Here is a 288,358-nt window from a genome sequence, read left to right as displayed (position 1 = left end):
TTATCCAAGCTTGGGGCTCTTTGGGGCTGGTTTCGCATCTTCAGGTTTTGTCCTAGGATCTAACCCGACCTCTTGTTTTGAGGGTCCTGATTCATAGCAATATTTCACCCCAACACCTCGAGCAGTATCTGCAGTCACAGAGCACCACGAGAAAGGAAAGCTTTTATGAGGATGCTCCTTGATGCCACCAACATCCCACCAGAGAGGCCAGCTCACCCCAAGCCACCTCTCCGAGCTGGAAGAGAGCGCTGCGCCATATAAGATACACATACATATATTTATAGATTTAAATATTTATATATATATATATATTTATATTTGCATGCTTAGTGTTAAGAACTTGGCTTACTATACCTTCCTGGTGCTGAGGGAGTTCTCTTGGTGTCTGCACATCATAACCTGGCTGGCAGGAGCTGCTTGCAGCAGTGCTTTCGGCAGCCAGTTGGTCGCAGCTCCGGCACCTCCTGGGCACACGGGGCAGAGCTGGAGCTGGGGAAGCGGCCGTCCCGCTGCCACGTGGAGCACCCTTCTGCCATGCAGGGACGTCCAGGGCTTGCTCGCTCTGAGCTGTCCTCATCCTAGTGCCATCCGTCGTGGCCAGGGTGCCCATCGCCCGTGGCATCGGGCGAGGCTGCACGTAAATGTTTGCTCCCCGTTGGGTTGGGAGCGTTGCACTGGCTTTTTCATTCCGGAATAAAGCATCTTCCCATACCTGAAGGACACGGTCGAAGGAGTTTGGGGATGGAGAAGACTCCAGATCTTGCTGCTCGAAGCAAAAGGGCGGTCGAGGCTTTTGTGAGCTGCTCTTGGAGTGGTTCATCTCTTCCTCCAAGACGTTGCCTTTCTGCTCTTCAATCTTCCCCCTCGCACCCACGTTAGCATGCCTGGCTCTTGGCTGCACCAAAGGTTTGCTCCGGACTAGTCTAGAGGGTTGAGGAGCCCCTCGGGGCTGAGGAGGGAAAGGGTCATTCTTGCCTTTTGATATTATCATCTTTCTCCTATCCAAGGGCTGAGGACTGGCAGCATCCCCACTTTTGGAGCCCAGCGTTTGCGTGGCTTCCACAGGTGGTGGCACCAGCCTCTCATGCGACTGCAGCAGCTGCCTGGAGAAGTTGGCATCGCTCTGAAACTTGGCGCGGAGGGCCCTGAAGTCAGTGCCACGTTCCTAGGGGGTAGAAGAGCACAAAAATGCCCATGGCCAGCTGGCAACGGGCAAGGGCCAGGAGCCTTTCAGAGGGGACGTGCACCGAGGGCAGGTACAGATAGGAAAGCAGGAGAGGTGGATTAGACGTCATCCAAACAGCAAAAGTGGGAGACGGGAGGGGTTGTCACCTCACAGGACATGGGGACAACCCAGGAACAACAGCCACGGGGCACCCAGGGCACCCACCACAACATATTGATGAAGGCTCCTCACTTCCATCCTCTTACTGGGACCCCAACTCCTCCGTGACACCCTAGTTTAAAAGCACATTAACATCGTTTCGCCTTTTTTTCCCCCCAAGGCGTCTCACCGTTCTACATTGAAAAAAACCCCTAATACCTGCAAAACCAGGGCTTAAATTCAGCCCCAAACTGAACTGAGGAGAAAATATGAAGAAAAAATCTACGAGCTACTTAAGTCCTCGAACTGCTCTATAAGTTTTTACACACCGTGATTACATTAGGTGCACTGCTCCGGCAGCTGAGTTCAGTGCGGAGCGCGGTAACGCTGAGCGAGAACCTGTCTAATGAGGAAATTGGAAAAAATTATCTAGGACAGAACTTCGTTATTCCGAAAAAAGCCCCAGCCCTAAGTGTTAAGGCAGGACAGATGAATAGCATACTGAGGTTTTATTGCGTTTAATTGCACAATTTATTAAACACTGACAATTTCTCTTGAATAACCCCTTTCACTAACTTTATTACTTTCACAGGGTAGTGCATGATGTAAAGAAACAGCCCCTGGAGGAGAGGTTTGAATTGCTCTAATTATATTTCATATTAGTGGTCAGCTGTGGGATGCGGGGTAGGTTGCCCAGATAGTCTAATCTAGAAGAGAGCCTATGGGGAATAGGAGTTTCAGAAGCATAGAGAGGATGAATCTGATTTGGAAAATAAAATAAAATAAAATAAAATAAAATAAAATAAAATAAAATAAAATAAAATAAAATAAAATAAAATAAAATAAAATTCCCACATACGCCAGAGCACTGCAGCCATGCCAGCCAGTAAATGGAGCGGAGCAAGGTGCCCTGATACCGTTGCAGCGCAGCAGGCGGGGAGCTCAGTATCATTTCCTTCTCCTTGCTGTTTTTTGTTTGCAATCCCTCCTCAAGGAAACCTTGGGACAACAAGGCAGGTTTCGGGCAAGCCTTTCCTTGCCTCCCGCAGGGCAGAGACGGCCGTGACAGCATTTTGGCATGGCCTTGCTTGCAGTTAAACGGCAATGGGTGCCAGCCTCCCTTCCTTCCCTGTTTGCTTTGCTATTCTGATCGCTGGAAAATGGTATTTCTTTAAAGCATTTTGCACGATTAACTGGGAGGTAACCTGGGGCCCACAGCTAAAATATGGCTTTCCAAATCGTTCCCTGCAAATAACATTTGCATTTGGCAAAAGGAGGGGGAAGGAAGCTCCGGCCAAGAGGACTTGAGCTCTCCTGAGCTTTCTGCAAACACACCAAAAACCACCAACCCGCTCCCAAAACCGGCCTGTTCGGTGTGTTTGATCCCGGGTTTTGCAAGGCCGTGGCTCTGGGTAAATGTTTAAGCCCGTGACGCCTGATGACCGCCCAGATAGCTGGCCACTTTTCCCTGGAAAACTGCATGTCCACGGTCAGTGCAGCGAGAGGGGCAAGTGCAGCTCATTGCACAGCCCGGAGAGAAACAGGGCCCATTTTTGCTCCCATTCCGTGATGGAAGAGCCACAAGACCCCCCCATTGAGCAGCATCCCACCATAACCACGGAGAGACCGCGGAGAGACCCCCCGGACCCGCCACGCCGAGGCAGAGGATGGAGCAGCGAAGGCTCCGCGGGGGAAAGGGGAGAGGCGCCCGCGGGGACGGGACGTTACCGCGGCCATGGCTGCCGCCTCCGTGCGATCCGGCGTCCGGCAGCGGCGGCGGCAGGCGGAGCGGAGCTGCCTCCGCACCTGGGCCAAAGGCCAGGCCAGCCCCCGGGGAGGGCAGAGCTGCCAGCCCTCCCGCGCACGCACCGGTCCTGGCGTGCAGGAACGCATGCATCTGCACATACTTATACACATATATACATGCGTACATATAAAACATATTTATATCTGCATAAATACATGTTTTATATAGCATGCACCAGTCCTGTGACGCATGCATATACACATATATGCATGCACATACACATGCATACATGTAAAGCATATTTATATATGCATAAATACATGTATATGATTTATATAGCATGTACCAGTCCTATGCACGCAGGAACACATATACACGCATATATACACACATATATGCATGCACATACACATGCATACATATAAAGCATATTTATATATGCATAAATACATGTATATGTTTTATATAGCATGCACCGGTCATACGCACGCAAGAACACATGCACGTGCATATACATGCATGTATATACACATATACCTGTGAACATATAATGCATTTTTATATATATATAAATACATGTATGTGTATATATATATATATATATGTATATATAATACATTTGATTTTATATATTCAGTTTTTAATATAAAAACAAGACGTGCCCAAGGGCTGGATTCTTCCATATTGTCTCTAAAAACCTAAAAACATAAAGATAGACATGCGAAGTGCTGACCCAGCACTGGAGCTCCCAGGAGCAGCCCCAACGCTATAAAACCCAATGTCATATATTATATATTTGTCCTATAGCATGTAGTATAGGCATGTATTTTTTTTCTCCCGGATTTCACCACCGTCTCATGACAGACCAGAGGGCACGGGAGGAGCTTTGCTTGCTCCCATCTTTCAGTCTCTCGGAAAGGGGCTCAGCACAACTTGGGAAGTTTTAGGGCAATTCATCTTTTGATTTTTTTTCTGTATTTAGGTACTGCCTGTGACCTCATTGCTGACAACAGCAATTAGTTAGTGACCCACTGGTGTCGGGATGGAACATATTGTGGCTGAAGGGAAGGTCCATGTACCTGGCAAGACACCTCCAAAGCAAAGAAAAGGGCAGAAGATGCATCCCTAGGAAGGCAGCGAGTACCGTTCCTGCCCGGCACGCGGCTGTATCCCGGCTTTCCAGCAGAGGGAGGGATAGGATCACTTCTTCACTTGCAGAGTCCCTCATCTGCTCAGAAGCCCTGGAATTAACAAGAAATTTAAGAAAATGCAGTATTATTGATGCCTCTATAATGCTTGCACTGGGCATGACCAAGCATGCTCAGGAGGGGGCTGAGCCAGCTCTGCATGCGGCTCTTTCCTGAGTTTTAATATTGGCCTCCCCAAAGCACCATAGCAGTGAAGAAGAAGAACTTAAAACCCTTGGGATGTTGCAGGATTTTTTTATCTGCCCAGTTTTCAGCATTGTCTCTGCTCTATGGCCCTGACCCCACACACACATTAGGTTGTGCTTCTTTATAATCATTATACCCAACACGAATGCTCACGTTTTTAAGGCCAAACGTGTTTCCTTTGGTCCAATGAGTATTACGGCTCCAATTTGGTAGTTGTTGTTAAAGGCAAGGGAAGGACCCGAGTGCTGGGGAAGTGACTTTGCTTGTTGCCACCAACCACTGAAACCCCTTGGGCTAGAACTGAGCACAGCCATGACCGCAGGGGACCAGGATTGGTCACGCTGAGCTAATTTGCCCCTAGTCTTGGGCCAGACTCTGGCTGGCGCCGCTGGGTTTGGGTTTAATACCAGCTTTTAAAGAAAAGCTTGCTTGAGCTCTTGCTGCGTAGGCAAAAGAAGAAAGATTTTTTGACCTCGTTTAAAATATGCTGGGAGATTATATTGAAACTTCCTCCAAGGTCACAAAAAAAGGCAGTTTTTGTTTTATTTCACTGCAAAATTTACCCAAGCGGTCCCTTTCTTCTAGTTTTGCTAAAACAAGCCTTGGCATCATTCTGAACTTCAGTTATTTTAGAATAACACAGTAAGAGATCCTTAGATTTTGATAATTTACAACAGTGGCTATTGAAACGAGCACTGTGATTCATTTGGGGAATAAAAGTGACGCTTCCATCCCAGTCTTCTCCGGACAGGGGACAATTCTCTTTCTGTGTAATAGCAGCACTAGCTCAGGAGCAGATTCGCCAGCAATAATTACCCTTTCCCTGGGATTTCTTGAGGTCCAGACCTCCAGCGGCTGCTGGAAACCTGCTGGTAACCCAGGAGCCCCCTTGGCCCACTTAGGCAGAAGAAGAAAAGCTGGGAGCTGCAGACACTTGCAATGCAGAGAAGTGTCCATAGGTAACATGTATTTATTTATTTATCTTGCTAGCATGTAGATGCATTACAGGGGTTTTTGTGCACGTGTGCTCTTGCCTTGGAACCTATGAAGGAGACTTTGCAGTGACATGCAAGCCCATGGAAACAGGCATGGGGCATCTTGGGCTAAGCACGACTGGCTGCCTTCGAAAGGCCGTTTTCCCTCGCAACAGCTAACAATGCAATATTCTTGCATTTTGACTATTACCTTCATAATCAGTAGCCTGTGGTGCTGTCCCTCTGGTTGGCTTGATTCTCCCGTCTTTATGCACATGGATGCTGCTACATCTGTGTACATCTGGCTAAAAGCACTAGAGCCACCACAGCCTGATGGGCTCACACAGCACATGGGAGAGGGCACAAGCTCAGGTTTGGGGGGCATCTTATGCCAGATTGTGTTAGAAAACCAAGATTTAGATTCTCATGTTGCAATGACTATATAGGACCAACTGAAAGCTATTTGGAGCCATGCAACATCTCACATCAGCTTTGGATATGGGAAGCTACGTTATAGAGATGGCAATGGGGGAAAGAAAATGAATCAACATTTGACTATCTGAATGGCATGTGGCCTTTTCTGTTCCTCATAGCAGAATTCTTCGTTAACCACCAGTGCTGGAAAGGTCTCCCTGGTCAAGCACCAAGCAAACACCAGAACCACACAGACGCTGCAGTGGGAAATCACCGGAGCTTCCTGCTCATTCCAGCTGGATGGAGAGCTGCAGGCTGGACAAGAAACACCAGTCGCACAGTAGGACTCCCTTGGCTTCCATGGAGAAACAGTTGCACAGGTTGATATATATTCCCTTGCCAGAAATCTGGAAATTTGTCCCCAAAGGTTAAAGGCCTTCAGGAGATGTCCTCATTTCCTGTGATTTGACCCGAGCCTTTGTCAATGATTTACTACAGCATTTGAGAGGCTGGTGGGCTCGACACGTCTTCCAGTAGCATTGACACCAAAGGGTCCCAAAGCCTAAAGCTTTCAGTTGCAGCTATTTGAGGGCAAACATTTCCATACGGAACAGCAATGTGGTGGAGCCCAGGCCACCTTCCTCCTTTGGTTCTCTGCATCTGCTCTTTAATGTCCCACCAGGCTACGGCTACCGCACACAGCACGTTCCCGGCGTTGCCTTCCCAGCGGTAAGTCTCCTTCCACCTAACTCTACACGGAGAAACCGCGGTCTCCTCAGTCAGCCCATCGATTTTGCCTTGACTTGAGGCATGTGCACACAGTGCTCTCTGCAAACAGCTACCAGGAAAGACAAAAACATTGGCAGCTTTCCAAACCCTAGTCTGGGCATTGCGATTCCTTCTTATAGGAACCGTTTGCACTTCATTTTTTGTTTTAAGAATGAATATTAAGCCTGCTTAAATTTCCTTATGAGAATTATTGTGCCATTTTCAGGAACTTAGAATTAATTTCTTATGAAAAATATTTACTTTAAAATCTTTTTTTTCATTACAACTATTTAGTATTTAACAATTTAAAGCTAGCAGTGTTGCTCACAGAACATAAGTGCATGCACATAACCCAATTTCTAAGCCCAGCCAGATCCGTATATCTGTTTTTTTTTCCCTGAACAATCTTATTAAGCTGTCTAAGTGTCATTTTGTCTTTGAAGGGAAGGAATAAACAAGTTACTCTTTCTAAAGCTATGGTGTCATGATAGGAAAACGGTTGGATTTCTTCTGCCGCTGTTAATTTCAGGCTTGTTCTAAAGGCAAATATGATTTAGAAGGATCAAAAAAAGGTATCAGTGATAATTGGAACACGGAGACATGGAGAAGGCGTAAGGAAAAAAAAATGCAGTAGTGATACACTTAATTATGAAGGCTTACTCCGATAATCCCTTTTGAAAATGAACAAAGAAGAGATATTTGATGTTTGATGAACTTATCAAACACGGCAGAATAATGAAGAGGTAAATGTGAAATCCAATCGAAGGTGAGCCAATTAAGCACTTTGTGGAGTGCTGAAGGATACAGGCAGCAAATCCGCCTGTCAGGCAGAAAAACGTATCAATACCCGCGTGTCCACCGGCCCCGCGCCCGTCTGACGGCGTCCCCAGGGTGTTTCCCCCAGTTATCAATATTTCTCTTTGGGCTGCAGTCTCCTAAGTCAAACAGACGGCTCATGATCACCAAAACCATCATCATCATCATCATCATCATGTTGTGGCTTTCAATAACCCTGCAAAATATTTGGGAACCTGGGGCAAACGCAGAGTGGTGCTGGCATGGCACACGTTGCCCCTCAGCACAAAGAATGACGTTGTGCAAATACGGATCAGAAAACTTGGAACCGAAATGTGGAAAACACAACAAGTGGCCTGGGAGGCGGGAGGGGCATTTTCCTGCTGCTGTGTACGGATATTCCATGCGGCTATGGAAATCCTGATCCATGGGACATTGCAGCATGGTACTGCTGCCATTCTTGCTTTTAGAGCCTTCCTTTTTTCTTTTTTTTTTTTTTCCTTCTTTGCAGTATTTATCTATTTCCCTTAGGCAATAGTCAGGCAAATCCCCTAGTCACGGTGTCTGCAGGCTTTGCCATTGCAGCTCACTGCTAGGGCCATTCTCGGCTTCTCCACCCCATCCAGGAGAATCAGGCCTCGGTTGTGGACCAGTCTGGAGAAACACCTAAAAGGAGCCCAGGCCCATGCAGAAAAAAACAAAGAAGTCAAAAAAGGTCTCAGAAAAAGTCCCAGAGGGGGCTAGGGTGGGTCAAGCTACCACTGCTGAGGGCCTGACCCAAATCTCACCAGCCTCTAATTTCCTGCAAAATAGGTTCTTGTTGGAAATACACATACAGATCGTTTCTTGCTGTTTGCCTCTGGGTCTTCTTAAAATACAACTTCAAAGACCTTAGCCTGCTATCTCTTACTCTCCTCAGAAGAACCAGCAGAGATGTTAATTCTCCGGCTCCCGTTGACTGTCAGCTAAGCCAGTGGTCCGAGTGGACTGATTGCTTTTTTTGCCAAGAGAAAAAAGTAAGGCACGACCGTAATGTATTCATTTATCTTCAGATGTGTCTGTGATGAGGATGTACACACATTAATTATAAATATTATACATATTCATCATTCTGAAGCATCCACTAAACTCATCCAAATATGATGGAGATGCTCTTGCTCTAGAGAGGCTCTTACTTAGCCTGGTGTAAACTAGGAATAAATTCATGTAACTAAGCAGAACTGCAAAATGCAGAATGGAGGCAAACGGGGGAAGAATCAGGCCAGAATATTTGGCCAAGACTTCTCCCTTTTCTATCTCAGATTTAATTAAGTATCCCTTGATTCTTAATGCAAATGAAGAATGAATTCTTCAAATGAAAAGAAATTAAAAGCAGCCTTCATTCATCAGCTCCTGTTCTCAATTTTTGTTACCGTTTCACATATGTCTTCATAACTCAAGAGGTTATTTTCAAGTACCCAATGTAATTTTACTTTTTACCGAGTTTACAACACTATATTTTTTGTTCCTGTGCTATCGCCAGCAAATTTATTTGGTTCCTCTCTCTCGCTTGCTTTTTCTTTTTTCCTCCTGTTCAAGGAACAGCAGTTCTCATTAATAATCCATCAGAAACGTTATGCTGCTTTCAGGATCAGTGCTGTAATTAGTTGCTGTGGCCATCGGATCCCATTACATTCCGGGGCAAAAACATATGACACTGGTAAAATTTCATAGGCCTGCCAACATACAAAAAAAAAAAAAAAAAAAAAGGGACAAATTCACAAAAACAGTAATTTGCCCCCTGAATTTAGGATTGTATCTGTGAGGTGGTGCAAGCGACATCCTGTGGGGTGCGGGCTCTGCATCGGTGGGGTGTTCTCTGTCCCCGCTCCAGCACCGGTACCGGACCCTGCTGCAGCCTGCACAGTTTGGGGGACGGCCGTGCACGGGCCACCTCTGGGACGAGGAGCACTGCGGCGCCGGCGCGGGCTGCGCCGGGAGCCACCACTGCGGAGGGGACTTCCAGTGCCAGGAGAGCGGTGAGTGCAACGGCCTCCTGCCACCAGGCCCCGGGCAGGGTGGCACCCCTTGCCCTGAGGAGATAAGGCTTGTGGCACTGTTGGGTCAGCCATTTGCTAATGGCAGCTCGATATTAATTACAGAAAGAAAAGAAATTGGATGAGATATACCTGCTGCTTAGGTTTGGGGCTTTGTGCCAAAGCCACCCCAAAGGTGAACAGCGAGACAGTTCACCACAGGGAAGCTCCCCAGACTTGTCACCCTCAAAGCTACCAGAGCTGGAGACGATGACCACGAAGGTCTCACCTGGGCAAAACCTGTTCTTGTATCAATGAAGAGAAGATGTGCTATGCTGAGGACGTGAGCAGCGTGCTCAGATGCATCGTTTCTGAACACGTCACCTCTGCTCTTCAGGTCGCTGCCTGAAACGTCACCTCGTATGCAACGGAGAGGCAGACTGCAGGGACGGGTCTGATGAGGAGAACTGTGAGGAGGAGGAGGAGGATAGCGAAAGCTACTGCGGAAATCTGTTCCCTGTCCCAGGGGCTGAAAAAGCTTCCCTAGGGTGAGTAATTATCAATATCCACCAGTCTCACAATCAGGGATTTCATATTACTCTTTCCTAGTAATATCAGCGTTGCGGGGAGGATGTACTAGGTTCCACAAACCCATATGGTGCAAAACCCAAAGGCTGCTCCAGGCGTCCTCCAGGTGTTGGACACCAACAGGCACCACCATGAGTAAGAGCAGTGGAGGCAGCAAGGATCGTCCCAGCGTCTACTTCATGCTGTGTCTCAGATTTACTGGTTGATCTTGTCCTCCATCAGCCATCCTCTACCTCAGTCTGCGCTCTTTACTCTCAGTAAAAATATATCCCAGCTTTCTGGGACTGGCTATTGTCCAGTTAATGAAAGCAATATATTAAGTGAAATCGTACGCTTTGGAGAGGAAGCATCCTGGAGGCTCATACCTTTAAGGAGAAATTTCTGCTCCAGGATTTAGGATGTCAAAGCATAGATTCAAGGCAGACGTTATGAGCTCTGTGTGAATATATGCAGAAGTATTTATTCCTAAGCAGGCAAAAGTTTTGCTCTAGCCAGCACTAATTGCCAGTTAGGTTATACATGGAAAACAGCAACTTCGATAATTTAAAGGCAAATTGTCTATTGTGACATTTCTGTTTTAAAACTTGTGTTTTAACCAAAATACTGCTTCATTCAATGTGTAGCCCACATTAAGGAATGTGGGCTACAATATGAAAATGCAGTTGACTCTCCTATAACTTTCCTATTGGCTTGACCCAAAGCTGACTGGATTTAATGAGATAGATGGATCTCTGGTCCAGGACCTGGCAGGATCTATCAAAAGTTTATCGTGTCATAAATTTGCTTTTACCATGCACTGCATTTAAGGCTTTGCTCTGATTTGGTTTGTGCTGCAATCACACAACAGTATTTAAGCTTTAAAGAGGATTCCTTGTTATGGGGAGTTATGCTGCTGTCTTGTTTGAATAATTCTTGTATTCTAGGCCACCAAATTATAGGGAATATGAAGGCAGAACCAGGATTTCAGAAAGTAACAGCTTTGATGGCTGGAGAGCAGCCTGCAAGTCCAGGGAGGGCTCTAACTCCACTGAGAAATGGGAACATTATTAAGGCAGGAGCTGACATTGAGATATTACAGTGAGTGGCAGGAAATACTTTATGACAGAGGGATGCAGTGGACTGCCAAAGACTCCCGCAGGACCTGCAGGAACCCCCGTGTGCTGGGGCTCTATTCAAGCATGGACGTGGACTGAGGAATTTAACTGATTTTTTTTTCCATATTCAGCATCTGAGTGCAAACCAATATCATGGAAAAAATGTGACTGTGTGTGCCCCCTTTGCTTTGGCCAGGACATAGCATCCAGAGAACAGACTTCAACTTTATCTTCCAATCCCAATTCAAGCCCAAGAGCTGAGGATAGACCATGTGCACAGTCAGAACAGAATTAGTGAAGGTGACTGGTGGGGAAGGGAACTAGGAGTTATAGGTAACTTTCTGAATGCCGTTTCTTTTAAAGATACAATATCCTAACACAGGAAGACAGGCTGCGTGTATATGACCCTAATTTTTTTGGAGGCCAATGTGAGCCTGTTTACAATGGAGAGTGGCGGGAGCTGAAGTACGACGCTGCGTGTGAGCGTCTGTACTACGGAGACGACGAGAAGTATTTCCGCAAGCCTTACAACTTCCACGTGTACCAGTTCCTAGTAAGTACTCCAGATATTCAAATTGGGCAATATTTTCCCTGTGAAACCCCAAGGTTTCTCTAAAGATATTACGCACATCTTATCAGGAGAGCATTCACTCCAATCGCCTTTCAACTTATTTTTCTCCAGCTATCCCCAAGACAGCAGCTAATTGATAATATAAATGCAGTTTTATGGCACACCAGGGAACTAACGTGCTATATCACCCAAGCATCCCCACTGCTTACTCTGGCCTAGTCAGAGGCAAAAGAAATAGGTTTTTCTCTAAATTCTGCTATTACTGAGATGAAGAACTCGGACAAGGCACTTGTCTCTCTAGGGGTTAAGATGGTCATTTGTAAAATGGGAGCAATTCAACAAGTTCAATTTTTGAAAGCACCTCAAATCTGTGACAGGACTAAAAAGGGGCACAAAATTATATTCTGAATGAGACCAAGTTCCCGAAAGCCCTCATGGTGCATGACTGCACCAGGGGTTCCACCTCATGGTGGATGCTGGAGATGGACATTTAAGCCCTGCTTGGTCCAAGCAGAACATTTAATCTGGGTGCCCCACATGTAAGCAGATGCCCTGGCCGCCTTTGACAAACACATCTGCCATGCATCTCACAAGGCCACGTTTCTAAAACACAGGCAAAGCAACATTTATTTTCTCAAGTCGCCATTTTAAGTGCCTTTTGAATATTTCCTAAAACAAATTAATCCTGAAGCAAGCTGGAGTGAAAAAAAAAATTCAAACAGTTAAGATTTGGCAGAGCTGTAAGGGACCAGAAAGAGGGTTTTGTAATGAGAAGTGTCAAGCCAGCTCAATAGTAACTGTTACCAGCACTGCCTGTAACGACATTGCTTGGAGATGCTAAGCAAGAAGAAATAGAGTGAAATAGGAAAGAAGATATCCAAAAAAACTAACGTCCACCCCTTTCACTTTAGGCTCATGCTGATTCTGGATTCTCTTCAGAGTTTTACGATGATTCAAAGGACCTGCTTGATGCCATCAAAAACGATAGATTCAAAACAGCGGGCTTTACTTTTGGAATTGGACCTCAGTTTCTCAAGTTTGAGTTTGGTTTAACTCTATCATACAAGAAAGGGACCCTGAAGAATTTCACACAGTATGATGCAAAGGTAAATAGATATATATACCTATATATCTTCCAGTCATGCACAATCTTGCTGTAACTTGCACTGGTTTATTCTCTTACTTGCACCCCACCCCCATTTTTTTACACATACTAATTATACCTTAATTTGTTCATGAAATTGCAAATGTAGGATCATTAGTAATCCTGTTTGTTGTTCTCATTACATTTTAGCAAAGAGGGAGTGGGAATAAAATTGAATTATGAAGTACCAGCACACATGTCATCTCACCCCATCCTGTTTCACGGCCACATTAAGCACATAAATAAAAAAATGCTTAAAGTCTTGATGAGGGAGGAGGAAGTATCAAGATGTTGATCAAACCAGTTGTCCCCAGGGAATGATCTCCAGGAGCAAATATATCATGTTCAAATTAATACAAACTGCCATATGACAGGGCAATATGCTACTTGTAATAAGAGGTTAAAATAACATGCTGACAAAAGAGTAGCAGATAATAGGGTTTATATCTCACAGTAAGTTTGCATCCTGGGCTAGCTGTGATGACCTCTTTCTACCCTAATAATATGAATGTCAGTATTTCCCCCATATAGAGTGCCCTGTCTCCAATTCTCTTTTGATCACTGGCAGGAAACAATAAAGAAGAATTACCTTGATGGTGTTCCGAGCAGAAATACCCTTAAAAGCTGTTTGAAATTGTCACCATCATCGTATTTACTGTGTCCTTGTCTAGACTCGCACACTATTTGCAGCTACAGGATGAACAGTTATTGGCAGAATCATTTGAGGGGCTGTTCTTGGTGTGCTGGAGTCTTGTCCGAGGCGATGACCTAGGTAGAAGTGGTGGATTTGATGATATATCCAGGAAATTCTCACCCAATTCTCATCATATTCACACACCACCAGCCCCATAGCATCTAAAATCCTGTCTCTGTCCTTGAGGCACCCTATAGAACTGCATGAAAGAGAAGCACTCCCCAAAAAAAGGACAACTGCTGATTTCATTTAAACTTGGGCTTTTTTTCAAGTCTTTAACATACACCAGCAGTTACACAGTCTTTCCTTTGCACACATAAGTTTTTTTTTTTTTTTTAATGCTGAGGCATTGCAGATATGATGCTATAGCTGTGAGAGGGGACAACATTGCTTGCTGAGGCATTAACTCACCTGCTGTATTCAGTGGAGATGCTCCTGACAAGCACACAGCAGGGCAATCAAAACGAATGTTCAGCCCAGAAAGTGTATCCCTAGCAACCTCTCCCTCCAGCATCCGATAATCCAAGGATTAGCCCGGTGCCAGGTCAAGCAACTGTACCGGATAGGGGACCCTTTTCTGCTCATTATGGGTTTCAGTGGCAACTCTTGTTTCACTGACCTGCAGGAGGTTGGCTTCATCAGAGGTGTCACCAAGGTACAGACTGCCCGCTTCAAGATGAGAAGGGAGAACATCGTTTTGGATGAAGACATCTTGCTTTCCTTGGAGAAGCTTCCAGACCAATATGACTACGGGATGTATGCCAAGTTCATCAACGACTACGGCACCCACTTCATGACATCTGGGACAATGGGAGGTGTCTTCGAGTACATCCTCGTCGTTAACAAAGAAGAAATGAGAAGAAGAGGTTAGAATAACAAAGAAATTCTCTGCTCAGTTTTCTGCTCTAAACCTTGCATTTCCATTTTGGAGACCATTCTGGGTACGGGCCACATAATTCACTCAGCTTCAGGCTGCTCCCCATGCCCATCTCCATCCAGCCATCCGGTGGGAGGGAGGTGCCCATCAGCCCCTCGCAGCTGAGCTGACTGGTACATGCCATAATGTGTTAGACTTTCAGGAGAACCTGGGGAAGTTTTCCTTAGAAATCTGATTTTATTTTCTTACCTTTTCTCAGTGTCGCTTCCTAGACTTGTCGTATTTCTTAGAGTCTTTGGCCTGGCCATTCTTATGATTGCTTGGGGACAAAATGCCTGCAAACTCATCCGGGGTAAAGAATGATAGCTCATTCTGGATTTAACTTCCTAGCAGAGGGTTTCCATTCTGTATAACTAGAAATAATGCATTGCACTTGGCAATACCTTTGGCACTTTACTCTGGTTACTGTCATGTCTGAAGATTAACAGTGTTCTGCTAGCTCCCCTTCTCAACAAATTAGAAGGTATAAGGCTAGAGAACTATACTGCTAAATCTTGCTCATATAAAATATCCACCACAGGTGTCTAGACTGCAAGAATATCTGTTACTGGAGAGCCAAAGAATAAGGTTTCTTCTGATCATAACATAAGACATGAAACAAAGATAATATGGTATGCTGGTACACTAAACAGATTGTCAACTTTTGCAAAGATGTCTACAATACAATAGATCCCACCTCCCCTAAAAAAGCATAGTTTCCCATTACTCTGTTTTTGCTCTGCAAAAGGTTCAGCTTTGATAATTCCAGGTTGGGTAAAGACCCTTGTGACAGTGGATAGATGGTGCAAACTGCTTTGGATCCATCCATTTAAATGGAATGGACCCAAGTTCTGCTGGACAGAATTGTTTCTGAAATAGTTTGGTCCCCTCTGGAATAGCTAACTATGCACTCCATAGTTAGTGTTATCCATGCCAGTTATTCCACAAGAAATAATTACCGCTTGAGAGAATTTTCACCGAATTCCTAAACTGCTAATGTTTGGAAACATGATGCCTCTTCAAATCATTTATTCAGTTTGAAGACTGAGTGATACAGAAGTGAATGAGAACTTGGCAAGCGATTCTTTAGAGAACAGACTGCCAAGTAGAGAGGAAGAATGAATCAAGAGCATGCAGAGGGAGGCTATTATTTTACTTTATCTTGTGCTTACTATATACCAGAGGAGGAGATTTACATGACGCCCTATTTTAGGAAAGAAGGATGTTGAAGTTCAGCAAAAGACAAAAACGTGCCCCAGTAGAGATGCCATTTTCATTCTAATGTAGCATGCTTGTATAATTTTCATCTAAATAGGACTCGGTTAGAAAGTCCATATTTATCAAGTTGGCAGTGCTCTATGTCACGCTGCACACATCCAGAAGGAACCTGACGTGTTGGTTGGTGTGCTTCTGGTCTAAAAACACAGAGCAAGAATTTATTCCTCAATGCTGAGCCCTGGACATGCTTAAAGACTGTGTCTGCAAAAGGATTTAGGCACCATCTCTATGGGACGGTCAGGATAGAAGAGCCCAAGTCTTAAGCATCCAGGTAGGAACAGGCATGAGGCGACTTCAAGCATCCAGGAAACTTGAGTTTTGAAAATGGAGGCAACTACTGAATTTAGATGCCAGGAACAGACCACAACTCACGGGTGCAGTTTCAGACTGCAGTTTAGCAGCCAGACTGTTCCTAACTTTCAGGCTGTAAGGGCTCATTTGGATGTGGTCATAAGCGAAATAAATGTAGATGTCAAAACAAGGTCCCTGTTGCTCTGCCATCAATATTTTTCATTACTTGTTTTAAAAATAGATTGTTATGGTTCTCTTATTTAGCAGAAAACGGTATAATGTGTTCAAACATTACAAGAACATTTATGGGAGAAACGTTATGCACAGAGTAAATTAGGAAGAGTCTTCACATATTCTGATTAATTCAAAATGCAGCAGTAAATCTTATCATTTGGACACATTTAACTATCCCAAATTACATCATAAAAAACTGTCAGACTCCCTGCTCGAGTGCCAATATTTCCTATGACCACTCTTTTGCAATGATAGCCACTTTTCATTTATCAAGACCAGGCCTTGCTGCAACCAATAGCAAATTGTATTGACAGGCCCTTGCTGAACATAATTACTCCACAGGAACCATAGTGAATCAATTAATCAGGGTGTTCCTCAAGTTTAATTTTATGGCACTCCGACACCAAGAAAAGCAATCACTCATGTTGCTTTGGGTGAATGAACTTTACCCACTGTGTTTACAACTGTTGAACAGTTTAGTACGAGTAATTGAGTGCTACACATTAAATTTTTCTCAGGGGCCCAGTTTTGCAACGGGATGTAATTCCCCCTGAAGTCTCGAGCACGCTTCAGTTCTCACCACTTTGAATTCAGGATACGTAGCACCTTTCCCAGGCCGCTGCACAGGACCAGCCAAGGTGACCAGCAGCTCCTAGACTCAGTCCCCGCTCCAGTGTGTCTCCCACGAGGTATTCCTCCAGGGCATGCAGAAGAGAGGAAAAAAACCCAAGCCACAGGCATTTTACTGCCATTTTAACACAAACAAGACTGAGCTCCCCTCGTGCAGCTGGAGGGAGGCAGCCCAGTCCAGCGCTCCGGCCAGGGACTCAGGTTTGATCATTAGCCCATCAAGCCATGAAGCACAAAACCCCCCTGACCTCCGGCCTCGCTTTCAATACTCCAGTATTGATTGCCAGGCTGCTTTGTAACACACTTTAAGATCTACTGACAAAAAAAAAAAAAAAAAAAAAAAAAAGAGCTGTATAAAAGTTAGCCATTCATTACCCTCTTTCTGTGTTTATTGAAATCAATGGATTTTTTAACTATTACAGAAGACGGCCCTATATTTGCGGTATGTTGAAGTGGGTGCATAAAGCGAGGCTGGATGACATACGAGCACTGCTTTCTTTGGTGAAACCACCTTGTTAGTTGGTTTCTGCGTGCTTCACGAGTCTCCCGTTACATATTTTCATGATGGATGTGGCGGTGGTGCTGGCAGCAATGCAGCACTGTGCAGGGAGGGTTCTGCAGCTTGCGGCAGGTTGGCCTTTTGCAAGGTGCTACTGGAGATGCTACTTAAGCCCCTGATAGAAGGGTCAGCTACGCGTTTATGAAAATTAGCATGGACCTATCGATTTCAATTGCTGCTCCCAAATTCATTCTAGTTATGAGTTAATTTGTGTGTGGGGGGGGCGGAATAGATAAGCCTAGGCCGAATCAGGAAACAAGTGTTTGTGTTAGGACCTTCGTTAATTGCTAATACTGTTTGTGGAAACAATTTTACAGCAAGGACCTTTCCCTACTGAGCTGTAATGTGACAGGCCCAACAAAATGTTGGCATTGCCACTGTAAGAGTAACAGCCGGCCTCTGCCCTAGGTCCCAGAAACAGGCTATGCAATTAACTGAATATAAAATATCTAAGAAGGAAAACGGGTACCTTTCTGATCAATACGAGCCATTGAGTCTCGGGGTTTTTGCTTGTTCCGCAGCCATCAGCTCTGAAGACGTCGCCTCCTGCTTCGGCGCGTCGCTGGGCATTGCGGCCGGCAAGTCCGAACTCGAGGTGAAAGCCTCCTTGTCAACCTCCGAATGCGAAAACAAGGGATTTCGTAAAACTGGTAGGATACATCGATGCCCTCAACCCTCACTGGTGATCCATGGCTCCCTAGTGGCCCCAGACCCTCCTCTCTGAGCCCATGCAGAGGCTGCTGCCCACCCCAAACTTCCATCTCTAGCAAGTGGCATTTGCTGCAGGCAGGGATGAGACATATATGAACCAGGAACAAAACACAACATCCGCAAATTCCATCCCCCTCCAAATTCCTTGGGGCTCTGGTCCCTCCCACAGATTTCCTATGTGCCATCGATGCTGAGCCAGATGTTCAGCAGGGATCCAGCTTATGAGACAGAGCGCAGTCTGTAGCTGGAGAGGGCTACAGAGAGACTATTAGGAACCCAAACTAGAAATTAAAGGCTAAGATGACCCAAATTCGCAAAGTACTTTAAAAATAACAGACATAGCATGCATCTGGAGCCACACAAGTCCTTTAAGACTCGTGGTCTTGGAGCAGTCGCAGCACTCAGCTCCTCGCGGAGCTGAGTAACAGGGCAACTTTTCAGATGGTTGGAGCAACAGTGCCGTTGTGGAAGACGTTATTCCCCGGATTAGAGGTGGAGATACCAGCTACGGCGGAGGCCTCTTGAACACCTGGGACTCCAACACGTACCGGCACTGGGGAAGGTCATTAAAATACAATCCTGCAGTTATTGATTTTGAGGTAAGTCTTTCTGCTGCCGAAGAAACTCTGCCATGAGAAGCAATGAAAGCGTAGCCGAGCAGATCATTTCGTATTTTCATTGTGATCCCATCACAGAACAAGATTAAATGCAACGGGCCACTGATCTGGCAACCCCTTATTCATTTCACAATGGGGAGAGCATCTCAGGGCGACAGCAGCAGCGGGGAGGAGCGAGAGGCTTAATGCTGGATTAGCGACAAGTCGCGTTTCTGATGTGTCCCCAAACGGCTTCCCAAGGAGTGGCTCTCGGTGGTGGCATCCGTCATTGTTACTCTCCCTGCCAGCCCTTGGGGACTCACACGTGGCCATCCCTCCCTTTGGAGCTGTGGTGGGTCTGTGCAGCCTCCCCTGTGCATTTCCTTCCATGACTCTCTCCAGAGGCTCCTGGTCCACCTTGTCTGTGGATCCTGTCTCTCTCCAACAGCCTGAGCTCCTTCAAGAGGTGCAGTGGCCCTAAAAAGCAGAAAGGCCCCGCTCCTGCCTCTCCACTCCCTGGATGCCACTGAAGTGGAGAGATCATTGAGGCTCCCACAGGGTTCCAGAGATGGAGATGAGACGGATGAGAGCAGAGAAGGGAAAAGAGAAACGTAACCCTAAGAACAAATCCCCCGGTGCTCTCAGCCACTGCCTTTACAGAGCAGCTTGCTCTGCAAGGGCTGCCAGAGAGCACACGGTCGCAGGGAATATCCCACACTGTGGCTAGGGCATGAAACCTGCCCTGAGATGTTTTAATGGGGCCACATTTAATGGGACCGCTCTGGGACCACAGCTGCACGGTGCACACATGCTGCCACTTCCATTCTCTCCTTCTAATTTAAAAGCACTTCTGCTGCTCACTGTGACAGCAAGAGGAGCAGAAAGCTGGGAGGAGAGAAGGGAAGGTAGAATCAGGAATTATGTGCAATAGTATCGGGGCAAGCAGGAATTTGCAAGCTTTTTGGTGCGGCAGCACGGTGATGGAGGGGCCTGTTAAATTAGAAGCTCTTCCACTTGCAGCTGGACGCACACCGCAGGTTATTCACCTTTCTGCACAAGTTCCCATCAATTCTTGGGAAAATGTTTTGCGATTTTCCAGTAAACTGCTCACTGGTGTCTCTGCTGGCTGCTTTAGGAGCTCAGAAATTGCTGTGGCTTTGGGCCGCTGATAAGCGCCTGTGTCCACTTTGTCTCTTATCTTCAGCTTCCTCCCCGCTGATAAACAGGCTTGTGCAAATTTGCCAAAAGCTGTTCCCAAAGCCCAGAGCAATGGGGAGATCCAAGCCCTCCTCCGGGCAGCACTGCCAATGATGCCTAGTGAAATCCTGTCAGTGCACAGCACGACTTCTGCCACTGGTGAGACTGGAAGGGCTGGGATTTCAAGGGAACCAGTTTATAAATATGAGATAAACAGCCTCTCCAATGGCTTCAGCAGACTGAACACGGCCATCCGCTCCTGAGGCCTCCCCTAAGCCAGTCCTTTTGTAGAAGAGGCTAAATGCAGAAGGCAGGTTATAGTTACAGTCATCCACATTCATCTGAATGCTGAGAGCAGGACCTCGCTATGCAGCTACTTGGAGCTCGTCGCATTTTTAACTCCCTAGATGGCACAACGCGATTTTGCGGCGTTATGGGGGATCCTTCTAGCAGCCAACTGAGCCGGCATCTTTGTCCCTTGCAGCTGCGGCCCATCCACGAGATCCTGCGCCGCAGCGACGTGGCCAACGCGGGCGCCAAGCGGCAGCACCTGCGGCGGGCGCTGGACGACTACATGTCCGAGTTCAGCGCGTGCCGCTGCGGGCCCTGCCGCAACGCCGGGGAGCCCGTGCTGGCCGGGGACACGTGCGTCTGCCAGTGCCCGCCCGGCTACGGCGGCCCGGCCTGCGCGCAGAGCAAGCGCCCAGGTAGGCCCCGTGGGCGGCCCTGTGACAACCTTGAGTTGAGGGGTCGGTTAATTGCTATAAACACATGGAAATAAGGGGGTGTTTGCTAGCTGGAGGATTAGGGATGCTGTGGGAAGAGAGGAGCTGGGAAGCAGCTCCAGCCACAGCTCGGCCATCCGTGGCCTCGTCCGTGCTCCAGGAAGACCGGATCAATGTGTGAGGCCGAGAGCCCAAACAGTGCTGTGACGGGGGCAAGGGTGGCCCTGGTGGCCTGTGCGCACAGGGGCACTCACGGTGTCCTGGGCAGGAGGGCTCCCAAGTGCTCTGGTGCCATCCACGGAATGGGGGAGAGTGCAAATCCCGACGGACTGAGAGGGAAGGGAGACCCGAAGCTTCAGGCTGACCGATCAAAATGATCTCTCAGAAAGTGGTGCTGAGGTAATGGTCTGCCAAAAGTGCTGTTTTGATAAAAACAAACAAAAGCAGCATTCCAAATCACAGCACTGCAGCTGGCAGAAAATCCATCTTTGGACAGGCTCTTATAAACAGAGCTCCAGGCATTTAAGAATGTGGCTGTAATTAGGTCCCACCATTGGAAAACCAAAGCCTTGACAAGATGACGAATAAGAGCAGAGTTGGGCTGATATTTTATGAAGTCCTCCTCAAAAGGGCTGGCTCAGTGACTCAGAGGGGGGTTTCATTAAACCCCCCCATCCTTTGATCTGTCTCCTAAGCTGAGGATGAGCAGCGTGGAAGGCTGAGGACCTGCCCTGAAGGCCTCCCACCAAATGGATGTGCCCAGGACCAGAGACTGTGGGAGCTGCTTGGTGCCATGGCCAGCCTGGTTATGGCCCAAGCGTGGGTATTTCACCTAGCAGCTCCAGGTCATGGTAACTTCCAGCTCAGGGAAAATGTTTAGTTCCAAGACTCATTTTTTTTTGAAGAATGATGCTTTGGTGTACCAGAAACCCACCTTTCCAGCCAGCACAAAGAGCACAGAGATCCATTTTTGCTGTCCGGATTAATACAGTGTGTGAGCCAGGAATGAAGGCCAGCTGAGTAAATAAAAGAGGACAGTAAATGACAGACACCAAGTATTCCCATCAATTGGGAGCACAGACATAGTCTATAGTATTGGATGCACCTGACAACTCCTCCTGCCCTGTAATGAAAAGGGCTTGACGTGACCCTTCTCTGAAGGGACACGGCCTTTGCAGGACTCCACACAGGGCTGTGCCCATGCTGATGGGTTTGGAGTGGGGAAACTGGTACACAGAGACCATCACCAGCCCTTTTTGGGGGGAAAAGCCAATTTTGAAGGATCAGAAAAGAAAGAGCTACTGGTGTCTGAGGAACGTGATGCTGCTTCATCAACCCTGTCTTCAAGGTGCCTGCAAACCTTGATCTCAGGAGTGGTCTGGGGGCCAGGCAGGGAGCGGGTTGGCCATGGGGACCTGCATCGGAGCAGAACTGCAGAACTAAACAATTCTTTTTCCTTTCTTTTTAATGGCCTTACAGGCAGGGAGACGAACGGGCACTGGAGCTGCTGGTCGCCCTGGAGCCCTTGCGAGGCCGGAGCGCGGAGGCGCAGCCGGCAATGCAACAACCCGGCGCCGGGGGCCGGCGGGGCGCCGTGCGCGGGGACGGCCGCGCGCACCGAGCCGTGCTGACGCCGCGGCACGCGGGCCTGCAAACACTGCAGGGAAATCCGACAAATAATGGTGAACCATTGCATTTACATACAAAGATGTAGTGAAAACTGCCCAACTCCTCTGTTTTGATTCAATACCTTCCCGCTCTGTTCTCAGCTCCCCCCCAGTTTCAAAGCATCCCCAGCAGCGCAGGGACCCCCGTGTGACACAGGAGCAGCGCAGCGGTGACCTGGCTGCGTAAGCGCGAGGTTATAAGTAGTCATGAAACACATTTACTAAAACTGTTTACATAAGTAAGCTTCGCTCGCAGAAATTTTTATATTTGCCTTTGGAAAACAGATTAAAAGCTCGCGATCCTTGCATTTTTATGCAGTTGGTATTGACATATGCACCATGAAACTTTTATAAGTTGGCACTGTCAGATTTGAAAGTGTAGCATATTGGGCAGGGCTGCATGTGCAGCAAAGCCATATGCTGAGCTGTGCGGGAGGAAGCTAAAGCCCAAAGACACTGGAGAGTCCTGGGGAAAATGTGAATCCAAACTGATGAGAATCATAAATAAATACGCAAATAATAAACAGACAGACCCAAACAAAACCATTCTGCAGAGGATGCTCCTGCGCAAGTGAAGGCTATTCCTCCTTGGGATGCGTGATGAATTGACTATTAGAACAGAGGCATTTTATCTCCGAGGCATCCCGAGCTGGAGAAGATGCTAACGGGCTGCTTGATTTAAGGCTCTTTTTTGAATGTGAGACGTAAATCTCGGCACAAAAATACACACAGTATTGAACAGCATCCAGGGAGTGCAGCAAGAGCCCCAGCTCAGGGCTCTTAATGAACTGCTGCAAAAACCTGGGGTGGACAGAAAGCAAATGGCACTTCATTTTACTGCGCTTTCCATTACAAGGAGAGAAGAAAAAAAAAAGCCCTGAGAAGGAATCTGGCATTATGAAAAGCAACAACAGCGACAAAACCTCAGAGCACAAAGGAGCACTTTCTATACATGTGAATGGGAAGAAGGAGTGGAAAGGAATCGCGGTTTAGTGAAAGAAATTGCTGGCTCTAGCTCTGATTCTTGGAAATGCTTGTTTTTCCAACAGCATGTCAGTGGTGATTTAGAGCCTGACACTTAGCTGATGTAAATCAGCCTGGCTCCTTCGGTGCAGCTGATTTATGCTACCTGAAGATCTGGCCCCATATTTCCTTTTGTGCATGCACTTGCCAAAAGACTGCTTTTTTCATCACTTCCCCCCTTCCTTGAAAAAGAAACTACAGGCTCTTTTCTTATAAGAAAACAACCAACCATGTTGTCTTGAACACTGAGATGTGTTTTTTTTCCTATGGCAGCTTTCCAAGGCATGGGCAAGTGGGTGATAAAATTGTGGCCTTTTGGCCCACCTTGCGTTTTCCAGGCAAATGTTATATTTACCCAGACACAAACCTGGTCTCACGGCCTCGATTCTGATGTCCTCCTTGTTAGGGAGAAAGTGCCATGAAGCACCACGGAATCTGGACAGCTTAGACACCCAAAAAGAAAGTGAAATGTAGGAACAAAGAACAGTTTTCCCAGCAAATAGCATCGTCAATACAGTTTGGCACTGGGCCAGCAAGTTGTGTTAAAAACATGAGACGGTGCTGTTCCACCAAGGATTAATTTGGCTCACGGGCTATTTTTACTTCTACATATATTGCTTAGGATTCAAGAAAATGCCTGCCAGTAAATGAGTAAAAAGTCATCTTAGTTAGAAAACAACGTATGCCTCGCTTGTGACCAGAGGGAAGAAATTAATGAAAATACAGATTTGGTGCCTTCAAGGCTGGGGAGTGATGGGGCCTGCAAAAAGGCAACCTGCACCCCCATCTCGTGAGTTGTTTCTAGAAGAACAGATCACAGGCTGGGGAATCGCAGAAAGAAAATAAATCCAAGTGATTAAAGAAACCGAACATGAAATGTCACCACAAAGCACCTATAAATGAGGGCAAAAAGCTGGGATTTGCCTGGCATTTTTCATTTCCCACTTGGAACGTGCAGTTTTGGAGCATGGACATCAATGCTGGGATACATGCAGGGCAGAGCTCGTCACGCACCTCGCACCCACGGGCAATGAAATGCAAACGCAGAGGTTTGGATCAAATGCCAAAGCCAAATCCCTCCCTAGCCCCCCGCTTCCCGCTCCAGCCCTGCGCTTCATCCCGGCCTCCGCTCTGTCCCTCGGGGCAAACTCGGAAGCAGGGAAGCGGAAGCTGAGGGATAGGAAGAAGCTGCCTGTAAGGGCTGTAAAAAGAAGAAAAGAAGCAGATTATGAGCAATTACACATTTACAATGGTAGTCAATGGAGCTAATACATCTCACGCTGAAGTGGCCAGCGTGAGAGTTGTGCTAGACATGATAAGTGGCAAAAAGTACGTTTCTTTCTTAAACTAAAAGCTCAGAGGCTACAATAAAACAGTGCAGTTCCACCCTGGTTTTAATGAATGGATTTTCCCCCCTTGCACGCTGACACACATTTGATATAGTTATTTATCCTATACATTTCTCGCGGCATATTTCCCAGGAGACCTTGTTTATCTCTCTCATAAGTTCATGATGGATGTATGGTGCTTTGGATAAATGGTATCACAATCAGATATTTTTATGGATATAGGCAAACTGGGTTATTAACAAAGGAAGGGCAGAGAGGAACCAGGACGCAAAAGAAAAGAGCACATGATTGATGACAATACACCTGAGGTTGCAAGGTGCAGCCTCCAGATAACCAGTGAACAGGAGAGCAGATAAGGGCAGTGCTTGAGACAGAGCCGTTTCCTACCGCGGGGTCAATGTCACGCCGACTACCCGGACACCTCCAGGCTGGGATTTTAGAGCAAGCAAGAATTCCTCAGCAGAAGCAGATCTGAAATCATTGCCTTTCGTTCCATATATATGCAGTGCACTGCAGGAGAAACAACACATTCAGTCCTACCAACAAATCAATAAATAAAGGGAAACAAAGAAAAGCTAGATTCTTACGAGTTTGGGGAGGGACTGTTTTCTGTTGGGATATGGCATCATGTCCAACACAGTGGGATTGTACATGTTGCACTACAAGTAAGCCAAGAAAAAAATGTTCATAATGGTAATAATGTTGTCTTCAGCCGTGCTGATTTACCCAAGCAGGGGGATATTAAAACGGGAAGAAAATCTGAAGACATAATTTGACCAGAAACTAGAAGTTCTATTGGACGCTCCCTGGCCTGTCTATTGATGAAAGAACAAGGAGAAGGAAATCCGGGCCGTGTTTGGACCTCTCCTTGGACTCGCCTGGCACTTTTCAAGGAAATCTCTGTCTCTGAGCCTGTTACTTTCTCTGTAAACCAGATTTCTGTTCTAGAGGTACTCACAGGCCTGGATGGCAGCAGAGTAGAATAAGAGAACATCCTGTGTATCCTATAAATTCTATAATTTATAAACATTGCAGTCACCAGCCGGGTTTCACAAATCCCAAATCGCAGCTTAGACCATGTCCCAGCCTTAAGAACAAATGTAAAATGTCTACACAGCATGGAAAAACAGGGAGAAAATGAAACCAAACGGGACACCAATCTGATTTTCCTGTCCTGAAATGTGACAATTACAACTTACCAAAATTACTATTTTGGCAGCTCTCAAAGCCTTATTTACAGGATCCAGAACACACCACAGCAGCAGTGTCTTCAAGCAGAAAGATGGAGAAAATACAGTTTCTTCACTGGATTTACTGACATTATTTCACAAGTAAACTGCATATCCGTGGGCAATTGCAGAATTAGAGCAGTGCTGGAGCACAGGTGACAAAGCTGATGCAGAACTACTACACATTTTAAGAAGCCCATTTCTCTGGGTTAGTAAGGGTACTAAGACGACACGTTTGGTCTAGGCTAGGGATAAAGCACAGGATCTAAGAAGCCCATCAAAACAACATTCTTAAGCATGGAAATGGCCTCCTGTTCTCCTGTTTTTGTATGTGGGTTATTAATCTAAACCTCCATGGAAGTTAGAGACACCAGGAAAAGGCGGTAGCAAAATTTAACATGCACCAAAATGAAACACTAAAAGCCTCAGCATTGTATATTTTATTACTCTCCAGGTCATAATAAATCATTTGTTAGTTAAAACAAAGCACAAAATCACAAGGACAAAATAAAGTTATGTCCTTTGTGAATGGCTTGTTGGGTCTATGAGCTCGATATTCACCCATCACTGAAATCATGCTTCATTCAAACTCTCCTGCTGATCTTCATCCTGCCACTTCAAAAAGTCCTGACTTTTTTGGTCAGGGGACGGTTCCAATTCGGGTCACCTCATGTCCCTGTGCTTGCAGGGCACGGACGCACTGGGGGGTGCCTCACACTGCTCCCTACAGCTTACTGAGCAGCAGAGGTGATCCAGTTTACAAAAGACAATTTGCTCATCAGAAGAAAGTTTCTTAGACCACATCAAAGCTTCTGAATAAGGGCAGGGAACTGCAATACAGGACATGCTTTCCAGACACCCACGAGCTGTTTAAAACCTGTGATCAGTGTTCTCTGTTACAGAGCCTTCACAGTCCGTTTAAAAACCACTAAGGAACACTACATTTAGCATAAGTAGTGACCTCTTTGACCATGACTCTGAACGAATCTGTTGGCAAACCTCCATCACACAAAAGTGATAATACTTACGTAGTGCAAAACGGAAATGTTTCGGGCTGGCAGCTCAATTATGTAGCCCATTATGAGTACAGAGCACTCTGCTTTTACATATGCAATGTGCTCTTCCTTTCTTAAAGCTGTCACAGAAACCTTGTCAATAAGTGTGGAGGCGGCATGAGAACGAAAACTAAATGCATGTTCCATTGTTCAAATGTCAGAGAGCCTGAGTTGTTCTTGCAAGAATTACATTAAGACAATGTCAGATTGAAAGAAGAGAAACTGGTGATACCAACCCATCATAATCTACGGCACTGCTAAAAACCCTTGGAAGAGTGCTTGACCTTGCAAATGCCAGAAAACAGAAAGCACTCATGAAAACCTTTGTACTTTGTACCATCTTTTTCCTGGTGCAAAGTTATCATTAGTTATTTCACAGCATGCTCACAACAAATGTCTTTGCAAACATCACTAACCAACGAAGCACTGGGAGAGAAGCCCCTGGACAAGGCCACCCAGGCTGGCCTTTTGCACAGTCTTCTAAGTTTCTCTTCTGTTCAAGATGGGTTTTAATACATGACTTCAGAGCCAAAAGAAGGGCAGGCCATTCATTTGGCTTGGGCTTGTTTCACAGTGGACCCTTTCTATCTCCCTAACCTGACTACAATCCTGACAGCAAGATTATCTGCTGAAATACAGGTTATCCTGGAATCAGCAATTGAAACAGGGCCAGCTTTGGGCAGAGGCAGTAGCAAAGGGTGGAAAACTTGCGGGGTACATAATTATCTTTGTTCCAAAATGTTCTGTGCATTCTGGTTGTGCCAAAGAGCTCCATAAAAGCTTGTTGCTCATCCTGCTCCCACGGAAGGTGCTGGACTCCTGGGGTGACAGCTGCTGGTCAGGGTCCATGAGGTACAGACCTTCCTGTCCCTCCTACCCTTCAGCATTCCTAAGCTGCTTCCCAATCTTCCCCCTCCCCTTCCCTCCTCTTTCCAAGAACTAACCACATCAAGGCACCTGAGTGCATCAGGTCACATTTGCTCTGCTTCAGAAACCCGCAGAAGGAAGCTCATCTCCGCACTAAGAATACAACTGATGTATAGGCCAATACCTTCGTTTCTCCAGAATATTCTTCACAACTCAGTTTTTGCTCCTTCAAGACAATCTCAAACATGACAGACAATTTAGGTCAAAAAAAAAAAAAGTAGGAAAGTGGGGTAGTGAGGTAGAGCTCCTTTAAATGTCACATTAGATACTACTGTGCTTATCGAGATTTAGACTTTAATAAGCTGTATTTTGCTCCATATGACACAGCTGTCTTCGCAGAAGCTGTGTATTAGCCCACATTCTGGTGCATGTTAGATCTAATCATACAGCTACCAAGCAATGCGGGAGATGAAGCTTGTCTCAATTAACCATTGCAATAAAGTCAAAATGTTAAAAATGGTAAGCACATTCAATCCCACTGGAAATCAGGTCCAGCAGACAGGATCCATAAGGCACACCCAGGTCCCAGGGCCTTTTCTGACTTCAATGCACCTAAGATGAGACCCACAACCAGAGCCAAGCTTAATAAGCCAGTGAACTAACACCTTTCCACTCAATTAGTAAACTGCTCATCTCTTTTGTGTGCATTCCTTGGAACTCCTTCTAGCAAGTAACTGTCTCAACATCTGGCCCCGAGCACGACGAGCCACCGTTGAGGGGTGCAGGGTTGTTGCACTGTCGCCTTCTGGATCGCTGCCCTCCCGAGCAGGCAGACCAGCCAGTCCAGCAGCCCCAGTTCCCACTAACAGCAGCATCTGGGGGAAAAAAAATCAGAAAGGATTGTCAGAATAAAGCATTTCTTTCCACAGGAAAGAGCTGTCAGCTTCCATGAATCATATACAAACACAAACAGATATGCCCCTGTCCATACCACTAACAATATACTTGAGTCGTTAGCAGCAAACCATCATTTTAAAGATACATTTTACGGCTGAACATTTCTGGTGTGTGTTCGAACTATGCTTTATACAGGGACAAGGGGAAAATATCAATTAGCTTTAAATTTGCTTATCGGCCATTTCTCTCCCTGACCTATTCCAAGCTTGTATAAGAAAGAGAGCAACTTGTGTCAACCACACTTTGAGGTGCTAGGGGAAATGTTAGCATGTTCTTGTTCAATGAACAACAGCTTGAATATTCAGCTTTCTATCCCTTGCTTTTCCTATTACACTGTTTTCTTCTGGACCCTGAGCATGTGAGTGACAGAAATTCAAAGTCCTGAGAATCACAGAGGCAAATGCAGAGGCTCTGCGCAGGAGGAGGAAGGGGAAGTGAAGAAGGAAGTTCTGGCTTGACAAGTGGATGGATGCGAGTCTCTGGGAGGGCTGCGATAACATGCGCAGGAAGCAGAGTGGAACAAGGTGTAAGCAACTCCGTAGTTTAAGACTCCACGGACTTGCTTAGAAACACCCATGAAATTGACCCTCTGCTCTGTGAAATCTTGTCTTAAAATGTTATTTCAGACAGCTCTGGATAGGACACAGTCATGCAGAATGAAGCCCAGACAGAAGAGGTAAACAAAGAGCTATGATAAACGCACTGCATCTAACTGGGGGATGGTGCCAGAGCTCGGGACGCCTGAGAACCGGTCGCATTTAGCATCTAAATTAATGGCCTGGAAGAAGTAAACAGCAAAATGATTAAATTCACAGGTCATACTAAACCAGAAGGAGTAAAGAACATCAGTCAGAAGAAAGAAACAATGCAAAGGGGCCAGAAAACATTAGCAAATGCTGCAGAACAACATAATAAGTTTTTAAGATTAAAATGCGCAGTGGCATACCTGAGGAAAACCATTTTGCAAATACTGGCTGTATCAAAGAGACAAACTTAAGAGGCTGAGCTGTTGGAGGAGACCTGGGGCTTGCCCTGGACTGTAAATTAGGTATGTAGTTTGATATACCTTCAAGGAAGGTCTATGTGGCTCTCAAAGTCACCTCTTTCCAAGTGCAAGGAAGCTTTAGACTTCGATGTTAAACGCTGTTTCCACTGCATTAAGGGCCGTGTCATAACCAACTAGTCTATCTTATGACTATGCCGTCAGCTCAGAGTCGATCCTTAGAGCAGCTCCTCTCACTGTCTACCCACAGCCTTTCCCTCATCACCAGTCTCTGCTGGGGTTTCCTGGCCAAAGCACATGTGCCAGTTTGCAGGAGCCTAACCTCATGCACGGGGCTGGGCAGAGCCAACCCTGGGCATGTTGCTCCCCATGCATCAGTGACATCCCCAGGCAGCTCCCCCAGCATCATTCCTGGATGCAGCTGGTACTAGCTGCACCCAAGTAAGAGCTGGCTGCACAGATGAAGACCATATGGTGCCTTCTTGTCCTTTCTTGGCAATGCAGACAGGAGATACGGGCACACAGCACTGGCCATGTCCCTGTCCCCCTTACCAGGGCTATGCTTTCCTCTGTCTTCAGATCCTTCTTACCTTCCCTCTTGGTGATCTCGCAGGCAGTGCCACTATAGCCAAGGGGACACAGGCATTCGCACTCCGTTCCTAAAAGCAAGCAGAGATGTGGGATTACAGACTTCACTTCAAGCCACATTTTCCTACAGACATCCATTTCTTTTCAGTGTTTCATCTTCTGTGAGGAAGGTGCAGACTCTCCTACATCTTCCCAGGACTGGTCTGTGCTCCCCACGGCGTGACCCCAGATCAGAGCTTCCACTTACTAACAATAACGGTCATGTAAAACCTCTTGTTGAGAAGACCCTAAATGAAAGGCTAACATGACTCAAATCCTGAAGAAGTTACTTAAAACAAGCGTAATCATGAGAGGAATCCTTAAAGTACTACAATCAACTAGCTGATACCTGAAGCAATCATTTCTGCATTAAATTCATTTAGATGATAATGACTCTCATCAGGACTTTTGTAGATGCAGACAGGAATTAGGCACTTGAAAAAATGGACCTTTTGTTACAAGCTCTCATTGCATCATGCATCTCTGTTTAGGCAGTGTGGTTTTGAATCAATTTAATAATTTTTCTCCTTCATTTTTAAATCACAGTCTGCTTCTAAAGGAGGGCAGCTTCTATTAGAACTGGGGGAGGTGACAGTGATAACAGTTCCTGGCAGTTAGATGGTGCTTTTCATCTTCAAAACACTTTTACAAACACTAATTAATGTTGAGACAGTAGGTACTGCTCTAAGAAGATGGAAGCAATCTTAAAAGCAAAGGAGGAGACATCAAGATGTCAACTTTTTAATGCATAATTAAGATGGGAACAAATTTTTACACAAAATCTGATAGAGATGATCACCCCTACAGTCTTTGACTTTAGTGTCTTTGGTGAAGAGCGGGATTCTGCAAACACAGTGATTTAAATTTTTGTCATTACCCAAAACAAGAATAATAAGAGAAACCAAAGAGCAGGTTACTAGCCATGCTTCCCTCCAAGGTGTGGAAAGATCTTCTACCTTTCAGGACGGGGATCCCATTGCTGCGACACGGAGCGCAGCGGCAGGAACTGCTCTCCAGCGCAAACTCCTCCAGAGCACGCTGCAGATTCGCTTTTATTGCCATCGCATTGGCAAAGTCAGTCGGAGTGACCAGCTGGTACAGAGGCTGTGCCTAAAGGGAGGAAAGAAGCCGCTTTCATTTCCAAATTCAACACCGTGCGAGTGCTGCACAGGTTTCCCATCAATGGCTGTGCAAAGCTAGTGAGCAACAAGGCACCAGTACCAGGAATACAGGGCCCCTGCCTCTGTTTTCCAATACCTGACACATTTCAAATGCATAATGAAATACAACAGCTATAGAGGTAGTTGGGAAACAGGGCAAAGCTTCATGGAAGATTCATTAAATGTTTTCCCATCCACTTCCTCGACTTGGACATTTTAGAGCAGATTCGATCAAACACACTTTTAGTGAGTGCTCCCTTACTCCAGCTTAAAAAGGATCTCCAAAATCCACCCACAAAACAGTTCCTTCGGTCCTCAGGCAGCTGCACAGAAGGGCCACACGTTTATGGTATTCATGGACATTTTTATTTCCACTTTCAACTTAACCCCTTCTGTACTTCAAGGCCGATTGTCTGTTTTATGAAGCAAAGAAAGGATTTCCACTGCCTCCCAAAGAGAGTGTCTGTGAACTTCACCTATAAACACCACAGACAGGTTCAGTGGTGTTTGCACTGGTTGGAAATAACAGGATGCACCATGTAGTGGACATACAGTAGAAAACAGGGGGATTTTGACTGCCTATTTTTTTTTCAAGAACAAGATAAGTGTGGCCTATAAATTGGCACGTATCCACTAATGCTGGCGAAATGGCAGACGTTATTACAGGATCCATCCCAAGTTCCCATCCTTGCTATATAGCTACTCACATAACAGATCTGCTATACAGGAATACCGTAAGCATGAAAAATAACAGTATTGCTATGACAGGCTCAAGATACTAGAAATAGAATAGCATTTTAAGAAAAAAGCCTTCTCTTCCTGTTCCTGTACATTCACTCTTCATCAATTACCTGTGATCCATACTTTGGCTTTTTGAATTCAGATCATACAAATAAGGAAATATCTTAAGATTGACCTGCCAAGTCCCTTCAGCAGATGATTTATGAACTGATTTGCTTTAGTTTTCCCTAACTAAGCATTCTTGGTCTGACATTCAGTCACACTCGGCTGGTGTTTTTGATCTTCAAACCCCACAGGGATATCAGTATGGAAATGAAAGATTATAGATAGTAAATCCAAAATGCATCGGTCTGTGGTTTTCCCTGGACAGCGTGGTCATGGATGTCAGGCTAGACACCAAAGGGCAAGACAAGGAAGAACATTGCAATTTATTGTGTGAAGATTTTCTTTAAGTGGAATCTCGTATGGAAGATTTCCCTTCTGTTTTCTCTTGCTGATAGACCTCACTGCATATTTGAGGAATATCTATCCACAATTGACCAGGGCCTTTGGAAAATCACGTCAAAACAAGTCACAGATGGGCACTGGCAGAACTGCCAAATAGCTGTTTTTTTGCTTTTCTTGAAATTTCTTGGTATTTAGCTCTTCTTTTTAATGAAAATAAAGAAATTTCAAGGAGAAGCAAACATCTTATACAGTGACATTTTTGTATAAATTTTTATTTTATTATAAAAACAATTGCATAATAATAAAACCAATTTCTACCACTATCAGTCTAGTTCCAGGTTTTGAAAGCACATTCCCTTGGACCTTATTCACTCAAACTTAGAGTGAACTTACTCTGACATTGAATGTGATGAAGTAGAATTGCAGCATACTTCCATTCACATTTTACTTTTGCTCAGCTTTATATTTGTAAATCTGCTCAGGATCAAAAAACTTTGACTCTTCGAAGTCAATGTCTTATTTTTTAAGGTTTAGTTAAGCTGCACAAACATCCAGGCGCTTAGGGTGAACTTCTTGACATTCTAAATCAAACACAATTGTTGCTAAATAGTCCCTGGTAATCAGGGAAGACAGGAGAAATTTGAAGAAAAGGAGGCCTTCATATTAAACTCTACTACTTATGCTAACAGCTATCTCTCTGATAAGTAATACGTTGATAAAGAAGAAAAGAGGATAGTCTGTTGCTTCATAGGCAGCAGGGGATCATACTGCACAGCCTGATTAGAAAGAGCAAAAATTCTGTTTGCTTTACTTGCTTTCAACTACACTATGCTCTTTATTACAACGAAACTGAGATCCTCCAAATATCTGTTCTTAGAGGCACCATGTTACACAATACAGTTCTAATAATTGCCTTAGAAATTGCCCCTTTTTTTAAAAAAAAATCCCATTTATGTGAACACGCACTTCTCCAGGGCACTTGGCTAAGTGAGGCTGAGTGACCTGATGGACACAGTACCTTGAGCTTTATGATTTCGGGGTTGTACTGCACAGCATCTCCCCATTCTTGCATGAGCGCAGCAGTCGGCAGGTCCTTGTGAGCCAACGTGGTGATGTGCTCACTTGCTCCTCCACGCACAAGAGCGATGAAGTCCTCCACGTACTGCTTTCTGTAGGTGCTGTCTGCAAACACACATTCAGAAAATTGGCCAGTTTTTCACAGATTTCTCTTTGTGGATTGCAGATAAGATCCAAACAGCAGAATGTTCCTATGAGTGATGCATCCCATTGGGAGGAGAAAGGCCACACGTGTGTCACAGACTTGTGGCCAAACCAGTTGCCACTTCAAGTGAATTTTTCCCTGCTCCATGAACAAGCAGGGTTCACTCCTATGGGAGTCTGCCTGGAAGAAGCGCTGTGCTATTCAGACTGTAGCTTTTCTATCTTTCATTTATAATAATGTCAAAAGAAAAATTAAGCGGATTAACTCAAGGCCTGTAAGATCACCATAAGGTAATTATATCACGAGCTAATGGATCAGGATCTTTTTGTGTGGGTACAGTCAAAAAGCACTTAAAAAATCCAGGCTGTGACACCTGGAGGGAGGACTATCTCTGCTCGCACTGCAGGCAGGAGTCAAAGTCCTGCTTACTTTAGTGGGGTGAGATCAAATTTCACTAACACGTGAAGCTCATTTTATGAGGACAGACTTATTTTATTTGAGAAATGGAAGATAAAATGTCATAATATAAAGTATGGATTGCTCTTACAAGCCACAGAAGCCCTGGCGCCTGCTTTCCATGCTCCCTTGCAGCAATAACCCCATCCTTCTCTCACGTACCCTGACTCTCTCCACTGATTTCTTGCCAGCTACAATGCTGAAGGTCCTTCCACAGCGTGCAGTTCCTCACCACCATTAATACTGCCAGTTTTCCTCCACTTATCTTCAACTGCACCCTCCTGCAGTGCAGAAAGTAGCACACTGGTGTGTGCATTGGCCACTCAACCCAGTAACTGTTCATTTGTCCCTGTTTTTCTCTAGGAAGAAGGAGGGGGCACTGAGGAGATCTTCTCTGCCCAACAAAGAAAACATTGCAAGAAAACAAGAGCTTTGAGATGTCTACTTCTCTGTTAAGCTTGGCTGAGGATGGCCAACAGATTCAGAGCAGAACGTGGGGAGGCCCTTCAGGTGGGCAACATTACAAAATCCTCTTTTCATTATGAAAACGGTTGGAAATTATCCAAAAAAGCATCTCATACTTACCTCCAATTTCCCTTAAAAGGGATTTACAGGTGCCATCAGTCACTCCCAAACCAACAAAGACTTGTTTGATGGTTGCACCAATGTTAAAGCCATGCTGAGTGCATCTCTGGACATCGCTCAGAGAATAACCTTAAACGCACACCAAAACATTGCAGTGTTATAAATAAAACCACCCTATTTGCTGAATCTTGTACTATTTTTTACCTCACTATCCACAGAAAATATGAGTTGCTAAGTACTTTTTCTTAAGGAAAAAGGAGATGATAAGAAGAAACACGTAATGGGATGTTTACCATATCCACACAAAATGAAATGAAAGCAGAAAGAGCAGTACCAGAGCCAAGCATGGGACACAGCTTGTGATATTAGACCTGTAAAAGAAGACTTGATCTGCAGTGGTGCCGGAGCACAGGCAGTACAGTCGTAACAAGGGCTTCAGAAGCAGAAAGCTGAATTCTATCTAGAGCTATCAAATGGCTGCAAGAACATAGAGACCAGCTCAGAACTGGGGAGAGCTGGAAATATTGGTAATACTGAAGGATCCTGATCTAGGTCAGCATCTGCTTTCAGTCAGCATTCAATACAAACAAAAATGTACCTTACTTCACGTGCAGAGCTGAATATTACTTGTGATGAGCCCTAGTAACACCTGAGAAATTGGACACAGTGCCAATGTTTTGAATGTATCTGAAAGACAAATTTAAATTCTGTCCCTCTGGGCTGTATCTGCCTATAGCATAACCTAGCAACTTCGTAGACAGGAGAAGAGCAAACAGACTGAGTGCAGCACAGCAGAGTCCACTAAATGCTTTTGCAAACAGAGAGCAAAGGCAGTTACTCAGCCTCCCATGCCAATGAATAAATAAAAGAGTGCAGCTATTGATTAATGTCATACTGTTCTAACCTACACAACGACCATCATTTCTTAAGAAAAGGAAGCCAGAGTCAAAGAGCAAGAGCAATGTCAGACAAAAGAGTCACCCAGCAAATTATTTACTGTTTCCTACATTCTGGAAAAGCTCTGAGGCTAAAGGTGTTTCAAAACTGTCATCTGAAAGGTATCATAAAAAGAACCTGCTTGAAGGTTTTCAAAGTCAACAAAAGCGCTAAGCTACATGGCTCTCATTCATCTACACATCTTGTCAGCTTCTGAAAAGTATCGTAGAAAATGCTCATTCCAGGACCCTTTTTCTAGCTCACAGTACCCAAAGCTTGACAGCCAGACGAAGCCCACGATGCTGTGCATGCTTTGAAAATCAGGCTCTTTTTTTTGCAGCCATAAAACACCCTTCCTCCCATATTTCCTGCAGGCTTTCTTTGAAACACCGTTGACTTCTTCCACTTTCTCTCTTCTGTCCTCAAATCTGAACCATGATTGGGTGCCCGCGGAAGGTTATTCACACAGAAAGGTTGCATCCAGCCCCAAGCTTTTTCACAAGATGCACATACCTGCCTTTTGGAGCTCGTTACTGTTGAGCACTAAGGTGTATTCGTAGGTGCCACCGACAGTGGCCTCAGTGATGTAGTGGGTCCCGTAGTCCCTGTAGAGCTCTCTGTACTCGCCGTAGCTGTACTCGGAGGGCAGCTGCTGGAGCCGCTGCATGAATTCGTAATGCAGCATCAGGGCCCGGGGCTTCAGTTTATAAATGGCAACATCCAGCTCACAACGGGCATGAATAAATTTACTGGACTACATGAAATGCAGAGACAAAAGAGAATCCAAAGGAAATGAGGGATGTAATTCTCTTGACAAAGTGTAATTCATTGCTATTAAACACTTACGCTGGTCAGGATTTATTAGTTTAACAACTGGATTTTTTTTTAACCTAGTAAAACCCGCCCAAACTTTTATTAGTTTCTGAGATGAGGATAGATCCCTCTTTCTAGCATAAAAGCCAGGAACAGAAGACGTCTTTTGACCTGTCTAAAGGAATTTAGTGTCCAGTTACTTGGATCAGCAGGATAAGCACATTAATGGCGCTTTAATGTAGAATTCTGCAGTTTAGATAATAAAATTAAGATTTAGCATTGGTTTCTTCTTGGATATCTATTGCAAATCTATTGCTTCTCATATACTTCAGATATCATCACGGGTAGTGTCTCTAGTAGACTCCCTGGAATAGTTCCCAACTGCTGGAAGCAAATGCAAACTTAATAGCAACAAGGAACACTCCCATTCCTGTATACTGAGAGGAGAGACATAGATCAGTGCTACTATTTAGCCATTGACAAGAGCTTGGTTTGTTTACAGCAGTAACAGATGGAAAGAAGAAATCAAATGATGATGTCCACAAGCCCAAAACTAATCTCATAAAACAGCCCTAGGAGTTATAGATTAAAATGTCTCTAGCCAGCTTAAATTGTGCATCAGATAACAGCTATGACCAAATCTCTGATTGTGCCATCCGTATTTTGTGTTGTGCCTGTCCTCCTTTGATAAATGATGTATTCAGCAGATACATCACAACAATCAAAGTAAAATGGCATGTGTTAGTCTATAATTAAACCCGCGGACGGCCTGCTAGCAATTTCATTCTACATTTTTGTCAAGGCTGCCCTACACTTGAATGGTTTAGCCTCTTTGTTTGCATTATCATTTACTAAAGTGACAGCTCCTGCCTTGCTGAGCCCACCTAAAAGAGGAATGGCTCTTCATGTGTGAGATGGGACTCTGCAGTGATCGCAAAGGCAACGGCCATCCATGCTGCAGACTGCTTTTTAGGCTGTGTTTACAGGCACAGAAATCCTAGAACCTCAAAACATCCAATTTGCTCTTCTTTCACCCAGAGCTCCAAATGCCTCAGTGCAGCCCACCCTTTAGGGCAGAGGGAATGCCAGACTCCCAGGTTCATTAGCTCAATTAAATTTTACCACTGTGGTTTCCCTTCGTGTAGCATTTGCCTAGTGCATTGAACATCCTGTTTTGTGTTCATTGATGAAAGAACAGTGTCCAGCTGAGTGACCCACTTCTGAAGCCCAGAGGCTGGTATGAACCTTTCAATGGCTGGCTCGTCACCGTGCACAACGTCCTGTTGCTGGTGTGCAGCATGGAGACCTGACTAGAAGGGCAATTTGTACATCTCCTACTAGCACTTTTACTGCATGGAGAGGAGGCCATTTAGAAGTATTTCTTAGTTTCATTTTCTTAAATGACTTCCCTAGCCAGCTCACACGTTCTTTTACTCTTCCCAGACATCTAGTACTTGTCACTGAGGGAGATGAAATCCCTCGGTGTGATGTGGCACATTCTCCTATCCCAACCATGGACGCCCAACAGGACACTGGGCAGACTGCACTCCATCTCGCCTGATTTCAGAGCAGCCTGCTCCCCATCTGATCTGTCAAGGAAAAGCTCCTGGGTGCTGTAAACACGAGCTAAGGAGCTGTGGCCGAGCACCTCACCAATACAGACTGCAAAATCCAATCAGGAGGAAAGATTTCATTTATCCTAGTCATGGCTGCTGACCTGATGATGGGGATCAAATCGATATACACACAAACAACAGAGAACGTGGTGGTAGAGAATTAAGTGGAACGGTGCTTACAGTTGAAGAAAATCTTTTCATCCTTTGAAAGAACTTCTTGAACCTCCTGTCGTTAGAACTGTAACCGAGTTCAAAAAAATACAGATTTATACCAAAGCTGAAGCTAGACTGTGAAGCTTTTGCCTTCAGGACATTACTTTCATAATTTGAGTAGGAGTCATATTCAGTCAGTGTGAATTCATATTTGCCTTTGGTCTAAACAGAAAGCAAAAACAACACAATTTGTTTCCTGCATAGTGATGGTATACCTGAAGCATGGGGAGGGAGTACAAACACAAATATACTTGTGAATTAAAGCTTGCACTTTGAAGATGAGAAGCCTTTTATAATTGCAAAGCATCATTATTGTTAACAGTAGGACTTCAAGAACGCCTCATTTACAGCAGCAGGAAAGCTACTATCTCCTCTGTACTGCAGGGACCTGAGGCTTACTCAGTAAGTCAATCTTATGAAAAGAAACAGAAATCTTAAACATAGGTGCCACTGTGTTTTAAATAAGTTTAAAATTTGAAGAGGAAAAGCTTTCCTGATGGGCAACACTCAAAAATACCATGCTAAGTCAATGAGGCCAAATATACCATGTGCTCGAAGTACATCTTTGATGCCCAGTACAGGCAATTAAGCTCTACAGAAATTATCGAGGTGCCTAGGCTCTCACACAATGCATACAGTGTGCTTTAAATACTAAGCTGATGCATGGTAATAGCTTCTTCATAGTGGGTTTCTCCAGGGATTTTACAATTCTGTTGAAAACTAATGTCACAATTCTCATCGGATTATTTCATCTGGTATAGATGGAACAGGGATGATCATGCTCAGCTTTTGCAATCAGAAGGCCAAGGGAACGTGGCCATCTATTTCCATTCATACAGTTCTTCATTTAAGGGAACTTGTCCCAGTTTGTATAGCACATGTGGCACGATGACATTCTAGACATAGGACTAAATTCGATCTTATTTCATCTGATCTCGCAAATTTTATAATGTTTATAAAATGTTTTAGTAATGAAACTTTACTGGTAGTATGCACTAAATTATTGCAATATAGATATGTTTGTTTACAGAAGAAGAATCTGGCACTTACCTCTGGGGTATATCTTTCTACATTGTACGGCTTTCTAAACCTCGTGTCCTCAATATAATGGGGAGAACATCCCCCAGCATAGTACCTGTGATCAAGAACTGATCCTTCCAACTCATTGGTGAAAATATTCAACCTGCATTGGAATCACAGCAGCGAAATATTAACTTAAGCACTGATTTGGGGGTGCAGCACAAATAATACAGCTGAGAAAGGTATAAGGATGTTTGCTGGGCTGAGCCCAAGCACGCCCCAAGCTCTCCTGGGCTGGCAGCCATGCAGTAGCACCCAGCAGGTCTTTAAAGGATGGTTTGGTATCTGCTTCATCAGCCTAGACTTATCTTTCATTCACATTTCTTCATGCTGGTTTATCAGTCCTATTTGGCCAATTGGCCAATGCTCAACCACAGGTCTAGTTTAGGTCCATCTTTTAACAAAAGTGTCTTGAGAATCACTGGGGAGTTTTCCTTTGGCTTCAATGGATGGTGGATAGTAACTATGACCTGACTGCGCTCAGGAAGGATACAGCAACCTGTTCAGATGGGGTAATTAAACCAGGCTCATTTGCCTTTCAGACACTGGTAGCAGGTTCTGTCCCACCTCTCTGCTGGTCACTGTCAGGACAATGTAGCATCACCCCTGTAGCACCTAGGGGAAGGTATGGCACTAATCTCCACAAACTCACACGCAAATAATAACAAGAACCAGTAGTAAAAATTTCTCAAAAAGAAAAAAAAACTGCTAACAGTTAATTTCTTGCCCTGTTAAGTCTTCCAGGCCTCTGTTAGATCTGCCCCTCCTCGTTCTGGAGAGAGAGACTTGCATGATAATGTCTCTGAAGCCGTAAAATATTAATTCTAATTTTAGAACAAAATGAAAAGCAGGGGAGTCCACTAAAAGCGTATTACTGAGCAATTGTAGCTTCAAAGAGATGCGAAGCATGTTTCTATAATTGTCTGACATTATTTTTAATTTTGATTAAACTCGGAAGTACAAAGCTTTAGCAATGACAAGCACAGCGGCCATGGCTCCCAAGACAGAGAAAGAAATTATCATTATTTCCTTGCAATGTGATTTTTTTCTTCTTTTTTGAAGTAAAAATTATTGTTTCTCACTGAACAAAAGATGATGACTCTTCACTCAGTCGAATCTTACAGAAAGTTGCCAGGGAAAGAGCCAGTGCAAACTGGTCATCAACACAGATATGGATTTAACTCCCCATGAGGCTGGCGCTTGTGCATGTAGGGGTTAAATCCTGCCCCATCCAAGCAAAGGCCAAAAATTCTCCCATCTTCCACTAGTGTTAGAAGCTTCTCCGGGAAATTTTGGCCCTGCCAAGACTAATACAGTGCAAACTGCAAATCCACAGCTAGGTCCAGGGTTTAGGCAAACCAAGATGCTGAAGAGTGATATAAATGTCTCCTCACATATTAACATACTCTCCTTTGTTTTTTATTTCAAAGCCACAATTTTAAGGGGTCTCTTGATTCCTAAAGGCAGTGAGGACATTCCTGCTCCCCACACACTGAAATAGACCTCAGGCTAATTATACTTATATCTTTGCAAAATAATTGGAATATAGAATCCATCTCACCAATTAATTTCTGAAGTGTAGGACAATGCAGATACCTGTAGGTATTTGACAAGTGTTTGACATTTGTGCTTCTGTCTTCTCTCACTTTACAAGTTTTGGCAATATAAAGCCCATGCACAGGCCCTTGCAGGATCTATTTGCATCCATGTTTGAATCCTACAAAATAGCTATTACAAAATGCTATTTTGTAGGATTCACTCTGTATCCTATATACTTGGATGCCTCTGATTTTTACTCAGCATGTCTCCTTCTAAAATACTGATGGAGTCAGTAGGAATTTTCCCCCTGGGCTTTGGAGGACAGTTCAAGGACTATTGGATCATAGTCCCGGGATAATGACAGCCTTTCTCAGGTCAGTATTTGAGGTCTCATAAAATCTGTTGTACGTTTAAAAAAGAAGATGGTTCCTGCTAAGGTCATTGACTTACCCTTTTGCCAGATTCTCTATTCCCCAGTATTGCTCCATCTTCTGGTCACACTTTCTAAAAACTTTTTTGCAGTTTTTTTCGTCTGACTGGTCCCCACAGTCATCATCCCCATTACAAAGCAGCCTCCGTGTAATGCATCTTCCTAGGATGCAATGTGCAAATTACTCATAAAATCATCTCTTACCATTCTTACTAATAACACTACAAAATCACAGTCCTTCACTCAGAGTTTTGAAGTACAAGAAGAGACTGCTGCAATGCGTTGGTTTAAAACTAACTGGAAGATAATTCTTCTTTATCAGAGGTTTTCCATACACGTATTTAATAACCAAAATCCATCTTCTCAGTTTTGCTCCAAATTTAATTTTTTTTTCTTTAACTTCACAAGACGTGGTGGCAGCAGGGAAGACAAGCAGGGACGAGGATGCCCGTTACTGGGAGAACAGCTTTAGTTTCAGCAGCCCAAGCTGTTCAGCATCCAGGGCTGCTGCCTGGGGACCCACCATCACCAAACAGGCACCAACAGGGCAGTAAGGAGTATTCCATGCATTGGATGTGAGTCCTCATTGTAGCAAAACATTTTCCAGCTGCATCCTACCAACCTGCTGCTCTGGATGCTTCCCTGCTTTGTGGTTCCATGGACAACTTGTCCTGGACTCTTTCAATCTTAGGGATCATTAGAGCAAGTTTTTGGACTGACACTGGCTAAGAGAGTCACTCCAAAGCACTGACACAAACAGAGCACAAGCACGAATAGACTTGGGTCAACTTCTAAAATATCTTTAGCCAGGCAAAAAACTCTTGTGAAAGCAGTTGAGTTCAGGATGGTGTTATCACAGAAGTCAACCGAGCAGCATCATTTCTCACTCACTTACCTGTAACTGCACATACAAAACCTTCACATCTAACTTTATTTCTGCAAGGACTGTTTGTAACACAGTCTTCAGTTTCTTTATCAGAATGATCACATGGATCTCCATTGAACTGGGAAGGTTTTTCCAGACGGGCAAACCTGTACTGTGATGAAATAAAAGATATTGACTCATGTGTATAGAAATCACAAATTTTAGGGTTCCCCAGTTAATAAAAGCCTGTGTTGGGGAGAACTGATCTAAGAGTAGTGCCATAAGAAAAAGTAATGGGCAGGCTTCAGAAATGAGATGCTGTTAATGTATCTCATTTGGAAGCTTTCTAATCTGGGAGAGTATTAATTTTACTAGGCAAGGATTGAAAAGGATGAAGGGAAGTTTGCTTTTATTTGACAGCTTGTTTAAACGAGCCTGACAGGGTAGCGTTGGTCTTTGAAAGAGTAAGGAAGGATTCAGTTTTATTTCCTCCCTTTAAATTAACGCTGGTAACGACATCCCTTGTTATTTTCTGTCTGCGTATCACTTGGTCCCCTGTACCTCTAGGGATTTTTTCCACCCACAACACTGCTGTGAAATAGTCAATTACTCTATCCAAGATGTTATCCCTCCTTCCTTTTTTTTCCAGCTACTAGGATTAACCATTTGATAGGAAGCTTCGCTTTGCCCAGCTCCCAGCACTGATTATTCTGGCTGAGGCCAGAGGACAGCTCCTGTTAGCAAAGCTCCTTCCAGCCAGCCTGGCATGGTGGGGAGCTAAGGAGGCTTTGCCTGTCCCCCTACAACTATTGCTTCCTCAGTTTCATGGGGTTCTTTGGACAGGAAAAGTTCTGGAAAATAAGAATAAGCATTTTACTCCTCAAAGGCACTGAGTGTTTCCAGGTCAACCAAGGTCCATTAGTACTGAGGATGCTTCACACTAGCGGGACTTCTAAAGAAAATGATTGCACTGGATGGAGCGGCCCTCCAATGGGCTCTGCTTCCCTCCTCTTTCCGAAGAGCCTGGGCTTAGACCTTCCCAGGACAGCAGCGGGACTGTTACCGTGTGGATGCAGAGTTGGAGAGAGCTAAAAGCCACCTGAAAGCCCAAACTTGCAACCTTCCCTGCATCTGCACTGGCAGAATGGAGCGCTTTCCTCGGGGGCTCCCAGCTGCTTCTCCAACTCCGTGGACAAACAAAGACAAGGTCTGGAAAAGGTCTGGCCTTCCATTTTCTCAGCCTTCCCTGCTTGGAGCACAAATACTCACCCTTTTCTTTTGACAGGGATCGCAGTTGCTCCACGAGGACCAGCTGGAGAGCGCACAGTCGATGGGCTGCGGCAGATACCGCGCGGATCGGGCCCACCTGCCTTTGGCCAGACTCACGTTGGTGCCACTGAATTTGAGGGGCTCCTTTTCACCACTACATTCAACAACACATGACAGCTTCAGCGTGCGAAATCACTGAGCTGTGAGGATAGAACAGCTCTACCTATACATGCAGCAATCTACATGCCAAAAATAATTAACTCTTGTTAGACCTCACTGATTCGACAAAGCAATCTCTAATTTCAGTATTGACCTCATACTGGTTTTAATTCTGTATGAAATCTGTCCACTCTTCAATGTCCATGAGTAGATCCAGCCCCTGCAGCACTAGGAGCCCGAGGGCAGAGCTTGCAGACCACTCAGGAGGGCAGTTACAGTTTGATTTAGCCAGCTTGAGTAGAAGTGCCAACAACCTGGGCTTCATCTCAAGCTGCACAAGCCCTGCAGAATAACCTGGCAAAGCGGCCTGCAAAGCAGAAAAAAACTGCACCATCAATTCCTGCCCTTGGTCCCACTTACCTGCTGCCTGCTGTACGGGCAGTATTTCCGTGCCTCGCTGTCAGGCATGACGAACAACTCCAAGGTCAAACACCTTCATGGCAGACACCGCAACACAAGCAACCTGAATACACTCAGCATTTTTGAAAACCAGACTTAAGTATCTCTGTTGCAAGTAGGGTATTTTTCCTCAAGCTGGGCAGACACATTACACTCTATTCTCAGTTCACATGAAGAGTCATTAACTCATCAATCCCATTCATCCCAGTAATGAACTTACATGAGCCTCAGCTCTTCACCCCAACCACTCTCTCACCAAGTCATGGGATAACTGTCTTCAGGGCTTCCATGATGCCACAGCTAAACCACTGCCTAGACTTTCAGGGATCCAGTATTTCTAGTTAAATCCTCATCCCAAACACCCCAAACAAATACCTTCCTTGTAGCACCTATTATTTCCTGTAAGTAGGAAAACTAAACTAAAACAGTTACTTTCTTTTCATACTTCGCTGGCGTCCCCAATTCCTTCACCAAGATAAGAAATAGCATCAACTAAAGCTTTAAATATGATCTAATGCCTGGCAAGAGGCTCCCATTACTGCACACTCTGAATTGCATGGAATAAAAGAATTAGAAAAACTCATCAGCCTACTGATGCGTGAAATCAGAGCTCAAAGTTCAGAGAAGAGTGGAAAAATTCAGTTAGATCAGAAACATTACAGTCACTGATTAACCACAGTCCTCTGAAAGACCAAATTGTATTAAGCTAATAGAGAATGAAACAAATATTAGTCAAGTTCTTTCCACGTCTGTCCCCCCAACACCTGAAGATGAAACCTCATCTTTCCCACATTTTTGGGCACCTAGCACATTAGGTGATTGTGCACAAGAAATGAATTTCCACTGTGCTACAACACAATCTTAGTGCTTTATCATATAGGATTTAACAAACAGGATTACTTTTTAAAATTAGATACATTTGCACTATGTTAAATTTTAAACACTGTCTTTTGTTATTCACTATATAGCTCAAGATAGCAACTACTTGCTATGGAATGCAAATGCAGGCAATCGGTATTGAATTTTAGTATTTACCGTATCCCTGCATGGATATTTCTTTAGAAACACTCACTTACCTAAGGCAATGAGCAGTTAGGAAGCCCAGGACTGCAGAAAATAGGCACAGTCTGACCGTGTACAAAGCAACTGCTGAATGTGATGTCCTCATGACTCCCAGGTACCACCAGCAATTCAGAATCGCCTCTGCTCTGGCTCAGTCTGCCAGGGGATTTAAAAATGGTTCGAGTAGAAAAGGATAAATTACCAGGTCGTTTTTCTGCACAGTAAACAACAGACGACCCACCACCTGGCAAATTCACAAGGTAAACTCAGTAGTTGTCAGCACACAGCCTTCTGCTGGGAAGGAGGAAGAAAGTGAAGATCACCTCGGAAGCAATTTACACTTTCATTTGTAATGCGCCTTTCAAGACACTGAAAAGGAAATGAGTATTTCAACAAATGAAATAAAATACTCAAGTCTTTGCAAAGAAAACAGTCAAGAGAAGAGAGACAAGTATATTAAACACAGCTTTCTAGAAACAGAGAAGAGTATAAAATCATTTCTGGTTTAAGTGTCCATTTGTCTTTCAGAGGAAACCAATAGTATTCGATATCCAGTTAGATAACCTAGTAGTCCATGCAGCTTTAAAACCAAAGCAAGAGGTATTAAAGGGCAGAAAACTCCAGACTTACCTGGAAATTCATGATCAAAGGGAAGTGATGGGAAGAGATTGCTTCTCATATTACAGGGTTTCACTTTATTTTCTCCAAGCTGTTGGTTTCTCTCTTACAGAAGAGTCTTATTTATGCCTTACTCTTTGCTGCTTTCTTTAATTTTTGAGCCAGGAGATAGAGGCTCCAGGTATGCATTATGCTTGGGAGCAAGTTAAAGGTCTGGGTGTTTGCTAGCTACCGCATCGTCATGATAGTTGTTCTCTCTCTCATAATCCAATAGATCCAAGGAGGAAAAACCTAATTAGTCTTAACCTATACTGAGTGTCTGAAACAGAGAAGTTCCTTGAAGAAGATGGCTCACATTCCCTACTGGACAAAACAGTATCTTCTGTTTTCCCACCTTCCTGCATCTTGCTAGACAAGCAGAAAGGATCTTCGCAGGGACACAGTCTTTTACTGTGCAAATATGGCTTTTAACACCAGAGAGCTCTTGCCTGTCCTGGGCAAAAAGCATCCAGTTGCTTCCATGATATAGAGGCTCTGTTTTAATTTACTCCCATGGGAACAAGGAATGTTGAAGATAAAATAACCCATATATATTAAAACACAGTAAAACTGACAACCTCAGGGTACCTAGCTAAGTGTTATACTTCTTAACATGTCATATTTATCTTATGCCACACTATTCTGACCATGCAGCCATGTCTCTGAAAAACAAGTGATTGGCTTATGCATCTTTGGAGTTAAGCACTTTGACAACAGCAATATAACACAGAGGAAGCCCCTTAATTGACTCCTTGTGGGACCTGCTCAGAAAACCAAGCGCTGTTGTTCAGTTTCTCACCCGATGCTATTGAACACGCAGTCAGTGATTAACTGCCCTTTCCTCTCTATGCAAGGAGGACAAACTATTAGGAAAGATGGCTTTGAATGTGCAAAGCTTGTTTGCCTGTTTTTTTTTTTTTTTTTTTTTTGCTTCTTTTTGTTTCAGATGACTCTGTTCCAGACTAAAACCAAGCCACGGCTTGCTCAACCTCTGACACGATTGATTTAGCTGTTAATCATTTGTGCACAGCTGACTCCATTTACAGGAAAGCCCCTTGCATCCACGATACCTTTGCTGGCTGGGAAACGTTGTACACATCCAGCATCGCGAGAGCAGTGACACACTAGGGCACAGCACATTCTCTAGCAATTACCAAGCGTGGTGACGGTGCCATAGTGTATAAGGACCTCAAGCCAAGCTCCTGCACATGGCCCTGCTGCTCATCTCCACCTTGCACTTACCACACACACGTGTCCGAGCGGCCAGCGCAGCAGCAGGAAGGAGTCCGAGTAGTGGCAGCAGCAGCAGGGATGCTGGAGATGGAGAGCGTGTTTTCCAGAGGGCACTGAAAAACAAAACCAGGCATTCCACGTAACACACAATCTGCATTAATTAGAGGAAGGTCTAACACGTAAAATTCAGAACTACAACTACAATGCATTTCCCAGCTCCTTATTGTGCACGTGGATCAGTGGGAGCGCTGCCTTGTACCAGGGCCTTCTCCCATTCCCAGTTTTGTTCCTTCTTCATCGCTGAGGGCAATAGCTGTGCTTGTCTGCTGAGCTGCTTCTTAAATCCCAAAGCGCTCAGCCTTCAGAGTACTGCAAGTCACTGAACGTGACTTTTAATACATGAAAATGAAGATTCACTAAACGTCCACTATGCCCAGTGAACTTTCGCGTGTAGAGTCGGTAACACAACCATATGTCCCTAACTCCTTGACAGCTCTAAATAAAACCTACATAGTTTCACCAAAGCTGACTTTTTAATGGCAGTTTCCTGTCCCAAAATACCTTGTGCAGCTTATCATCGACAAAAGGCCCTTGCTCAGAAAGACTAAGCAGGCAACAGCAAGAGCTTGCTTACAGTATGCTTAATCCTTTTTCTTTTTTTCTTCTTGAGACCTTTTTCATTCCCTACTTCACCACTCATTATATATGTCCTTCTGCAGAAGAACACAGCTAAAGTTTTGCCAACAGTTTCAATGTGAAGAACGTATGGTTGCCAATACAAGGTCATCATCAGATATATGCTCATCAAATATCTATTTTGAAATGGTGTCCAAAGAGCACAAGGGCCTCTTCAGCGGGATCAAAACCATCCAGCTACCTTTAGAGCATTTACCCAGTCGTAGAGAGTGAACTACTAGTAACGATATAAAGAATACAGTTTGTAACTAAAACACTAAAGGATCCCTAAAAAAAAAATCCAAAAGCTATAAACATCATTCCATCTTCACTTTGTTACAGTCATTTCCTGGAGGTGGAATTGGTGTCTGAAAAACCCTTTGACATAAAGAATGCATCTTGTTGAGGTTATTCTCCTTTCTGCCTTTTGATTCACTGAAAATAACAATGCCCCATAATAACTTGGTCCAAATGAGGCAGAAGTTCATCTACTTTGGAGTTCTAAGGTCCTGGCAATAATTCTTTGTAAGCCTTTATTTTCACAGATGTCTGAGGCTGAATGGACATTGATTTGCTGCCTGTTAACCTGTTTTTCTTTTAATCTATTGTGATTTCCTTTCTTTGCTGGTTAGAAGTATTTATGTAAGTGGTGCTGCGGAAGCTATGAAATTGGATGGAAAAGCTAGCAAATAATATCAGATCTTTAAAGACTTTTTAAAAAATATATTCTCTCTCGGAAAGCCACTTGGATGGATAATGTTTGAGGCTATTCTTCTTATTGAGAATTTTCAGGTGCTGATAAAACATTTTAAGGGGTGATAGATGAGCCACAGGGCAAACACTTCCATTGAGATAAGACTATTTAAAGCTCTAAAAACTAATAGCTGGACAGTCGTTTCACTAATAGACCTGATATTTCCTGCCTCCAGTAGGATAATTTTAGAAAGAGACAGGCGATGTTACAGGTAATCAGGAAATCGGATCAGGATATCTCCCCATATTCCTCACTGTCATGCTGAAATGTATAATTCAGTTTCCATACACTCTCAGACAGCAAGCGAAACAAGAAAAAGGAAAACCTGCATTCTTCTCCATGACATGCTCTGCTTTATCTTAAGTATTAAAAAAAAAAAAAAAATTAATGGGACTAATCCTACGTAATAAATCAGTACGAGAAGACCAACTTGTAGATGTCCTACTCACAAAAGACATCGCAGGAGCAGGATCACAACCAGTAAACACAGCAGTAAGGTTGGGAACACCAATAATCTGAGTGTACGTGTTCATGACCCGTTCTTCCCAAACCTGCATTTCTGGTTGCTATATGAACTTGTACTGTGCTCCTTTACCACGGTATGATTCCCAGGCTGGTTTAATGAGACAACTGCAGATAATGGATTCAAATTTCCATAGAAAATGACAACAGACATCCTCATGCATTCCTTTGAGATGATATTCTTGTGATTGATAATGATGTTTGCCAGAGAACTAATACAAACATGAAAGGATATGAGTTGTTCAGGAATAAAAGAGAAAAAAAAGGAAATGGTGAGTGAAAACATCTATCACAACCTAGAAAGAGAAAGCAAGAGGTTAGCTTATCTGTTGCAGCAATTGCCATTGTGGGGTGATTAAAACACATAAAACATTGCCTTAAATCATAATGTAATGTAAGCAAGTTAAAATTGCAGATTCCTGGTTCACAAAATCAATTGCTTTCCTGCAAGTCACTGATACAGAGATTTGCTGGAATGCCGCCCGCTTACGCAAAAACGCAGGTTGATTCTGAAAATAATAAACAAACATAAATTACAAAATATATAAATATAAATAAATACAATCATAAATAAATTCTCATTACTGCAGGAGTTCACGGCCATAATCATCATTAGGCATTATTTTTGAAGAAGCTATATTCCAGTTGCATACTCTGGTATAAAAAAACCAGACACATAATGCACCCAAATTACATCAATGTGACCGTAATTCAGTACATTGAAGCACTGTGGTAAGAATTAGGGCTTTTTTTCTGTTTCTCTCCCTGCCCCTTCCAAGCAATGCTGCCACGCACTCATATTCTTCCTGCCTTCTGACCCTTTGCTGCTCCTGGACATGATCTCATATCAGCTGATCTGCATAGCATCTGCACAGCATGAGCGAATTTTCTGATTTTTCAAGGAAAAACAGCTTCCCTGTAGAGGCCCCGATAATTACAAAGAAGGCTAGATTTGGTCAACTCTGTAAAAGTAAGTTTAAAACTGAGTTGAGCCATGCCTGCCTTTTCACTTCAACTTTTAACAGACTGTTGAAATGCAAGCTCAGGTGCTTCCAGGTTTTAGAGGAAACTTGACTATAGTTAGCTGTGTATGTAATCATAAGGATATTAATTCTAGCATGCTTTCACAATAACAGAATGACCTTTATTTTTGGCAGGACCAAAGCATCTCAATATTCTCTAACAAAGATAAATGATATTTCACCATGACCTGTTGGGTGCCTTTGGTGGATGAAGAAGGAATGGGACAGCAATATCCTGTGTATTTGCACTACATATTAGGTAAACAACGTCACTATTCCTCATCTTGACTGAAAGGTCCAGGACTCGCTACCTCTAAATATCAAACAGGTTCGTTTTTGCTCACACCAGCAAAACGCATGAACGCACTCAAAGTAAATTCAGAGATTTTGATACGAACTGCCAAAATGGGCACATTCAAATAGGCACATTTCATCTCAAATTCTGCTTCAAGAGGGAAATTTGAGCAAGACGATTTGCAGCTTCTCATGCTGTGAAACTCTGCCAGCTGGTAACATCACATAGCATGGTCACTTACAGGACATGAAGCAACCAACTTTTGTGACACTAATCTTGGAACAACTCAAAAAAGATCAAAAGAATGGGGAGCCAACATCTAGAACAAAAAACAAATCATGCATTCAGACATTTAGATTTACACATAGGATTAGGTATCCCCCCAAATCGAGGCACTTGATCCCAGATCTTCAGTTGCTGTCCAAAATTCTGGCTACCAACAACTCGTACCTTGTGTCACAAGAATGGCACAATTGTCACAGAAGAGCAAAAGCTATGAAACAAGCTTACTGAAATGACACCTTTTTAATGTTTTTATTCATAACAGTATTACATGGTGTGTTACAGAAATTAATGGAAAGTTTTCTAAAAATTTGTTGGTGTTTTTGCTGTTGAATGCATTATACATAAAGTTAAAAATAATGTGTCCGTATATGTTAACAAATGGTCATTATCTGAGGTAAAGTTAAAGCAGGTTTAGAAATGTACTGCAACAGTCATTTTATCTTTTTCATCTTTATTAAAAAAATACGTGTCAGAATGCAGAAATAAAAATGAATGAAAACCACGGAGTAAACATTTTTGCAAAGAAGGTGCCCAGTAAGTGATTAGATGAAAGGTTTCATCAGACACTTGGATGACTACGATCTATCAAAATATCTTTTCATGACAGGTAAAGATCAAGAATCTACGGGGGATGATAACAGGATGGTTGGTGGGATTCCCTGGTTTTTAAATTTAAAGTGACGAATTTAGTGCTAGTGAGAGATGAGGGATTAAACAATTGCACAAGCTGGATATTTAAATTATCTACAATACTGGTACAGTGGCAGAGGCCTTACATTCCTCTCAAATCAGCATCTCAACCATGACACGTACTATATAATCGCAGGACAAGAAAATTTGGAATTCATTTTTATTTTTGAACATTGGTAAGAAAACGGTCCTTCGTGAAACACTCTAAAATCCCAGGCTCATTCCCTCTGCACCTATTCGCTGAAAGGATGACAAAAATGATCTGCATCCTACAAATATGATGACAATGGATCCTCTGAGACATAACCCTCTTTCTCGTTCAACGTTTTACCCCATAACTGAAAATGCACAGACTACTCTACACCTCGAATGCTCATGATGAATCCAAAATTCTTTCGTGGTTCTATATTGCAAGGACAAAACCCAGAAGAGTCACACTGAGGAAAAAAGTGCGACTTAGGAACATCCTCCTACAGAAACGTCCTTCAGAAATGGTTGTACCTCTGCTTTTAATCCCAAAACGCTCAATCCGCCAGCTTCTAATTCGTCTGATAGAAAACTCATCTCCCTTCTGCTGGGAATCTAAGATTTGCTACCAAAGTGTTTGCACATGACTGAGGGATAAGCATCAAATGACCGTGGATGGGGATAAAAGTTCTCTTCTTTGCAGGTTCATTAGGTCTATTCACAGCTAATGTTTCATTCACATACATTCTGCAACGCACATTTCTCTAATTTCTCTAGTTCAAAATAAAAGACTGGAATCGTGTTGTGAGATTTGGTCGCACATATTAACAATCACCACCCCAGCTGTTCTGTCTTCTAAACCCTTTTTAGCTTATAATAGAGATGAAAGAAAGGAAAACATTTATAACTCCAGGCCTATTTTAATCATGACAAAAATGTAAATTCTAATGCGTCAATTTAAAAACAAAATCTGCACAATAACCCTAAAAACCGATTAATCATTTGATTTCTTTAACCTTTTTTCTTTTTCTATTTTTTCTTTTTTTTCTATTTTTTTCTTTTTTTTTCTTTTTAGTGTTAAACCACTAAATTCAATATACTGTAACTGCATAGGAACATCAGGAAAACACATTTGACCTGTATAACAATTCTCTGTAGGGCAAAAATATATAGTTTCTTTATGAAAATCATGTGCTAAACATATGAACCCAAACACTGCACTTTTGTTTCATAAATGTAAAAAAAGGAAGTTCTAAATTCTTCTGTTCTGCGTGTAAACAGTTTGATGATGACTTCTAGGCAAAGGTTCTGCAATCAGAAGGAAATGGCAATGGAAAATGATTTCTTTTAGGTGGAGCATGTTTCTGTGGAAAAGCTAGACCATAAAATCATGTGTTCCCATTAATTTCACTAGGCGCTGGCAAGCTGGCTGCTTTTGGCAAATGCACTTGAGCTTCAGCCCATCACCGTAAGCACGTGAAAAACCCTTGTGTGATGTGAGAACCACCAGTGGGGCTGGCCCCCTTGCAAGCACTGCAGTCTGCTACCTTCTCTACTGTGTAATGGCATCATTAAAAGAATTTTCATAACATTTATATTTACAAAAAGACTGGCAATTTTTCATTCGAACTCCTTAAAGCCATTTCCCCTTAAACATTTAAAGAGTTTAACAGTAAGATTCTTTTTTTTTTTCAAGTTATAAAATAAAAATCCCATTTGAATTTTCTGATGTACAAAAAGTGATAAAGATGAACAATTTGATCATGGAATCAGTTTGTTATTCCAAAATTCATGCCATCCGCTGTCCCATTTGTACGGTCCGTTTCATCCAAATTCATGAACCATAATTGTACCAGTATTATTTGGCAAATGACTTCTTTTTTCATCAAAAATGGCACACAGAGAAGAAAACACTTGTCTGCATAGCATCACAGCAGCAAGATATCGAAGAAATAAAAATATTCCTTTTCTGTACTTCGTTTAGCGTTTCCTAGGAAATAAAGACTCTTTCGTCTTGTTCATCAGCGGGCCTTGACGTCCTTTCTCTCCCCACGACGTGAGGACTCAAACCAAAAAGCAGCATTTCTTCCTCATGATGCGCTGTAACTTAAAGGTCCATTTGGCAACGTTTTTCAGTCAGGATGGATAAACAGTGGAGTTTTATTCTGTGGTTTCAAGTTAAGAACCATTTCCACAGGAGGCATCTTGCTGTTAGAGCTGTCACTCATACAAAACTACAGAATAAGAAATACAAAAAAAAATGACACTGCCAGTATTTTTTTGTTGTTTAAATATGCCTACACAGGGAAAAAAAATGTCAGGATCAGCCCAATGTAAATGATGATGAAAAACATGTCACCATGACATAAAAAGTGCCGACTTGTGCCCAAAAGGCTGTTGAATGATAATGCCACTGCTACATACAGATCCTGCATCTTGCTTAAAAAGAAAAAGAATGGTGAATACGTAATAAATCTCAAATGCTCGTTATTTATATGTGGCACACAGAAGACAACGCATGTCGAAATGAAGACCGAGGAGTACGACGTCCTCGTCAGGATACCCATGACTCGTGGGGACGGGGCTGGACTCTTGGTACGTGATAAGCAGGAATGATTTCATTTTGTGCTGCCGTCGGAATCTGCCATTGGTTGCCAAAATTTCTCAGGAGCGCTCGTAGAACCGATCCAGGAGGGCAATCATCTACCTTGTCAGACAAAATCAATCGGAAAAAAGCATGAAAGCCAAAGGCCTGCCGGGTTCTTGGTTTTCATTTGAGTCTTGGAGCACCACAAGCCTGTACCAATGCTATTTCTTAGGTCTGGTGATCTGGGCGTAGAGAGGTTCTGCTTCCTGAGGATAACAAAAATAAAATGAGCGGCATTGTCCCCAGACACGTTCAGAGCATTTTCAGAACATCTGCTTGAGAACAGCAATACCTCTTGAGGTCAGACCCAAAGGACACGTTTGCTCGGGGCTGCTCTGAATGCTCCCCGTGTGAATTGGGAAGGAAATGTGACAGCAGAAAACAAATGTTTATAATCAATCCCCTTCTCCAGCACTGGCTGTGCACAGATCCTCAGGAGGTATTGCTGGGCATGGGCATATGAAGAAATGAAATGATATTTATATGATGGCAGGTTTTGGAGTTTACAGGCCAGAAATGCAGCTGGCACACGGTGCTGATGCTCAGCCCTGGCTGCGCTCCCATCCCGGCAGCGCAGGAGCAGAATGAAGCCGGGCGCCTCCACGAGCCTCATCAAAAACCTGTCTGCAAACACAAACCGCTGCGGAGAGCTGAAATAATGAAGCTGCGATGGGACTTAAAATAACAATATTTTCCTACCGATGTGGCATGAGCTTGCCTATGAAAAACGAGGAAAAGCAGCTGTGTGCAGCTGGATCAGGAGGCGGGATAATGGCGAGTATAGGCATTATGAATGGGAGGAACACATGCCGACTTGCTAACAGGTATTTTATTGTGAATTTGTTCAAGACGGGGTGGAAAAGAAGCTGCTGGGGTTTCAGCAGAGGCTCTGTGTTTTCTTAATACTATATTCATCATGGCTGCAATGTGAAGCAAACCATCCATGCAGCCTCTTCTACTTCATTTCCAGAAAGTAATTTATTAAACTGAGAATGACATCTGAAAGAAGAACAGGACAGGCAGAAAGGCTAATTAACGCCATACTGCATTAACTCTCCACGGCGTGATAAACACTCAAATACCACGGCACGACGTTGAATTTAACCAAGTTCGAAGGAAACTCATGTTACAGCAGGATCAGCAAAAGCTGACTTTAAGTAAGAAAGCGTGAGGGTCGGCCACGGAGGAGCACACCAGCATCTGACAGGAGGTGGCACTGGGTTTTAATCACTTCAAACTAGCCTTTTAATCAAGGATGCTGCTGCTGATCAGCAAAGCAGCCTAAAGCTGTATCCACAGGTTGGTGTTTACTCTGGGCGTCTCTGGGGTGACTCTCCAAAACATGGCCTGTGTTTGCCAGGGAAGCTTGTCTCCCTCTCTCTTATTCCTCAAAATGAGTCTATTTCTGCGCTTTGCAAAGACTTTATTTCCTCACCTCCTACCTACCCGAAGCCCTGAGCACACTGCAAAGGCATTAAGAGAGGATGAGCAGAATCCCCTCTGAACGATTAAATAAAAGCTCTTGAAATTATCTGCAGAAAGAAGCAAATACATTTTGTGACCATGAAAACACAAAGGTAACCAGAAGAGATGCCTGAGAGTAACTACCTGTGTTTCACACCCTGTGTGCTAAGGCTACCTGTGCCAGTCCCCATGTACAGCAGATGTGCAACTGGCAGCCTGGGCTATCACCCCCAGCCCAGGAGAAATCCGTGCTCATTAATGGGGCAGGCTGAGTCCCAGCAGGCTGCTCCTCAGGCATCTGCTGAACCTGAGGGGACTGCAGAAAGCAGCAAAAAGGAAGTGGAGAAGAAAAGAGGAGGGTGGAAGGAGGGACACGACCCCTTTGGAACAAAAGATACTCGTTTTGCAAATGCTCTAGGGAAAAAAGAAAATATCACGTGTGCTTGTTAGAGCAGTCCTCAAATATCTTTAAGATATGCAGATGCACTTAACAGTAACAGGTGCCCTAAGGTGTCCCAGAACTTGAATTTTGTAGAAGAGATGCAGCCCCAACGCCAGGAGAAATTCATCTACTCATCAGACATTTCCACAACTCATCTGGCAGACCTGGGAATTCGAAATTTCTTACTCCTATCCAATATTTATTCTGAGTATATGTCTCATGTGGCCAAGGCCTGCACTTCATACTGATTTGGGAACTTTTCCTTCTAGATCAGAGCATTTTGAAATTAAGTTGTTCTTCCCTTTAGCAGATTTTTCCTTTCAGATGGCTAGAGGAGACACTAATTGCCATACTTGCATGAGAGCTTCTCAGCCAGAACACTTCCCTTCTTTCTTGGGTCACTGACTGGAACTTGTTAGCTAATATTATTTTGACATAATTCAAACCACGCATCTTGACTGTGGCCTGACACTGAAAATGCCACCTGCAAAGAACAGATAATGATACTTGAGAGAGCAGAAAGGGACAGAAAAGAAGCGAAAGGGGAGTCAAGTGTTCTGGGCTGCACAGACCCCTTCACAAATCCAGGCAGCAGGGCTCTTGACAGCGTGGTCAGGAGGGGCTTGGAAGCAGAAACAACCTCCCTTCTTTCTGCATATTCCACTCAGAAGCCACTGGAAGTGTCATTAAAAGACAAGCAAATCTAATTGTTCTCACAGCACCAAAATCATCCCACCCAGATTTTCTGCTCCTACTTCTACCACTCTTGTTGGGAACAGATCCTGATGGAAAGAAGTTGAAGAATGGGTCTACGCCAGGAAAAGAAAAAAAAAAAAAAAAAAGGAACAAATGAAACAGTGTACAAAAGTTCCCCTTCACATGAACGCCCTGGATCTTGGTGCTTTCTGTTTTTTATGACTGTCCCAGAAGCACTTCTAATGTGCTTGCATTAGCCTAGAGTGAATAACCAAGAACACAAATAGGGAACATCACTATCTTCTCCTAAATTTTACTTGAAGGATCCTCTCATCTTTTGGGGTATGCAGCTCCTCTTAAATGCTTGAAAAGTAAACGTTTTCCGATTTGTGTAGAACCTACTACGAACTTAGTGTTTGGCCACATCCTCATACCCCCACCTACCAATGTGGTTATCTACACTGCAGACTGCTTCCAAATAAAATGTACTACAGAATGGGTATCTGACAAAAGTGACAGGTTGCAGCAGGGGACCAAAAACTTTTAAATATATCTACCTTAAGTAAGGCATCTAAATATTTAGGAAGCTGCAAGTATATTGTGCAAGTGTTCTGAGCTCTGCTCATTGCAAAACCTGCGAAGGAGAATTTTTTGCCCTAGTAAGCTCCACAGATCTATTTCAAAGCCACTTCATGCTTAAAATTTCTTGTTTACTTTGCCCATTTTAAGAAATGTCTTCTGTAACACCTGACACGGTTGCAAACAGTTCACATTACGAGCACAGTACACTCCTGCCTGAGACAACGAGGTTGCTAGTGGTTTTGAATAGCGTTATGTAAATACTCTACGTGAATTTGCAACCAATTTAACGTATTTATATCTGCTCCCCAACTGAGCTAGTCATTGCAAAACATTTCTGGAAGAATCGGCGTCCAGTTGGGCTTGTTTGGATGAGATCACTCACAAAACAGCACAGACAGGACTTGGTTAGGAAGACACTATTTTTGCTTTGGCAGTCCTTTCATCATCGATTCAGGGCACCCTGCTATGCACAAAGCTACAGACAAGATGTACTGAATTATAGAGGTGAGGCCCTCATAGATTTGTTTGCCCTTTACAATAGATTCTCAGCACAGGGTTTACTCCTGGCTGACTGATCAGAAAGGGCAGGCTCAAATGATAGAGTTTCATGAAATAAGTGCGCTGGAACAGCAGCCAAAACGAAAATCTTGTGCTGAGGATGCAAGGGAAGGGAAATGGGAGTGCAATGCATCTTCTCTATTGCATGCTGATTCAATGAAATAGGACATAAAATCGGCAAGCAGTATTCAAAGTAAAATCTTCAGTGATAATTCCCCTTCGTTCATTAACAGCCAGTGGCTTATCTCTTATAATTTTCATTACAGCCAGCTTCTATTAGCTGCATAAATATGCCAACTGTCTAGTTAGGGATTATGACTGGAAAGCTCCTCTATTCTTTTAGCTAATCTACCAAGAAGTATTTCCTAGTCTCAAATAGGGAGTCTCAAAAAAATTTAATTATCAATATTTTAGAAGTTTTGTCAGTTTAGTACGAAGGCGGATGCTACACAGCCATATACTGAAAAACAAAACATAATGAAAACTATGTAGAAAGATCAACTCTGCTCTGCCTTTGTCCTTTGGCAAAACAATGAACTCCAAACAGAGCTACCCAAAGAGGATCCATCCACCTGCACTGTCCTTCTATGTATCTGACTGTTCCCCTTAATAATTTTTGAACCCCTTTATCAATTCGAAGCCTCCAAGCTCCTAAATTACTGCAAGCATCATGAAAATCAGGCGTTGTGCAGACTATGGAGAACGTTGAACGTCCTCACTGCAGAGAAAGCTGTGGGAGCTCAGCCCTGAACCGCCGGCCATTAAGCAAGTACATATCTCTAAGTGAGCTACATAACAGCTCCCAAAAATAAGAAGTGGAAGGGCATCTGGCTTCTTCAGGAGGGCTTGGAGGTACTGAGAGAGGTGAGACACCTTTGTATAAGCTCATCTAGTTAAAACGGGGAGTTCAAAGGGAGAAGATGAGATGTCTAGAGCAGCAAAAAGGAGAAGACATTTGTAGGATGCTTTCTGTTCACAAAACAACTGGATTTCACTGGATCTTACCCCTTCAGATTCCCTGGAAAATATGATGAGCAAATGTGCATGAGAACAGGGCCTGATATGACAACGTCAGCAATGAAGCAAACATCTCTGTCAGATTTATAGTTCTCCTCAGCGGTGTCTCCAGTTTGAGAATGAAAGACCTAGGACTTACTGTAAGACTAGGCCACCCATAATCATCATGACACTTCTCTCCAGACTCTACATGCAGTTCCTACTGAGCTAGACGAACGGGATAACAGGTCCTGCAAATATGGGCTGCATATTTTGAGTCCATTCAGATTCCCAGGGCAACACAAAGTGGATGCAAAAAGTAACAGCAGAATCAGCTTCACGTGCTTTCCTGCGGCTCACTACGTTGGCAGATAAAACACTACCTTGTCCTTAAATTGCTATTTTCTGACAAATTCCTAGTAACAGCTGAGATAAAGAGTACCGGTTGTCCATCCTGGGGCTAACGCCTTAAGAACATTTCTCATTAAGAATGGCACATGTTCAAAGATGGAATATGGCACTGGGCCATCAAAGTACCACTGAGAGCTGATAGACAAATATTCAAAGGAACTGTTGCTCTCGTGACATTGCTGATAGCATCATGAAGGGTGTGACATATTTTGAGCGCTTATAATTGTCTGCACACATTTCATGGAACAACTAAACAACTTTTTGAGGAATATATGCTCTAGCCACAAATGTTTTGAAGGCTTCCTGAGAATCTCTCATGAACAACTGCCAGTTCAAATCTTGAAGTGGGCAGCGTACCAGTAGAGCTGTATTTGTTCTAGCGTTTTAAATGTTTTTTTTTTATTGAAATAATTGTGCCATCAAATAATCCATTATTCTCTTTCTGCATTTTTACCCTGTCGTTAGTTTTCCTTCAATAATCAGTTTGCACGGTCCATGCAGAATCAGACAGCATTTGCAATGCTACATTCCAGTTTTCAGGTCTTATTTATTCTTTCCACAAGCAGCATGTTTTGTTACAAGATGCCAAACAGCATCATCACAGGTCTCCCAAGCACCCTGATATCAGAATGTCAAAGTTCCCTCCTGTCCTTTCTCTTTCTCCTTCTGCCCCAAGACTCCTTTTCACCATAGCGAACCTCCACGCCAGCTGGAGAGACATAAGGATTACACTGTATAAATATAGGTCAGCTGAAGAAAGGAATCTTATTCACTATTCTCCTTCCCTTTCAGGACAACCACTGCTCATGTGGCTTCTTATCTCCTACCATACAGGCGCAAAAATGTAACTTATCCATAAAATTTCACATTAACCTACTAAGAACCCACAGCCATTTCTGAAAAGGGAACTTCCAGCAGTGGTTACTGGTAGGATATGGTCTTGAGAGGTTAAGTGGAAAATCACTAAAGGCAAGGAGAAAAGGAGAATTCAAGAAGCTGAAAGAATTACTTCTAATGAGGACATGAAGATTCAGAAGGAACCAAGAAAACAAATTGCTAAGGTACACCGAAAGATTGGAAAAATACCAGACAGGAGGGAATTCTGGATACAGCAAGAGAGGATAAACAAAGATATTGTACGTGCACTGCTGATTTCATAGAGCTGCTGGGAGCAGACCTACTTGAAGTTTCTGAACACAATACTGTGTCATGCTGCTGAAGGGTCCATTCATTTGAGCTGTATACTCTGCTGTTCTTGGTGTGAAGAACCATGTTCTGGAAGAGCTAAGTAATCGCCATCTAACACACAAAAAAGGCTTTTATGCAGACTGTGATTCCTTTGTACTACATGTTTCTCTCCATTAAGTTTCTCTCAAAACGCTGGGCTCGGTACACAACACAGCAGTAAGTCTTGAATTGATAATTTTCCATGGAGATTAGACTTTCCATTGCTCTGATGATACCATGTTTCAGAATTAGATGGGCTGGTTTTAGCAAGTGGATTTCCTAGGGGCTGCAGCTGTATGGCGCTGCATTGAGGCACCAGGATATTAGTGCTGTAGCTTCAATGCACAGAGACTTTCTTTTTGTACAGATCCTGCTCCTCCCTATGGCTTTTAGGAACTGCTGTAACAGTCATAATAATCAGTAATATTATTTTACAATTCCCATAATACATATCTGAGAATTATATATATTTTACACAAGACTGCATAAAAATTAACAGAAAATGTATATGGAGTCAGTGTGTCATACACTACCCTTGAAGCTCCCAGCAACCCCTTTCAGCCAAAAGACTGTATTTCACTAAGAGATAGATAGAACCAGAACAAAAAGTCTCTCACTTGACTGCCATACATAGTAATAGGCAGGAAAGGTATTAAATTGTTGTTTCAAGTTCCTGAACTCCTGATAGGGAAAATGTGTGATGCTGATTTACAAAAGATGCTAACTCTCTCTAACAATCAGAAAATTAGAGACTTTACCACTATTCTCCCTTTGATGAATTTCAGAATTATCTTGACTATGGAAAACAGTAATAAACGAATGTGTACAGCTTTGCAGAGGGTATGATCTTGCTAAAGATAATTCCTCTTCCTTCAATTAAGAAAGTTGACTCCTCAGGAAACTATTCATTTTCACCTGAAACCAAATTGTTTAGGCTCAGGGTTGATAAGTCAGTCGTAAACACAGTGCAGTGTCTAGACAAAAAGGAAGAAGGTTCTGCCGTTGTTATGGATTTCCTCCAGGAGCTCCGTGCTGAAGCCCGGAAGCAATATTAGATCATGTGTTTGAGTAATACAAAACACAGATGACAGATACTAAAAAGATAATGAAACATATCCTTCAAACTGTAACACTAGAGAGTATTTGAATGGAATAACAATGCTCAGCACTCATAAAACTTTGCAGCCTTACTGTCTCTTTGGTAAAACATATATACTGTATTGAAACAAATCATAGAACAGCCACTAGCAACTACATTTTCTAACGGCTTCTGTAACACAGAAGATGAAAAGATCATCCTTCCCCTCTGTCTCGATTTAAGTGACCTATGCTTGATGAATATTTTTTACAACATCAGTATGTCAATAGTAATATGAATGATAAGTTTCAGATGTTTTTAATTTGCAGTTGGAAATATATACACACAAGTCCATTTTAATAATTCTTTACATGCAAATAATAAATGCGTTTTTTACTCTACTGATTCTCATATTGTTTATGGCTAGAGGTGTTCATATATCATTAGGTAATTTGTATTTACTGTTTGCTATATCTTTGGATAAGATGTCTTGTTCAATTTAATATGCTAACTCTGAGTAAATGCCAGAAGTACATTTCATTAAATAAATAAATAGAGTTCTGCCTAATACTTTGTCAGTAATGGCTCAGATTTCCTATTTCCTCCTAGAATTCAAACACGACACAAAGTAAGTCTACATTTCTTTAAAGCATGCAGGCAACTGAAACACATTATTTGCATAAGCTGCAACACTGGTGATTGGCAAAAGCCATGCAAACCATGGAGCATGAAGAATACACTGTGGAAAATGGAGAGGAAAAAAAAGGAAAAGATGAAAAGGAAAAATAAACCATGCATCCATGAAAGCAATGGTAGGTACTGGTGGAAGAATACGTGAGCATCTCAAGGTGTAGAGAAAAAAAGGACAGATACCTACCCAAACCTGCGCTATCTAGCTACCGACCTGTGGACTTATAGTATCACCAGTTGGCTCACCAAATGGATCACTGTTGGATGAGGCCTGAGACTCATCAGGCTAGAATACAAGAACATAACACCTTTTTTTCTCAACAGTAGAAAGTGAAAAGTCAACACAAGGTTATCTTCATGCTGTGGGCATAACAAGTACATCCTATCTCATGAAAAACAGAGCGAGACCTCACCACTGATACATCCTCAAAAGCTTTACTGATTTCCTATAGCTGATACAGGTAGGAAAGCACCACCCTGGTACCTGCTGGAGTCCATGCACAAACTGCCACGGACTTCAGAATGTACTGGAGCAGGCACACCAGAGCTGCAAAAGGCCCTGAAAGCCAATGATGCTGCACGAATGAGAAAGAATCCAAGCTTGTGCCATTTTTTTTTAATCTTTGGGTCCTTTAATGTATAGATGCCCTCTTGTCTTTGGTTTCCTTAGGCGTCATCTGCCTAAGACATCTCAGGTTTTAATTATACTACTTGGATAACATCTCTTGCTTTGGTCCGCTGTGTGTAAGAGAAAATCACACACTGAGGGCCAAAACACTGAGGAATTTACCTAGGGAAGCAACTGGGAGGCAAGAATGTTCAAAACAATCTCAACCATCCGTTGTTTTAACACACAGACTTTCAAGTACATCTTGTTCTGCACTCACAGCGTGTATGTTGTTTTACCTCAAACTCCCTTACCACCAGTAGGTGAATGTTCAAATGCTAAAAAGGACATCACATACAAGCGATATGTATAACCTAATGAACAAAGGTTGTTTCCTTGAATGCAATATTAGTGCATATCAACATAAATGCCATGCTGATGTTCTTAACTATTGAAATCCAAGCTGCAAGTGAATTCTCTCTGAGATTCTTCCTTAAATACTTCTATACCTCCCAGTTCTACTAGAAGAGTTACTTTTGACACTATCAAACCACGTTTAAGTAATATCTCCCTTTTTTTTCTAGCCAAAAATGCTAATTAAGATTTAGAAACCTTGTTGCTACTCACAGCCTCCTGCTCTTCACTTTTGCTTGGGCTTTCAAACCCCTCTTCAAAGAGGTCATCTGCAGCAGGGTCACTCGTATGAGATGCTGATGATTTTGATGGAGAGCTCTGTCTGGGTGCAGGGGTTGGAGCTAAAGAAAGATTAAAGTAACAGCAACAGAATTTCATATATTTGATTTCATTCAGCAGTTCCCAAATTAGTTCCAGCTGTACCTGGCAGCAGCTCTAGGAACTTGGGAAATGTCACCAGATTATATTAAGAATATGTGAGCTGCTTGCCCTATGGCAGGTAAGAGAAACAGAAGGTTTCCTTTCGGCCCCTGGTAAATCTCTGTCTCATGAATTCCCCTTGTCAGTGATTTTTGCAATATTCCCCACCTCCATGGATAAGCTTATCCCCACATCTTACAATCCTTCAGTGAATTTCCCCACATGCAATACATCAAGCTAGAAGAACAAATACTCATTCCTTGATTTCTACCAAGTATTTGTAAGGCCATTCATAAGGCTGAGTGTCACATGCATTTTCTGACCAGCCTGCATGTCCCTAGCACAAAAGATATATTACTATCTTAGTAGAAATTAAATTTCAGACTGTAACCATTGAGGCTGTTGATTTCAATGGTCTCTGAAATTCATCTGTACCATTTTTCTTTAAGGCAGGAACACATCTAATAAGCTAGACCATGCATGAAGGTTCTAAGTCCATATCTGTGTTCCAATTTACTGTATGAATAAAAAGACTGAAATGCTGTGAGAAGCAATCACAGTGGAGGAATATTACAGCTGAAAGGGCATGAATACTCACGTGAATTTGTAGATGGTGTTGTGGAAGTCACAGGAGTCAAATTTAACTGAGAGATGTCAAAGTCATCACAATCATCTGCTTCCTGTGCCATCCCAACTTTATTAAAATAACTTGAGAAGGCCTCTGAGGTACAACTGAGGGAAGGCTGATCTGGTTTTCTTGATGGCACTGGTGGAGGCTGAGCCATCTGGAAATCTTTAAACATTTCTTTTCCCATTTTCTGTCTGGGCCTGTCTGTCTGTGGACTTGATCTGTTGGAATCACTCGTGGGTGGAACAGTAGCTATAGGAGCAATGGTACCTTGAAACATGGCTGCTTGTAAAGGCAAAACAGTTTGTGTTGGCATGAAGGCAGTTGGTTGGAACTGACCAGCTACAGATGGCCACGGTTGCTGAGTAGGAGGAAAAATCCCGGGTTGGCCCCATGCAATTGGTTGTCCTCCCTGCATCACCTGAGCGACTGGAGGCTGAGCACCCATGGCCAACTGCTGTTGAACGAGTGGTTGCTGTCCCCAGAACGAGGGCAGAACAGCTCCCATGGCAACATAACCTTCAAACAATAAAAAAAACAGGAAAGAAAGAAAAGAAGGATATTAACATTCATGTCAAGAGTACACGGAATTACTACACAAGAGCTCATAAACACACCGAGTACATCAGTGACGCCAGAGCTTCGGCACACTTGAAAGAAAACTCAAAGCCACGGCTGAATTTATGTCACTGGATAAGTACTGGGTAAGTAGCTGGATGCAAAAACAAAGGTGGGTGGAAATCAGCAATAACGCTTCACCTCACCCAAGCCTAAAAGCTCTTTTCTTCTTCTCAGCGAGTACCCTCGTGCATCTGGGAAAGGCATGCACGTGGCCCTCCTTGGCATGCCCAAAGCTCAGTTGGGAGCAGTTTGCTCCAAGCATTTACCAGAACCACAGCAGCCCCCCGAGCCGTCTCCTACACTTCCTCGTGGCAGCACAACCCTGGTCCTCACCAGAGCTTTGCAGACTCCTGCCAGCGCTCCGGCCCGCGTGGCCACCCCGTCACACGCAGCTCAGGGAGCTGGGAAGAGCGAGGCCAACCCCAGCCAACTCCCGCAAACCCCTCTAGCCACCCTGCAACTTTCTTGCAAGAGAAGGGTCACCTCTGATGTGACCCTCCATAAACTGCCACAAGTCTGATTTGTGTAGTAATGATATGATGTGAAATTTCTTATTTGCAAGGAAAAATAAAAAAAAACACCCGAACAATCTGTAACTAAGCTGTAGAAAACCTCCATTACAAATTAAACCATGCAATGCCATGCTTTACTGATACAAGTGTTATGCTTTCATATTTAAATTCATGATTTTAACTTACTGCTAATACTTTACAGCATACAGTTGCTCTCCTACCTTTAATATTGCTGCAGCTTTAAAATCCCTGTTTCTAATCTGTGTGTTTTTCTGAGCCCTTCTGTTTATATACCTCAGACTCTCTCAGAAGGCTAAATGTAAAGTAAATAATAAATAAATTTTAGAAACCAAACTTCAAAAGACTGGTGACAGGGATGGCAACTCAGATACATGCCTCTTCCAACAAATGGATATGATGAACAGTCCTGATGTCCTTTCATCTTGCACACACTGCGACCTCATCCAAGCCCTGAGGATTTTCCTTTGACATTATCCAAACCCTTCACCATCAATGCAAGTGGCTAATCCGAGAGTGCAACACAGCCCATCAGAGACAGAGTTAACCAATTAGGAAGTCACTGTTGAATGATTCAAGACACTCGTCTTTTTCTTGCTGCCTAAATGGATCTGAGACCTGTCCTTGCAGTGCTCTGAGTGTCCTAAGGAGGGATCAGCAGTGAAAACCACCTTTCTTTCCTGTTTGTGCAGAACATTACAGTGTTTTTGAATTTTGAGAAACACACAAAAATCTAGAGGAAATATCAGGACTTGACTAAATGGAATGAAAACCTTTGAAAAGCAATCAGGTTCTTCACATTTCATTCTCATGTTACTGAAGACAGCACAGGGTATTTGCAGCTACTGCAAAGAATCTGGAGCTCAATGTTTTTTTCTCCCTTGCTACAGCACCTTGTGGACATGTTTTCTAGGCGGCTGAACTGTGGCTGAACTCCCAGTGACATTTTTGGGTTTTGCTTTAGAAAATGTTAGTAAATTCAGTATAATCTATTCCCTGCTTGCTAAACTCTTGCCTTGTCTTATCCTACAGTACTGTCCTCAAAATCCTTCCCACTTCCACTGGACTAAACCCATGTCCTGAATATTGAAATACAAAGCAGAGCTGAGAATTGATCCCCAAGCCTGAATCAAACACTTATTTTCACCTGATTTCTTACCTGAGGGTACGGCAGCAGTGCTGAAAGGTACAGAACCAAACATGTCTGTACTAGCAGGAAGTGACTGGGATGAAGATGGGATAAAGGCATCACCTGGAGTAGCAGGAGTCTGCAATGGAAGACAGCATGAACAACACAATAAAACAACAAAACAGCACAATGATGTATCAGCTGCTGCTTCTGCAGCACATACTGTGCTGTCACATCCTCTGTAATTCCAGGTGTGGAGAAAGAAAGAGAAAGAAAAAGAATGGAATGAGGTAGAAGGCAAGATGCAATAGGAAAGAGAATAAAAATGTTCTAGAGACAGAGGACAATAGAAAAAAAGAGAAAAAAATGGCTCTCTGTACCAGAAAAGAAATAAAAATAGCATTTGCCTGGATTAGATCACATGTAAAGTACTGCTGTGATTTCTTTCCCCAGAACATATAGACTTGTGATTCTAGGTGCCATGTGACAACACTACAAGCATCAGATTTATACACTGAAAATGATTCTGTTTTTTACTTAATAATGCGGAAAGACTATCGAGAAAATTTCCTCCCTCCTCAAAATGAATCCTTCTCTCCTCTTTACTGTTTTGTCCTTCATCTAACAGTGCTACCGGGACGTGCTTGGTGGAACCAAGCAGATACATAAGGATGTAACTGGATCTTCCTGCACTGCCATGGAGAGACGTGAGCTAAAGGCAGAGTGCAGTAAAGCACCTAACTCCAATAAACACCATGGAAAGAGATTCACAGTTCAGGTTGCATCTTATGTGACACCTAGCTCTATACCAGAAAAACAAAAATTGAATACATTTTTGCACATCAAGAGGTGGTGATTCCACGCTCATCTTGATTCATTTTTATTTCCTCCTAGCCTAGAACTGCTTTGAAATTCTCTCTACTGGAATGCTGATGACCTGAATTCTAAATATGCTCAATAAACGCACTGAAAACAGGACAGCAGATGAAGGCAGGGTTCATTTTCCTGGGTACTTACTGGGGGAGAGGTTACATCAGGAGGAGTGGACATGTCCCCAAAAAGCTCTAGTTGGGTAACAGCCTGTAAAGAGAAGAAATTCTTATGAGGAGAAAAAGAGGCAAGGTAACTAGCAACAACTTAAAAACTAGCAATATTAATCCAGAAAAGGCCATGTAAGATTCAAATGACATGTGTAACGTGGAAGGAGCACGGGTTCAGCTGTGGAATTTTGGTATAGAGATCTCTACCCCAGAAAATTACTAAAGCAAGAAGAAAGCATCCAGAATGGGACTGGTTGTATTACTGCTCTGTCCTTAATATCAGGGAGCACCAAGCATGTATTTATGGTCAGCCCTTTCCCCCCCGTCTCTTTTCTAAATCCCTGTTTCAAAATCTTAAACTCAGTAGCAGACTAGGAAATGTGAAATGAGAAAGGATATGGAAGGAAGGGGTGTTAAAATACTGCTTGCTTTCCCCTTCCTCATGAGAAAGGTGTGACCTGGATACATGGACTTGAAGGAGAATGCACAGCTGGGTTATTGTAAGTTTGTAGCTCTACATTTAATTCATGCTGGAAATATTTTCTCAGGGCATCCTTCAGTTTGATCTCGAAATAGGTCACCCATGCAGGTCTGACTCAACTGGACCATAAGGGGAAAAAGCACTTTCATAAGAAGGAACACCTTGAGTGGATACACAATCAAAGCTCCTTCACATGTTTTAGAGTTAAATTGCTCTCCTCCACCCACTAGGTCACCTGCCAAACTATTGGGATAAAAATCTTTGTATTTTGACTTTAAATTAGCATTACATTTGAATTAAGTTTAATAAACAGTCCAAAAGACCCATCTAAGGATGCCACGCTCAGAGTAGCTCCTATTTCACAGGATCCTTTTCTGTACAGCTTCACTTTCTAAACCCCGGTCTTGCAGCTGTTATTTTAACCAACATTCCTGACCAAGGCCCAGAGCACTTTCAGCACAGGAGCAGTCACTGAACGTGGCCAATCTTTACAATTAGAATCAGCAGCTCACGGCTGAGCGATACGGATAGGAATAACCAGAGGGGCTGTGCGTGGGCACGTGCAAATCCGGGGGGCGGCAACAAGGCAGCAGCAGAGCCAGGGACAACGTCCCCGCTGGCTCTGTGCTCTCCTCAGCGCTGCTCCGTGTCTGCAAACGGCTCCAGCTCCAGTCCAGGGCCAGGAAAGCACCTTGGAGCTCCTCAGCAAATGCAAAACGCATCCCCCTTCTCTCCTGGGGCGGCTGCCAGCGGAAAGCTGTGATGGGAACTCAAGGAATGCACTTTGTCCTGTTTATGTGTTTTTCCTTTTCTCCTAAGTCATGGCAAATCAGGCCCATCCATACAAGAACAAGGAATGAGATTTGATGCACATTTTAATTCTGTTCATTGCGTCTCCTGTCCAACTTTGCAGCCCTCTCAATTGCACATACAGCTTTGAAATTTGGTTGAGTCTTGAACTGCAAATTTAGCCAACATTTGTTTGGATATATCCAATACTTGGATAGTAACTGCACTGGCTGATCAGTCTTTATAAATGGAGAGGATAGCCCCATTTCTTTTCCATAGATGACCTTTTAAGAAATAAGACTGTAATTAAAATTATAATAATTTAAAAGACTTACATATTTTTGCCATCTAGCCCTCGTAGCTGTTTACAGAAGCAACATTACAGTCACTCAGACCTTAAATTTATCTAGAAGCTTGGATGATGCTCAGCTTTTTGTCTAACGAGGCACCTAGGGATGAATTATTTCTCATTTCCAGACATGATGCACTGTATTAAATAGATCACATTGCTTTAGTGATAGGACAGTATTTTTTCTTCTTATGGGCCTTATATATCCCTGCAAATATCCCTGCAAATGGAAGAAGGATGCCCAGAGCCACAGCTCAAGGGAAGAGCACCAGGGTGGATATTCAAGGAAAGGGCACACGTGGTTACACGGACGAAGAGGAAATGCCTCTGAAGTTCATTTTTTTTTAATGAAAAAATATCATGCAACATTTCATATCCATTCTGAAAATTGATAGTGAATATACTTTTGAACTCAAAATTGTATGGCATGTATTTGAAAGATGGCAAGTCAAACCTCTATGCTTCAGTAACTCTGTAAAATGGGCATAATAATACTTTTCAAAGTGCTTCAAGGTGATGGATCTCTGGAAATCCCTTGCAGATATAATTCCATTAGAGCTCTGGACATAGATGTGCTTTTATTCACCAGTAACACTTGAGATTCTGGCAAGCAACTAGTTATCGTTTATTTTAGTGATCTCACTGTTACTGCAGAACTGAATTCACCCATTTCTTAATTATTCACATCTGATATTAGCCACATTCCACTTAAGAGAATCCCAAACGTTTTCAAATTGCACTAAGCCTACGGCTGATTTCATCTACATTTCCTTAAAATATTTGTAGTGTGATAACCTTACCTGAGTGACTGAAACAAGATTTTCATCAATGTCCAGCAATAAGTTTCCATTCTGCAGCTGTAAAGCATGATTTATGAAATGAAATGAATGATTTATGAAAATGACAGGAATTTCTGCATGTGAAAATGATAACCTTCATAATTATTGACTTCACCACCGAAATGAAAACCCTCTCAATCTTTCAGAAGTAGAAAATCACACAGTGACAATGGTGAATTTGAATGCTTCTGGGATGGCGCAAACACGCATTTGGGCTAAATCTAAGCTTCTGGTATATAAAGCAATGTCAACACTTGCATTGTATCAGTTTACTCTTTTAGGTATTTACGAGTTCAGCACTAAATGCTCGCAGTAAGGTCTAGTCCTATGCACCTTAATGAAACGTTTCAGTGGTTTGGTCAATAAGAAAAAAGGCCTTAACATCCTCAGAGGAAAACAAAAATCATGTATTGGACAAGAAAAGCTCTAAAAGTAAGTATCTGCAGGGAAACACATCCTTCACTGTAACATCACTTCAGGTTATATGTAGATACAGGTGTGTATGAGCACACTATGTTTGCACATCTACATGTATACATACATATCAAGTTACTACTTAAGTGTCCTCAGGATGTTAAATGTCAGATATCAGGACTATATTTTTTAAGAAACAAGCACAAATATAACAGCAAACTATAAAAAAAATAAATCTCAGAGGACTAGCTGAGGAGCTTCATAAAAATTTATCAGCCATTAGCCCAATGGCATCTTAAATGAAAAACCTTAAAAATTCCCAGAAACAGCATAGAATGTTTCCTCCCCCCTTCCCAGTCTCATCACAAAGAGAAAGCAAGAAAGAAGAAATGTGGAAAAAGCCAAGCTGGGAGAAGAAACAGCATTGCACATGAGCAGGAAGGACCCAAACTTCTATCCTTTCAGAGGAGAGAGCTCTCTCAGCGCTTCCCCAGCCCCAGGCATGGGAAAGGTGAAAACCAGCCCATTCCTGAGCTCATATCTGAGAGTTTTAAGACCTTCAGAAACCTTAGCTTTGACCACACACTTATCCCTTTTTGCCTGGGAATCCCTGGCAGGAGCGGTGGCAGCTCTCCCTAGAGCATCACCTAAAACCACCAGGAGCCTCGAAGGACGCTCCAGCCTCCCGCAGAATCGCTGCCTGCGCACTCCTCCCCATAGCGGTGTAAAAACCGTCTTTCGTTATTCATTATTAAGGATTCAGAAAATTCCCCTTCAATAAGAAAACACCCTGGCAGCTCAGCCAGCCAGGAACACACAAGGCGCCCGTGCCCGGCTGCGTCGGCGGAGGCGGAGGAAGGAGTATTAATCCTTGTACGCTGCTGGCATTAACGCGGATAATGAAAGCGCCACGTCTCCATGCAGGCATGTGAGCCCCACTGTAAATCTTTTAAGCATGAAATATGTAAATCTGGCACCTTAAAGCAGCAGGAAGCTTTTTAAACCGCTCCAGTCAGTAATGAAATTCCTGGTGACACTCTTCATTATTCAGTAAAGTGAAACATTTCCAAGAGTTGGAAAAAATCCCCATGGGAAGTACGGAAGTAACGGTAAGATGCAAGCAAACGGAAGCATGTATATACCTAAACAGACACTAATCCACCTCCACTACAAGTTTTGCATCATTGCAAAAGACCACAAGAAAATATCATTTTTCTAACCAATGCAAAAGATTAAGTTTTAAAGGAAAAAATCTAAAAGCTGGAAAAATCTAAAATCTATCGCCCTCATGAGACCATAAAGCACCTTTTTCTTTTCACTGCTGGATATAATAAGCCAGCACATTCAGTTCCGATGCTCCGTCTGGTTTTAGCAAGGGATCTAAGCTGATTCAAGACTGGAGAAATCCACCTTAGTATTTCTGTATTTTTGCAAGCGAGATGATGAAACAGTATCTCAACAACCATGGGAGGGAAATCTCAGGGACTGCAGAAAAGCTGGTGCTCAAAAAGGATGAAAAACAACACGCAGTAATTATCTTGTACCCTGCTATAAAGCTCAGCGAGTTGAAGAGAGTATAGTCTGATAATAAATACAGTAATTAAGCAGCAATTAGTAATTAACCTTTGCGCTGGGCGTTACCCAGCCAGGTCTTCGAGGGCAGCAGGGGAGTTAACCTTGGCCTCCCGCGTTCCGGGTGAGCGCCGCTGGATAAAAGCAGGACCATCCATCCATGCTGCTCCTCTGCATTTGCATTCCCTTTTCCAACAGGCACCTTCCACGGAAAGTTCAACGACAAGTCAAGTGGTTAATGTGAAAACTAAACATCTGGCGTTATTTTAGTTGAAAATTCAAATATTTTTGTCTGTGAATTTCAAATATTTCTTTTCCTGATGGTTCATTGACTTCAGTGACTAAACCAAAGCTTCTGTTCTTTGTACAACCCGATATACAACAAATATTGATATTACTATGAGCTCCGCAAGCTCCAGGTAGGTTATTAATTAACTGAAATTCATTAAAAAATGATTAGAACTACAATTACAGAGCAAGCCAGAAGCACAAACAGAATGATGATCAGTCAAACCATATCTAATAGGTTGAAACACACCGAAAATACCCAATAAACACTGCTCTCCCCTAAAACTACTGTTTTACACGATACATAGACATAAAGATTTGCTCAATCCCTTTCTCCACGGGCCGCCATAAAACTACACTGGTTGCAAACATGCAGGATTTGATCCAAGATACCTGCATCTGGGCATCAACCACATTCAAACGGTGCAGTTCAAGTGCCCAGAGCTCTGCAGGGCCCTGTGTTGAGTTTCTCTTTTCAGTTTCATTGGGTAATCCTTAGTTTTAAATGGTAAGGAGCACTCTTGGGGTAGCTTTTTTAACACGTTTTTTTCTTTGATGGAAACCCAGGTCTTGAATCGAGTAAGATGCATTCAACTATAGTGTAACCTTCAGCTCCATCTCATTCACACACTGCCCTATTTCCTTTGCTTCTTCCCTGGATGTGCTGGTAAGAAACGCGGTTGTTAGTCAATACTGTGCAGCTGAGGTGGCAAGTTTAGCAATAATTGACATAGTAGATAATTGAGAAATGCTTGAGCAAACTGCTTTACTGTTACTCGCTAATTTCCCTTCAACTAAGGGTATCTTCACACAATGAAAGCATATGTGTACTCGTTGTTTTGTTTTCTCTTTTCATTTGAAAGGAACTTAATTCTGAATTCTCCGTGTGCCTTAGGTATTTACTTTCACAGCAAATGGTAGTTCAAATGTTTCAAGTAGCTGTTTTCTCTGACAGACACCAATCAATGAGACATCCATAAGGTTGACCATGGCACGAGGTCCCTAACAACTTCTTTCTCTCGGCTGATTCTTTCAGAGCAGGAGGAGGAAAGAAAGTCCAAGCGTTGCTGCTTCCTGACAGCTCAGCACCCGAGATGCTTAATGCTGGGGCAGAGGTGCTGGCCCCACAAAGCTTAATAACCTCTAAATATTACGTATTAATAGCGGATTAATTCTAATATCTAACCCTCCAGCTTGTTGGAAATCAGATTCTGAATGCAAATCTATGGCTTTTTGTATGCATCCTTGTTTGCAAAACCCCTTCTAATGCAAGGCCAGTTCCTTCCCAGAGGCACGAACTATTACATTTCCACAAATAAATACTGCTTCTCAAGGTTTGCTTTCCCTTCTTAGCAAAATACCTGACATTTCCACAAACACTGTCTGTGCTGAATGTAAATATCATTTCCCTGTGGTAATATGCTTACCAATAAAGAAATGTTAACAAATGGTTGAATGAAAAAAAAACATACATTTACGGTATCTAAATCGATCTCCGGAGCATAAAATAAGACAAATATAGCTCCAGCTGAAAAATACCACCCCCAACAACAACCCCCTCCACCACTGGATTATGAAAAAAGTTCTCCATGGCATAAATATGCAACATGAGGAAATTTCACTCTAAGAACCACCTTTCCACTGTAACAACAATTTACTGCACACATCAGGAAAAACATTCAACCATCCTTTGAATAAGATATAGGCAAATGACTCAAATAAGAAGAGCTATAAGAAAGTACAGAGAGATCCCAATGAAAGGAAGGTCTCTGCAGGAGGCAAGTTGAGATAAGCAATAGGGGTAGACATCAGAGGCAGAAAGGGAGCAGGCGAAAACAAAGTCAAACAGTGACTGATAACAGTCAATTACATGCATTATACGTCTGCAAAATGAAATACTAGAAATAATGCTGCATCTGTGGAAATGCACAACTGGTAAAGAAATTGAATCACTTTTATGAGAGAAAACTGGTTGGAACTTGGAATTTTGTTGGATTTTGTAATTGTACTCTTTTCAAGATACAACGAGGACAAAAGTTTTGCATTTAAAAACTACATCAAGCTAATATATATCTTGAATTAAGCTACTGGCGATTTTCTAGATAGCAGGGCCTCATTTTACAACACTTGCCCTTTTAACTTTGGCATTACCCAAAATTTTTGGATAGAGTTTAAGAACCATTGTACAAAACTAAGGGTTCAACTTTAGGAAGGAGACCTTAATAGGAATGTTCTTCAAAACGAAGCAAGCAAGGGGCCATTATAGGAGAAGAGCTGTCCCTTTTTGCTTTAGTGAGCAGTGGCTAATTTAGGGAGCTAAAGCCTCATGGATGGGCCGTTTCTTGGACGGACACAAAATTTCCTGGATGGACATGGAGCCGAGAGAGATTACCTTGAGGATTATGCTAGAGCCTCCTGTTAGAATCAACCCTTCCTGAGCATTATGTTGCTCTTTCTCTACGTAATTCATACATTAATCTTTATACCAGGGTAACAAAGTCAAAAAAATAAAACGAAACGGTATCTTGCTTCCAGACTTACTTCTAATAAAACCCATTATCTTTCAGTCGTAAGGGTAAGCGGCATGTGAGAGCATCTGGCTCATCCATTATTTGATTAAGAGCTATGCAGTATAAAAGAAATATCAAATTACAAGGAAAATGATAAATACCCAGACACACAACCATTAACAGCAGATGATAACGGAGACAGTAAGAGAGCAGAGCTTTTCACTTACTGACTGATGGGCCATTAAAGGAACTGCCCAGGCTTAGCCTTGGAGGGGCCCAGCCTGATTTCTGCAGCTGATAAGAGGGGGGAAACAAGATTATCATCAAAATTGTGGCATATTTGAGGGGGCTTGTGGGACTGTGTAGAACTCCTGGGATGTTTAGGGGAAGGGTTGAGGAGGGGGGAAAGGTCCCCAGGTCAGGCTTGATCGTGGAGGAACTCTTGGGAAAATGCAAAGGAAGGGGGAATAAGAGGGGCAGGCTGCTGGTCTGAGCAAGTCCTGTCCTAATCACCGCAGACTATCTGATCTGCTCATGAAATCCTTCTAACTACTTCTACTTTGTAATCTCACTATCCTAGAAGTGCTGCTAGAAATGGGGATGCAGGTGGCCAGGCCCATGGGTCTCCAAGACCTGGTGATGGAGAAGACCTGGGTGTGCTTCTGTTTTTCCTGTGAATCTAATCCTGTTTCACTGAACTTCATGCTGGACTAGCTGCAAGTAGCAAGCGACCCAAACCTGGGCCTGCGAAGACTCAAGGTCTGAGCCAGTTCCAGGCAGGACCAGTTGCATCCATCAGCCCAGGATGGACAGATTCCTGTTTAGAGAGCGTCCGGGAAGGAGAAATCACCAGGTCCCGGAGTCTCTAGGCTTGGCATCTCCCTGAGCATCCTGAGCAATAGTGTGGAGAAATTGAACTAAAGAAAGCACAGACACAGTGGTTTCAAAGGCAAAGAAAAAACATAAACACACTATGTTTACGCTGGAAAACAGCCTGCGTTGTTTCCATCAACTCACCCACAGAGTGATGTTTTTATTCTAGTACTTAATGCAACCGAAGACAGCAGAACACCAGTTCTCATCTCTGCTCTCTCCAGGGAACAAAAATAAAACAAGATGCACACAGGCTGAAGTGTGGGAACAAGGCTTGCTCATATATACAGACTTATGCGCCTTCCAAATATTAAGTCTTAGCACCCAAAAAACCCCAAACCAAACAAAAAACAAGTGTGGGCCAGCTAAGTGTATATCACATACGTCATACAGAGAGTAGGAGCAGTGTGCCTAGCAATGGCCCCAGCTGTCCCTCACTAGACGAAGAGGACACCACCTTGTCCAAAGAAAACAGGACGGGCTACAGCTGTTCTCATGCGCAGGGCAGAACCTCCAGCCAAAGCGACTGCACCTCAGTGTGTCCATAAAAACGATGCGAGGGGCGAAAGCGCCGTCCCTGCTGTCCCCGCGGCTCACTGCTCTTCAGGTGAAAACTGCTCATTTCCACACACTAGCAAGAGGTTTTTTTTCTTTTTCAATTCCCACAGTGGCTCTCTATTTAAGGAAGCTTTGTCTTTATTTTAGCCTTTAGAAAATGAATGGTGGCACAGTCTTATCTTTACAGAATGTGTACTTGTGTGTCTAAACCAGTTACAGGTAAACATAGTAATCTGGTAAAAAAATTACTTTCAGAAGTAAGGTGATTTAGCCACAAATTGAATTTTAGAGATTTATGTAATTTGGATAGTCTTAAGTTACAAAAATAATAACTACTGTTTCAGTGAAGTAGCGTTATTTAAATTTCCCTTGGATCCCAATGGCTTGTAGTGTATTAGAATGTAAAGTGTATAACATTTGTACAATAATCATTTTTTTCTCTATATCTTCAACCTGAAATTACATTTCAGTTGCAGAATATTATGGAATGGCTCCAATATGTAACAGAAAGTTCTTTGCTCTGTAAAATATTTTCCAGGATCATTTTTCAAAAACCCCGTAGGTCTGATGTTTTTCAAACTGCTGAAGGATTCAGAAGGGTAAAGGCAGGAAGCTGTTTGTTTTCTATTGAGTCTGCCCTCTTAATTTACCCTCACGCAGAGCCAGGAAAGCAAAATAGTGATCTGGCTGTATACATCATTGCAAAGTTAAATTTTCACAAATTGACTGAAATATCCCTAACTCTGAGCTTAGGTGCTAAGCTGTTACAGAAGCCTATTTATACACACACGCATATGTAAAATCCACATGAAGAAACATGACTACTTTCTGTTACAGATACTAAAACCTGGGGAGATTAGGGATGGGGATCTGCTTTCTGATTGCTGTGCAGTCACAATTTTTGTTAAATAGTAAAACACAAAATATTCCCACCAAAAACAGCTGGAAAAAAAAGAGTGTGAAATGGCTCCACTCCGAGCCAGCAGTGGGATGAGCCCTAATAACACCATTAAATGAAAAGGTAACCTGAAAGCGCAGGGGTATTTCCAGTGTGGCCCCAAAACACATCCGATAGCAAAGCTGCAGCAAAGTCTGCTCTATGGGTGCTGCTAGGCAGACTCTGCAGACACAGACGGCCAGGCTGTGCTGGGGAGATCCCCTTCTCGTGCTGGAAAACTCGACTGTCCCAATCTAACATTGGTTGTGAAGGCTGAAGTCAACGTCACCAGCCAGTGATGCGATGTATTTGCTCCCAACTTACTGAAAAGACAAAGTTACAAAGCTTTTCTCCATACTAAGTGACACAAGAAGAATTCACTTTTAAGAAGACCGGCAGAGTTATCCAGAATTGCTCCTGGTAACACTACTGCATTGGGGCCTGACTTGGAGTGATGCGGCCAGGACCGGGGCTGCCGGTGCCTCCCAAGCGGCTGCAGATACGTCTCTGACCTGCAGCCTGGAAAAAAGCACTGGCAAATCCCTACCTTCAATCCCAGGCCTAATTAAAGCAGAGTTTTCCAGGCTAGGGATAGTAGACCAGCACGGGCTCAGGTCCAGCATGGCTTCAAGCAGTGGTTATGGTCCGCATCTCCCATGCCTTGACCCAAGACAGCAACTTCTTTCCACCCTGATTTGTTAGTATTTCCATGCACTCGGTACCTGCCAGCTGCCTGTCCGTGCTGCAAAGCAGCAGCTATAACACTTTGAATCTTTCTACAGCAGCAAGATGAGTTGTTTGAAAGTCTTCATAAAATTGTAAGCAGCTAGTTTAGACATGTTGATGGGAAGAGTAGGTTTTATTGTGATGTGACTGACAGTCTCAGTGAAGGGTATTTACAGTCTGACTCTTATTACTAAAAACACCATGACAGGTAGAACTTGATGTGTATGTATAATGGGGAGACGATGGGAAATTATAACAAAAAGAGCTCATTAAACATTTTGCTTTTTAACTTCACACATGGAAATACAATTTCCAAGAACTGCTTAACAGAAGCTCTTTGGGATAAGCTGGCTTTCTTTGTCTAGCCTGATGCCTAGGCCAAGTGAGGGAGAACATGAGGATTTCCCTGAGAAGGAAGAGAGAAAATGTGCAGGAGGTGTGAGATGGAGGAAAGATATTTGGAGGAAGTTATGTATGTTAAGTGATCATTCCAGCATGCTATTTAAACTCCTTCTGCAACCAGAACATAGTATGTGGACATCAATTCATGTCAACCTGAGAGGGACTGATCATATGGGAGGAAATTCCTTGCAAAGGTGGCTATTTCCACTGACTACAGAGCATCGAAGGCAGAAGGCACCTAGATGACTTAGCTCTGCATGCCTCATTTTTATGTGCTGAGCCCAGAGATAACTTGCCTGAGAACACACCAGAGGAAAACAATCCCAAGACGGAAAATCAATCTCTATCTAGGGAATGAGAGCAGTTCAGTTTGAGCTCAAGCAAAACTGGCTGTGTTTTTATTAACTGTCGTGGTTTTAGTCAGGAGAGGGAATTCTTGATGCCTGGAACCTACTAGAGGCTAAAAAATTTATTCTTTCACCCGTTCAGAAATTAATGAAAGCAAAATCTCCTTGTAGAGAATGTGTCCTTGTATGTTTAAGCCAGGTGGATGAGTTAGATCATTTGCCTCCACATTGAATTTTACAGGTTTATATAGTAAGGACAGCCCTAAATTGAAAATAAAAAAATTATGGCAAGCATCTCAATGACAGAGAGTTACATGTGGAAAGGTAAGCAATAAATCAGATGGGTAGTGGAATATTATACTGCTGATTTTAAGAGCGACTGCTCCTTTCCCTTTTTGTACTATGCACTAATAGAAAAAGGTGAAACACTCTTACCTATATATTTCTCCCTCTTCTCTATTTACCCCTTTATAGATTGAATTGCATAACCTGTTGGGTGATAAAGGTCTAATAATTTTAAACTTAACCATGAAATAGCAAAAAAAAAATTTTGTAACCAGCTTCATAGAGATGACATTGAGTGTATTTGATGATTACAGACTAGGTGTAGTATCTCAGGCTCCTGCTCTGTAATGTGACAGTCCAACAACCAAGTGCAGTGTTGCTGTAGGAACAGCAGTGACTATCTACATACACAGTCATACTGCAAAGGCCTAAATTACAGACTTAGGAGTGAATCTGAAATTACACTGAGGCAATAGTAAAACAGCCACAAAAAAGGTACAGGGGACACTGAAGTATATGAGAAATGAGTGAAGAATGTACATCTACTCCTTGTCCTGAAATACCTTAAGAAATATACAATATGAGTTACCGTATTAGATTTTCCCAGTCAAAAAGATGATGTGTCTTTCCTCCCAGTGGGTTATCAGGAAATGTTTATGGCAAGATCCGTTTGCTTGTGCAAGCCACAGAAGTGTCACTATCCCGACCTTCAGCTGCTCCCCCTGCATTTATCGTTTAAGTCAGTACCTCTGCGCTCAAAATTACGCGTTTTTCTATGTCCATATGTGAAAAATGTTTCTCATACATTTTTCCCATGCTTACAGCAGACTGAGGTTCCTGACTTTTTCCTTTGTTTTCCTCCCGTTCTCCTACAAATCCTCAGAAAAACTAGTTTCCCATGTAAACATAAATGAACAATTTCTCAAAGCACTGTTACTTTTATAGCACAAATTTATACTCCACAGCACAACTCTTCCATCAGCAAACGCACAATCCTGTTGCTAAGGCATCCATCATACTGATTCTTCACCTCTCTGCACTTGCTTCCATTCCTTATACATTCATCGGATAAATGTTTTCCCGCTTCATAATGTTAATACACAGAAAGGGAATGGTGCTATTTGGATATAACAGCATATTACTCCTGCTTTATAACACATTCAGCTGTCCATGCAAGGCATAAAACAGAAAGAATTAAGTTTTTATTGGGCTTATTGGCCCTTAGCCCATTGCATACTTAGCACACTGCAGAAACAATACATAACAACAGTGGGAGGAAATCTGCCTGTGCTGATTACAGCTTGTAACAGCCAGAAAAGCACTGTAATATTTACAGTCAATTTGTACACTTCACAAATTTGTTGAGTGAAGGCTTTTTATTCACTTAAGCTTGGAATTGTTCCTCTTGGAGTTTCCCATAGCTGCTTAAGCCAGTGGCAATTATAAGTATCTTTACAACTGCACAGCTCTTCTAATATTATGCCACCTTTGAAGTTGGTTTATTGGGAAAAAAATTACTTTTCCATGGTATATATTAGGTGCGATTTTGATACAACTTTTTTTTCTTTCAAATGACAGAAGAACAATTCTAAGGTCAATTCTTGGTGTTTTATCACATTTGATTTGGAGCTCCTTGTGAAATATTTACCCACCAGCACATTGCATTCACTAGGGTGTATCCTGCAAGGCGCAGACACTTCAGCTGCAGCAGATCACAGAGAGGACATACAAATGTTCCGACATGCCTGTTCCGAATGCTTCTCTTCCCTTGCCCTCCATGCTATTCTGCCCTCGCCTTAACTGTTAGCTCTTCAACTTAAGCTGAGCCTTACGGAGCGCAATGCATAAGCCCAGGTTTGGCAGGGGAGAGGATGCTCAGCCGGCGAGCTCGGCACAACTGCAGCAGCCACGCAGGGCTGAGGAGCCTTGTGGAGCTGCAGGGAACGGGGGGACTTCTCTAACCTGGGCTGCAAAGGTGTTTATAGCAAAGCACTCGCATGCAGCCGGCTGCCTGCTGGCTCTTAAGCACAGAGAGCACATTTATAAATGGTGAGTTTTAGGAGAATGAATCAAAAAAGACAGGAGGTGATTTAGGTAATGAATGAGACTGAATTCAGAGAAGTTACTCTGGTTACTGGCTACCCTGTGACACCCCTGCCAGTGCAGATCAGCGACAAACCAGACATCAGGAGAAATGTGTCAAACGTTATATAAAAATATGAGTGTCAAAGCAGCTAAGAAACATACCTCCTTAACCGCATGGAAACAGTCAAGATACTTACACTTACAGGTTGACTTTTTGGCACATCATAAACACCTTCTTTCTTTTGGCTGGTAGGAACCTGCAACAGCAAATGAAAAGCACTGTCATTATCCAAGCAGGCTGATAAAAAAAAACTCAAATGTGCAACTAATATTTAAGTACAGGGTAATCATTTAATGCTAATGATATCAAGGATAAGCCCGTTTTCACTCAAGGAGCAACCTTAAATGGAGGTCCTACCCAAGCAGCAAAATATATATCTGCATTTTTTAAAGCCCAAAGTTCAGCACTGCTCAGAAATGGGGTTTTCATTCTTATTTAAGACTGGTCACACAATAATTATGAAGTTTGGATGTATTTGGATCTCTCTCCTATCCCCCTCTTTTTTTCTAATTTCACTTGGGCATTCAAAGATGTCTGTGACCAGGTCAATATGTCACCTTTCTTTGTAACAGGGATCCAGAGTCAGGCTACTAATTTAAGGGAAGGAGATGTTTGACCTGTAGCATTATCTATAGGCATTATGGTATTTCTTTTCTAACTCATTGAATAACTCAAGTCAACTTCAGTCATAACACGTATCCCCACAGAGATGAGATCCTGTGCCTGCTCTAAGGAATATTTGGTCACAACTCCGCAAATCTTTACTACTAAGGAATTATCAGCCTGCTGGAGTCTGAGGCAGCATATACACTCGTGGAGCTGATGGACTGGGGATAATACATTTAAATAAACTTTGCGTGGGAGTTTTTAGTTAAGTCAACAGTCATGAGTTACACCTCAGACATTTACATCCTACTCACGTAAATTTAGTTGCTTTAAAATACAACTGAGAAGGGAAATGGGATTAGCTTGTCTAAGGACTGTCTACAGATTTATCATTTGTCATCGCATATCTTTTCCTTCCTAAAAGCAGTAAACATCTATTTGGCACTAGAAAAAAAGGCAATAAAAAACTACATGCTTTAAATAGAGCTACATCTTCTAAGTCAGTCAGTGCCATTCTGCATTGCATGAAGACAGGCAGCATAAGGAGGTTACATGTCAGACATTAATGAAACCTCTCAATTTAATAGGAGAAATAATATTGCAGATAACATAAAATGATGGTTATTTTTTATTTCTTAAGACCACAAATATCTTAAAGAGCTCTGAGTTTGGTATCAATATTAGGGGAAGCTGAAGGAATGTTTTTCACTGAGATGTGGTATCATTTCTTACTTGGTATAATCTATCAAAAACAATCTCTGAAGTGTCAAACATTCTCATGCCGACATTTTAATGTGAAAGCCTTCAAGGGAAACCAGTGCATCTTCATTAACTTAGCACACATAGAAGTTTTCCACAAGCACTCAAGAACGGCAAGCGCAAAACCAGAATGAGCCCAGTTATTGTAGATGCTTTTTAAAAATTTATACTCCTAGCGCAGGGATGATTTGCTCAAAGACAGAAATCGAGAACGCTCAAATAACAAGTCATTTGAAGGCTTTTTTTTCCTTCAAAGGACAACGAATACTATGAGACAAACTGGTTCCAAAATTATCACTGATAGTTTTCTGGTTTTTGTTTCTTTTCTCCCTGGAGAGCTTCCCAATCAGTCATCCTCCTCTTCCTCCTTCCAACTTTTCCCAGATGTCACCCCACTTTCACATTCCTCTTGCAGCCTAGAGTGGGATGAGCAATTCCCCGCACTGTACATTCCCATTTCTGTTTTTTACTCCTGCTTCTAAATACGTTGGAGAAGAACAAATACCGACTCCCAACATCATCCCAAAGAATATTTTCCGAAAGGCATTTTCCCTCCCATCTTCCTTCCACCATGTGTCCAAATCTCATCAAATTTCTTTATAGCTTTACTTAGACTGGGGCCTGCAAGGCCTTGTGTTTGGTGGTTGTTTTTGATTAGCAACATCAGCAAATGGCGACCTGAGCTACTGCTGCTGGCAGCTCCGGCTGCACGAGGGGCTGGGTACTATTCTGGAGCAGCTGGTGTCTTAGTGACAACACAAGCACCACAATTTGGAAACCCCATGCATGGATTGTCAGCTCCTTATAGTACAGAACCTGCCTCTCCAAAGAGAGGCACGGACGTGATATAAAAATGTGATTTAAGAACATGTAACAAAATGTCCTCCCCATCTCAATACCTTAAAATGCCAGGCAAGCAAACAGATGTTATTCAAGTATCTGATACTAGGTGAGAGGATTGATACATGTTTGGTGATCTAATCATTGCATAAGAGGTGCATTCAAAGGAATTTATGCAGACAGACAATACTAAAAGAGCAAACAGGCACAGACTGACTTTGGGATAAATGTATCAAAGAAAGGTGAAAGACAAGGAAAGAATGCTTACAATGAAGTTGTGACCTCTACTGCATTAAACAGAAATAGAAAGAGCCACATTTCACGTGTATCTTTCATCTTAAATTACTCCTTGGACAGGAACCTTCTGCCCCAAGGGAGAACCTTCTGTGTACAAGCTCTTGGCAGGAAACCAGAGCAGTCCCAGAAGGAAGATTTGCCTAGGATGAAGGGAGCAACTACTACGTTACTGATGAGAGATGTATTTCCCATTACGTAGTACGGAGCAGGTTTCCTAAATTATAGGAGCTGGAGAAAAACGGTATCAAACAACAAAATCGAAACTTTTTCTAACCTCACTTTTAAAAGTAGCCTAGATCACAAACTCTGAAGGGAAACCCTTTCTTTCCAGTGATGTAAATGTAAGATCTGAGCTGTGGGAATTCAGATTTGTAGCAAGGTGAGAAATCATAAAGTACATGGAAGCTGAGGAGCTTGTGGCCCTGGGCAAATCTACCGGAGAGATATTCAATATCTGCCAATTGCAATAGATAATGAAATAAGACTCGTAGCTACCTAATCTCAGCGGCTGCTGTATTCAAGGTGTTGCCTGTAGTAAATACAGGAAGGACAGTGCTACACTGCATGTACTGAAGTTACTGTATGTATTTATCACAGGTATTTTCTGTTCACCACTTTAGGAGAAAACACTTCATCACATCCAGATACTGTCAAACGAAGCCTTGAGCAATTCTCTGGTGACTTGGAGAACACTAACAGCACTACCTCCAGATGAGTAAAGACCTTGCTAACTGTTTATCATCTTCTATTTCCATTTTAAGGAAAAGCAAATCTCCACAGAGATCCTCTGTTCTTTCTATTCCTCCCTTGCTCTCATCAGATGGTGTCTGCAGAGTTTGATAGCCAAACTTTCTGCGTTACGTGATAGAATATTCTCAGCCTTAGGTTAGAAAAATATCCTCATCTTGACATCCTGGTCCTACATATCTTGCTCTAAGATATGTAGAAAAAATGTATCTGCTACACTATGTGGAAGAGGTACCAAAAAAATCAACAAAAACTGCTTAAATGGACCTGATCTTAATGATCCTATCGCGGTGCTTATCTGATAGCTATTTTTTAATTTATTTATATTTCTCTCTTCCACTTAACACCTTTTTCCTCTGATTGACAGTTTTTCTACCCTTATCTTTTTTTTTTCCTATTCCCTTTCTCTCTTTGCTCCTCGCTTAAAAATCTCTCTTCTTATTTCATTATATATTGCACCTGCCTACCTTAGAAAAGCTTTTCCTATTAGCAAATCAACCTCAATACATCTAGATGAAATGCCTAATCACTCCTTGACTCCCCTTCCTCTCCATGCTAAATGACTTCCTCAAATCGCACGTTTCTTGCAGCACACTGAGATTTCTGCCTATCTCCAGCTTTGCCTCTAGTATGCTATATAAAATGAATTACATTACATTTTAATAAACCCTGTACCAATCCCTTGAGGATAAACTGAATGACAAAACATTATTTTATGTTGCTTTCAAAGAGATTTTTGTCAGCATGAAGAATGCAAGCTTGGGCTGTAACGTAATACATATATTCTGAAAGTATTTTTCCAGTGCAGGGGATATCCACTGAGAGCTCTTCGGTTTTGCTCAGTATTATTTTACTTTGTCAGACAGAAGGAAGAGCAGTACCATCAAAATGTCCTTTTAAGAGCTGCTTCGATGGTCTCTTTCCACGACTACCATCCCTAGAGCCTACAGAAACCCCTGAGATTTCAGGCTGTGTCTTTAAAAAGTTGTGAAAACTTCTGAAAATTAACAGGAAACAAGTGATTCCCCTATTTATCCCCCCACCTTATGATATGGTGCAGTCGGAAGTTTTAGACCTTGCATAAACTGGCAAAGACAAAGTTAACAAATACCACAAAAGCTGAAAAGACAAACAAATTAATAGAGCAATCACAACTGAGATTGGGTAGATTATTCATGTAACGTCGTAAGAGTGAAATGTCAGACGTTTTGGTGATGGATGAAAACTAATAAAAGTGAATTAAATATGAAACCTATTTCACTAAATGCCCGCACTGGTTGCAATGAAAACACACAAGCAGTGATTTTATACCTGATAAATGTTTTCTTCTGTTTCAGGCTCACGGATTGGCTCATGTCCAGCCTCAAACACAATGTACTATTACACCAGCAGCCAAAGAGGAAAAGTCAAAGATGAAACAGAAGGGAAAAAAAAGCGTTTTGGAAATCCACATAAAAACACAGGCAGGCATTAAAGAAACAAGCTCAAAGTACAGGCTGCCATCAGGACAACCGGTGTGTTGGAAGCACAGAGTAAGGTTGTTTCATATTTCATAAAACAGCAATGAATGGACCTAAATCTCCTCTAATGATCATTAGAGCAACTTCCTAATTCTTTCTCACTAGGGATACCGCCTGTGGCCCAATTTTAATTTAGCTGAAGTCAATATGAATTTTGCCTCTTTTACATAACGGCAATTATTTCCACATATATTTATTATCTATGAATAAAACAAATTAAGTCCAAACTAGAAGAACAGGTCGGTGCTTATGTAACAGGTCACAAGGAGAAAAGGCTGTTGCTTCCCTTTTCACTTTAGGCTCTTTCTTTACAGCGCAGAGCACACAAATAAAGCTCTTGACTGACACTCTTGTAGGTGGAAACAATTTAGGGCTTCCTAATGTTTAGCATCTTCCACGATGCATCTCAGACAGTGCTGCACGTTCATTACTGGTTAGACTGGTTTCTCTCAGTGTGACCCCAACTCTCACCTCTAAACGGAAGGGCCCCAAATCACTATCATAAAAAATAACAGTGTTTTGTAAAAAACCCAACCTATAACGTGTTTTGTTTCAGCAAGAAATCTTGAGAATGAAATTACATCCTCTTCACACTCAGTAGGATATTGGACATGAATATATTGGCATATTTCTGATAATCATCTTTGCTCAGGGCCATTTTCCTTGGATGAAATAAGACTTAAATTTCAGCTCCATTATGAAATTGTAACCCAGCTGCTAACAAATAACGGAGTGTGGTAAAACATCAATTCCACTTCATTCTGTGACTTAAAATCTGGCACCATAGAGCCAATAACAAAATATCAATTTATTACTATTAGAACAAGATATCACCTGCTTTGTTTTCAAAGTAATTCCATTTGCTGCTAGATTTTGTATTCAAAAACGATGACAAATCTCAGTGGGAAGCAAACTCTACACTCACAGACAACATTTTAGAAAGATTTAATCTGTATTTGTATACAGAAATATTCTGCTATTACTTTGAGCTTAACCTCTAAACCTGCCACTTTCTGTTAAAACCCACCAGGTTTCTCACAAAATCTATCTCAGTAAATCTCTTTTAACAATATCTTATTAAAAGTTTTGTCTGTGTCTGAAGATAACATGTATCTATATTTAGTCATTTCTGAAACTCCAAGGCTGTACAGCTTCAGAAATTACCTGGTAAACAGGATCTTCTACATCTTCTTCCAAAATTGTCTACAGCAAAGTAAGAGGACAGGCAGTAAAAGCAAAGAACATAAACAGTAGAGATAAAAGAACTGTATTCAGAAATTAAAGGACAGCAAAGAAACAAGCCAAACGTGCAGCTAAGTATATAGGGTGTTTTCTTTATAATACAGATAAAGTCCCATTATTGTACAAAGTAACTTTATTCAAGTTTCAAAGTTCAACAATTGCACCTTGAGTTCAAATACACACATTCAGAAATATATTGAATAACCCCCCAAACTATTAAGACACTTAACCTGACTTACAACACTGACTTCCATTAAAATTCTCATCCTAAATTAGAAGGAACACTGTGAGAAATGAACAGGTCATTTCAAGTTGCTAGGCATGCTCGGCACATCCCATGTCACAGCTTTCAGCACTGTTTAATCCTACTTTTGAGCTCGTGATAGCAGCTAGGCTCATGTTTGTCCATCATTTGAACACGCTGCTGTTAAGGGACGCTGAGGACACTCAGTGCAGCTCTCAGGACTTGGTGGGTATCTAACCCACACTTTCCTTGGCAGTAATCTAAGCTTATGCATGTACCTGGTATACTGCTTGTTCACACTGCTTGTCCTTTTGTGCCTTTTTTTCCATTTCTTCCCTTTGTTTCAGTTCGTAGATGAGCTGAAACAGGTCTCGCAAGTCCAGGATTACAGGTTCAGCCTATAGAAGCAAAAGCAGTAATGAAGGCAACTACACTGCACTTTTTTCTTATTCTGCCAATATAGCAGCTATAGTTATCTCCTCAAAGGCAAAGAGCTTCATACTGAATTAGTTTCTACCTTGTTTAGATTGCTTCAGCAAATTGCATCCAGGCTAAGGTTAATTTCTGTAAAGCTAATTATATTTGCAGATTAATGATAGTGATAATTATGAGTATATAAAGGCATTGCTTATATTTATTAGTGGTTTCTAATACAATGAAATTAGAGTAGACTTCATGCAAAGTAGCTATTTGGCTTCTATCATTTTCTGTTTAAATGAGTATAGGAATATAACCGAATTTATCTGTATTCAGCCAGTGAATCTAGTTTAATTAGAAAGGAAAATAATTACTAATTAGGAAGAATACATCGCAAAAAATTGAGAATGTTGAAATACATTCCTTTTCTTCCCCCCAAGCTGGTTTCATTAATTTGCCATGTAAGTACATCTAAGCAGATACTTATGAGAAGCCTGGTGCACTCGGGAACACCACGAGAACAGCCCCTGGATCAGCTCTTTGCAAGCACAGCGTTTCCACCGCAGAACCGCAAGGGTTGGATACTTACTGCCTGCGCCGTTTTTATTGCCACAAATCGATGGTTCCCCTCCTTTCCACACACATATCCAAAGGCTCGGTGGTCTGTGATGTCCTTTGCGATGTATGAAATCTCGTGAACTGCGTGATGGTGCTGAAGTAGCTATTAAAAGCAAAAAAAACAAAACAATGCAGTAAAAAATATCCATCAAAATGTTCCATTTCAACGGCACAATTTCCCCTTTGCCAGTGTTTTACCCAGAGCTCAACACATCCATGTAATTAAAATAAATAAATGAAAATTATCCCATGCCAAAATCAATTGATATCTGAACTTTTTAAGCTACATGTCTTTTGAAAATTTGGCCAAACTTGACTTGCTTTAATAATCTAAATGCTTCAGTTGAGTATGTCTATCCTTTGATGAGCTATAACTCAATAAAAATATGGTGTTATCTAGTTACTACCTATGTGTTGGTATGTAAAACAACAGGCAGCAGCTACCTGTAGGTTTGTGCAGGGCGACTGTGAAGCCAGAGCACCTGCAGCGAGCGCAGGACGCGATGGCTAAGACTCAACCTCTCCAGGAACCTGAAGGGGAAGGCTCCGCATCGCTACAGCACTCAACGAGTGATACTTCATCTACAGCAGTAACAGAAATCCAGACACTTTTCCCTGAAAATTCATGGACATATGTTTATCCAGCTTAGAACAATGTTAAGCGCAAACCTCACATTTTACTTAAAATCCTTCTTTGGTTGACAGTAAAGAAACAAAACAACGTTGCTTAAAATGTGTAAGACTTGGTCCCTCCTGGTCTCCAGAACCAGGGCACGAACCTGGAGTTATTACAAGCAGGTCTTGGCCAGAAAGCTGTCCAGCATGTCAGCATGCTTCCTGCTTTGACCTAATTAGTAATTAATTACTAATGCAATATTTAAATATTTCTACTTAGAATAATAGTCTTGAAAGGTTTTTCTAAAACTGTCTATTAGCTTGAATTTCTACCTTCTGATATATTGGCCTGCTCTTTATAAGCTAGTGATAATATTTTTGAGAGCAAGCCAAGCCTCACAAAGAATTCTTTTGAGGTCCAGCTTCCTGCTGTTTTTTGAGAAAAGCACATTTTGAAAATCAGCGTGGTATCCAGGCAATCTCTAAACAACCAGTTATTTTTAGAGTTTAAAAACATTTTAAAATTCAAAACCAGAGAGGTTACATGTATGCGTAAAAGCAAAAAGCTGAGTGCGTGCAGGGCAGGTGACAAGTGATTGGACTTTTGCAGAACCCAGGCTGAAATTTAAAAGGAAAGGCAACATGAGGAGTCAGATGACTATATAAAAAATAAAAACATGGTCATTTCTGATTGCCATTCCTCAGTAAATGACGCTGCCCCCATCTAGATTGCTTTCTCTTAGGAACACTGAAGTGGTGGTTGCCACTGGCTCCAGGCTGATCGTGGCTAAGCTGAAGGTGAGGTTCAGCTTTCCCAGGGAGTTAGCTGTTTAAAATTAATGATGGGATCTTACATAGATAATATACAGATATTGATTTATGAGGGTTTTTTTTGCAAGGCAGTCGCACGCTATCTGTAACAATGAAATGAAGTGGTCCTCTCTCCCTATTCTGCATGACAGGGAACGTTATCTCCGGCTCCTATTAAATCAAAGTTCTTCGACGGTGCTTTATTGATTGCAAGAGAGTGTTGTGCGCTGAAATTAAACTGTGATCAGGTTCCTTCCTTGTGGAATTAAATTTGAAGACCGCTCTACCATAGAAAAATATCACCTACAGTGTGCGACAGCAGATGGAGACATTCCAATTTATTTGGGAACTCTTATTAACTGCTCTAAATTCATTACATTTTTAAATGGTTATGATGCCCAATACACTTCAGAAACTGTATCCACTATATGTATGAATTAAGTAAAGAGGACTGCAGCATTATCCTTTTGCATATTTTACTGTACAGAGTGTTTTGCAAAATTTTTTTAATAAGGGGCACCAAATTGAAAAATGCACAAGAAATGTAATGCTTTGTACACACATCTGCACTGAAACGTAAATGCGCACGGTCCTTTGATCTTGTTCTTTCACAGACCTGGATTCATCTAGCGTGTCCCTTTTGCATTTTCCAATAATTTATTCCAAACATCATTTAATGAGCGCCTGATTCTTCCATCATCATAAATCAGAAATCGCTCCTGGTGTGGTCAGGAGAGATTTACCAAGGTAAAATGCAAGATCATCATTTTTCAAAATATTTTTTTTTCCCTCCTTTTTAAGCATGCAGCCTGCCTCATTCCCAGCACAGGCCCCTGCAGCAGGGGTGGCCCTGGCGGCAGGGCTGACACCGTGGGGCTGCGCACGGCGTCGCCTCTTCCCATCCCAACAGCCCCTCGGAGCTGAGTCCATCGATAAACTCACGCTCTTTCCATCTTTTGATTACATTTGCCTCTGGTGCATTCACATAGATTAATCTGCCCCGTAAAATGTGACCAACCAAGAGAAGAGTCTGGTGGAGCTGCTGCTCACCGCTCAGCAGCTAATACAGCCCTGGCTGCCTCCTCCTCCCCCAGCCTCTCTTTTCTTTTCCATCTTTTCCATACCAAGACTTAATCCTACCTTAGCGGCCCAGGAGCACATAAAACCCAGTATTTCACAACCCGGGGATGTTTATGACACCCCCATTTTATTATGCACACACTGATGGATTTCTTCACATGCCATTTGCTGTTTTTACAGTCTCCTTGCTGAGCGCTTCTATGAGCCATTTACCAATTCCTAAGTGAAGTATCAAATTGTTTGGAGGGCTGCAGTATGACAGAACAAATTACAGAGAAGACTTAATTTGTATTATGGTTCAATACAGTCAATTAAATATTGCACAGATTATAAAGTAATTTGTTTTAACATTTAAGCTCGAGTTGTTAAGTCACCATCCATAGTCTCCATATTATTTTAGGATACAGGGGATTTTAAAACGCACTCACCCAAGTCGCTCTCCTCCTTGGGCCCCTTCCCAGAGCTTCCTCCAGGCTTCCTTGTTGGCTCTGATTTTCCCTCCCACTCTCCAGTCTATCCCAGCTTCTCCTCTCCCCCAGGTTGCTCCCGGTACATCATATTGAATTGATTTAGCTACCTTCAAGATCTGCAGCGTTTCTAATTTCCCTCAGGCTGCTTGGCACCTATCATAAATTTTTTCACCTCTTTCACCTCATCGTGCCCCTTTATTTCCATGCTGTAGCCTCCAGTTCCACTAAATCAATTAAGTCAATCAATTAAGTACTTGGAGGGCCCAGCAATCATGTCAAGTATGTGAGTTAGATGGCACGGGAAAGTCACTGCTTTCCCATCGCTATTTCTCTTTTAATGAGGTTGTCTATTTAGTGAAGCCTGGGGCACTGTGTTAAGAGCCACAACAGAAAATATCTTGCAAGCTGCAAAGCCTCCTGCAAAATCTGCTGCACCAAGAGGCGGAAGCGCGTACCACTTAACGGTGCATCCGTAAGGACAAACTGCACAAGGATAGAAGTTACACAACCCTCTGGAATAACTTAAATACTTAAATAAATAATAAATAGTAACTTAAATAAAGAAGCTGTGAGCCTGCCTTCAGATTGGTGGCATCTGCCCCGCTGCTATCACCTCCATGCTGCCCATGCCAGGTTGCAAGGGCCACCCATGGCACAAGCATCCTCTGCATTTCTGCTCTTGCCTCTTCACCTCTTCGTCACTCGAATCAATCAGGAACGATGTATTTCACAGGGCCTGTGCATGCTGCAAACCCTTTGATTTTAACCCAAAATTTCCCAAATTGCAAAGCCCTTACAGGGCTTGTAAGAAAGCAGCTTTACAGGCCATGGTTTCAGTCACGCTGCTGTCCACCTGCAGGTCTTTCACAGCCCAACTCAAGCTGTGATCGCTCAACAGCGCTCAAAGAAAATCCCCAAACGAAGAAAAAGGCATCTGTCCTACACTGTTAGTTCAAAGCATTCAGAATCTGAATCCAACATGTAAAATTACAGCAATTTTCATTATGGCATTATTTCCTGCAATGTATTTAAGGCTAACAGTGACTTGTAAAACACAAATGATCCTGAGAGCAAGGGATGCTGGAGCAGAGCCGATGTCTGGCCAGGTCACTATGTGGAAGAGACCGTCACACTCCACCCCAGTGCTGGAGACAGGGCCTTCTTGTGTCAACTGCTCCTTCCTGCCACTGCCCGAGCAATTCCTGACTTTTAGTGTGAGATTTGCAGGGATCGGGGGGTTGCAATTGGCCACGCACACTTCTCTAATTGCCTTCATTTGGGTTACACTGACTCTGTTAATCCATTAAAACGCGCTTAGCCAGGTGCTCTGAGCTGCTCCTTTCTCTCCATCTCCAAAACGCCCCCGCGAGCGGTCTCCGAAGGCGCTCTTGAGGAGCAGACACGAAACACGAAAACATTCTCTGCAGCTACAGATTCAAATCCCAGCTCTGTCTAGTTTTACAGCTTCCTAGCATGGACAGATAGCAGTTCACTCTAGGTAGACACTGAAAAAAAAATAGACACGCAGGCATCTGGAAGAACCATCTCATCGGACCCCGCTGGCATGAGGTTTTCCGTGGTACCCATTAACTTTGCACGGGGATCTGTTAAGCAGTTGTTCATCTTCCAGCTACCTTTCACCCGGGAGACAACTGCGTTTCACCAGCAGCGTGTACAGGCAGTTTGGGAGAAGCCACTGAACTCCACTCTCAGCGTAACGGCAGATAAATCCGTAGGTTGTATTTGCACCGCAAACTTTCCCCGGGTTGTTTTCTGGAGTTTGGCGTTTGGGTGGCAAGGCGGATGGGGGGAATCCCACCAGCAGGCCCCCAACCCACAGAAATCTTCCCTTTCCTGTGGGAGGGCAGATAGGAGGCAGCTCGGTGCGTTGCAGGGCTCCCTGCTGCAACCTGCACCCGCCCTCGCTGCAATCCTCCCAAGAGGAAGGGAAGGGACCGAGCTCGGAGGGAGCTGTCGGAGGCAGCTCCATCTAATCGGATCCGGCTTTACAAGGAACCCCGGCACTGTTCCCCAGGGAATTTGTCGCTGCTTTTGATTTCTCAATTAGTGACAGGCTGCTGCAAAGCGCGACGCTGCTGCGGGCTCTCCTGCGGCGGGACAGATGCTTCCCACTAGCCGTTCTTCTCTTAACTATGTCCACGTATCATGTTGGCTATTTTTCCAAAGATTAATACAAAAGAACATGTGGATTTTGCTACAGTTAGTTGGAAAGGTAAGTAAGGAGCCTCCTCACACTGTATCTGCCATCTACCAAGAATGCATGTAACAAACCTCACATATAACATAAACCTCATTAAGCACCCAAATAATTTATAACGGAGAGAGCAGTTCATCTCTTCTAGCGAACTACAAAAACCAAAAGGGACATTTGAGGAAAGAGGAAAAAATACAGGTTGTGAGAGAAAAAGGTTCAGAAATTATATGCTTAAACAAAAGGCGAGATAGGAAACACGACATTTTGAATGCAACAGTCCTCTCCTATCAGGAGGAGTACTCCAGCTGCACGTCCGTGGGGAGAGGACAGCAGAACAAGACAAAGTAGGCCAGATCACAGCATGCTGCTCAAACACAGTAGTGATTTCCTTGGATAAGTACCCTCACAGGCTCAGCGAATCTCGTACATAAATATTTACTGCCACATGTGGAAAGTTTTATCCAGTTTGATTTGGAAAAGTAGAGCAATAGACTTCAAGGTTAACAAATTATCAAAATACTGTGTTCCTACTAATATTGCAACCAGGCTTGGAACAAGGTAGCTTTTCGATCCAGTTTTCAAAAATAAACGGCACTTTCAAAGCCTGGAAAAGCAAAACCCACGAGAAACTTCTGGTGTTCCTTGATACCTCAGTATGTAGTTGCATTTCCACGCACCAAGATGATGAGTTTTGCACCATTCACAGGCAAATAAAAGAGTACAAACTGAGCATGTTAACGTGGAGTGAGAAAAGCACATAGAGAACAAGATGCCAGTTTTTAGCTACTGCAGCACAGGCTGCAGAACTGTCTTGGACGCAAGGCTGGGAGGGCGAACGTGCTGCAACCCTCACGCAGGAGGAGTCTGTACAACCGAGCTGAAAATGAATGGTCCACCATGGACTCCTGAGACGGCCATAGTTTGGGCCGACAATATGCTGTGGAATTGCCTCCCATGGAAAACAAGAATTGGAGCAGAAAATCGTAACCTCTAGAGGCTTCTCCAAGCCTGAATGGACTCTGGGGTGGTGATCTGAAGCCTGTTGCCACAACGAGAACAACACAAGTCTAATCCCTGTGTTCCCTCCGCGCAGGCTGGTTTTACACACAATAACCTCAAGAAAGGCTTTTCTAAATCCCAACTGCCTCTAAGAGGCGTTTTGGCAGACAAGCTTTGCACTAAAACATGGCACATGGCTTCCAGATTACATGCAAACCAAAGCTTGGTCTAGGGACCACAAAGGAGCACATAAAATACCGCAATAATATTAAAGAAAAAAGAATCGAGTTAGAATTAGCCACAGTTATCACACTCCACCCCTCCAGGGTGCTAGTACCCTGGCTGTGACACAGCAGAGTATTACAACCCAATAAATCCAATCCCCTGCGTAAACTCCGGAGAGCCATTCCCGGAGCAGAACCAGGGTGGTGACGGGGAGCTGAGTCAGAAGGAAAGATCAAGGCAGCGAGGGTGACCGCATGGTTAAGGACACGCAGGGCTGCAAGCCGAGCGCTGGGTCCGCAGCGAACAGACGCGAGGGCCCTGTTGGTGCCACAGAGCCTCCGTGAGGTCCCCTTGTTCCTTTACACCAATGCCCTTCACCTTATGCAGTGCTTTTTTATTTACATGAAGAGCAAAAGCAATGCCTGCATGCAGCTCCTAGGAGCCACGGGGGTGTTTGCTGCCTTTATTTTACCTCCTTGGGATGTTAAGTGCTTCCGACTCGGCAAGCATCACGGCCCACCCGCCTCCTGCAGCCAGCGATCTCGAAAGCTCATCAGCGACAACCAGCCTCAGATTCTCCTCATCTGTTACACAAACCTTATGAAGGAGAGCAGCAAAGATCACAAAAAAAGGACTCTCATTGGCAGCACTAAAATTGAGGCTGAACTGGATAGCCATTAGAAAGCAACTGTAACCATAAATCGACACTCGTAACATGACAAACTTCTCTGGAGCAGGAAAAACAGAGAAGCTTTATGAACAGTTGGGGGAAAAAAGACGAGAGAGATTTGTTTTATATATATATAAACACACATGTACATGCATACACATATGTATACATATACACACACACATATATATATGCCAGACACACATAGCGATTTTGTAATCCTTTAAAGAGGGCTGAGGGAAAGCACAACACTCCGCATTCACAGACTGCATATAACCAATATGTCGTGTTCAGAAACCAATTAAAAATGAAACCAGAAACGTTGAGAGATTCACAAGACACCATGTTTTGTATCTTCAGAATCTAAAAGTAATTTCAGAATCAGAAACAAATCAAAGATAACAGGCAAAAAAAAAGAAGCCCCAGATATGTTCCTCCATAGAGCAGTATATCAGAAGCAGAGCATGGGAGACTGATTTCATGTGGTACATTACAGAAGGGGTCAAAAATCTATTCAGTCTCTGGTTTATGTCTAAAGGCTAAATACAAGATGCTGCTTAAAAGAGACATCCTCAATGTTCTCCCCTATCACAGACTTTCGCTTTCAGATGACAGCATTTGAGTTATCTTTTCTATACCACAAACAGTTAGGTTTTGGATGCTGGGGTGACAGATGACTTTCCTAATTTTCCTGAAATTCATTATCACGAGAAACATTTGTGGTCCCAGCAGAGATGTCTGAGTGGCTGCACATTCCTCCCATTGCAGCTACTGCAGACTCCCTGGAAAGGCCGCAGAGCAACTTCTTGCAACCTTGTAGAATCTCAGGTTATTTCACAACCACAGGGTATTACAAGAAGGCCTCTGCTTAACGTGCTCAGTGATGGATCAATGTACATGCAGGCTTGCAAAAGGTGGCTTGAACTCTAAAATGGGTTTCTGTGTTGGGCTCTGGAGCTACCACCTGTAGCACTTGGAGAACAGCACCACCACAGACCTACCTGGTCAAAAATACCAGTCACTCTTCCTCTATAGGGGAAAAAAGGGATGCCTTTTCTCTGAGTTTTTAAAAAAAAAACTTCTGAAAATTCCCTATGCTGAAATGTGCCACTCATTTTGCTCAGGCCCCACAACACTTTCCCTAGGATATACCATATCCGCAGCAACAAAACATCAGTGTGTGTGTTGCTTGAGTCCGAAAGGCAAGAAGAACTTAAAATGTAAAAGCGAATCTGCAAAGAAGTTTCAGAAAAGAACAAAGCACTTCCATGTAATTCTTGCCTTGTTTTTTTCCCTTCATTATTCAGAGGTAGGAATATTCAGAGGCCCCTCAACCTCATCTGCTTCGTCCCAGCTGCACGGAGCCCAGGCCCACTTTACAGCCTCTGTGCACAGCGGGTTTCCCATGTTTCTTCTCCTAATCAAAACTAAACTTCCTCCTTACTTCAGTCCGTGCACTGCATATGCATGCACAGGTTAAGCTCTCCCACGTGATGCTTCAGAATACTTTTAACTTCCTGATTCATTCACAGAAAGGCATCCTTTTGGGTAATTAAAGATCACATAAGGGTATTAAATCCTCTACTGTGCTGCTCAGGCTTTTCCATATCACAATAAAAAAAAAATCTGATTCACAACCCTCTTTTGAGTATCTATAGAGAAAAAATATTCAGAGCTATGCAGAGCTGATGCTGAGAATCATATGCAATACTTATTTCACGGTACTTGGAAATTAGTAACTATTCTGCCTCACTTATTTCGTACCACTCACTCCACTCTCTTTAAAGTCCCATAGGATGGATGTTGCTTGCTTCCCTGGGAGCACAGGGATGCACGATCAGCACGGGAACCACAAAGGATAAAAAGTATTAACCATAAGGATTGCTAGGGTTTATTAAATGCCACTTTTGCTAAGTGAGTGCTATAGCCAGGGACAGTTTAGGCTGTGCTGTAACTCCATGATCGCCAACAGGTCCCATGTAGCACAAGAACAGATACAGTTTCAGGCTGTAAGCTCTGCAAGATATGAATATGTGTATATCAAGCACACAACGAATGAAAGAGCTAGAAAAATTATAAATATACTTCTCTCAATTAGGAAGTCAACTTTTATAAGCGGCTTTTTAAATATTAAGCAAAGATTTAGTGGCATCTGACATTTACTACTGTTCAACTGAAGGACAGGAAAAAAACACATACGATAACTGCTGACAAATGCCAGAATTCAGTGACAGCCTCTGCCCAGTCTTCCTTTTTCCTTCCACAGGGACACTTAGCACATAAACTAAGTGGAAAAAAACACATTTACTTGTCCCTCAGGACTACCAGATTCAATGAAGCTCTCACTGACTTCCCTGGAAACATAAATGTGGACCTGAGGGCAGAACATCACCCGCTGAATTTACAGCAATAGAGATCTATTACTATCATCCCACGAACTCCAGGTAACTTGAAAAGTAAATGTTTCTGTACTTCCCCTATACCATTACACTGACTGCTAAGGTCATCCATCTCGTCTGCATTTGACTTCAGCAATAGGACAGGTTAAACAGCTCGCGAGTTAGGATAAAAATTCAGAAACGTTGCCGGGAGTGTTGCTATTATCAGGGCAAGCGGCAATTGCAGAGCCGCCTGCCTGACAGCGCGCGATGCTCAGGAAGGAAAATGTCCAGCACAGCCGGACAAACGCTTCCCGGTGGCTCCGAGGGGCAGGAGCAGAGGCTCCCGAGGGGCCCTGCCGCCGGCACAGCCTCCCCCTCCGCTCTGCTTGGGCTGAAACGGCCCTGCAATTTTCTCCAGCCTAACTAGTGCTTATGGAAAAGCCCTCCCCAAGCAGCTCGGTATTTTGGCTGTTCCTCTGTGACAAAATATCAGCTGGAGCAAAGGAAAAGCATCCGTTGGGAGAAGGACTGCGGTGCGGCCTGTGCATCCTCACTCACCTCAACCACACAGGCCTAGTCATTACGGGCAAAAAAATATATACCCAATATAACCAAATATTAGAACCGGATGATATCTCAAGTGTTTACATTGTAATTTTTACTACAACAACTCACTGGTAGACACCCAAGTAGTGATAGTCCTGAGGTAGAAGGTTCTATCTAGAAGGTTCTACCTAGAGATAGAACAACTCACTGACAGACCCCAGGCAGTGAGGTCCCCCACGCCACAGCACACAACGCACCCAGTGGTTGTGAAACCAACCCCAGGCCAGATCATATAAAATCAAGTTCTCTGCCTTTTTGAAAGCAATCACATTTTTAGCTTTCTCACACCGAAACACAAATTCCCGCAAATTGTGTCATTCGGGATGAGGTGCCTGCAATAGCTGTATCGTCTCTTCAATTGGCGTCAAAACCACCACAAGGCAGTTCCTGTGGCTCCTCACTACAAAAAGGCCCAACTCACCCCGAGATCAGAGTGCTTCCGAATGAAAGAAAGGACAGAAATTCCAGCCTTCGTCTGCACGCGAGCTAGGAGGGGGCAAAGCCATAAGGTTCAAACAAAAGCTCCAAATCCTGTAACGCTCGGGCTTCAAAGTGTGCGAAATCACACCTGAGTTTTGCCTTTTGGGCTCTTTTTTTTCCACAGTGACAAACCTGTCGTACTACATAAGCCTTATGAATCTTTTTATAGCACACTGTGCACGTATGAAATGTATCTCCATGAGTTTGCAGCTGTTAAGAAGCCCCTGTGGAGTGTTTTGAACTATCTAAATCGTCTAAGGCGCCGTTTGGAAGGCCAATAAGGAGTGAATTACAGCAGTCAATAAGGGACGTAATTATGGAAGTGGGTTCTTCTGACATTTACGTTTTGCTAACTATCAAATGCTATTGATGAAAAGCGCTACTGTTTTCCTCTTTAAACTATTGGAAGACTATAACTACTATAAACACCTTAAAAACTCTCCATATTAGTCTTGTAAGTCCCCTACTCTGCCATGTTCTAATTAGATTTATTTATTACATGGAAACCAGTAAATGTCATGTCTCAGTGTTCTTATTTACGAGCAGAAGGTGTGGAAATTGTGAAGACTCCCAAGTCAGTCAGAGAGATCCTTCACAGGTGGAAGATGCACACAATTGCTGTAGGCAATGCATACAATGTCCCAAGGCATAAGAAAGGCCACAGAATTTGATTTTGCTTTCTTTCGGGAGACTCTTAAATCTTATTTTTTAGTATTTTAATCACTGTAGTCCCTAAAAGTCCTCAGCACAGCCCAAGACTCTCCTGAGCTTCACAAAGGAATGATGAAAGTTGGCAACATGCAGTGACTCCTTCAAAGTGGATGAGGAGTAAAGGGAGCCATAGGGAGCTTGGAAACAAAACCTCTTGGCCTGTGGTTGACACAAGAGGGAAGATAGATTCAGCATAGGAAACCAACCTGATTTTGACATGATGAAACGAATAAGGTGCGACAGCAGCATTGGCAGTCACGATGGCTATCACAACAAAAAATCACATCTGCCAAAGCAGAGAAAAGGATAATTGAGATACAAGATAGAGGTAGGATGGTAAAGACTGTATTTCAGAGTTGTTGGAGAGAATTTGCAAGCTCTGGAGGTACCCTGGATGTGACAAACTAAAACAAGGTTGAGTCGCTGAGTTTACAGGGCTGAATAATAGATGATGCTGGTATTTTCCACTCCAGCACTCCCAGAAAGAGGTCAGAGAAACACTCTTGGGAGCTGCGATTAGGAGGTCTGTTTCAGGCACGTGAGGCTCGAACTGATGGCTAAATGTGCACGGAAAACGCTGGGGGGACAGGTCAACATTTGAACAGGAGGAGACAGGGCTGGGACCGTTTGACACGGTCACCAAATTTCTATTTGCAAATGAAATGATTTTTGTTAAAAGCATAGCAGAACAGCTCAGGAAACTCTAAATGAAAATTGAAGAAAAAAAAAAATACAGGGCAAAAATCAGGAAATTGTGGTCACGGAAGCCAGGAGGAAAGGACTTCATTCAAAATCATCAGATAAGTGACGGATGATAGTGGAGTGCTGCACCCAAGATGGTCCATCAAGAGACCAACAGAAATTTAAGAAAGTTCAATTTTAGAAAAATGACAGAGATTTAAAAAAAGCAGCTCTTCTTTCTGGGAAATCATGGCCTGGAGCTGGAAAGAACTCCAGTCAGGGACTGTTAGCAATTTCTGGATGACACCATGCTCTGGCAAACACAAAAATTCAGTAAATTAATCATACCATCTCTCCTGCTCACTGCAGAGTGAGTATGAAGCAGATAAATTCCTCCTTTATTTCTATTTTAAAATATTCATATATGCTCACTGATAGAGACTTGACAGTTTGACATTTCATCTGCTCCAGCACATGTGCTTCATGGAACAACTATAGTTCCATAACGGTACCTCTATTTCTGGTCAAAGATGCCAGAACCAACAGATTTCCAGTAAAGGCAATAAGCACCTTTGGTACATTTTAAATATTCTGCCAATAGTGAAAAATTTAATCTTGCTAAGATTTTCTATCAGCCAAATTTAGCTGTCCTGTTCATCTATCAACATAATTAACATTATCACTCACATCAAATGGAAAGGATCAGTAAATACTGGGGTTATCAGCACAAAATTGATAATGTCTCTCATCAACCTGGAAAATGTTTTATAGAAGCCACAGCAGCAGCTTTGAAAATCTGTGCAGTGCAACCTGGCGCTGTACGAGAGCCACATAATTCTCCTGCAAGGTCATAAAAGTTAAATTAGGGGATAGAAAAGAAGACTGAGCCTCATTTACATAATCAATAATGCAAATGAAAATCTCTGGATGCCACCTATGACAAAAATAAAAGTGGGAAATGCCTCTCCTTCATAGATTGGGCTACAACACATACATTTAGGGTATTTCTCACAAATAAATGAGGTGTTGGTACAGGTCTATCATCATTTTTGGATGTCTGTGGAATCCTAATAAATATTTCATGTATAATAATAGCTGATATAGAAATATATATTGTACTATATTCAGGCAGTTTCTATATCCATGAGCTGACCCAATATTTACTTTAACAGAAGTAGTTCTTCCTTAAAACTAAATAGTGTATTTCTGCTTTCAATGTACTGCTTTTCCTGTACATTGGCCTAGGTTTTCTATTCAGGTCAACAGAACATCTGCAATTTAGAAAGAGCATGAGATAAAAATTATACTTCACTATATAAACATAGAAGGAAATTGTTGCCCAATCATTGTATGGAATTAATGTATTGTTTTTAAAATACATTTTTAGAATGTAACCTACAATAAACAAGGATTTATTGCTATAAAAATAAACAATGAGACAAAATTACAGACTCTTTATGGAAACCATATTAGTCATGCACATCTAATGAAGCATTACTAAGCTATCACAGGGAGATAGCCTGATGTGTGATTAACAAAATAATACTCATAAATGGCTAATGAACAATGATGGTTCTTTAAAAATTTTGCATATCCTGCTATGCAAAGGTACCTTTTTTTTTTTTTTTCCCCTAAGAAACATATTAATCAGCAGCCTCCGCCCTGAAAAGAGTATTTAAATGGCCACAGAAATAACACAACTAGCTGCATGTTGCCTTTTATGGATAGAATATGGAAGAGCAAATGATCAGCAGCCATGAAACCTCTTCCTGTCACCTTCTCAATATGTTGGCAAGATTTAGAAATGCGGTGTGAAAGGACCCCACTTGGATTAGTCCATGGATTAGAACGATATAATATTAAAATGTTATTATTGCTATTTATAAAATTTGTTCTTGCAGTTCTACGAGTGGATTAAATTGTCTTGTACCAATAGCTTGGGAAAAAAAAAAAAAAAAGACAAATCCTTTTTTGGTTTCATTGGTGGGATAAACTCTTCCTTAATGTTATTCCATTTTCAACTTAACCTCATCTCTAGATAAAATTTCTTAGAGGAGAGAATTCCTTATTGCTGGAAAATAACGTTATTAAAATCAATAATCTTTGATGAATATTAGATCTGAACTATATTAAAAACAGCCATAAAGAACAGGGGAAAAAAACCCACATGTATAAATTCCAAAAGTAACTGAACTACAACCTTTCCTCTGTAATGAATTTTGGAGCAGCTCCTCTAAATCATTTGCAAGAAGCCAGCTATGACACTGCCAATTAAAAAAAAAATTGCTAGTTTTGAGCTACAAATTGATTTTTTATTATAATAAATTAAAATCCAATATTAGCTTACAAGATACTAAACGTAGAGAAGGCGGCATTCTTTTTTTCGGATTTTTTTTTGTTGTTCATTAACACATCAGACCTGCTGTTGTGGCACTGGTGGCAGTAGCTAATAATGAATATCAAGGAAGGATATCCAAGTTGTGGAAGCCCAGCTAAGGGCGAAAGCTTTGGGGATGACGGAGGTGGGGAAAGCAAATGCAAGATGACTCAGGCTATTCCTGTGTGTCCTTTTAAAGACACATTTTGTTTCGTGTTGCACACGTGTGAACATCCCCAAACTTTATAAACTCCTATGGCTCACTGGGCTAGCAGAGCATCTGCAGGAGAAACATGCAACCTCTGTGCAGGCACCTTCCCCTCCTTCCCATCAGAAACACAAGGCTGGGCAATTGGATACCTCCAGACTTGCCCATAAAGCTGGCATTTTCTGGCAAAAAACATATATCATCATATAATTAAATATTGTCCTCATGTCTGTGCACTAGAGGACTCAATCAAGATTGCGCAGGTGAGTCTCAGCTGACACTTCCAGTCTTTGGAGCACAAGATTCATCCTCAACAACGCGCTTTTAAGCGGTGCTTTTGTATGACTACTTTACACATGCTGTACACAACACTTTCCAAACAAGCTTTTCATTACTAACTACTTGTATTACGTATCAGTGAGCTCAATGACATTGATTTTCTAATAGTATAAATTAACTGACAAAGATAATTTCATCCATCATCAGCAGGGTTTTATTTCTGGCATCATGCTAAATAGTCCATCTTTCAAAAGATTAAATCAAGAGCCTTTTAAAATTCAAGGCACTGCTCAAACTGCTGTGAAGTATCTTCTTAATTAGGATTAAAGCTGTTTGTGTGTTGAGTCTTTGTATCTAGGTAGGATAATATTTTGCTTACATTTCCTTTAGAGCAGTTTAAAAATATCCCACATAATAAAGCTACAGCAAAAACTTCACAAGACTGGGAAGGCTCCTGCAATTTTCTCTACCAGATTCTGCTAGGCAAGTTGCTACTTGGCAACTCCCAACAGCAACCCTGGATTTTTAGGCATCTCTTCTCTCTTGTTCCATACAATATAAACTTTTTCTGCCATATGAAAACTCTGTTTTTTTATAGTTATTGCATACCTGACAAAAGACTCTCCTCTTTCAGGTACTGCAGTAAATAGGAGTATACTAAATTAAGGTCACTGTCTTGATCTGGGATCACATATATGATGGGAATTCTTAGAATTCCCCGGGACATCTCCAGGGCAATTCCAGCTAGTTTCTGAGGACACAAAGGATCTGATCCAAGGCAATCCTATCTTCTACTCCCAATCCTAATCCCTTTGTCATTAGACTCAGAATTTATTTGACCTGTACTGCTGAGAGGTCATCAGCAGCACGCAGAGAAGAGGATGGTCCAGGCCTGGGAGAAAACCCAACCCCACACAGATACCACGTTTCTAAAGTCTTCAGCAATTAGTGGGCTGATATTTCCATGGATCAATTCCGTGACCTAGCAGAGGGAGAATAAACCCATTCCTGCTGCTTCCTATACCTACCAAGCCATACCTCGTCACCACGCTCCTCCAGCCAGACGCCGACACCAAAGGTATCACTGCAGGGCTACAGGAGCACTCAAAATCTGTTCTTCTTTTCTTTCTTTCCTTTCTTTTTTCCTTCAGGTCTGGTAAGCAATATGCCTTTCCACTGTATGTAACATGGCTCATTCATTTTTTACCTTCCCTGCAAGAATCTCTGCTTCTCAGTGGGGAACATAATTATTAAAAAATATTGAATAGGACTAAGCGGTGAGGACGACACACAATACTCTCTTGACAATCTGCATAAGAAGAGCAAAGGGTGGTGGTTCTTTCATTTCTTAGATATTTCTGAAACAAGTTAATTTATGAATACAAGCAAGTAAACAATAAATTTCTTTCAACTGTGCTACGTCCTTAGTGTCATGTATTTGGTTCACCACCTGCAATTATATCAGTTTTATCACAGTTTCAGCTCTGGTCTCAAAAGCTGCGAGTGCTTATGCATAAAAGTATTTGTGTACTCAAGTCAATAGCCCTGGATAAGGCCCTACAATAAACCTCACCCCCATGCTACACTTTACACCTCAGTCACCTAATGGCTTTCTCTGATATACGATAACCCCTTATCAAGCTTGTCAGATGTTTTATGTGCGCTTACACCAGTGAGATATTACTGTCCAGCTTGGAAAAGCTTTTAAAGGAGCGTCCAGGAAGAAATTCAATTTTGTTCCATCACATGATTGTTTTACTTACCCCTGTCTTTTCATCGAAGATTTTGATTCCTCCAAAGGAGACCGTTAAGAAGACTTTTTGTTTATGCTCTCCTTTCGAACGAGCCGCTGCAGCTATTCCCTATGGAAACAAAAACAGTTTAGCTGTTTCATTGCTCTCCGTTTTTTTACTAATAGGTGCCCACAGCAGCAGAGCAAAAGGCTTGCTAGAGGAGGATTTATCACTTTTCCACAAAAACTTAAGGCTTTTCCAAGAAAAGCTCCCTCTTACTTCTATGTTTCTCTCCTCCGCATACTTCTTTTCTTCAAGCACCACATTTCTTTATGCTGTCCAGAAATCATTTCAAATGTGCTCTTACTTCCAATCCCTGAACTAGTTAATCCTCCGTGAAATTTGTTTTCATGAAAGCTGAAGGTCATTCCTAACACACTATTTTTTTTGGCAGCAATAAATTATTTTGTGTTTTAAAAAACAAACAGTATAGGAAAAAAAAAATCAAGCAACTTTTATTTTGCAGACCACAGTGAAATGCTACTGTAAAAACACACTGGTGGAGCTAGATGTTTTCATGATCTAAGTCCATAAGTGAACCTGCTGTGACGTTCACAAGTTATCCTTCCCCAGCACAAACCTAAGAGAAATTCTGTCCTCTCGGGATCCTGGTTGCCTTGATCACTGTACTAAGAACAAATACAACCGAGCTAGCAAATAAAGGAAATTATTTAGCCTGTATCTGGTACTCTGCATCTTCAAAATGTGTAAACAATCACTACTTCCTTGTCTCAGACCCTCATGAGGCCATCATTCCCATTACACTGACATGAAAATTAAAAATAAAAAAACAAGTGATTTCTCCAACATCACCCCAAAATCTTATCCTTGGTGTTAAACTCAGGTTGTAGACTCTACAACAACTTGCCCCCTTATACTCAAACATGAATTTCTGAGGCTCGCTGTACCTAAAAGTTTTATGCATTTCTCAACAGTGTTAGATAAATCTCACCATTACTCAAATCAGGCACCTTGGAGATGTGGAAATGATAAGTCTACAAGGAAAGGGACAAAAGGCTGCCCAACAGAACAGTGACACATCTTCAAAATTGCTTCCAGGAACCAAGAACTGCTGGGAAATGCTTAGGATACAAACAAGACACAAGAATGTTGTGGCAGTTTTGAGAAATCTAGAGGGTACCTTTTAGAATAGATTAACTGTTGGCTGTCAGAAACTGGCCATAACTGATTTGTAAAGTGTCTACCAGATTTTCTTTTTGAAGTGTTGAACCAAAAGATGTGCATCTCCTCCCTTTGCTACTTTTTCATGCATTGTCATCTGTTCTTCTTCTGCCCTTTTGTATTTTGCCTATCCAGGGAGGCTCCTTAGGAAGGGCATCCTCTCCGTTTGGTGGCGTACGAGGTGCCGCTGTGTCAGTCATGAGCAACTCCAGAGCTCCGAGACCATCTCTTAGAGTGAAACTGGGATAAGCAACATTGGTTTTTGTAAAACTGACTGATTTCAAGACATAATTAACCAGTGTGTGACTCAGTGTCGTGAAAGGAGAATGAGCAAAAGGTCAAGTTGAAATTCTCTCCCTTTGGCTCCACGCTATTAACCCCGCAAAGCTGCGCCGCACCTTGAGCTTCATCATGGAATCCTGGCATAACTTGTCTCCTCGGGCGGCAGAAACCTCGTCTATCCCAATCAGCTTGGCCTTGTATCGGACACCGTCACCTTTAAACCTCTTTATTAAAGTGGCTTCGCTGCGATCCTGACCTGCAAAGACAGAAGGGAGACAGCACAATTTGCATGAAGGCAGAGGAAAACAAATGAGCAAATGTTCACAGCTGAGTTACAGATGAGATCCCACTCCGAGCTCAACACCTAAGCGTGTGAGCGCTTGAATAAAATTAGACAAAATTTACCAGCTCAATAAAACCTTTTGACCTTACTTCCTCACATGCATTCACAGGGGAATTGTTACCACACAAAATCTTCTGCATGAAATTTGCACAGCAATTAGGTTTACAGGAAAAAGAGATAAGCCGCAATCAGAGCCCATGGATCTGAAAACTTCTGATCTGTACAGGTTATTTTAATCCCTCTACATGCAGAAGTCTTCATTCTGCATACCAAGCTCCAGCAGAAATATGCTGTTATTTTCCTTGCATACCAACTTATCTAACTGCACCAGCAATATTTACACTATTACCGTTGGCATAATGAAAAAGCAAATGATGTTATTTGCCTATAGAATATTACTGCTCTAAAAAGAAAACCACCACACAATAAATGCTGCCTCTTTGTACTATTCCTTCTGTTTATAGGCACCTATAGAAAAAACACAAACCCGTAAGTAGCGATGTCGACTCACACTCTCAGGCTTGCTCTGGGAAGCTAATAAATGGCACAAGATGTTTCCTAATAAAAAAGCAATGATTGGGTAAGATAGCAGAGGACTGATAGGGCCAATGCCCATAAATTATAAGCTCAGGCTGCACTGAGCCACGCAGCAGCAGTGACGCTGGAGCTATCCATGATGGACAGCTTTGCCCGAAAGCCTGTGGAGAAACCAGCACCTACTGTGTTTTTCCCCCCTGAATATCTGCAGAAGAGTTTATTCTGTGCCTTCACTCAAAGAAATACATTAGTTAGGGCATTGGCCTTCGTAAAATTGATTTAGGGGGTGTTCTGCGGCTGTCTTGGGAATTTCCTGCTAGGAGCTCAGGAAAGAGCAGTGAACTATAAACACCGGCAAACACACAAGGAAACAAAGAACAACGTGCAGAGCGCCAGCAAGGGAGCAAAAAGGTGGGATCCTAAAGAACGTGGTGTCCCGGGGCCCCAGCAAAATCCACCAACTTCAAAGCGTTGGAATCAAAAAATGAATCAAGTCAGTGCCGCACTGAACAGCTACTAGCAGAAAAATATATAATATTCTATTCAGAGAAGGAAATGAGGAAAGTAGGAGGAGGCAGACACACAATACTATTTCTTTCAATGGAAAAATATCAGTTCAATGGAAAATACTTAAAAACAAATTAAAAAAGGAAAAAAAAAGAAAAAAAAGAAAAAAAAGACATATGGATGGTAAGTCAGAAACTCTACATAATGGTCGTATCGTTCCCCGGGGAAATGCCAAGGCAGATGTTGGCACCGTTGGCTAAAAGCAATGAGAAAACATTTTCTGTGTTAAGCCCCTGGAGCAGGACAGGAGGGAGAACATCTGGATACACTACAAAGTACAACTACAGCAGTGGACTTTTCCATATGTCTTCTATACTTGCAAAGATGCCCTGTTGATTTGCAGTAAATAAAAACCAATTCAAACAGCTTTCTTGCCAGCAGTTTTCAGGCTCACATCTTCATCACTGCAGAAAGCAGCTGCTAGTTAATTGCTGTGACTCTGAGCACTTAAAGTGTGGGGGCCGAGTCATGAAAACTACCTTATATCCGCTCAGGTATTTCAGCACCTATTCTTACTCCAACCTATGCTCTGCTTTTCCAAATGTAGCTGCATTCCTGACATTAGTAGCCCATTCAAATGCAACGCGACGGCGCCTGCTTACGCACCAGCCCCTTGCCAATTATGAGCCAGATGAAGCGAGATAGAGTTTGGGGGATAAATGACTGGGAAAACTCATCAACCTGAAAATGATGTTGATATTTTAAACTGTTGTGGAAACTAAACAGAGTCGATAAATTCCTCAGTGAAAAATACCTTGGAGCATATACCCCACCAAAAAGGATATTAAACGCACACACGCGATCCTGTATTATACACATCAGCCGTCTGAAACACCTCCTTTCCCCAGCTCTCCTGTCCTGGCCTGTGTTTGTACTGCACATCCAAGGTTTGGTGAGGTGAGCAGCAACGAGGAACTTCCCAAATGCCTGGAAAATTCCCGTGCGACACATTCCCAGCATGGCAGATCCAGCTGGGGTGATGCTTCATGTGCACACTGGACATAAGGCAGACTATCCAGAGCGTCATAAACAACCCACCACAAAAACAAAACCTTTTTTTTTTTAATAACAGTTCTCCAACAAGGTTCTTCTGAACCTGTTTTGAACATTTTGAACCCGTTTTGAACACTTGAAACTCTTTCTTTCAAAATTCAAAATCAAACCAGATTACCAACAGAGCTACGAGAGATTCACCTGATTCTCATGCCGCTGGCTGAGAAAATATACGAAAGAGAAAAAAACAGGAACAGTGTTGCACAAACTCGATTCAGAAGGGTGATCATTCCTAATTGGAAAAGGTGTCACTGCTGACAAAGAAATGTTTCCTTTGCAGCATGTAGGTTTGTAATCCTCAGGAGCCTTCAGAATGTAAATGTGTGCACAATTATGTTTTCTAATTCTGTGTATGTCGGTGCTCACCTTTAAGCCACATGTGTTCCAGATGGAGCCACCGCTCCCGCCTAAGCAGAAAACGTGACCTTTGCTGCAGAATCAGAACACTCTGTTTGGACTTTTACAACCTTTCAAGAGCACAATAAATGCCCAGAGACGTGGGATGCAATGTGTTCTTCAGTTTGCATCTGGCGTAGAGAGACGATTACCATCGTGATTGGGTCTAAGGTATTTTATTTATCTCAATCCAACTGCAGCCGAAGTCATAAACAAGCTCCGCACACTTTTAACATGCTCAATCCTTTTTCTGCAAGGCCATTTAATCAGATTACCTCAAGCAAACCAGAGAACCAAACCCGAACTCCCAAGCACTCACATCCACGTGACGGGGAGCAAGTTCTCCACAAGCTCTTACATGACCCAAGTGGAAATGAAGCTACGGAGGAGGCTGCTGCATCGCGGAGCCCCAGCCCAAGCAGTGGCTACCACAAGAGTGAAGGTGGAGCTGTGTCCACGTTATCTAATTCCACCCAGTGCTCCTTACTTTGCAAACCAAAGCTCTCGAATTTAATCCCAAATACTGTGTGCTCTGCTAAGTGTTTCAGGCCAGCTCATCCTCACACTTGGCTCAGAAAGTCAGGGACTGTCCTTGATGTCAGCTCTTTGTCTAGGGGAACACCAAATATTCACACTCTCGCACTGTATTAACGTGCTAACATTTAGAGCAAATGCTGTTCGCTCACCCAGGAGGTTCTAAAGTGCACATATTTTACAAACAGAAAAAGAAAATACACCAAATCATGGCAGCAATAAGCACACCGTAGCCTTTTCTGTATGCTCTTGTAATAGACTATGCGTTCTTCCCAGAATTTATTCATCGCAGCATCCAGTAATGTAAACCAATAGCCCTGGAAATGGCTATATCCTTTATTTAAATGTGTGAAGCCCTCAGGGCATAATCGGAATTTCTTGATTTTACGACTGTAAAAATATATAACGATATTATCACCAAAGTCAATAACATGCTCCCGGCGATCAGTTCTCTGAAGAACGACTTGCCACTGTCTTTTTTTTTTTTTAAACTAATACCCTGTCAAATTTGTATCCATCACACATTCAAATTAGAAACCTGAAATAAAAGCTCCTTATATCTCACAGGGCTGGAAAACAATCACATTCACTCTTATAAACAGGCTATATCTTCACAGAGGCAATTAGCATTTTTATAGCACCAACACAGTGGAAAAAACACAATATTGCAGTGCAGAATGACCTCTAAGACACCACACGCTGAAGACCAGTGAATTAATTGCTAAGTAACAGGTATTTCCCACTTGCTGTGCATATATATACGCTCCCAGCTCTGGATATTCACGCACCCCCACTCCACATCCTTCCGCACGTACACGAATGCAGCACACGATGCTACCTTCGTTTGCTAACAATTAACTGAAGTCAACTCACAATCATTTTAATCAACCGGAGATTTCCCCAGGAAAAAAAGAGTTCATAAGCAGGTGCTTTAAAGAAAATCTTCGTGCATAATCCCATCTTGCAGCAGAGCAGCAAGCGAGCAGCAGCTCACGAAGGGCTCGGGTAGTTATTCCACCAGCAGCCCGCCCGTGCGGGCACATTTATTTTCTCACTGACATTGCAGAAATGCACATCAGAGAGACAGGGCTCAACGCCCTGAAACACAACTGCTCAAAAACTTCAGCGTGTGTCTACACGGTGCCTTGGAATGAAGGAGCCCAAACCCTCCTCCTGTCTGGAAATCAAATGTCGAGTTTCTCCTGCTAACGGTAGCGAACTGGGAGCTGCCAGATTGTGTGTTTGCTGCTCCAGGCTCCGGGAGCAGGACTGCCAAAGCCCGCTGTGCTGCATCTACAAACGCAGCACGGAAAAATAAAATCTCTTTGCTTTCTTAACATAACAGGTTCTTAGAAAACATATAACATCTTGCAACATATGTGCATACAGTTTGACTTTCAGCACTATCACTAGAGTTCCCTTCCTCTAGCAATATTTCTTGAACAAGTTTCTTGTGCAATTTTTTTTTCTTTTTCTTCTTCTCTGGGAAGTTATATAAGGATTTAACTGAAGATCTATAATCCATCTCAAGTGACCATAGTGCACTACCCATAGCAAGATCTGCTGCTAACAATAGGGACTGTTGTCTAAATGAAGATGAACTTTGAATTTTGCACATTATTTTAACTATGAAGGTAATTGAAAAGAGTCCTGACATAGTGAAATATAATCCAGGTGTTTCCTAACCTTAGAAACCTTGAGGACCTCAGGAAGCACATCAAAATTCTTAAGGAAATAAACATCTAAGGTCTTACACAAAACTCTGGGTTAGAGCATGAATGCAACTTGAACGCGATGGGTGCAAAGACTTTCTTTTCACCTCCCAGCTAGGAAACTCCTAAAGATCTACAACATATCTATAGCTGTACTATGTATGTACAGCAGTACTATAGCTTACCCTTAACTTTTTGTAGAAACACAAGCGAACCCTGCTGGGACGTATGGTATTAACAAGCGGCTGCTTCTAAGGTTCAAGCACGGGTATCACAGGATACTCTAAGGAGCTGCCCTTGCCCAAAGGGTGCCAAGAGGAAGCCCACGTGAGGCCTCCTGACCTGAGCAACTACTGCTGGTACTGGATGCTTTTCCTCAGAAAAGGTAAAATGACCATTTTAACAGCAATAAAAACTTTTTGACTGGAAAGACCAAAGAGTATTTTTGTCTAAAATGATAAACCATTTAAAGAGGGGAGGTAGACACTCTGGAGGCTCCATGAACTTGAATTATAGTTCAATGTAAAAACATCACCTACCATTTTAAAAACAAGACAGGCTTTCCAGGAAAATTCAATCATCGCCCAGCCTCTCCTCTCAGCAGTGTTTCCCAGTTGCTGAGCAGTGTTATTCACTGCAACCTCCAGCTGACAGATTTTACGGTTTCTGGAACTAATGGCCTGGGAATCACTGTACTCAAAGACACCTAGATATCCCCAGCCTTAGAACCAAATTTATTAAAACACCAACAAGTTGTCACCATGCTTATTTACTTTCATTGGAGCTCTAGGAGCACATGTTATTCATGATCTGATGGTATTTGCATACGGCAACTTTTTATCTCCGTATTTTATACCCTATGTGTGCTCGTACGCACGAAGGTTTTATTGTCTCCAAAGCAAAACGCTCATGTGGACTTGAACCGATTAAATTATTTCTGTAAGGCACAAAGAAATTCTCGTCACAGTCACCCATCCAAGGGGGCTACTCACAGAAAAGCCCCAGCATGAAACAAGGTTTGATTAAACTCTTGGACAAATCTGGGCGATGGGGAGCCCAGAAGAGGAAATCTTCATAAATCTTTGCGAGACGTTTGCTAAGGTGCCTTTTAGAGGCAGCAAAAGCAGGAGAAGCTAAACTCCCAAATTCCACATGGATTTAAACCGAAACAAAGCCCTGCAATGAGACCTCATCCAGGGCCTTGTTCAGCAAGCCCTAGGCACCTACCAAGACAGAAACGGGGAAATTCATCTTCTGCTGTAAGATTAAGAGATTTAAAATAAAAATTACGCTTCCCGTGCAGCTACAGGGGAAGGAAGAGGACACAAACCACTAGATTTTGCTCTTTAAAAGACAGAAAACAGTTCAGCAAACTTGGTTTCTGTGTGTGCTGCAAAGCTAGGATAGCTCAAATAGACATCAAAATGCCCCATAAATACACCGCCCAGGAAAACAGAGCTGAGAGCCTCTTCATTTCTTACCCGCTTGCCTGGATGGCAGGGTCAAAATGGGGGTTTTGGAGACTAAATCATTAACAAAAGGCAACTGGAATCTTCAGCCTCAGCTCTGTACTTCTACTATTGCTTTTCCATTGATGCTTAACTGGTGTTAACATGAGAACTAGAGGTGCCCAGAAGCTGCAAAAAAATCAAGTTGATTTTATGTATGGACCCATATCCTGTTTCAGATATGCAATATTTGAGATCTATTCTAATCAATCAGACTAAACCAGGCACGCATGCACTTACACACAGGGCCCCAAAGCCCTGTGGGGACACGAGTTCAAAATTTACACTTGAAAGCATTCCAGCGTGTTCCACCGGCGAGGCTATCAAACCATTTCGATCATTTCACTTGTAAAGGAAAGGAGGGAAGCACGGCAATTGATTCACTTCATATGAACGCCAAAATCTTGGGATCCCTTAAGAGAAATGTTAATTCCCTCGGGGTCATAGAAAGATCAAGCTAAGAAATTCATAACTTTCTCACACATTCAAGGAGAGAAAAATCTCCTCGTTCAAGATAATGGATTGTATGTGCCAAAGTGGCCAAAGAAAAGAGTAATAGCCCAAAAAGGCTAACTGGGAGGCCAATGACAGCCACTAATTTACACTTTCCCCTCTTTTGTCAAGGGCAGCATAGGCATGGACACACAAACAGGAGAAGAACAGAAACGACTGGTTAAAACCCCAAAGTAAAGAGAGATCTGCAAAAATCATCCTATGATTGCTTTAATTCAGGATGGAAAGCGCTGCTATTTATTCCCAGTGGGCGAATGGAAATGCCAGCACTCACCACCTGGCAGTCAACTCCAGCCCAAAGCGCTCTTTCCCTGTCGAAACCGTGCACGTTTCACAAGCCAACGTCTCAGGAAGGAAATTACTTTCATTTTGGCCTCCCACTGCCTTGCCAACATCAGAGAATGTCTCTCCCTGTTGGAAAAACAAGGAGAGGCCAAGAGGAAAGCGGCTTTTTTTCCTGAGACTTTGGGCTAAAAAGAAATAAAATAAAAACACCGACAATTTCAAAATTACAACAGTGGCAAAGTGCTTCTTTCAATCTGTCCCTTTCATTTTTGCCCCCCGCTGCCGTTGCTATTGTCAAAGTGGCAGCGGGGGGCAAAAATGAAGAGTCGGCTGCTGGCGGTCGCCCTTGGGCAAGACGTTAATAAGCAGCCGAATCCCCCTGTGCCGGGAGGAATTCCGGAGGTTCGAGCTCAGGCTTTGTGCCTCCCGTGTGGGTTGTGCCATGGAGAAGCAGCAAACCCATTTGGGTGGCCCTGGTTCTGGAGCTGCATCGGTCCCACCAGCCAAAGCTGCAGGCGGAGATGTAGGAAATTAAGAGAGGAACAAAATGATGTCAGGAAAAAAATGAAATGTGACAGAACAACCCACCAGATAGGCCTATTTCACACACAGGGATTGGAAGGAAAGGAAACGACTTCGCCAAGAAGCAGTAGAGTGATTTTTCACAATATTGGGCAAACAGATCTAAGTATAAGGGCACAAGGGACCCAACGTGTCTCCAAGCTAACGGAAACCCGGGAATCCTTTGGAGTCTGTTGACACGTCAGGGGAAATGGTAAAAGCCCAAAGCCAACTGCTACTTAACACACCATTTTTACCCAGTTTAACAAACTTGCAAAGCCACCTGAACGCCAGTTCAGCACATCCTTCAGCTGAAGGATGCCAGGGAGGAAACAACCACACTGCCAGCAAGCTTCTTTCCCAGCTCCCTGCAAGGGATAGGACAGATTTAGGAAGGGAGATCTATAACAAATCCAGACCCCCAAAGTCATTTCTATCTCTTGCACTTTGGCCAATTTTCCAAGGAATCCACAAGGCCCAAGCGCAAATCGGTATCCTCCAAACAGGACTAATTTCATGCCTTGCTGCCTTGAAGATGGCCCTACCAATAAAGCTTAATACGAAGCACAAGGAGGAGCATCAGGCCTGTTTTCCTGCAGTTCAGAGAAAGGATCAGGAGCAGCTGAAAGACATCAGCCTGAGTTCAAAACTACAGGCACGACTGCATATGCATTGTTACCACCCCTTATATAACAAAAGTTCATCACAGAAAATCAGCTTCCTTTGAAGAATTGGGGGGGGGGGGGGGGAGGCAGGAACAAAGTTCATTTCATTTCGAAAGTTCTCCAAAAACATGGAGAAACCACCTGGAAAGTGAATAAAGGAGTTAATGAAGTTGGATATATCATTCTTCATTCTGTGAATTAAGCTTCTTTGCTGAAATCAGGCCAAGATGAAGTTCCCTTTCATCCATTAATAAGTAAAAGTGACATTATTTTACAAATACAAACATTGCTACTTCTTGTGCTAAAGCTGAGTAACAAGAAAGTAGGTAGCCTGAAAACTACTCTCTGTACAACATTCACGTAAATCACTGAGGTTTCTTAACATAATAAAGGAAGGTGATTTCCAAAAAATTCCATATGTCAGTCAAAGGAGAAGACTCTTATTCTTAGGTCACCCCGATTGATTCCCCTGCATTAAATCCTGGACATTTTACTTTAAGGACATGCAGATAAAATCAGTCTGCTGGAATCAACACAGGCATCAAGAGCAGCCTCAGGGGGAAAAGCAAAATCTATTTATAGTGTTATAACATTACCGGGCAGCCTCCCAAACCCTCACCACTCCTCATGCAGTTTTACTTGTCCTCTGAAGAGTATGAGACCTGTCCACTTGATGTGATACTGCAGTTATTTGGTAGCTGGTACCACTTAGCTTTCCTTAATGTTTCTGCCAGTAACAGCTTTTCACAAGCCCACACTGAAAATGCTGATAAAATAACGCACCATTTCTTGCCTGGATTTCTCTCTGGAGCTGTACGTGCAGGCAGCTTTGTATCCCGATGCCTTCACCATAACTTGCCTATAACTTACTCATTTACAAACAAAATTGACCATGTCTAATCCCTGTGAAAAGAAAAATAAAAACAGTCTAATAATTTAATGTCTGTATGCAGCTTAGTGCATTATAAGGCAGGGCACTGCTATGACAGGTTAGTGTGCTATTAGCTAGGGGATTCTCGAGCATCTGTCATGCAAAGTAGGTCAATTTCTAGCCATATAATTCTGATTATGTCAAAATATTTATTCATGAGTTTCCTAATTCATCATACTTCAAATAAGCCATATTTATGTAACAAAAATTACATCTAAATTACAGTTGCTAACAAGTGGGTTATCCCAGCTTCAAACACACTGGAGATCCAGAGAGATGGTAATGTCTCTCCCTTACAATGTACTATGTATTAGCAGAATTGTTTTTATTTCTCTTTTGCTGTTATTTTTAGGTAGGTTTCCCACAAAAACAAGGGTGCGGGAAACAGAGGGACCAATCTACCAACCTGAGCCCTCGTCCGGAAAGGCTGGTTGCCTGCCAGGCACTCAGGTAAGAAATTTCATGGAAAGGCCACCAAGGCTTGTCCAGGCTTCTGGAGATCTTCAAAACTCACCTGGACACAGAATCAGAGAATGGTTGAGGCTGGATGGACCCCTAGAGATCATCCAGTCCAACCCCCTGCTCCTGTGCAACCTGTTCTAGGTGGCCCTGCTTGAGCAGGGGGCTTGGACTAGATGATTCCTTCCAACCTCAGTGACTCTGTGACTGCAGCGCATATGGATTTTTTGCTTCCAGGTTAGAGAGGAAGGAATAACTTTAACTTTCCTCAGTGAAGGAGCTGTCCCTGAGCAACACAGGAAGACGCACCAGACTCAAAATCTCTTTGGGCTCACTCACCTTAGCGTGCTAACGAATCTTCAGGTGGCCTTTAAACAGCAAAGATAGAAAGGCCGCAGCAGAAAAATCATTAGAGGATGAAACTCTATAATTCATCACGCGTGCAGCTACTTTTATAAGCTTTTAAACGTGAAGCATGTTGCTGGCCACCATGAAATATTAAGCAGCTGTGTGCTGCCCTTGAGAGCCGAGTCCGCCGCCGTCGCAGGAGCTCCGCAGCAGAACCGAGTCCCTTAGAGCTGTTATTGCAGCACTGGCCCTTGGTGCACATGTGCACATGGCTACGTCCTGCCACCGACCTTTTTAATCCACCAAAATAAAAAGAGGACACGAGGACTTTTAAATGCCTTCAATTACCATAGACATAATATTAATTTTCTAAATGTTCTTCCACAGGGGTAGTCAAATTGCAGTCTGCCCCCTCAGACTGGCTGGTTCTCATGCTTGGATTTAGATCCTACGTTTCGTTTTATCTTTAACAGCTTTCCTTAGACCATTTTGGGAGAGTCTGCAGGCATTCAATAAAATCTGATTGTTGATTATATGTGTAGCAATTATTTAACTGCCTACTGGACTGGTTTAAAAGAATGTTCACAACAGTGGCTAACCAGAGTAATCTAAAAACTACCATTTAAGAATAATTCTTTTAAAATTTAAATGCCATTTTTTCCCCCAGGCATCCTCCCACACGAGACTGCAAAAAACAAGTATCTTTGATATTAACAATATCAACAGTGAGCCTGAAACACCAGATGCTGAAAAAGATATATTTTTTTAGTGCAAGGTTTTACTTTTAAAAGAATGTTGATACATAAAAAAGAACTTTTTTTTTTTTTTTTTTTTTTTTTTTTTTTTAAGAAAACCAAACATTTGCATAGCACAAGGCAAGTTGCAGCAGATGGTGTGAAGACAAGGAAGACTCGATCTTTGGGATCACATTTTGGCAAGCAGCAATTCAAAGTGACACAGAACAACTTGTGCAGCCTGACAGGGACTTGTGGCAGGTCTGCACCGCGTTGCCTTCGCAGCTCTGAGCACACCCAGCCATAGCAAAAAGGGTTCTTGACCTAAAACCTCTCTACTAAGGAAAATTACTCGGCATTCCTTGCTGGGTTAACTGCTTCAAAGCATTTTGCCATTTGCTACCATCTCAAAAATTAGGAGATGGACACCTGAATGGAATATCTAACAAAAATCCAGCTACTCCAACCTTCAAATGAGGTAAACCCACAGTGAAATGGGAAATTTGATGCCAAATGAAACTGCAGATACATTATTTCCCAAGACAGGCCTGTTCCCTCCCAGAAGGGCTGTTTTTCTTTGAGTATTGTCACCCTGTAATGACAACTTCAAGCTTTAGTTTCCAAGGATCTCTGTCTCAGGGGACCCCTCTTGTAAGCAAAGCCTTCAAGGATTTCAAGATTAAAGGGTGGCATTGCCATTTGGTCATCCCTGCGAGCTTGCAAGCACGCTGACGCGGTGCTGTGGTTTCACAAGCAGCTGATCTGCTCCAACATCTATCCCACCGCTCCTGCAACGCAGCCGTGGCCATGTCCCCTTCCGTTCCCTTGGCCCCTGCTCCTGGCCCAGCTCCGGGCCCACGGGATCCCTCCCTGTGCCAGCAGCACCACCCATGTGTTCTGTTCTCTTGGCCCTGGGTTAGCAAATTGAATCGAATCCTGGAGGAGTCACAGAAGTGCCAGAGCCAGAGGCCTGCAGGAGCAAACACCCACAGGGATGGTCAGCTATTGCACTGACTCTTCTTATCATGCAACATCATCCAGCAGTTTATTAGAATATCAGAATATTAGTTACATGAATGTACCGGAGAGGGTATTAGCATGTTCCAAGGATTCTGCAAGGTGAACCTGTAAAACATTTCCCTCCATAAGATCCAAGAACAACTTACAGATACATTGCAGTATCTGCAAGTGGACTAGAAGGCTTATAACTCTCTCCACTTTTAAACCAGAGTGCATACAAGCACGTGTACACGTACGAAGAACACCCCTTTTTAATGCTTATTTACCTTATAAACACCTGGTCCAGTAACACTTGTGTATCACTTGGTGAAGGAACACTTGGCCTGAGCATCTTAATGAAAAGTGTTGCTGTAAAGCTCAGCACAAAAGTTAATAAGAGTAGACAAAACAAGATTCATTTAATCAGCTATGTATATCTTTGATCATAACAAACAAAAAACAAGATTATCTTCTAGAGCTTGGTAAACTTCAGCCGTGCCTTATAATCAAGAAGTCTTGGCAAGAAAATAGTGAAATACAAAGATTTATCATTTCGAGGCTGTATAAACAGTTTCCATTTTTAGAAATGTATCCTAGCAACTGGTAGAAATGGTTTTAAAAGACAGTTGGGAAAAATAATGCATTATTTGGAAAAAAATGGTTGCAACTGGTAGCCTTGAACTGGTCTTCCAGCTACTTCTCCACTACGTTTCAAGATGTTCGGAAAAGAAACATCAGGACAAGCAGATGTTTTAAAACAAATATCTGCAGGAGCAATTAAAAAAAGAAGAGAGGATCAGAGTTTGCAGAAATGATTCTGAATTTTGTATTCTTTCCTGACTGACATAGAAAATACCACTGGCTTTCAGATGAAATGCCTGCTGGACATACACCTCTTGTTTTATATTTCCATGTTGTTAGAGATGCACGTTTGGGATGCACAGTTGAATTTTATTTATCAGGTGTTCTCTCAATTCCATTGCGCATCAATTTTATTTCATTTTTCAGGAAAAAACAGAGAGAGAAGTGACTCGTATCATAATGTACAGACCTTGATTAAATGTCTAATCCATAATTCAATAGAGAGATTCTGCTGACATCACCAACAATGAAAAAGGTTCATAAAAATCTATCATGAATACAGAAGGAGCCTAAACTGTATTTCAGGATTAGTATTCAAACTACAATCGTATATACATTATTTCAACGCAGATAAACCATGTTTATACAAAACCGATCGCCTTATAAAAAACTCTAGGAATCCGAAACATGACAGAAGAGGATTTTTGTTCATGAGATGTAAATGGAGAATTCTTCCGTGAACACTCAATTTTATTGTGGAGATTTATTGCGCTTTCCAATTTTGTTTACGTGTACATTGTTGTACATGTTTACAGTACATGGCATATATAGAATAATTAACCATCAGGTTATGAATTCCGATATTGTTGGGTAATTAGCTCACTCACAAATCTTAGCAACTGCACTCAAAAGTGGTTGCAAATGGCAGCAGATGGGCAACAGACTGATTCACAGTTTGGTGTTCAAGGACTTAGCGAGGAAGTCTTGGGGGAAGAGGAAGAGTTTAGATTTTCTTTTAGGAGGTGGGATTGTTTTTTAAGTCAACACTTGCACAAATCCCCCTGGGTAGCCTTGCTATCATGAAGAGGGTTTATTACATGGAGTATCTAATGGGAAAGATTTTTTCTTTTTTTAACTAGCATAGATCCATATAATTTCCCCATAATTCACATTTAATAGTTTGCCAGAGGACATTTTTCCATAAGAAATCTTAGTTAATTCTGCGTCTCATATGGCATCCTGAACATTCAAAGATGGGTTAACATAAATCTATGATTGTTCTTTCCTCCAAAGGCTGAGTTTTAATGATTAGATTACAGAGTGCATCAACAAAAACATTACCAAAGAAATAGCACACTATTGCAATATATTGTACATTTGTTTAACATCCCTCTCCTTTATGATATGCCCTCTGGGCTGCACACAGGGGCAGAGGCTACAGGAGCTATTCTCAAACTCTCACTATAGTTTTCTTCTTCTACCCTATTTCTACCATTTTTGTAGAACAGAACTCTTACATGTCTTTCTAAAAGGGAAACAGAGAGATCAAAGTCCACCATGCTATGAATTTGGGTTTTTTTCCATGCATACTGTTTTACAATAGCACCGAATCTGTCATTTGATTGCCCATTAATTTATTATTGTTATATCTTTTGACGCTTCACAGTCGACTTTAATTTCTACCACTTTGGAAAATACTGCACTGCTGGCAAACTTCACCAGCTCTCCAATTGCCCCCTTCCTGGCTTCTGTTACCACTACAGAGTGATTGAAAATGCAAGTGCTAAAATTATGATTTTTCTCTATTTCCCTCTTTCCTTATTCATTTATTACTTCTGAACTATAACATTTTCAGACTGACATGCCACTTCAAGAAAGAAAAGGGGAAAAAAAATCACATTAAGTCTAAACAGAAATTCAAATAGAGAATAAGCACACCTAACACTGCTTTTGAATTTATTTCAGAAAGGCTTAAGAGCTTTGCTCTAAATAGAATTACTGACCTAGAAATATACACCCATCTCTGAAAATAAATCAAAATTCCTCCTACATTAATCTAATTGCACCACTGAAGCTAAGTAGTCCCTTAAGTAATTTAAGTTTCCTTATTTGAGAAGGGGAAGAAAAAAAAAAAAAAAAATCAGACCTTCCCCAATCCTGGGAGATTTTTTTGTAGAACAAGCCACTTATGATTAATTTCTCTGTTTGCAGTATTAAAGACATTTTCTCATAAAACAGTTATAGGTGTGAGCAGAGTGGCGGGGTGTTAGTGGTCATTCTATTAGCCAGTAAATAAATGACTTCTAAGTATATAAAATTGTCTAGCTTTTTTCCCTCTCACTGCCATAAAATGCCCCACAAAAATTGCTGCTTCCTGAAGTATAACAAGGTCAGAAACTCGGGGCCTTGTCTTAGAGGGAGCTGTAATGACAAAATGGAAACTTTAAAGGATTAATGATCCTGCTGCTTTTCTTACCTCCTACTTTTGTAATCACTCAGCTGTTTTACAAAAGGGCAGCAGCACAATCATCAAAACCATCATTGCCTGGGCTGGAAATCCAGTATTTAAAGGGAAGGAGTCACCAGCGCTCTCAGCCCAAAGCAAAGAGCCAGGTGCAAACCCTGAAAGGACTCGGGGGTTATTTCTTAAGCAGAGGCCAACGTGGCTGCTTGAGCTGGAGTTAAACATCTCGGATGAGCACAGAGCAGGATTTTGGATGCTTCCCCATCCTCCTATGGACACTTCTAACCCTGGGCTCAGACACCCGACTCTGCCCATGTAACACAGAAAACCCTGCGTTGGGATAGAGACGGGATGCGGGCAACGAGGCTCCTTCAAGCTCCCCTTGCAACGCTCGGCCTCCTCCGGATGGGGCACAACAAGAACAAGCTCCTCTCTCATTTATCAGCCTGTTCAACACGTTCATCCCCAGCACTTGAGTGCCAACAACAAGAGCTCAACCCCATGGGCCCAAGAACAAGGCCTGGCTGCTGACAGAGGCCCCGTTCCTTCCCCGGCAGCATGACCCAGTTGTGACTTAAGATCAAGGCCAGCCAGGGAGACTGGTGCCACAGAGCACGGGAGAATTTATTGGAGCCTGTGATTCCCTGTGAATCCCTTTTCCTTAGCCAAGATGTTCTCTACAAATAGCTCTTTGTCTGGAGTAATTACTTAGGGATTAGGAAGAGCTAATAAAACCCTCTCTTGGAAGGCTGGAAGAATTTGAGATAACAAGGCTGTGACGTGCCTAAGGGAGCAGGGATATCTTTCTGATTGTAATTTAATCAACCTTGATTAAAAGAAAGAAACATTTACCTGCAACGAGTTCCTTGCATTTTGAGGCAAGGCTCCATCCGAGCAGGCGGCCGGCCCGTTCTGCCTCACGCGACCTCCTTGGCTTCTCTGCTACCGCAGGGGCCAAAAGCAGCCGTGAAGGTTATGGTATAAATGGCAAAACCAGAAACAACCAGATATCCTTCCCAAAGGATATCTCCACCAAGCAAAATCCAGTTCTGACCAGCATTCCTGAGAGATACGGTCCCGATTTGTGCTTTCGGGATGCTCCAAATCAGCACCTCCGCATTGGGAATAGGAGCTCCCTTACACGAGGCCTACTTAGCCTGCTGCTAGGGCTGCGTTTACACCGCATGCAGCCCTAACGCAGGGGTGTAAAACCAGGCCTGTGCCAGCACGGCTGGCCCGGTAAGGCCTCAGCTCAACCTGGAGGAGTTTCCTTCTGTGGGGAGGCCAGCAGGGCCGCCCCGGGCCTCCTTCTCACTCGGTCCCATCAGCGACAGTGTCCGAGAGCGTCGCCCGCAGCATCGCGGCGCTCCCGCCACAGCCAGCTCCAAAGAACAGTAATTTACTGCAGCTCCTTTGCCTTGATACGCTGCAGCTGAGGGGACAACAATAAATAGTAATTATCTCCACTATCAAGTCTCTGAAATTCCAATTATTTGATCTCATCTATACCAGAGATCACCGTCAGCGTAAATATTTCTTTTCAGCATTCCTTTCGGTCTTTGAAAAAGAAACCGATGAAATGAAAATCTAAGGATGCCATCGATTTAATATGAATAGCATGTTGCTTTTATAAATTCTCTTAATTACCATAGGTCTTACCCTAACACTAATCCAGGCAATTAAAGCTTGATTAGGCTAATGTTATTTTTCCTATTTTAGTCATGTAGTTACTTCCATTTACATCAAGAGCCCTAAGCTGCAGACACTTAAAAAGAAACCAAAATAGTAAAATAAATATCTACCGTCTAGATGCAGGAATACAGAAATATATTAGTTGGTGTTACTTAATCAGCATAAACAAGAGTAAATGACTAAATGTTGTCTATTCTTTAGACAAGCTGGAGCAAGCCAGTTCCTGGAAGACTTCAGACCGTGCGTTTAAACAGGTTGAAAAATCAGAGCACTGAAAATTAAACACACTGCAGACAATACAGATTAACTTGGTGCAAAATCACCCTCACTAAATGCAAACGAAGGATGAGATCCCGATATGCCTACTCCAGTATTAATTTCAGTGTGATTACTGATGAAGTGAGGTGCTAATTAACTTGTAAAGCTCCCAGAATTTGGCTTTAACTGATTGGCTTTGTTACAGAAACCCTAAGACACTCAGAACACATCAAAAAAGAAGAGAAACCGAAAGCTAAAAATACTTAGGTTCTCACTGTTTTGAGACACTGGTGATTTTTAAAGCAACAGAAGGGAAATCCAACAGATATGAACTGATTTGCAAAATAATGAAGTGAATTAAACTATTGCTTGATGAAAATCAGTTAAGAAAACAGCACTAATGATGCTAAGAACGGCAGATAAAATCTCTCCGACTACACGAGGCATTCAACAAGCACCCTGTGCGCATAAAGCAATATAGTGAATGCAATAAACATAAACCACAGTAAAAAGGAAAATGTCTGCTTTATACTAGGCAGTATATGGAAGGCTCAGCCAATTATGCACATAAAATACTGGTATGTGCTTTACATGCACACAAATACACTGAGGAAAGTGCAGAGCAGGAGCCAGCATTCCCGAGATGGAAAAAGAGTCCCCACCAAAACAGAGGGAACTGATGAAAAAGCAGGAGATGAAGAAGGTTCCTCCATTTCCCTCACAGCATTTCATGTACCCCTTTTCAAATGCTTTAAATGACACCAAATGAGGCATGGAGTAGTTAGTCTTTTCTCTAAGTGTAAATCAACTGCCCCCAAGCTTTTTTTGGGAGCAACTTGTCCTCTTTCCAAGTTAGATTCAGCACCGATAGCGCAGCATTAAATACAGAAGACTCTAAAAGAGGCACTTCAGCATCTGGCACAGCAGAGCTGAACACCTGAAAGGCAGAGGGGCACGTTGTCACCCGGTAAAAACCGCAGAATAACCATGCTGTTCACAGTCACTTGGGAACTAGGGTATTTGGGAGCTTCGTTTTGTCACACACACACAAAAATTGTAACCAAGAATTGCGGCATGGCCAAGGGAAGGAGGCCCCTGTTTAGCCAAATCATCTATGCATCATTTCGTGTTCATTAAGGACCACCTATACCAAGTTCTAGTCTGGCTATCACAGTTAATAGCGCACAGAAGACAGCACCAGCACAGCACAGAAATAAACAGGGGGAAACAACCATCAGGGGAAAAAAAACTCACATAGTTGTTAAATACAGATCCTTAAGTGTCTTATTACATAAATAGTTAATTAAGACTAATTTATAGAAACAATTATCATTAGCATATTAACACGCGCTGTTTGAGGAGGGAAGGTAGCATTGTACAGAGCAGGATTGCCTGCCTGCTACTGCAGCATATAGAAATGACAGGGGACTCTGGTCCTCTTGATTCCTTTCCCGTCTTTTAAGAGCTCAAGATCAATTCATATAGAAAGATTCAAAATAAATCTAAATAACAGGGGTTAACGTACGAAACACAGCATGTGTTTACTTTTATTGAAAAATGTCAAAGTATTTTATTAAAAAAAATCCATCCTTTTTTTCCCTTTCATCATGAAAACGCATCTCTCGTAACCCTGCACAAGAAAATGTGTCACTGCTAATATTCTGTAGATAACAAGTAATAAGATTGTGTTCTTCTAAGTAAATATAAAGAGACGTAATTATATCCACATGTGGTTTAAGTCTTGAGATAGACAAATAGTGCCGTGAATTTTAAATTCGTTTAAAAATTCTTCAAAGAGAAAAGGAACAACTGATATAGAAGAGAAAAAAGCCTAGTAGAAATTAAATACGGGGGGATGAAAAAGAGGCTTTCTGACTGTATTTTTGATGTCAGCATTGTTTTCCTAAATCCCATAGACAAGAGCAGAAGTCTAGAGCCTGTACCTGAGCCCAGAGCCTGGCCCAGGTGCTCTATCAAGTCAACCCCTAAGAAAACACTATATTCCCCCATGGAAAAAAAAAAAAAAAAAAAAAAAGAATAGGGTAACATCCTACACATGGGCATCTTCTTTTTGTTCATTTAAAAGGAAAACAGAGTAAAGTGTCCATGGAGCTTTAAAGCAATATTCCAGAAGACTAGTAACTTTTTCTCTATTTGTAAAACATAGGTATCTATCTATATCCAAAGATATCTATCTATATCTGTCTGCCCTGGAAAGAATGAAGATGAAAAGCCAAATATTTATTTACATTTAGATGTCTCTTCCCTCAATCAGAACATGAATGAGTGGCAGACGTGGAAGGAGAGGAACAAAGCAATGCACATCATTTACTTTGATATCTTCCTGAGAATTATTATAGATTAGAAATGGAAACAGGGAGAAAAAAAAGTCCTGGAACGTGATATTGAGAAACAAACCTGGGAATTATGCCACAGCCTCTGAGCAGAAGGACGTCACCGGAGTGGAGACGGCGAAGCAAAGGAAGAAGCTTCAAGGGGAAAGAGAAAGAAAAAAAAAAGGAAAGAAAGAAAGAAAGAAAGAAAGAAAGAAAAAAGAAAAAAGAAAAAAAAAAAAAAAGAAATTCCCACTCCATTGCATTCAGACAGCCGTTAGGCTTCAACCATACTGGCTGCTCAGAGACTTGTCTAACACACACAGAAGGAGCCTGGAAATAGCAACATGACACTCAAGAATCAGACTATAACAGAGCTGCTATATATATTTAGCATAAACTGGACTCAGACTGTTCCTCCCAGTCTAATATTCTCATGAAACAAAATTTTGAGCTCTTGACATAGGAAAAACCTTCATGGGGATGTCCCTGTGCAGTCAAATGCCATCACTCGGGCCACGTTACTGAAGCTCTCAGACCAATCACTGCAACAGCTCCAAACTCGAGGTGTTTTGGTCTAGCTCAGTGAGCACTAGTTCCGATTTTTCTAATTACCACCCAGACACATATCAGGGTGGCGCAAATCTCTCCAGACCAGGCTGTCACATGAGAATTACTCACTTTAGTGCTCTTGCCAGAATAGCTTGTAAGAGCTAAGCTCTTTTGCCTTACCTTTGAATGCGAACTGCAAGCCATAGTCTAAGCCTTAACATAATCTTTTTCTAACCAGCACCTCTTCACCTTTCTGTAATTAAAGCAGTGACCACTCGATCACAAACACGACCTCAGCAGAAAAGCAAGGTAAACTTCTCAATATCCTTCGTGCCAGTGCTGTCCTTTCAACACTCCTCAGGGCCAGAAGCAGCAGAAACATTAACTGATTTATAGGGGCTGCATCCGCTCGGAGCAGGCTGGACATGTCCCTGGTGCCCTCTGCGAATTCACCCTTTGAGTAACAGCAAAACCTGAGGAGAAACCCCAAAGATGAACTAAAAAATGTTGCCGTTTCTTACATTCAAATATGGTATTATCCCCTAAAGCATGAACTCATCCATCAAAGCCACACGTGCACAAGGTCATAGCTTACCCTGGTTACTCCAGCTTTGCAACCCGGAGGATGATGGTGACCACCAAAACCAGATTTTTCCAACATTTGCTTCAGGGTTAAATGCTCCCAGGATCACTGTTACTGCACACTGGAAAGCTAAAGCGAAACCTGAAAAACCCCTGCAGAATCACATCCTCATTCTCACAGCAAGCACCAGAGTGAGAGGCACCTCTATACTGCAACATGCCAAACCACCTTATAACATTTCAAGATATCAATGACAATCCACGAATTACTTCACTTTCTTTTCTGAAGTACTTCACATAAATATGACTAAAATTAATATATATGAGTTGAAAGTCAGTTATGTCTCAAGCTGTTTTAAATTGTCTGAGCTTATATTTTCTGAGATTTGAGTGAGCGCTTCCGTCACCTCCTCGTCTTCCGAAGGCTGCCAGCAGCATTCCCACTCTGCCCGTCTCAACCTCTTCCCTGGAATCGCTGCTTGCCCCTCAGTGTCACCAGAGCCTTTTCCCTCAATCCAGAAGAAAGATGAAGAGTCGCGTCTGCAGCCAGGTTCCATCTTGCCCTTATGGATCAGCTCACCAAGACAGCCACAGCCTGGGGTAACCCGCACCACCCCACTTTACACAGCTTGATCTGATCCTAATCCATCCCTTCACCCGGCCTTCCAGCAGCACCTCAGCCCAACTGAAATATTTTAATGCCCAGTCTGCAATACAAATCGCTTTGCTTACTACTGAGAGCCTCTTCTTTACAGAGAGGCATCAGACAAAACAGAGAAAATTACTCAAAAATACAGATTAAGCATTTAGCTCTTACCAGTGAGAACCATGTAAGGGTTATTCAATCAAAAAAGGTGACACCTTTCGTAATTTTGAATGGTTTAATCTAATTGCTGAGGTTTGTCTTTTCTAACCAGCCACAAGCCACTTCAGCTCATATAAAGCATTGACAGCTTTAAAGATAGTATTGCCAGCACATAAATTAGCTGGGTTGAGTTTCAATAATCAGTGCAGACTCACCTAGAAATGATTTTGCAATGAAATGGTATCAGTTACAACTAATAGCCTGATACAGTGTTGATAAAAAATAAAAGTGGAATTTTACACCCCAATGCATTTCACTTTTGTGTCTGTTCAGTGACAGTATCAAATATGACACAGCTCAGAGTGACAGCATCACGCTGAAACTGTCACCTAAGGGGCTTATACAGCTTTGAATTTTTCACAAAAGAGAAACTGAGTGACAGCGAAGAAAAATGCGGCTTTTAACTCAAGTTGGTAGATTGGAAAGTCAATGAAAACGTTCTTAGTTCATTTAGACCCCTTGACGGTGAATCCTCCCTAAGAAGAGATACAACTTCTCCACTTCTGAAATTCTTTAAGCTGGCAACGCACAAAAAAACCCTGAGTGATGCCTCCACAGAGGATAAAATACTTTACAGGCAAGTAGTTGTGCCAGTATCATTTAAGAGAAAAAAACAGCGTCTTCCCAACATTATACTTCTGTAAAATCAATGTAGTGCATCTACCCTCCACTGATGTGCGAGTTAAAGCACAGAACTTGCTAACATATTATCAGAAGAAACCACCTAAAGACATTCTTGTCTGGCAAGACTCGTGTTGAGAGAAAAGCAGCTTATCTTTTTCCCTTTAACTCTCATGTTATTCAGTAATAGAGAGACAAAAAGCTCGCCCTGGGCAGGGAGTCCGTAATTTTGTGTCTCCAGGTTTCTAAGATTTACATCTGGCATAAATATGAGAAACATGAACCCTCCAAATCAAATATGAAAATGAGGACTGATATTGTGCCACACTGCTGCATAGGGTAAATCGCTGCCATTTCTTGAGAGGCAGCAGCATTTCTGTGGCGTTCATTTATTATTTTGCATTCATTGCCCATCACCGATATACGCGGGTTCATTTTCATTTCTAAAAAGTAGCTCTAAAATCAAGTTTTAGAAGCACTGCTCTCACCAGGTGGAATACAGCACTGCCTTCTGAGCAGGGTGCTGGGAACCCAGTCCCCAGTTGTTTAAAGTTTGTATCACACTTTGAGATATAGGATGAAAAGACAGCACTCCTCATAAGAGGATCCTCATAAGAGGTTTCTATGGATTTGTACATCATCTTTACTAATTTTGTGTTCAAACATGGCATAAAAATCTCTAGCGACAGAAGAAAGAAAACTACATTAGCATTACTAGCTTTCTATAAAAGAGGTTCTCAAAAAAAATTTTTAAAATATACCAGCTTCGGCTTAACATTTAGCAACTACCCACTCTGTAGAAATAAAAGACAGACGAGTAATAAAATTTCTCAATAAAAAACAGTACTACTTGCCTTAAATTCAGCACACAACGAACATGTAGAGCTGCTGCAGTGCACTGTTACCATCAGCTTAAATGTTCTTGTCTCAACAACACATTATCACACTGTTTTTCTCATTCCTCATGGGACCTTTTCAGATACCAATTCTGCATTGAACCCAAATCGTAGAGAGCTGGAGGCATTACAATTTCAGAACCACACCAATACAGAATGAACAAAGCACAGCACTTCTACACATCCACACCATCCTTGGCTTTCCTAGACAAAGTGCAAGGGGGTAAAGGAAGATTGTATAAACCACACGTAATAAACCACGGCTGCTGTTAAACCATGCCCTGAAGACACCCCCAGTGCCAGTTCAATACAGACAGCCCGCTGTCCACATATTTTTTTACCATGTTATTTTCAATTCCGCAATAACAAGAGCATGCTTATTTTAAATAATAGGTTAATTTTGGAAATCTTAAAGAAAAGTGTGTTATGAAAGAATTTTAATAGAATAAGCTTTTTCCTGCAAATCTCAGACTACTGTTAGCAAGGATGAAAGCATAAGAGAGGATTGTGGAAAAGCCTCCCGGTGTCAGGATATGCGGGCATAATAAGGGACGAAATAGCAGGAGAGATTGAGGGCAAGGCAGATTTGCAGAACACCTCTAGGATGGATTTAGAGAAACGGTCTCTGCACTTGGCCACCACCACCTCCCCGGATACTGTTGCAAAACCGTTTTGAATGGCTGAAAGGTTTTAGTGAAGCTGCTGGAGAAAATCCCGGCAGAGGAGAGCCAAGAAAACATCAGGAGAGGGCAAAAACGCATGCTGCTGTGTAATACTGCCTCCATCACGGTGGAAAAACAATCTGTTTCCAGGCTTGAAATTAATATATTGGAGTGGTTGGCGACTGGCCAGCAGTGCTGAAGTCCTAAACTCAACACAATGTTTTATTTCACAATTAATGTGTTCTACAATAAACTCCAAAAGTTACATTTTGGCTCTTTGGCATGAGCCGAGGTAGCCAGTGCCTCTCATCCTGGCGGGACTGCTCTTGCAATTTCTGTTGTGCATCATTGTTATTTCTGTCTACCTGCAAACTCTGGAGAAGAATAAGAAAATAAATAACTGCAGAAACATCCTAGCTGGACTGAAATAGGAGCAAGACTGCAATGATGCCAAAGAACAGTAATTAAAGCAAAACAAATTAAATTAGGAAAACACTGAAAGACGATTTACTGCAAATGTTGTATTTCGGGCCACGCAATCTCAGGGAGAGAAAAAATAATAATGCTTTTCATTCATGGTTATGGTGAATTAATTATGAAGTAATAAGAAAGACTAAATAGTTGCATTAAAGGCATCTTTCGCATGAGTCCTGAAGTTACCATTGGACTGTTGCCTTTGATGGGGAGGAGGGAAAGAACAGAGCTTTACCAGGAAATTTAATAAACTAAGAAATAAAATAAATCCAAATTGAAAAAGAATGATTTAGATTGAGACTTGAGCAGGAGTTTGCAAAAACAAGAGCATTAAGCATGACAAATCCCTAACGCTCACACGTTTTTGTTTACCCACAAGCAGCCTCTACGCAAACTTGCGCCCTTATTTCCCTCCAGCACGCTCCTTCCACCACGGATAAAACTAGAACGAGCCTCCCGCTCTCCTTTGGTAAATGCGAATGCCTCCCCACAAGCAGCCAAATGAACAACAATTAAAAAAAAAAAAATAACAGAAAACCCTTGAGAAAGGGCCACTTATCAGAGGCAGCGACAGAGCAGAGCAGCTTTGGGCTCCGGAGGCTGCGGGACACGTCGGGTGTCACCAACTGGGTGTTTGGGCTGTTTGCAAGTGCAGTTGTTTGAGATAAGCCACAATCTGACACAAACTGCCACAAAAGAACCGCACGCAGTCGAGTATGAAACAGGGATTGAAAATTTCTCCTCAATTTTTATTAGTAGCAGCATTCTACAAAGATGCTCATTTTAAGGAATCGTAACTAATGAGTTTAAACTGGCTAATAAAGTCCTCCTTGTCTTGAATATAAAGCAACTGAGCCTAAGCACAACCCATACTCCAGACTGGAACAGCAGCAGGTTTTCTTTGCAGAAGGGTGGCCAGCAAATGACCTGTTCCTTATCAGCATTTTGCTTCTTTTTGCTTATTCTGTTTGGACCCCCAAACCACCTGCAAGACAATAAGATGCAGGAGAGGAACATCCCGGTCCATTTCATGATCATCTCTCCAAAACTGGTGAAAAGGCTCCCATTTGGGTGCATCCAGAGCACAATTATATCTCAGCACACAGGAGATACGAGTGTAAAGTGGGAAATACCTTAAAGGAGGTATTTTCAAAATGATCCCTCAGCTCAGGGAGAGTACAGCAGTGGACGTGCTGGATATGCTCCAGTAATATTTGTAAAGAGTTTAGGGAAATACCTGAAATTACAGCCCAGCTACTATGTCTAATTGCAATTTGCCATGACAGTTTTCCTCCAGGGAACACAAGTCATCAACACAAAACTGTCAGAAGTTCTTTAAAACTCAAGTGTGATATATCCTAAATCTGCCACATGGTTGAATAAAACAGGAAAAAAACAAGAAGGAAACCTCAGAAAACACAACTGAGGTGATTTTTTGTGCATCTGTGTCTGCTTTTTGGAAAAAAATAGGGATTTGGTGCAGAACCCATGTGTCCTCTTTACCTACCTGAGGCAGAATCCTCAATTCCATGCGGGCCCAGGCCGAGGTGGGTGACAAAGTGTCCCGACCCCGCTGTATCCGTGCAGGTGTGACACTGCCCACCCTGCTGCGGGTCACCTGCTGCGAGGCCATCGACGGCTTCTCCTGCACCTCGCTCTGGGCAGGCAGCTGGAGCCCAGGCTCGGGAGTTACCACCACGTGCCCTGCACCACGTCACCCCACGCGGCTCCTCGACACTCCTCCTAACTGGTTCTATGGCACTTTTTCCTCCCTCATCACAAAAACTGCTGTTCACGGGTTCTTCAGATGTTTCCTGCCAAAGACACATGAACTAGAAACCTCTAAAATCCTTCACGGGAGTCCGTACTGCTGGAACTGGAGCGCACGGTGGAAAATACAACGCTGCCATATTCTTCACTGTATACAAGAACTTTCCAACATGAATGTGGGAGATTAGACGACTTGATTGCATAAACCAACATCGCATTACACAGTGGTTTTAAGAAAAAATTTTACTTCCAATAAATATAATTCTATGAAGATACACTTCTGCGTTAAAGCACACTAGCTAAAACAAGACATAATTTACCATATTGTCTTCTCATGACTTGGTTATTTCTGGGAAAATTTTTGCATTGACTTCAGATCTTTTTAAAACAACTAAGAGTTCTGCCCACTACCCTGAATGTGTTAAAACATGCATTTGTTCCAAAGTAGACTCCCAAGCAAATTTGACTTAAATGAGGTAATTCTAGCAAACTAAAATATTAATTACCTCCTCTTGGTTTTTCAGCAAAATGTGAACATTTTGTGGCAGCCTTCTTGCTTGTATATAATCTCACCAAAGGTATTTCAGCCTGGAGCTTAATCAACATTATAGCACTTCAGATAGGACCCACACAGAACAAGTACGGTAGAGTCTCTATCTCAGAAGTCAACTTAAAACTGTAATTTCTAAAGCTGTACTTTCATTCACCAGCAAAAAATCTAACTAACAGAAGAAATCTTTATCTTCCAAGTGCTAAACTTCCCCAAGAGAGGTGAAGAGTAGAGAGTCCTGTTCTTTCCAGGCAGGTTTTTATTTATTTAGCATGCATCTATTTCCCAAACTCACTAAATGCTTCCAATTTGCACGTTGCATTTTCCACTTAGCCGGCCGAACACATGGGAGCTGTCGGGAACACGGCCCGGCCTGGCCCGTGCGGCTGTGCCGGGAAGGAACTTGCATTCCCCAAGGAAGCTACGAGGGCTTTTCAGCACGGCCTGCCCAGCCACCAGGACCATCCAAGTCATCCCTCCTCTTCTATGAGGAGAGGCTGAGGGAGCTGGGCCTGTTCAGCTGGAGAAGAGAAGGCTGAGAGGGGACCTGAGCAGTGTCTGTAAGTACCTCAAGGGAGGCAGTGAGGAGGATGGTGCTGGCCTCTTTTCAGTGGTGGCCACCAACAGAACTAGAGGAAATGGCCGCAAACTGAAACACCAAAAGTTCCACAGGAACTTAAGGAAAAATTTCTTACCAGTGAGGGTGACAGAGCACTGGAACAGGTTGGAAAGAGAGGTTGTGGAGTCTCCTTCTCTGGAGATCTTCCAAACCCACTTGGACGCAGTCCTGTGCCACGTGCTCTAGGTGACCCTGCGTGTGCAGGGGGTTGGACTAGGTGATCTCTAGAGGCCCCTCCCAACCTTGAGCATTCTGTGATTCTATGATTCTCACACTCACCTGTGAGTAAATCAGCCTGGATGTCACAGGTCATGGAGGATTTTTGTTAAGAAAGGTGCAACTGGTTCCCTTTATTAGGGCTGCATAGAGATGACCTGTAAGGGGCTTTTCCGAGCTAAGGATGAACCTGTGTGCTCAGGTAGCACCTCCAAGAGAGTCACAGAGCCATGACAAGGCACTGTCCAATACTGCTGCAACAAACTATTTCTGCACTGACCTCATGGGATAAAGCAGGTCCTAGCTTCACTTTTAAGACAAAATGGTAATCTTTTTTGGTGGAGTTTCAGAAGTTCCTGGAAATGGATACTTCCTTTAAGGCAAAACCCTTAATCATAAGGTGTCTGCATGCGCGTGAGCATAATTCCACAAAATCTGTAAGCATGGAAATAACATTTGTACCCAGCTGATGGGCCTCCTTCCTCGGGATGCAGCACTGACATGATCAGAAGGGAAACACCACTGGAATCAGTGTTTAGTCTCTTCAGTAAAAGGACGGGGGAACCCAAGCTGCACGTGCAGGACACCGACCAGCTGCTTACAGGGGGATCCACAGCCACAAGATTCTCCTAAGGCACCCTCAGCACGTCATGTCCTCTCACCAACTCATCCCCACCACCTGCTCACACAAATTCAACACCCTCCTTCTAAAAATGGCCAAAATGGAAACTTTTCCAAGGTCACGAATGATGTATAGAGAGGACTGCACAACCAAGCTCATATTCCAGAGAGCCAAGCTGGCAATACGGCCAAATCTCTTGCTGTTTGTTAATCCTCCTGGTGGAGTCACTGAGTTATTGTGAAGTACAACTGAAAAATGAGTTTTGGGGGTTCCTTTGCATATCCAGCAATATACTAGGTGTTAAATACATAAACTTTTACCCAAGGATTTTTTTTGGGCTAGCCCCCATCCTCTTTCCTCTGATTGCCGTTTTAACCCACTAGGCTTTCACTCTCTTGCCTTTAATCTTACAATGTTCACATTGCAAAATTTACGCTGCTCACATCTGAGCACTACATTTTGATGAAATTGAAGCATTTAAATCTTGTTCAATGCTTCTAAATATATACTACAATTAAAACAGTGGAACCGTATTAAAAGATTTCTTTGTTTTAATCAAGTCTAAATGAAGTACTTGATTCGATTTGTACTTTAAGCCTTATTAAAACCTCTTCTTCCTTTTTAAAGCATAAAACCAGCAGAAGAGCAAAGTGACATTTTGTAATTAAAGTATATTTCAGAACAAAATGTTTAGCTGCAGAGGCATGAATTTTTCCTTTCTCACCATTACTGCCAATTTCTATTACTGTGAGTGGAATGGGCTCTTCTCACTGAAAATTAACTGCAAGGAAACAGGGAGCCCTTGTCTAGGGCTGGCTCCCACACGCTGCTGCTCTTGAGGAGAGAAGACCACAAGGCTGCGTCCCTTGACAGTGGGGCATGATGGATAACCAAGATTAATATGACATTTTCAATAGAGACCGCTCAGTTTTCCTTTGCCGACAGATGAGACTCTTCAAAGGGTACGAGGAAGGTGACACCGAATGGTTGAAGGGTTTTGGACAGCAGAATGTCGTGTCACGGGTCACGTTGTGCCACCGCTGCTCCAGGAAGAGGCTCAGGGCCCTGCCACCCCAGGGCGCTTTTCCTACGGAGCGATCCCATGGGCAGCCCCTTGCTCCGCACGCTCTCCCGGTCGCATTCCCAGTCCCTGCGCGGTGGCTAATCCGCTCTCTATAAACTGGTGCTAATAGCTTTGCCGATACGGAAACTAAGTAGCAAGGAGAACACAAAAGTTGATCCTCAAATGATAAGCAAGCTGTGAAAACACTGCTAAAGATTAGCGTTCTGTTCAATACCTTCTGAAAAAGCTGCATTTCCACATCGCTTCTTCTGTTTAGAGAAATCCAGCTCTTCCCCTTCTTAATCTCCTTTCCTTGAAGACTCTATTTTGGGGTCAACTTATGTTTTAATGACTGAGTTGCTGAGCAGGGCTCCCTCCTTCTGCACATACCCCAGTGCTAGCAGGAGCGCTCACACAGAGGAGTCATCCCCAAATCCCGCCGGGAATCTGGAAAGCCGCGTTTCGGGAATCTGGAAAGCCGCGTTTCGGCTGCAGGAGGCAGGAACTGCAAAGGGGCACCCGTTCACGGGCACTCAGTTGCAGGACTGACTGTACCCAAATGTCTCCTCTAACTGAGAAACCTGAGTTGTTTTAGAGGCAGGGAAGGTTTTGGTACCTTAATCTCAAAAAACAGCACGTGACATCACTGTCTTTACTCAATTCCTGTGCCTACCGAAAAGGCAAATCTGTTCCTGAAGTGCTAGAAGGGCTCCATTTGACCATCAGTAAGAATCCAAAGGTGAAATACAGAATTACTGACAAATTACTCTGGGATATGCTAAGTAACTCATTCCTTTTCTAAAGCAGCATTCCAGGTGCTAGGAAAATCCCTACAACTCCACAGAGCAGCAGTAAAGACACCCTTTCTCGCACAGGAATAGATAAACATAAATTCATATTATTCCACGTAGAACAGAAGATGGGGTGATCATTTCAAATGCAGCTTTCGGGACACAGACACACACACAAAAAGCACCTGATCTGGTTTCACAACCCATCAAGGACCTAGGAGTGATGAAAACATCCCTACCACGCGTACCAAGTGAGAGGCCTCCTAAGTCTTTGAAGTAGGTTAATACCGTGATTACGGCATTTGTGGAGTCTTGCTACGGCACGCCGCTCCAATCTCCTTTCACAGGAACCAACTATATGTTTTTTTTTTTTTTTTTTTTTTTTTTTGTTACAAAGGTTAAGTACATTAAAGAAGAGTCATATGAAGCTTTAGCCCATCTCTATCTGATACATAAAATCATATTCTGCAGGCTTGAAAGACTTGACGTATTCAAAGAGTTATTCAAGTCTCTTGGCACAACTCTGCCATCTACATTAATAAAGCCAACATTTTATGATATTCTGAAAAAGAGAACATAAAGATCTACTTAGGATTATACAAAGAATCCAATGTTTCAACTTAAAATACAGACTGTTGGGGCTCAGTTTCAGCCTTTGGATCGTGTTGTGATCCAGCAACCTTTGGAAATCTGTAAGGGAATCCACATTTGGAAGTTTCCTCTCACCCGCCTTGGCACAAGGTGACCCTGTACCACAGACCCTGGGATGTGGCCATTTAGCTAGATGACAAATTGATCTCTGGTGAATGAACTCCCATTTCCAAGTTGAACTTTTCATGAAATAAAGTGGCATTATTCCACAAAATGAGAATACAATCACTACCTTTAGGTGAATAAACATTAATAAGTTAAAATATGCTGATGAATAGAGAAACATCAACTATGAAAGCTCAGACCTCAAAGCTTATCACACACAGCAGGTCAAATGGACATCCTGGTCTAGATGCTGGCTAGGGGGACTTTTGAAGGTAACGTCCTTCAAGTACCTGGCCTCAGTCATACCGGCTTCAGTCCACTAATGCCTTCTTGACATAAATATCTTGCTGCCTAAAAACACAGCCCAGAGACGCTTACACAAGCTACGCAATATTGACAATAGATATCTTATTATTTTATATAGCTACTACTGTCAATCTCAATTATCATTTTTATGTGCAAAAACACCAAAAGTTATTTATTTATTTTAGGAGAAAATATCCAGTTCCATTTTTCAAGTCTGCTTTTCTTTTTTTTTCCTCCCCCCCACCTTGTGGAACATCATTCTGAATCTTTCAATTTGTCAGTCCTGAATAAGTTTGTTACAAGGATGGTATTTAAAGGATTTAGAGTTTAATGCAGGCCAATAATGTTTAATATTTTAAGGAACCAAGTAAGAAGCTTAACCACACATTTCAGCAAGTCTAAAGAGACGTAATTTGAAAGGTATTTATAGTTAGTGCCTTTTTCTTTTCACATTTCAGGCTTTTAGGTCTAAATCTAAAGGGAAATTTTTTCCCTTTCAACTAGGTTACCGTAAATGGAAATTTCATTACTAACCTTAGAGGATTCAGTCTCTTCCAAACATCATCTCCTTTAAAAAGGATTCAACTTGTGTTTGGATATAATTAATGTGGCAACAGAAATGACAAAATCTGGTCTGCAGACGTTACAGTGCATTAGCAAAGACGATATTATAACGATTCTAGCTTATCTGAAGGAAATGTACTGTACAGAAGGGAATATGAAGAAAGGACAGAATATGTAATACTGACCTCAGCAGACAATGAGTTCATCTGACGGTCAGTAAATTTTTATGACCTCAGAGTTACGTTAGTCAAGATAGCTTCCCATTTCTGAAACAAATACACCCAATAATGTACCTGTGATATCTCGTCTCGCTCTGCTCCTAAAGGGCGACTCACTAGCAGAGTTCCCTTGCAAGTGTACACCAGAAAACAATGCTCAACCTACAGCATTTTAAAAATATTTAATATATGAATCTTTCTTGATGGATCTGCAAGAAAGCAAAGCGGTGCCTTTTTTAATCATTAGAGTTCACCAACAGATCTTAATGAGACATCTCCCCAGGAAGAAACTCTCCCACCTTCTTCCCAAGCTTTCTTGCTGCCTTTTGAATGCCAACCATACAAACACTTATTCACAAATCACCGCTAAACACTTTGTTGGATGTTAAGTTGCAAACTTAACATAAAATATTGCATTTTGCCCTCTATTACCAAAAGGTCGTGCACTCTCAAGACCTAATGCTTTGCATGAGGCTGGGGATGCTGTTACAAAAGTAAAGAAAAGCTGCTGGAAAGGCCACTACTGACAGGGGCAACACAGCAGCACTGCCAGGAGCCTCGGATTTCCCCACAAAGGAAAAGCGAGTGTGTCGTTACACAAATGAATTCCATTATTAAGAAACATTTTTAAAAGACCAAATATTAATCTGATTTTCCTAGAAGCTGAAATTTAGGCAAAAGATGAAAAATCAACTCCTAAATTTGATCTTGCTAAATTACAAGGTTTTCAACTTGCTCCTTTACAAGTCTTGGTGTAAAAATTGGACATATCAAGTCAGATCACTTGTTAACAGTGATATCTTTGTATTTGTCTATCTTGCAGCTGATCATCAGTTAACACAAAAACACAAATAGCTTTTCAGAGCACCTATACAGAAGTTCTTAGAGTATCTAATAGAATTGCACATGATTGCTTCATTATAAAAAAGATTCAGATCTTCCCTCAAAAACATTTTTTAAAATTATCTTTTGTTCTAGGAACAGGGGAGTTTAATACAAACTGAAGTTTTCATATAAACATGGAATAATTTCACTTGCTAAGATCCTTGTATCCAGCTGTTCTATGGACAGTTAGCCCCAGCTGATGGATACCACCACAAGAACATCTCCCCTGTTATCTTCATAATCTTTTCAGTATGATGACAATTCATGTTTTGAATAGAATATGAGGAATTACTAAATGACTGTATAGTTGATCAGCTTTTCAAATATATGGGATATATATTTGCTTTATCCTTATTTGCCAAAATGGCCATGGTCCTGAAAGTAGTTATGAGATAATTAAAAATGAATAATAAAATTCACCTGACATCCCCCATATTTTTAAACATAGCAAAGTTTCATTGTTTTCCAAAGATCCCTCCCAGAATCCTTGCCTTTCCGTGTTTCTTTTATCAAGTTATATTCTTTAAATCAAGTTGCTGAGTTATTAGAACTCGTTTTGAGAATTTTTGGAACACCCAAGATATGTTGGCATCATTAAGCTGGTAGTCTAGCAGCTTGGGGGGCTTCTTACCCTGCCTGATGGGGAAGGACTTGACCTGAGAAGAGGGAAGATAAACCAGCATTATCCTGCACTGGGCCTCATTAGGGCTCGCACGTACTGACGAGCTACAACACACAGGCCTCTCCAGCATTTTTAGTAGTATTAGATAATCCCTAATAAATGTCCTCTTAATATCATGAAACCTTGTTCCTCATCTCTCCTCTAACTCTGCAGCAACACCAAGGGCTCATATCTTGGCAGGGACCAGGGTCTCTGCTCATCCCACCGTGCCTGGGTATCTCCTGTTCCAAAGCGCTGCAGAAATGATCTCTCCCAACACCTCATGGACAGGAGCGCTCCGTTTGTGAAGGCCTGCACTCATTTGACCCATTCATATTAAACTTATTGTCCCCCTCCTCCTATCAAAGCTGGCTAAGAAAATAAGATCCACAGCTCATGATCTCCCTCTTCTTCTCATATCCCTATGATGGGATCCTTTGTAAAAGCTTTCAGGCTGCCTTCTTGCGCTCATTCAAATCCTAAGTGATTAAGAAGTGCAGATGAGAAGAACATTTTCAAGATGTAAAGACTTGGATCTTCCAGTGCTCTTACCAAGCATCACGTCGTCTGGTTTGGGCAGGGGCAACGCACTTAAGTGGGCCCCACTATGGCAGTGTTAAGCATAAAAAGCAGCATCAGCTACAACAAATTCCCTGACCATGGTCTTCCCGTTCACCAACGGGACAAAGGTCCCCAGGAAACAGCAATATGAGACCAGCTCATAAAGAACAGTACGAAAACAGATATCATGAAGAGATGTTAAGTTACGCTTACCCAGGTAATTTTGAGTCTATGCTTCCTTAAGATTTTAGTGCTTAATTTCACACTTTCAACATTTCTTTAATATAATTAAATACACACAGATACAGATGCAAATAGGCATAGTTATAAAATAGTGCCTTAATTATAGTCTAACAAAGGGAAATAAAATAAATGAGACAGATAGGAACTCTGTAGGTAGCTTTCATTTTGATCTTTAGCATCTCTTTAGAGTTGTCATTTTTTTTTTTTGACATGCTCACTATATTAGAGGGTGTTTTCCTCAACATCCAATTCTACTGAGAAGGGTTGATAACACCTTTTATTTAAGGAGACATTTCAGAGTCTCTGCATTAAAAAAAAAAAAAAAAAAAAAAAAAAACACCCAAACCTGCAACCCCTAAGTATCGCTATACTAGTAAATTTAGCAGACATTAAACATGAATACATCTCCACATCAATAATAAATGATGCCTAAATACCTTCTTCTGATGCATTTAATTCACTTTTTGTACATTGAGCTAAAATGTACAAAACCACAACTCATACAGACAACACAAAGTATAAAAAGATTTATTCCATAGTATCAGTCATCTACTGCTGATGTTTTTGCCTTCCACTTAATTATCATCATGCTAGCCCACATTATTGTGAAGGGCAAGCTTACCCCCTTATTATTTTGATGGCAATTTTATATTTAAAAATAAAATTAACAACTAACCTCAGAAGACCATTGTGCTTAATTTCACCTCACTTCCCAAATCATCCCTTTCACTCTGTAATTTCTCCTCTAACTGAACTACTAGAATCAGAGGCATAATTATAGAGCACAGATCAGCTGCTCAACATTTGCTAGCAGTTAAAATGCAGGTAGACACTAAGAACGAGTGGCCTCCAGAGCAAGCTTGCCCTCCTGTCACTTGCAGGAGGGACTGCAGAGAGATTATTTGTGAAATAAATTATTTGTGATATTTGTGAAATCAATGCTACAGCTTTCCACCTTTTGGGACAACTTGGCAGGGCCCTCCTGGAGCAGATCTCCTATCTCCCAACCACCGACTGCCGCCAGGTCTGGAAAGGGAGGAGGTTGATGCTCCTAAAGGATATTTTCTGGATAACCTCCTGCCTGTAACCAGTTTCTTGCTTGCTAGCTTCAATAGAATTATTCTGTTTCTCACAATTGCTGTAGCTCCTTTGCCATTCAAGAGAAATTTGTATTTATCCACAAATACATACACACTGCTATCTATACACACGCACAAGGAAATAAAAAATTATGTATTTTCTAAATATACAGCTTATATATATAAATTTAAAAGAAAACAGACAAAAAACAAAGGGATTGGGAGCTCTATTTCACCTGTCAGACCTCCACTACTGAAACCTGTTAATGTCTGGACCCACAGCCTTTAATACAGTGCTGTGTCTAAAACAGCACTGCAATAAATTTTTGGGGAGTTCTGCCACAAACTCACTGTTACACTGGGTGAGGACAGCATCCCTCAACACAGAAGTTCTGCTTATAACCCCCCACCCCATGTGTCCCCTCATGCTTCTTCCTGCAAAGACATCAACCAGCACGAAAGAGAACGGGACCTCTGCTCAGGAGGACACTGCTGGTCCATAAAATTAACCTTGTATATCCAAAATCCTACAAGTTCTTGGGTTCCCCTATACTTCTTTATATGCCCAGAGTCCACACAAGCCAAAATAAAACATATTTTTGCTCTGCTACATGTTTCAGCAGCTTAGGAGGCTCTAGCATAGGCTCCCTTGTCTTGGTCCTTCTGCATCCCATAGAGGGGAACAGGCCCACATCCCTCAGATCCTCGGGCACAGGCAGGGAACCTCTCCTGCATTTACAAAAAGGCCCAAATCACACTCTTTTCCCCCTTTGCTGCCTTGGGCCCTTCATTCTCCACCAGCCCGTCCCTCTGCACGTTCACCTCACCCTCCTACTCGGTTAGGGCAATATGCAGAGGGCTCCTTCCTCCTCCAGGTTCGGGAGGTGCAGTAGTTACTGGAGCAGATTTACGACCAACAGAAGCAGCCTGGGCACTACTAAGTTTATGATCAAAGACGTGTTGCTCAGAGAAACAAAACAGAGCAGGGAGATGTGAACTTCATCAGGCTTCTTGGTAGCCACCACGAGCGGCCTATTACAGAGAAAGCCTGATCTGTCTTTCACTGCTAACAACAGTGAATGAGAACATTTTAAACAACAGTTTCTGCTGTCGGGCACACTTTAGGTGATGGTTACTGTGACATTGGCCTTGTGGGGTTATCTGGCTTGAGGCTAAGCAAACTAAACACAGGCCTAGGGGGAAAAATATACTAGAAGAATGAGAAGGGATGGAGAAACCCCTGTAAGCGGCATAATGAAAATGGGAGCCCATGGAATAGGCTACTGAAGACCAAAGGAAAATGATTCCATCTTTGTCCCATGTGGGAAACCCAGCAAGATGAGCCAGCCCGAAAGCACTGTGCATTGCTCAAAGGGTACAAAACCAGTTGTGGGATGCAGGGGGAACAGAATTTGGGGACATGGTAAAACCTGCTGTGAGATGTTTAAAGTGGCTCTGAGAATATGCTTAGGAGAAAAGAGCAAAGACAGGGGGGGAAAAAGAGAGGGATTCAGGAAGATCAGCGAGCAACAGGCAGGGGAGACTAAGGAAAAGGGGCCAAAAGGGTCTATGGCTCTCACCTGGAAAGAGGTGGCTGGTCAGTTCACCTGCCTGTCACTGCAGCCTCTCCCATCTTCTAACTAAATCTTATTTCTACCTCTTTTGTGGGGGATGCACTTTATTCTGAGTCTGTGTACGAGCACTAGCAAACTTCAAGTCAGAGGAGCTGACGAGCAGGGAAAGAGGTTTGAATGGAGTTCCTGGGGCAAAAAGCCATAGGGGCTTTTTGAGGTGCCTATCGGCCTGAGTGCCCTATTTCTCCCATTTTATTGCTGCCTTGCTCCAAGAAACTGCCATCTCCAAGAAACTGAATTCTGTTCTTGTCAGAATAATAATGGATACCGTGTCGGCAACCCGCCTCCCTGTGCTGCACAACAGCATAAATAAAAGGAATTGGGAAAAGCTAGTAGTACTGTAGTAAATAAAGTATGTAAAGTCAGCTACCTGCAAATAAGTGATAAGCTCTGCTGCCTGGTGCGTCCCCTCCAGCAGCAAGAGGAGGAAAAGCTTCTTGGGGAGAAACTACCCCACAAGGGCACTGCTGGAGACAGGAGCGTGGGGCAGAGGCACCGGCTCAGGGCAGCGGTGTCAGGAAAGAGGATTTTTAAGCTGTCAGGAGTGTTTCCACACCACATTGGCTACACAGGAATGGAAGAAAAGGCTTCAGAAGTCGGTCCCTTAATAACAGAGGTCTTTAGTGAGCAGCTAATGATAAGTAGCAACTTTGCGCACCCGATACCCCACTTTTCTGAATGTAGTGACAGACACTACATGTTCTTTCTCGTAAAACCAAAACCATTCAGTCATCTTTGGTTGCTTTCTATAATAATTCTCTCTTCCGTGTTGCTTACAGCTCAGGGGACCTTGATTCTTCTCCATATTCATTATGTCCCCTCCAAAATCTCTAGATATACATTAAAATCTGATCTGACATGTGCATTACAATGCACACTGAAAGAATAATTTTAAAGAAACAAATTAAGTGCATATACTAAACTGATCTCCTGGCAGTATATTCACTATCAATTCAATCCAATCACTTTAAAAAAATAATCAAAATAAAAATAAAAAACAAAGAAAAACCCTTTTTGTTATTTTTATACAAGAAACTTCCATAAATACATTTAAACTATAGACACTGTTTTGCCTTCTGCTAAACCAAGCAGCTGTAAAAGCAGAGAAATGTGTTTTCTCTGTCTTTATACTAACACTAGCTATTATATATAACAATAGTTAGTTAAAAATAATACAAATGGTATATAATTATTTCTCAAGATATGCTCAGCCCTGAGAGGAATTCATTTTCAAGAAGAATGGAACAGTTGAGCACATCCATCCACTATGCCTCTGCACAAGACAAGTACGTTATATATCACATTTATTCGGGATAGCATATAATGCAATTATTGATTATATACCTAGAGAATATCGTCAATAAGAATCACTGCCACATCTTCTCTTGACTCCTGAAGACAACAGTGAATGCCAAGGCCTCACACATTTATCACAGGGAGTGAGAGCCTGTGATTTGGTCATATTCATAGTGTATTTCTCTGAGCTCTCAGAACAGGAAAACTGCTTAAGAGGAAGTGACTATTGCCCAAAAGTCAATAGCAATAAAGGTTAAGGATGTGGCCATTTTTCATTTTTTTTGCAACTAATTTACTAATATTTAGTTGAACATTCATGTTCCAGATCACTAAGATAGCAAACCAAAAACTATTTTTTTTTTGTCTTGTAGTTTTTTCCACACTTTTGTCCTTCAAAAGCCAACTAATGAAATTATTGTGATATCCCTACTAGGAAACAGAGAGAGAGAGAGAGTGGTCAGAGCACAAAATAGAAACAGGACCCTTAGATTATGCTCCCTTCTTATACAAAATGTACTGCAACAACACGGAGATAGAGCTAAGTAGCATCTCTCTATTCTTGGAAGAGGGATAACTTTTAATGCTTCCAAGGTTGCTGGAATCTGGTTGTTTTTCCAGATTTACTTGTCTCTGATTTCCCTTCCCTTCTGCAAAACGAGAGCAATTACCAATACAGCAGACACTGCTAAGCTGTGCTCTACAGTGAAGAACACTTTGACATATTTTACTATTACTTGCATAATATTGACGGAAACAGCACAATCTCTCAGGAAAATAGAAATATTCAAATGCTCCTAATGCAACAAGCTGACAGAATTGCCATTCATTAATATTTATTAGGCAAGTAGAAATCTGGCATGAAGGATGACATAAAAGCATTATTGTCATCAACATACTCGTCCCTGTAGAACATTCCTGTGTGAGCCACTTTAGGATCCTTCTACTAATCCAAACCTCTAGAGACATTTTAGCTACTAATCTGGATGAATTAAGTCATTCTTGCTCAGTTATATTCATTATCCGACATAATTTTCTCCCCTGAATTCTCTGGGCAAAACGTCCTTCTCATTCACAAAGGTCCTAACGCAAAACTCGCCTGGCAGACTTAGCGCAGAATTCCCTAAAAAAATGTGTTTTTTTTGCCTGCTTACCAGCCCCAGCCACTCACCTTTCCCTTGTTTCAACCAGGTCTTAACCAGGTACGTAGATTCAGAGCTGAACTGGATTCAGAGCTGAACTGGATTCAGAGCTGACCCTCAGTGCCTCCTAATGTACATACAGCTTGGAACATGGTAACACTTACCTATATTTAGTGACTGCTACATGAGGCAAATATCCTGTAGAACATCTATTGCATTAAGCTCCTCATTACCAGCTTCAACTAAAATGCTTTGACTACCATTATAATATTGAGAAATGAACATAAGAAAAGCACCTTGTTGTTGCACTGAACTGATTGATTCCTTACTGAGCAGAGTAATGAATCTCTAACCTTAACTTACACAGAGCTGCCTCTCAATTAAATATAAAAGCAAACATTTTAACCACAAAAGACAACATCCATTTCCACGCAGAAATGCTTCAATTAACACAACCATGGACCCCTCCCCTTTGGTTGGACATGGTATTTGACATAGCTAATTTATTATAGTTAGGTTATTTGATAACTCTTGTTAATTATAACCACACAATGCCACAATTAATGATTTTCCCACCCTCTTTCAACTTGAGAATGAATTCATAACTTATATCAAGACTCAAAAGCTGTGCAATTAATGTTGTCAGTAACCACTTCACAAAAGAGGTTTGTTAAAGCAATGCATGTGAACTCAATTAGTGTTCCAATTAATGTTGTTGTACTTGATCTATAAATTATTGAAAAAAATCATATAGCTATGATTAACAGAGCAAATCCATTCCCTGTCAATGAAACAAGCTCCTGACTGAGCCTCTCTTTGATTTTTCCTTAGAATTTTGCTGGATTCCACAAATTCTGGCTACCTAATCAGAAAAATAAATGAACGCAGAACTATCTGACAACTTGGAACGCCTCATTACAGAGATAACGCTTTAACTGTTGTTAGCTAATTGTAATGTGGAAAAAAAAATGTTATTGTTCATAACACTTCCTAAACTGAAGCACCAGTCTGGAAACAAACCTGTAAAAACTGCATCGAGAGTTCCATGCAAGGCAAACTTGCAACCTTCACGAGACACCTTCAACCTATTCTCATATTTAGCAATCTTTAGACTAAAGTTTAGCTCTGAATGAACTCAGAGAAACCTAATGCAGGACTCAGGCAGCATTAGGCCCCTACGATCACAACCACAAAAGCCAAAGAACAATCTTGGTTAAAGGCTGCTTATGCCCAGAGCCTTCTAAACTCACTTCTCTGCTAGCCTCCCATTTCGGGTCTCCTGTTTAGGTTAATTTTGCAAGATGAGATTTTTCCACAGTAGTTGGCAGGATGGATTCACCATTATTGCAGTACAGTTCACAAGAGGGCTTGCTGAAGCTCTTCCAAGAAGCTCAAATACTTGCAAGAAACTCAAATAAATGTTTTCATTTGAATTCTTTAATGCATGCACACACACATCTATCTATACATATGTGTGTGTGTATTTATGGATTATACAGTTATTTACAAAAAAATAATTTCCCCACATACTGCAAGAAAGCAGTATGACTTATGGCTAATAAAACCTTTAATTTCTATCCAGAATGCTGCAAACATAATGCATGTTAATCACTTATCAGTGAAGTGACAGAGATGGCAAACAATTGAAAAACAGGCTTTTAACACTGTCATTTCAATTAATTTCCTATACTTTTCCTAACAGAACATACAAGTTAACTAGAAATGACCAAAATGTCACTTGAGAAGTCTTGCAGTAGTACTTGCTAAATATCTGCAGAACTTAGCTCGACTGTCTTTTAAAGAGCAACATGAAGCCTCTTCAGGTCATGGTTTTAAAACATCTGCAAGTTCTCACAGGGTAACTACAACCCAGGGATGAGGGTAGGTATCAGCCAAGAGGGGCATGGAGATTAGGGCGGGAAGCGGAGGATGGTGGAAATCACATTTCCTCCAATGTCAGTTCACACTTTAATGCGCAGCATGTGCAGGAGGATTGAGGAGGCCACGTTCATAAGCAGGTTCTTGATGTCTCTCAAGCATCTTGCCAGTGTGTGGAGTGGAGAGCAACAACCTGGGCAGGAAGGGAAGCGCTCGTCTCCCCATGGTTTTCCTAACTCCGTTCCCGTGTCCATCCTCGGAGCGTGACCCGGGCGATTTCCCGAACCCTTCCAGTCCCGGCAACACGACATTTATCCATCAAGTTAACACTGACCCAACCAAAGGTAACATCGGCACTTGATTTTTAGCAGTCTGCTTTTTAAGATGTTCATAGCAATAATGTTAACATAGAAAAAACACATTTTGATATTATCATGGCAACATTGACCTACTTGTATTACAGTCTAGTTTTACAGGTGCAATTTTACTTAAAACACAGTTTCCAGGACGACCTCATATTGAGGATCTTGCCCTAGATGTAACAAAAACACTTACATGTTGACACAGAACACAGTTTATAAACTGTTCTAATGATAGCGGAGAGAGACCACAGAGTCCCAAGAATGATCATGAAGTTCATGGCTATAAAAACACAGGGCTTAATGAGCAGTGTTTTAAATGACCTAAGAGAACCACTTCTACATGTGACTGCAAGGACAGAAGAGCATTCCCAAAATGGGCAAAGCAGCTCCCATAAAACCTGAGCAGCAATAATGCCATGTGCTCTATTTGCCTCTGAAATAAAACTACTTCCCTAACATCCCGTCTAGGCCAGCTGTGACACGTGTCTGTCCATCTCCCACTTTTATATAAAACAGTAGCTCTGAGTGCTGCAAGGCACAGCTTCCCGATGCAGGTAAAACACTTTTGATATCAAAAGTGGAATTTACTAAGAGCTTTCATGAGGAAGTTCACACCTATCAAACTCTGCAGCTCCTGAAGAATCCTGTGGAGCAAGCCCCACTTCAATTCTCTAGGAAGAGACTAATGCAGGGCATACACTGACGCTTCTTTCCCCTTCCTCCTCGACTGTTTCTGACCAAACACAGCACAGAGTGGGTATCATCTCCTCTGCTCCTGTAATCCCGGTAGTAGAGCCCAAAAGCCACACACACAACCTGCTGCAAAGGGTTAGTCCATCCCAAAGGCAGAAGTTGGCATTGGCTCTTGTTTAATGTCTTTTCTGTTGGCTTTTTCCTTTAACTTGTCGAGGCTATTAAATTATGTGCTTAAGAAATCAGGTTATGGTCCCTAGCTTGAACTGGAGACAGGCATTTCACTGTGTTTTACATCCACAAAACAATTAAGCTTTGCACTGTTTGAACATTTTATGCCGTTAAGTGCTATTTTATTATATTCTTACACAGAGTTAAAGAATTAGCTGATACCACCCAGAAAGCCCCCAGTGAGGTGTGGAAAGTGCCCTGTCCCGTACTTTAACCCCATGCTGTTACTCCTCTTCCATCCCTCCGAGGAATACACCCAAGGACAGTCACTCTGTTGGGAAGTTCGTGCCGCAGTCAGGAGACTGGCTCAGCGCGGTGCCCGACTACAGAGTGCACCAGAGGGGCTGTGTTATTAACAGAACAACACAGCAAGAGAGGCACCTCTGTACTGGCACAAGGAAATGCCTGCACGGCTCTTGCAAAAATACAATAAAAGCTGAATATACATTAGAAATGCAATTTCCATGATTAAAAAGCAAAAAACTTATTTCCTGGGAATCATCTCCCTTGAACAGTCCAAGTCGCTGATTGCAAACACGGCTTCAGGTTAGCACTGCGACCCGCGCAGCCTGCGGTTAATGAACTTGGAAAAACTCCCCCTTTCCCAAACATGCACGGTTCATCCCGCTGGAGGAAGGGCTCGCTTGGGGGAACGCACACGCCGTGGCACAGGGCAAAGCAGAATAAATGGACCCGTTGGGGGGCTGCGGGTGACCCGCAGCACCGCAGCGGCACGCGCACCAAGAGCACGAGCAACCCTGGCGACGCGCCTCCAAAACAGGGGCTCATCAGGTTTGAAAGCTTCATCCACCAGCAAAAGGAATACACCAAGCGACACACTGGAATAATGTTATTCATATCATATCACTATGAACTTACAAACTTACAACTTTTCATATTTACCTACCTGCCCCAAAAATTCAATGATGACACAACCAACTTGAGCTTCACTTGCCTTGAGAGGCATATGTCTTGAATCACATTCCATTGCACAAAGTTCTCATATTTTTGCCTTTCCAAAATGCAGCCTTTATTCTTTTAAATCTTAAATAAACTTTTTCTTCATTATGGAGTTTAAGCCTAGAGTAGTCATTAGAATTCTAAACCCTCCTCCTAAATACACACTTAAAAAGGGGAAATTTAGTTTCAATCTCAAATTCATGTCTCTGTAGATTAAGAAAAAGCCAACTGCTAAAGAGGGCAGTATAAATTACCACGAGAATTCAAGGTCTGGGTTGTTCATCACCACTTAAAAACTTAAACAATAAAAAATACTAAAAAATACTAATAAAATTTAAAGATAGAAAAAGCTATCAAGATCTTATAGAACTTTTGTTCATAATCAGCAGTTTATATAAGCTCCATTTCTCAAGCCTACCTGTCCAAGTAACTGCCCTATAATCTTGTTGCGAAATTATAAAACTGAAATTATCCAGACATTCATAAACTTGAAGCTTCTCCTTCATTCTGTTTCCTCCTCCTCCCTCTGTGTTTCTTTTAGAAGGAACATTGCAGCACTAGAGCTGAGAACAGCATCCCATCTAACACACAGCCCACAGCACAGCACGCTCTCTGCAGCTTCATCAAATGCCAGGTAAGACTCAAACTCCAGCAACAAAGAATGGTTTGCTCAAAACAAAGGAGAAACAAAATTTTCAGAAGAAAATGTATTTGTCAACAGAAAAAACACACCCAGCTTTTTGATCATGCTATTTCTTTTCTTTTGCAAAACAATTACAACACACATTTAAAGTAAAATTAATGAAATATCTATGGTCCTTCTGCTATTTGAAATATATTCTTAATAATACCTTTTATTGATTTATTCTTAATTTTCAGAGACTCAAACCCTGTGTTCCCTGACCAGACAGGGTTCTCATAGGGATTAACAAACATTTACTTTCATGGGTTGCATAGGCAACAGAAGAATCATAGATGCATAAAAAGCAGTTGATGTAGCTGTTCACTAAATTCCTCTTAAGAGTAAATAGAAATTAGTCCTTACCTTTCTTTCTGGACTCTTTCTTTGTGCTGGTTTTAACAGCCACTTGAAGTTCTGTCTCAGTTGACATCCTATATCCTTAGTCCTCTTCACACAGATCCAGTATCGCAGTCAGGCTCATTTAGAACGTCTCTCCAAGAGAATAATTCAGCCTTTCAGATACTATAACCCAAACAGTTCATCTCATTCGCTCCTTTCAAGTGCTGTTGAATAGGAAAAAAAAATATATGGTTATTTTTTGAGCTTGCAATTTTAAATGCTTAAATGCAGTAAGTAGTGCTCTTTGAGATTATTGGGATACCCAAAACGTCTGTAGGTACCACAAGGTGCACAGAAGGCCTACACCTATCTGGAGCAGCAGCTGGAGGCCACAGAGAAATATAGACTGGGAAGTGGCAGGAAAGGTCACATGCAATGATCCCAAGGTAAAAACATAATAGTCAGATGCTAGATTCAGGATTTTGTTCCTTAACTGCTCTTTCCATGCCATTTCAATGCACCCCTTCTACTTGAGCAAAGCCAGATGAGAAAAGTGCCATCTCATATAGTGAAAGCACCAGACTTCAGCACTCCTCTGGCTCAGGGCAACGAACGCGCTGCCTCCCTGTAAACGCAAGTGTGATTACGGATGCTCATCCAGCAAGGGTTCCTGCAAAGAACGTCCAAAACTTGGTTAATTACCCTGCACAGCTTGCACATTCAGTGAGATGGGAGAGAGCTGCTGACACAGGGCAAAGGGGGAGCACACGGGGAGCGAGCCACAGCCTTATGGACACAGTCATGGTGCTTTTCCTTCTATTGCCCTTTCTTTTGGGGGAAAAACACTCTCCATTGTGAGCACAGGCCTAGTAAATCCATCCGAACTGCCTGAACTGTTGCCTAGTTATTTAATAAATACTTAAGAATGCAACCCAGCACACCAGCTGGGGCGCTGGCTAAAGATTAACTACAATTCAAGTTACTAACTTCGCGCCCCTTTGATTTCAAAGATTAATACACTTCTCCATTTGAAGTAACTTCGACAGTTTAAAACACTTTTTTGCAGGAAAGGCTGTAGAGCCTCTAGCACGTCTAAACGCAGGCTCTTTTAGCACTGCAAAATGCTTCAACAACACGACCATGCCACGCATGCCGCAAAGTGACTGCGCAGTCCTCAAGTGTGTCAGGGGGGTTTTGTTAATAGGCTCTTCAAACCCGTACGTGCGTCGTACGACGCTCACAGACGGCTCTTCAACATGCACCGAGCTGCTGCTGACACACAGAGCTGCCGGAGGAGCGGAGCCTGAGGAAGAGGAGCAGAGCAAGGCAAGGAGAAAAGGAGGGCACCGGCGCGGAGCTGCAGCGCTTCACCCCTCCTCGGGCAGCCGGACAAACTTCACGTGTTTCACCAGCTTTCTTAGCCAAGGAAACAGCAGAAAAGCAGCAAGGGAGCGAGGGTTGCAGGGACCAGATGTCCCTCGCGTGCCCCCGGCCCCCACGCACAACCCTATTTAATAACACACTGTTCTACAGCAGGGCAGGCTGTACCTGTCTGCAGAGCTCCAGGGCACACACCCGGCACATCCCGAGTCATAGCTGGATTGTCAGAGTTGATTTTTTTCTAGAACGTGAGTGTATATTTACCTGAAAGTTAACTTAGTAACTCAGCAGGAGGCACTGATGGAAGGACTGCTTCACATACCAGAAGAAAAATATTTACAGGAGATTTTTCCTAACAAAATGCAAAGACGAATTTTAAAAGGAAGATGGAGCCCCCACAGACTCACAAGTTAGGCAAATTTCAATGCCTTAAAAGACCACGTTAGGGTACAAAGTACAGTCAACCTCCCCCTTGCTGTCGGCTTTGTTCAACTGGACAGCTGAAATGGCAGCATTCGAATGGCACCAAATAGTTTTTGGCAATATGGGACTGCTAGCTCCTTTAAAGCTCTCTAGGAAAACCATAACCCCTCAAGGCATGTCAAGTAATGCATTTAAAAATGCATGTCTATTTTTGGACAGGTTCACACGTTGATTTACTTTATAACCTAATGAGGTCATGCTCTCGCAGTCTCAGAGACCCTTGAATGACAGAGTTTACAAAAATACCTGTTCTGGCAATGGCAAGCAATGGCTCAGGCCGAGTTTGCTACAGGGACCAACCTTCCCTCAGCACACACCTTCCTCTAACCCAACCCTCCCCGCCCTGTCCATATTTCAGCTGTTTATTACCCCGATCAGGACGCGGTCAATCTGTTCCTCACCACAACAGCCTCCGTTGTCTCCTCCGATCTAGGTCACGGTGGTTAAACACCCACGGCAAGGGGGGCAGCCCGTGTTTTATCAATGACAGGCTATTTCCTTTGATAGTTCTGCCACGTTTCTCTCCCCGCTCAAAGACATAATTTTGTTACGTGCATTAAAAATTTTAGGAGGAGAACCAACATCTTCCATGTATCCACCGCAATGATCTCCTTGGATGCCTCGTCGCTGCTCCAGCTCTTTCAACGCGATGTGCCTGCCTCAGCTTTTCCTAAAGAGGATTCAGAGCTCTTCGTTTTAACAAAACACTGACATTTTCTATTCCCTTATTAAGCGGGTACAGCAGGAACATGATCAGCGCATTTTGGAATTAACTGGCTTTTCATTCCAGGAGCAGCCCTAAGCCTGCATCCTGCATTACTCCTACGCCCGCAAAAACCTAAAGCCTCGGTGAAAAACTCATTTGGCAAATTCTAACTTTGCAGCCAGCAAAGTCATGCACTTTGCAGGCTGGAGAACAAGTCACATGCTCCACCGTCCTCCCCCCCACATCCATAAAACACCCATTTCTGGATAATCATTCATTTTCCGAGCCACGTTTCGGCGAGCTCGTGCAGGGCTTGCTGGGTGAGATCCTCTGGCCCGAGCTATGCAGCAGGTCACACAAGAGGAGCGTAGCAGCTCCCTTCTGGCTTTAACATATCTGAATTTATTCATTTTCTTCGCGGCTTCAAAACTTAAGAGGCTCCCTGCCCTGAAACCAGTTTCCATCTGCTTATGCAAAGGCAAAGCAGCCTAAAAAGGATTTGTAACTAAGCCCTGGCATTCCAGGGTGTTTCCGTTCCCCTCGTCCCCGCTGTGGTATTTGCCGGCCTCTTCCCAACAGGACGGCAGCTCCCAAGGGCTTTCACAAACCGCTCCTCCTACCCCCCAGCTCTTCCCCTAACGTATCCCAAAATACAAGGGGCAAAATTATGAGAGAAGAGGCTGCCAAGGCCTTGGCATCTTCCACATGAACCTCCCTCGGCAGCTCCTTTTGCCAGCGGTCAAGTCCCGCCACCTCCCTGCTGGAGGCTGCTCGGTGGCAGAGGACACAGCCTGGATTCAAAACCTGGAATTCAAAACCCTTTGACGGTCCAAAAGCTGCCCAAGTATTCCAGCTAATAAGGCCTGTAGGCAAGAACCAGGTATAAGGAAGACAGTTACAAGGAGGAGCTGAAGACATTGAAACAGGAGAAAAAATAAGGAGGAAAAGCAAAGCAACCGGGTGAAGACGTCCCTGCATACACTTCATTAAAACAAACTCATCAATGATGCACTTGACAGCACAGCCTAAACTAGCTCTTATACTAAAGTCTGGATTATCCCATGAAAGGGAGAACTCCCGGTTAGGCGGCAGCGCGTCTCCAAACCCTCTCTCCTACTTTTGTCACCACCCAGCGAGCGGCATCGCCGACGCCGTTCCAGCTGACAGACCTGGATAACTCCATCGCGACACTTCACTCACCACATTTCCCTGTTATTCCTTTGCTGACATTTGTGTAGCCTCTAAAGATAAAAGGAAGCTTCCTGTATACAGCCACAGCTGAAATCCTGCAAGCAACTTCACTCCTCCTGCACAAGACATATGGAAGACAAAACGCCTGGTTTAGTTCCTCAAAATCCACCCTTCCCAGCTGGAAACTCTCCTCCAAAATCCCGCATCCTACTGCTTATTTTCTCCCTTCTTCTCCTCTGTAAAGTTACACAGCTTGAAAAGACTCGGAATATACTCCATATATTTCATATTTGTTTTTTTCCCTCCCCTTTTATAATGAGGAAGAACTCCACATTTCCTTCCCACCCACCTCAAACCCTCTCCTTCCTCTTATATTTAGTAAATTAAATAAACTTTATTATACTGTCTATATATTTGAGAACTACACATTATGATTAACCCTTTTTAATTCTTCCAGCATCAAACAACTACTTAGCAGTTGAGCCATAGAAGCAATTAGCTTTCTTTTGTATAAAGTAGTTATTTGATTAGCTCTACTCATAAAATACTTTTCCTATCTCTTGAAAACATGAAGGTTGTTTAAAAAAAAAAAAAAATTACATGTAGCTGAGGCCACTGACACATTCTATTAAACTTGCTGTGGTTTCCAATAGGTCTCATTACTCCATCTCTAGGGAATGAGTCGGACCCGCTACTGCTTTCTCGGGTGGTGTAACTGGCTCCACAAGAAGCTCATTTACCACCAGAAGAGCATCTGGCCAGAACCCTGACCTGGGAAACACGTCCAGTGCAAGATCTATATTAGTATTCCAGTGACAGCAGGAATAATTACTGAAATTCCTCCTGGAAACCGCTCCCCGTCGCAGTGAATTCTGCATATCACCTCCCCGCTTACTCACCAGGTGTGCTGTGAATTTGATGATTTTCTTCTTCTGGAAAATGCCAGCTGGATTAAAAAACTTTTCACAGGAATGAATCCATTTCATCAACATTCTTTTTATGGAAAGTTTCTACTTTTTACTTCTGTATCGTTGGTTCTATTTAACACTATAGAACACGGTATTCTGGAAACAAGGTCTAAACACAGCTTTCAATCCTCTTCTAAGCACATTTTTCTGCTCCAAGACCTGAAATCCCACTGGAAGGATCTCTGTAAGCTTTTAAAGGATACTGCGTAAAACGAGCACTGCCCCAAACTGAACAGGCTTAAAAGTTTCACGTCATTCCTGTAATACTGAGAGGCTGCTCCTGTCTCTAAATGCTTTTTCCTGTAGAAATTATGTTATGCCAGGACTATTACCCCCAGATATCCAACATCGCCAACCCTGCATGCAGCAGGAAAATAATTCCTTATCATGTTCTATAAGAATAAGCAGCAAATTAAAGTCCCAACTGCTCCAATCCCGACACCGACACAGCCTGACCCTGACCCCAACCCCACCTGCAGGAAACTGCCTTGTCCCCACTAGTGTCACCCGGGTCGCACCAGCACAGTGCTACCAGGGTGACATTTGACTTGTTCTCGTGTACCTGGAGCTGCAGCTGCACCATTTTATGTTGGTTTGTCTGCATTAGTGGCAGTGACGTTATGCCAGCGTGATCGAGAACAACCAAGCCCTCTATGTCCAAAATACAACGGAATTAACTCTAAAGCTGCATGAAAACGCAAGTTTTTACCTTAGCAAAGCAGGCTCTTTGAAATCTATTTTTGCAAAGCAGAAGAAACGCTCTTTCGTGATCCTCTCGACATCAAAAAAACAGAGCGAAGACGAGGAAGGGAGAAAGGACAAAGTACACAGCCAGATCACGGTATTCTGCAATTAGAGCTGTTAAATGATTACTAAAGTGCAACGGTGTAATCACGACGGAGCGGGAGAAGCGTGCGGGCAGGCGGGAGCATCACCGGGGAGAAGGGAAAAGCAGCGTCAGCCCTGCCGCGTTTTATATGGAAATGCGCCTCACAATCAGGACCTGTGCCTCCTAACTGGAATTAAACATGTCCTGTCCTGGGCAGCTCGGCAGGTTTCAGGGTGGCAAAGTAACCAAAGGGAACTCATCTCACACCCTTTAGAAAATACCTCCATTCAGCTGCCTTTTTTTTCTTTTTTCTCCCCAAGAATGCTCTTTTAATATAGTGAGTGAAACTAAACCAGAACGCACGTTCTCGTTTATTTTAAACAAAATGCAGCACAAAACTCATAGAACTTCCAGCCCAAGCCACATTTTGAAATACGAAAGGGATCTCGAAGCGATGCTTTATTTTGACTTCTCAACAGAGCTGAATTTTGCACTGACTTCCAGGCCTCTGAGATTTGCTCACTCACACAAGTCAACCTACACCTCACAGCCCTCAACTTTCTGAGCATTTCCTGACATTACAGCACAGGAAACTTCCTTAGCGCCACCAACAACGTAAACGCCTTGGCCGGGACCTTTATTCACTGCTATTTTGCAATACTCAGCCCTTGTTCCCTCGCAGTCAAGTCAAGGAAAATTAACCCGAGAATTCACCTTGCTGCAAAGGGATTCAGATTTATTACACCAAAGCCAGCGACCAGACTGTCACCCAACTTCACTGACCACCAGAGCAAAGCAGAAAACACAGACAGCTTTCTGGGCCTGTGAGCGTGGATTTGCATATACAGCAGAAATTTCTTTTTACTACATTGCTGAACAGCCAACAAATATCAATATTGAAATTAGTGAGTTTTAGCTACAGGAATACTTCAGTGCTTAAGTCTTCCAACCAGCAACACAGTTCATAAAAATAGTCCCATGCAACTGCTAAAACGCAGAGCGGAGTCACACCGGGAAGGCTCCCGACGGGCTCTAGAAAGGCCGGTGGATTCTGCGGGAGAGATTTCCAGCCACGGCTGGTTTTCTGGAGTTCACTTTTCTATTCTTGGATGAACTGTGAATCTGGCACTCAGTGTACCCAGGCGCATTACACAGGGTTCCACAAATCCCTCTGCCCGACATCAGGAAAAAGGCAACGGAAGTAAAAGCATGGACAGCTCTTAAAAAGTCGTCTCTAAGCATTTTCTGCTCACATTTAATGTTTTTTTATCAACATTAAGAGACTGCACTGCTAGAGGATATACTATAGAAAAAAAGGACAATAGTATAAGCCTAAAACTGTATGGGGCAGGTTTTGTTTTCTGTATCCGAATTCCAGCAGCTGTAGAGAAATCTCCAGGCTGCTCTAACCATGCAAGTGGAAGCATCTATGTGAGCACATGCCCTTGCACAATCAAAGCCCAAGCGATCAGGGTAAGGACCTTGCCAAAGGAATTACTTAAAAGACAAAAAAGAAAGAAACAAACAAAATACCACCAGGTTGAAATGTCAAGGAAAAAAAGATGGTATTTCTGATTACTCAGAAGGGAAACTGTTAAGCAGCTAGATGAGCGTACAGACCTACACAAATGGGTAACCATCACAAAACAAAGCCACGCTCATTTTCTAAATGTTTTCTAAAATCACCCAAATAGCCTGTAATGAGGAACTATTCACCTTCTACTGTCATGCTACAGTCTATTTTCTCTTGGAAGCAATTGCAGGACAAATGCCAAGCTACAGAAGGTATTTTTCCAGCAGCAGCATCTGGCTTCTTGGCAGACTCCTCAGGCAATTTTTCGGAAGCTCCGGAGATGCTGTTGGGTCAGTCCTAGTCACATTGCTCCCGAGCTGTCTGGCAGTCTCTTCTTCCTAGATGTCATAATCCTTCTGATTTACCTTGAAGGAATTAGCACACTTTCATCCATTTCAAGAACAGCTGATCTGCGAGGTATTTTCTACAGAGACATGGTAAAAGTCACTTGTGTGAATCCACATACCTTGAAGCCAGTGGCATTTCAGCATCCAGTGCCTCGTGCATCATCAGGAGGAGCAAGTGCGGCCCTGCGCGATGCTAAACCAGCGCGTGCGTCTTAGCAGTAAACTGAATGCATTGCTTATGATCAGAGAAAAATAAAAAAGCACGGAAAATCAGTAAAAAAAAATTAAAAGATCTAAGGCAACAGTAAGTCCATGCCTCTAACAGAAACTGCTCCGACCCTGGCAACTCCAGCCATGCTATCCTGCAGCCGGGATCACATCTAATGCTCAACCAGGAGGAGGAAATGCAGGACGTTGTTTTTACCCTCCCTCTTCGCATACCACCAAAATCAAGTTTATAAGAAAAGATTTATGCGAGTTTACAGCATTGATCTAGAGTCAAGCGAAAAGAGACAGGACGTGGCAGAAAGCACCGCAAACACTCACAGAGCGTGATAGGGATGGCAGCCTCTTTTTCTATAAATGATGTTTTGGTGCAGCAACTTGCAGTAACTAAGATTGACAGGACTAAGGAGGATGCATATATGGAGGTCAGACCAAAAGCCAAACAGAGCTCGGCATCTGGGGCACGCGGCTAAATCCAACCAGACACAGAACCCAGCCCTGGCTAATGCACATCGACTAATACAGTTCTGTTTTATGCAGGGAAAACATGTTCTGATTATAGGCCAGTGGTGCTCATAAGCTCTAAATTTAGCTGCTATTAGGGCCAGGTGAACTGTTCAGCGAAATAATTTGAATTTTATCCATATCAAAGATTGTACTCTCCACAAATTAACTTCTCAGGTTTAAATCTTGTATTTGCTCTCATTATTCAAGACATTTTTCGGATATCCTGATTCTTCAGCTACAGTTTCTGCAGAATCGCAGTACACGCTGACACCACCGTCAGGGTCTCAAAACGCTGTGTGGTGACGCACACCGAGAAACTAATTCCTTGGGCCCCAGCACACGAACAGAGCTGGCTGGCACCCCAGAAACCAAATTGTATTTTAGAGGGAGGCTGCTCCGATTCCTTCCTTTACAAGCTTGTTTCTGCAGAGGGCTAAGTGTTCTTGGTGCTCAGGCAAAACCACCAAACACTCATTGGATCTAAGCTTGCAGTAAGGCCCAAGGGAATGGGAAACCCCACACCAGGCAAAAAGGGGGTTTCCTCCACACGGTGGGAATTTAAACACATTATTTCTTGTAAACTGTCTTTGATCAAGGAGTCTCCACAAGACCTACAAGCTGAGCAACCCAGGGCAGCCATGCAATGACAGAACTTCAGCAAAGAAAAACGATGAAAAATAAGGAAAATCTGTCCTTTTACGTCATTCTGCTGGAACATCTGGCACACTTATAACCATGGACGTCACGTTCAGGGTGTCACACCACACAAAGCAAGGACTATGCTGCAGTGCAACACTGAGCTGTGCAAGCAGCAAGAGTAGAAAGCAAGAAGGCGAATTGTTGCACCTTGTGAAGAAACGGACTCAGTCTGGGGTGCAGAGTGAGACAACTTTATTTCCAAACCGACTTCTTTTTATACTTTCTTAACACAAGTGTTGCAAAGCGCACAACCAATCAGCATCTGGCCACCTGCGCGGTTGTCTGGCTTTGTTTCTTTTCTTCTGGCAAGACACGTCGCACACGAGGCAGGGGGAGGTGTTCCTCAGTCCTCGTCTTTCTCGGCTCTGTCCCCCATCTGCTGCAAAGACTGACACCCTTGTGGTTAACTATCTGCTAACAAGGTACTATTGTCTTTGAACAAGCCTCCACATCTCACCCTTCTTTATTTGTTTTTGTTTGAACAGCCATGACTTAATTAAATGATCTATCCTTAAACACATAACAAGAAACAAAGCAGGCATGCTAACAATAAACAAAATATACCAAATATCAACAGGCTGTCCTACTAGACAGGTTACAAACGGATTTACTGGACTAGATAATCTTCTGTGGAAATCCCTAAGGAGGGACGGATCCAATTAATAGTTCCCAAAAGTTTTTGAAGATCATTCAAAGTCCTTATGTCTGTCTTTAGGGTCAATGATTGTGGTCGAATTTGATGATCAGAAATTCTCCATCCTAAATATCGCCAAGGCGGACTTTCCTGTACTTTATCTTCTGCAATTTTTAATCCTGCAGCTGATGCTGCTCGCGTAATCTGATGCAGAGCCTCTTCTGCTGTTTCCTTTTGCTCTGCAGCAATCAATATATCGTCCATATCTTCCCATTGGCACAGTACAGGGTGGTATCGGAGTCCATACCATTATCTTAATTTCTCCTATGAAATCTGCGTTGATAACTGCAGGTAACACAAACAGCCCTTGTCTCGTTGTTGAAAATCGCCCTATTAACAGTGCTGCCCTTCCTCGCCCCAGGGGGCTGTGGACACCAGTTGGAATTAGCACAACTGATGTATCGGTAATTAGCACTTCTATTGTGGTGGCCAGGTCCACCCCGGCGCTGCCGCTTGTGCTGGCGCACAAGCGGCGGCTGCTTCCCGGTGGGAGCCACTCCGAGGGGTGATTTGCCGTCATGGCGCGACCCCTTGCCGCGCTCCGCTTGAAGTTTCCCGAAGGGGCTTGCGGTCGACCTTCCTTATCAAATTTTGATCGACACTGATTAGCATAGTGTTGTCCTTTGTGACAGCGCGGACATAGTCCAGGCGCTCCTCCTTTGTTTGCTTGTGTTTTCGGACAGTATTTACGAATATGCCCAAATTGGCCACAAGCAAAACATGGCCTTTTCATAGACATTGTTGCAAATGTTTCGGCCATCAGTGAATATTCATACTGTTTGGTACCGACATTAATACATGCTTTTAGCATGTCATCAATAGTAGGATCCTTTAGTGGCCGCAAAACTCTCTGGCAATCAGGGTTAGCATTCTCAACTGCTAGTTGCTTAAAAATGTAGCTTCGTGCTTGTTCATTATCAATTTGTTTCTCCAGAGCCTCATTAAGCCGATCCAAAAACTTCATATATGGCTCATTCGCATCTTGTCTTATGCTAACAAAAGGTTGTCTTTGTTTACCACTCTCCGGAACGGCCTTAAGGGCGCGGAGAGCAAGTGCCTTAACTTGTTGCAAGCCCTCAGGGGGGATTTCTGCTTGTGCTGTTGTAGCACTGTGATCGCCCTCCCCCATTAGCACGTCCACAGTAACAGCCCGTAAAGGACCTTTTTTCGACAGCCGCTGGTTTTCCTCCCCCTGAGCTCGAGCAAGCTCTCTCATTTTCGATTCCCACATCGTGTATTGCATATCAGTCATAATGAGGCGAAACAAAGTTTTAAAATCATGGGGAGTAAAAACCGAAGAATCACAAAGAGATTGTATAAGGTGGGTGGTATATGGTGCGCCAAGGCCATGATCTGTCACCGTACGTCGCACGTCCTTAATAAGATTATACGACAAACCTTCCCAACGCGGATTCTGGTCTGGTGCACAGATAACGGGAAAGGCTTTCAGCATGCCCACATCCCCCGCCTGTTTTGCTCCTCGTTTTACTGAGGCCCATTTATCGTGAGGATCCGGGGGGTATAGGTCTGGCTCCTTTCCAGGGTCAATAGGACCCGGACCAAAAGGATCATCGTCCTGGTCATCAGGTGGCAGTACCGCAAAGGCTTTTGCAGCACGTTTTCTTTTCTGATTCTCATCAGGACACGATTGAGGTAAAGGAGGCGCGGAGGGGATGGCAGGGGCCCCGATCCCGTCATTTATGTTCGACTGCAACCCACTATGAGATTTCAATATTTCGAGTACAACTCGCCATTGTGGCAACAGGTTAGCAGCAGCCTTATCACCGCGCGTGGCACTATCCCACAGTCGGACCCCAATTTGGTCCCATCTTTCCAGATTAAAAACATTCTTACTATTCACCGAAGGATCGTCTTTAGAAGCCCATGCAAGAACCTTTTGCAGCTCTTCTTCACCTAATTTTTTTCTTTGCGGTTTCAAGTTTTTAGGAGAAGCTTCTAAATCGTCCTTTTGTTCCTTCATTAGGTATGAACCCATAGTTCCCAGCCGCTTACCTCTTTCCTTTCAAGAGGCTTTTAGTGTGCACACAAAGTAAGCTTCCTTTCAGCTTGATCCTTACGCTTCCTTTCAGCGTGATTCCCGGGAGTTCAGCTGGGCGGTGCAACCGGAGAGACAGCTAGTCTTCGTGCCCCACGTTGGGCGCCATTTGTTGCACCTTGTGAAGAAACGGACTCAGTCTGGGGTGCAGAGTGAGACAACTTTATTTCCAAACCGACTTCTTTTTATACTTTCTTAACACAAGTGTTGCAAAGCGCACAACCAATCAGCATCTGGCCACCTGCGCGGTTGTCTGGCTTTGTTTCTTTTCTTCTGGCAAGACACGTCGCACACGAGGCAGGGGGAGGTGTTCCTCAGTCCTCGTCTTTCTCGGCTCTGTCCCCCATCTGCTGCAAAGACTGACACCCTTGTGGTTAACTATCTGCTAACAAGGTACTATTGTCTTTGAACAAGCCTCCACAGCGAATCACACTTAATCCAATTAAAACGAGAGGGAATTTAGGAATGTGGAATTCAATTAGTCCACCTGGATGACAGCCAGAGCCACTGGGTTAAGCACCCAGCACTGCCCTCGGCTTTGCTCCCCGCAGCAGCTCCCGGCAGCTCCGGCCGGCCCCGAGCCCGCTCGGATCAGCAGATCCGGCGGGATCCTGTGCAGTGTGGGGAGACCGGGGGTGTTTGCTCCGTTAAACCTGCTCCCAGAAACAGGCGTTCAGCAGAGTCGGGGCCTACGGGCGCCTGCAACATTTTGGGTGTTTTTCCCCCCTCCTCGCTTTGAATTCCACAAATTAAGTAGCAGGCAGCAATAATAGTAGTTTTGGAAGACATGCAATGTTTGTGTTACCCAATTAAGTTAATTAACAAAAATACTGACAGTTATAGAAATCCAAGATGACTAAGAACTTGAAGACCATCCTGCCCATTTCCCTGCTGACGAGGATTTGTTCTTAATAGCACATTCTTCAGCTCCTCATCAAAGCATTTTAAATAACACAAGCAATCAGACTCGCATCTCCCTCCCCCAGAAGCTTTCACACATTCAAGCTGATTAGCACTGAGGAAGCAGCAATGCCAAGGAGTCCCCCAACTTCGAGCCATTCCTCTGAATTAACTGTTATAAGAACATCTTGAGCAATTACTCTCTTACCTTTCTGCACACACACTTCAAATACCTGTGTTCCCCACTTAGCACAACTACTATTATTAGTGTTAAGCCAATCTATTCCCTTTAGGTAAGATCTAATGGTAAAACCACATATCAATGGGTTTATAACCCAGACTATTACAGTCTCCATTATTCCATATTGCTTATTATTTTGTACTTACAAAGTCAGGGGGATGTGATTTTATTGCTTACAAATCATTTTTACATTAGTCTTACGCTCTTATAACTTCACTCTGCTTTTCCAGATATGCTTTTTGCATATTTAAATGGTAATTCTAATTATCCCTACTTGATTACCCTCCTCTTGCAAAACCCTCCCACGATATCATCTGCAGCCAGTGCTTCATTCTACTTAGATTTTGAAATCCAAAATGCATCATATTCTTTGATTTTATAAAGAGCCGAGTATGTTGTTTCTTAAAAAAAAACATATAGAGTGTTCCATCTTTAGGTGCACTGCTTTCAAAAACAGAGAGGGGGGCAGATCTCATTAAGTTGGTAATAAGAACAATATAGAATGGTGTCTGGCAATACAAATCAATAAAAAAAGCTTGTTGGCACAGTAAGAGATCAGCATAGAAAAGTTATGTTCATTGTCTAAAAATATTGTTTCTTCTGTAAAGGAAGCTCATAGAGGTTTTCTAGATTTATTTCCAACCATGGAGGCAGAAAATTGTTGACCTAAACATTTTACACTTTGAGTTGGGTAGAAAGGTTAGTAGTAGCTATGATTCATGCTATTTACCGCATTAAATCAAGCATTCCATGCAAAGAAATGCACATTGCAGTAGCCCCAAATACAACAGTCAAAATTTAGTCAAAATTAATGCATCTTACATGAATTCTATTACAGCCTTTTCATTCATTTTTATAGAGTTTGTTGTTGTAGTTGCTACTGATTCAGTATTTTGGTTCAATTATATATGTGCTTGGTAACATCATCTACTGGTTAACGTTACAGGACATTTCCCCCGTAAACTCTCTTTGCAGCTTCTCACAACTTTACCAAGTCAAAGCGCAGCTACCGGGGCTGAAATCTTCACTGCCATCAGAAGCAAGGACACAGTTCAGGCTCCCAGACCACGCTCTGTTGCTCTTGGGCACAAGATCAGCCTTTGCTCTTCTGTCCTTGCTCACCAAGCACGCTCCAAACAACACATTTTCCTACATCCAGTGAATGTCCTTCCCTTGTAATTTGCATTTATTCTAAGCACAGATCTACACTAAGACTGTATGCGCAAAAAAGTTACTATACAACTGCATGACAGTTTATCTGTTTTTGGAGAATGTTAATACTTGCCCTTCTTTCCTCAACTACTTAACTCATATTAATTTACACTTCCATATATGTTATAATATCCAAAGAAAGGAAGACAACCTAGGTGCACAAGCACACTGCAACAGTCTCCTGAATTCAGCTCGCAGTCTGCACCCATCCAGCACCTATTCCTGCAAAAAAACCCACACAACAGCATGCAATAGATTTCCAGCAGAGATCAGCAGATCTCAAAGATATTTTGCAAGTGAAGGACAGGAAAGAACAACAGGAGCTCCAGACGTACTGTGACTTGCAGGTCTGTTTTTGTCAGGACAGTACCAAGCAATGTTTTTTAAAGGCAAACCAAAATAGGCCACAGGGCTGGGGACAACCTTGCTGAAGCAGCCACCAGAGACACAACTGCTGCTTGGCACCGAGGCCGCGTGTCCCAGCACCTGCACACGCCGCCGAGCGGCCTCCTTGGCAAAGACAAGGAGCCCACTTGAGTTTCCCAAAAGGAAACGAGCTCAAAATCTTATAACTTCCCCCAAAAACATGCTAGAGGTGTCACAAGGATAAGGTCAGAACAACTGCAATATGGGTTGCGGCTCGAATAGACAAGAAGGGATACCTCTGTTCTGGACTTCCTTTTTTTTTTGCCTTTTATTTTCTGCAGATTGATGCATTTGAAAGGATCACATGTCTCGAGACCCACGGCACAGATGTCCTGTTGTGATATATGTTTCACTCTGCTACAGCTCTAATAAGGACAGAGCCCAATGTATTGATTCTGCTGGCTGGGTCCATCTGCAGGGACTGAACGTGCAATAGAGTCAACACCAGGAGGCCACGAGGCCATTTCCCATCAGAGCAGAGTGCCTCGGCATCATCACAAGCAAAATAATTGACATATATCCACATACAGCCTTCATAAACTCCTCAAAATGCTGGCTGTGATTTAAGAGGAAGTTCTATTGCTAAAACATGTACCAACAGGCTGCAAAGCAAGGAGTTAATATTAGTAAAAAAGCCTCCAAATTATGTTTTCAACCAGATTTAGTCCTGCAAACAGGGCTGAAGTCTATCTGAAGAACAACAGGGGTGATCATCACATTTCAGACAAACATGAATAAGCAAGTACTGTCTTCTGGTAGCCATACAAGCCTCTATTCAAGAATAAAGTAGGAGGCAGTTCAGAGCATTCAGAATATTATTTGAAGAACACTTCTCTTTGAAGCTCAAAAAATTAATCTCAGGTTTTTCCAAGTGTAGTATTTTGATTCTATTTTTATTGAATAACATCTGCATAGACATAGATGCTTTAAAAGTCTAAAATTATCACACACTCCACCACTCCCCAAACACCTAAAAACCAAGAGAGAAGTTATATTTAAATATTTTTAAGGATGATTTTAAAATACTCCCAAGTAATGTGATTTACCTTATTTTACTTATGAGTCTTAAGTCATATTCCAAATGACATTTCTATAGGAGCCAGGAGCCAAATATTACCAGGTTCCAATATTGTTCATTTAAAAATATCCTGACAACATCCAGTAAAAGGGAAGATCAAATTTAAAGCAAAACCTTTGCGCGCCACCATAATAATTCAGGCAATAATTTCAGAAAAGGAAATGCAGAAAACTAGACTGTGCAAATAGCATAATTCAAAATAGATTCCTCATGTCAAGCGCTATAATTTTTCATTTTTTACATTAAAGAGTTATTTTAAGTCTTCTGCTGCATATATTTACATGTATAATGGCACTTCTTCAGTGTTTTTGAATTATTATATATGCTTTAATATTGCATGCACTGATAGTGTACACATATATACAAATCCACATATAAATGCATGCACTCATGCACACCATCCTCCTGCCAAAAGGACTAATGGCATTTTTTGACAGGACGCTACCCTGTAAATATTTAAAACATGAACAGTACTTATGGCTTGGTTCATTAACTAACAACGTTTGCTCTTATCTGCACAACTGCTGGTGCCCACATGGGAACGGCTGACACGCAAAGTGCTAATTTACAAAATCGGTTCTTTTCCATTTACCATCTGATCCGTCCCCACCGGGTAACTCAACGGCCGCTTGCTACAGTCCTCGTGGGATAACTTGAGCACAGACCCAGCACCTGAAGACGAAGGGCTGTTCTTATTTCCATACGAGATGGGGTTCCGACCATGCTCCCATTTCCACACGCAGTTCCCCTGGGATCGACCACGCGCATCGTCTGAGGTGAGGAGCAGTTACCACCTTGAGCCTCACGTCCTCACTGGGGTTCGATGCCCACCAGGAGCAGGGCTTGTTGCTCCGTGTTCTCCAAGAGAAACGCGGTTCCTACACCCCAAACTGCGCTGCGGACAGAAACACCATCTGACAAGCTCGGGCACCAGGTCACCGGGGCCACAGCCGTGCTGCATCCCTGTGCCAACACCGGCCTGCGCGCAGCCGTCCCTCCCCACAACACCCTTCACCCAACCACCGCCTCTTCCATCATCCTGAGGCCCAACTCCTAATCCATAAATACTAATCCATTACTGATATAACGTATAATATTTACAAATTACATATGCCTTAAATTTTTGAACAGCTTCATCAGGTGCTTGTTTTCCCTTCCACTGGCCTCTCAACCTTCCTCCCAAGGGGCTCCCTACCCCTCGGCGTTACAAACCAATTCCCTCTCAGATACCTGTTCTCCAAGCAGACAACTTTCAGTAAGAACCTAACACCTTTAAATTCTCTTCTGTAACCTTGGTGTTAGTTTAGCAGAGCAGTCATTAAACCCGGGCACTTTGAAGCTGATGGATATATCCAAGCTAGCCCACTCGGAGCTAATCACATCCAATTTGACATTCTCTGAGCACTGACAGTCCTCATTCAAGCCAAGTGTGAAAGTTTCTAAATTAGCTTTCACAGTTTGATTCACAGACAGCAAATGCAAAACGGCACAGGATTAATTTTTTCCAACAACACAGCGCAACAAAATAGCCCAAAGGCTATTTTAGTTCATTTGCTTTAACTATGAGGGAAGATTCACAGCACACAAAACGCTCCAACAGAGACTGAGGCTCCAGAGGACTTTCAAAGCTTAATATTGCCCTCATTAATTAGAGGAGCATATGTTTGTACAGCCTTTCCACTTTACCACTAGCCTTTAAAATGGAAGTCTAGACTACTCAAGACAAGCCACATAGATTATTGTTTAAAAGATGAATATATCGATAGTTTTCTCCAAGCACTGTAATTAGAAGCTTGTAAGCATTTTTATTACAAATCGTACTTTAATATTGAATAACATCTAGTATCAGACTGCAAAACGGTCTACACAGAAGTCCGTGTTTTCCTTTGAAAACTGCAAATCTTGACTTCCTATGTAGCTTGATAGTGTCTCTTTTGATGTGTCTGCCTGTATTTGTTAAGATGCAAGTTAAAAAGGAAGCTGGAAAACTGAATTACCTACTTAAAGCAAACCATCCATTAATTATTATCAAACAGCAGCAGCGCAAGATGGAAATGAGCTTTCTTGACACTTAATTTTTACAGCAGCTACCACTAGGCACATAGATTGAGTTTATATGGTCAAATTTCTGAACATGCAAAGTCTCTCCACACAGCTTCTAAATACACAATTTCCCATTTGAGCAAGCACAGAGGCAATGCACGACCCTGCAATAAACTTTGCTGTTTGTAAATCCATTTAACAAATTCAAACACCACTGAAAAATTCTACACCATCTCCAGGATTCCTTTGACAATTCAAGAAAAAAAAATTTACACTTCCATTAAGAACTAGACGCACTTTGTCCATGTTTAAGAATATTAGAAAGCCATAAATCCCCATTTTTACAATGCCATTCTTGCATAAGTGATGGCACTTGTGCCATCATTAGTAGCAGAAGAAATTACTTATGGCCTCATCCAAAGTCAGCTCACTTCCCTGGGAGTCCTTCCATCATCTTCAGAAGACTTTACATAAGGTCCATAGCCCATTACCACTCTTTAACAAGAATTATTTCTCAATAGTGAATACTTACATTGCAGGTGGGAAATATTTTCCGTTATAAATGGTGAAGTCTTAAATATGAATTTTATTTATAAAGACTTTTGCATGAACAGATGGATTCCAGCCTCAAATTTCGGATTCCAGATCTGACATACCCCAGACATGCAACTACTATGTATCAAACCGTACAGCCAAGGGCCCATTTCTAAATGTCAAAATATTAGTCACTGAGGCAGATGCAATTTGGGCACTTCCTGGATGTTACTTTCAAATACCAACCTTATTTCACAACCAGTCTCTATTTTCTGCTAGGAAATTATATTATTGCACTACACTGAACCAAAATATCACTTTTTGTGATAAGCAGCCTCCTTTGCGGTGAATTTGCAAGCAATGAACATCAGGAAATCTGCTTTTATTTTGAATTATATTATTAATATACGTTAGAATTTGAAATCAGAGACCGCATTGCCTACTTAGCACAACAGATTTACACGATACTTAAGCAGTTATCAGGTCTACCAAACCTTGCAGCCCTCTTCCAGCCCATCCTCACACTATGCAAAACTCCAGAGAAGGCAACGAGAGCAGGAGGTGGCTCCTGGCCTGTCCGTGGGCAGATGTAAGGTGAGAACCTCCCCACATATTAGCACTGAGACACCCTACACGATACCATGCTACAGGATAGTTTCAATAAATACTAAAATTGCCTGGGTTTGAAGCGGAAATAGCTGCAATCAGACTGAGGAAGTGCCTGGCTGGAAGTGCTAAGAATAATTTTGATATGTGTTTATAGTTGCTTGAAGAAATCTTTTCTGATGAAGCTTCAATAATACAACACGGAGATGAAATTTTACAGACTTGCACAGAAACTCTACCCACTCTAAATTCACAGCATTATTCAGACCTGTCTATTAGTACATTAACACACATGGAACACAAAACTAAGATGAGAGACTTTGTTTTATTCCACTTTGTTAATGCTTTTAGATTATTAGATTTTATGTGCAACTACAGACAATACATATTCTTCAAAAAGACATAAAATCTTTACAAGCTTTACGTCCTCAAATATAACTCAACCCTCTACATATGGAGTTTTTTTCCTTCGGTGACAAGTATAATTCAAACATTTTCAGAATTGTCCTCCAAAACTCACACGGCTTTATCAGCTCAGATGTTAAATAAATATAGGTTACGTGATAGCTAGACTTGCCAGACACTGCACAACAGATACAACTCAGACTGCAATTCAAAGCAGTGAAGAGACTTTTCTGGTCATTTCATGTCAGGTGCTAACAGACATTAGAATGACTAAACAACACAGATTCACATAAGCCGTCATATGTATGTGAATATTTATGCTTAGGAAACTTTGAATTCTCTCCAAATGTAAATTCCACAGTAGAACTCAGTCTGGATCAGGGAAGCCTACCAGAGGATGTGCATTTTTGCACAAATCAAGCCTGTAAAAAATGCAGGTTTTGATGGCAGCAAACGATCAAGGGAGTGCAAAGTTACTCACTACCGGGTGCCAGTGTCGCTGCCCCGTTCCCAACCGAGCGCTGCACAATCCATGAAATGGAGTTTCTGACCTCACTCACATTCCCAAGTCCTTCCAAGGCTGGTGCCACAGCCGCCCACCCCACTCAGGGGACGGAGCAGCGTTCAGTGGGCACAGAAAATAGCCCAGGTATGAGCTAGGTGACACGGGATCACTGTGAAACCTTCTGCAGGCGTTAAGTGCTACAGCCCACGGCCTGCCCGGGCATCCAGGGATGAACAGCACGAGCTGGCGCGCGTCTGGGATCCTGACCTTCGGAGAAGAGCGGATAAAAAGATCAATTTCCCATGGTCACTTGAAAAATCTCACCTAGTGTACTTCAACTCCTGAAAAACCACATGTATTTAAATTGAGCAATTAACGTCGATCTCTCTTGAACATGAAATTATCTGTATGACGACACAAAGATACACCCCCTAAAATACTCATTCCATCTGAAAAGCGATACACGTTCCAGACCAGCACAACACACAGGCACTGCCCTTTGATCATTCTTGATAAAACACCCAGCTACAAGCATCGCTAGAAGAGCAGTTTTGTACATACATGTATGTACAATGCTCCATACACACGTCCTTCAACGAAGCATCCCAAGCAAGCTGCTGGTAGATGGAAAACCCTTCCTCCCTCACCGAGCAAGCAGCCACGCCGCGCTACGAGGACCTGGGACACTCCCGGGATGTAGAGGTTTCTCTGCATTCTTTAGCATCTTTTTAGGATACACATCAGAAACATAACCAGTTATGTTCAAATATATACATATTCTTTTTTTCTGAGTTGAATCTGTGTAATTGACATGAGTAAAAATTATATAGGTTTTTCACAGCAATTACGTATTTTTAAGTAAAATTGATATAAAGCAAATTGCCAGGGAATGTTACTGGGATTTGGCATTTCATACTGTAAAAGAGACATCAGGTAACACAGCCTTGCAGAGGATAGCAAGGGGAGGCAAGCTAGAACACGCTCTGGTAGGCACCCAAATTATGTCATTTCTCCAATATATTTCCATGCATTGACTATATGGTCTAGAGGTATACAAATACAGACTACAAAAATGCATTTTCTGACCTTTAAAGTAAATATATTCACTTCAACTATCAAGTTATAACTCAAAAGAGTATTGTTAGACCTAAATACTACCAGAGTTAATGTGCAAACGGTCACTCAGCTTCCTGGAGCCTCTTACCCTTACGAGCATGGAATACATAACCTTAGAAGAGCTACGTTGGGGCCAGATCTTCAGCTGCCACACACAGAGCTACACCAGCTCAACACTGCAGCCAGGATCTGTGCCTGTGCACGAGTCCTGTGCTCACTGCATTGAATCGTGTTTGCCGGCAGCGACGTGGTGCTAACGGGTGCATCAAGCCATTCCGCACCCGTCGATCGCCAAGGCATCTGCACAAGGAAATGGAAGGGAGTGAAGCAAGGAACTGCAGCGTTAAAAATAAACCTAAATCAATACAAATAGAAGTTAAGCACTTGGCATGTATGGCTGACTTCCTGCTAAATATAAGTGGTATCAAGGCATGGTTTTAGCCCAGTGCTACCTAATGATGCTCAAATAAATCAGCTGATATCTTACCAAACACCGTTCTTGCCATTTCCCTGGTCTACTGAAAAGCAAAGTCAATATTTGAGTGTGAAACACTCAAGAGAAATAAATGTATTAAGTTTAGAAAAGTTTGGGTTTTTCTTTCTAGGAAATTCAGAGCTGCTTCTGTTTTCTCGTTTTTCTGGTTCTGAAAGAACATCGGCCCTGGGAGGAAACCTGCAGGTCCATTTTGTGCTTCTCCTGACACTGCTCGGGGACAGCACCACCACCTCCGAGACAACCAGCAAAGAAGAAACTGTCCAAACCCAAGCAGGGAAGCTTCTGGTAGATGCTACACTTGCACGAGTAGCTGCTATTGCCACTTCCAACAAGAATGTATTTACTCACTACCAGATTTCAGAAAGCACAGGACAGAAGGGAAGGCAGCCTTATCATTACCTGTTTGTTTTCAGTTGCAGAAAGCTGCTTCCCTTTGCCTTCTGTAAGTATCTACTAATACCTTCTTTCTTATTGCACTTCATCTTGAAAATTAATCATCATAAATTCAAAAACATTTTCTTGCAAATCTGTCAGGTTTGTGGTGCTATTTCATTTATTACAAGACCACAGGATGCATCAGAGCTCTGTATTTTAAACATGACATATTTTCACTTTGTTTTGATACCACGTCTGAAAATTGCTCCTATCAATCTTCCACTGGAATCAAAACTTAACTCTTTGGTTCACTGAAACACTAAATGCCAAGTCACACAGGCAAATAAAGCTCCTGCAAGATGCATCTGGAGTTCCTTTTAAGAAACATCTATGGAAGACAGCCCAAAAGTGAGGCAAAGCAAAACCTATTATTTCTAATAATTTTGGTCACTGGATTATATTCATCGTATTCAAAGTTAGAATTCGGATCATATTCAAAGTTAGAAGACTTCATGAACAGCCGACGCTGGAATCGTGCACAAAGGAGCCCATGGAGGGCTGTGATCCCAAGGGCTGCGAGGCCGTGATGAGCACGTCCCGTGGGGACTCGCACAAGTCACCGCGCTGCAAGGGAAGGGGCTGAGGAGCGTTTCTTCACCAGCGTTTCTGCTAGGGGCATGGCAAGCCTCACTGTAAAACACTGGAATCTTAGTGCCCGGCTGTGTGGGAGCGGGTCTGGCGGAGGGTTCAGCAAGAGGAGAGCGGGTAAAAGGTTTCCTGGAACTGCCTATTACTTCTTGCTGGCATAGCCCAAACTAAAACACAATTCCCTACTCACAGCATCGCTTCTCAGCGGATAAGAAGTGCCCATCTTTCTCTCTCCCCTATTATAGGGATATTCACTTCGAGACACCCGAGTAAGAAGTAACCGGGGAAACTTCTGACTCTTGCCTTTAGGGACACGAAAAGGAGTAAAACCCACTAGAAATCTTTAATCAGAATTTGTTAGTGTTCTCAATGACGCTTCATGAAATACAAAGCCAGAACTCCTCACAAGGAACTTGTTCCCACAGCCTGTATGAAATTGCCTGCAACTCCTGCCGAGCAGCACAGCACACAGCCATCCTCTCCAAGCGTAGGAAGGACGGACGCGTTGACCGAGGGTGCAAGCTCAGAGCACCCAAACGCCCAGCCTGACCTCGGTTCCTCACGCTCCTCACTCGTGCTGCATCCTCAGCAGAACGTCCCCAGCAAGACGCAGAGCTGGAGGAGGTTGGGGACTGCAGTGCTGCCTATCAGTGCCTTGACTGCTCGCTTACCTCCAAACCCAGACTCGAGTCACGGCCAAAGATTAACATTTTTGGAAATACCCCAATGAAGCATTATTTTAAGAGGCCACTTCCATTATAAACGGTGAATCAAGTCCAGTAAAGACAGCTATTTGCCTAATTAAGATGTTTCAGTTATTGATATACCTTCAGTCACACCACTACCATTCATATAAATGCAAACCCTGAAAGAGTCCATTTAAGTCATAACTGCAAAGGATGCTTTGAAGTCTTTTGAAACTAACAGAAGGAAATAGGTACATATGTAAGGTATGGACAGATTTCACCATATAGTAAAACCATCTTCTGTCCCTACACCACAACAACTGTATTTCCCATACCACAAATTTCAGCTTGGAGACACAAAATACACCTAACATTCAGCTGAAGACAGCTCCAAGCAGACACAATATTTAGGAAATAACAGCTTTCTATGGGAAGACTAAATACAAACCAAAATTTTGTTAGCAAGTAGAAAGCTTTAAATGCTGGAGGTTTCTAACCACTTCTTAGAGACAGTTGAGAACCTCTCATTGCTTTTTTCTTCATTAAGAAATTCACAAACACACAACTCATTCCCCAGCAACCTGTTAGAGGAGGACGGTGCCAAAGCGTCACCAAGCCAGGCCTGCTGGTTTCACTGCCCTATGGCCAGCGCATGCTCCAGCAGAGCGGGCGTCACACAAACCACCATCCCCAAAGGGCCTCCGAGCTCCTGCTTGAGGGGTGAGGAAAGCTGAGGGGTCACAGCAGGCATGGAAGCTTTCTTCCTCCATCAGGGACAGCACGGAGCGCCAGGTTCCGTCTATAACCGCGACGCACCCGATGCACAAGCCAGTTTCCAAGCTCCGCCTGTGAACCGCGCTCTCGTGGTCACTACGTTTTGTTTTCCTCTCCCTTCCGACCCTGCTCACGCTACTGCAGGCACCTTGCAGCGCTCGCTCTCATGACCCTGCTCTGACTGGGGTGACTGGATCCTGCCACCACCACCGCTGGCGCACACGTATCCCGAACCACGAGGGACCCGCGCTCACCCCGTCCTGCGCTCGCGCTCCCGACGGCGACGCTCCTTCCTGCCGAACAGGCGCCTCCACGGGAGGGTTTCCAGGATATCTACATACAAAGCCAATTCTTTATTATTAAACTCTCACCTTTTTGGATCAAAAGCAATGGAAGAGGAAGAAATTAATCGAAGACATCATATCTGAGCATTGACCCCCAACTAGATGATTATCCATGTCCATTCATGTTGATTTTCCCTATTGGAAAGTAGCTGTCTCCCCTTTCCCATGGGGATGCAGGGCCCACATCCATGCGTACAGTTTTGAGGAGCAAGATTGCAATACAAATAATAAATGCCATTATTTGTTTCAGCCGCCGTGCATCAGCTGCCGAAACTTTGCAAATATTCCTGACATTCTTACAAATCATTTCAATCCCTTTTCAGACTCTAAATCTCAAATCTAATCTCCATCTCGGGGATTAACAAAATGTGAAGCAGACGAAGAAAACCCGAATGCCATTTCACAGAAAGGAGAAAGAGATAGTGCAGGAAAAGACACATTCCAGACTTGCAAATCCTCTCTTCTGTGTAATCCTTCGGCATAAACTTCCAGGGGACCATTTTGATCTTCCTCTTGGCAAGCCCATCCCTCGGGATTTGTCGCTGCTGCGGATCCTTTTAGCCAGCGCTTGGCTGCGTATTCAGCTGGTCGCTCCAGAAAACAGCATTCCAACCACGCCAGGGTACCAAAGGCAGCAACCCAGCTCCACGTTGAAGCACTTAGAGATCTGCTTTTTTAGTGTCTCACCCCTGCAAAATTGATGCCCGGCAAACACAGCCACTGCTGCACTCAGAGCAACTTCTCACTGCTGCTTACAGGACTCCCCAGGAAGCACAGCTCTCGCCCTGGCATTAAGCAGCTTGCTAAAGAGTTGCTATTAATTTATACTTGGGCCTTTTTGCCAAAAATCACTCCTGATGCATACACAGAACCTCCAAAGGACTGATCCAAGAGAAGATAAGTGAAACTCCAGATTAAAAAGCTCAGTTAAATCAAGTTAGCAATTTTATCCCCGGGGATAATAATTTGGCCTGCAGTGATGAGCTAAGTAATACAGTTCAGCACATTAAAAACAGATCTGTATTCAGGGAGAATGGACTGTTAGCACAGGGAAAAAAAAAAAAAAAAAGGCAGGAGACAAAAGAAATGCTGAAGAAGCTCCGTTCCCTGCCCTCCCTTTCCCTCTTCCTTCATCTTCTCAAACTGGCACAATTGTACATCCATCACCATCTCCTGCATATGTTCCTGAGAAAGAGACCAAATAGGGCTAAAAATTTGTCATCGTGAATGTCATCAAAAGAAACAGAAACTCTTTTGGGTGCAGCACATTTTCCAAGCACAAAACGGCCACGGGAATCAGTGTCTCAAAGAAGGGGGCTGCTGCTTGGCTAGGTGCTCACCTCTCCTCTTCCTGCGCTGAAGAGTTCTCCGCTGCAAGCCCTGAAAGCTTCACTAAAAAATACTTCAATTTTCTGTAAGTAGCTTCATTTTCATTGATTTTTAGTGCATGTGTTTTATGAAACTGTTTGAAAACCTCAGAATTTGGGTTAGAGTAGGTGCATAAAATGTAGGCTAGGCTATCACGAGCTTTCCAGGGAATACTCCACCGCAGCAATTTCTTGATAGGTAGGGCAGCTTTCTTCCATAAAAGGAACAGTTGTTGAGCACGGATTTTTAGTGGTCTCTGGAGAATTAGAAATCACAGGAGGACCTAATTTCATTCAAAACTACTTTCTTGCTTCCTCCAAATTTTACATCACTACTAGTTCAGATGGAACAAGGAATGGGGCAAAAGAAACGATGCCACCACTAGCTAAAGTTCTGGCTGAGTTTTGTATGTCTTGCAAGCAACATTCAATATTGCTGGGTTTGCTACGGAATATTTATTGTTTTGAGAATGCAAAAGCAAAGATGCTTTTTTTCCAATTAAAAACTGTGCATTGAAGTAAGGGGAAAAAAAAAAAAGATATTGTTACTAAATGGATAAATCCTGGGGAGTGGGGGAAAGAAAGAAAACACGTAGCTTTTTAATTCTTATTATCTCAAAGCTGGCAGTGCAAACTTCGGTGCATCTCATCTCTCTCAGGTAATCATATAAATGGTTTTAAAGCAGCCATACAACCCTGGGGCAATGCTCTCAGCTCCTACCTGTGCTCACTCACATTACAATTTGCACTTGTACTTGTACCTTGCACCCCCTCCAAAGAGGGAGGGCAGGAGTCACCCACAGACAGCAGCAGACCTTGTCCTGCACAGTTACAAACTCCCCGGACACACACATCGGCTGGATGGTCCCAACAGGTTTCCCAAATTCCTTGGATTCTCCTCGGAACTCGTCGAGCAAAGCCCTGCAGCCACAGGGACCCCAGGCTTGTGCTCATTGCCAGCCCCGCTGCCCGTCCCACGTTTCAGGGCACGGAGCAGGGGACGGGACCCTCGCCCAGGTCTCATCCTTCTCAGGAACTGCCCCAGCTCCTGCGTCCGACCCCCCGTTCAGCCCATACCTACGCTCAGTGCATGGGGTACAAGACAGCAGCCGCTCTCATTTCCTTCCCCCTCCTCCTCCAAGGATAAATCAGGATCTTGACTGATGGAAACACTTCACTGCCGGTCATTTCGCTTCGCCCCTTCGCTCCCTCGCGCCAGCCTGAACGAGCGCCGGGACGCGGGGCCGTCATTAAGCTGCAACAAGCAGCACCAACAGCAATAACTAAGTGAGCAGTCTTGAATAAATAACACGGTTCTTCATAATTCAATAAAATACATGATTTGATTTTGTGTATATTTTTGAAAGCCAATCGAGGCAGCAGTGCTTTTCTTTACTAATGCAATAACATTAGTGCTTAATGGTGAAAAGCACAGGAGAGCAATATACGGTCTACAAATAAGAGTAAAATGTGCATTCTTATTTATCTTCCATACAAATTACCTAGGCAATGCTTTTATTATATGAGATCCATTGTTTCCCCATCTGCAAATAGATTACTTCCTGAATCTATTAACTAGAATGGTAAAAATGTATTTTTCAGTCTTATTCTCTAGGAAAAATAAAATAAAATAAATCAGTCTAAGCGGGTGAGCCTCAATCGACAACGAGACCAGGGTATTTCAAGAATGCGCTCCCGGCTCCCTATATAACTAAAGGACTTTTTGAGAGTGGGGGCACAGAGATGAAAGGATTTAAGGGTAAATTATACAATGATAGTACAATTCTGGAGTATTACCATGCGTACAAGGGATTATTAAAGATCAGGTAGGATTTTTCTAGCCTTACTTCAGACACCTCCAGGGAAACACATTCTGCGCTGCTCTGTAGGAGATAAAGAACAACCCGAGTATATTAAAAGGCTCATAGATATAATTCCACGAGCTACAAGCTTCCTTTGTAACTCGGATACCTCGAAGTGCACAACACTTCTATCAGAGTCCCTGCATGCCATCCTTCAATAAATATTAAATTGCCACTCATCCAACTTGGTTTCTGCAGCTCCCGAATCCTCTACCGGGGCCGAAGAACAGCAATATTATTCTTTCTTCCCCCAACCTCCACTGTCACCTCCCTGCCTCTCTTGCCTGAGCAAAACGCTTGATATTTGTGCGGCTCCTGAACAAGTCCCACTGCTTCCCTGGATGCGGTAGACGGGGTGGGAGTGCTCGAACACACGAGCGGCGGCTCCGGCTCCAACCCTGCATGTCCAGGTCCTGCTCCAGCATCCGCACGGCCCCGGGACCAGCGGCTTCTCCTTGGCCCAGCTCAGCAGCTTGGACCATGAAACCATCAGCGGAGGGAAGCAGATTTCCCCCATCTACTCACATTGACAAGCCCCAATCCCAATCCCTACATATAAGAACACGCTATTCCCATCACCTCCCAAATCTTTGATCTCAAGGGCAGACCTTCCATTGAAAAGCTTCCGAGCAATCTATTTATGATGCTGCTGCGACCAGTAACATCACTAAATAACTCACATTAAAGAAGTCACAGGTGTAAATTATCTCCAAACAAAGCTGGGGCAGGAAGCACTACCTATTATTAAGGTTGTCTGACAATTCCCACTTGGAGTCAATTGCTGGTAACTTTGCCAAAATTCAAACATTCAAGCCACAATTTTACATGTCAAGCATTTTTGCTTCAGGGTAATTTTCCTGGGATGAGGAAAGGAGAATTAGTTGAATCTATTCCAAGATTAGACTATAGGAAAATACAGTGTTTTGACGATGTTAAATGATCCCGATGAACTTGTATCTGAAAAGCTCCCTGTGTTTTTAAACTGGGAATAAGATTTGATCTTCAGGAATTTGCTTTTCCTGGTAAACCTAAACAAGAAGAAGAAAAAAACCTACCCGAATTATCACAGACTTTACACTTGCCCAGTGACTCCTCCTTTGTGCTATGATGTTTCCACACTCTCAGCACTGGCAGCTTTCAGAAGCTGCACATGCACATTGCTATAAACCCTGGAGCACCCCTGTAATTTCCACTCTGGACTGGAATGACACCAAACACTGGAATTAGCAGTGCAAAGACTCAATTTCCTCTGGGCACCTGAAAAGCTGTTTAAATGCGGATGCACAAGGTACAGGTATTGGGGCACAGAAGAAAGCAATGGACTTGAATACAAGCTCCCATATATCACAAGCAGAAGAGCAGAAATTTTGACAAAAGGACAAAAATAATCTGGTCTGGACGATGAGTCCTGGGGATTTCAGGGTGATGTGACTTGAGGTTACAGCTCCTGGTTCGCTCTGGGGAGGGAAGACGCTTCAATTACTGCCTTAAAATAAAGACCTTTCCTGCTGTACTCCTCATAGAGCAGCACGAGCAGAATTGTTTCAAAGACTCTTTGACTAGACAAATTTTCTGAGAAGGCAGAAATTGCAGGATATGATTCACAATCTTTTAACTTCACTGCAACCTATTTAACTAACTTTACATTTCATCGGTTTAAGCATTAGTGCCAATGCATAACATTTAAGCTCTATCACAGGATGAAAAAAATATCAAGTGTCTAATTAGAAATCCATGATGGCCATTTTGGAAAGTAGAATTAAATTTTCCCCCTACGTCCAATACACATGAATCCATGGAAGTCAGAAATAAAGACAGAGCTCACAGGGCTATGAGTGCAGAGCAAGAATTTCAGGAAATATCAAATCCTTGGGGTACAGGGCCTGTTTAGGGAATCCACAGCTGCATGGCAACTTTGCAAGCCATTAAAAGAAAGGCGGGTACAAGGAAGCCCACTTTTCTGCAAGATAAAACCAATGGCAAATATAATTTCTGATGTTAAGCACAATATCAACAACAATATTGTATCAAGCTTATCTAACAGAGGGAAAAGCATCATCGAGTAACACAGAGCTGTTTCCTACCCAAACCTTTGTACTTGAATGTGACAATAATTTTCAAAACATCAACAGGTGCTAGAAAAACCACATCAGAATAGCACAAAAAGTGGTGAGTAAAAAAGCTTACCCGAAATATGGAGACGGAAATCTGCAGGAACAGGTTAGGAACTGCATAAAGACTCACAAGGAACTCACCTGCAAATCCCCATGAACATAAGTGACCTCCCCTTCCTCAAGGTAACTACAACACTTTTCTGTCACATGTTAGTAATTTTTCTACAGTTCACAGCAATATCTCAAAAGACTTATTCATCCCAATCCTTTGGGTAAGGCAGCTGCAGGCCACAGCCAGGCTCTGGCATTCCCAGGCTTTCAGCTCTTCCGCGCCTACTTCCATGCCCCCCGGATAAGTTAGACCTTCTCCCTGCTACACCTCACCCCCGGGGCCACTTTTGAATCCCTCCCTGTGGTTATTTATTCCTTATTTGCCCCCCAGAAGCCGCTGCTGTAACTCCTCTAGCTCCGAGCTCCCATCACGGCCTCACACTCTGATTAAGACGTTTCCCTCCCACACTGCTACAATCAAGCAGCATTAGGAATCACCACCAGTGACTCATTCCCACCAAAACATCCCATTCGCTCACTCTATTTACAGGGTATTATCTAAAGAGTGCTTCCGCAACCCGTATTAGCCCAGGTTGCCAGGCATTCCCATCTCCCATGCCTACTCCTCCAGCTTTTATTACAACGATAAAGAAAACATGCGGCAGATTAATTTTCATAGAGAAATCCACTCTTTCCTTGCATCATCCTGGAAAGTTGCTCTCCTATAAACAAGTCATTTGTTCGCAGCACATGAATAAGAGCAGGGAAAACACGCTGCGCTCTGCGTTCCTCTGGAACCCATGGAGCTCATCCCTGGATAAAGGGGGATATAATGGGGTCCTGTCACCAGCACGTGCTGGAAAGCTTCCTTCACATCGCCACTCACATCTTGAGAGCAGGCGGGCCAGATTTCCTCCAGTTTTTGTATTTTGCTACATTTACAAGCCACAAATCACCCGAACACACAATTTATTTGGCCATATGTTCTAATCTACCCAGCGTCCTCCATGGGCTTAAAGAAAGCGACTTTCTGTGGGAATAATCAGGACTCCAGGAAACGCTCTGTCTTAAGCCTTTCTGACAGCCTGTGTATTAATCCTGCTACCACTTGTGGGGAGACTAAAACTTGTTACAGGTCACGTCTACCAGAAACACTTCAGCCTGTTTTGTAACCAAACCCTGTATCACCAACTTCTCTAACACGAGATCAAACTTTTGAGCATCCATTTAATGCAAAAACTAGAGAGGTATTACAAAATACTTCTGTTCTTGTGAATTATACCATAGATTTAATTTGCTTCCCCTCCAAGAGCTGGTTCATTCCCATCAGAAAGGGGAAAGACTCCTCAGAAGTGCTTTTTTGAGAAGGGTTTTTAAAATTTATTCTTCAAAATCCCATGAATGTGAGGACTCAAAGACAACAGTAACTCTCCACTGACCTTGGGAATGCTTTTCCAAGAGGAAAAAAAAAAAAACAAAACAAAAAAAACACACACACACATGCACCTAGACCTACATATACAGCAGCACAAATCCTGCTGGTTCCTTGATGCCAGCTGCTCTTAACCCATCAAATCCTATGTTTGCAACAGTCTTGCAAAGCTGTGAAGTCGCTCTCGCTAGTGAGAATATCTGCCCATATTTGAAAGTGAAATACGTTCTCTACCATTGAATAGAACACGGCGTTTCCTCCACCAAAAGGAGACAAAAAATTCTCTGAGATAATCCACTATGGACATCAAAATTATTGTATGTGCTCTACTGGTTGTCCTCACGCGAGTACGTATCCAGACAAAAAGAAAAGAGACGTCATATTCATCAGGACGACCTTTCCTTCTTGTATTTCTGCATCTACGGAACAAACGACCTCACGTTGCTTGTTGTGACACGCAGCTGCACCATTTCCCCTCTCTGCCCAAAAGCCCCATCTAAAACACCCCGATTAACAGAACTGGCCACCCAGAATGTTTATGGCCCATTTCCAATCCTTTCTTTGAATCAAGGATGATCTCAGCGTACGAGAACAGTAGTTGCTCTCCACGCACACTTGAGTGGTAATTCAGAGCTGGAGACGCTGGATTCGCTCTCCTCGCTGGGAAAAGCGAGTGGACAAGACTGTGAGTATCTGAGCTCCAAGAGCGGGAAAAGCAGCCACCTCACCCGAGTTTGGGCTCTGAGACCTGGGCATCTAGGTAAAGCTAATGAACTTCTACCACCACAAACAGGGAATGACAGGACCATCCCCCAGAGCATCCTCCCAGCTCACCTTATCCAAGGGCCCAACCGAGTAAACTACATAAGAGCATGAAACCACAGTTATCAAGGACAACCCATCCACAGTCCCCTGCTGAATCAACAGTTCTGGCACAGGATTTAAAAAAGCGCTGCCCAGAGCGCACTCCGGTTTGAAAACCCACTTGCTATTATTCTCTTTAACCCGAAAACTGGGATTGCCAAAGTCTCAGGAACTGTTTTACAGCTGCAGCAGAGTTATTTTCCAGCGCTCTGCAGCACAAAGAGGATTTCACGTCCTCCCCAGGATCATCCTGCGCTAAAACACGGAGGCTGCGGGGGCCCCGTGGGATTCACTCGGAAACAATTCTCACTTTTCTCCCAGGATCTGCATGCACCAAAATCAATTAGCATTTGCTGCAAACATAACGTAGCAACGGCCGACAGGCCCCCGCTTGATGCAAATCACTGTAGCTCTTGTGATTTAAAAGAACTTCACCAAATTTCATCAGCTCTAACTCTCACGCGGTGCTTTCCAATAGCTCTCAACCGCTGGGGAGGTCACATCACAAGATTTGAGTGCCAGGAACAGTAAGTGGTCGATTGAATTTGTTATCCTTTTTAGGACTCTTCACCACTTTATTCCTCTTGTTTTCAGCAGGAAGAAAAACGGGTCTGAATATATGAAAACTGTCACCCAGGAGCAGTGGGGAGAAAGCTGTCCTGAAGCCATAATCTTTCTGAGATTTGATTACCTCAGCAGCAACAAAAAATCCACTCATAAAATAATCTTTATCAAGCTCCCTGACATTTTTTATTGTTTTTAAACTCGCACAAACAGGCAGCCTGCTGGGTGAAGTAGCACTTGCTGTTGATTTATTTTGTATTAATTACAGCATGATTAAAAAGGGGCGTCTTTATTCCAGTCAACTACCAGGTGTTTTAACACAATAAACAGGAGGCGTAACATCCCTGAATGTCACTGCTGGTGTCATTGGGGAATGCTGCCCACATTCAAATATGGATACATATTTTGGGAGGAAAATCCCACTTTCACATTCAGAAAGGGAATTAAATATACATGTACACACACCTCCTACTGGGAAAACCTACGATTTTACTGGTATAGCTGCTACAGTTAGGACATAAACACTTACCAGGTTACTTGATCTCAGCATTAGAAAATGTAAGTTTGCTAATACACCTCACAGCTTCAAAAACACTGATATAAAAGAGGCAATAGTGACGAAAACAGCTTAGCGACATTATAGTGCATAAAAGGAGAATTGAAATATTAATAAAGTATTTGCTGCATTGACTGCTGATGAGCTAAATAACAGTACAATTTCACGAATATCAGCTGGATTGCATTAAAGTTGAAGTGTTTTTCTTTCCCCCTCCCATAATCGCCTCTGTGCTGGGCTCCATCACGCAGCCCAGCTGGAAGCTGCAGCCCAGCCCGGCAGGACCGGCATCCGCACATGGCCCATCATGGCCAATTCCCAGAGCTGACCAAGACCACAGAGCAAACGGTCTCCGGCAACAACACAGCCACAAGCAAACGGAAAATGACTCGACTGGTAAAGGTGGTCGCACACGGAAGTCCAAAAAAAAGGACAAAACTGACATTGTTCACTTTAGTGATCTATTGAAGTACCTATTTTTCTAGATGTACAGTCAGTTTTCTTTCTCCCTGCCAATACTGACTGATCACTGTAAGAATTAAAGGAAAGGCAGAAACTCAGTGAGGGGAGAGTTCAGTGACCATCTACACGTTGACGCGGCGAAAGGCGCAGGCCTGGGAACGCCGTCCGAGCAGCGGATCCTGCCGCGCGGCATCTCCCCTTCCTGTCCTCGGCTCAGGAGCTGCTCGAGGCCCCTCAATCATCCCACTCAGGTCGGAGCTCTCACGGGAAGGGGACATGCTCCATATCCTTGCTGCTTCCACACAGTTTATTACGGACTGCACCGCAGGTCACCATGAACAGACACCTTCTTGTGTCCTGCGCAGAGACCACTCACTCTCCCCACATCCCCCCCTGCCACTACAAGGGCTGGAAAAATATTGGTAATATTGAAGGTTGAGAAATGCCAATGTGATTCCCACTACTTTTTAGGCAACCATTTTCTCAATAGGTTTGCAGACAATTACGGAAAGAAAAACAACAAGTTTATATTATACTGTTTGGATTCCCAGTAATTCAAACTCTTCCTTCATTTTCATTGGGTGTATTTAGGACGTTTGCATCTCCCCATTCTAAATGCGAAACTACAGATTCAATCTCATTTATGCATTTCAGTCCATCAACAATAATCATTTTTGATAGGTAGGTGCAGTTAAGGTAGCTATTTGTTCAGGATACTGCTTAACTTTATTTTGCACACTAGTGAGTCAGCTTGCAATCCAAGACCAAGCAGGTATCCTTGCCAGGCAGGGTAAACAAACATGACATTTATTTGAAGATTTGAGTGTAACAACACTGCAGCACCCACTGTAACTTGGAAACACATTGCGCCTATTGGAAACCGCCAATTTTATATAATTTAGTACTGTTTAAAAGTTACAACAGCATGCATTGTCATTATTATTCTTATGCTTTGTAACCAGTCATTTTCATACTTCACATTTTATTCCCAGCTAAGAATGTTGTGAATCTTACCAAGATCCATGAAGAAAAACCTGTAACAATGTGGTACTGTAGGAATCACTATTAAGACATCAGCTGAGCAGTTTCCTTTGGGTCTGACATTCATTTACAGAGGTAAGTCCATTTTATGGGCTGAGACACGGCCTAGTTCATTATTCTGTCTGGGGTCCTGTGTTAACCACACACAGTCAGTGCAAGCACAGCCAATTTGTTCCACAGCTGAGAGAGAATTAAGGCCCCTCTTAGTTTACATAGACCCCCAAAATACAAGTCACCTGGTGACTGTCGAAACTATTAGCTTGTTAAGCACTCACTCATACTAAGGGAGCACTTACATTCAGCTGTTCTAAAAATCAAAGTGAGGGAAAAAAATCTCTAACTGGAAAGACATTTTTTTAAACACTGCATTTAAGAAGAGAAGAGAGAACTTTCAGCAGAAAAGCAAGTCCTGTCAAAAGAGATTTAGGCAAAACCTCCCTGAATGACACTGAATAAGCCTCCGAGTCACGGCCGCTGTGATACCTATTCACTCTAAAAGTAAAGAGCTGATTTCAACTAACTGTTGCTATGATCTTTTTCTGCAGCTCCTCCACTTTCCTAAGCTTTCCGAGAATAAAAAAAATAAATAAATAACACAGATAGACTGATAGGTCCTATTATCTAGAGTATAATGCCAGAAAAGGGATTTGCACACCAGGACTTGCTTTAACAGGCCAGAACTACAGTGCCTGGCCGCTAATCAGATCCCAATTAACGTCAGAGCACGCTGGCCCCAAGAATAGATCCAATACCACCTATCAGCACTCACTCCGCAAGAAAAGGTACGGAATAATCACCCAAAGCAAAGCTCCCCACTGTATCCTCACCACGCTGATAACAAGGACAAATACACTTTTAGCTACAAAAAAAACCCCAAAACAAACCAAGTATTTTGGGGAGATTCCTTCTCCATCTTTAATATCTTTTATTGGAGAACTCCTGCATACCCTCAGTACTGAACAACACTATCCTTGCATTCAGGTGTGAATAATTCCACTAGCCTTAGCACTACTTCTCAATTACTCATTTTCTCCACAAATCTCCTCTAAATGTAATTTTCCAGTAACTACTCACTGAGGGAAAGCAGACTCTAAAACCACAGGGACACCTGCTAAGCAACATCTGTATCTGAAGTTTTTGCAAGACAGCAACATGCCTGCTAAAAGAAAATAAAATGGCAAGCACACATGCATGATAGGATTATTTGATTCAATACAGTATAAATTAGGTCAGACTCCTCTTCAGAGAATTCCATGTCAAGAACTAGGTGGTCCACTAAATTTCTATTCATTTGCCTTTGGGCTTGGGGAATTGCAAAGACTCTCAAGAAAGTATGTTCCTCTACCCACAAGAGTAATCACTATTTGCTGGGAAAAAGAAAAATCTCTCAGCAGCTTCTTGGCAGTATCTGGAGACTGGAGAAATCTTTATATAATGAAAAGAGCATCCAATAAATTGCTGTGTGTATATACAAATACATAAAATTTAGTACAGAACAAACCAGTAACAGTGCTTTTGTGTACCTCAGTATCACACTGCCTATTTTTTAACTTAGACATTGCTCAGAAGAAAGCTACTGGATCCTCACTAAATGAGCAGTAATGGAATGACAGGAAAAGTACTCTCTAAAAAGAGGGCAAAGGGCTAGAGGCTGAAAACTTTGCCCTGTGCCTGCTCCATGACACTGGTATTTACACACACCATACAGGTAAAAGCCTGTGCACAGACTTACCATCATTTCTGATTTTGGGAGTCAACCAACTCAGCCCACATGTCTCCAAGGGCCAACAAACCAGCCCCAAACAGCTAAGGAAATGCCTCATTCACAGCACAAAGCAACCAGCAGCCTCTCAGACATCCTCTTGCTCCACTGGGGAGGTAGGTGGGATGCAGCTGGTCTGAAGAGCCGGGTCCCTGATAACTGATTCCCTGCAGCTGGGTGTGCAGCAACCTGCAACCTCTGCACCTGCAGAGGGGCTGCACCTGCACAACCACCATCCCAGGGCCCGACCGTCACTCGGGCTCCTCAAAAAGCCACATATGGGCTAAGTGAAAAAGCTGACCTCTCTCTGATCTGCATCTTCAGAACACTGCACATTTTTTAAGAGATCCACCCCAAAAACAGACTGCACAGTGCCCGGTGTACCCAGCACGGTACAGGTTCTAACACAGGATTTGCCTGCGACAACTGCTGCAAATAAAGAGACAAAGAAGAGTTTTCCCAGTAACTGTTTTTACACAAGATCTCAGTGTTTTCTTTGATTAAACAATTAAGTGCTCTTTCCAAATACGTGAAGTTTTCATATTGCATAGTTAAAACATATGCACATGGCTTATACCTCAAAACATTTGAAAATATGTTTGCTGGCTGCCTAGGATTACATGCACAGATGATGTTGCACATGGTAACACAACAGCTTTTCTCTAACTCTCATTACTGCGTTTACTTACTTTAACTAAGATAGGACAATTCTGCTGCTTTTAAACAGAAATAGAAAACTGATTCATGGGTGAAATTCTTAAACTATGGCCATGAAATGTAATTTTGCTGCAGCTGAACTGGGCAAAATCCAGTATTATGGGCAAAGCACAGAGCTAAAGGTTCTCTATGCATCAAATTGGAGTATGAAATTGAACAGTTTTATATCTAATTAATTACTCAGTTTAGAATATATGCTATTCATTCTCTTCTACCAAAATACTCATACTGAGGAAGTCAAGCACTCCCTTACAAAGGCTCGCAAATTTGCAGAACAGCACTTGAGGTTTAGATTTGCAAAATCCTAATGAACATCTAATAGCCATGTAATTGCATGGAATGCATTTCCAAGTAGTAACATATAAATATATATGTGTTCATCCATCACCATGGACAATTAGACCGATTTTTGTTGAAGAGTGACAACCTGGAAGAATCAAGATCTGTGTTCAACCTCAACAAGTGAATAATTGCACTAAGGACTTCAAGCTCTTTCCCTCACTGCAACATGCTTTAGTCTTGCACTGAAAATACACCAACATACTCAATTCCATCATTGTGCCCCCAGACACCAAACTTTTTTGCATTTTTTAATCCCATGATCGCTTTATTGGAAGTGCTCACCTGCCCCTGTGTGCTGTACGAGTGTCTGTAGATGCCTGACACAGAGTTCAGAAATGTTCTCCTGGAACTAAACCTGTAGAAGTTGCTGCTGATGCATTAAGCACTGCATGAATTTACATCTCCTTTTGGGAGCCCTCTCCTGCCTCTCTATGCCTCATTTTCCTATCTGTAACAGCAAGATAATACAGAACTTTTTCGCTTCACATATCTGATGTGCACATAAATGCCCCAAAGATAGGCAGCTAGGTAGTAGCAGAGGAATGGAGCCTTGGAAGCGCTGCTGAATAATACCAACTAGGACAGGACACATGAGAGACCAAGTAATAACATATTTCTAGTCCTAAATAATTGGCTGGTCGGAAGGTACTGTGATCCAGCAACCCTTTACTGCTTGTAAAAATAAAGGTGCCTGGGACAGTTAGTTTTACCATTAAAATCTTGGCTAAATTGGCTTGGAAAGGTAACTTGAACAGTGCTTAGAAAGTCTTGGTTCGACACATAGCTGGGAAGTGTGGCTTGCCCACAGAACTGGGCAGGCCAGCTACCCTGACAACACATTTGTCCTGATACTACTACTTTCGAAGTCCTGGTAGCAGCTACTTCAAGTCAACATCCTCCACTACGGGTGTCACTTCATCATGCGGGGCCATGGGTCAAAGGACAGGCAGAGGGTCTGTCACTAGCCGAGCTAAAAAATAAAAATAAAAAAGGGAGAGAGAAAAGAAAATCAATTTCAATCCTCCCAAGATGAAACCACTGATGTGTGCAGCTACTGAAGTCCCGAAGGTAATCCTACAAGAAAATATGATGGTGCCCTCCATCACGGTGCTAAGATATGTTAAGTGCAGCAAAGCTGCCTATGAGGCAGAGTCCAAGATGAGCTTCTATATATAAATACCCCCAACAATAAGCCTGAACTTCTAGCCCCACGTGAACAGCATGTTTTAAATTCGTGATGACACACGTGGTAATGACAAAGTGGTAATGACAAAGGAGCAAGAAATCCCACGTTTCAGAGAAATACAATATATGCGACTAAAGAAGTTAACCGTGACTGCAGCACTAATTCCACCTACAGTTCGATTTTAGAAGTCTGGATGTGTACTTCCCAGCTTAGTGCCTAAATTTCCTTTTTTTTTATCCTGCATTTGGTACAGGAGCCAACATAAAACATTCAAATCTGACACAAATGGAAACACGGAACTGGTGATAACGCCCCTCTTTCATTATTTTTGAATACAGTTGCAGGGAGCAGATTGATCCCAGCCTTCTTAAGAGAAGGGGGAGGAAAAAAAAAAAAAAGAACAATAAACAATGCAACCTTCAGTAGTTAACACAGCACTGTGTCTTGCAACGGAAACATACTGTGAAACAGCTTGCGAGATAAGCTTCATCAACGATAAGTAATTTTTATTCCGTTTGAGTGGCTGGAAACAATAAACGTGATTAAGTGCTTCAGACATGCATTCAGAATTTAGACAAATGGCAAAGAGCTCCAAAGGCCGAGCTCCCCGAGCCGCTTCGGGCAGGGAGGCCCGAGGAGCAGCTTGGCGTCGCGGAGCCCACAATGGACACACAGAAGTTCACGGCGCAATTCAAAGGCTCCGCGCTCGCCCGCGGCTCCACACGCGGGTGCCCCGGGGACGAGCCCGCCTCGTGGGTCACCCCACGAGGCCACGGGGGCCACGTGGCTACTGGCCCCGTCCCGCGGCCTCGCGCCGTGCCCGGGTGCCCACCGAGCACCCCGGGCACCCGCAGGGTCTCTCCGCGGCGCAGAGGCAACGGCCTTTTGAACTTTTAACTAATGCGGCAGCCGGTCTTATTAAGCTGCTGCTGGCAACTCGGTGGCTGTGCTCGCAAAAAGCTCTAATAAGATTTTTTTTTTCCCCCGTTATAAAGCACGGGAGAGCCCCCGGGGGCACCGCACCTCACCCAGGCACTTTTTAGCACCCAGACACCGGTCCCCGGCTCCTCCAGCCCCGGCAGCCCCGAGCCGCGGAGGGGCCCCCGGAGGCGGGAGGACGAGCTGCGCCCCCATGGCCGCCCCGACCCGGCGCCGCGGGGACCCCCCGCTCCGGGCGCCATTTCGCGCCGCTCCTGAGGGGCGGCGAGGCCGAGGGTCCCCCCAGCAGCCAGGGGGTCAGGGCGACATTAAGGGACGCAGCTGGGGCTCCGGAGGGGCGGTTGGCCGCGCCGGTGGGTCCCTCTAAACGCGGCTCGGGGGGTAGGATGGGGGTGTCAAGAAGCCGCTTCTTCCCCCGCAAGTTGCCGCCACTTGCGAGTCGCTTCGGCCCTCCCGCCGCGCAGCCGGGCACCAAGTTGGGGGCGCCGCTGCCCGCCCGGCCGTTCCCCCCGGCGCGGCGCCCTCACCTGCGGCGCCGCGAGCCCTTCTCCGCCTGGCGCTCCTCTGCTCCCCATCGTGCGCGCAGCAGCTGCGCTTATTCCTTAGGATACACATGGCTCGTCCATGCTGCCAGAGCCGCCTTCCCGCCTCGCCTGCCCTCTCCGGCCCCTGCCAGCGCGGCGCTGAGGGGAGGCGGGAGGCGGCTGCCGAGGAGGGCTCGGTCTCCTCCTCCTCTCCGCAGGCTGAGGGGGGGTCTCGGCAGAGCTGCGGCTGCCGGAGGGAAGAGGAGGGAGGGAGAGAGGGCGGCGCAGCCGCTCACCCCGCGCTGCAGAAGAGGAGGAGGAGGATGGCGCGGGGGGGAGAGCCCGGGGCAGCCCCTCTGCCTGAGGCGGCGGGCGGCGACGCTGCCCTGGCGGCTCCTCCTCGTCCCGGGCGGCGGGATGACGGCGGGGCGCCACCGTCCCCGCTAGCGCGGCGCTTTTCTCATGGCTCCCCTCAGTCACCCGTGAAAATTTAATGAGGCGCGGCGGGGCCGCCACCTTGGGAGCCCAGGGAAGGGGCGGGCTCGGCCCGAGGGGAGCCGGGGTGGCGGGCCCCGCTCTTCCCGCGAGCCGCCGAACTCGCTCTGCGGCCACAGCCGCGTCGCTGGCAGAGACCCGTGGAAAATGCCAGCCGTTGCGTGCTTCCCGGGGAGATTTCCATAGGGATGAGGCACACGCTGCTGTTCCACCCGCATCGTCTGCAAGCAAGGTGTGAAAGCAGCCCCCCTCCAGCTAAGTGAGAAAAATCACCCAGGAGGAGCCTCATGGAGCCTCTAAGTCAACCTCCTTGGGACGGCTTGTGTGGAAGAGGACTCGGGGCTCTGCAGTACATCCAGTCTGAGCAGAGATCAGGAGCAAGATGTTACGCAGGGACACGGGGACGCCGAACTGCAGATGTGACAGCCAACAGCCTCATCGCCGAGACGCTCGCGAGGTAGCACGACGTCTACAGGTTATTTTTCCTGCAAGGGACAGGAGACTGTGAGCCGATGTGGCAACCTGTTCAACAGCCCATCCAAGAGCAGAGGCACGGGCTGAACGAGCAGCGTTCGTTGGAAGTGAGATCGGATAACGCTCCAAAATATTCCCAGTTTCATCTTCAATTATTCTTGCCATAGCACATCACATACTGAGCATAAAAGACAGTCATCTAATAACCTTTACGACGTGACAGAAACACATTTCAAGAGTCATAGTGCGTTTACTAAAAGTAGTTGGTGCAACGGAGACTTTTACTATAGAGCTATTGTCTTCAATTTCAATTTATTACAGAAATGAAAGGTGGGATTATCAATTGAACCCACTCATTTCCTTTAATGTGAATAAGAAAATTTAAGTTCTACAGCAGTAAACTGATTAATTGCAGCAATATTCCCCACTGGAGAGGATTTAATCATCTCAAGAAGGCACAGAATATAAGGCGGGGGGGAAGTAACAAGTCACCATTCCACTAGGAAATAAATGGCATGAAATAGATGGCATTTGGCTATGCTTGCTTGTTAAGTGTTAAATTCAATGAAATATTTGTGATTCTCTGTTCCCAAAAGACATTTCTTGTTCAGGAGATAGTAAATGAACTGCTCTATACCCCTTGTACCATTACACTCTATAAAGAGGTTGCATTTACCATGTTGCTGGCCTTTTTCCAGTCCTGCAATTTACAGAAAAATGCTGGTTGTTGATTAACAAGAGAAGGAACTTTGGATAAGTGTAAACTCTGTTCCCATTCCTGAAATTTAGGGATGCAAGTCATACTTGCTGACAATATTTTTTAAATATAAAGGAATGTACTAGCTCTCAGACTGTAATATGAATGCAAATGAACTTGTAATTATACTATGCAATTTTCTACTTAAAAAAATCTATGAAAATAGAACAGACCTGAAGACTAATATGAACGGCAGCCCTTCATTGTGTTCCTTCATTATGCAGAAGTTGCCATAAGCAATCTGCACTCTTTTAATGTAAAATGTTTTTAGGCTATAACTTTTCAATACAAATTCCCACATGAGAACATTTATATGGCCGCAGTCCCTCTTCCCTCAGGAAAAACACAACCAAGAAGCAAAGGAGCAAGGAATTTGATATGAGGACCTGAGCAGTCTTCCTTTACCTTCACCTGCAAGGCTTATTTAAACTCAACATTCCTTTGTTTTCCATTCTGATGATATTTCATATAAATATTAATATATATTCTTACATATATACAGTGAGATCTGTAGGCCGAACAAGTCATTTTCAATAACCACTGACCAGCTGAGCTAACAGAAGATAAAACCCTAAAAAGGTGGTTCTTTCAACTGCTTTTCAATGTACTGAAACTCTGCAGCATGTAATCTCTTACCACTTACTAAAATAACTAAAAGCAAGGCAGTAGCACCTTGCTACTGTATTAAATTTAAGCAAATAGGATAATCAGCTATTTGAACCCATCCCTGTCTCAGCTAGCATGTACCAGAAAGCTTAATGTTTCAGTCAAGACCACTGTGTAAGTTACAGAATCTCGTCAAAGTAGCACTAAAATCCCCACTATTGATACGCACACACCTGGAATTTTAGTAATCTGGTCTATTACACAACCTACAGTAAGATTTGCTGTTGCTAATAAGTCACAGTAAGAAGTACCTCACCAAGCAAAAATGTTCACTTAGGGTTAGAAGTTAATTCTCAGGAGAAGTTCCCATCAAGTATTTCCGCTCCCTAAGACGAGTGTATGCAGGAAACTCAGTTTTTACCTCAAAGCTAAGTTAATCCATGGCAGGTGCACCTAGGTACACACAACACACTACAAGTGGACGTGGTTTCCTTGCAGAACAGACACAGATGAGGACCATTTTCTGCAAGATGCATCTCAAGAGTTTCCCTCCCTAAAACCTGCTCCAGCAAATACGACTTTTTTAGCATTCTGCAGACCCAGAAGAGAGTTTTCTCTTACTCCACCAAGTTTTGTCTCACTGCAAGTCTGTGTATCAACTGAAACATTAAGGTGGCAATGGTGGCAATACTGTTAGGAATATTTGCCTAAGGATTCTAATTGGACAGATATATGACAGATTTTGTTGCCCTTTCAAAAAGATCTATCCAGAAAAGTTCTGATATACTTCCATGGAAACTAAGAAGTCCCTCTCATCCTCTGGCAGTGGCACATTGAAATAAAGCTTATGGTAAATCTTACCATACAGTGCCATCTCATGAAACATATCTAGAAAATTCACAAGCGAATGTTGATTGCACATGAGAATACATGAAATAAGACTTGAAAGTTCAGGACCACCCTAAGTGTTTTTCAAAGATGGCACCATGGATCTGCTGTATGACAGCGTAGTCACAGAAGATCTTCCTTTCATGCATCTCAATATTCTCTTGTCATTGCCCGCATGATCCTGTCATTGGACGGGCAGTAAGGATTGAGGAGCTGGTTCAAATCCCTGCTCTGTCACTTGACTAGTGGTGTGGCCTTGGTCAAGTCACCCTGTGCTTCTGTTTGTCCATATCTGCCAGACCTATTTCACAGGCTTATTGTGGCATTTTCCCTATTAATATCCAAAGCACCTGTGGAGACATTCAAGGAGGTACAATGCTACGCAGACACTGAGCACTGCTGTATGTGCTACCATTTTGAGTCCCGGGAGGAAAAGCAGAAAGAGAATCTTATATTATTTCTGCTAATTCCTGCTATTTTCCATTACATTTTCAAAGCCTTACTAAAACACACATAACAAAAACTTCCTTCAGCCGCAAGCAGCTCTAACATAATGTCTAAGGCTGCCCCTTAAAAATCAGTTTCCAAGTAGATGGCAGCAAGCGGGTGCCCATCTTGCCAAAGAGTGGAATTTGGGAAAGCACAGGAGATTATGGAGCACATTAGTTCCCAGATGCCCATGAAAGAGCCCGTGATTCTCCAAGTACAGAGATAGACTTCTTCGCAAATCCAGACTGCCTCATATTTCAAATCCTCTTTGGCAAGGTGCATTTCCCTTCACAGCCAATTAACTGCAAACTAATTTAGCATGGGTTTGCTTTTGCAAACATAAGTGTCAGATTCCAGCAGAGAACATGTTGCTAAGAACATGATATATGCAAACACTGCGAGTTGCCATTGTTCTATTGTCCCCTCAAGACATCACTGATGATCCATACAGAGAAATCTGTGAAGTTCGTCTTCTTTCTAGGAAAAGCTCTCAGATAGAGAAAATTTTCAATATCCCTTATATACGGAAAGAGCACGTGTTCCGCATTACTTTGGGAAGTGCAAACAACTGGCTTAAAATACACGTAAACTGAAAGGAAAGGATACCTACTATCCCTGTGAAAATTATGGAAGAATTTTGAAATAAAAACTTTTTTTGAACCGCAAGGTAAAAGGAGCTTGGGGAGGATTTTTTTAACTCTCCACTAGGAATTTTTCCCCTTTATATTTCTTGGAACATTTAATTGCAATACTTAAAATCAATTTGTGCTTTGTATTAAAATGAAATTCACATACAAAATGAAGTGGATGTCAACAACAAAAAGGCTGCAAGATTCTTATCTTTCTCCACTAGTTTGTTTCTTTTTCTTTGCAAATATGATCTAAATCTTGCAAAGCTTTTCCCTTTCTGTAACATTTTAACAGGATATTAACTCCATCAAAAAGTCTCTGAGCAGATTTAGTAATAATGATTGCAACGATTCACCAAGCTTTGCCGGGCACCACTTCTAGGCTCTAATAATGTGTCCACGTTGTCCTACCAACCTCCGCTAAGTTTGTGGCAGATGCTTTAGTAAGGAAATCCTCCCCCATCTCATCTCCCCTATGGGAAAGGATTCACCTCGTCCCTGCAAAAATAATCCATGGGAGCCATTTCTGAAATCCTGAAAGTTCTGAAATCCTCGGATAAACTCTCATAAAGGCAGGACAATGCACTGAAGTTCCAGAAAACAGGTCCGTATCGTTCAAGCTGGGAGGGAGCTCCTTAGGCTCCCGATTCCTGCTGGAGAGGGAGGCTGCTGGTAACACGGAGCTCATGCACACGTTGTACTATGTGTCACGTTGGGTGCCTGCCAGATCCCTTCTGTGCCCTCCCTGGGCAGAAACATGGAAAGGATCTGTAAGACACTGCTGAGATTCCCAGCACAGCACGCATGCATGGGCTTCATCTAGAAGCTCCTGAAGGTCCCGTGATGAAACTAGGCTTAAATGCCTTGCACAGGTTTAAAAAACCAAACCAAAGCACATGTGGAGCACGCCTCGGTGGCACCAAGTGACCCCTGCAAAGAGCTCAATGCTCAGAGATACCCTCGCCCTCTCCACACAGCTAGATTTGGGTCAGTGTTCCTCAAAGCAGCCTTGTTGGTGCTGCAATGAAAAGAGCAAACGAGCAGCAGGCTCCCACCAGCAGCTGGGTTTTGGCACAGCCAGCATCTTGTTTACTGGAATTTACGGAACCCGACAGAGCAGAATTAACGCTTAGATAACGCAGAACAGTTCTTAAAAAGCGGATTTACGTCGTTATCAAAGCCTGAACACACGGGCCACCTAAACAAATAGAGTTGGCCGCACTTTCCGTGCGCTCCCGAAACAAGTGTACTGCCAGGTTTAGGCATTTGCTTACATTAATACCTGAATGACTGAATATATCAGGTAATTGTTAAAGGCTCTCCAAAGACAAAAGCAGCACTGAATACTAACTAGGTGCCACTTCATTCAATTTTCATGTCAAATCTGTGTATGTAAGTCATTAGTTAATTCTCACAACATCTTGGTCTTAACACTTAGCAAACTGATACAGTTGCCTGTTTAAGCTGTGGGGTATTATTTTCTTCCCTTACTTAAGCTGCACAACTTGTACCCTATGCCTATCCAGGAAAAAAAAATCTTGTTGCAGCTTATTTCTGCAGCACAGTCTACTTCAAAGAGCAGTCAACACATTCAGGTCCTCTGAATTTGGAGGCCACTACAACTTATTTTTCCTAAGTGTATACTTATCTTCATTATTCTTTCATTTTCAGCCCTCTGCTCTATAATCAAAAACTTCAGGCTTTGAGGGTCCCAGAGATCTTGGCTGCTATTGTATCTTGCAATTTTGACAGCAAAAGATCTGCTTGCCGTCACAAAAAAAGGAAATCATTTCTGTTCAAAAGAGAGACAAACATGATATTTAGGACTGCATCCCCTTCAATTTCTGCCAAAATAACAGCTATTCAAAAGACAGCAATTGTGTCGTAAATGTCCTCAACAAGTAAGGTTCTTTTTCATTTCCTCCTATGTCACAATACATTTTCCTCTCTATATTTTCCTTTAAATATTTAGACAGAGCAGAGAGTTTTAAATGTGTCATTGACACAAATAAATGTTTAAGCAGTCATTCTACCTTGGGTTCTGCTCTTGTCAGATCTCGTAAGTTAAATATCCCTGGATCTGGTCAGTAATTGGATGGAGGACCTCTGAGGAAAACTCAAGTGCTGAAGTAAGTGGCACTGGTTATTCAATAGATGTTTTTCTTAACCTCAGACTCATCTTGAAAAATGCCCTCAGCATGGTATTACGTGCACTAGCTGAACAAGGCATTTTCGAATGGGATTTAATATGTTCTTTCTGTTCAGCACTAGGAAAGATTCGTGGCTCTCTTCTCTGAAACAGAAGGTTTAACCCACTTAGCCCACCTCCAACCTGCTTTAGCCTGCTGCTATCTACAACTGCCCTTGCAGTTTCCAACAGCCTGTGTCCGACTTCTCCTTAAAACTATTCTGGAGAGTTGCAGGCTCTCCTCCACTTGGAAGAGCGATTCTGAATCCTCTTTCCCTTAAATAAGTTCAAGGGAAGAAAAAAAAACCCTAACTTTAAATACTTCTTATTAGCATTTATTACTCCCCATCCTTTATTACTTTGAAATCAATCCATATTTTCTCCTTTCAATAACAGATAACATTTTTAGATGACGTGCTAATCAGTAATGCCTGCATTGCTTTGCCTCTCCTGCCTGCATTTCTGACCTTTCCTTTTCTCTCCTCCCTACATTTGTGTGGTCCATCTCTCCCTTTTCCCCTCCTCCCTACATTTGCGTGGTCCATCTCTCCCTTTTCCCCTCCTCCCTACATTTGCGTGGTCCATCTCTCCCTTTTTCCTCCCTGTGCGTGTGTGCCAAGGCAGAGACGCTGCCGTTTGCTATTTCAGAACTGACACTGGCATTTCCAAACCCAGATGCGTTCTCTCTTCAACAGCTGCAGCTAGTGACAGCTTTGTCGCTGCTGCTCAGCGGTGAGCAGAGGTGGGACTGACACTGATGGCATCATTTTCTCTCCCTTCCGACAGCCCCAGGGATCATCCACCCTTCAGGACAACGGAGACACGGAGTGCAGTGAGGCTGCTCCACTTGCTTCGGAGCTCCGGCCTTGCACACACCAGGCTCTGCAGCGAACCAGCTCAGGATTCACCTCCAAGAACGGAGCTCCTGGCACTCCCATGACAGCCAAAGTCCCAAGAAACAGATAAAACTGCCATTCCTGGGCTCTCCAAGTTTCTCGTTGTCCAGCAGGAAGGCCGGATGCCCAAGCACCTAATCCTGGCCACTCTGCACAAGGAAGACTTGCATGAGGTCCCCAGCTCAGAGCAGCATGCCAGGGTGCATCCAAACATTTCCCTAAATTGATGCATCCACAGTGCATTTCATACCTGACAAATCATTACCTTAGATCTTGTACTCCTACTCTTTTCCCCTATTTTTTTCCAGGCAGAAATATAAATTGCAAGTACTAGGATAGCAACTCTACGCAGTAAAATAAATCTTCAAATAACTAAATGAAGTAAATTTGAAGTGGTTTTATCTTTGTAATAAATGTATAGTTGTCAACTAGATCAGTGCTTCACCTCTCAGGGATTTGAAAAGACAATCCTTCACTTGAAAAAAGATTAACTTTAGTCTGAGACAAAATAGCGAGGTTAAATAATAAGCTTTTTTATGTTAGAAAAGTACTTAATGACACCTTTAGTTTCCTAAATTCCAATGTCACTTCCTTCCCCTTCCCTTATTTTTTTTCCATTTTTTTCCATTTTCCATTTTTTTCCATTTTACTGGAAAATTGGCACAGAAGCAAGACAGAACCTATAAAACCCAGAGTTTTGGGAACACGAGAATTCTGGTCATTGACACCCAGAATTTTAGAGAGACTGACGGCTGTCATATGTTTAAGACTCACTTTGAGAACGTGCAGGATATTCAGAGAATGCCTGACAGCTTTCCATTTCTATGCTTCTCCTGGCATTCTACTAGTAATGCAGATTTTCAGCTAAAGTGGTATTTCTCCAAATCTGGATAACAGAAAATAGATCCGGATAACAGAAAGCCTACAAAACAGAAATGAGAATGTTCTTCAACCTCCTTCCAAGATCATTCGATGGCCAGCTTCCAACTTTAGATGCTAAGCATGTACTACTGCAAGTTTTTGGAGGCTTCCTTTCACATACACTGTGCATCAAATATTTGAATCTGTACACCAAACTCCAGCAGAAGTGACAGGAACAGCACCATGAGTATCAGAGAAGAAGTTACATGGATTCAAGGTTATGAGCAGAATGAAAAGAAAGCCCAGCTACTGTTAAGCTGGATGACATTTTCCATTCCGATTCCTTCGCTTTTCATTAGCATCTGCCTGCCCACATTTCCCTTTACAATGAAGTTTAGTCTTAGACACTTTGTGTCTAAGGTAGTCCGGAACCTCAGTCTCTCGCCCGAGAGCACCAATTTGCTCTGCTTTTAGAAGGTGGTTTTGCACTGAGCTCATGATAGAGTCTAGCAGTGCACAAGCCTGGACACATCCAAAGACATGTCTTTCACACGAACACCCAACCAAGAGCTAGCTTATACCTCATTCTTGAACTCCATGAATTTACTATGTCCTCCTGGAGCAAAGAAGGAAGCTCAGGACTGGAGAAAGAACCAAATGATGGTTCTTAGAGGAAAGCTGGATGGCACCAAAAAGATGTCAGATTAGGCAGTGCTGCCCTCCCTTCTCTGGGCTGCCCAGTCCTCAAGAGCCCTCTAAAGCAAAGAATATGGTGCAAAAACGCCCAAGATGAAAAACCCGACGGAGATCCCTCTCTTTGGCTCGGAGCACAAAAGCTGGGTATAGTTTTTCCTGTCCCAGTGTAATTTAGTCACGTAGGGTCTCGATCCGCAGCCCTCGAGATGGACAGCAGTTCTGATGAGTAACATCACGCAGGTGGATCTAACCAACACAGCGGTGTTGCAAAAATGAGCTATGGGCATATTTCACCCATGAACTGAATTCCAACAGCAACTTTCTTACTCAGAATGAAGGCACATTTGTATAGGAAATTCTAACAACAGCTTAAACGAATTTAAACTTTTTTTCCCCCTGTATACAGACATCTACAAAAGGGAGGAAAAGACCCTCTTTTCCATTTTGGGTGGGTTGGGGGCAGATGAGAGGACATTTAATGTCTTTGCATACAGCAGCTTCCACACTTACCGCAGTTCTTACAGCACCCGGAGGCTTCAGCTGCGATCAGAATCCCTGCACGTTGCACACTGTAACGCCCAGGTCTCTGCAAATTCCTGCAAACCCCCTCATCCGTGGCCTTGGCTTCCAGGGGCTGCAGCTCTTTTGCCTCGCACACGGTCTTTGAAGACACCTTTTAGACCTGTTAATCAGCACGCACAGAGCTAATTGCATGCCCAGACCTCTGCGGGGTAATGGCACTTTGCTCATTGCTTTGCATTTGTCGTGAGGAAAAAGATGAGAAACAGGAGTTTTGGACAGCACAAATATTAGCTGTAGGAAACACTGGCGCTAGACATCTGATATAGCCTCTGACAGTTCTTTTTCACATGGTCTGCACTTCCAGCCAAGAATGTCCTTTTACTCTGTATTTACTGGGGCTAACCGCTGAACACTCACCAATTTAAACATTACAATGCAAAAAGGGCATTAAAGCACGGCTTAGAGCACAGTTCAACTACAATCTTATGGGAACTATCTCATTTTAACTAAAAAGGAGTAGGATTAAACACAATTAAGAGCTCCCAATGATGCAATAACAACATACGAAATTAAAAAAAAAATCAAGGCAAATAGGCAGGAAGCAATCACCTTTCTTTCTAGAAACTGTAAAATAATGACAGTCTTATTGTTCGTAGGGTCATCAAGGCCAAAATGTGCAAAATGACCTTCATTAAGTCATGCTTTGTACTTTCTGCTAGGGGACTGTTGCTACCGCATCTGCTCCTTTCAATTTGGCTTGTTTGAGTAACAAAGCTCCCAGTGATCATCTAAACCTCATTTGAAGCACCTGTGAACAATTCATTATATTAATATAACAGCAGGGGAGGAGTATGGATACTAATAAATAGGTTGTTGAGCAGCTTTGGCAGCCAAGGTTGCTTTATGCAGCAAGGAGATGTCCCCTCCACCCAAAAGCTGGGGCACTGGGATCTGCTGCATGACAACCTTTAGGAAAGCACATCTGGCAGCAGAGAAGCATGTAAATTAATTTTTCTTCTCAAAACAGTTGATCAACTTGTGTTTAATACTTCTGAGAGGCTCCGGCAAGATTTGAAACAATTTGTTCTCAGTTAAAATGGAACAAATGTTCTCCAGCTAAAGGTGGCTACGAAAGGCATTTGGTAACGATTTGCACCAGCTGGGCTTCTCATTATTTAGAATAGATTTGTGTAAATCAGCACATAAAAATAAGCAAGTGGTCAATGCTTTTAATTGCATTTGGATGTGCTGTAGTAAGAGCAAGTATCTGAACTTTTGCATTTTCCCTCCCATTCTGCAGTTTCAGAAAACAGGGTTTTTTTTTGCATAGAAAGAAGAGCAGCAAAAAGATTTTGCTGTTATCATCTATTTTGTCTAGTTTCATTTAGCCATATTTTGCAAATGTCAATGAAAAGCAAAGGTCAACTGGAAAAAAAGAAACAGTACTCTGTGAACCAGTGCCATTGCAGACTGCAGAGTAGCACAGGGTTACAGAACAGCTCAAAAGGAAGACACAGTACCTGCAGTATTGGATAAACATCTGGTAAAACATTGCTCATGAACTAGAGTATCTGTCACCTTTAAAATACTACCCCAAAAAAGGACACTATTTATATTACTACACTAAAAGATTTTTCCTGAGGAAATTGAATGAGTTTTTTGGATTTTGTTCTTAATGTGGGTGATTTTGAAACAGTTTTTATTTTGCAAGCAGTGTGCAGGCCAGGGCACCCGTAGCTGCTCTCTTGCTGCAGTGAATTTTCCTTCCGCAGCGCAATGGGACCCTGACAAGACACCAAGACCTAACTTCTACAAGTATTAAAAGTTACCCCAGTCAACCTGCATTAAATACCTAAAAGCCTTTATATGCCTCTATCATTCTGCTCTGTCTCTATTCTCTGTCAGAAATGGGAGTATTTCCAGTCACCTGAGCACACACCATAAATTCCAATGAGTTATTGGTAGAGCTCAACAGTAAAGCACCTTTAGTAATTATAAACTATCTTGCCCTTACAGCTCTGGTGGAAAGTTTTTTACCATTATTATTATGGAAGGAAAGCAAAAACCTGACTGAAGCATCTCAAGACAGTTGAACTGGAGAGATTTTGCCCCACTTTCATCCCTTTACATAAAGAATAGAAAATTTTAAAAAATGTATTAACATTTGTTGATGTATTAACAGCCAGAGGGGAGATCATTTTAAGCACATAAATTGATATAACCAGTATAATATTATATCAATATAACAGAGTAAACAAAAGTCTCCTAACATCACAACCCCCCATTTTCTAAGGCACACTAGACATGGATTAAAAGATTAAGTTATTTTTTTTCAACCAATTTTCTCTCCATAAAACAACCTTTTTGTTCTGCAAATATTGCTGGTGTCTCAACAATGAATTAAAACATGTATAGAAAAGCCAAAAGGGTATTAGATGTGCATTTTTGACTTTTAATTAGTTATTTTACATTTAGATGGCACAAAGTAACCAGAACTTATTATTATCTCTTTCCTAGAACCAACCCATCAAAAATTGGCTATTCTCACACTTCTTGAGGTTTATCAAACATAAACAAACATTTCTACATGTACAACGAAATCCTTTACAGAAATACGATACTAAGGAACAGACAGAATAGTTCTTACAAGAAAACAAACAAACACGATCACTTTTATCATTTATATGTGCGAGTATCATTTGAAACCCATCTTTGAGCCAAGAAGAATCACACGGCGTAGGGATTTTCAATAATTGTATCGTCGACATTTATCACCTGCATAGATAGCTGTGAAATAAATACAGCACGGGAGTAAGTATAAAACTGTAGTTGAGGTACTTCTGTTAGATAGAATCTCATCCCCTTGAAATTGCCTCTCACATGAAAGATGCCCATTGACAACCAGCAGTTTAACTAGCCAGGAATATATAGTCAGCTACCACTCGGCCTTAAACTGTTATCTGATTTGTCCCATAAAGTAAAATATATGAGGTACACGGTACAGCATGGGGCTAATGTACAATGAACATAACTTACACTACAGGAAAATTAGTTCCCATTGGATATCTCCCAACATCATCAACTCTGCAAGATTCAGCCCAATCTGATCAAACTGTTTCCCTGTTTGTATTATTTTAGCCTGTAACCGTAATTAAAAAAAAATATATTCTTTCTGGAAAGATAGTTCTGCAGTAGTTTCAAGGATTTATTCGCCTGAAGCTTGCCAACACTCCTCCCATTTGAAAATAAAATGCGCATTTTTACTGAAGTTGCAAGGAAATAGAATCACCCTCTATTACTTTTGCAGCCTTTCCATCTGAACTCGTGGTGGGCACACAACCATCACTGGGAGCATGGGGAGCTGGATTCATAACAACTGGCATCTGAATGTATTTACAAGATTTTTAAAGTCACAAGGTTAAAGGCTGCGAAGCCGCTCGAGTAATAGTTCACTAAGTGTGTTTACACTTCAATAATATAGATCATTCACTTATGTCTCTATTAAAAGATCAAGAAAAAAAGAAGATTCCTTTGTAGCAGTGTTTGCTACAGTAGCTCTCCATTTTCTTTGAATGAAATGTCTGTATCAAGTCTTATCCGTAGTGGTGCAATTATTACCTATTTTCATATCTAAATCATCACATTAGATAATCCATTCCCCTTAAAAAGCACGATTATGTGCAAACGTAGCTCCCATTCTCTGAAGACTGGTACAAAATCAAAGGCAGGGGGTCTGGAGTGACTTTCCCCACCAAAACACCTGCTTGCCAGTTGCTCGCATGAAGAAATTTGGGGTTATTTTTCTTTTTGTGAAGCAGGAACCCACAGTCACAAGCTATGAAAAGCTGCATATGTTACTGCAGGACCCAAAGGTCCTCTATGAGTCTGTCCCACTGCATGCTTTGGATACTGCATAAAAATCTCTCTTCCCTCATAAAAGGCTACATAGGGCGACCAGTTTTTGCCATTCTTCCCTCCCCAGGTTCCAGCACCCGGCAGGTTGCTGCAGAGCCGGGAGCACCGCTTGCCATGAAGCAATTCCCACATCTGGCTATTGGGCTGCTGGGGAGGTCTCCCCAATTCCCACGGCATTCCCTGCCCCACAGGCCTGGAAAAGATGGCATTACAGCACTTCATCTCCTTTAGCACCGTAAAAGTGACATATATGCAGCATAAAACCACCGTCTATTCTTCCACAGGACCCTATTTACTGCTTAAAAATAACTGTGACTTTGGAGCTCGAGGCGGCAGCGCATCTCCGTAGCAAAGGAACCCAAGTGTCCCCAGCACAGCCCCAAAACCCGCAGGGACCTGGAGATCCAGCCTGGCACATCCCGACTCCGCAGCTCCACGGAAAGATACAGCCCGCCGATCATCTCATAATGTCGTTTGCACAACTCAGTAACCGAGGGAAATTCCCATACAGGACCCTGGGGGCCAATAAATCCTTGCAAGGTTGTTAGTGGATGGGGAAGGTAAAAAAAAAATGGCAGGAGGAGGAAAGGTTTCCAGATGTGTAAAACAGATGCACTGAAAAATGAGAGAATTTCCAAGCTTATGATCTCTGTGCAAGCAGCACAACGGAGGGCACATTCCGCTCACGTTCTTCTTTGGCCCCACGTTGTGCAACCCACAGCACAACCCGAAATTCTCAGGGTTAAATAAAGAACACGGCTATTTTTCATTAGAAAAATGCGGACTCATTAAAAATAGCATTTGCGGAGGTTGGAGAAACTGGTCTAAGACAATTTTTGCAAAACTTCGTAAACCAGGGATGAAACATCTGATCAAAATTCATGACTTTCATGACTCATGAGCCCAAAATTAGAGCAATCCCGATGGAAGTTCATGCCCTCCCTAATCCAAGTGCAAGTGTTCAGTCTCCCTCTCCCTTCCTGTTTGGCTCAAGGACTATTTATTCTGACACAGCTGAAGGGCTTTCACCAGAGGAGATGAAAAGGAAAGAGCAAAACCCCAGCCCTGTGGGGTCCTCCCGCTGCCCAAGAGCCCTTTGCTTGGAGATGCCACCGGCATACGCGGGACGCAGGACAAGCCAAACTCTGTATTTTTAGGTCAGTTCTACACACAGTGCTGGAGTCACCAGCAAAGCAAACAGGCAGGATCTCACGTATAACTCGAGTCCAAACGTCATTCTTGATGACTCACAGAAAATTCCCGAAGATTTATCTGATGTCGAAGCAATAAGGCCTAATTCTATCAACTTGAAACTATTAGGAAACAAAGCAAGCATTCACTTTCCAGGACACATTTACTTTAATCTTAAGCCGGCCCCATCAATGGCACTATAAACATGTCATTTGTTAATATATTAATACAAATATCGATGCAGAAGGAAGAAATAATTGGGTGGTTTTATCTCCTGACAGAGGAAAAAGCCATTTAAAAAAAAAATTACTTACTTCCCTCAGACGAGCAGTGCAGGTTAGTTAGGAACTCATAGGTCACATAAAAGTGCAATGATAAAAAATGCAGGTGCTGTGAAACATTTATAAAGTGAAAGTACCAGGGAGGATGTAGTTGGGAATCTGAAATGACATTTTGGCATGGAACAGATCTCCCACAGGGCAGCGCTGAAACTTCCAGACATTCTTAAAATGACATCTTTCAAAATGAACAATCATCAAACACGCCGAAGTCATTACCTCGAAGGCCTTCACTGATAAGTCACACTGGGAATATGCTAAAAATAAGCTGCCCGGGTTTGGGGTTTTCTTTTGCACCTCGCAGGTGACATGAGTGACCCTGCGGGAGGGAACCCAAGGAATTGGGGTTGGCCGGAGGTTATTTGGGTGGCCGCAGGGGCGAGCGGAGGGCCCATCCGTGCCGCGCATGGGGACTGCTGAGCGGAGAGAGGAAACCAAGGCAGGCCGGGGGGGTTATCAACCCCCAGGGGCAAAATGTGTCACCCCATTTTCTGGACAGGAGTATTTCTTGGAGTACAGTGTCCAGTTCTGGGCCCCACAGGACAAGAGGGATGTGGAGCTGCTGGAGAGAGTCCAGCGCAGGGCCACGAGGATGATCAGGGGCCTGGAACATCTGCCCTGTGAGGAGAGGCTGAGGGAGCTGGGCCTGTTCAGCTGGAGAAGAGAAGGCTGAGAGGGGACCTGAGCAGTGTCTAGAAGTACCTCAAGGGGGGCAGTGAGGAGGATGGGGCCGGCCTCTTTTCAGTGGTGGCCACCGACAGAACTAGAGGTAATGGCCACAAACTGAAGCACCAAAAGTTCTACAGAAATTTAAGGAAAAATTTCTTGACAGTGAGGGTGCCAGAGCACTGGAACAGGCTGCCCAGAGAGGTTGTGGAGTCTCCTTCTCTGGAGATCTTCCAAACCCGCTTGGACGCAGTCCTGTGCCACGTGCTCTAGGTGACCCTGCGTGTGCAGGGGGGGTTGGACTAGGTGACCTCTGGAGGTCCCTTCCAACCTTCAGCATTCTATGATTCTATGATTCCATGACAAGCAGCAGCTGAAAAGGTCAATTAGGTATCCAAAATTGGCAGCTAGTTTGAAGACGCGGAGACTTCGTTTTTTCGGGATATTAAGCATTACAGAGCACTTCCCTGCTCCGAGCCTGTGGCTGCCAGGACAGGTCGCACAAGCAGTGACCGATCTGCAGGTGTGTTGGCCAAAGCTTGAAAGTGCAAGGACTTCACAAACAAAAAAACACACCAAAATTTAATGTATTTATTATATATTCTCCTTGGCTTATTCTCAAAAGCCATGCTGTGTTGATTGAAAGCTTTTCCTGCTCCCCAAAGTCAGCTGGAGGCAGGCGCTCACAGCAGATGCACCAGTCAAGCAGATGAACCACGGGATAAGCAAAGAATTTGTTTTCAGTTGCTCAAATCGTTGGAGCTGGAGAGGAAAAACGCATGTCACCAACTGCACCACGGCAGGAGCGGGGTGCAGACTTCCCAGGAAGTGAATGGGCTTTTGCAATTACATAATATGGCTTTATACTAGGAGGAAAACTTAATAAAGGAAGAGGCGCCTACTGGTGCCTCTACAGCAATTTAATTCAGATGGACTCAATTCAGCAACCAGAGCAAATGATGACTTTATTAGGTGCTATCCCAGCTATGTGGTGCTTTTACTGTACCCGAATGTGTAATTGCTCAGCTGGTGAAACAGTGCTTAGCTGCACAGAAGTCAGTGATGCTCTAACCGCTCTGCAAAGGAGGATCTCCAGAGCTGTATGTGGTTTCCCTTCTGTTTCTTTCATAATTTCAGCCTTAATTTCACTTTCAGATATTCAGCCCTCACTGCTGGCACTGCGATTTTGCCCTATGCAAACAGCAAAAACAGGATTTTGCTCATTTTCTCCACATCCTTCTCTCCAAATGGAAAACACCAGTAATAATTCCATACATCTGACAGGTTTTTATTCCAGTCCATGGAGCAGAGGATCAGAACACGGTGCACAGCAAAGGTTTGAGCCCCTCCAGCCAATGCACACACAAACCACGTGCAACTACGTTGACTTCCCTCCACTCTAAAACTCTACATCAGTAATGAATTTTTATATCTTCTCTGCTATTAGTGACTTGCACGTAGCAATTCCAATATCATCGCCTTGAATCCCTGGGAAACCACAGTATTATGGAAATGTAAGATCAAACCTTTAAAAACAAATAATAAAGTATCCCAGCAAACAGATTCATTTCACTTCCTAAAGCAAAGTACCTCCTTTGATCCTGGAGCAGTAAAGTGGTTTTTGCACAGGCAAAAAGGTGTTTGTGGCTGTTCACAACTCCCATCCTCCAGCCTTGGTCACCATTGCAGCCCAGCAAGAAGAGATACGAATTATTCCAGGTGGGCAATTGGCCTTTGGAAGCATCTAGGAAAGAGATGCTTCCAAAAGCTTTTCCCTTCCATTTGGGAAAGGTGATTTGACAGTTGAAACCAGGATGCATGTTAGGAAGGGCAACACGAGCAGAAGGGACCCCTCCACCTCCACAAAGCTCAGCTCATTCACAATGTGCAACATGAAACTACCCATGAGGGTTTCTTTGCTTTCACCAGAAGTTTCTTTGCTTTATAATCTCCATTATTATGGTGCCATTAAAAGCCTTAATGATTTAGATAGCACCCCTGACTTAAGCCAGATAGATACTCTCCACCACCAAGTACCAGATCTATAAACTACCCACCCAAAGAGGACACTGAAAGGTTACTATTCAATTTGGTGTTTTTATTTTAGGCAGAAATTCCTCTGGAAGCATTCAAGACTTCCACAATATTAAAAGATAACCCACTTGTTAACTTCTAAATAACATTTATTTTAGCTAACGGCAGTATTTTTTAAATCCTTGACTCTATAATCCTATTAACTACGGGAATCCAGCTACGGGAAAAACGAAATGCCTCTTCTTGCTGCCTATTGACTCTGGATGTCATCTGAATGACTAAAACGCAACACGCTTCCTAGGGTTATTACTGCACGAGATAAAGATGTTTAAGAGGAGACTCATTGCAAAAGCTGCACTCCAAGAGCAATCGGTGAGGAACACAGCTAAGCTGCATGGCAAACACCTCTAATTTCATTGTATTTATAGGTCAGCTAGTTTTATTTTGAAGCACAGGAGATTTACTAGGAAAATTCATTACTGTCACTTGCTCCAATTTTCTTCCTCAATATAATTAAGCTTTGCTAATTGTCTGTCACGATTAAAATCATGCCAATAACAACCTTGTTTCCCCACCTGGCTGTGGTCCAAACGCTTCCCAGCTCCTGGTCGGGGGCAGTTCATCCTGTACTGGTTGCAAAAGGTCTTTCACCAAACATGCGAGGTGAGATGGCAGCCTATTCACCAATAAATTCATAAAATCAGGATTTTCTCCTGGTATTTCGCAAGGGGAAGACAACTGGGAGGCAGAAAGAAGTAACGTGACCAACAATTGCTTTTTAAGTAAGGAAGCAGATTCAATGAACAGCCGGAATTCATTCTTGCAGGCCAGAAACGTGACCTCTAACGCACGGATAAGGAGGGGCAGGTGGTGAAATGAATGATTTGGGTTCCAGGGCTTCCCGAGCCGCGCAGAAATCCAGCCACGACACTGGAAGGAGAGAAGAGGAAAGAGGGGTGGGAGAGTAAAAAAAAACACATAATAATAAAAAATAAAAATAAAATTAAAAGTAAAAATTAAAATAATTTGCTGTTGATTTAGCACTAAATGCTGCTCTTCATCCTCACTCCCTCTGTGGAGAACGCAGCAATGTCCTTGCTCTGGTTTCTGTCCCAGCAGTGGGATTTGCCATGAGTTTTTTCCTGACTTTAGAGTGGACTGCAAGGACTGCTCCCCACAGCAGGCAGCATCTTGGCACACGTGGAGCATCCTGCACAGCAATACAGATGAACCACCGGCACCTTCGTTTTTGGGGTCCAGCATCAACAGGGTCGGTGAAGATGCAGCCCAGCCCAAGCAGGATCCATCAGGACCGGATCCGTCAGACTTTCTCCTCAAAGGAGAAATGGTTGTTTTTGTGCTTTTTTTTTTTTAAGGCAAGGGTATTGAAGACTTTTTTTTTGAAAAAATATTCTTCATCAGCTTTGCTGTCCAATATATTCCAAAGGCCGCATCGCGCTCTCGGTGCTAAGAGAAAGCAGAGGGCTGCCCGTCTTCTATCATTTCCCAGCACCAAGGTCAGCTTATCAGAAAATGACATCAGTGGTAGGCATTTAAAATACATTTATTCCAATGTTTCTGCCACTCTTTCCAATGAATACTAGATTGAAAACTCCCAGTAAATAGCCAAGCTTTTCCAAACCAATCTTGGGCTGTTCTGGTCATTCAGGCAATGAATTCGATTTGTTTCCAGGTGAAAGCTGGAGTGCTGATATGGATCAAAGAGCCTCAGGTCTGCTGGAAACTTCCTTTCATGGCTACATGCACAGAACCAAGGTCTAAATCGGAGCAGTTCTCATCCCTGGAGTTTCCTGAGCCCCAGGATTTGCTCCTTCCTTTAGAAAGGCCGGTCTCAACTCTGACCATCTTCCAAAACAGCATAAAGAAAATCTGCCCACTGCAACTGTTACCTGAGTCTTAAATTCCTTTTATACTTAGATTTTCATCCCCTAGTTCCACAACTTTCACACTACTGAATTTTTTACTCCTAAGAAACTGTCCAGGAAGTCTTGCAGAACAAAAATCCATGAATGTTTTTAGCATTGCTCAATTCTCATGCAATCAAGAGATTTTTGGATCAAATTTACATAAGCCAATCTGAGTAAGAAAATAATTAGTGTATATGCAATTTTCTTCCTGTGAATACAGGAAATTGTCTGATATATCTGAAATTTCAATCCCTTAAACCCTCCTTCCCCCTTAAAAAAAACAAAAACTGAGCATACTATATAATTTCCTTAAGGTAATTTTCAACAGTTTTCACCTTCAGAAAGAACAGATGAGATGATTAATCTTGCCCCACTGGCATCAAAAGGAGGATTTCTCTGGGCAGACAGGGATTCAGAACAGCAAGGGGGCAGCAGGAGGGTTTGTTTCCAGGTTCTTGGGTGAACACAGCATAGTTTAGGATCCATGCAAATGCCATATTGCTGTGCTGAGGTCCCAACAGGCCCCAGATAAATTCTTATATTATAGTCAACACCGCTATAAAGAATCTGACTGTTTTATCGTGTCTCAGGAGACTGGGGTTATTCTCCTGGCTTTGCCACTGCCTGCTGGTCCATCACCCCGCACAAATCATGGGGTTCTCCTGGAAAGGGAAAAAATCTCAGTCTTCATTTAGTGTAAAGGCGCTTTCACCTCCAACTCTCCAAATGCACCAATAAAAATACCTCTGAAACAAATCCTGTTTTCCATCCATTGTCTACACACACTGACACACAGTTCATTTCCTCTTGGAGGAGAAAAAGCTAGCACTTAAGCACTTATTTCTGCAGAAAAAAATATTCATACAAATAAGAGAGAGCCAGAGCGCTTGGCATGGACACTGGAAGCTGATGGAGCCAATGTTTCCAGCACTGCAAATCGGAGCACGTTTGGGGAGCCCGGCACTCGTCTCAATTTCCATCCTTTAGAGAAAATGAAGAAGAATAAAGAGCTCTGCCTCAAAGCAAATCAAAGGGAACATTCCTGGATCTATTTTTTCCTCTCCTGTTCTTGCTAATGAAAACAAAAGACCTAAATATTTGATGACTTCCCTTCTGCGTCAAAAATAATAGTCAGTGTCACTTCTGGTTTGACACAGAGGAGACTTGTTAGAGGCACGTCCTGGCGTCTGCGCACGTTGGCGCTGGCCCGGCTCGTTAAAACACGTCGCGACGAGCTCCGCCGCTCCGGCCCGCGCCGCGAGCAAGGAGCACGTTGAGTTTGCCAACAAATCCATAGGGATCGGTGAGCCAAAAGAGCTCCTCTCTCGCCAGCCCATCAGTTATTGCAGGCCGCCTGTGTTAACGATGCCATCGTTGCATGGCTTGGCTCTAACTTTACCCCCTCTTCTCTGCTGTGACCTTCAAGACAAGAGTGGCCCATGTTCAAGGCCGGGCAAAGTGAATTCGGGCCACAGCAACCTCCTGCTCATGAGGACTGGCCATGTATTTGCAACAAATACATCCTACATGGAAAAACGGGCACGAGAAATAGGGTGAGCAGCGGGATGTAAGGAATGAAATCTCCGGGTCAGCAAGTGAACTGGAGATTCAGTTGGAAGGAAAGGTTAAGGGAATAAAATAGAACTTGTGTTGTAATAAAGCACGTTATTTGGTATATCAAGAAAAAAAAATCCACATTTTTTCCATCTACAATGCATTCATTTTTATACAATTCTCAAAAAAAGAAAAAAAAAATCAATGCGTAAGTCATACATTTATTTAAATAGACCTTTTATTTCCCATAACTGCAAATGGTGCAGCAGTATTTTTTCTTGCTGATGTTTTAAGTAACCTGAGGAGAAAGAGGAAAAAAGGAAAAAAGTAGTTTAAATGACTCTAGCCTTTTAGCAGAGTTGTAGCAGTCTGAAGCAGAACACATCACACACTGTGTTCTTTCCAAATGGTTGTGCAACCAAAAAAAGAGGAAATAAATCAGAGCATGATTAGTTTCTGTAGCAAGAACTGGGTGGGAGAGCAAATCAAATTTAACACTAGCCAGGCACTAATGGAAAATGCTCGTTGCCCAATGGCTCCCTGGAGATGAACAACCCAACGCGCCGAGCCGAGCCAGCCTTCTCCTCGGGATCGTGGAAACCGCTCGTCCAGGGACTTTGTGGAGGGAGGAAGGGGAGAGCTGCACCGTGTTCCTTGTTAGCATTATGGATCTGTATGGATCTCCAGCATCAGCGAAGGTAAGCAATTTAGAAACACTCCAGCCCAAAGACGTATTAGCTGCCCTCTGAGATGTTTGATTAAGCTTTGCACAACACAAAGGAGTTAAAAAGGAGCCCAAGGCTCAAGTGCCTTTGAAATAGTTCACATTATAAGATAGCAACAGTTGCTTACTTCTCCCCCTTCCTAACTTCATCAGGCCATGGCCTGGCTAAAATTCCTAGGCCCATGTGCTCATCCACACGTGCTCATCCTCTGCTCACGGCTCCATGAAACCTTTGGTAACGCCACACACACCATTGCTGCAAGAAACATCACAGCCACTATCCAAGCACTTCTCCCTGCGATGGAAACCAGCATCACCTGGGCTGCACCACTTGAGGAGAGGCCAGCCAAGAAGTCACTAACAAACCTCAGTTCATCTGTCTTGCAACCAGAATTCATTTCAAATTAAGTTTAGAAGACTAAGACAGCACTGCCTAAGGCACAATCAGATATTCCAGATAATTCAAACAGATGTTACATCACTCAACAGATTATGAAGTGTCCACATGAAAACAGACCACAGAGCAAAATAAACAGCAAATCTCAAATATTCAGTAAGCTGAGTGCACTTGAACAACCGTAAGAAGAGCAGCTGGAGCCTTGGAGATGAGGGTCAGGTGTCGGCCAAGCCAACACTTGGGTGCTCCCAGCCATCCCAGCCAGCTAAGGAGCTCGTCTGTTCCCACCACAGCACGAGCAAACCCCAACCCCGGGCTCAGTACGACAATCCTCATGCTGCAGCAAAATGCAAAATACACATTTCTGAGGCATTACAGTCACGCAATCTGCTGAACATCACAAGTTAAACTGGAAAACTTGCCCAACAGCAGAACTTCACCCTTGTTAGATAAAGCGAGGAAAGGTAACTGTGGGTGCTCCTTGTCCCACGCTTCACTGTAAGCTGGAAAGGAGGCGATTGGCAGCACTGCTTCCTATTAATTAGACGTTGCCTCTCTGAGTAGATGGAGAATGCTTTTCTTCTCAGTATGTTCACTGGTGCAACACACGGAAATTCCTACATTTATTAACTGGACAGTAACACTTTACGCTCCCAGAACCTACAGGGGAATCCAGGGCTAAGAATCACACATTTAACTTTCCCAGGCAGATCACAGAATCCCACAGGATGACTGAGGTTGTGAGGGGTCTCTGGACATCATCCAGTCCAAACCCTCTGCTCACACGGGGCCACCTGGAGGGGTCCTGTCCCAGTCAGTATGTCCTGCCTTCAACCCACTGCCCACATCACGTGTAGTAAAAGTGGTAGATGTCATTTCTGAAAATGACCTAAAATCACGGCATTATAAATCAACGCACTGGAGTATTTTGATTGTAAGTGGATTCCTGTTTTTTTTTTTTGGTGAGGATCTGAAGTTCACATTTTCTTCTATAACCATGAGCACTAAAATGCTCAAAAAAAATGAAAAACTCAACCAAGAGAAAGATGAGGTTCATTCAAACGTGAACATAAGGCTGTTTACCTGAACTACACAGACTATGTTCAAAAAGCTAAAGCACCAGAGAGGAGCGCTCCAAAACCCAACCTAACCAACAGCACTGAGCATGGGTGCCAAAAAGCAACCACCAAAATGCTTTTTTTCTGTTTTTTTTTTGTTCCCCGCTTTTACTTTCCTTATCCCTGTCATACACAGACGTTGCTCAGCGGGATGGTGTGAGAGGAAGGGCTGCCCCTTGTGCCATGGGTACGTGGTGACACTCTGCATAGAAATTGGCCACACTCAGCTCTAATATTTTCCTTCCACCGTTGCAGCGCTTCTTGATTAATTAGTGCTATTAAAGCACCTACACAGAGCGCACATGACAACCCGCCTTGCATAACAGTGGGAAGAAAGAGCAGGTCCGGCTGAATCCAGGGAAAAGTCTTTGAAGTGCAAATAGATAAAGATAATCAAATTCAGGCGAGATTAAAATTAACAGACTATCAACCAAGTGACACTATTAATAAATGTCCACAACAAGCAGGGACAGAAAGGACTCTGAGAAGACCATGTGTAATTTAATTAAACAAATGAGAACATTCAAAAGAAACCATAGCAGATAACTACACGAAAAGACAAATAAGGATTTCACCAATAATTGGTGCTATATTATTCACTGTATGAAATGAACCATATCAGTTCTCCTCTCTATTTACATAGCAATATATAGGTGGAAAATGTTTGGTTTCAATTATAACCTTGCACAATGTAGACACTTGTCCTTAGTGTTAATAAATGATGTTTTTTTCTGTCTCTAGCACCTAATGTTAGACCATGCAAGCACTGAATATACCCAGGTACTCAAGCAACCTTGCTATGCAAAGGAATACTGTTATTCTGATTTTATGAATAGCATTTTGCAACCTCATTAGTCTTGAGGTAACAGAGCTTTGTTGGGAGGGTTTTGCTTGATATTACAGGGCGTGAAAAAATAACACCCCCTAATCTACACATCTAAAATAGGCCAAGCCTCTGATCTAACTGCAATAGGTTGACAAAACCCTGCACATTAGCTTTGCTGATGCACACTAGTTCCTCGAGGAAAACAAGCTAGTTCAGGAAGAAAAGAAACTCAAACCCACGACCTTTTACAAACCATAGCCACGTCAACTTGGAAGCTTTTTCCAGCAGAAGAAATTTGCCTTAAAAAGTTTGCAGACCAGACCACCCGTGTTATAGCAGCAGGCGATTTTCTTGATTGAGACAGTCGAAATACTTTTAAAAGCAAATAGCCCCAAAAGCTTTACCACTGCAATCTATCACCAGAGCATGGTATAATGTGGCAGTTGCCTAATTGTCGGTGTTTCCCGTATCAGTTTCCTGATCAATTCCCTTGATTTTGCTGCATTTCAATGACTCTGCACAGGAATCGCGGCGTCGTATTTCTAATGAGATCCTGCAAGGACCTGCTGTAATTGACCCCAAGCTATATAACATTTTTATCAACAAGCTAGAAGAAAATAGGACAACATTATTTGATAAAAATGTCAAATGAGTGACAAAGATTGAGAGAATGGTAAATAATGAAGAGGAGAAGGTATCGATTTGAAGCAACCTGATAAGATCAACAGAAGCAAACATTACGTGCTTCACACTACAGCTATCGAATAAGTCCTAAATCCTAATTAGGATTTAGGATCCACTGAATCCTAGGAACAAAGAAGGAAGGCGACTTTAACAGGTTGGAGACGTCTGTTCTGGGAGGCAGGGACTAAAATCCAAAGCTGTGGAAATCACAGCCAGGTGCTGCCACTGCAGCAAAGGGGCTAACACGGTCCCTGGGCGAGTTATTAGAGTAAGGTCACCCAGGAAGACAGAGGTTGCATTTCAGTGTTGGTTTGCATTGGTTCTCATCATGGGTCTGGCATGAAATAGCCACGAGAATGATTAAAGGAAGAGTAACTATGAGTTAAGTGCACGGAGTGAGGAGCTCAGTGCATTCACTTTGTCAGAAAGGAGAGGGTGAATTGGCCCAGCTTATTTATACCTACATGGGCAGCGGAGCAGTGGAAGTCAAGCAGGGCTGTAGCAGGATCTAATAGCTAGAAATAACCTCGGCAAATTCTAACTTGAAATGAGAGGCTGGATTTTAAAAGACAAAGCAATTAACGACTGGCAATGACTTATCAAGAGTTACGTTCTTCAGCACTGAAAACTGCTATTTCAAAACGGTGTTTTCTGAGCGACGCGCGGCGGCTCAGCAGGGTCAGCTGTGCACACGTCAGAGGAGATGGTTACACTGGTTCCTTCTCGCTTTACAAACCATGGTTCTCCAGCCCAACCACCATTCCTGCACCTCTAGCCTTGAGCGTTGCCTTCAGGTCATTAAGTTTAACACCTACTCTCATTCAGAAACCACAACTGAAAGCTGTAACTGCTGCCTTAATTTAATGGTGATTAAACCTGAGCCAGCCCAGCGTTTTCTGTAACAAACTCATTGTTGCAAAAGAAGCATTGGCCAAAATCTTCTGCAGAGCCACCACCTGAACCATGCCCAGGCTGCCTGGCAGGGGTGTGGGACACCAGAGCAGCTGACTCATCCCTGAGGTATCCTTGGAGCCTGCAAGTTCATTATATTGCCATATCCTTTTTGGCATGGAGGCCCTAAAACCAGGGGGTTGACTGAGGAGCAAAGCTACAGGGAGCAAGCACAAAAAGCTCATTGAGGCCCCGCACCCAGAGGACGACTCTGAGATCAACTTTCCTCAGCCCCGTGGTCATGCAGGACCCCGTGGTCATGCAGGACGTGTCTTTGGCTGCATCCATCCTTTCCCAAAGGTGCTGAGACACGACCAACAATCGCCCTTCCTCCAAAAGCTCTCCCCAGTCCTAACCCTACTGTTCCTTGGCCCCACATCTGAATCTCTTCCAGCCTCATACAGGCTTAGTTAAGCACCACATGGTCATTGTGGTGTTCTGAAAAAAAGAAAAAAACCCTACACTCAGCCCACAAAGCTGCAGAAAGCAGCCCTCTGTACGGAAAGACTCAGACTCTCATCAGAAGCAAACACCATTTTTAAAGGTTTGTTATGATGAGTTTTAACTGAAAGCTCATTCAGCTGGTCAACAAATCAAGCAACGCTGCAAATACTGCTTGGAGCTGGGGAGTGCAGGACGCAGTAGATCTTAGCTGAATAAGGCACGCTGAGCAAGTGCCCATTAGTGATGATGATTACGCACCAGAGCAGCTCATTAAGCCTTTGCCTCTCTGGTATCCATCTAATCAAGACAACCGTGCATCACTGCCACGCTCCTCAACCACAACACGACCTGCCAGGCTCAAACAGGGCAGCACATGGAACGGGCATCGGCGCTGCCACCAGCGCCACGGCAAAGGCTCCATATGTTCCCATGACTTGAAAGAGGGGATGCTTAAAAACAGGCTCCAATTAGGGCGCTCCTGAACAGCTGATGGTGCCTCCAAAGCGGGCACGCACAAACACACACACAAAACACACATCCCTTCAGGAGCCGGGAAACGTGAGCGGAGCCTTGAAGTCCCTGTGCATGCCCACTTCCCGGGACGGATAATGAGTTATAAGCCGGCACTCGGAGCGGTCTTTGGAGACCTACAAAGAGAAATGCCTTCAATCTTAATAAACACACACGCAATTGCTTCTGCTTTGCATTTAATCAAATGAAATAAAATGGCACTCTTTGACCTAGGCCAACGGAGATAGAAGCTGGAAAATTTTAAGCAGACAGAATTATTTTTTCATTCAACATGCGAGCTGACTGTGGCACTCATTTCTTCATGGTGTCCAAGAGGCACATACTAGAAAAGTGTTTTCTAAAAGGTTAATTACGTTTCAACCATATAATCAAGTATTTTGTGCTTCTCATTCACAAACCACTTTCAAGTCTAGCTAAGTTTTCTAGCAATATATCTGATCTTGTATCTAATAAATAGCAAACAAAAATAAAACAACAAACAAAAAATAGTATTCACAATGATCTTGGAAATCAAATCTAATATTTATGCTTTAAAATCTCTGCTAGTTAATGTAGAAGACAGAAAGGAATTTGCTCATTATACATCATCAAATGCACGACAAATAAAAGACTACAAATTGTTATGCTATAGAGAAGAGGCTATGAGATTTATACACTCATATTGTTTGGCAGAGACGAGATAGTCCATAACCTCATTACTGGAATAAAAAGAGTGCCTCAAAGCGATACAGAAGATACAACTACCACCACCAAGAGGCAGATGACAACGCACATCAGCAAAGCGTTTGAAGGCAGATAACCTCCGATGTAAAACACTGCGTTGCTGCCTTTGGATTTTGTTTGGCTTTTAAAGCATAATTTGGGCTTTATACAAACATAGAGTGTGCTTAGAAATGAAAATTAATGCGGACAATACCAATTGCTTGACATGGTACACAACGTTTCCCTGCCAATCCACCCTGTTTGGGGATCCACGATATCATAGGTTAGTGATAGCCTTACCTTGCACCCTTGCAGAAGTGTTTTTTTTTTTTTTTTTTTTTTTTTTTAATAACAGCTACAGAAAATCAATAGATTTCATGAGCTCAATTAATCCCTACAGCTGCTGCGCCAGGGTCTGAAGGAAACAAAGAAATTTTCCATTCCTAAGCTTTGGAACTAAGCTATCCATAGGTGAGGACAGCCTGTGAGCACCAGGACTGTGGTGCCCATTCAAGCCATTTTCCCCATAATTTGTGATTTGTAAGGGTAAGACCTCATAATCTGTGCAGGTAAGCCAGGGTGAGACTGTTTTCTCAACCGACTCATGCAGCCATTTATATTTACATGTGCTTGAGAACCCTTAAATTTAAAGCCATGAGGATTTGGATTTGGATCAAGGACCTCAGAGGCAGAGCCCTCATGGCCTTGCTGAGCTACATGACGGTTCAGAAGACCTGTCCATTATTGCTGCTTCCTCTTAAGCAATTTCATCTGTACAATAGAATAACCTCAATTTATGCTGTATTTCCTTGTCCAAACTCAGGCTCAGCTTCGACAAATATCCTCAACTTCTTGCTTGACGGGATCTGGTCACCTATGGAGCCCACCCATACACACAGGCACCTTAGTGAAATGATGGCCAGCATCTTCTCCAGTGTTTTACTGCTCCCTCTAAACAGAGAGCGTGGGTCTTGGAAAGGGCCTATAAAGCTATAAAGCTGAGTTTGACTAATTACTTTGTGGTAAAACACTGTCATTTTTCTGTCAGATTTTATACCAAGACAGCTACCCCGATGTAAAGAGATGCCTTTTCACACGATAGACAATGTATCAGCCCTGGTGTTTCCAATCCCCACGTGGTGTTTTTTTTTTTTTTTTTTCCAGCAGCAAATCTGAGACAAATCTGAAATGTTTAGTGAGTGGTTCACCCCTTGCACAGCCCGGAACAGCTGCCTTGTGACAATGCCATTTCCCTCAAAAAGCAGTTTCTCCAGGCGCATGCAGCACGGCGTGATGACGTGACTACAGCTGATGTCCCCAGGAGCCACCAGGGCCCACGAGGCCGTGCTGTGGCTTGGCGCTGCACTTCCAACGCCCTCCCTCATCTAGGACAAGAGGAAACGGCCTCAAGTTGCTCCAGGGGATGTTCAGGTTAGGTATTGGGAAGAATTTCTACACACAGCGAGTGGTGAAGCACTGGGACAGGCTGCCCAGGGAAGTGGTGGAGTCACCATCCCTGGCAGTATTCAAGAAATGTGTAGATGAGACGCTCAGGGAGGTGGGTTAGCAGGCATGGTGGTGTTGGGTTTATGGTCGGACTTGATAATCCTGAAGATCTTTTCCAACCATAATGATTCTACGATTCCATGATTTGTAGAGGGAACAGGGGTTTCTACAGCAGTACACTATCAGTCTACCTCATTTATCAGAAGAAACAAGAAAAAAAAGCTTCAAAACAGGGATCTCTGCACTTGTTCCTGGCATGTTACACGTTCCCTTGCCCTGAAGCATCACCTCGAGGCAGCTGTAGCATTTCTGCAATGGGGAAGGAGCCCTTTCCCCGCTCCCCTGTTTGAGTCGGGATCAGTTTGTACTTTTCAACACGACGATTGGGGCTGCCAAGCCCGATAATGAAAAACTGAAAGTCAAATAACCCCTATTAGGCTGTCAGGGGCTGACGAGGGCAGCGCGGCGTCTCCGCATCATGAAGGGCTGCCGTTGTAGGGAGCTGACAGGCAAATCTCCGCAGAAATGTGGACTCTTGGTACGGGCTATTTACAGCAAGGCAGGACAAGGCAGGGCTGCAATGTGCATGGTAACGCTCTGCCCGCGATGCACAGGACCCCGCGGTGCAATCTGGATCGCAAGGCGGAACTCCATTAAGATAAGGCTGCTCGAGAAGCAGAAAGAAAGGAGATATGGAGAGGGGGGGAGGATTTGGATTTGGGTTTTCTTACGCCTTGGCACCAAGAGCCTAAGTAGGTGCAATAGCCCTGCAAGGATGAGAACAGCTACGAACAGTACATGAGTGCAGCAGCAGATCCAACAGTCAGCATGGTATGGTTGAGTAGGTGTAGCTGGCCTTCTCCTTCTCCTTCTCCATGGGAGGGCCAGACTGCCTTTGGAGCACAAGGAATGTGGGTATGTGACAGTGCGTGACAGTGCTAGCTGCTCCCATTCAAAGCTCCTGCAATATTAATGCCCTCAGCTATGTCACGTCTACACCAGCTGACTGTACACAAGGGAAAGCAAGGCAGCACTTTCCTAGTGCTCAGAAATCCGATTTTTGAATGTTCACTTCTATTTCTCACTTTATATTTTAACTCCGAGACATTTATGTGCTTCTTAATCTGAGAGGCCGGTAAAAGGAAGCATTTTGATTTGATCCACACGCTCCCCCAGGCAGGGATCGCTGTCATGGGCAGCAGTGCAGAATTCTGACCTGGGATGCCATAGAGCGCAGCAAAAAAATGGTCCAGCAAAAACCAGCAAGACTTACTGGGACCAGAACTAACTTTTCAAAGAGGAACTCAGGAACTGCGAACAGGTCAGCAGCAAAACCTCAGTGAGATTCCTCACTGCCCTGCTCACACCCCAGTTTTTCTGTGGTTTACTAACGCTTACCCGATACACAACTCCCGAGCACACAGATAACTCACACACAGGCACTGTGCAGTTATCTGGCCTGCTAGATACTGTTGCTGAATATAGATAAGATGTGAATACACATACATATAAAAGAAAGAAGCTAAGACTGATAAAACTGCCTGTGCACAGAGAGCAGCTTAAGACTCACCAACCTCTTCGGCTTTCATTAATGGCTCTTTTAACTAGAAGTAAACACACAACTTGAGGAAAAGCTTTTAAATCCTTGGCTAGTTACACCAAGGTCACCAGATCGGCGCTTCTCGCAGGGCCCACACACACAAGCTTGCTTTTCCTAGGATTCCAGCAGTCACTTTGATTTTTTTTTTCTCCCCTTTTGTGCCTAATTTTCCAGCAACCAAAGAATATGGTATAGGAGGCAGTCTGCCAGGTGCATGGGCTTTCATTAATGATCTACGATCATTCATTGCAGTCAGACACTTTGTCAAGAGAATGGAAGGTGAATATTAATGTCTCTTAAAGTACATACGAGTGTTAATGAAGGTCCTTTTTGAAGGGAAGAAAGCAAGAGAGAAAATTGTGCATATAAATGATGACCATGGGGTTCACTGGCCTGGCAAAACACCTTGTCTCTTCCAGTAAACCTCTTTGGATATGAAATGGGGCTTCCAAATTTGGTGCTGGCCTCGTCATAGGCAACACCAAAGAGGCTGGGGTCTCATCACGGGTTTCAAGGGAAGGAAACACCTTCCTGAAGTACCTTCCACCATGAGGTTGCTGCTGTTTTTGCAAAACATCACAGCTGCCCCAAGGGGGAAAAGAGGGGTGGGAAATGCTGGCACCTTGAGCAAGAATCCCCTGTGCATTTCAACCTTTCTAGTAAAATAAAAATGGAGAAATAATTCACCTCATACAAGCAGCACATTTGCCGTAATAACACTGAAATGCTGCAGCTTGGAATGTTGAAATGTTACTTTGACCACATTAAATGATAAGACAAGATCACACGTAAGTATGTGCTGCAAATATGCATAATGAGGATTAGTGTTTAAATATGATCTGAAGCATGGAAATACATTTGAACAGTACAGAAATGAGAAAATATTTCATATTATTAAAACACAAGGAAAAAATCCCAATTATTCAGCATTATTTGTCATTCAGAAAGCTTTTGAACTTTTCAGGCTCAACACTACAGGTCTATCAAAGGCCTTAAACGGACACATTCCCAATGACTTTCTAAGACCTAGCCTCAGTACTGGGTACTGCTTAAAAAGCTATTACAAACCTCTCACTTCTTGTTTTTCTTAGTTTTTAATTTTCTTTCTCAGTGAAAAATATTAAATAGAAGTAGAGATTTCAGTGCCATCCTTTGCTAAGGTATCCATGTATTTCCAAAGGCTTTGTGAGGACCTCTTCCATTTGGGTGTTGCTCCTGCAGGGGCACAGGAGACCCTACTGCTACACTGTGAAAATCAAAAAGATGAAAACAGAAAAATATTTTTGTGTCAGATCTGCACTGCCCAACCATACTAGGCAAGTAATTGGATCAAGCATTTAAAGAAAGCAACTGATATATGATTTAAAATAATTAAAATCCTAAATCAGCATGATTTTAATGGTAGAGCTAGCCTTAAAGCAAGGATTTCAATAGTAATCCAGGATGAATAATTAGCTGAATGAGACATGTATTTATGGGGACAATGGTGCTCCGCTAGGCAGAGACACTAAAATAATGACAAGTGAATTAGAAACCTTGTGTAATAGATGTGAGGAGATGACAGCTGATGCCTTTGTTGTCACATAAGAAAAGGGCTTTGCTGTTCTTTGGGTCCCTGGAAGCCTTTCTGAAGCCTCTACCACTGCCGAATCATTCAGAACGTGGAATTATACTTGACTGCTGGTACTCAAAATATTTTGTTCAGTCACACAGTGTATTTTTTCACCAAAAAGGAAAGAAAGGATGGGAAGGTGGAAGCTGAACTTGCGGGGAGATGTAATTCTTGACAGCTATGGCAAAGAAGATGATAAAAAGAAAAATTAAAAACAATCCTGAGGCTCTGTCAGACAATACTGGCTGCCTGCACACTGCCTCCCTAATTCCTGCTTTCAGGAAATATGAGTGCAATATCATTTTGGTCGATTCAGGTGCTAAGCCGCTGGACTTGCAAGCCACAGCCAGGGGAGCATTCAAGTCTCTATGCAGAGTAAGAATCACCGACACACTTCCTTAAGGACATTAAATACGAGCGTTTTGACTTTAAATCAATAGAAGAGCTCAGAAAGTTAAATACAGAGCACAACAGATTATGCAGAAAATGATCCTTGAAAATTTTGCACATACGCAGTGCTGTAAGATTTTACCTTCTCTATGGCTGCACGTCTTAGCTCATTAATCATCAATACTTGGGTCTATTACTCTGGTTTGTGTTGTGGTGCTAAGCCTATAAATTTGATGCGGAGCTGGGCAACTAGCTGCACCGGGGGCTTAGCAATAAAAAACATAGAGCCGGGCTCTTCTGCAAGGAGGCAAGTTGTTGTTCTTCCCACAAATCTCTGGAGATTAGCCAATGCAAGGAGTTGTCAGAGAGAAGGATTTCATGGTCCAGAAATTCAAAAATAAGATAAAACTCCAAAATCAAATTACCACTCCTGCCAATAAGCTATTACTCCGCGGTTATTAAATACACACAGACATTCACATGACCACGCTGCACTGTAAATCACGCTCGCAGACAGTTCATTTAATGAACAGTGTTTGACTAGACAATCTGTTTGGGATTAAATTATATATATAACTCCAGCCACTATCTTGCTCCAAAATGTATTCACTCATAAACTTTGCTGCAATCCTAGCTTTAAAATAAAAGAAAAACAAATCATTGCCAAATGGCAAATTCCATTTTTAACAAGCAGCATGGGGGGAACCAAAGCTTAATTTAGCTTCATAATTTACCTTTAAAGGACTTGTGCTATAATGCTGGATGACAGCCCAGAAGAAAATACGTGGGATTTCGCCTGAAGTTTTCTGCAATTAAAACGTTACACTATTGATTTAATTTACTTCTGTTGCAGGCGATGTTCCTGCCTTGGGAGGAGGCAACCCCTGCGCACAGCCTGCTCCCAGCTCCTGGATTCTCCCTTGGTTTCCCTTCCAGCTCTGTAAATAGGGATTCAGCACTGTCTGGGTCCACGTTCTGGAGGTGCTGGTGCCTAGTCCTGCTCACGATGCTCAACCCAACTCGAGGGATGCGACTTGCCCCATAAGGAGACGGTGACACATTTTAACCGCACAAGACGACGATGCCCAGTGGAAATCAAATATGAGGATAATGTGAATAGCAGAGCCGTAATGTGCATTTTATAAATGGCTGAGATTTAGAAGGGATATGCAATTTCGTGCCGCAGGGGTTTAGCCAGACTCCATTAGGATTTAGGGGTAGATGCTGCTAGAGAAAAAGCAGGAGCCTTATCGCTCATCGCGCGCTGCAGCTTTCTTGCGTCTTCCTCGGAAGCAACCGCCGGCCCCTCGGCCTCATCCATAACGGCAATTCTTAATCCCATCTTTACAGTGAGGTTTCCTGTGACTGTGAAATGAGGCATCCGGAGCGAGAGGCACAATGTAAAAGCCCTGTCTCCTCTGGTAGCTGAAGGTCACTGGACACACGACTCCGAAGCACAGGCCCTGCTTTGGAGGACAGGCCCCATGCAGTCACGGAAGCCACCAAGGACAAGCTTCTGGGCTTGATAAATCAAGTTAAAGAGCATCTATGAATGCTCAGTCAGATGGATCACCTGAATAGCTAAAGAGCCTAATACATCTTTCTGAGAAAAGATATTGGCTTGTGCAATGAAACAGATAATTGACTATTCCATGGAATAGCTGCTTGGGCTTCACATTCGGAATCAACAGGAACCTGTCTCTCCCACTACAGAGGGAAGACAGCAAATCTCTGGGTTGGATTTTACTCTCTTCTGTGCTCCCCTTCCCTTCAGGAGGAAGATCTGGAGGAGAAGCCAAGCCACAGTTCATTGTTTCATCCCCACCACCAGCCGATGTCCTGTGGTCATCTGCAAGGAGGACAGCACACCCCGTAAATCAACAGAAGTGGAATTCGCTCATGCCATGGCCACAGAAACAGGAGAGCCCATAGGTCTCGTGTGACGAGTTGGCACCAGACCATGCTCAGAGGAGCCAATAGGTAGGGGACACTTGGAGACATGCTCTACAGACACTGCTGGTCAGGAAAAGGGACGGTGGCAGCTTCAAGCGGAGCAAGGAACTGGGAAGCCTGCAGTGGCCATGGGTCCCTTACACACTCCAGAGGGATGAAATCCAAGCGGTAATTCCAAGGCGGAGTTCTGCTGAAGCCACAGGCCGCTCAGCGCTTTCATTCTGCGCTTTCTCAAGACACGAGGACTCCCTGGCCATTCGAGCTGCTTGTTATTTATTCTGAGTATAAATAAAGGGGATGCATTTCAAGAACTGTGCTAATGTATTCAAATATTTGTAGGTAATCCACAGTAAATCTCAAGACTGGAGGATTTTGCATAAATGCTTGAATCTGTAACAGCTAGGAGGGAATTCCAACTCCCTGGCTGAGCAAATTACACAAAAAATAGCAGAATGATTCGTCCAAACACATTAATATTTGCAATAAGCTTTATCTATCAGCACATAGACTGAGTTCTTCAAATATTCAAGGATTGCACCCTTCTTAGGATCTGTATCACAGGCAGAGAAACCAGACACAATCAGGATACAACAGCAGCGGCAATACACATCATTTCATTTTCATACAGCACCACAAACCATATGGGATTGGGCTGTTTATTGTATTTATTAACAGCTTTTACACAAATCCTGAATGTCGGTTATCAGCTGAGAATTTTCATGGTCCTTCTTGTGTCCTACATTTTGGTAAGTCGGAGGTTCTGTCTGAGCCCCTGAGTCATTTTGATCCTCCACAAGTTGCTTGCACTTTTGTCTACCAGAAAGAGAACCCTCTTCATCAGTAAAGGTGTTAATAATACATACACATATTATTAACTGAACTTATTTTCATTTCCAGCCCCGCAGTCATCATTAGTGAAGATTAAACATGCATAAATCAGTCCCTCTTGGAAAAGTGAACATCATCAAAATGTCACCTTGTTGAAACCAAAAAAGAAATAAACATTTTTTTGTTTTAAAAATTAGATGATGTTGAAAGACAGATGCGATTATTCCATCATCCACCACTTCCTTAGCTGCGCTACTGAGCTTCCTCTAGTCATCTAGATGTAATTCTTTTGTTATCTCAAAACTAGGAGAAATCAAGGTCAGGTCTGGAGTTTTGCCCATATTTCTTACAGGAAGTTGTGTTACCTAATTTGATCCTCCAAAAAATCCTGCATGTATTGGAAATCTTGGGTAGAAAGTATCAAATTATGTCCTCAGATACTCTGCTACGCCAAACCCTGGATATCATGCTCATATAATAGAGAGAGAAGATTAACTCTCAATATTGCAAATAAAACTAATTAAGAGCGAATGGTTTAATGATAGAAGATCATATTTCCATGTTGCCGGTTGCTGCTCTTTTATCATGAATCTCTTAGCGTTTATTTCAAAGCTTTGCTCTTGAAATGAGGTGATTTCACAAGAATCTTGCCTTCATTAACCAGGAATAATTTCCTAACCTTTCACTTTCAAAGGAAAGCTTGGAAATATTAGCTGAGCATATCTTCAAGGCTCTGAAATGGAAACCTTTAACACGTATTAACATTGCCAACTTTGGAGAGCCTGCTCGCATTATTGAACGCCTGGGGTTGACCACCTTCATACAGCAAACGGTCACATTCCCAAATCCCAAACACCAGCAGGCTCTATGGGCTTTCAGGAAGGGGAATTTTCACGCCTTCCTTGCATGATGGAAGGACCAGGCAAACAAAATTCTCATCTGCATCCTACCTTAGGGAAAAGATGGGAATCCAACATTATTCTAGGCTACTCTGGCTAGCTATGTTAGGAATTGCTGTTCCCATCAACAAGGAAGCTTCACATCATACTACGAACACGTGCTCACACGCAGACTTTTCTTATGTACTACCCTTGAACGTAAGTTCAGACAATACTCCCATACAACAAATCTTGGATAAATAAATACAGGGATGTAATTCAGATTATAAAGGATTAGAAAAGCTTAAATGCTGCTCCCATTCCCTCTCAGATCTAGGGGCTATGGTAAGGTAGGTGTCTCTCAGCCTCGTCTACTGCAGCTCTTCTACTTTGCAAAAATTATTAAAAATTAACTGGGCAAGGGAGACAGACTGACTTGATCAACCCCTATTTAGGTCAGATGATTAACATCCTACTTGCACATGGGAGTCCAAAGTTCAAGCTCCTGCATTACTGAAAGTTTAATTTTTAATCTTGCTCTAACAGTAAAGGCCCAGACAAGTACCCTGGATATGTCCTGCCCTGTGATGTAGGAAAGTAAGCCCATAAATTTGAAAAACACCAATGATGGGCACGATGCTTGCATCTACAGCCAACATCTACATCTGCACCTGGGATGTAGCAGACTGTTCCTGTCTGATGCAAATAATGTTCCACGTTTCTACCACTGTTTTACTGTCTGCCTTTCCTATCCCAACTAAAGCTGCTGGCAAAACCACTTAGCCAAACATCAGTAAATAATTAAGAACAAATGTTTTAACACATGATAAATCCCGCCAGCCTTTCTAGACGTCCACATTGTATCTCATGCAATGATGCTTCATTTGGAACCTCACATCAGCCACTGCAAAGAGTCAATATAAGAGATGAGGGACCTTTTCTCCTGCTTAGCCTCACTATCCTTCCAAAACCAAACCGACCATTTGCTGAGGCAGGTGGGGGTTCAGCACCTCCCCATATGGAGGGCATTTTCCATACGTTTTATATGATGGAAGCTTGTGAAGCAATATTTCAGCTGCAGCTACTGTCTGTCACATCTGGTATTTTGAATAATCGGTTAAGTGAACAGCAAATTAAATTAAGCCAAGCCAGTGTCATAAACCTAAAGCGTATTTCAAAAGGTTCTCCCATATGAAAAGGGAGTTGGCTTAGACGGCTTTAATGTCCTGACTCCGAGATGTTTAACTGCAAATAAATCAACAGCCCCTGTGGTTTTACCCGCGGAATAGTCCATTAGAGTGGATTAAAAATAAATACGTGTGAGAACGGAGAGAGACAACACAGATGGAATTGGCTACCCAGAGACCTGCTGCAAACAAAGGCAGGCGATGACTGCAACTAGAGATAGGAGGGAAAACCAGCGATACCCCGGGCTCTGCACGGGCTCCGACAGCTCCTCCGGCTGAGCCAGGCTGCCCCGCACGCAGGGCCAGGAGGGACGGGCTGCACTTCTCAGCTTGGCATGGGACTGCTGGCCCCGGAGCTCCACACGTGTCCCGGGATTCCGTCCCTTCTCCTGGGGCTACCAGCTGGATCCCTGCAGGAGCAGCAGCAGGATGGCCCCGCAGTCGAGGAGCGCTGAGCATCGGCTCATCTGTGCAAGGCCGTCCTCGGGGCTGCTCTGCATGGCTTTGGAGATGCCCCCATTACCCTGATTTCAGGCAAAGGACGGGCTTTTCATCCCCCTTTAACGTCACCTTCCCAATACAGTGCTAATGGGCAAAGCCAGCGGATCATATGTTTCCTTATTCCTTCCCCAAATTGCCACAATGAGTCTATGTCCGTGGATATCAGCAAGCAGATGGACACCATTGCTTCTCATTTGGCATAGGTATTCTCACTCCAGTCCGAGATTAATTCCCTCCAACAGCCAGCTTTCTCATCTGTTAGTAGCCCATCACCATTTTCTCAAACATATTTCCCAAGGCAAGAACAAAAACACCTTTCTGTGAACTACGGAATTATTATACAGGGAGTAAAGAGGGTTTACGGGGATAACCATAGAAAACAACATCATCTTCGAATAAGCACATAAATAATGCCAAATGTTTCCTACCAACAATTTTTGGTGTGTAAACAACCTCACAGGAGGTTGCTCCTGCTGTTCTGTGAACAGTCCAGGAACTATTTTTTGCCAGCTTTGTTAGGATTATTATTTCCTCAATGGGACCAAAACGTAAAAAGGAGCAAGAAAAAAGAAGGAAAACAGCAAAAGGAATATCTTCTCCTTTCTAAAGCCTTCAAACTAAGCAGTAGAGGAGAAAAACAATGGATTTTACTGACCTGGCTAAATAAAGTGAGGAGACGGTGCCATTTCTAATGATTCAAAATGGTCTAAAATTCATAAGCAAACACCAATCCTGACAAATGAGGCGAGCTTCAGTTCTGACTTTCTGGGACCAGATGCTTCCTTGTCCCGAGTTCCACAAAACATGTGTGGTGTGGAAGAGAATTTACATTTTGTGACTCTCTTGTTAAGTCTTTATAAAATACTCGAAAAAAAAATGTATCTTTAAGGTGTTCGTTACCCTTGAATTTCCTTTGCTAATGAGCTCCTAATCGTGGCATAGCAAGTTCGTCAAGTCAACGACTTCTACAAAGCTAATTATGGTTCTGCTCCTCACCAGGGTGCCGCTGCTGCCAAGTTTTAAAGCCATTAAATTATCCAGTTGTCCCGTCCCGCCACAAGGACCTGCAGGGCGGCAAGGACCCGGCCGATGCCCTTTGCCAGGAAAAGTGTGTAGGGCTGGAAGGGTTGGTCCCAGCAGGAACCAGGAGAGTCTGCCCAAGCTTATTACACCCAACAGACTCCAATTTGAAGTATTTCAATGTCACAAGTACTTCCTTACTTAGCTGTTTTGCATCAATTTACCAATAAATACCATTTAGGGCAATAAAGTTGCAAAATTTAGATAGCCAAAGACTGCCAATATTAATTGGGATTAGGACTGCTTCAAAACTATAAACTAACAAAACAGTAGGATGTCGGAGGCCTTAGATTTGCCTCTTTCCCCTCAACCCTTTGCATTTCCAGTGGGAGCAGCTCTGGACCCCCCAGGCATCCACTGAAGCACCAACCTTGGTGGGAGCTGAGGGAAATCCTTGCAGACGATGGACATCTTTTCACTCGCCGCACACTGAAGTAAATTTATAGCTCAGTTATTGATCAATAGAAATCCAATAGCGCTCTTATCATTTCAAATTGCTCCCAATTAAAGGAAAAGGCAATGAGATTTAAACAACGATCTCACTGCGCTGAAGGCATCAATGGCACAGCACAGTCAGGAAAAGCGTATTAACATAGGTAACTACAGCGTTGACTACCAGGTCTGAGATCTTCTGGAAATCTGAATTAACCCAGCCTACCTACATAAGGAATTAGAACTGAAAAGCAAATTTCTATATTAATTCTGGGGAACAAGGACTGGGGTTCTCCCCTAGCAGATAATTGTGTGACTTTTCTCTGTTGGGAATACTTCCTTCTCTTGAGATGTTCATACGAGATCTCAGACATTCAGCATGCAGCTCCTTACCTGGAGAGGCTCCCCATCCAACACGGGCCATTGCATTGCTTAGGGCCTTTCCTACCTTTTCTCTCTACTCCCTGCTCCACTGTCTACAGATTAAGGAACAATTAATAAACAGTAATTTGACTGGCAATAGTACCCCTTAAAATAGCACAGATTCGCAGATTCCATCAGCAAACCCCTCCTAAAAAGCACATGCATGTAGAAGAGCCATGCAGTGCACCTCTGAGCACTGACGTTAGCTACTATATAAAAAGGAACTACTACTAAAATGATCTATTTGGAAAAAGAGAGGAGTAAATTTCTAAAATTCTAAAAAGCAAGGTTTTAGACTACCAAGTTTGGGAAGAGGGATCCTGTTTCCAGTCCAGCCACTGACTTTCTTGGGGCAATTTTTGGGGCCTTTGCTGTCCTGAACAATGTGCAACACAAATTTGCCCTTCAGAGTGAGTCAAAGAGCTCAGAAAACATTTAGGAATCCTAAGGAGAGAACGATTTTATTACAAAATTACACTGCAATGCAATAGCTGCTCTTCTGAATGCAAGTGCATGCAACTATAATCTTGTCTCAGCAAGAGAACACTGGCCAAACTCCACAAAACTCTACTAACCTTTGCTACAGATATAGTCAAAACAATTTTTATTGACTTGAAGGCAGTACTTAGCCATGCATATCAAAAGAATTAATGCGTTTATACTTAAAAAAAAAGTCACACTATTTGATAGCGGGTGATACTGGATTAATAATTTTAGCAAATCAGAAGGAAGTTAATGTAATCCTCGATTTGCTTTATCTTCAAAGTCACCTATGGCATTTTATAAGGCAGGTAATATTATCACAGCTGGACGCTTATGTAATCTTTTGAGCTCTTTTTGCCTTTCAAAATAAATGTTACAGATTCACCATGATATTGCTAAAATAACTGTTAATTTACTTGCAAAGATGAAAGCAAGCAGGTGAATTACCAAAGCCTTGAACTCCATCAAACTCCACAGAAATGCCTGCGGGGCAGAGCAGAAATGTGGGACTCGACCCTGCAGATGGTGCAGCCACCAGATCCTCCTGCCTGTCTGCAGGGCTTGGATTCAGCCTAGTGCATCCTGCCCTGGCTCTGGACTTCAGTCTGGAGCTGGGTAAGTGCACAGGATGGCAGACACTCCATGAGAGTGCATTTGCTCTTGGAAAACCCCAGGTTTGCTCTTGGAAGCAAAAATGGGAAGAAAAGAGGGTACCAATGAGTGGTTTCCACTTTGTTGTAGAAGGAAATAGCAGAGGAAACCACCCACAGATCCACAGCTCATATATATATATATACATATACATGTACATATATATATAGTTTTGAATGTTGACACGGTGAGTTTGAATACCCGCTACTCTTTGGAAATATATATATAGCATTCATTTACAAACATTTACATAGCAGAAAAGCCTAATCAAGCCTCTCGCATTTCCATGTCAACCAGCAGAGACATTTTAGTTATCAGAGAGCTTGCACAGGGAAATCAAAAATATTTCTTCTCACATAAAACATTGTGGCGACACAATGTAAAAAGTTAGAGGCAGATGACACTTGAGTAGGGGGAGCTGCGAAAGCTGGAATGATTTATTTCATAATGTTTTCAGGCAGTATAAATAACCTTTAAATGACTCTTCTGCTCTAATTTGCATAAGCAATTGACAGTTCATTAGATAAAAAAAAAAAAAAAACAGACAAAACCAAAGCCTAGATAGTCCTGGGGATTTTGGTCCAAATAGGGAGCCAGGGAGGCAACTTTGCAATGCCAGTGCAATCCTGCACACCTCTCCAACAGGGAAAAGCAAATCACCGTGGTTCCAGTTTCCATCCCTACAGCATCTCGCACAAAGAGCACGGATGAGCTTCTCGTTTTCACTCAGCACCCAAACTCCACTCCCAGATCAACACTCCAGGCCGCAGCACCGAGGGGTCCGGAAGCGAATTCCACACGTGGAGGAGCAGGTCCCCACACGCTCCCGCTCTGCAGCGGCTCCGGGGATGGGAAGAGGGCGGGCGGGAGCACAGAGGAAGAATGAAGACAAGGGAAGATAATTGGAAGTACCAGTGCATTAGTTATGTTGCCTATATCTAGCGTAATTAGTATTAATAAGCTGTCAGTCAGAAGATGTAGTTGTTAAAAGGCACTTTCAATAAGGGAAAATGATAATTGAACTCCGCCACGTATTTGCCTGTGTTTATTTATTCTGCTGGGTTTTTTTTCCTGCTCCTCACCACGGTGCCAAGTTTAGCAAAAGCGAAATTAAAGGCGTGAACTGAGTTTTTTATTCGTTAACTAGCAAAATGCTTAATCCGACGCTGCTCTGAGCAGTGCCAATCACAGGAGGAAGGCTCAGGAAGCACAGGGCTTCGAGGCCGCATTCAGTTCTTGCCAAAAGCACGTTTTCAAACCACAATTTTAAATGCATTTGGTTTTGCTATATATATATGTATATATAGGTAATCCTGTGTTATCCAGCAGAGCACTGCTGCTTCTCTATTCTCCACTTGCATGGTAAAAAAAAATGCCTCGCAGGGTCCTCCCTTGTGGCTTTGCATTTCCTAAAGCTGGACAGATCACGTACAGTGACTAATGCATTCAATAATTACCATACTTTTTTTTTTTTTAATTATTATTATTATTTCTCAATTCTCCGCAAGCAGCTTTCCATGTTCCCAAAAGCATCTGGCATGAGAAATGAGTCACTAAATATTTTATACAAATAGTTATTAGCCTGGGTCTTGATCACGAGCGGTTAGCTGCAGATTCAAGTGGGACTGGTGAGTTTGGATGGGATTTGCAGTTTTCACGGCAAATTGGATACGTTTAACTCCTGGAGTCTGTTTTCTGCCTCTCCTGCTCTCCTCCTGACAGCACTTGGTGTATCTCGGGCTTCGTGTCCATCATCCAATGCATTCCTATGCTTTTTTCCTCCTCTCCTTATTACCTTTCTTGACAGTAAAGACGTTGCAGATGGGCACCAAACTGTGCAAAATGTAAATTATGGGTGGGTAGAACCGGAACATAAAAAATAAGTTATTTGGCTGCATTTTTTTTATTGTTTTCTTAAGGACCACAGCACATATGGCATGCGAAAAAAAAGTCTAGTGTTCATTAAGGCTAAATGAGACAGGTTAGAGAATCAGAGGCACCAAATGGAAAACTCTGGGAAAAAAAAAAAAGAAAGAAATCTGGCTGGCAAATCACTCTGCTGATAATATTTTTTGGATGTTTCCCTCCTGCCCTATCTGCCTCATTTTTTCTAAACTGCAAGGACATTTTCACAAATATTTCACAAATATCCGACGGCTGCTGCCTCGCAGCCTGTCCTCCCCGCTGTGCCTTCCTCATTTGAAGGTCATCATCCTCGGTTTGCAAAATCATCATCCTCATCTCGCTGGTGATGTCACGAGCGGCGGATTACGATGGCTTCAAGGAAGGCAGCAGCAGTGGGGGGAAATGAGCTCCTCAGCCCCCGCCAGCTCATTTGCTCCCCCCAAAACAGAAATACAGCAGAGAAAAATATCAGCAGCGCAATCTCTAAATAGACTATTTGCTGCGTGCTGTCCGCGGCGCTCACCAAATAGGAGGGTAATTTCTGCCGTGTGCCAATTTAATACAGAGCTCAACTTTATTTTAGCAGCTCTTCGGTTCAGGATGGCAGCCAGAGCTCACTGCTTCTTCTGGAGGTAATGCAGAGCCCTCAAAATTAGTGCACAAAAATAAATGCATCTTCCTTGGACTCTCAGCAAAACGCAACAGCCACCATGGACAAGGTCAGCTCGGCCTGAGGATTTGCTACTCTTAGACCATTTGTCCCGGTATCAAAATAAATAAATAAATAAGCAAACTATGTCTGTCAAAGGAATAAAGTGCACCTAACATGCAATTATCTTTATTTATATATCTATATAAAGAAAAGGACTTGCTGTTATCATGTGCCTTTGCCAGCCTGACGCGCACAGAGCAGCAGCTTGCAACGGGCAACGTCTCCTCTCCACCATGGGAGAAGAGGACGGTGGCCACGGTGGGGCCACGATTCTCCTCTCCAGACTAATTACATGGTTAAATTTAGGCACATCTCACCATGTTGTTGAATCCCATCCTAATTGCTCAGGCTCTTGGCATCTTAAAACATGAAAACATGGAAGCTGGTGCCAAGAATCAGCTATAAGAATAATTGCTTTTAGGTTAAAAACTAAGCTGTAAGCACCTACAAAGCTGCAATTGATCTTACTTCTTTTCTAGAGGTATCATTTTGCATTAGATCATTGTTTCTCATTCACAATTTGAATGAAAAAACTTCCATTTTGATGGGTTACATAATTCTGCTGAGATAAATGAATACAGTAGTAAAAGAAAACTACAGAAAACGTGCACAGTCTGAGCAGATTGTATTACTGGTGGAACAAGCTGCAAATCTACTGCTTAATTAAAATTATTTGAGATGCCAAGATGCAAAAACTCCGCATCACGCTGCCATGTAAAATTTACAGCCGACCTCGATAAATTATGATAGCCCGAGCCACAAAATTCTGCATTTTGAAAGGTTTCCATTGATGCATTTAATTTTTTCCCATGGTGTGTGTGTATATATTTAAGTGCCTCCTTTACATCTCAATTTGATCGATTGCATAGGATGCCATCAGGTCCCCTGCAGCCACTGAAAAAGCCATGCAAGCGGAGGTGGGGACATTTTGAAGCAGAGCTGTCAAGGTGTTGATGCACCAGCTCGCTGAAGCCACGAGGGCTTCGGGATCGTTGAGGTTAGCGGTGGGTTCGGCAGCGGGATGAGCGGGAAGGGCGAATTTGGGAAGCACCGCGTGGTGCCAGCACTGCCCGGGCTGCTCTACAAGCCCCCGGCACGAACCTGCCCGGCAAGATTTATCCGTGTGCGGCTCTGCAAAGGGAACAGATGGCCAAGAATTTGCACCCTGTGACACCGGGTTACCAGCAAACTCCTTGCACGCTTGTGCTGCAAAGGAGACGGGTGCAGGGAGCCCTCGGGGCAGCGGAGGGGCGACGAGCAGGAGCTGCAGCAGGGCAAGGAGCATGAGGAACACGCAGGTGAGCGAGTTCCTGCAAGCCCCTGCTCGTTGCGTGGAGCCCCACGATGTCCTCTGCCTTTCGCTCAGGAGCTGCACGTGGACGGCTCCCTAAAAGCACGCTCGATAAATAAAACATGCTTAATAAGCCAAATAAACTAAACAAAATAAATAATCCATGCTCCCGGATGGCGCCTTCCCGCGCAGAACAAGCTGTGGATGCTCTGGGGCAGGCAGCGGCCCCGGCACCGCTGCAGGAGCCGGGCGCCTCGGCCAACACGTGCTCCAAGTGTCCCCTCAGCTCCAAAGTGACCCCAGCCTTGAAGACTCAACTGTCTAATGTTAGCACTCCGCTGTGCAATTAAAAGTTATAACTTATTTAGAGAATTGCAACAAGTTCTTTATTAATCCAGGGCCACTGCCTGATTTTGCAATGCCGGGAAACAACGCAGCTCCCTCCCCAACAAAAAAGCAAATCCTCTCTATCCCCATGCACACCGCAATCTGCTGAATTACCAGGATATATTATTTATAGGGAGCCGTCTGCTTCGGAGACAGCCACCGTCGCTGCTGCGCGTTGCAGCACCGCTCGCTTGTCCCACAGCCAGCAGCTCCAGCCCTGTCCCCATCCCTGTCCCCATCCCAACTGCTCCTTGGAGCTGTCCCGCGGGCGCTCACAGGTAGATGCTGCTGCTCCAGGGCACTTGGGAGTGACGAAGAGGAGGATGGCAAGCAGCTTGCCTGGCCGGGAGAAGACAAATAACCCCGGGGCTTGCAGTCTGTTTGTGTGGTTTCACATAGCGCTCCCTTAACATATTTTGTTAATACGGTCGGGCTTTTTTAGCAAATGCTTGGCAGGAGTAAATCCTAGGGAAAAGGGACTGTGAGCTCAGGTGTGTTCAAATGGTAGAGCCAGAATTGGAAATCCATCTTGTGGCCACAAAACAATTTTGTGCTTTCTGTTTGAGTCCCAAAAGCTGGATTTTCCGTCTCGTCAGCAGCAAACACTGTTGGGCAGCAGGGCCCGGTTTTGTTGCCTCCATAACGCAGAGCTGTCTCGGTACCTTTTACAGGTTAGAATCGGAGATGGCTGAAAAGTGATGGGGGGAGGTATGAGCAGCAAGTAGTTTAATGAAGAGAGAACAACTTCTCTCATATACCATCTTCTCAGGCAAAAACATGGTTCATAGTGACAAATACTGCATTTTGAATGGTCCTTAAGAAGTTTCACGTGTGTTTTGCAGTCCGAGCTCAGCCTGCAGAACGCACTGCAATCTGATACAAGCAAGACGTAGACTGGGTGATGTGTTAATGCATCGAGGTTGATGGAGGTCACGAGAACATTCCCGCTTCCACAGGACTTCCTGACAACCAACTCTCACGGTTAGGGTTAGGCTGCAAGCCAAGTATTAGTAAGCAGGGCTTGCTCCAGGTAAATCATTCCACAGTTGTCTCGCACCCTATCCCACTATTTTTCCTGACACATATAGCACTGTCCATGTAGAAATAGGGCCAGGCACATCATGGTGCTTTGGACTGGGGTTCTGCTTCACGGATGTCAAAGCTCTTGGTGGAGGCCTGGCACCAGGTTATCTTCATCTGACACACCAGGGAATGGGCCCGGGAAGAGCGGTCAGCCAGGAGGTCAGCAGCGAGGTCCGAGCCGTGCTCCAGCACCATTCCCACCTTCTGCGTCTCCTCAGGAAGATGAGCTCCCACCCCGGCAGGGATTTTTCCAGCACGGACCTCGCGCCTCGCGGTGTGTGCCCACGTTGCAGGGATGGGAACGGTGACAGTGACAAATAAACCCCAAAGCTGAGGCTTTGCAGCCGGGCTGGCACATGGAAAAGCTCGCTGGGGCTGGCAGAAGGAGCCGCTGAACGTATTACGAGGGGCTCCTCAATCATCTTCCCTCACGTTCCCCCCATACCTTTCTCCATTAGGCGGATATGATTTTGCTAACTGGACTCATCCATAATTCATAGCTGTTATCCGTGCTCAATAATTGCAGTGTTAATATTTTGGTAATTTCCAAGTACCTTGCTCAGGCACAGTTCAATCTGTGGCGCTGACTAATGCGTAATTTGATGGTTGAGTGTTTATGAGCAAACCCGCTTGCCCTCTTCTTTTTCTTCTTCCCCCGTTCACACATGAAAAAGTGTTTTCCAAATGGTGGGGAAAAGAGGAATTTGGGGAGGAAACCTCAAAAATTCAAACCTGATGAAATGTATAATGGCCAAACTATCAATCAAAGCACGCCCAGCAAATGCACTGGGAGCCCTTCCCTTCATAGTCACTGGTGGGTGACCCAGCCAAACTCAGCCCTACGCTCCTTCACAACCACAGTGGAAGAGCCCAACACCCAAGTACAACTTAACCGCATTCAATTCACTTGGCTCCACGACAAGCCTTGGACATGTGCATAATTTGAAAGCTTTCTTAAACAACGTGCTCTCTCCACGTGCTCTCACAACAGAGTAGCCAGACCCCAGCAGGATGTTCCTAGACAGCAAAACTGGAGATGAAAGCTTGCTTGTGTGCAGCCTCAACCATCTCATGGTGCAGCCTGGCTGGTTTATGGTTTACTGCTGGCCATTTCCTCATCCTGGCCGTGCACAGGCCATGAGCCCCTGCCATTCACTTGCCTTTCCATGCAGCATCTCCTCTTCCTTTCGCCCACCATCACTTCAGACCCTCTCCGTTCATAGCAGGAGGTTTCTTCACGCCCTCATCTCCTTTTTCCTCGCTTCCCCACCTGTCCCCTCCCCACCACAGATGCCCCATGGACTTTATTCAGACGTCTCTCCTGACCTCCTACCAGTGAAGGGCAGTTGGAGACACTGAGCATCTGTGACAGAGCCCAGTACCCACATCCCCTCTTCCTTACATTATTGAAAATCTCCAACTTGAGATTTTTGAAGGTTTTCCTGCTTCCCGAGTACATTTCACTAACAGACTGCTGTGAAAACAAGAAGATCCTTAGCAGAAGTGCCTACCTGCAGGCAGCAGAAGGGTTTAGGTGAGGGGATATAGCAAACGTATACACATACAGGACACTGCGCGCCAATGACAATAGCACAAAGGCTTCTTTGCTGCTTGGACAGGACAAGTGCAGCGCTCCTGTCCGAGCAGTGCGTGGGGAATGCGCTGGCACACTGTCCTGTACATCTCAGGGAACAGGGAACGGTGTGGGGAACGCTGTGCCACTGAGATTTCCTTGCATTTCTTTGGAGAGACCCTGGTGTCACCCATTGCAAGGGGGATCAGCTCGCAGTCCAGCCCCACCACACGGTGCAGAACAGGACTTCAAGCCAACGCCAACGCGCCGTGCACAACAGAGCGCTCCAGGACCCTAACAGCCGATACTGACAATTAAAACTCTTTAGGAAGATCAGCAGTGAGCATATAAATCACTCTGTGAGATGCTATGAACAAAAGACAGACACTGAGCTGAATAGCTCCTATTTGTCACCTGAATGGAGAGGTTTGATTGTGCCCTTTTGAGAAACACACCTGGCCATACCTAGCCAAGCACCAAGAATCACCGAGATTGCACTCATCTACACGAAACAACACAGAGCTGGACTTCTCGAGATGTTCAAGGGCTTCTCCTAACACCTCTGAGCCAATGAAGCCCCCAACTGGCACCACGAGCAGCAAAAGATTTGAACGGATAATTAAAAAAACAACGAAACTTACCTTGCTCCTGTGTGGAGAGCTCCTTTTCCACCATGAACACTAGATCCCACTCACAACCACCATGTCTTCCTCACTATTAAAAACAAACAAACGGGCCCGTTAGAAAACGACATTTATCAGCGCTAAAGGTTCAGAGACGCTTCAGATCTTGCATGCACCCTCATAAAAAGGCAGATTTAGGACTCCCTGTCACCCAGAAGGTTGCAGCAGGTTAATTGAGTTCGCCATAGAAGTATCATTACTGCTATAACACACCTAAGGAAAAAAGCCCTGCAGGCCAGTTATTAAGATTTATTTTAAGCCTTCGAAACCCTTTGTTAAATTTTTGCCTGCTCAACAAGATGATGATTCCTCTCGCTTTGCCACCAAAAACCTTTGCAATGGAGCAGCAACTTCCCCCTCATCTGAGATGCTTCCTGCTGCCCCATTCGTGGGCATCCCCTTCCCACCACAGGCATCCAGGGCTGCGGAGGCCTCCACAAACACTGATCTTCCGAAGGATTTTTATTGACTTGCAGGGAGGTGGCTGTGGTGACTACGGGCCCTTCGGCATGACCTTCTGGCCACCTCCTGCTCTGCTTGGGCTGGGAGAGCTACAACCCGCACGCACACTTATTTTAGCAACAATAATTGTATACCAGGAGGATTTTACTGTTTTGGAGTTATGCTTGTCCATAAATAGGAAAAAACGGTGCAAGGCTTAAAAAAATTGATGGAGACGCATTGATTTTGGCATCAGGGCCTGGAGCCCCCAGGGCTCCCTGTGTTGGCTGCCCTCCTTTCCTCATTGGATCTGGGGCTTTAAATACTAATTGGGGTGTTTTACTCAGGCACAAACTTCCCTGCAAAATAAGCACTAGGCAGGGCAGAGCAATGCAAAGCCAGGCTACGGCTGGCTCCAGACCTCACTGCTGTCCCCCAGAGAACAGCAGGGCTGGAGCAAGGTCCCGGATGGCCTCGTGCTCCCGGGAAGGAGGTGTGGAAAACACGAGCACATGAAGAGCAGAACGCACCACTTCAACCCAACTCTCTGTTCCCATGGCCTCGACCCCCAATTAATGTGTTAAAACCCGAAGACACAGCAGATTTATGAGTGATATCATACCTGTGCCAATTACAAAGGGAATTCATGAGCCTGTCTTTAAAAAGAAATAATTCCCTCTCTGATTCCTCAGCAAGACATCCTACAGAGCCTCTTTGCAGGGGATTATGTGGCACTTCTCCAGTAGTTCAAGTCCCTGAGCCCTGTGACCTCGTGCCTCCCAATGGTCCCAACCAGGCCCATTACTCATCACATGCATGAGCACTTGGCCATCCAACAACCCCAGCTCCGCACAGCGGGTCCCTTTCCCAGGAATTATGAGGAGAAAACAACATCAAGGGGATAAACGGCACCATTCATTAGGTTATTACATCATTTTGGGGATGGATGACGCACATTAAGTAACGCTAGAGGAAGTCTACGCTAGGCCACACACAAAAAAAGCATTTCTCAGGTCATTGCCTTAAACACAGATATTTCAAGCTAGGATAATGCTTACACAAGACAAGTAAATCTTTGCACATTACAGTCTTGGAGTCACTAGAACTAATCATCTCACCAGATGAGATCCTAGCTTGCTTATTATAATAATGTTCAGCATATAATGAACATTAGGCAAGGTGAAAATTGATATCAAAAACATTTCTAAGAGCTGAAGAGTTAACTCCTAAATTGGAAATCAATATATGTTTTAAGTACCGATCAGCAGAACAGAGATCTTCAGGTTCTTGCCTCAGCAAAGTGAAAAGTATCACGAGTTGAGCTAAAGTACACGAAAACCACCCTATTTAAAGAGAGTTATTAAAAAGAAAAAACAAACAACTCAAATCAAATCAACATTAATGGAATGAGTGAGTAACCCAAACGCGAGCACGTGGCCCTGCAGAACAGGCCGTGTAAGCCTGGGCAGTGGCACAGTGAGGTTTTTCACTCATTGTTTTTCTGTTTTCTGCATTTTGCACACCAAACACACCACAAAGACCAGAAGCCAGAAGAAACCCGAGACAAGGAGCACCAGGACCATGAGCTTGGCCTTCGGAAGGGTCCCCACCACACATGGGGCACAGGCAAAGCCTTGGAGCTTGCTCGGTGAGCCCAGACCTCCAGCTCTGGCCTTTTATGATGCCCAAAGCAGCCCTGCACGAAGGTGACTACGTCCCTTTGGAAATAAAACGGGGCTGGCGCTGGGGACACATCTCCTTGGGCCGGTCCTAGGTGAAGTGCAGCTGCAGAACGTGCCCTGGCCTGCTGCATGGCTGCTCAGAGCAAGCCTTTCAGACACCCTGATGAATGAAATAGCTGTGAAAAACAAACGTCTCCTTGTTTGCCTCCTCCAGCACGCAGGAAACAGGGATTCCTGTACACCACATCAAAGGAACACTTGACCCTCTGTGAGCAATTCCTCCTTCCAATTATTGCACAACCAAACCCTGAATTTCCCTAAATTTCTCAGGTGAACAGGGAGAGCAATATGCTGGGAAAGGTTAGAAAGATGGCACATTTCTATAAATATTTGTTGGTCTGCATTCCTTTAACTTTGCATGATTAAATACAGCCTGCTTCTGTTCTTTCACTTTATCCTCTGGGGAAATTTATCATCAAAATTATTGTACAGCATTCATTACTCTAGCCTCATTTAAAACCTTGCCCTACTTATTATTTAGGCTGCAAAAAAAAAAATGCTGCTTTGTATAGTATTCCCTATAATAGTCTCAATCATTACATTTAAAAGATTGCTGTAAGGCAGCTTAGCCTGCATTAGAGGAAAATAAAGTGGGATTCCATAGTTAAGTGTTACAGTTCACATTCCGCTTTTGTTTCCCAAATCACAACAATGCAACATTTCAATTCCTTAAAAAGCCTCTCTCTGCTAATTGCCAGCACACGTGGCTTCAGTCCCCCTTTTTAAAAGGGACATCTAGTGGCACTTAGCTGCTTTAAAAAGGTGGCAGGGAAAGGAGAGGAATGGGAAGCTCGGAAAGCCGGGAAGCAGCCTGGATTAGTTTTGAGGTGGGGAGGATGTTTAAAGCAGAGTTGCAAAGCTGCAAAGAGCGGCAAGCAGAGCAGACAAATGATAATTTCTGCATTCTTAGTCAAAAAGCGTGCAGGTTTGGAAGAAACAAGACCCATCACCTAAAGGCAGTCAAAAGATCAAGCTTAAAGTCCCTGTGTCCCCTCTCCTCCGTCCCAGCTCACAGGTCTCCCACGCAGCCCCAGAGCTCGCAGGGAAGCCCCGTTGAACCCTTTGCCGTGGTGGAAATTGCTCCTAATCGTTGCTTCCTCTGCATTAGTTAGGTTTTGATCCAAGACTTTGCTTTTGCCTTTCACCTGCCGGGGCTCTTTGACTGCTTTCCACGAGAGGCCTTGCTAAAGACATTTCAAAATCATAAATAAATGAGATAAACCGGTTCCTGTCGCTTTGTGTCTTATTGACAAGTGCAGACTTCTAAGAGATTAAGAGTGAAAGACTGTAAGTGACCCACTGCATCATCAAGCCGAGGCTTCTCCTATCACTTCCAGCCACATCCTATAGTACCTGTCTCTTGGATAAGCCTGATCTTATCAGCATCTCCCAGGTGCTTTCTCTTTTCTTATCATTTGAACCAGTTTACCAGGTATGAATGAGAAGCTTAGTGGTCTGTAGCTCCAAGGATCCTTTTCTTTACGTATCACAACACGCCGTTTTCTCCTCCCCACCGACCAAACAGGCCCAGGAAAGGGAGGGAGGGAAGTATTGGTGGCAGGATGGGGACAGGACGGTGGGGTGCCGTTCCTGAAGACGTGCTGTGGACGTTACGACCAGCAACGCGCTGACCAGGACAAACCAGGGAAACGGCAGATGTCCGTGTTTTAAGAGAGGTCAAGTAGGGATCAATATTTTCCTTCAGTATTATTTTATCATTAGACTTGATGGGTAAAAAAAAAATTTCTTTTTTTCTGCTAACTGCGTAGATTCAAAGATAACAAGGAAAAACGGGACGCATCGTGCTCCGTGCCCTGCACAAGAATACCCTTTTCCAGGAGTCTGAGCAGCGGTGCCCGCTCTGGATCCATGCTGCCGAGCATCCCTATGCTCCCCACACTGCAGGGACATGCAATGAGCTGCACAGGGCTCTACAGGGCCAAACCGAGGGCCGGGAGCCTCGCAGCCCTCAACCCCAGCTCTGCGGAGCGACGGTCCCAGGCAATTCCTGCGAGCCTGAGCCACGGCCCATTGACCCAGCGGCTACACAAATGCAGCTGGTGACAACGTTCACGGAGAGGGAGCAGCTTGTCACCCTCACCGGGGCTGCAACAGCCCCAGAGCTCGTCTTACACACGGCAAACATTTTAACAGGACATGGGTTTGCCTGCAGAGTTTGACCACAAAACACCTGGGTGCAACCAAAGCGTTTTTCTTCCGAAAAAGAAGCATTCTGCTTGCTTTCTGCAGTAAGTCAGCAGGACCTCTGTTTTACATATACTTAGATCATCTGAAATGCAGCTTCTCTCCTATGCAAACATTTCAAAAACATCCTGCATCGGGCACCCCTCACTCACCTGCATCCGAGTGACCCAGCAGGGACTGGTGGACAGTGGCCATGGGCAGAGACACTGGCAATGACTTCTTCACACCTGGGGTCTTTACAGGGGCTGGGAATTGTCACACCCCAACGTGGGCAAAAGCCAACCCCAGCATGACAGCTTTGCTGTCAATCCGGCCGCTATCATTTATTTAAGTGTTCCTCTAATCTTCCAGTCTGTGGCGCGTACATTTATATTCTTAAATTCTTTATGAGCAGTAGGATTAACACCTCTTTCATCAAGCTGGAAGTAAGCTGCCTAGTTCTGATCTTTCTCAGGAACCCCAAACCCTTTGGTAGCTTTTAAAGAGATAGTTTCAGCTTTTCCCGTGGCTCAGAGCTCAATTGCTTGGACATTCGCAGCAACACGAGGGCTGTAACACTCAATCCGCTCCCTGCCCTCCCAATGAGATCGGCAGAAAAAGGCAACTATTGCACTGCGGACACATCTGTGGGATTACCAGCGTTTAAGACAAAGAGTCTGTTTCCTTAAGCCATAGGGACACCTCGTTTTGGTGCTCCATTGTGCCTGAGGTCACCCAGCAAAGTAAGACCATCAGACGCTTCCCATGGAAAAGGTCTCCCCCAAGCATTTCTTGGCATAAATGCTTTTCTTGATGCTCCATGTCCAGGGCAACGCGGGTCCGGAAAGAGGCTGACTTGCCAGGGTACATCTGCAACCATCACGGGCTGAGCCTGCAGCCCTACATTTGTCAGCATTCATGACAAAAAAGGGGTGTCACGGAGGCTGTCCGGCCCCTGACTTTACCCCCAAATGTCATTTCGCATCTAGACAATCTTTCTGAAGTGGCTTCTACAAGCAAAGGACGTTGCTGGATGACTCCGGCAGCGGCTGCCCCTTTTTTGGTGTTTCTTTCTGTGCTAGGACCAAGAGCCTTCCTCCCACAGCTAGGCCCTGGCGACTGCAGGAGGGAAGGAGAACCATTCTCCAAATCCTGCCTGTGGGATCAGATGCCAACAGGTCGAGACTTGGGCCACGGTTTCCACGTCAGATCTTCTCGCTGAAGGGAACGGCTTCCAAACCTGGCAGCCCTCACTGGCCGTGTCTTGTCTGGTATCAAGCCACGCGCCAGGCCCATCTACCTCGGACTGCCCCTCACTTGCAGGTGTGGGTCTCCCACACCTAAAACTGGTCTCAAAAACCCCACTGTCTTCTTGTGCCCTGTGGCTTTCCATCTATGCATAAGTGCTTGTCCTTTGATGAAAATAATGAAAAATTATCTCATTTACATCATCATTTACAGAGGAAATCAAGCTCCATTTTGATTTCAGACTAGCCAGCCCTGCCATGAGTCTGATCTGGGATTGCAGAGGAGTCACGTCCCCCTTTCCCCTCCCAGCCCTTGCCTGTCTTATCTGTCCAAAACGAGCAGTTTGGAATGTCCTGTCTTATCTGTCCAAAACGAGCAGTTTGGAATGTGAGGAGGCCGGGGTCATCTCACCGCGTCTCCGCTCCACAGCAGCGCAGTAGAGTCAGCACCGGCGGGGATCCTGCTGATAATGAGGATAATAATAATGAGCATTGATCTCGATGGAGATGTTCCTCTGCTCTACCAGGCCACCGAGTCTGGAGTCCCCTGGCAGAGGATGTGTCACAGTAAAGTTTAATTAACGGCAAATCACAACCCAAATGACATCCTCTTCCCCCTCCTTTCCCTGTATTTTTTTTTTATAACTCTCTTTCCACAACAGAATTCTGTGGGAGATTTGGATATAGAAGAGAAAGAAAAAACTTCAGCCCCCCGTGCTGTTTATTACCCTGAGGAAGGCAGTAGAAGGACATGGCTCCTCTGTGGCTATTTTACCGTGTAAATCACGAACAACCTTAGCCTGGTCCATGGAGAGACATCAATACAGATGAGAGGAGAATGAGGTCTGAGGTGCTTCAAAAAGCCATACTTGGCATGTTATTTCACAGCTTCCTGTGCTAATGGCAACACATTATCTGCTGGTAATGGTGCCATCAGTGCGTGTCAGCCGCGCACAGGACGGCTGGCCACTGTGTTCAGGTGCTTTGCTGCTAAAAGGCAGCACTCACTTCCAGCAAGAACACTTTGCACTTCTCCGGCAGCATTTCCTAGCACTTCTTGAATTTTTCCCGAACACAAACTGGGCTCCTGACCCCTTGCACGGTGCCCCGGCAGCTTCTGCGCAACCCTGGAAACAATAAAACACTTTTGCTGTTGTTTTGTTTTGTCTTTTTGAATTGCTTTTCAGCCAGACCCATGACTTCAACTGGGTCCCTGTGCACCCCAGCAATAGAGAGCAGGGAAGGACCAAGCTCTTTTTGCAGAAGGAAGGACTTGCACCAGAGCACCACGGCACGGGGAGCTCTGCAGATTTATAAAGTTACTCCTGGCTCCTACCAGGATCTGGAAAGAAACTGGTCCTCGAGGGGAATTCGTGTAGCTGTAAATAACAAAGAAATAGTGCTCAAGACTGACTGCTTGCTTTTCAGTTATAATTTTTGCTGTTGGTAATCTGTAATTCCTGTCTGTAAAATAAATGTTTTTTTGCTGCTTTCAAGTGCCAGATATTTTTTTTTCCCTGAATAAATGTGAAATGTTTTTTGACTGCATGCCTCCTCTGTAACTGCTCATATAAGACATTCTGCAAGCAAAGCTGGGTTCCTTTTCTGTCAAGACCTAAGAGAAAACTTGCTTATGAGAGTGTACGCGAAACGAGCAGAATCCTTGAAGAGACAGCAGCTCCTTATAATCACCATGGAATAGATGACACAAATTTCCAGACTAAGTGGGAGGAAGTAAAGGCATATCTCAGGCAATTCCATGCATTTATATCCATTACATTATATCCATATCCATTACATACACTTAACAACAAGTCTGAAGGCACCAGCCCAACTCTCTGATGATCAACATCTCCATGATGCTATCTTGTGGGGGGGGAAATTAAAAAGCCCAGGCACCATCCCATTAAAAAATTAAAAGTCTGAAAAACTAGTGAGCTGTAAAGGTCAAGTTGGCACCAAATTTAAGACAGTCAGTCTTGCAAATCACCAGTCTTTGGGCTGCGTCCTAGCTCGTCCTCTGCAAAACAGATCTCTGGAATCTAATTGAAGGGAAGAGCTTGAAGAGCACCGCTGCTAGAGAGGATCAAAGCTCCTACGCCTCGGCTTCGATATCTGTGAAATGGGAGCAATAATGTTTACCCGCCTTACAGAGATAATAGGAGTATTTAAGTTTGTACAGAGATGTGATCAAGTTAAAAGCGCTGTGGTATAAAAGTGCTAAATATTATTATTAGGTGTATGTTTTTGTGCTACAAAAACACATTTCATTCAAGCTCCTCTATTTCTTTGACACTTGTAACTGGCTTCCAATGTGCCTTAAAACCCCTGCTCAAAAATAAACATCAGAATAATGAGCTTTCCTTATTTAATTCACCAAATCGGCACAATAAGCTCATGTTTAAACAAAAAATGAAAAGGAAACTTGCTGCTGTGCCAGAACAGCAGCACAATCAATTTTAATTAGCATTGCTCATTGTGGGAAATGATAAGGTATCAGTCATAGTAATTGGTGGTGTTGACAATTAGTCAAAGTCATTAACATCTCAAGACCCGGGACAAAAAAAAAGCTTGCTGAATTTTAAATATCTGGATAGGAGAAGGCTTACTTTGAAATACCTCATTTTTTGCACAGTCTGGAGCAGTGCTTAGGTTTATTATGTGAGTTTTCCATCAGGGCTCGGGCGCTGCAATAACACGGCCGAGCGTTGCCGGCACTCGATCAAGGCAGCGGGACGCGCAGCAGGAGCCGGCACATGAGGAGCCGCCTCCAACCACCTCTCCGAAGCTCAGAGGGGAACCCGAGCCCGGCACAAGCCGTCGCCGAGAACAGGACCACGCTCCGGGCTCTGCCCGCGGCCGCTCGGGCCGTGTTTGCCCCGGCGCAGGGACAAGCAGCACCCGCGCTCGTGGAGCAACTGAGTAAACCAGATAGGCCGCTCGCACGGCCCGGATTAACGCGGGCAACGCGCTGGGAAGGTGAAAACACAGGCTCTCTGCACAAACGCTATGTGAGAATATATGGGAATCTCGGGGTACGTTTCTCACTGACAAAACAGCTGGGAATGAGGGTGACAGAGCACTGGAACAGGCTGCCCAGAGAGGTTGTGGAGTCTCCTTCTCTGGAGATCTTCAAAACCCACTTGGACGCAGTCCTGTGCCACGTGCTCTAGGTGACCCTGCGTGTGCAGGGGGTTGGACTAGATGACCTCTGGAGGTCCCTCCCAACCTTGAGCATTCTGTGATTCTATGAATAGCAGAGGCACCAGGAAGAAGGCTGAAGAGCTCCAGAAGGGCCATCACCACCACGAGTGGCACCCAGCTCACCAGGGCTACACAACGAGGACCGACAGCATCGCCGCTTGGACCAAAAAGCATCTCTTAGCCCAAAGGATTGCTGACCTGCCCCCAGAAAGATGCACCTTATGGAAGTCACAGCCAGTCTACTGTTTTTTTGCTAGAGGACTTTCAGTTAAAGCTCAGTTCCATCTCTCACATCCTTCTGCACCTTTTCTCCACATAAAGCTGTGCATAAAACCACAGTAAACATCATTCTCCTGTAAGTAGATCCTAGCGTTTAAAATAGCTGGGCTGACTTATGCTGGCTTCACTTGGCCTTTTACCTGCTTTCATGTGGGTATTTGTAAAGCAGCATAAACTCCGGCAAAAATAACAGCTCTTGCCCTTGCATCTGAAGACGTGACACAACACGGCTATTCCTCTGGCCACCGCTGCTCCCAAATACGTCGGCTTCAAAGCGCCCTAGGAGGAGGTTCAGAGCGAAACCTCCCTGATTTAAATTCCCACCTCGAAGCAGCCCCGCGGGCGAGAGCCCGAGCCGGCGGCGCGGCCCCGCCGCCGCGGCCCCGCGATAAACACCGCTTTCAAGGTCAATTTCCTGGGACCAGTTGCTTCATTTCTCATCATTTTCCGGGCAACTTCATAGATTACCACTTAAAATTGATTTATTCTTTCCCTTCGCGGCATTACTTTGCACTTCATTGGAAGCTGGGGGGGGCTTTCCCTCCGTCCGTACCACGGGGCTCTCATACAACGAGGAGGCTCAGCTGGGTTTCAATTGCCTAAAATGAGTGTTCGCCAAAGCAGCGTGTTATAAACGCTAAACTAAATCAAGAGGCACCTCCCAGCCCTTTCCCCTTCCCTTCCCCACTGCTAGAAATAATGTTTTTCGAGGCAGCACGCTGCTCTCTCGTGTCGCAGAGCTTTGATTGCAAAGAAAATTTTTTAATAGCCTCTAATGGAAAACAAAAGTTGCGCCTCGGTCTTCCCGGGGCTGGAGGTTCCTTCTGCGGGCCGGCAGCGCGGCGGCTGCAGATCAGATTAAAGCTGACAGAGATGAAACTGCGCTGGCCCACATCCTTGGGCTTGCTCCAGGGCCTCTCATCTGCATTTCATCGTGATGGGAGCACATGTTCCCATCATCGGTACACTCGTCTGCATCACTCTGCATGTTAATCACGGGCTAACCCAATTTCTTCAGCGGATTTATTACTTACTGTTCATTAAAGTTCATAAAACCTAACGCAAGCCTGAAAGAGGCAGAGCAGCCTCAGCAAGCGGCAACGTCAGCCCGAGCACCCCGTCCCTCAAGGAATCACCGCGATCGTTCCTATATACTCCCAGGGGGTAGAGGGCACCAAGGGCTGTTATAACCCCACGGAGAGCTTTAAAATCAGCATCCTCGTTAAGAATTCAGTTATCAAATCAAACATGACCCCCTTTCGGTATCGCTTACCCACGCTGTTTCAATGAACTAATAAGAAGTGTTAAGGATGGGAGCAGCAAAGCTCCTTCCCTGCCCTTCTGCTCTCCTCTCATGGAGGCCTTGATCTCTCCAGCACCTGCAACACCAAACATGAGGGCAAAATGCTGTAGGAAAACACCAACAAAGGTGGCCCTGGTCCCCATCGTGTACCACCATGCGTGGAGGGGCACATTTGGAGCACTCGGTGAACATGAAATGCCCTCCTGGCATCAGTAAGTGCGCAATTTCCTGACTGTGTTCCTAGCAGTTGAATCTGACAAGTGACACTTTTTTTGCATTAACCTTTGCAATTTGGTAATATTGTATGGCAGGAGCGTCTCTCTGACAGCACACGTGTGAAAATAAGCACGTGCTTAAATGCTTTGCTGAGCAAAGAAGCCGCGTTTGTGTCTTGCGTGTTGGAAGGAGGCAACCTAATGTATTCTAATCAATGTCTAGAGTAAACATTAACATCTACCTCCCAGATGAACTCTGTGCATTTGAAATGATCTGAATTTCAACAACGACTCCTCAAAACCTTGGGAACACACATGAATCCGAGCCGTCAGCGTCCCACGTGGAACATGCACCATCCTCCAAAGGGCTGTATGATTGAAATACTCAGTGAAATGATGCTACCACCAGAATAACGAAGCCTTCGGAGGATTTGCTTCAACAAGTATACAATACTTTTTAGAGACGCTTTAAAGGAAGAACCCATGTCTGCAGGAACAAAAAGGACTGATTTCTCTTCCCAAAAGAGGATTATTCCACCAGGCAGCAAACAACAACCATTGGTGCTCTGTCATGAGATCCGTTTCTAGGCTAAAAATTACACATAGAGAAACACAGAACTAGAATTTTGGCACAGCTGTGTAAATGAAAACACATCTGTTGAGAAAAGAAATTACAGATGTTTAGTATCCATTATTCAAAATTTCCATAACCATAGAACAAATCTAGGCTGAAATTAGAAATTTGCTCTCTCCTTTAATTAAATCAATTTGCATTTTTTTTTCCAGTTGATTAAATAATATAAAAGCACAGAGGCGGGGGCTGGTTTTGTGATTAAGGCCCTGGCCTAAGACCCGGGAGGGCTGAATCCAATCCCTGTTCCTGTCCCAGCCTTCCCGGGTGAGTATGGGCTTAATCTCTTTGTGTCTCTTTTTCCCATCCATAAAAAATGGATGATTGCTCTTTCTCTTGCCTTCTGTCTTGTCCCTTGGATGGGATGCTGTGCAGGGATGAAGTACAACCTTGCAGTAGCTAATGAGGGTACTAATATGGACTTTATCTGGGCCCAAACACCACTGCGATGCTCGCAAGGGGTAGAGCTTCCAGGTGAGCCATCCCAACGCAGAGCAGAGCAAACAGAAATCCATCTCTGGGAAAAGACTAGATCTTCATGGAATTATTTCAGAGCACAATAAAACACCGACTGTCTTCATCACAACTATTACTCTTGCACGGCTAGACTGCAAGCATATCGCTTCAAACGGATGCAAGGAAAATGAATATCCTCCAAGGGAAACCGTTCATGAAGCATGCAACCTGGCCACCAAAACAATGAGCTTCCTGATAGCGACAATCTTAAAAATCCCAGTGGCTACAGAAACTCTGGCAAATGTCTTTTTTTTTAATAGAACTGAAATAATGTAATTTTGAAAGATTATTTCTAGCTATGCTGCTTTAAGGGATTAACAAAACATTACGTAGGGGAGCGCGCATAAAGGCATCAGCAAACGGGAATCAGCAAGTCTCCTCCTGTCTCCGAGCAGGCCAACAGGTACTTCCAGAAGCACCACGGGGACTTCTCCTTTTTGTCAGGCCCTCGGGAGGCGACTGCCGTCAAATCCAACAGAAATGTGGCACACAACGATGGGAAACAGGCACAGAAGAGAACACTTAGTGCCCAACACAGCCTTCGCTGGGGTGGTGAGCCAGAGCCTAAGTATTAATTTGTGGTTGCAAGCGGTAAGCAGAGCTTCCAAATGCTATGGACAAAGCGAGCCATGGTATGCGGGAGGAATTTTATTAGCAAATTGTCTACACTGAGCTTCTACGTTGACACAGTCCACACTTAATTCCATAACGTGGGAGCCCTGCTTAAGCGGCCAACAGGCACCGCGATTCCCTACACCCAGGCTTTTCCATTAAGAGACTTACATCACACCGAAACATGATGGGCGAGAGCAGAACACGAAGAATAAACACGAGAGTGGCAATATTACAAAATTAAATCAGAGCCCGGGGCGCCGCAGAACAAGCAGCCAAGGCACGCAACGCGAGCGAGCGCCGGAGCGCGGCACCAGGCCGAGCTCTCCTGCGTGACCGTCACCACTGGGGACGCAGGCACTGAAGACCCCACTGTTTTATACACATGGTGTCCAGGGTGTAAGGCAAGGCTCTGCGTCCTATGCAAACCCCCAGGGGGGACACGTATGATCCAAGCAATCTCCTTCTGAAGAACCGTCTTCAAGAAACACAGCAAAAGGCCGCTTAAACGGGAAGCTCGCAAGGACTACGGGAACACAGTTCCCAGCGCCTGCAGGGGAAATAAGGAGCTACGAGCAGCCTATGGTCAGTGCTTTACAAAGTTCGGGCTGGAATCAGGAGGATTCAGCCTTATAAACTACATCTGTCAGAAAAAGTAGGCACGCTTCATTTAGATATTCCTCTTCTTTTGTTACTCCTTTTTAATAACTGCCATTTATATCCTCTGGCAAAGGGATTACTTGATAAGAAGAGCATCTGAGGAGGGATTTTTTTCTCTTGTCACAAAAGCCATCACAGGCAAACACTACATACACTTTCAGGAATCAATTTATCAAATTCCTACATAAACATCTACATCTAATGCCCGCAGAACTTAACTCACGGTAAGGTATGTGAAAGAAGATGAATAATGTGTAATAGGACTCAATACTACTCTTTCTTTCTTTCTTTGTTTTTTTCTTTCTTTCTTTTTCTTCCTGTGGGCAACAAAACCCCTCGCCACCCCACGTTCCCCCCAGAGATGCAAACAAGTCTTCTGGACACATCACACACGGTTGGTTGCTGGCCAGCCCAAAAAAACTGTGTATGGTGTTCGCACATCGCATTAAAAGACGTCATGGATTGTTTAAACAATAGGCAGCAAAAAAACATTTAACATTTACCCCCCTTCAAACCTTCTTATGGCGTAGGACATCTCTAACACAGCAACCTCTCAGGTGGGGAGCTGTAAGCAATACTGATAAATAATGTTCTGTCCACATCACTAGGGTGCCAGTAATACTGCCAAACGCCCAGGGGATCTCTCCCAGCAGACTCCCACAGCATATATACATAAAGAGAAATGTTGTTTTGTCTCCCTAGAGGCAGCTTCTCCCCTAATGGAGCGTGCTTGGAGGGACTCGGTTTAATTCATGCGTTTAACTCCTGATCCCCACCACTTCGCAGCGCTTTTGCGCTAACTGCAACGCGTAGAGGCCATTAGGCAGTAAGACTAAGATTGACTTTTCCTCCTTCATGGATTATACAGAAGGAAGGGGAACAAGTCGGGCTCATTAGCATCTGTTTAAAGGGTTTGCAGGGCTAGCGGCAGCAGGAAGCACCAGCAACCAGCAGAGATCCTCAATTCCAAACCTTGTACGTAGAGATGAAAAGGACCCTCTCCGCTCCTCGCTCTTATATCATTAAGCAAACCAAAGCAGCTAAACTCGGAGCTCTGGAGGTGCTGCCAGCAGAGAGCCTCTGAGCTCAGAGGAAAAAAGAGCTAATGTGCATTTTAATTACAGCAGCAAACTCATCGCAAGGGTGGTGAAAGCGGCGCCCGAGGCCTTGCAGAGCCGCACGACCACCGTGTCCACGGGACTAGGAACCCTGGGAACCGCTGGTTCAAAGTAGAGAGGTTTGGCGGGTTTTGTGTTTTTCTTCTTTTCTTTCTTTCTTTTTTAAGTGCAAATTGCAACAAAAGGCCTGGGTGCTGCCTGGCTCGGGATGCAGTAATACCGGGTTGCTCCTCGCTAAGAGATGGCTCTGGAGCCCGGGCTTTTGAAGCACAGGGTTTATCGGGTAAATAGGGCTGCGGGGTGATAAGCCACTCTCTGAAAACCCCGCAATAATCACACCGATATACGCCTGGAAATCACACTCCTTTGATATTTCCCTGCTTTTCTAATGACAGAAAAGAAGATCTCGGTTTCAGAAATATTCAGTGTCCCCTATTGTCAGCTTTTGGCTTAAAAAATAATTAGGTTTACTCTCCTGCTAGCCTGTTATCAGGTCAGTGCAAGATGCGAAGAGATCAGTATGCCACGGTAAGGAATACTTCCCTCTATTTAACTCGCTAATTCAATCTCAGTAAAGAATGAAATCCATGAAGTATCTATTTATAAAGCAAATACCGCAAGCAGAAATTCAAATATTGGCCCTGTTTCAGGCCATTTAGCTGCGAGGATGCTGGGAAGGTAAGAGTCACACTCTCCTCTCATCCTCTTAACACTGGAGTTGGAGCAATTTCCAGGCTGCCTTTTCAAGGTGGAGATCAAGCAGAAATGTCCTATTCTGCATTCTCACTGTTCACGCCATCATATGAAGTAACGTAGAAGTTTTCAGTGCCAACCTAGTTCACTTTTAGAGTCCAATTAAAATTGCATTTAATTGCACTAATATCGTACAAAGAGCATTTTCAGAAATAGCAACTCCTTTCCAAAAAAACTGCACAGTAAATACAAGTATCTTAAATACAGGCAATTGCTATTGATCTCTGGGTATCCTAAAACCAGTAAAATACAGTAGCAAAATTGCTTTCTAATGAAACAGTAATTTAAATGTCATTAATTTTATGTTTGCCATTCCCAATTTACTACACCAATATCTAAATTAAAGACCAAAACGTCTCCTATGTCATTGGAGGATTTAATGGTTTTGATCCAGATTTAAAAGTTCAGAAGTGTTTGATTCCAAGTTTCTTGTGTACTATCCTATGGATCATTACACTGTTGCTGGAACCAGGGCACAATGTAATGGTCCTTTCCAAATAAATACTTATTTTTAGGAGGGAGGAAATAGTGACATTTTCCATGTCTCTCCTCCTCAGCCCTCCTGGAAAGTATCTTGGCTGACAGATGCAGCAGCTGCACGGGCAGATATGTCTCTCTTACCGGACACTTTGTGACCTCAAAAGCATTCAAATATGGGAGTTTTATTGCTTTCTAAAGCTAGCCATGAAAAATACAGTATGTTAAATAATAAAAGCTCAGCAGCCCCAAATGAGATGCACAAGGCAGCTCGTGTTATTCATTCCCAGTGCTGCGTCCCCTTCGCTGGACACGCAGCCCACTGTCCACGCGTGGAATTTACAGAGTTCATTGTGGAGCTGAATTCTTCATTTAAACACTTTGTGTCGTTATTGGATAATCTCTTACATGTGCTTCATTATATCAATAACAGTAGGAAATTATTGATTTTTTGAAAGCCATTAAGTGCAATTAGCTTGACAATTCAAATGGAAAAATGGTAAATTACCTTCATTTGATGATAAAAACAGTAAGGGGGGAGGAAAAAAAAAGATAATACCCTAATTTGTGAAGTATGCAAGCGAAGTGGTAAAGGTAAAACAAACAAATGTATATTAGCATAACAGCTCTAATCAGCACCTCTCGGCATTTACAACTGGCATCATTATGCCTACTGGACTGTGCAGCAGTAAGTGGTTGTGATGTTGTTTACCCACTTAATCTTGTGAATAAATTAAAGCAGAATAAGTAATAAACAATAGGAAGAAGGGTGGAAAATCATTTGGAGCAAATTAAGCCTCGGTTTGGGCTAGGCCTAAGGCACACGCGACGCACCCCAAAAGTTGCTGAATATTGAGAAGAGGTGAAGATGGAAGGAAAGCACAGCCTGAAACCTCCACAGCCCTCCTTTCTATAGCTGCTCTGTGGACACTGCCAGTCAAATCCACAAGAAGGAACTTTCCTGAATGACAAATAAGCATATGCTAGTGCTCAATCAATGTATAAGCCACCTGACCATGGCTAGAGGGGATTTCACTTACTAATTTTAGAGAACTGTAACATTTTTGCTGCAGTTCACGAATACCACATGAAGTCAAACTAGAGATAGGAACAATGAAATAGTAAAATAAAACTGAGAATTCAGTGAATTTATATATAGATATATATAAATTTCTACTTATTTTTTAATTGAAAGTTTACTGCAAAACCATAGTGAAATTTTATCATTTAATTTCAATCATTGCTCTTGGAAGACCAGAGGAAAGATGTGAAGAGCATAGATTCAAGGGTTTTAAATGCTGTGGGTTGTTTTTTTTTTCTTTTTTTCCATCAGTAAAAACCATAATTGATTTTTCTTCCCTTTACTACAGCTAGGACACTGATAAGTTTTCCCCAGCGAGCTCTGGGCAGCTGGGTCCTTAGCACAGATTTGCAAAGGAGCCCTTCCACTCAACGGCTGGAATTCCACGTATTTTACAGGGAGCCCAGGAGGGGATGAGGTGCATCCCTTTGACAACATGACATGGGGCATGAGAACACACAACCCCGTATTTTTCCTGACTGACTGGGCACGATTGAGAGCTCTAAAACCCCTGGATCCAGCCCCAGCTGAAGGGACTCGGCGCCTTGGAGGATCCCTAAAGCCTCCAAGGAAGCTCTTGCTCAGTCTTTCTCCCTAACACTGTCTCGGTTCCCAGCCATGGCCAGCTATTGATCTCTGCAGCGACTGCCATCAGTCATAATGAGGAAGCAAGAAAGACACCATCCACCCAGACATAAAACCCACAATCAGATATTATCTGGAGCTCAGCGTTGATTTAATTTCTACTGACCCAGCCATCCATGTTGGCTAGGGGGGCTGTTTGGGATGAAGAGTTCACTTTGTGTTCGGCAGTAATCTTAGCGTTATTACTGTGTTCATCATCTTCAAGGCATTCTACAAGCAACTAAAATAAAGAGAGTTTTGTTTCTCTAGTCCTTGCATCCGCCCTGTCTTCTGATTCAACTTTTATAGGCTTGGCATTTGCTAATAGTCAGCAAGTGGCCAGCAATTTCCCTATCAAATGTCATGTCAACGAACCCACTTTTGCTCCATAACTCACCTTTTATGCTGTGGTTTTCCCCGCTGAATTCCTCCTCTCAACTTCATATCCAGCTGCAATGAACTTCACTGCTTAGTGCTCTAAGCCCCGATACTTTCATTTTCAGGATGAGTGTAAACTCAGAAACGCTGAATTCCCAGGTGTTTCCCACAACAGCAGTTTTCTGAAGAACTTCAGCGGCTCTGTTTAGTCCCTCCCTCCCTTTTCTTTCCACTGCCCTTCCCTCCACACTAAGATATCCATGGATTTGCCTGAAGTGCTCAGGCAGCACCTCAGCCTTAAGACATCAGCAACCTTAAGACACTTAAAGCAACTTCAAGAGTCCTCAACAAGCCAGGCTATTCTGAGTACTTGAAGCTCAATGTGAAGCCTGGACGAATCCCAGTTGCCCTCTTCCTGCTGTGGAGGTTTTCTTTGGCTACCAAGTCCCTTGGCCTCGCCTTTCATGGTGGCCCAGGATCTTTGCCCAGAACACCTGAAAGACTACCCTAAAGTCTGGGAAGAAGGACCACACTCAACTCCACAGCATCTCTAGAAGAAGCTCTTTGTCTACAGAATAGATTTGCTTCGTGGAAGGCCATCAGCGCAACACGAAGCTGGTGATGGCCTACCAAAAATCACCCGCACCTCAGTATCTAAGTTAACACAGTCTTTCTGCGAGTTGCACAGAATGACTTGGGAGGCTGCAGGTACCCGTGGGACATCCTTTGGGAACCCCTTCTGCACGCCAAGCTAAAGCTTTCCCGTGCTGAAGGCAGATGTTCTTGAAGGCAAGCATAAGGCCGCAGAGTAAACGCCAAAGCTCAGGAAAATATTCACACTCACCCACTTCAAATGCAGGATACACGTCTCGATTCTCCCTGCGTTAACTTCAGCACACAGCAGCTGATGCATTAAAAAATGAAAAGAAACCGCTTCTCCTGCCTCAGAAAAGACTGCCATAATAACAAAACCAAGCAAACAAAAATGCTATTAAAATAAAACACTCCATTGCTCACACTTCTCTTCCTGGGGAGAGATGACAGAATAAACACCACATGATAGATGTTAGTCCCGCTGCTTAATGCACTACAGGACGGCACTCAGATGTTATAGTGATGAACGCAGCCGAAAATCGACACAAAACAAAATAGGGCAGAATGCAAGAAGAATCCCGAACTGAAGTTTCTGGCCCAGGGCTGCTTCTCATTAAAACCATGCAAAAAATGTCATTTCAACAGAAAATGAAGTGCAATTCAGCACTACTGACTCAAGACAGGGTGTGTTTTTTCCAAGACTGACACCAGAGGGGAGCCTTCCAGTTATATCCTCATAGACCAACCCACTGAAAATGCCAAATCTGTGCATTTTGCACAGCAGTTATGTAAATGCTTGATTTCGCCCTTGCTATAAGATGCTCATCTTGCACCCAGGAGCTCTCCAGCTCTTGCTCTATGACATTTTTTGCCAATCATTTCATTCCATTTCCCCAGCATGGTCACACTATTGATTTCTTTCTTTATAATGCAATCATTAGTAATGGGAGAATAACAAAGCATCCATCCCAGATTTCCAACCTGCAATCAGATTTCATCTAGACTTCACCATTGATTTAATTTCTAGTAAACATTTCCAAGTTTAATCGTTGAGAGTGTGGCTTCGTAGATGTCAGGAAAATATTTTCCATTTAACATTTTGAAAGAAGCTGGGTATAAGAATTGATTTCCAGGTGTTAAGTTGCAATGTTGAAGTCGAATGTATTTCTCTGTCAAGCTCAATGTGAAATTCTAATATCCCGTGGTAAAGATTGCCCCACACAAATGTGTTTGAACTACATGGGCGCTATCACTTTGTGTTTCTCCTTCAGTTGATGCATGCTTGTCTGATTAGTTCTCGATTGCATCTTTGATACCATCAGCCACGTTTTCAAGAATAGAGCTTTCTTCATTAGAAATTGCAGTTCATAAGGAGGCCAATTACTCCTCATGCAATTATCATTATTGTGTGTACAGTAGGAAGCAAAGGGAGAATTTGTGGTTAAAATACTGAACCAGGGCTGAACCTGGTTGAACCAGGAACACAAAGGATTTATCCTCTTCGAGCATCTGCTGCATATTTGTATACTGAGACCATATTAGACCTATATCCTCCATACCTACACCTTTCCCTGTATATGTATGCATGTGTATGTTTGTATACATAGATATGTGTATGTGTATATATAAAAATACACACACAGAGAACAAAGGTGTTTTATATAAATGTGTGCCCCAAGGAAGCAGCTATTCATCTTTGAATTGTATATTGTAGCAAAGGGGCCTAAGCTTTCTCCTACACAAATTGCTGCATCCTTTCCTACTGAATTTCTAAAGGACGGTGGTTCCCATCACCACCTTTTCTTAGAAAGTTTAATGATTTTTCACAAGGAAACAAACAAGAAGTTGGGCAAAAAAGCATCTTTCTACTGAAGAACTTGAACTGCCTGAAGAGGATACAGATACTAATAGTAACGGTTAAAGAATTTCTCTAAAATAAGGTACAAGTGTTCTTCTACTTGGCATCTGCGTAGGTGGCCTGAGCTACCCAAAACCTGGCTAAGAGAAAGCAAAGGTTCATTGAAAAAGAAATAACAAGAGCAGATGAGGTTCCAGAAATAGAGAGTATTTGACTTAGCATTTCCAAAGGGAGTTTGAAAATAAAAACTAACAAGCACACACATTAAAAAGCGAGCAAACTCCTAAGCTGCTATGACAAAATTTCCCATAAGATACCACGACAGTAAAAAAGAAGAAATGACCAGTCTCTTATTTTGGGCCCAAAGTTCATATGCTCCAAATCACATTCATATTGGTCTCTCCCAGCGATTACGATTTCTGACCAGATGTCATAGTATGGTTCCCACTTGTAAGGAAATTTAAAGGGAGGTTTTCCACCCTGTAGGGCAGGCTGGACACCCCCTCATCTCATCAGAGGGCTTCCCCGCGTGCCTGGGCAGTGATATGGTTTCAGCACCGGCACGTACCAACCTGCTTTTTGCCTGTTTTATACACACAGAGAGGCCAGTGCATCCTAAGGTGGATCTTCCATTGAATCAACCGCAATCACAGTCAGCCAAACATCATTTAACATTATAGATGTAATTCCACCAGGATGCAGTTTAAATGAGTCCCAACTCCCTCTCTCTAGAGGGATGCAATTTATCTGGGCTTACAGCTGTTGCATTCACAGGATTAGATTATAAAATAATCCTTTCAGAAGCTTTAGAAGCAACGGCGGTTCCAGGGTGGCCAGAGCAACCGAGTCGCTCCGGCATCCCCGTTGGGGCTTTGACTGCCAATACTCGAGCGGATGCGATTTGGGGGAATGGGTACGAGTCCTGCAGGACCACTCAGAATTCAAATGTGCCTGCGCAAAAGGCTGGGCCTTCTCCAAACGCGAGGCCCTGGGAAGCGAGCCCACAGCATGACTAAGCTTTTCCCCGGGACTCAACAGGAAAATGAGCAGGGGAAGACTTGAACGGAAACATAACTCTGACTCCGTAGGACTGAATCACATCCCTGCAATACCCCTCCGTATATGTAACGCTTCCGTAAAGTTGGCGCAAATCCTCACGCCGACACAGCCCGTGGACACATTGACGATTCCCAGCAGGTATGGATTTACTGCCTATTATTCATTCCTCCTTAGTAATAATATCAATTTAGCTGTTAGTTTTTGTTTTGACTCAGTGCTTAGGAATCAGCGGGGCGATAAAGCTATTTAAATGGAAATACTATTCAAATGCACAATCACCTGATTGGAACACGAACAGCTCCTGCTCCCTAACATTTCTCATATAATAGCTGCTTTTTCCCTCATTAAATGCAGAAATCTGATTAACATTTAGATCACATGTAAGCACTCACAGCAATTAGGACCAGATACTAGAGTTTTGTTAAACTATGTAGGATTTTTATGCTTTATTATAAAGGGAAGAACAAAGAGGCTCCATAACACTACATCTGGCCCTTTCTAATGCTTCTGTTATATTCACACTGTCAAGGACAAATGTAACTTTAAAGAGAATTCTGCAGGGACAAACTTGCAGAGAAATAAAATGGACACTTGGATGAACTTGGCTTTGTAACGTAGTACAATGAATGGTAACAGTACAGTATATTCTTTGGCAACAGCCAATTAAACAGTCTAGGGGTTAGAACAGTTAGAGAGTAGAAAGCATCTGGCAGAAAATCATCTATGTGGCCTCAAAATGAAAACCTTTTTTGTTCTGATCAAAAAAATAATAGTAATCTGCAATTCATAAGGTTCAATTCCTGTTAGAAAGGATCAAATCTCAGTTATTCTAAAAGCTTCAGACATATAACTGAAGAGAGGTAATTTATGGTGTCCACTGCATCTATATTATTTTTTCTCAAGGCATGTTGTCACATACTTCACAAGTTGTCATTCTGCTCTGAGGACGCTCAGCGTACAACGTGGCCTTTGGAAATCACAAGTACGACAAGAATTAAGAAGCCCAACAAAAAATGAAGTCCTGTCTTAGGAGTCTGTAAGTACATTAGTATGTGCTGACACAGTCTGCTCTTCATGGTCCCAAAGGAAATTCAACTAAACATCCTGAAGGATTTGCCAAATTTCAATTGCATCCTAATGAGTAGGATGGAAATGCCTTTCCCGGGCAGATGGTGGATACGGTCCTGCTGGTTCCCACTGCCTGGGCACAGTGTGCGAGATGCTCAGGAGAAAACACCTCTTCTCTCCAGACGCCCGGCTTTTTTAGAGGTCACCTTTAATCTTTATTCACATGCTTACTTAGGTCAAGGTTAAACTGACTTAAGCATAGGAGATGGTTGAAAGGGACCCTCCGCACGGGCTGGTGTTTGCATTCTATTAATCAGCTGAAGCCTCCAAACCTGTAGCATTAGCTCTCTTAATAGCCTGGGCCCTCGAAAGGCTTTTGCAGTTAGCACCACGGCCCCAGGGGCACACGAAAACCACCGCTGGCCATAAAGCCCACAGTTGTGGTGACTCTACGTGACACGAGGCCTAAGAACAAGAGCCCCAGATTTGGGAGATTAAGTATTAATTGATAGTAAACAGAGTAAGATTTAGTGGCTACAATTAGCTTTCCCAGTTGTTTTACGGTTAATGTAGGTGGTGGTTAATGAACTGTGTCATTTTCTTTTTTTGGTTTGTTTTTTTTTTGCATCTTGCAGCTGCCCGGTGCCCAAGAGTTGCCCCTTCAAGTGCTCCCAGCTGAACAGGCTGGAGAACATCCCACTTCCCACACAGCCGGGTGCCCCGGACACTAATTAGCAGTATTTGGGGGGCTGTGAAGGATGGAAGAGCCTCCCTTTTTCATTCAAAGGACATTAATATTTCAAATCAGGGCTGATCCCACCACTACCTGGCAAGGGACTAGCCCCGTGCCCACCAGTGAGCTTCAAGGGCTGGACGGTGCCTCCCTGCAGCACCTTCTTAGGTGCCTCACTGAGGCCTCCTAAATTCACACAGGGGTGAATTTAACGACCAAGAAAGCTAAGAAAGACAGTAAAGTTTCAGAAACACATAAATAAGCCATAACCGCGTTGATTTGTGCACTTCAGTATCTGCAGCCCCAAACTAGCAGCAGTTTCTGGCTCAAAGGAAAAGTGTCAGCGAGCCTTCATATTTCCCACTGTCAAATGATACAGGTATAGATTGATAAGGGAGCCAGCAGCATTGCTCTTAGCACTTCTTGTGGTGTAGGTACATGTTACGTGTCCCAGCTGAGACTGCTGGACAAGAGCAGACCTGGAGGGAGAGCCCATCACACCGGCTTGGGTAATAACCAACTCCGTTAGAGCTTGCAGAAATCACAGGGTGGGAAAACAGGACACGGGCCCTCCGCTACGATACATTAGCAGCTTTGTAGGTGATAAAACCTACAAGGAACCACTGGAATATCTAACCTCATCTCCTGCACTCAAGAGCACTTCAAAACAGTCACTGATGGAGGATGTCAGAGGCTACGGCATGTTGTGCCAAGGATTTTCATCATCCTTTCTATTTAAACTGCACCTCTTGCTTCTCCTTTGTGGGAGCACTGGCAAAAATTAAGCTTTATATACACCTGTTTATGGGTAGGTTTGTGGGTTTCTGCTCTCCCTGCTACCACCTGCTTTGAGCCTCCTTCCAATTTTGGTTGCTCCAAAAAGATTCCCACCTTCCCCAGGACCTAACGAAGAAGATGGATTAGCAAATTGCCTACCATGCTACTTCTATAGGCAAAACGCAGCCTCCCTGAAGCAATCCCTCGGCAGCTGTTTCCACACTGAGATCTGAAGCAGGATCAAGCGGGTCTGGTGTCCACAAAGCGCCCGGCAACACCTGGGGTGCATCTCACACCCTAGTTTCTCCTGCTGGCCCTGGAAGTCGGGAACAGCCCAGGCTCTCCTGGAAGAAGGCCTTGCATACGACAGCGTGAAATCAATAGGCACTTAGAGTAATTTTCTGTAACAATAGCATGTCACACCACAGACGAATCACTTCAGTGGAAGAGATGACTTTTTTATTGCTACAACCAATTTATCATTTAGTCTTCCCACGAGATGGATTCAAAACAAACACACGTGGGTTTATGGGAAAGCTTCCTACTCCGAGAGGCACCGACTCGCAAGGATGGGAAAAGGGATGTTGGGCTTCTCCACGCTCCCGCTTTGCCTGCCAAAAACCAAAGGGTTCCTCAGACGCCTTATTATCTTCAAAGAGGAAAAAAAAAAAAGGCCTGTTCCCTGCCAAAATGAAATCCAAACTTAAGGTCAGTTATTAGGAAAGACACATCCTTTGGTCATTTTTATGAGTTAGGGAATCAAAGTTACTTTGATACCTGCCTTGTCTCCACAGCCTTCCACCTCCTATGAAAGCTATCAGCTAACCTGCCCGCACTGCCCTTTTTTCCTTCTCTCTCATTAGCTAATGAGAGTTAAAAGCACATCTAGCAACCCCTCGGCAGCAAAGCCTGGGGCTGGGACTGGTTGCCACCGGGTGAAGGTTGTGAATTCTTCCCCTGAGAGGATCCATATGAGAGGATCCATACAGGATCACTGCCACCTCAGGCCGTGCAGGGATGGAGGACGAGGGCAGCCTCTGCTTTGGAGGTTTTGAAGTCAAAATTGCCCGAGAGAGGCAAATCCCTTCATGGAAGGTGCCAGACAGGAGGACGGCTGCACCCTGCGGCACGGAGGGCGCCAGGAAGGGGACACGGGGAGGTCTCACCTCCCTTTCTGACAGCCTGCTCCTGCGTTTTTAATCTATGAGCCTTTATGGCAAAATAAAGCATCTGTTTCTGAAGTAAGGATCTGCTTTTTTTCACTAATAGCCCTGCCTGCAAGGTAGACATTCCAGCCCTACCTCTTCTAGCCGTGTTTTAGGAGAAGAAAGAGTGAAACTGGCTTCAGCTTTTAAGAAAATAAGGGAGCCTGGGGGGATAGTCTGGGCTGTGAACCCTGGGCAGAGGGACCGATGTGTCCGTACGCCGCACGGCCAGGTACAGCACCCTGCTCACTGCTTGTGGGCTGTTCCTGCAGGCAGAGAGGATGCCTGAACACCCAGCCTCGCGCCCTCAATTCCCCTCTGATTTCTAAAATCCTACATGAAAGAGCAGGAATTCTTCTTACCTCTCCCTCCGCAGAACACCCGTGGATACCTTCAAAAGGAAAAGCCTTCAGGAGAACATTGCTTCCAAGAATCTCTGCATTACCAAGCAGGGTCAGGGCAGAGGTCCTGCTCTCCAGACATGCCTTTTACACTGAAACACTAGGAAACAGGCCCTTTTCCAACATGGGAAAATGAGGTTGGTTGAAGGGCCACCCAAACCAGATTTGTCTTCCCCTACAAAGACTCTAGCAGGGCAGAAACACCACACAGGGCAAGAAAAGCACCCTGTGAATCCACAGCTACTTGGGATGTCCAGACTGTTCCTTCACTTGGTACTAGCACCCTTCCATTTCCGAACAAGGCAGGTCCTTCAGCTTCCTCAGGACACACGCCAGCCTGATAGCTCACACATTAGCTCAGTCTGCACCAGAATCGTTTTGCGCGCTGAAGAGGAGGAGAAATCAGTCACCGTGCGGAATTGGGGAACCCAGGCTCGCGTCCGCTCTCGTTGGCAGAGCTTCCCATGCTAATGAGGAAGCAGCATATGTGTAACCTGCCTTAAGGACATAGAGACACAGACTACAGACTCACTACGGCCTCCCTCGACTGGAGCTGCACGTTTCTGCGGGAGGAGAAAACACCGTCTGCGCGCGGCACGACGGCCCCCTCGACACGAGCGTCACCGGGAAGCTCTGCAGACACTCACAGAAACTGCTACTCACTTCCTATCACCTATCTCAGAAGCTCTGCTATATAACAGTGAAACATTTCTCAGCCTGATTAGATTTGCCATGGAAAAAAAAGAATCAAAACAACCAAACAGAAAGTCATTTCCTTTTTCTCTATTCCTAGGAAGAATGTAGGAATCGATACTTTCAGAAGACAGGAGAAATGTTCCAACCTAAAATAATCCTCTCAGCATATCAGCTCTGAGCACGTCCTCTATTTTAGGGAAGAACAGGTTGAGCAAACGTTGCTGACAGTGCTGGTATCATCCAACCCTGGAGCCGAGGGAGAGATGGAAGCAGGTCTTGTCTTCGCTTGGAGGGGCAGCAGCATGGCCCTTTATGGGAAGTTCTGCTCCTTCTCCTAGAGACCATCGTTGTATTGCCAAAAATATTTCAGGATTGCTTTTTCTGGATCTAACCAGGTCCTAAGGAAAAGAATACCTCCTTTGCACCAATCCTCCTGCAGCTGCTTGCCCCACCAGACAGAGGATGTTTCATCAGAGGTTCTGCATTTGGGGGCAGCAGCACTAGCAGCCATGTTTTGCCCACATGAATTATGGTGACACAGCTCATATCCAAAGGTCAGAGCCAAATTTTCACAGGAATTTTGATTGAAGTTTAGCTGTACTTTAATTCCTTCTGTTTTTGTTTCCCACTGGGAGAGTTGAATGAATGTGCTGAAAACTCAGGAAAGTTTTCCAGAGAACAAGTTCTCCACCACAGGGAAAATCCAGCTCTGAGCTTCACTTTGCTCCATGACCAATGGGTGTGAGCACATTTAGCACACACCCAACTTGACTGCTGAAAATGCACCCAGCAGAAGTGACCATAGGATTGCATCAGTCATTTGAAAAGAGAAAGTCCCTCCCCACTGCCTTCATTCTGCATTAAAGACCTCAAGTTATGACTCTACTGCAGGAAACATACTGCTTTTTTTTTTAATAAAATAATAAAAAAGTTAAATACACTTTTAAAACTTATGAAAAATGGTTGATAGCTCCAGACACAAAATCAGTTGACTTCCAGAAACGCCTCAATAGGGAAAGTCAACACTGGTAGACTTGTAATACTTGGACTTCTTTCTTTCTTAGATTTTCATGGGCTAGTTTAGAAGCAAGAGCTTTAGTGTCCATTTGTACCAGCAGCTGCAGAAAACACAGAACAGAGCAATAACTCTTGCTCCAGGCACCGTATTACTTAAGTGACATAAGAGCAGGCACAAAGTGACACTGGAGTCACAGTACGTGGTAGGCACTGGCACAAAAGCAAACCAGTAATCGCTGGGTTTTGTAGGCACAAAGACACAGGAGGGCTTTCAGAAGAAGAATAAAGGTGCATATAAGGTTCTACTGCAGATGCACATAGGGATCTCTTCTCCCAACATAACAGATCATGGCATAAGATGGCATTTATTTGAAAAAAGATACCAGCATTAGGCTGGTGTCCAACTAGCGTTCACCACTGTAGGCTGCAAACCCATGACTGGGTCTCCTAGCCCATACAGTAAAGGTAATTTGTAAGTGGTGGTATTATGATTGTTTTCATCCCTGTAGTCAAAAGTAGAGTAGGAAGATTAATACATTTTCCAAGAAGCACCACACAGGTGTAGATGCATCCCATTTTTTTTAATTATTATGATTTGTTTTTTAAGCAGACATGTTCTTTTTCTTAAGAACACAGCCAGTAACGGTGATGTTATCTTTGGATAAAGAAACACAAAGAACCTGCATTCTATTTCCAGCTGGATAATCTTCCAGGACATCAGTAGTCACTAAAACGTTTAAAACAATTTATATACTCTTTATACTGACTAAAAAGGAAACAGCCTTTAAAAGCTGAGTTACACACTATAATTACTCTAATTCTCTGCATCTGGCATTCAAAAGAACCCAAATTAAACACCACAGAGCACCTCAAGTGCATCCATGGAGCAATGAAGGTGGAATTAACTCGAAATTAAATGGAACATCTTCTGAGAATATTGAACTACTATTCAAAGTACATAGATTAAAAACTTTTTACATTATTGCAAAGATCATTCCTCTTAGGGCAAGGTAAGCATTTGAGAGTTTGCTTCAACACTTCATAAACCCTATCTGTACTTGAAAAATGCTCAAATCAAAAAATCCTGGAGCTAAACACCATAAATATTGGAGAAGCTCTATGCTGGATCAGCTCCAAACTCTGCAGCTTGGATTTAATCATTGATCTCCTGGTAAATAAAGGCCTTTTTCTCCCTCACTGTTAACACAAAGGCAGGAGCAAGCAGCATAGCATGCACAGCTACCACTGCTCCAAGAATTAGGAACAGGCATTAAACACAAAGCATGTGACTACGGAAGGCTACAAAGCACCTTCTGCTGCAGTTATTTGAGATGTGCTACAACACAAGTGTTAAGGCTTTAAGAAGGAGCTACAGTGCTTCTCATCCCCGGTGCAAAGCAGCTGATGACCCAAAGCTCCCATGAGCAGTGAAGTTCGATTTGAAAGCAGACGGTCCAACTTGGACACTTCAGATCCACTGCAGCTTCAGTGCTCAGCTGATCCAGGTGGGTGTGATCTGTCAGATGTCCAGAAAAGACAGAGATTGGGGTCTAAAACAGATGTCTGATAGATAGTTTAGGCAGAGAAGAACGCAGACGATTGCCATGACTGATCTACCAAAGGGATTAGGTTTTTGGGATCCAAGGGAAACAGCAAGTAAGCCACAAGCTACAGAAAGGTTTAGCAAGGAAGAACCTCCCTCCACCACCTCCACTGTGCGCCCAGGATTTGCCTCCAGTGGCCCCTTGGGAGAAGAGGAACATGGGAATAGACCCTGATATAGCTCAAACCTGTGCTACAATTTTCAGCTGCTTCACAAGCAGAAAATACCACTGAGAAGGCTGGCAAAATAAATAAAGTGTCACATTTTTGTACCTGGGAAGAGTACAAGAGTAGCCCATCACAGCAACTTGCAGCGTACTCCAGTTCATGAGATTTGCAAATGTTATTGATTTATCTACACGGTGCTTTACAAACAGTCATCCTACTACCTGCACAGAAATAGCAATGGCTAATAGGTTCTCAGAGGATAGATGAGAAAGCATCTGGGGGAAGAATTTACATTTAGCGACAACAGAAGCCTCATTCTGCAGGTCTTGAGTGTAATTATAACACTTCTTCATCATCATCATACACTGCCTTTGCAAAGCTACGGCATTGTGTGCATGTAACCAGAAGCCACCACAGCATTTGGTTAATTTTAATGAATGTGTTCCATAGGATATCATACACATAAGCATAGGGGCAGCGCATATAAATGAGTCAGGAGTTCAGAAGGAAAAATAAAGTAGCTTCCCTCTGCTGTATGCCTGCTAGGCCTTCAGCAGGGAGAGACGACAGTAAAGCTATATATGACTGCAGAAATAGACCCCGTCCTTTGTTTGGTGCCAGATTATTTCATCTGATTTAAATGTCATTCTGCTACATGTGCTTTAAAATACTGCCTGCTGTAATGCACCGACGATAACATTCACGATGAAGGCAACATCATCCAACTACCTTTCTCATCTGTTCTCTGTCCGTCTTGTCAGCGCACAGCCATGGAGGTTATTTTCTTGCATCTTTTTATATTTCATGCTTTGTCTGTCCATAGGCTTATCTTGCTTTACCATAAATTGTGCGGGCTGCTTATCTGCCGGTGCTCTTAAGCTGTGCAATGTATGCAGAAGTATTGGAGGTTGCTTCCTTCCCCCGCTCCGACGCTTTGTTTCTCGGCTCTGTGTCGCTATTTTCTGTAACCCCACTGCAAATTCCCTTTTCCAGGTTATTAACATATGAAGCATTTACAGTTCTTTCTGTTGTTTCTATGCTGATAATCCAAAATTATTTGAAGTATTCCAAGTGAAATGGTAGTCTCTGAAGTCGAGACTAGAGACACCTGCCATTCCTTGCAGAGGCAGACTAGCCTTTGAATGCTGCCTGCTCTAAAGACCTCTTTACCAAACTCTTCATATATTCTGACTCTTTTTAACTACTGACACTGGCTAGTAAATAGAATTAATTAGGCACTGCATATGATTATATAGTTTTGAATAAATACTAATTACCTGATTTTAAAGAGCTTTACATATTGCATCCTCCTTAGGCTCTTGCAGAATTTCTTTGGCTGTCCCACTGCAAAGTCAGATTTAAAAGTATTTTTCCAGATCCTGTAATATGAATATATTCCCTAAAGGCCTTTGAAAATTATCAATCCTTCCCATATCTAAAACAATGCAGTTCCACAGTTTCCTCAATTCTGTCTTTTATGTTAATTCTGTCTCTCAAGTTTTCCAATATACATTTCAATTGCTTAATTACAAAGCTCTGCAGTTTCCAGTGGGCTTTTTTTTTTTTTTTTTTCTACTATTATTTCCTTTCTTCATTCATTTCTTTTAAAAGATTAGAAATTTACATCAGTTTCTTATGGCATTTTTCTTCCATTTCCCTGGCAACAATTAGAGAGACAAAGAATTATTATTTTTTACTTAAGCACTGAGCAATCCAACTGCCCCTATTCACTGAAACATATATATATGTTTATGCATGTCTACACTGCATCAAAGTACTTGCACAATGCTGTACTCTGGCCTTAGTAAATAACCTTTGCAAGTTCTTGAAGCCATGACATTTTACATTCAAGACTTTGACTAATACCTTGTTATTTACATCTATCTCTCATGCACCTTCCTTCAGTCTCCTCATCAGCTTTCCATTCCATATTTACTCTCTTTACTTCATAATATTCCTTATCACCATATGCTTTATTTGTTATACATACTTTTACTGCACTTTGGCTATTCTTATTTTCTTTTGTTCATCTATGTAAAAGACATTTTAAATGTCTCTGGGCTACCCGATTGATTAGGCTTGCAAAATTTCAACACCTGACGTTTCACGTCCAGGAGCTTTTAGCTTCTCTCCCCGTTAAATTTGTCATATCCTGCTCCTGCTCATCTATTCTTCATTACATTCTTCCAAACTTTGGTCTATAGAATTTGCACATCTTTATTTTTCTTCCTTTCGGTTGTACCTTATATTCATCCATCCAAAGCATTTACAGACACTCATCACCGCGCACCTAAATGCCAGTTGATTAAATTACAGCCAGTATTCTTTGGATACCCTCTCACCTCTTCATCCAATTGTGTCTAGGCACTACTGAAAACGAAAGGTCACTCGCTGCCCCTAATCTGTTTGCAGAGCTCCCAGCGGAGCCCGGGGTGACTCATTCCTACACAAGGTCTCGGCGCCTGTCACCCTGTTACGGGAATGTTTTACAACGGATGAAGTGAGGCAAACAAAGGGCCGCGCTCCCCGCTGCGCGCGGCCTCGTGCTGATTGAACGGGCGCTCACGGGCCGCTACCTACAGCCAACAGCCCCAGGTCTGTGACCATTTCCACGCGGGCTGGCCCCGGACCCATGCGCAACCCCAAGTCAAGCACGAGATGGGGGACATATTGGGCAAACAGGCCTCCATCATACGGGGGCCTGCAAACACAAAGGTGCCTGGAAGACTCGGGGTCGGGGTGGAAATCACCACGGGGGAAAAACGGGTAAGTTGGAGGTGGAAACGGAAGGCGAGACAGGATAAAGTGTCCAAAGCAAGATGTGACCCATTGAGTGCTAGCTAGAGGTCACTAGCTAGAAAAAGAGGTGGCATGACAGCAGCTGGTTTGCACACACCAGAGCACTTCCAGTAGGTGTAAAGCATTGCCATGTTAGCATTCAATTCTGCAGGTAACCTGTAAAAACACTACAGCCACAGCAGAGTCTCTGCTAGTTGTGCAAACAGACTGTCTGGGAGACACTGGGTATCTGCAGATTGGTACAAGGCCGAGGCTGCTTTTCCTGCACTATGTGGTAGCATTCAAAAGTGGACAGATGTTTTTCTGAGTATACAGAGTCCTCCTTGGCTGTGGCTGACCATAAGCTCTAAATAATGAAGTTTTGAGGCTACAGACTCAAACTACATAGGTCACTCCTCCTGGGCATGTCTTTTTATCTGATTTCCTTGTTCTCTCTGCTTCCAGATACACGCTTTGACAACTCCAACTGGGGGGGTGGAATGGAACAAATAAATAGGAATTTTCCAGACACCCAAAGAACACCAAGTTCAGTAGTGGCTAGGTAAGTGGTCAAAACTTAAATATTGTCTGCCACTGTGTAAGAGATCCTTATGGAGCTCCCAGCACTCCTCATCAGCAGAGCAGGTCATCACACAAACAACCCCCAACTTTTGGTCTGTAACAGACACACAGTAAGAAACACAGTCGATGTCAACATAAACTTCCAGGCAACTATCAAGCATCAAGTCACTACACGCATCAAGACTGAAAGATAAACATCACCATTAAAAGCACTTTACTGGAAAATGCTAGAACTAACAAACGTAAAACTAACAAAATCAAGCACTTGTTCAGGGTTCAGCTCCCTGGTTGCTCATTTTTTAAACCAAACTCACAGGCCAACGTCATGTAGCCAATCGTCACGATACCTGCAGCACCTTCAGCCTTCATATAGGAAGACACTTAAACAGAGGTGTTATAAAGGAGGGAAAATCCAGATCAGCCTCATCTTCCAGCTGGCAGCAGCAGTGCCCTCTGGTCCACAATCCCCAAAGAGGAGGAGGATGGTCTGAAGCCGCTTGCTGGAAGATGCTCCTGCAAAGCAGGCACCATGCAGGCCTCTACGCAGATGGGCTGTCCCCCTTCTCCAGGCCACGCTCCTGCCGGATCCAGCCCCGCCAATACGGATTATACCCACCAACCACCCAAGTTAAGTTCGCTGAGGCTTGTACGTCCCTCGGAGAATCCTGAAAATAGGATACTAAGTGGAATGCAACGTTTTATTGAAGCCGTGACTAATTTTCCAACTCGTAAAACCCAGTGGGCCTCGGCAGCCCATGCAGGCAGGCCTGTCAAAATGTTTTCATACTGCCTTGAAGAATGTAATTGTCGATTGCTTTTTCTGGTTCTGAAATTCAGTATTAAAAACACGTATTACCCAAATACAGTTTCCAAAGGAACTGGGGATTCTAATAGTCTAATGACTGTCGCCTAGAGTTCATTTTTCACTTTTCAATAATTGGTTTTTCAGTTGCATTTGCATAGAGTACATGTAAAATTCCATAGCCCATTAAGTTAATCACAACATGAAGCTAATAAGCATGGACACGCAAAGACATACCTAAGCCCCGATCAATTTTTGCAGAAGCGATTTGAAGTTGCAGCAGAATAACTGCTCCTCGAGCCTGCCAATTTGAGAGGTAAGAACCTGCTTTAAGGAATCCAAATTCACCCTGAAATTCTACACTGCTGAGAACAGCCCGTAGCCATAAGACACGCTCTTCTAAAGGAGGGAGATGGGGGAAAAAGCAAAGAAAGGAGGAACCACTTTGAAAAGAGGATTTTAGCAACAGCAAAACTCAAGCCATAGTCTGCCTTTCACACTTGCTTTTGGCCACCTAACCCCTCCCCAGTTATGGTGCAAGGCCAAGTGTGTTGGATGATGATGCTGCAATCACGGATGGGTTGCCCAACCCTGCCCCAGGGGCTGGAGAAGACAACCTGATGGTTTCTGCAGGAAAGTTTTCATTCTGCAGAGCGTTCTGTACTGACAGCTTCCCATCTGCCTGCCTGCAGGGCAAGTTTGATTTTCTTCGAAAACAAGGTTTTATTCTGGAAAGTCATGTCTGAGAAAAACGTATTTTTCTTTCCTTTCCCTTTTCCTCCTGATAAAGGATGGAAAATTCTTTTAGAACATATCCCCTGTCCTCAGGTGAAAAAGGATTTCCATTTTCTGGCTAGGTCTACAAGTAAGGCTCAAGTAGAGCAGATGATGTCAGAGTTTAAGCACTTGCTGGATGGTGGTTTTGTCTCTGTAGCGTTGTTCTCCTTTGAAGCTTAAGGATTTGACCTAAATCATGGAAATTTAGCCAGAGGCTGTTTGGTCAGCGTGGAGAGGTGGGGGTTGGCAAAAGGAAAGAAGGCATAATATTGAATATATATTTATTTGAAAACCTCTTATCTTGATTTGCACTTATTTTGATCTTTCTGTTAATTTGTGGAATAATACATTATTTAAAATATGCATCACACAGACATAGAATTGAAGTGTCCTTTTGGCAGGAGGACCATTTCTTTCCAAGGAAGTACCAAACCATCAACTCAAGTCATTTGGCTTCTCCTCAGAGGATTTGGCACAGATTTCAATTTAAAGCCAGGGCTACTGTTTATTTCTCTGCAATTACTCAGATATGAAGCCTTAATTTTGTTGTTGTTTTTGTTAATCATGACATCATGGGTGGAAGCAGGGCAAAGAAGTAGCCCCAGAGGGAAATAAAATCAATCCAAGTTGCTCATTAAAAGGTAAACCGTCAATAATCTTTGTCAGGCCTTTTTATCTTGGGTTTTAGCACAGTGTGATCCCTAAGGCAGCATGCGGTATTGAGATTTAAAATGGCTCCTACTTTTCACATCTCCATCAGGAAGATTAACTCCTTCAACACAGACTGAAATTACCCCGATTCTAATCGGCACATGAAAACGGCACAGGATTAAAAGGGATCATTTTGTAACAGCTTTTCGGTATCTGTGCTGACAGAGAAGGAAAAAAAAAAAAAATCACCTTCTGAACTTGATTGAAAAGGTACGAATCAGAGAGATCTCCACAGATAGAGTCTCCACTATGAAAAGTCAGATCAAAATCTGACCGTTTCATATTTATCTATAAAATAACTGTAATTGAACACGTGGATTTTTTTTTCCTAAAATTTCTCTCTTTTTTTTTTTTTTCTTTCGGAAATGAATAGATACCTGACTTAGCCAAACATCGCAGAGGTTGAAAATGTGTCCAACTAAATACTCGGTAACAAGACAAAAGATTTTTCTATCAATTTTCCTGGGAAATAAACCCTTATTATAAACCTTTATACCTTGAAACTACAGCAAACTCCTATCACAGCATTAACATGGGGATAACCACAGAAGTGATGACAGCTCATTTGCGTGGAATAGTGTTTTCTCAGTCATGTACCACATGTTATGGAAAATTAGCTTCCAAAAATAACATTTATTGCCATCTTCATCACGATCCTTTATACAGGTCACCAGCTATCTTTACTTGTGGGTCAGATTCAAAATCTGTTTTTGGTTATTTTCTTCCACAAAATCCGTAGTTGGGAAGTTAAGGGTAGATAACATACAGATTGAGCCCGTCACATGCTGCAGGCAGGAATTTCCATGTAAAACTGGAGCAATAGCTAAATTTTCCTCCTATTTTTACAAGGCTTCTTGGAATACGGATCTCAATGCACAGGAAGAGAACACCTAATTACAAAGAAAACCTGTTAGAGCCGTCAAAATACTAGATCAATAGTCCTGATTAGATCCCGCGTGCAAATTGGTTTGCTAATGGGACACTGCCAGAACATCTGTTCTTTATGACAAGATTAAGATGAGATTGCTGGGAAGTGTTCCCTTCCTCTGCCAAGACCCCACTCATTTGATGGGCAGCAGCCCACGAGGATGGCAAAGCCATCTTCACAACCTGAGAAGATAGAGCACGATAGAAAACTCAGGGTTTCCATGCAAGAACAGCAGAAGTGCCTATAGATGCCCTGCCAAGTCATCTGCTCTCTCACAAGAACTCCCATGAGAGGTCTAGAAAATACACACTTGTTATCCAGGCATGATAATTACACTGAATTCTCTAGACACTCTTTAATTTTCAAGAAGAAGAACAAAGTAAAAATCCTGGATTATTAAATACATTAAGAAAGTATGCGAAGCTGACACTTGTGTTTTATCATCTTCCTGCAGCCAGGTTTTCTTTACATGATGCTTGAATTCCAACAGTGGGTAGGATTCAAATAAATCATCATGCGCTTCCTAAGTCTTCTCAAGACAAGTCTGCATTCCGTTTTATGCCAGTTTGACATGACCACAGTAGAAAGACAGTAAAACGAAAAGGAATGCAGCTTCTGAGAAGCCTTAGAAGAGCAGCATATTTATTGAACATCATCCCCACTCGGAAAAAAAAAAAAAAAAAAAAAGCTGAACCAAAGAAAACAGCAATATGCATCTGAGGTATGTGCTTAGCTTAATCAACAGCTTTTATTTTAGCTTGCCACTTTGAATAGAGACCTAAAAGTGTGCTCAGTTATTTAGCTTGTTACTGCTGGATAACATATTAGGATAATAATTTACTGTATTTACAATACTGAATAGGTTCTGATTTTCCTCCCTACTTATCCCAAGATGGAAACATTTAAAAGAAATGCAAAGTTTGATAACGTTTTGTTTGGGTCTGGAAGGACCCAATTTAGAAATATCAGTAAGTTAGTAGGTCCACAGAGGGGTGTAAGGCACAGCCAGCCACTCCACCTTCAAACTGCAGCTGAGAAACGACTCTCAAACCACTGCAGCTCTAGTTTTTGTCTCATACTATGTCTCTTGTCTGCAAATAATTAATAGGAGTCAGCAGTCTGCTGATCAAATGAGCAAAAACAGTTGGCCAGAGGAAGCCAACTGAGGCACGATCCTGGACCAGCTCCAGAGGTGTTATGAGAAAAGCGGTCAAAGAGATGACATAAAAGTGAACGATCTAGCCAGTAGGAAGACAAAAATTAAATATATATATATATATTTATACACACAGGGACCCACAAAGCCAGCGACCAGCAGCTTGGCCGTTTGCAATCCAAAAGGCACAACCAGATTTATTGTGCACTCCAAGAGGAACCGTGTGCCTGTTTGCTCCCGTCTTCATGCCGGTCTACTCAGTCCTCCCAGCAAAAGGAGGACGTGGCTTAGAAACAGGACAGGAAGGAGAAGAAACCTTGCATTGTGTTGCCATTGATGAAACTATATAATAACTAGAAGGAAGGATAAATCTCTATTAAGCTCATGCAGAAGTTGTGTTGGTTCCTACCTCAACTGCTGCAGGTATCTTCAGAGCTCCCACCTCACCCGGCTCCAGAGCCAGAGCCAGACTCTCAGCTAACATTAACAGACAGAGGAAAGTGCTGCAGTCAACTGAAACTAAAGCTTTTTTTTTTTTTTTTTCAGTGGATTTACCTCCACTGAATTCTAGTCCCACGTATCAAGGTGTTTATGCAAAACATCTTAGGGGAAGTATGAAAATATAAGAGCACGTTGTGCTACTCACATTTGCTGTAAGCTATGAAAAAATAAAATTGTATGGAAACAGATTCCCAGGACACTTGACACAGTTCAGATGTACAAGCAAGAATTAGACAGTTTCCTTAGTGATGGCAGGTACTGAAAAAATTTGATAAAACAGAAGTGCTGTAAAGTGTGAAGTGAGAAATTGTAATCTCAGACAGACAGACAACTCCAGTGTTGCTGGCTGGTAATGCTGGGGAATACACTTGCAAATGAGACAGAACAATTTTTCTTTCCTTGCAATATGGGTTCCTGATAGTGTTTGCAATGTAAACAAACAGCTAATAAAGACACAGAGATTTATATCTATTAATTGTAATCTGCAATCTATCTCCATCTAGACTATCATTATGAAATGCAACAACAGAAGGGAGCAAATGAATATCCTAACTTTGGCATTTGCAGATTAATTTCATATTGAAAATGGAGTATCCATCTGCAAGAACACTTTGAAGCATCCTCAGAAAGCTATTCCAGAAAATATCTGCCAGACCGTACGCTGGCCGACTGCAGGTCTGGCCAGGAGCCGTCCAGCAGGAGCCACGTCGAGAGGAGCGTGAGGAAGACACCCGCAGCATTCACATAACTCATCTGCATTTGCAAATACCACATTTGAGTTGGCAAATGAAGCATTTCCAAGTGCAAATAACTGTGAACACATGTGGACGCAATGCTAAAGCTGATGGGTAGATTGTGGGCTTGGTTTTGTTTAATTTTACTCGTTACTTTCTCGATGTTAGAACAAAGCCACTTCTTATTTTTTTTAAATCACTACATGGGAAAAGCCAGTTTCTTCTCCAAATGCTCCTTTCAATGTATAGCTCCCTACAGTAATTTTGCTCAAAACCATACTACTTATAAACATTTACTTTATAAACAATTACAAGCATAATTTTCTAAGGGACATGGTCCTAGAAAAGCACATGCATCAAACGTTTACAGGGTTTATAGGATACTTACACATTATGCATATAATTCATGCATGAAATGTTTACTTTATAAAAAACAATCTTTATAAAGCAATTTTATCTTCAGACTGATTTTAGAATGCTATAATTATATACATTCCAAGATGTCTTCATAATTTATGTATTTATATATTACACTTGCACATAATGCCTGCACATATTATATATGTGTATGCATATAATTAGTATTGCACACAAAAGAAGGCATGTTTTCTAGTAGCAAATCAATATAAATAGTGTAAGACTTGGGATAAATCAACACAAATATGAAATATTATGATCTTGGCTTGCATTTGCATCATATAACTCCCATCTGAAGAAACACTTTCTGAAATGCATCTCTGTCGCTTATCATCGACACTGACCAGACCTAACACCAAGATTATGCTAATGTAAGACAAAATGTTATTAGAATAGAGAAGACTGTCTAATCAAAAGCCCACACAGTATTAGCCAAGTTTGAGGGTTTTTTTCCTTGCTATTCTATGCTTTTGATTTGAGTTTAGAGTGTTCCAGTATCGTAAAGTTGGATCATCATTTTATTCTTCTGGTGGCAGGGGTATATAAAGAACTCAGTGATTCAGGAAGGATATGTTTGATTAGGGCATGTTTGGGGTTTTGTTTTGTTTTTCCCTTTTTCCCTTTAACAAAAATACCAACTATGCTGTAACTGTTCAGCAGTCGATGATATATTCCCCGAGGAACTGCTGGACCACATTGATGCAGTAAGTTTCTCTCTTCACCTACATAGTCACCTTCATCCTACCAAACAGGATCATCAATCTAATTAAACAGTAGAGGTATTTTAAATGTGAAATGCATAGGGGCCGCATGCTGTTTTCTTTGAAGATTATTGATAATGTTTTGTTAGACGATTCCACACACCTCACTGGCAGGTCCTCGAGGGGTGTCTGTCCCCCAAAGTCTGTGATGGACCCGGGCTGGGGCACCAATGACCAGCCAGACCCCTGGGGAGGTCAGAATTCAGTGCATTCCCCCCCATCCCAAATTTTAACAACACGTGGCCTGCATTAGCACCAAGAGCAAAGCCTTGACATCAAGGGTCAAGAGTAACGTGGACATGGATTAGCCAGTTGTGCTTGCACTCCAGAGAAACATCAGTTTGTCCTGCTGTTTCATAGTGTGGGTTTGAAGAGAGCAATCCAGAAGACTTAATACAGCATGGATGTAAGTTCTGGGATTTAAAAGTTCACTAAATACAAAATAATCAAATACACCTCTGTTTCCAATACCTGATGCAGCATGTAACAGCACCACAGCACAGAACTTGCCTTTTTATCTGTGTTTCAAAGTAAACACTTGTGACTGATCCCTGTTTTATCCTCGCCTCCCATACTGCCATATGGCCGTGGATGTTTCAGGCAGACATTATTCCAATATCTCATTACTTACCATCTTGTACTGGAGAAGAAAAGAAACAGACAGCTTTGACAAAACACAGCAATTGCCTCAAAACGTTAAATACGACGGTCGCGAGTTGCCGTGGACATTTTTAGCATGGAGAGGAGGAGCAGCGTGACCGCCCCGCAGAGGGTCAATCCACACATCTTCACCGACCCCCAGCAACGTTACAGGGGAGAAGAGCTCGGGTGATGCTTTGCATCAAGCAAGAGATGCTGGAGGCACCATAAACCCAGCCCTGCATGGGCTGGGTCACACAAACCTGGTGCACAGGGTATGTCCCCACCAAGCCTGAGCTCCTATTTTCTTTAACCTGGTTACTCTACATCATTAGCACAGCCATCACTTTTAGAAGTGTCAAAAAAAAACACATAATTCAGTAATGGCCTTACTCCAGGCCAGCCCTCTGCTACGTTTCACACGTGGCCTGTCCTGCTTTGATGTCATCATGGAAACATTGGCACTTTTACTGCAACATCCAGGTTTGCTAATAAGTAGAGACAGATTTCTCAGGATTAAACCCTTAGCAGGCTTTAATGAAGAGCTTCTCTGCATCCCCTGGCCCGTTAGGCATCTGACAAAGCACTGCTACGCTACTAATGGAGAACATGTGGATTTTACACACAATGCTAGACATTTTAAACATACTATTTTAAATCTATAGATACACATACATATATATACACACACACATTGTGTCTTTGAAGGGCAGAATGCAAGGCAGACATGGAAATCCAAGGGCATGAACACAGAGCAGCCCAGCACTCACATACAGGGATGGGAGCTTAAGCAACGGGAGCAGATTCACAGCATCCTTGGCATGGAAAGGCACCTTGGGAGGCCCTCCAGGCCGGCCCTGCTCAGGCAGGGTCACCCAGAGCAGGGTGCTCAGGACCACGTCGAGTCAGATCTGAACATCTCTAAGGATGGAGCGTCCACGACCTGCCTGGGCAGCCTGTTCCAGCGCTGAACCCCGCTCCAGTGAAAGACAGAACAGAGAGTCACTCTTCTCCACCAGATCAAAACTGAGTTTATGAAATGGAAGGAGGAACTAGGGTCATTATTTTTAAAACATTAAAGGATGTGTCCCAAATAACACCTTCGAAAATCACACAGGAAAACTTAAAGCAAATCAGGATATTTCTGCTTTTGCTCCAAAGGTATTTCCCTTGCTAATACTGAGGATTCAAAAACGTTTTTTGATCATGATAGGACTAGCCAGGCATTTGACTTCAAAGTACACTAAGCTACAGCCTGCCCTCAGGTTAGATGCTCAGTGAAATTAAATACAGTACTTAATCAAAAGTTGATGTCTATGACTCCTCAAAAGGTCAGCCTCTTTGTATGTGCAAGTTTTCCAAGCCAATGCTTCAGAAAGAAACACCATATTCTTCTCTCAACAGTCTCTGGCTTGACTTTCACCCTGAGTATGAGTGGTTCATGTTTGCTATATCCTGAACATCAGTTTTGATGAAAAATAAGAAAAGAAACCTTCACTCCTCAACTCTTTTGTATTCACAGGAAGTTTCATCTTTGGAGATGAAAGTCTATTTTCTCACTAGTAACAATTAAGACAGAATAAAGAAGTTTCCCCATTCTATTAAAAGGCCTATAATTTTATTCTTTGCTATTTTTTCAGGACAAAGGTGACATTCTTCTCTGGGGATCTAGACTAACCTGCTCCCCAGTGGGGACGATGCTTCCAAGTGTGGAGAAGCTCCAGGTTCAAGTGGTTCTTCATTAGGAGTGCAGAGGGATGCATCTCCAGCAGAAGAGACAGGGGTTGAAAGTGGCGCAGGGGAATAATGAAATCCAAAGCTTTCTTTGTCACTTTAACCACATCTAAAGATATTTCCCAAATAAAGTTTGTTTAAAAAAAAATCCTGAAAAAAGCTCCTAGAACTACTAGAAAAATACGCCATCTTCTCCATGCAAGTACACATCACCGTAAAAAGCACAACTAGCACTTAAGCAATAAGTGCATCACACTAACTAGTCAGGCAAAGTGTCTGCTAAATCTCTGGAGGGATTTCTTTTTTTTTTTTTTTTTTAAAATAGAAAATGGACTTGGGAGCAAGTTAAGTTTTAAATAGAAGCTCCAGACTCTCCCTCTTCCAGGAGGCTATTTCAAGTTCTCAGATGCAGCCTTAGCTGCTTCTGCTTCATTTTCTGTTGAGTGAAATAATGCAAGCCCCGTTTCTCTGCTACTACATTACAGAGATGAGAAGAAAAGCTGTCCAAAACACTGCCAAAGGAAATAATTCCCATGGGATTTGGAGAGGCAGAACTTCATGATATGGATGATGTCAAGCACGTAGGCTGGCGATAAACTTGGCTTTCCCCAAACTGTGGTTCTCGGACTGTAAACCACAAGAAGCCACCTCTGCTGCACAGCCAAGGCTGTCACCACATATTTATCTTTTTAACTAGGTTGTAATTTGTTAAGATTACTCTTACAAATAGTGGAAGCTGAAAACTTAATGCATTTGAGCAATTTTGTGGTTCTCAAATTACCAAAAAGGACGATCTAACATTTATGATGCTTGCGGTATGGGGACAGAGGGATAGGGAAGGCAGGTCTACAGGTTGAAGGAACATGAAAGACATTTTATTAAACAAATGCACAAAATAAAATTTTAAATCCCTGCCCGGATCATAAAGCTTTTCTGAAGAAATCCTCATGAATTCTGTTTCAAGGAACTTTTTTTGTGGCTATAATTTTGGCAATTTTTCTCTTTAGGACTTCAGCAATTTTGCCAGCTCCAGAATACATATCGCATGGCGTTCTGCTCAGTACATCAGAAGCGTGAAAAGAAATCAGCAAAGGATGATGAGGGTTTACTTTTTTCAAAATTAATAATAAAAAAATGAAACAGCATCCAGCTAATACTGTTATAATAACTTCAGTACGCATTTTCCAGCTCTTCCTTTTTCCTCAGTCACACAACCACCCCTTTCATACAGCATTTTTTTTGTACTATGAATTTTAATAAAACTAGCAAAAGAATTGAGAAAGAAGCTAATTTTTCTCCATGCCTCTGGCAAATGGGAAGAATTCAAGAGTAAGTTGAGATATCTTTCTACTACTGAAAATTCATTTTCCACAACAAGCCACTGTCATCATCCCAAGGAGCCTGTAATTCCAAGATAAAGATGAAAAGATGTTGTTCTAGCGTAATGACAAGTATCTGCACCCACATTTAGTTTGTGCGCCGACCCTGCTGTACAGTTGGTGCTGTCATCATACATTGAAAAGTAGGGAAACATTTTGCTCTTTCAATAAGAGGAGAGTAAGGGATGAAGTACCAAAGGGAAGCAGCGTAGCACAACCGCTTCCAAGTATCCCTAGGAAAACATTTGACCCACATAGAGGGAATAGAGAAGGTAGCTTGTTTCCTTGCTACTGTTATTTCCATTTCCTGTCGGCCAAGCCATGCGTTGCAATCACCGAGCACCTCACTTGTGTCACCTCTGCAGCGACTACATTGCAAAAACGCCAATTAACCCATAATAACGAGCGGAAAAACATGAAAATAAACAGAAGAAAAAAAACCCAACACAGTCCAAAAGGAGGCAAATTTTCAGAGGTTGCCCTAGTGTTGACTTTAGCGTTGACCTGCTCGGACGGGACATGGAGCAGCCGCCAGGGGCTTAATCAGGGCCCTGGCAAAACTCACGCCGGCCGTCTCGGACACGTCCCGCCCGCCGCAGCGCTCCGACGTGTCACATAGCATCACGCGAGTGCCTTAACTGCCCCCTTGCCTATAAGCTCCGGCGAGGTTATCTTTTCACCTCCTGGTTTAAATAAATTCCGCACGTGTCAGTACCGCCGCCTCTCCCCCGGATTAACGGAATCGGCCCAAAGGAGAGCTGACATTTGCGTTGCCATGGAAACGGGCCGCGATGGCGCGCCGCTCGCCGGGTTGCCGCTTGCCATCCATCCAGCCCGCTCCCGAACACGGTCCCCTTTTGTTTCACCGGGAATTACATTAAAATATTAAAATCTAATGCCGTCTTAGCTCAGGCCCCATTCTGCAGGAAAGCGGCTTAGCGAATATTAAGATCCATCCTAAGGAAAGTGCAAAGCGGTGATAATATTGCTGTACGGCTTACGCGCAGGCCAGATTAAAAATAAAATATAAAGAAAATACAAGTGGAGTAATTTATCCCAGGGCCTATATCCTGGTTATCCTGTACTCAAGTATCTCCATCAGCTTCAAGCAAACAGGATTGTTCCCTGCTGAGCATCAGCGTGGACATACCCCAACCATGACTGCACGATACGAAAATAGATATAAGTGAAGATATTTCTCAATATATCATCAATATTTCCCTGCATCCCACGCAGCCCTCTCTGTGACACAGCTCATTCATGCTTCCCCACTGGGATTTACAGCAAAAAGTAGGTTGAAGGCAGCTAACTCGTCCCTCCCTTAGGAAACATCCAAAGGAGCAGGGCAGCTTTTGGAGCAAAGCTCCCTTTCATCGGGCACTCTCCAAACACAGGGTAGTCCCCAGCTCTGCTGAGATCCCTTCCAAACCAAGAGCAGCACTTGCACCTTCATGCCCATCGCTCAGGAACACCCAACCTGGTTAGTTAATTTGCAGGAAAACAATTACGGCACCATTAGGAAAAGCCACCTCGAGTGTTGCAGTGATCCCAACACCAAGCCTGGCCCTTGGTTAGATCACTGAGCACCACTTGGCTTTCACTTGTGATGCTCAGAAAAGCAGTTTTTACCCCAACCCGGAGCCTCCCTGAACTGCTCTGGAATCCTGGAGCAAGAAGCACAACGGGATGGCTAAAACTGTGCAAAAATCCTCCCCACCTCCCATACCTCCAAGCACAGCTACGGAGAGGAGTATCGCAGGACTTGTCGTTACTGCAGTCAAGCGAGCAACCCATGGAAGCTTTCTACTCTATTTTACTTCTGAATGTGCAAGGAGAGACTGACAGATGTCAGGTAATAAGTGAAAATTTTGCCCCAAGCAAAGGGCTGGATGTGCCGGCTCACCCATGTTACACCATGGCCTTTGCCTCCAAAGCTATTTATTCCCAGTGTCAGTCTTCCATGCTCCCAGCCCACCCCAACGATGCCTTATGGATCACAGAGGATGCCTTATGGAGCTGAAGAGTTTCAGCATCGTACATGTGCCCAGCACTTGGGGAAGAGTCAACCACAAAAGCCATTTGGCAACTGGCCCTTACTTGGCCACACAGGGCTGAAAGGGAAGAACATGGGCTGGAAGGGATTTCTTGGACTCATGATCTCTCTGCTCATGGTATCTTTACTGGTATAATCCCAAAAGGGAGTCGCCACTGTACGGGTTGGAAGGAGAGATGGGTACAGTCTCATATATCACAAAAGATGGGCACAGCCCCTGAAAAAGAGCCCAGTACGCAACTCTCCTTGCTCTAACCAGAAAGGTGAGGAGATGCACATCTCTGAGTGCTATAGTTCCTCCCAGAGAGACCGTGTCATTACAACCACAAGCTAGGCTGGAGTTACTTGCGTTTTGCAATCGTTACCCAACGATATCATTCAAAAGGCTCCATTTGCATCACGTTTACTAGACAGGAATAAGAAGGAAGACGGGGAACAACGAGCTTTGTTGAACAATGCAAGCTGCAGAGGAAGCTGTTTGTTGTTCTGAATTTCCTGGGTCTGACTACCAGGGTAATTTTGCATGCCTGGTTGCATCAGCATGTTGAGTTATGCAATGTAGCAAGCTGTCGCCCTGTACAAAGCATGACGTATCATCTCATTGATGCATGAAATTAAAACGATGTGGTTTGCTGGGTCACCCACAGATAAACCAAACTTGATTCTCAGTCAATCTCCTTTTAATTATATCTAAACCTTGCGAGATGGCAGAAAATAAAAATTAAGAAATAAAAGAAGATTGTTCAAATACCTGCAGATTCCCTAACAGTAAATAATTCCAGCTAATGTTTTCACAGCATCAGCTGTGAGCATTTACCCAAGACAGACCCTCCCCAGAAGCCCTGCTCTGCTCCCTGGGGTTAGCAGGGCACTCGTGCCTGCGCTCGCAGCACCTTTTGGGTGCATTTCATTGAATTGCTGTAGTGGGCAGGGATCCCAGTCCTGCCCCCTGCTCAAAGCAGGGCCACCTAGGGCAGGTTGCTCAGGGCCATGTCTGGGCAGGTTCTAAGCATCTCCAAGGATGGAGACTTCATATCCTGCCCAAGCAACCTATCCCACTGTTTATCCACCCTTTACGTTTTTTTCTAAGGCTTAAGTGAAGTTTCCTGTATTTCAGTTTGCACCCAGTGCCTTTTATTTGGGTTTTAAGAAGGCCCCCACACTGCTGCTCTCTTGCATGCACTTCCCTCAGCCCAGTGGTGGTTCCAGCTCATCACCAAGAGCAGCACATTGCTGGAGATGAAGCACAACACGAACAACTCCCTGCTCTACCTCCACGCTGCTCTCCTCCAGCCACCCCTGCCTGCAACTCAGAATCCCACGGGGTTTCTCTGGCCAACAATGTTGGATGAAGACAAAAATTCACCTCTATGGGCAGGTGATGTCTTGCTGGCTCTAATAGTCCAAGAAGAAATACTGGGTCTCAGCACACCTAGGTTGGGACTCATTCAGGAGCCTCAGTCACGGCCAGAGTAGGAGCAGGCAATTGCCTCCTGCTCCTACATCACGCAGGGAGCACGGAATAAAGCACGGGTTTGAGAGCCTCGCATTAGGACACTCAGTACAGGAGCCACAGCAGAGGTGGGAAGTAGTTGCTGGGACCTGGAAGCTTCTTTTGGGTAGAAAGCATCTCCATCAGCAAATCCACGCCACACGGATGTGGAGGGGAACTGCACCGACCCCGGTGCCGCGGCTGCTGCAAGACAGGTCACATCTAGGAACAGGAGCCAGCGCAGGAGCAACCACGATGAGTTAGGAAAACCATCAGGGCATTAGAGATAAGGCCCCTTACCTATCCTCTGGCTCTGGGAAGCCTTCCCATGTAACGAGGACAATCTTCTAGCAGGGCTGGGAGCTACCAGAGCTGCGCTGTGCAAACAGAAGCAGCAAAGATATAACCCGAGTCCTATCTGGGTAGGCTGCAAAAGCAAGAGCTTAGCTCGGTAAGCTCTGCTGCTGGCTTCACTTAGAGCAGGAACAGGCTGCAGAGTTTGAAAATCATTTAGCACGTGTACTCCTGGCATGGAGTGCTTGGGATTTTTTTTCTTCCTGAAAATAAATACATGGAACAGGATGGAAGGGGCCTATAAAGGGTCAGACAGAGCAAAAATGAAGCTTCCTCAGTTCTCTTTGCAGGCAAGATTGGACTTTGCCCAACACCGACAGTTGCTAGCAGAAGATTAAATAGATTCCTCCATTACCTCCCTCGACCTAAATTATTCCCTCCAGGAAAGCAGACAACATGTAAAATTTATCTTAAAAAAATTTATTGCTGTAATCATTTTTAAAGAGGTTCAGAATCTACTGGGTTTTACTTGGAGACTGAGGGTGTGATGTAATCATTGGAAAAAAACAACAAAGTTGCTATGGCAACTACTTGTTGCTGGACATAAAAATAAAAATGCTTTCTGTCACTCCCAGAATATCAATCAATAATAGCCAGGATAAAATGAGAGCTCATTTTGCATTGCCGCATTAAAGTAATTTGTTAATTGGAACCACGTGCCTTTATGGCAAGGAAAGGGAGGTTGCTCCCTGTGAGCGATGGACACCCCTCCATGCCAGCATACCAAGAGGTCTGGGAATCACTTAGTCCCACACAGGGGGTTAAATACAGGGTTTAAGTGGTGTTTGGGCCACACATGCTTCTGCATTGCCCAAATCATGCCATAAGAATACTCATTTTTATGTGTCAGGATGAAATAACTTCCTATTTGTCTGTTTTGACAGTCACTGAAGACCCTAAGTTTGGAAAACCATTGAGGAGGAAAAGAAGACATATACGAATGGTATTTGGATGTGGCACGACCAAAAACACAGTCCACAACATGTATGCAATATACAATAGATAGGTTCCCACTCTTACTCAAACTACTCCTCAGATCTACATAGCCAGTGATCCTTAGGAAAAAGCATGTCCTTTGGGACTAAGGGCAGGCTGGATTTTGTGCACAAACTCCTCATCGCTCGGTCTCCCCAGGCTGAAGTGACAACAGGGCTCTCTCCAGCCCCAAACTGGTCCATGACCAAGACAGCACAAGAAGAGCTCGAAGCCACTGCCACTGGTGGCCACAATTTGCAGTCTGGCATCTCCCCAGGCCACATGCAGCAAACACCCTTGCTGCCCGTGGCCTCACAGAAAGTTCTGCATCCCGATCATCACCCATTTCCATATCTCAAGTGGAAAGCCAGAGGTTAATGAATATGCAGGAGTCATGTCTGCAGTCTAAACACACAGGAATCATTTCAGCGAGTCATGTATTTATAGCAAGGAGTTTCTATTATTAGAAACATAATTAGAGCTCAAGATTCATATGCACAGTTCTAATCTACTTGAATGAAAGAGCATGCAAGTACCCCAAAGCAGAATTTAGCCTCCTGTACTTAGATTAAAAAAAAAAGTTGTGTCTTCAGCTTGATACAATTTTCTACGGAGGAAAAAGGAAAAAAGAACCCATTTCAGTGGATTCAACAGGTAGCTAAAGAAATTAGCTTTGAAAATCCTGAGGTTGGTTGGCAGCAATTAAATTTAGAGAAAAATTATAATGTCTTTGCCATAACTGATAATCAAGAAAAATAGATAAATGGCTTCTAGAATAATACAAAGCCATAAAATATGCAGAAACTCATTAATATATCTATTATGTAAAAGGTTGTGAATCATAAGCTTTTGTATTGTTGAAAAAAAAAATATGCCAAGCAAGAGGTTTGGATTTCAACAAAACACATAAGGAGCATTTAATATGATGCAAAAGCTGTAATACAATAAAGTATACCCCTGTCTTTCTAGAAATTCCTTTGTAATGGAACATTTCTCATTGCAATAACTTGATCTGAGATGAAAAATAATCTATCACATTGAGTACACACTTTAAGGAAACCCAATAAAATGTTGTTATTTCGAACAACGCTCATTTAGCCTTCTGCTAATGCAAAAGCTATCCACGTTGCACTGCTCATTTTCCTTCCGCTGCAACTTTAAATGACACTGCAGTCTGCTAATTTTGAATATGGACCTCGAGTTTGGTCACTTCACCCCTGCAGTTTCTACCCTAATAAATGCACTACGAGGGTTTAGAATGAATTACTAGGCAGAGTTTGACTTCTGACTAGGAATCTTATTAAAGCAGTGCTGCAGGGAAAAGGTTTTTGCCGCAGCATAAATTGTCGTGGCAGTTTTTACAGATGGTGTGGCAGTCCCCCCTCCTTTTATTTTCTCCTGCCCAGCTTCAGATTAAACCTTAAATGAGTCTGCACAAAGCAAGAGAACCAGAATCCTACCCTGCTGTCGGGCACCTCTAGAAGACAGACAACCTTCTCTAGAGCAGACAACCACCTCTGTTTGGGAATTTGTGGAGGTTATCACTAGAATAACGGCAACAAAACAAG

The 288,358-nt window shown here is 43.3% G+C and overlaps 4 protein-coding genes across 10 annotated transcripts in view; 1 reads left to right on the top strand and 3 right to left on the bottom strand.

The window, feature by feature from the left end:
- FYB2 (FYN binding protein 2) overlaps positions 1 to 3,061 on the bottom strand; it is a 17,847-nt gene extending 14,786 nt beyond the window's left edge. Inside the window, exons 1-2 of the mRNA XM_088522477.1 lie at positions 3,053 to 3,061; positions 355 to 1,165 (exon numbers count right to left, since the gene is read on the bottom strand). Of these exons, the coding sequence (XP_088378603.1) occupies positions 355 to 1,165; positions 3,053 to 3,061 (820 nt within the window). The remainder of the gene's footprint in view (positions 1 to 354; positions 1,166 to 3,052) is intronic.
- A 3,377-nt stretch (positions 3,062 to 6,438) lies between these two features.
- C8A (complement C8 alpha chain) lies at positions 6,439 to 22,373 on the top strand. The gene is made up of 12 exons (XM_088522476.1): positions 6,439 to 6,582; positions 8,336 to 8,432; positions 9,290 to 9,434; positions 9,829 to 9,979; positions 11,477 to 11,666; positions 12,596 to 12,790; positions 14,148 to 14,388; positions 17,952 to 18,080; positions 18,583 to 18,740; positions 20,419 to 20,641; positions 21,355 to 21,478; positions 22,139 to 22,373. The coding sequence occupies exons 1-12, from the start codon at positions 6,470 to 6,472 to the stop codon at positions 22,371 to 22,373; spliced, it is 2,001 nt and encodes a 666-aa protein (XP_088378602.1). The 5' UTR covers positions 6,439 to 6,469.
- Positions 22,374 to 28,346: 5,973 nt separating this feature from the next.
- Positions 28,347 to 45,863, bottom strand: C8B (complement C8 beta chain). Its single transcript, XM_088522439.1, has 12 exons — positions 45,503 to 45,863; positions 43,809 to 43,962; positions 42,570 to 42,711; positions 41,695 to 41,836; positions 39,676 to 39,808; positions 38,593 to 38,787; positions 36,497 to 36,737; positions 35,048 to 35,176; positions 33,803 to 33,966; positions 31,393 to 31,546; positions 30,400 to 30,468; positions 28,347 to 28,724 (listed from the first exon to the last, which is right to left on the bottom strand). Exons 1-12 carry the CDS (start codon positions 45,592 to 45,594, stop codon positions 28,573 to 28,575), a joined length of 1,767 nt encoding a protein of 588 aa, XP_088378565.1. The 5' UTR covers positions 45,595 to 45,863; the 3' UTR covers positions 28,347 to 28,572.
- Positions 45,864 to 52,179: 6,316 nt separating this feature from the next.
- Positions 52,180 to 239,407, bottom strand: DAB1 (DAB adaptor protein 1). 7 transcript variants are annotated; one of them, XM_088522460.1, is made up of 16 exons: positions 239,333 to 239,407; positions 150,907 to 151,106; positions 106,755 to 106,894; positions 105,145 to 105,243; positions 88,546 to 88,677; positions 87,818 to 87,937; positions 87,218 to 87,256; positions 85,845 to 85,910; positions 81,421 to 81,480; positions 70,188 to 70,244; positions 67,746 to 67,808; positions 66,759 to 66,867; positions 64,419 to 64,967; positions 63,614 to 63,741; positions 62,567 to 62,665; positions 52,180 to 54,441 (listed from the first exon to the last, which is right to left on the bottom strand). In XM_088522460.1, the coding sequence occupies exons 2-15, from the start codon at positions 150,971 to 150,973 to the stop codon at positions 62,582 to 62,584; spliced, it is 1,713 nt and encodes a 570-aa protein (XP_088378586.1). In that variant the 5' UTR covers positions 150,974 to 151,106; positions 239,333 to 239,407; the 3' UTR covers positions 52,180 to 54,441; positions 62,567 to 62,581. The 7 variants fall into 7 exon arrangements, with proteins under 7 accessions (XP_088378586.1, XP_088378585.1, XP_088378583.1 ...); XM_088522459.1 differs by lacking the exon at positions 239,333 to 239,407 and adding an exon at positions 190,716 to 190,917; XM_088522457.1 differs by lacking the exon at positions 239,333 to 239,407 and having other exon boundaries at positions 150,907 to 151,121.
- Between the last annotated feature and the right edge of the window lie 48,951 nt (positions 239,408 to 288,358).

The sequence above is a fragment of the Tinamus guttatus genome, unplaced genomic scaffold (assembly GCF_059628265.1).
Source record: "Tinamus guttatus ecotype Peru unplaced genomic scaffold, ASM5962826v1 Tinamus_guttatus_pri_ptg000153l, whole genome shotgun sequence".
In the NCBI taxonomy this organism is placed as follows: domain Eukaryota; kingdom Metazoa; phylum Chordata; class Aves; order Tinamiformes; family Tinamidae; genus Tinamus; species Tinamus guttatus.
The sequence above is the reverse complement of the archived record's forward strand: the minus strand, read 5'-3'. Positions and strand labels throughout refer to the sequence as shown.

Bases quoted from the DNA above. Each gene is read 5' to 3' on its own strand.
- C8A (XM_088522476.1), top strand. From the start codon at position 6,470: ATGTGGTGGAGCCCAGGCCACCTTCCTCCTTTGGTTCTCTGCATCTGC. The intron at 11,667-12,595 runs GTAAGTACTCCA...CTTTCACTTTAG, and splicing joins TCCACGTGTACCAGTTCCTA to GCTCATGCTGATTCTGGATT. The intron at 21,479-22,138 runs GTGGGTATTTCA...ATGGCCTTACAG, and splicing joins AGCCTGGTTATGGCCCAAGC to GCAGGGAGACGAACGGGCAC.
- C8B (XM_088522439.1), bottom strand. From the start codon at position 45,594: ATGAGGACATCACATTCAGCAGTTGCTTTGTACACGGTCAGACTGTGC. The intron at 33,967-35,047 runs GTAAGTATGAGA...GTGTGTTTGCAG, and splicing joins CCTTTTAAGGGAAATTGGAG to ACAGCACCTACAGAAAGCAG. The intron at 28,725-30,399 runs GTAAGAAGGATC...TTTTTCCCCCAG, and splicing joins CGAGATCACCAAGAGGGAAG to ATGCTGCTGTTAGTGGGAAC.
- DAB1 (XM_088522460.1), bottom strand. From the start codon at position 150,973: ATGTCAACTGAGACAGAACTTCAAGTGGCTGTTAAAACCAGCACAAAG. The intron at 87,257-87,817 runs GTACATGCATAA...ACTTTGCTGTAG, and splicing joins GTGAACAAGCAGTATACCAG to ACAATTTTGGAAGAAGATGT. The intron at 81,481-85,844 runs GTATAAAATCAC...TTGCTGTTGCAG, and splicing joins CAGAAGAAAACATTTATCAG to GTTCCTACCAGCCAAAAGAA.